The following is a 232,254-nucleotide window of genomic DNA, read 5'->3' as shown; positions in this document are numbered from 1 at the left end:
TGATTCCTGCCAAATTAATGGATTTTTTTCCTTTCCTGCCAATCCCATCTGGTGTGCAGTACCTGGGTGTGGGATGTGGAATTGACGGTTTCCAGGAAGGGATAACTGGTGAACGCTTCCGAGCTATGGCACCTGCTATCGGAACCCTTCGCAGTGTGTGCATAGACTGTTAAGTGTGCATTCACTTTCAGCATCCTCCTGGAATTGGGGCCAAATGGCCCTATATTTAGAAGCAATTCTTCATACTTTGGGGTTTTATCTGTCTCCTGGTTTCACTAAAGTTGGACTCTTTTGTTAGAATTTGTGTTGCTTCAAGTTGATATTAGAGAGTGGAGCTTAATACAATTATCTTTATGCTGCCATCTCCAAGCAGCTCTTAATATTTTTAAATCCAGGAATATTCTTAAATAAGTGAGAGAATGGTGCACCCCTCTCTTTCTCCACTGAAGCTTAAATATGAAGACATTATAAGAAGGATTTAAGAGTTAATGCAGTGTTCATAAAAGGACAGTTTAAACCTTAAAATGAGTTCCTAGGGGAGGTTATTAAATCTTATTCCAATTTTGTACTTGTGACTAAATATTTTTTTATTTAGAAAATGGTTTTGCATTAGAAACGGAAAAGTATTTATAATATAAAATCTCGGTCAATACATCTCATGTTATTTAAAACTTCTGTGAAATTTCACTTGACTATAAATATATTTTTTATATTTCTATATAAAATCTATGTATGTGTCTGTGTATATATGTGCACATATATATGTATATATGAACGTGGATATTCAAGAGATATATTCCAAATTATATGAATCCAGTTTCAATCCATTTTGCCCAGCACAGAGATTGAATTTTATGGATTTTACTTTCCTTTGGGGTCTGCATCCTACTCAACATGTTAAGGGGAATAAAGTAATTAAACCAGTTAATGGTTATTTGTTATTTTCATGATGATGATGATCTCACATTTATAGTGTGCTAGGCACTATATTTGTAAATTATTTCATTTTCTTATCAAACAACCACATGAGGAAGGAGCTATTTTATGCCTACCTCACAGATACGGAAACTGAGGCTTAGGGGATGAAGTCGCATGCCCAGCATCATCCAACCAGCAAGTAACAGATTTACCAAGCCACACTGCTCCAAATCCATGTTCCTAAATAATGTGCTAACCTACCTCCCCCCTTTCTCCAGTACTGCCTGCTTAGTAATATGAACATCACAATACTCATTTTATGAGGGGAAAAAAAGTAAATTTCAATTCAGTAATTTGCTCAAGGTCATCCAATTCAAAAGGGAGAGAGAAAAAAGATGATCTTTCCATGACAGCCCTTAAAAACTAGAAAATTGAGGTTATGTGTCCCAGAATCCGGAGCAAGTGAGAAACTTTTAATCGATATTTTTAAATTCATGTATAATTTTTTATTCTTTTTAAATATTTTATTTATTTGAGAGAGAGGGAGCACACGCACAAGCAGGGGGAGGGGGCAGAGGGAGAAGCAGACTCCCCACAGGGCAGGGAGCCTGATGCGGGGCTCGATCCTAGGACCCTCAGATCATGACCTGAGCTGAAGGCAGACCCTTAACCAACTGAGCCACCCAGGCAACCCAAATTCACGTATAATTTTTTAGACCTATTTTCCCTGTACTAAGGCAGTGGGGGAAGAAAAACACCCTCAAGAATGTTCCCTTCCATTGGTGACCAAATCTTCCAAAGCATGAATGCGTCTCCAAAACAAATGACCACTTGGCTATTAAATGTAGGAAGAAAGAAATTGCTCTGAACAATGGTGCATATAAACTGAATTTTTAAGGTATAATAAATATGATTCTCCTTGAAGGTGATTCTTTAAAAATTCAGGTTGCTTAAGTCAAAAGAGACAAATATACCTCTTTGCTTCTACATGCCGAGGTTAATCGTAAAATGCATCTTTGTTTTAAAATCCCATGAATGTCAGAATAGGAAACCATGCAGTGTCAGTTCATAAATGGACCATTCTGTTTGAAACTTTGACAAACGACTCCCTGGCTTTGCTTCTCTTTGCTGAGGAGGGAAGTAGTGGCCTTCTGGGGCAGCTTCTTAAAGATATTTCTATGAGATTTATGTGGCACAAAGCACTCTCAAAGACAAATCAATATATCCAAGTTGAGCATTCTAATATAATCACACTGATCAAAAAAAGTGCTTCCTTGCCACAGATCTGTCATTTCTTCCTTTCATTGTGCGAAGATGCCTAAAGGTTTTATGTCCCTGAAACAAAGCTCTGAATGACCATCTTCAGTCACATAGGATATTAACAGAATTCCATAAAATCAGCCATCACTCTAGATGCATAATTTCCCTTGGGAAAACCATTCAAGCTCAAACTTGGTGAGAGAAATATCAAAGAACAAAACTAATGGAGAAACATAGTCTTGGATTACAGACTTATAATTACTTGTGAACCTAAATATGCACACAACGTTGACCTTGGGTATATTGGCAAATTGTAAATTCCATAGGGTTGTACAAATAATGATCTCATTGCTCCACACTACTTTTGAGGGAAGACTTACAGATGCCTTGATTATCAGGGGGTCAAGTTCTTATCAGGTCTTGTCTTGAAGCAATTCTGGGTGATACACAACCTAGCACCCCCCCCCCCCCCCGCTTACTGGGAACCAGCCTTTGAGCATCACTGCCCTGCTTCTTCTTTAATGAAACTAAACAGTGCCTTGATCAAAATTTTCTTAGTTCTTGGCACTGAAATAAATGGAGTGAGGGGGGAAGAATCTGTCTTAAAATTGTGTATGAGACTGTATTTAAGAAAGAAGACAAGATAGGGGCAGTTGAGGCCGCCTGGGTGGCTCAGTTGGTTAAGCGACTGCCTACGGCTCAGGTCATGATCCTGGAGTCCCGGGATCGAGTCCCACATCGGGCTCCCTGCTCGGCAAGGAGCCTGCTTCTCCCTCTGACCCTCTCCCCTCTCATGTACTCTCTCTCTCTCATTCTCGCTCTCTCAAATAAATAAATCTTTAAAAAAATAAAATAAAATAAAATAAAAAGATATAAAAAAAAAGATAGGGGCAGTTGATAAGAGTTTTAGAGGGTCAACAAATACCATTCTCTCACTGGTTTTGGCTGAATTGTGACACCCCCCGCCAGCATGCCCAAAATTCATATGTTGAAGCCCTAACCCCCAGTACCTCAGTATGTGATTCTATTTGGAGATAGGGCCTGTAAAGGGATAGTTAAGTTAAAATTAGGTCATTAGAGTGGGCCCTAATCCAATGTGACTGTTTTCTTATAAGAAGAGGAAATTTGGACACAGCAACTACAGAGGGAAGACCACGTGAAGACAGAGAGAAGACAGCCGTCTACAAGCTAAGGATAAAGGCCTCAACCTGCCAACAGCGTGATCTTGAACTTCTAGCCTCCAGGAATGTGAGAAAGTAAATTTCTGTTGGTGAAGCCACCCAGTCTGTGATACTTTGTCAGAACAGCCCTAGGAAGCTAAGACACTCTCCCCCAGAGCTCTGAACCAACGGATAAACGTGAGACAGGAAACAGGATCAAAGTATATCACTGATGAAACTGATTTAAGAATGTGGCTTTGGATCGGTAGTCAATAGAGCCTGTTCTGAAACCAAAGCAGCAGGCCTTGCCTGCAAACATATCAGATGGAGGAACTGAGGAAGGATTGTCTGGATGGGCAGATGCGTCTGAAAGAAAGAGGGCACAGAACCAATTAGGAATAAGGAAGATGTCCTGTGAAGGAGAGAGCAAGGTGTTAGAGAAGAGGTTGGGAGCGTTCCTTTTTCCTCTGGGTGGGACAGTGTAACTCCCTCCTCTCTGTGGAAATGTAAGAAGTGAAAAATAAGTGTCTCCATACTCCCACTTCAAGCTGATCTCAAGCTTTATTTCGTCTGTACTTCAAAAAGAAGCAAAGTCATCTCTGCTCATCTTCATTTGGAAACACCATATGTAAGTAAAAGGCCACAAAATGAAGTCTCACTTTGCCCCCCTTCAATATGCTCATCTTCCTATAGTTTTCTTGAGGAATGACATTATTGTTCAACCATGGGCCCAAGGCAGTCACCTGGGGTTATCTCATTGTCTCTTTCTTTCTGTCTACCTGTAGTCTTGTGGATTCCTCTTCTTAAATAGCTCTTGAATCTGCTTTTCCCCCTCCAACTTCATGGTCAATGCTTTGGTACATCTCCTCATCACCTTCCTTCTGGATTCCAGCCCAATCTCCTTTTCTTTTTTAATTTTTAATTTTTTTAAGATTTATGTGTTTATTAGAGGGAGAGAGAGAGAGCACAAGTGGGAGGAAGGGCAGAGGCAGAGGTGGAAAAAGAGAGAAGCAGACTCCCCACCGAGTGCGGAGCCCAGAGCAGGGCTCTATCTCACCACCGTAAGATCGCGACCTGAGCCCAAATCAGCAGTCAGATGCTTAACCAACTGAGCCACCCAGACGCACCCCCCAGTCCAATCTCCTTAACTGGCCTCTCCACCATGTGCTATTCTCTTACACTCTCACCAGAGTGAACCTTCTAAAACCCCCATCTCACCACAACATGTCATAAATTCAAATCTTTCGAGCTCCTTATGCAGCCACTAGGAAATCTGCCTAATCTAGCTTCCTCTACATCTCTGTCAAGCCAGAGCCCATCATGAATCGGGGACACCCAGGTTTTGTCAGTGAAGAAAGGGAAGACAAGTTCCGCACATGGTTACAAGAGAGTCCCATTGTTAGTGAGAACACAACCCCAGGCCTGCTCCACCCCCCTCTCCCATTCCTCCCAGGGGAAGAGGAATGACCTACTGTTGAATACAAGAAATGGGCCAGTATGTCTCTCTCTTCTCTCTGGGACCTGGGGTAAGTCTTCGTTTGGAGGCTCCGTCCCTGCATCCCAAGCACTGATGGTAAATCAGTCAGTTTTAATTCTCAGGGGCAATCTAAGGGAGTCCATTTAACCCTCACACTAAGCCTCATTCTCCTACAGTTTTCTCAGCACTGGAGATAAGATTTTGATCTCCATCTACGGAGTCTAGACTTTCAAATCTGAACCTGCTTAAGAAAAAAAAAATGGATGTCATTCTAACCCACTCAAACCCCAACACTTCTGGAGACTCGTGAATCTCCACCTGGGTTATGGCTCTGTGATGTTAAGAGCTAATGAATCGACACAGTAAAAAAGGTCAGAGTTAACTACTTTTGCTCATAGAAGAGGTGAATTGTAGCAGAGGGGCCCTTTGCTTTTCAAGCAATTAAGGATCCGCTGGCACGGGGGCAGGCAGTCTTGTGGTTCCCTCCTTGGGGAGCTTGTTGCTCAGCAGAACACCTTGTGGTTCTGAGTTCTCCACTTTCATGAACGATACCACTGTCTTGCTAATCCCGGTGACATCAGAGCTCTGTGTCACCACCGGTTCTCCTCCTTTAGCACTCCGCAACAAACTTATTAGCAAGTCATGAAGATCCCACCATCTTCAGTTTCTCGTGCCCACCATCTCCTCCCACTCCTTAGCTGCCACCCTCCTTCATTATTTTCATCAGAATACTACAAGAGCCTCCTAACTGCTCACCCTGAATTGTGTCGCTCTCTGCTGCAATTCATCCAATTCACTCCTGGCAGATTAATATTTCCAGCAGGCATATTTGGTTCTATCTTTCCCCTATTCAAAACCTGTCAATGGCTCCCCTTTGGTTTCTAAATTAAATATGACTCGTCCTGCTGGAATTCAAGGGAAGTCCTACACAATAAGGCTCCAGCTTCCCTTTTCAGCTGTCTTCCCGTGTTTTGTATTGCAGTCATGCTGCATTAATTAGTGTCACCATAACACAACCCTACGGTTTTCTGCCTCCTTCCTTTTCTGCTGTGCTCCTACTTCAAAGGATGTCTTTTTTTTCCCCCTCTCTAAGATGGTCCTTTAAGGGTAAGTAGGAATCAATAGGCAAACCACAACTATTTAACGTAATCTTATCTCTCCAGCCCTGACAAAAGATTGAGCCTTTCTCTTTTTGATACCATAGCATCACAGCACTCTGTGCTTATCTAACTGCATTTTGTTTACTCTACCCTACGGACATATACTGATCCACCTCTTCCCTCTCAGAGCAACCACGTTTTTCCTTGGACGATTGCTTCTGTCCTATTCTCAGCCATGTGACTTGGGTGGAATTTACTCCTCTTTTATTGTCAAGTGGAACATAAGTGGTCCACTAGTCCCACCCTGCCCGCCATCCCCAAGTCTTGATATTTTGTTTCGAAAAGAAGATATGATCCAGTTAAGGGCCATGAGGCATAAGAGCTATTTGCTGGGGCTTCGAGAAGAGAAGTCTCCCTTATCTTCCAAAGGAACTCCAAGAAGACATATTCTCTCTTTCTCAGATGGTGTGCTGAGGGTGTGAGGTCTAGAATTGTGGAAGTCATTTTGCTAACATGAGGGGAGCCAGCCTGAAGATAAATCTGGCGCAAAGAGGAGGGACAACTAAAAGAATCATGAAGAAAATGTGATATTTTGAAACTCTGGGAAGACAGTGCTTGGAGCCAGGCCTAATTTTATACTTTTCAGCTAAGTCAATAAATTTCTAAATTTGTTTAAGCCTATCTGAGTTTGGTTTTCTGACTCCAGCAATAAATTTTTCTCCCTCATACTAGACATATGGTATCTTCTGCTTGGGCCAGGTTTAAAGTTGCAGTAGTGGATCTCATAGTACCTCACATGGCAGCTTTTTAACAGACATCTTTTAATGAGATCGATTTGTGCAATGGGAAAAAAATGTTCCCATGAATTTCCTGAGACAGAATTTTGAAAGAGAAAATAGCATAAATATTCACTAAAGGTTTGCTGAACTAAATTGGATACACTGATATTTATCAAGCCCATGTTGTATCAAGCCCAGGAAAAGCTATGGAGAATAGCTTTCAAAACCATTTTTTAAATTTCTGGTTGTTTAGGAAAGTAATCAGCAGACTCTTTTTATTAAACTAGAAATTTTTAAAAATGGAAGATAATCCTCAGACCTAGTGGACAACAGTAACCAATTATAGCTGAAAGTTTGCACACTTTCACCAACGTCTCCCTATTTTCCCCACCCTCCAGGCCCTGACAACCGTTTTTCTACTCTCTGTTTCTGAGTTTGAGTTTTTTGGGTTTTTTTGTTTGTTTGTTTGTTTGTTTGACTGATTCCACATATAAATGATACCATGTAATACCTGTCTCTCTAGCTTATTTCACTCAGCGCAATGCCCTCAAGTTCCAGGTTATTACACATGGCAGCATTTCCTTCTTTCTCCTGGCTGAATAATATCCCATTGTTTAGATATACCACATCTTCTTCATCCACTAACCCACTGACGAATACTTAAGTTGCTTATTATCTTACAACTTTTAAAGAAGGAATCTAAAATGGAACAGCAGTATTGTGCTCCTGCTGGAGGCTCTAGGGGGGCTTCCAGTCCCTTGCCTTTTCTAGCCTCTAGAGGACACTGGTCTGCACCTTGTCTGGTGGTTCCTTCCTTGCATCGCTCTGACCTCTGCTTCCATCATCACTCCCGACTACCTCCTGTAGGGACCCTCATGATCACACCCAGCCCACCGAGATAATCCAGAGTAATCCTCCCATCTCAATATCTGTAATGTCATCACATCTGCAAATCTCTTGCCTTGTAGGGTTAATATATCCACAGATCTGGGGGATTAGGATTTAAATACCTTTGGGGGGCTCCATTATACTGCCCACTACACTCTTTTTTTCCAGCATAACAACTTTGTATCCCAAAACATACTAAAGAAATCAGCCATAAGAAGTGATATTTTGAAATTATACTTTCAGGCAAAGACACATTCACTAATTTACTTAGGCCAATAACTTCTGGTTAGAGAATATTATCTGGAACAAATGTGAACTGCACACACATTTGGATGCTTTGCTTTGTGTGCTTACACAGAGCAAGAAAAAGGGAAATGTGGCATCTGCTGATGTTTATCTTAAATACTTCCATGTCTTTTAAAGTGCTCTCATGTTTAGCCTTTATTTCTCCCTAAAGATATCCATCTGGGCTTAAATTAATTTTTAAAGGTGGTCTGAGATCCAGATAACCATGAGCTCTAAAATGGTTGGAAAACTGGTGAAGAAAATAGCATAGGAAGAAAAAGTGCAATAAACCTTCATTACGTTACATTTTGTGTGCAAATTCTATGTATTTTACAATGGTTGTGCATTAACTATTGAATCTTACTGTCATCCAGTTGACCCATTTCTCTCTCTGATGAAATCGTTTGAGAACCTCGGGTAAGGACAGAATTCATTACAACTAATGGGGATATTGTTCATGTAGCAGGTTTTCATGTAATGGCAGGGGTTTTAGGAAAGAATCCAAACTGATAGAAGAGGGTTAAGTGTATTTGCACCTCGTAGAGTAGGCTGCCCATATTCAGGGGGTTCACTGAGAACAAAAGAAGCATCTTGTTCAGAAAGGAGCTCCAACGCCTCCACTGAACTAGACAGCTGCTGGAGGTTTTTAAATGACAAGTTTTCCAATTCCTACCCATCAAGACTTCAAAAATCCTAGGGTTGAATTTCAACCAAAGCACCCTGTTGTAGGTATAAAATATGTGTATGGAGCTTGATTTTGATTAAATCTCTGTCTATATTGTCAGCTGTGAATAAGCCCTCTCCTAAGTGGTCAAATGAATGGCCAAAAAGCAAAGGCCAGTTGTCAGGTATTGCATTCTAGAGAAAGCAATCTACCCCAGTGCTTCCAGGATGCTGTTATTGGGAAAGCAAAACTGCACTGTTAGAGGCCAGAAGTTCCCATTTACTTCTCTGTAGCCATATGAATAGAATTTTTCTTTGGTGGGACCATAATATGGTTGTGAACAGCATGATTATACCCTTGGTGTCACGAGTTGAAATAAATTAAAAAAAAACAAATCTTAGCTCATTCTCTGATTTTCAAGAGATTTTGCAAATACTTTCAGGAAATTTGTCAGGCTGAAAATTTTATTTAGTCCCACTAATTGTTGTTACCAGCCATAAATCAATTTGAACTGATTTGGGATCCACATACATATAACCCTAACTTGTCTCTTCAGACCCTATGAGAATGAACTTGGGAGCATGCTGGAGATGCCACTTTGCACGTACTGCCTGAAGAAGCAATTAGTGGACACAATCCACATCAATAATTCACCTGTCCCAGAATGTTTCTCTACTTTTATGGCTCCATATCAGCCCCAAAATAATAAGGCTACTCACCAGAGTTATTGGCAAAAAAGTTACCCAAACTGGGGGGGGGGGGGGGGGGAAGAGTGGTTTTGATGTGATTGTACAGGCGTCATGTGCTTAACACTACAAGGAATTGCTGGTCTGTTTCCTAGACCCCCATGAAGTCTCAGTCCTTTGTTCCAGGAACTGCTTGGGTCAAATGACCACTGGTTTCAGTTCTGACCCTGTAACCCCTGTCTATCAGCCCTCTGTCTATGTAGGGCCATGGAGGAAGGAGGGAGATCAGAGAGCGTCACGGACTTATTTCTGAGGCCTCTAATTGGCCTCCCAGGACCTGATCTGAAGGCCAAGTGAGAAAAAGATGATTAGTGGGCTAGAGCGCAAGCTAAACCCATTATGAGTGTGTGTGTGGGTGGGTGGGTGCACATGCACACATGCGTATATTTATGCCTTAAAAACCGTTCCTAGTACATTTCACATAAGACCATTCCAATTCCACATCTGTTACCTCACAGCTCTAACTGCTAGGACACAGCCTTTGATACACTCTCTCTCTCACAATAACTGTTTTGAAAAGTCTCCCTATCTAAGCTTCACACATATTTGTCCTCTTCTCTTTCTTGACCCACAGTATCCATTTCCTCGTGGCCTGGTGGTTGCCATATTTCCCCAGAGAGTCTAGGAATTCTTACAGGACTCTGCAAAGCCATTTTCTAGTGCATGATATTCCATATTCCTAGAAAACTTAAGGGCACTGTCAGAGGTCAGAACTTAAGGGTACTTTTGTCTTTATCATTTTTTTATTTTTTTATTTGAGTAGAGTTGACACACAATGCTACATTAGTGTCAGGTGTGCAGCATAGTGATTCAGCTTCTCTATACTAAGTTATGATAAGCTCACCGGAAGTGTGGCTCCCATCTGTCACCATAAAACGCTATTACAATACCATTGACTATATTCCCTGTGCTGATTTTATCTGTTGTATATATATTCTATTAGCATATACCACTACAGCATACAGCAGAAACACACACAGCTTCATTATTATTTTTGATCTAGTTTAATTTATATCAAAGTAACATGAGTATGTTGTAAGAATAAAAATGAAATAGTAAAGCACAATTAATGATGAAAAGAAAGTCTCCTGCCTACACCCAGTCCCTCTCCCAGGAAACAAATTGATTCTTTTTTTTTTTTTTGATTCTTACACTTGTTACCTTCAAAATACTAAACAAAATGAATATGAGATTTCTGAATGTATCAAACTTATATTTAGCCTATTGTCTTCCAGAAATGAAAGATGAGGGTTTAATTAACTTTTACAACCATTCTCTCTTCTCTCCCACCTCTTCCTCCTTATAGTATTTTATGTATCATTTTTATTTATTTGCTTGTTTATCTTTAATTACTTTCAATAATACACTTATGCCTCAGTTTCTTATGTAGCAATTACAATTTTCTCAAACCACGTTCTTGGGCATAAAGAGGATTAACTTCATTCTATGACTAAAACATCCCATTGCACCAGCTGGCAGAAACCTTAATCATTACCAATTCCAAGCAAACTTGGTCATTTTACATGTAAACTCTTATGTTGTCAGATTTCATTCCTCCCTTCCCTACGTCGGGGGGAGTGCAGGTTGTTTCTGAGGTATCTACGCGGTGCCAGAGCTCTGGGAGTAGGTAGGCTTCCATCTATGGTTGACCCCTGTCCTCCTTGGCATCTCCTGATCTTTGGTCATCAGCATCTCTTTGGACATCCACTGAGCCGATCCAGGCACCAGCTTGACCTCTGATTACTAGTTCACATGGATTGTATATCTGTGTTCTGATAAGAGATCCCTTTAGATCCACTAGCCATCCTAACCCTTTTCTGACCCTCTTTTGGGCCATGAGCAGTTTTCTGACTCCATGACATAGGAGGACAGAGCAAACTCAGCAAGGCTGTCTAATGCTCTGCCTTGGCCTGCCCCCTATGATTCCCACTGTGAAGGCATCTTTCGGTTAGGCACTGGAGGGGACTTCTGAGAGGTTTGCTGTTTGGCTTGCTGCCTTCCAGGAGTTGAATGCAGAAAGGAATGCGTTGCTCCTTTTTACTCTTACATTTCAGGCCCACTCTCTCCGGCCCCAGGACTGGGGTGAAGAGTGCTGGGCAGAGCACAGGCGACTTCCCGAGTTCTTGCTTTCCTCCTAGCCCCCTAAACCTCTGGCCTTCTCCCTCACGTCAGGCACACCTTCCTTTATGTCCCGATTCCTTCAGAGATTTGTTTTTTTGGATACTTCAAACCCAGCTTCTGGAATTTAATGACATATTCTTTCTCAAGAAGCCTGGCTCTTACAAATTGAAAATCTTTGAGCTTCAATAAAATGAATTTCAAAAGCATACTTAGAATCTCAAAAGCCAAGAACTTGATTGATGCATGTGGCTATGTCAGCCTTCCTCTAGGTAAAAACCCAGAATGCCTCAGCCAAATATACTATATTTAACAGGGAAAAGATCTTGAGATTAAAAAAAAAAAAAAGGTGAGGGTAGATGGGGAATTACCAAATATTATCACAAACCAGGTTCCAAAGACGGAAGTCAGTATCTCAATTCCACCGTATATACAGGGAAGCTGTTAGCATCGCTCCCCTTCATTCCACCCTTTCTCCTTCACATGACTTCCATGTTATTAATCAGTTGTTGTTCAGTTTCAAATGACAGAACACCTGACTTATAATGACTCAAATATCTGACTTATAAATCATTCAATTATCAATAAGTCCACAGAAGACAAGCCAGAACTGATAGAGTAGTAATGAGATCACAGAAAATCCAGACTCCGTTTCCTCAGTGTGCCATTCTAAGCATGTTGGCTTGCTGTCCCATGGCTGCAGCATGATTGCAGAGCCAGGAATCACATTTGGGATCCAGGCAGGAGGAAGTGGAAAAGAGAAGAAAGGGCTGCGACCATCTGCATCTGTTTCCTTTAACAACAAAGCAAATGCTGCCCTAGAACAGTCCCCTCCATAAACTTCTGTTTATGTCTTACTGATCAGAGCTGTGTCATGTGGCTACCACTAGCTGTGTGGGTGACTGGTAAGTATGTACATTTACAACCTCTATCTAAAGTCTATAAAGTGAAGGAGGTTGGAAATAGATGTTGAGTAATCCAATTTACAGCATCTGCCAAAGTCCTCCCTTTGGCTCGTCAATATCCACATACACTAGTGGAACACACTCATCCCTTCACCAAGGGAGACACGCACACAGAGTCTCATTCAGATGTGGCATCAAGCTTGAAGTTCTCAGCCTCTAAGTGATTATCCTCTGCCAGGTGCAGATGGTTCTCCTTGGGGTTAGACAGTCTATGCTAAAAAACAATACATCTGATATACAGTGGAGGAGGAGAAGCAGAATAACTGAAAAACAAACACAAAAACAGCAAACCAAAAAATAAAAGACAACATAGGACAAACACCACCCATCTGGAAAATGGCAGAACGGGAGGTGTGCAGAGGTCACTGTTTTGCTGTGTATATCAAATCCCACTATAGCAAAGTTGACCTTTGGCTTTGCTTTCTGTATGCAGCTCTGATGGTCCTTCTCCTACCCCAGGTTCTGCTCTCCAGGACACTCACTGTTGGCCACTGTCTTTCATGGCCTACTTGAGACTCATCGAGAGTCCACTCCTCTAGAATGATACAGGACTTTGCAGTCTACTTCCTATTGGTGCAAAATCAAAGGTCTGAGAATTGCTGTCAGGTAGTGGTTCTCAAACGGGAGTGGCTTTGCCCCCCTGAGGACATCTGGCAGTGTCTGAAGACATTTTTGGTCATTACAATAGGGTAGGGGTACAACTAGAATCTAGTGGGTAGAGGCCAGGGATGCTGCTAAAGATTCTACAATGTCCAGGACAACCCTCCACAGCAAAGAATTATCTGGTCCAAACTGTCAACGGTGCCCAAGGTTGGCAGACCCTGGTCTAGGCCATTCACAATAGTCTCCTTCCTATTTCTAGTGATTTTATAGGCATAGGTGTGAGACCCAATTCATGAGATCCAATGTGACCCTAGCGAAAAATCTCCTTCAACATTTATGGGAAAGGTAATATCACTGATAATAAGCAACAGACGGTAAAAAAATAAATTAATTAATTAAAAGCAATTTTATTCACGTAATACCTCCTGCCAGCCATAACCACGAGGAAAGAGATCGCTAACATGCTGAGGAAAGTGGAGTAGAAAGATGAAAATCCCAAGTCCTTGATGACATTGTGGAGGTACTCCATTTAAGAATCCTCCCATCTCCAGATTTTTCTTTATATGAGAAAATAAATATCTTCCTTGCTCAAGTCCATTTTAGTTGGGTTTTCTATTACTCACAGCTGAATGCATCCTAGCCGATACAGGTTACTTGGTCTTTCTTTTCCATGTGACTGGTTTTTGCCGAGGACTAATGATTCATCCTATTTTGTCCTGTGACTGATAATGTAAATTCATATTTGAGAGCAGAAACCAGAGTGGCTTTCCTCTGCTGTTGTATAAGTAGATCTATATCCTCACAGGCCCTCTCCTTTTCCAAGGGAATGCTGATTGGGAAGTCTGTTCACATGGATGACATATGTCAGCTGCCTGTTTTGCTTTACAATGAATGAGAGGTCGGCCTCTGCCAGGCTGCAGGTCAGCCAGGGGCTGAATGAAGAGGGCTCCACTCTAGGCACTAACACGGCTGGGACCGTGACTTTCTCAAAGTTTCTATTTGTTTTAGAAAACAGCCCTTTGTTTTTGCTGATTGGTTGGTGGGTTGGACTGGACGGTTGGTTGGTTGGTTGGTTGGTTTGGCTTATAGGCAAGTCCTAGCCTACACACAGAACTGTGAGACCCACCTGTGCACAATATTATCTTTGACTAGTGGCCTTTACTCCTGTTTTAACCCACAATTTGATGCAGAACATGGAGTCTCTTCAAGGTTCCTGGCGCCCACCTGCACCACTATTTTCCATAGCATGTTCTGGGTTTCCTTCCATCCACATGGCTCCATTCTCTATCTCCTAGAAATTCACTGACCTTTCTTACCCATTGGTGGCCCATCTTTCTTCCCCTCCTCCTGGTCTTCTCACTACGGGTTAGCTATTTCTGTCCTCTTTTCCCCAGTGGTATTTGAGAAATGTCAAAGGGCAAATATGTGCTCAATCTTCTATCTTCAAATTGAAGCACATGTGTTACAGAGGATGTTCCATAACCCCTGGCATATCACTTCTGAAGGAATGCATCACACACTAGTAACATCAAACCGAGAATGGGGTCAAAGTCAAAATCTGAGTTTGGGATTTAGTTTACCAAAACTCCAATAGTTTGAACATCTTGGTTTTTTTTTCTGGACTGGGGAGAACTGATGGCCTCTGTCTTCATATCATGGCTAAGGGCAGGATTTGGAAACATTTTGCCCCTAAAGATTGCGTGAACTCAACTAAGAAAACACTGGCTATGTACAATGATGATCGTGATCTTTCTAATTTGTCTCAAGTAGGTAGCCTATCAGTCATAGCATTTATTAATTTTTAATCCAGCTACATAGTTTGCTGCTGGCCTGTAAAAATAATACATGAATCTGCAGAGGAGGAATAAAGTTGACGTAGTCTATGAAGCTTATAAACCCAGCCCCCGTCATTGCAACAGAGTTTGACAAATGGATCTTATGGAAACTCTCTTTCACTAGCAATGTTACTACAGCAACATGAACATTAGGCCTGATTTTAGGAGAAACTAATCTCTAAATTTGAATCCCCATGATACTCAGGTGGATAGAGGAGATATAAGAGATTTTCTGAAGAACTGTTTTTAAGTTTCTAGGACTGTAATTTATGAGTTATTCCAGCTTCGGAAGTCCATTTCACAAATTTACCTGGGAAGGAATCTGAGGATTGGACACTGACCATGGAGCACAGAGGTCAGAGAATGCCACAGGCCATGCGGCAGCTCTATAGGACACGTCAGCAGGAAGCGAAGGATAGTGTCTGGAATTGTAGGTGGATCCTTTTACCTCCTGCTCTAATGAAGCACCTCCTAACAACAGAGGATGTAGAAGACCCAGCTGGCAGCTAGCCTCATCCCTCTTCCTAAACAGTGAGCCACGGATGATTCCTTCTACCCTAGAGGGTCAGGTCCCCAGGGTTCCTGCAATAACCCCCCCCCCGGAAGTGCCCTACCCTGGTGGCAGCAGCAGATAGCTGTTCATGTCATAGCACGTCTGCCTTCCACCACACCGTTCCTCAGGGCTCTGAGCTGAGCGGCTGGCTTCCGCTTCAGAAATCTAGTGTTTCTGGGTTGCCTGAGTGGCGCAGTCGGTTAAGTGACCGACTCTTGATTTCAGCTCATGTGGTGATCTCATGGTCATGAGATCGAGCCCCACATGGGGCTCCACACTCAGCCCGGAGTCTGCTTGAGATTCTCTCTCCCTTCCCCTCTGCCCCCCTTGCCCTTGCTCGCTCTCTCTAAAATAAATAAATAAATCTTAAAAAAAAAAAAAAGAAAGAAAGAAATCTAGCATTTCTGGTCACTTCTGTGTTTTACAACCCGCATGAAACATGCCCAACAGGAAAACCATTTCATATTCATTTTCTTTTTCTATAAACACCCACGTGTATTCATGATAAGTAGAGTTTTAACAAAGCTTCTGTGAGAACAGTATAGATGCAATACTAAGTAAAGATTTTTTTAAATCAGCCCTTTAAAATGTCTCCAGTGTGGACATATTTTAAAGCTCTCCAGGTGAGAGAGCAACTACTTATTTGCAAGGTTTTGCTCGGCACTTATTCCCTACAGTAACTTGATGGCACCTATTTATCTCATTACTCTTTAATGGATAATAAGACATATCTAAAAGAGAAAAGACCACACAAGAGGAAATTCTGCATGGGACTGTCACAAAGCAACCTAGGCGGAAAATAACAGACTATTAGTGAAATGCTAAACTGGAAAATAAGTACCTGAACACCACATTCGCAATGTACATAGATAGAGAACAAACACTGAACTGTTTAAGCTCTCATCAATCTAAAAAGAACACAGAAAATATCCAAAACAAGGCTGGAGACCCATTAGAGTTTAAAAGTGTTCGCTTTCAGTTAGTTGAAGTATTTTCCAGGCAGGCTTAGATTTGTTTTTTTGTTTGTTTGTTTGTTTCAGATTCTCATTGTAAGGCAGTTTTCACAGCAACCGATAATTTTTTTAAATTTTATTTTATTATGTTATGTTAGTCACCATACATTACATCATTTAGTTTTTGATGTAGTGTCCCATGATTCATTGTTTGCGTATAACACCCAGTGCTCCATGCAGTACCTGCCCTCAATACCCATCACCGGGCTAACCCATCCCCCACCCCCCTCCCCTCTAAAACCTTCAGTTTGTTTCTCAGAGTCCATAGTCTTCGATAATTATTCTTAAAGCACATGCACGTGTGTGTGTGTGTGTGTGTGTGTGTGTGCGCACGCGCGCACGCATGCACACGTGCACGCACCTTGCAAAGTGAAGAGCTTGTTGTAGTTCATGGCCCTGCTTACACATGATCAGGATGGCAGGAGCACATTCCTGGAAGGTCTCTGCTAACTATTGCCTTTTCACACCCGTGATTCAAACTGTTCAGTCAGCTAAAATGGATAACAAGTGACCTGGAGCAAATTACAGGAATTTGCAGGACAAGCTCCAGAAAGCACTCGGCCAAATGCCTGTGCAGTTCTATTAGACAACCCACAAATTCTTCTGGGAACGGTCCAGAGGCCACTTTGACAATGAGCATTTCTGATTCAGGGCATCTTTAAGCCCATCTCAAAGTGAACGCAGAGCATTACTTGAGAACTGAGTCACTTCCAGGGCTGAGGAGTGGCTGTGTTTTTAATTTATCTATTGAACTTCAGTCATGATGAGTAATAATCCTATAAAAAATATCAGTTCTTCACAGGAATGTCAATACCTGAAGTCGGGTGAGTGGTTTGTGGGCTTCCACGGAGGACTCACACACACCCGATTTTAAATGCCAAACAAAAAATACCCATAGACATTTTACAGTCATGAGAATACAAGAGAACAGTGAGACTTTGTACCTGCTTTTTCTGTTTGTTATTTTCATTTTCTCTGGTAAGCACACTAAAATATAACTCATAAATATGTTCTTGATTTATAAGAGCTAGGAAAGTGGAGCGTTCCTTGATTGCCTTTCTTCTCCCATAATTGAATTTCTGCTCGTGGTGCTGCTCAGAGGAAAGGGAGGGGGGGATCTGAAGTCCTCGGAACACTTAACTGATCATACGTCCAGGGCTTCCCACAAGTCATCTCATTTAACTCATAAGCTACCCTAGGAGATAGCTGGCATTATTGCTTCAGTTCTACAAAGAGGCTGAAATTCAAAGAAGCTACTTAGCTTTCCAAGGTCACAACATTAGCAAGTTTTATATAATCTGTCTGACTTCAGAGACAATGCTTCTCCCTTGACCTTATTTCTTTGAACCAACTCAAAGTATTAACTAAAAATGCTGAAATGGTGATTTTTCTTCTTGACCTTCCTTAAAGATGAAACCAACATTGGTTGTACTCTTATAAATGACATTATGTTACATTAAGTCATGAGAAAAATCAAAGAAACTCATTGTCTCCTTTTGGGTTTGTTTGGTTTTTTTGTAGGTGCAGTTTGCTTCTTTGTTTTATAGATTGAATTCAAGATTAATTCTCAGACTACTTCCGAGATAACCCGAAGTAATTTACCAGCTGGAGTGTAATGTAAAATATGACATTTGTTTCAGAAATAGAACTGAGTTGATCATCCATTCATTCAGTAATTCACCAAGTATATACTACACCAAGCACTTACTACGACTAAGATTAAGCCATCATTACAATTAAGTATTGAGTAATGCTCTAGCAGTAAGAGGAAAGGGGAAATATGTTACAGTACAAAGTTTGCATTTCCTGAACAGTTAAAACTATAAATTTCACCCTAGAAATAAAACATTCCCAGAACAAAAATCATGTAACAAAAATCTCAGCTGAGAAAACTAAAACTACCATCTTGCAAAAAACAAGACATGCTGTTCAAATGGACAACACTGAATCAATCCTCCACACACTTCTGCTTTATAGAAATTAGAGTCTTGGTCATCAAACAATGTGGATAAGTAACTGGCACAAGAAGCATTTCTGAACTCTCAGACAATAGTATAAGTTTCTAGTCCCAACATTACATGGGGAAAAATATCTTCACCCTAGAAAATATATTTTTCAAAAGTGAATTTGATGGAAGAGGATACCAATCACCCATTTTTTGAAGGCTGTTGTAAACATTCAAAAACAAATATGTAAAATATTTAATATAAAATAGATATATTAGGTATTGATTATTTAGTTTTTGTTTTGTGGGGCTTGAGTGACAACTTCTCAAGAAGCAGAAAGAGGGGGAAAAATGCCTCAGACATACACAAATAGCGCCATCCGCTTCTTTGTGATAGACCCTGATTCCTCCAGCGACCTTCCTGACTCCACCCACTTCTTTATGATTTGGAGTTGAGAAGGAATTGAATGTAGTGAATAGTTCTTCACAAAAATGCAGGAAGATACCAAACACAGAGGTAATATAGTGATAACATGAGGTCTCTGTTTCATGATTCTTTTCTTCTTAAAATAAGACTATCTTTCTTGGACCTCTCCCAACTTAATATTCTGGTAGCATTTGGCATCTTTGACAACCCCACTGTTTTTTAGAGCCTGTCCTCAACTGCTTTTAGGATACAAGTGCTTTAGTGATTATCTCCTTCCCTTTGGGACCACTCCTTCCTCACTCTTACCCTGGCTTCTCTCAACCACGTACGAGGACTGTTAGGGCACAGTACCTCCATCTAAAACAAAAACATTTAACACTCTGCTCTGCTCAGTCTGTGCTCTTCTTGAGGGAACCTCATTCATTTCTCTTGTTTCCACTGTCGCCTCAATTATTGTATGAAGACTCTCGTAGAGTCGCAGCTGAGACTGTGTCATCTGAGCTTTCTGTTTGCTCAGCAGATATTTAATGGGCTCTCACCAGCATCTCAAACACAACATGGCAGAAACAACACATTTTCTTGCACTGTGCCTCATCCTGCACCTTATGCATCAGGCAATGGCACCCCCATTCTTCTAGTATGCGGAAAAATATTTGCGTATATTATTAGTTTTACCTCAACATTTTCTAAAAAGGTAATGTTTTAACCCTATTTTGGTAAACACCTCTTTGGGAATCCAATAAAAGCTGTGTGCCCTTGTGGTGGTCTTGAGAATGAACCTCTCAGATCTCCAACTGCCGAAGTGTCACTGACCAACCACCCCAGCTTCGTGCTTGGAAACAGAGCTGCTGCATTTGTGCCCCAGCTACGCTTCTGACAGACTGTGCCTAGAAAATTACTAAACACAGCAGGAATACTAAGGTATGGCCATTCCTGGGAGAGTAGGGACTCCTTCGACCAGTAATTTGGCTGGAGGATTTGCCCATGGCTTTGCTGAACCTTCTTTAGGTGGCACAGCATTCTAAAAGTCTTCCACCAAGCTTCCTTTCTTCTTTCCTTCTGTGAGGGTTCTCCCAGCCCCTGCCAGTTCCCTCCCCATTCTCCCCCACAGGCATTTCCCGTTATGAAAATTCTTAAATGTTTAATAGCACATTGTCATCCGCTTGTTGGGGGATGTGGGCTAACAGAATTATTTTCCACTTAAACTCACAATTGCACTCCCACAAAATTTGACACACAGCTTTTGAGGTTCATGCATCCCCTCAGGTCACCCACGGGACTTGTAGGGGCCCCTCGGCCACCATTAAAAACTCTGCCCTGAAACCTGCTTTTTTGATTTCTACTCCCACTGCCTTCCCTTTATATCTGTAATTCAGGCTTGTCTTCATCTTTCATCTGACATATAACACGGTCTTATAATGTATATTTCTCCTCCCAAATGTCCTTTTCAAATTCATTATTCATAATCCTTTAACTTTTTTCTAAAAGAAATATAATCTATTTTTGCATCACTTGCCTGTTCACAAACCACCATTACAGGATAGCCCACTGGCCAAGGTCATCTCTGCTTCACCTAGCCTTTCTCCTCTCCATACTCGTCACCCATCTTCAGGCACAAGCGACTTTTGTCATCTCTTAGGTTGCTCCCGTACCTTAAACTGGTCTTTTCCCTAGTCCTGCCAGTTAACGTTATCCTTTTAGGCCCAGTTTGAAAGCCACTTCCTCCCTGAAGTCTACTTTCTACCTTTAGCTCAGTGTTCATCATAAATGGTTTTGTGAGGAGCTGCCTTCCCTACTACATCGTAGATTCCATGCTTTCCTCCCCACAGAACAGTGCCTCTCCAGTAGCAAGCGCTCAGTAATTATTCATTGACCTGACCCACACCCAAATGCCTACAGAATAAACTCAATGCTCATCGCACTGTCACTTAACACCCTTCATAATCAAGCTGCACACAGCACTTACTCAACCCATGGCAAGGTCATCCTCAAGAAACCTCACACAAAGATGTTTTTGTGCCAGCAAATTGACCACCATCCAGTGTCTGAAAGCCTCAGAAACCAAAAGCGGATCTTTTCCATTAGCCAAACTCATGAGGATAATGTAGGAAACCAGAATGCCAGTTTATTATTTTATAGTAGGAAATTCTTGTGGTAGAGACTAAAATATTTAAGACATCTATGATCAGTCATTATCTCTCTGTAGACAAATCTAAAAGGAATGCTAAGTTATAATCAAAAGAATGCTTGGTGAGTATAGAAAGAGAAGAAAAAAAGTGAGGAAGAATCAGATTAATTGAATATTTGATAAGATCATTCAATCACTTATTTGTTCATCTAATTGAGTAGCTATTCATATCTTCTGAAGCTGACATCTGCCCATGTGGTGCTCTTACCAGTAACACCAAAAGACTAGAAATCATTTGGATAAAACTCCCTTCCTCTTAACAGACTTTGATGGGGATGGCCAATTTTCATTTATTCCTTTTAGAACACCCATTCATTCTGAATACCACTTACTGGTCACTTTACTCTGTGCTGCTAGATTTTCATTTAACCCTCCATTGAGTGAGCATGATATATCATCAGCCAAATTGTAAACTCTTTGAAAACAAGGATTTTGCCTTATAGAGTAACAGTTCAGATAGCTATTATGCACTTACAGAAAGAGGGTAGAGGATGGGTCCCCACATAAGATTACAGCCCCACCTGGCCAGCTAGAACTTCTAGAGCCTGCCAAAGCAGCTCTTCTCCTATGGGAGGAGATTCCCTCAAAAGGCACTTTTTTCTTTCTGCTGTTGTCTTTCCCCAGTCCCTCCCTGGGACTCTCTGCCATGTATGATATTGCAACATCTAGAAGACTCTTCCTGGCCAAGTAACCACCCCCCTCAACCCTGATGCTCCTTCCATCACTACAGGTTTTTCCGCCATAGTCCAGGATTAAACCCTACTGGCCCCATCCCTTGCCCCATCTTCCACCTCTGCCTTACCTCTATTCTTTAGCCTTTCCTGCTGCCTTGGTAGTCTCTATGGTCCTTCCCAACCATATGTTTCCTGTGTCCTAACCCCAAGCTCCTCATCCTCCACCCCATCTGTGTCTGTACCCAAAATGAAATTCCATGCTCTTGCTGAATGTGTTGCCCTTAGAGCACCTACACCCACTCTCCCCCCCCAAGCCCAGCTACAGGGAGAATCACCACTGGAGGCCCCAGAAACATAGTGATAATTGCCCTTCCCAAGGAGCAGAAGGTTACTGGGTCATCCAATTAGGACAAGTGTCTAGCTCCATTCCCTTGCAGGAGTTGCATTTGTGGGAAGACTTTGGAGTTCTCCCCACCACATGATCAGCACCTTGGCCAGCAACAAAGGAGCCCCTTGCTAAGGAATGGGACCAGTGGATTTTCCAAGGCCAAGGCCATGGGGTTCAGACCAGAGATGACCAAGTCATGAGACGTGAGTTCCAGGATGTGAACAGAGTCATGGCAAACCACCGGGTGTTCCCCCGGAACAGGTGTTCTGTGATGCAGGGCAAGGAGAGGCTCTAGGCAGCCCTGATTTTCACATGTTCATCCACTGGTAGGAGCTGAAGGCGGCACACTAGGTCTGAAAGGCCCAGCTCCCTCCTGCCTCTGATGACTCTGGCAGCAGCATTCAAGATTACGGGCAAGGAAAGGACAGATGAACTCAAAAGAACGTGGAGGCAGAAGGGAAAGTGGAGGCTCTCTAGACCCCACCATGAAGAAAGAGAACCAGAGTAGGAGGTTGTTGACTTCAGCCTTAACTAGCCTCAAGAAACACTCTCGGTCCAGCCTACTCTCCAAACAGCTCTACTCTGAGAATCCAGGTGTGGCTGAAGCAATAGGAAGTCGACAGGAAATGGTCCTTATTTCTCATGCAGCCTAAGGTCAGTCTCTCTAACTGTTGCACTTCCTGGCCTTTTTCTCAGGGAGACTGAGAGAGGATGAGACTTCTGAGAAGCAGCAAAAAGAAACAATGCCTTTTGAGGGGTTCTCTGCCCACAGGAGAAGAGCTGCTTTGGCAGCCTCTGTAAGTTCCAGCTGGCCGGGTGGGGACTTACCCTCTGCCTCTCCAAACCTGTCCCCTATTTCAGGATTCATTCAAACTTGCCTGGAGTCATACAGCTAATAAGAGGCAAAGCCAAGACTTGAACTTGTTTTGTCGAACATATAACCACTATACAGTATTACCTCTGTAAAGGTCCAAAATTTTTTTTTATTATTTTAAATACATCTTAATGAAAACCTTTCAGAAATGGAGCATACATTTCCACAGACTCAAAAATAGGGAAAACTAAACACAGCCCCTCATTTCTACACCCTAGTCACTGAACAAAAACAGTGGCTGTCATGGCATGATCCCAATTTAACTCACACATCTTCAAATGAACTCCCCTAGCCCTTGCCGATGGGTGAACATGAGGAGAAGGAAGAGGAACCTCGGTTTGCCTGCACCGCTCTCTTTACACTGACTTGGTTCCCCCCTAAATGTTCAGAACCATACATATTTGGACTTGTATACTATACAACTGGTTTCCACCCAGCACACTGGCCTGTAGCACCCCACTGAGTTCCATAGTGCTGCTGGCTTCATGCCCGTGTTTCATTGTGCAGGCCCCTCTTCATACAAATACATCTTCCCAAGAGTGGCGTTGTGTCCTGAGCTTCCTGGCTTCTGGCCTGGTGGTTCTTCCTTGATGGAAACCCTAATGGCCAGTGATCTCTTCTAAGTAACGTGTGCCAACCACGTTGAGCTTCTGTGATCCGGATTTTGTGAGAAGCCTGATGTTTGCTTTCTGTAACGACTTATGGAAAGCAGTTGCTGTTAAATCAGTGTTTTCCTTTTCTTTATTTTTTTTTTCATTATTCTCTAATTGTTTGGTCTTTGGTGCAAACTTGTTTTCCTTCATAGGGTAAAAACTGCTTCATGATAAAATGTTTTATTTTGAGCTTATAAATATATTTTATGCTCAATTTTAACATTTATTATTTTGTGCCCTGGAAAACAGCATTTTGGCCAGATCTTGATTCAGGATTGTTATCATGAATACACAATATTTTATTCTTATATAAAATATGGTTCCATGTCTAGAATTGGTTTTTTTATTGTTATTACTTCTGAACTTAACATTTCACTGGCTCTGACCACATCTCTAGCTATTACTGAGACATTTGCTTTCTCTTCCTGTCTCAGCACACTGCTTCTCATCTGAAGAGCAGGGTAAGCCAGCCTCATGTGTTTGTTAAGAAGCCCTCATCCAGAAGATCCAATAAATCTGAGAGAAGAACTAAGGAAGTAAATACATGGTTTCATTTGGGGCAGAGTTTCTGAAGTGAGGCTTTTTAATACTTACTTCTGAGCCAGACCTGTGTTTTAAAGTTGATATTTTTCAGTGGAAGATGTAAGGCAGATAAGCGGGATATTACATTCCTTCGGTAACCACACGGCGTCCCAAAGGATGAAGACGACATTTGTTTATTGACGACAGACCAGGGTTCCTGAAGGCCATCATCTACCTGAGGCCCTTCCTTGATAAACTCTCCCTTCTAGTGTCTGAGAAGAGTCTAGTCTGAAAAGACTCTCTCATTCCTAGTTATGCTGGTGGTATCTTCGCTGGGCAAAAATGTGTGAACAAAAAGGAGAGAAATATAATATGTAACCATTACAACCTTACTGTCAAAACCAGAGTTCCGTGAGCAGAGTGGTTATTGACTTACTTGCGAAGCTTAACTACGTGTTTTTCCAATTCGTTTGGGTAATGTTGGGCCTGGGAAATGTCCCCTCACATTTCTTTTTTGTCGTGGTCACCCCTGATATCTTCCTTCACGGGTCCTGTCCGAGAATGCTTGTCATGCCAAGTAGAGGCAAGGGTTCCAGTTAGGGCCCTCTCCGAAATATAGCAACTCCCGCTCTAAAATACCATGACCAAAGATGAATAAGCCCCACGGCCAAGGATTTACGGCCAAAATTCTTCCAAATTACATTGGATAACAAACAAACCCTTCTGACTCAGAGGACCTCTAATTAATTAATTATAGGGCCCAACTAAAATCATTTTTGGCAGATATTGTCCAAAATGTAATTGGGTCATATTCAATTATCTCATACAACAGGTACATTTATTTAGAAGCTAAAATGAGTATGTCTTTTAATTAATGCATCCTGGAGGTCTCACCAGAACACTGCTTTGATCAAAAGTGTGTTTATCTGTGGGCACATTAACCAGGTTTTATGTGGTCATTGAGGGGAACTAGAAACAATTGCTCAACAATTGTTTACAGGCCCAAAGCTTCTTCACATGCTCTATAGCATAAGATTTTCAGGACTTAATTAATCATTTTCTTCAAGTACCAGAAAAGCCCCAGAACCAGTTCCTAAGAACTACGCTAGTTTCCTGCATTTGGCCTCCATGCAGTGGTCCAATGGCTATCAATCCAAATAGACAGCATATTTTGCCTACTCTCATTTCATAAAGTAGTATAAAATGGCCATCTGTTTATTTTTTATTTCCAAAGAACATACTTCCACCCTCGATTGCCATACTGTCTCTCTTTAAAAGACAGTGTCCAAAATACAACACCAAACTGTCAGCTGTCTAATTCTTACCAAAACTTTAGGTTTAGAAAAGCAATGTCCATGGACAGTTATTTAGAATATATGACCCAGCGGCACATAAAGTCTATCCTTTGATCAAACTTGACAGCAGAATGCAGAGAACAGAATCAAGTGGTCTTGGCTTCTGCAGGACTGCCTTCCCAACTGTACTGTAGGTGCCAAGCCCTCGGCTTTGATCGAGAGACCGCAGAGGGGAAGGCTTGCAAGACCAGATGCCACACTTGCTGTAAGAATTTCACTTGAAGACACTGCACTTGCAGTCACTCAGTGCCCGTTATGAGCCTACCAGGAAATGCACTTTGGAATCCATGCTAACATAATCTACAGGCACCCGAAGAGATATAAACCTTGTTAAAATCACGGGTGTCGCTGACTCTGGGCTGCAATAATGGGTAGGTTCCTCCAGTCCAGATATCAATATGATGGCACCTGGAGGAGCTCCTTAACTCAGGACTTTATGGATCTATTAAAACGACCAGTGGGAACTATATACTTTATACTATATAGTAAACTTGAACCTCACTTATTTACAATGACTGGGAATTCTGGACAACGGAGTTGTGGTATCAGTTACCGGACCTTAATAAAAGGCTTGGCTGCCTGGGACTTTGAGAATCACTTTGTTTTCTTCCTCCTCCTCTTGCCTTGTTCCCATCCTGCGGACGAATGTGCTCTACCACCATTCTTGCCCCACTCAGGGCTGAGCTGAAATTCTTTCTTGTTTCTGAGCACTTTCTTGTGAGATTCTGTGCTGTTGCTCATGTTCATGTCGCAGGAGCCTTCAGCACTTACTAGCTGAGGAGGGCACCTCTGCAGGTGTCCTCTGCCAAGTCCATTTACGAGCCCACGGAGGACAAACTGCCTCTTTCTTTCCTCGGCGTCTCCAATCCACACCCTACATGAAGGCAGGTTCTGCTGGCCCAGCACTGACACAAACGAGACGGTTTACTTTTGCATATATTGCCTCGCAAAAGTAATTTTCTACTGAGTCGCACATTGAGTAGAAAGCTGGGGCACCAAGGCAGACTCCAGCTAACTCTCTAGGAAACCGCATCCTTGGCTGCTACAGCTCAGGAGGGATCCTTGCTGAACAACCTTACTTATAGCACAGTGGAAGGAGCAAGGCTTTTGGTGCCTTTGGACTTGAATTTGAATCCTTACCTTGCCTCTTACTAGCTGTGTGATTTCAGGCAGGCTAGCTAACCTCTCTGAGCCCTGGTTTGTTCATTTATAGATAGTACTCACCTTGACAAGGTTGTAGTAAAGGTTGCAAACTCCGGCTTCTCTTGAAGAATGGAGGGGGGAGGGGAGAAGAAAGGAGGAGGAGAGGAGAGGGCACGAAAGAGATGTATTTTTTTCACTAAGAATGAAAAAGCACATCTCCCTCTTTTCCCTTTGACTCTCAGAAAACTTAAAGAGATAAACTGAATATTCAGTTTGAAGAGTAGATAAAAATCTTCTGACCTACAATTTTGAATGCTTATTTCTCCTGGATCTTTTGTTCCTACTTTTACCTATTCCTGGGTCCTCATTTTTAAGTCATGTTTATGGTTCATTATTTTGTGTGGATTCTTTTTATTGATGTGGGGTTTGAGCTTTGCTTGAGGTCTGCAGAACATCTCAAATCTTTTATGGAATGAGATGTGATATACATATTATATATATATAATATATAATATTATATAGGTATATATATCACATAGGTATATACAGATATATATATACCTATGCATTACTGTGTTTAGAGATATTGCTATGAACATTTTTGTGGAACTATACAATAATATATAAAGCAATCTCACACCCTGTCTTACTTAATCCTCCCAATGACCTTGTAAAATAGACATTAGTAAGTCCATTTCTGAGAGGAGGCAACCCGGGCTCTATGAGTGGCCTTCCTCAGATCACTTAACCTCTGGCAAGGGTCAGAATTTGACGTGCAACCCAAGTTTTTGAGATCTCAGCCCAGTGTTTTTTTCTTCTGCGTCTGAGCTGCCTCTCCAGAATATGAGCCATTTCAGGTTTGCTGCTGGGCCTAATAAATAACACCCATAACAACAGTGCACGTTTATTGTGCACCTGCTATGTGCCAGGCATTTCATATGCATTATCTCATTTAGTGCTCCCTACAAGCCAATGCTAATAGGGTAATAGTCCCTTCTAAACTATGAACAACACAAAGGCAAGCTCCCCAAGGTCAAGGCCAATAAGGGGAGGACTTGGGATTTGAACCCAGGCTAGTACAACTCAGGAGCTCTCACTCTTACCCACTACCCTCTACATGCATCAGTTCTGTCACCAAGAGACACTTCCTGAGGGCAACGTTCAAAGGACTCTGGACTTGTGTGATGTCACCATGTGGCTGTGACAGAAAGCAGACAGCAGCAGCAGGCTGTCCCCGCTTCCTTGACCTCTTGCCAGAAGGGAGCTGGCTGTAAGTGGGCAGCCGGACAGCCTACACCACTAACCTGCCACGGCTCATTAGAGTCCCAGGCTCTGTGATCTCATTCGGTTCTGAGAGAAAGGGTCATGATCACCACCTTTGTGTCCCCCAATTCATGCTTTCCTTTAGGGTCAACCTGTGCCCTGTGATTTTCTTACCATTCTCTTTGCTGCCAGCCTTAAGACTAACACGTATGGTAATAACAAAACACGCGTTCTAGGGACCGGCCCTTAGAAGCATCCTGGGACTGTTTTTGGAAGTATAATTATTACCTTGAAGTCTGTTCTTTTTATCTTTTGAATTTATTCAGCTTTAGAGCCTCTTGTCTTAAGATAGGCTTTTAGGTTACAATAAACAAGGTTAAATATTTCTGGAAGTATTCAAAGAGGGAGTGTTTTTTCATCTTAATATATGCTTTTAATGTTAGAAGGATTATTTTATTTTCTCTGCTGCTTGTTGCTCCTCTCACCTGAAGCTCCAAGTTTGTCTCTGTTGCTCTGTCCCTTGCTCCTAGCAACACCTGAGGTCTGATCTCCACCCTCTACTGGATCCCTGATCTTAGGCAGCTCCCCAGCTTCTTGAAGACTTGATTTTGTTAAGCTTCTTTTCAATCATATAATGAGGATAATAACCACCCTTTCCACCCATTGGGTTGTTAAGATTTGATGAGATTTTGTAGTGCTTCGAAAACCATGTGTTATTGCATCAGAATGTAAGATCGTCACCGTGTCAAGCATCATGCCTGACAAAGGATGCGTGCTTAAGGGACACGCCAGCATTCATCACAAAGGCATTTGGGCCTGTGGCAGTTATCTGGAAGGACACTAGGAAATTCTATAACTCTGTCCCTTCGCCTACCTGTCATGAATCATGGGCATTGATTTTGGAAATGAGGTTCTGATGACCAGCATTTTTACCCAAATCATCACAAATAAGTCTGTAGAGATGGAACAGGGTGTGGGAGTGCAGCTTCCTTTTTTAGTGACATTTTTCATTCTTCTCAAAACAGGAGTCAGTGAACTATAGCCAGTGGGCCAAATCCACCCCATTATCATACTTCCCACAGGCTAAGAATAGGTTTTACAATTTTAAATAATTGGGGGGAAAAATCAAAAGAATCACATTTGTGCCATGTGAAAATTATATGGAATTCAAAATTCAGTGTCTATAGTTTTTCATTTTACCAACAAAAAATTTTGTGAGAATTTATTTTTTCTTATTCTGTAAGTACCTACATCACTCTCTTGATTTTTGCCTGTTGGTCTGCAATGCCTAAAATCAGTACTATTTGGCCCTTTACGCAGAAAGTTTGCTGACCACTGTCTTAAAGCACTCATTCTGCTCTGGAGTCCAAGGGACTCAAAGGTCCTCATCAATTTGAATGCTGCCATGCCACCCAGAGACTTCATTTGTGCTGAGACTCTACGGGAGAGATGTTCTATATACAGAGAAGACTGAGGCTTGGGGACTGAGAGAGCAGATGGGTCCATTTAGGACTCAATCTGGATGGGAATGGCCAAAAAAAAGGAAATGTGGCAGTGAGAAAAAGAGATGTAAAAAGCTAGCAGTGGAAGAAGCCAGCTCGTCAGTCCCCTTGGAGATGTGCCCACATACAAGGATGTGGTGTGTGAGGTCTCACTGCCCTGCGTGGGCAGTCTGGGCACTGGACCCAACACCATTCACTCTCTTGCAACAGAGGGCTCTGATACTTCCTCCAGGGAGACAGGAGGGAGTCTGCAATGCAGAACACACAGCACTTGGGACCCCCTAGTGCTCCACTGGAGTTTTCTCCGGCACCACCTCCACCCCTCCCTGCCCCTCCTCCACTCAGCCGCTCATCTTCCTCTCTCAGGGCAGGTTGCTCCCAGCCTCCAAGAACGGCAGGCCCCCTCAGTCTCGCCTTCCTTCCAGGCCTTTGGTTCCTCTCATCTCCTGTGCTTTGTCCAGACTATCTCGCATCCCAGCACTTACAGTCTGACTTCCTTGAGGTCTGCGAGCAAGTGTCCTCCTGGGGGTGGTGGGAGAAGGATGGAGATGAGGGTGGTGATGGGATCAGAAATGACCCCTGAGCTCTCCTGGCCCACGGAGCACTGGGGACCATGGTGGTGCTGTGAGCGTCCCCACTGGCCGTCTGGAAGTACTGCCAAGTGCTGCCATCTCTGGATCGATTTCGCACACATGGGAAGACAGCCATGGCTGCGGAAAGTGGGGCCAGACTCACGACAGAGGGGAGAGATCAAACCAAGAGGCATAATCTCCCTGGCACCTGCCAAGACCCAGGGCATGGAGCTGAGTTTGGCAAAAACTGAAGAGGTGACCCAGGAGTGACCGTCACTGAGCCACGTGGGACAAAACCCAGTCTTGCCGTGGTTCCGGGCATGCTCAGCCTGAGGCTGTCCAGTCGTTATCAGGGCTTTACCTCGTGCGCAGTTTACATTTGCTAGGTATGGTGCGCAAGGTCAAAACATCAGTGAAGGGCACCTGGGTGGCTCAGTTGGTTAAGAGACTGCCTTCGGCTCAGGTCATGATCCTGGAGTCCTAGGATCGAGTCCCACATCGGGCTCCCTGCTCAGCGGGGAGTCTGCTTCTCCCTCTGACCCTCCCCCCCTCTTGTGCTCTCTCTCTCTCTCATTCTCTCTCTTTCAAATAAATAAATAAAATCTTTTAAAAAAAATCAGTGAAGCTACTGAATGCAGCTTTGCAAAGGGCAATGGCAACTAATGACCTGCGCAAACGCACGGAACGGCCCTTTGATTAGGGAGGGGACTCCCGGGGGGGGGGGGGGGGAGGGAGGACCTGGGAGGGCCACTGAGCCACCTGTGCAACCAAGGACAGAATGTCCCTGACGACATCCCTACACGTGCCCTTTCCTGGGAAGAGTCTATTGTAAGAAAACGAAAGCGTATTTCGCCTCCAACTTCTTTAAGCAGAAATGAAGTCTTAACGAGTAAAATAACCCTGATTAGCACAACACTGCGGAGAAGCCTCAAGGGTCTGGTTTCACGGCCCCGCTGGACTTTCACTTCAGGCAGTTAAGCGTTCCCAAGAAAATCCCTTCTCTTTATGTGGCTTTGTCAGCTGCATCACTTTGTGAAACAATTTTTGAAAGAGGAAACACAATAACCCCCCACACTTGTACTGCTCTTATCTGTGACGCCTCTTGCAAGCTCCGGCTAATCTTTCATGTGCTTAATTTCTCCCCACCCCCAAGCCGCAACCATTAAATTAAAAATAATAATAACAATAATAATAATAAAGACGGAGAGGGGGAAAAAAACAGACGTCCGTTGTATTACTCAGCAAGAGTGGGTGATTTGTAAGATTCTAAAAATCCTTCCAGCCTTGCTTATTTTGACAAAACTACTTAACAGTTCAAGCAATGAACTACAGGGCATAAAAGTATAATCTGCAGAGAAAAACTTAATCCTCTACAGTAACCTATTTGAATCTCCTCAAACCCATTTCAGTGTGTAGGCCTGGAGAATTAAGTCAATTGTTTGATCTGAGAAGAAAGGCAATTAGGGCTCTCTCTTGATCTTTCTGGTTGAATTCTAGTCAGGGGCAGCCACTGTGCTCAACAGCTCCATTTGAGACCCCTATTATTATAATAATAGAGGTGAGCATTAGCATTGCTACAGTTAAGGGTCTTGCTGCATTTTCATTATGAGTTGTTTTATCTGGGAGTTTTCTATTGTGATGGGCTAATATTCAGCATACAGATGATTAGCTAGCTGTGTTTTTTGTTTTTTAAACTTCATTCAAAGCTTCTTCCTTAACCAGACAACTATTTCAGTAGGAATGAGGGAAAAGTTCAAGAAGCAGCTATCTGGGTGATGGGACAGCTGTGTTCATTCACCGTTGGGTCACTGGCAGAGATCTGACAGGGGGTCTCTTCAAAGGGATGTCTCTGGGGCCTGTGACGGTGGAAGACGGAGATGCATAATCTAGTTGGGGTGCTACAGAGGGAGAACTGGGGGTTCTGCCCTCATTTGCTTACAGCAGCTCCCAAAGTCCCAAACAGGAGCCGCAATCTAGTTGGAGGTGCCAACTGGAGCTGTGTTTACATAGTACAATTATATGAGATTGGATAAGATCATTAGTCCATAGCAAGGGATATTGGAGAGGGAGTTGCTATTGGAGATTATAAGATCAGGGGACTACCACCTGTCCCAAGCCACCCATTTGGTGGCGTCACTGATGACCATGCCTCTCCTCGGGCTTCTGTGGCTCTGTCTCATCATCTAGAATAAAACTCCTGAAGCTATTCTTTTGTCTTGTCCATGTATGTGAGTCCCCCGCCTTGGAGAGGGGTGAAAGCAACAGCTCCGGGAAGACAAGAGAGGACGAGCTAGTTCCTCTGTTTCCTGCAGGGTTCCCCTGCGCTCGTGCTGTCCTGTTCTAGCCTCTGGCTCCTGACCAAGTCCAAGTGTCGGAGGTCCAGAGAGGGTGCAGATGCTGTCTTCCAAGGGGTCATTTTCTCTGCCTCGGCCCGAGAGTTCCTGCAGGAGGGTGCTTGGAGCAAGCCGGAGTTTTGCTTTAGGGTAGCTGAAGCTTGTGGAATAATGGCAAGGAGGAGTCTGGTGTTTTTTATTCCGTCGATGGTGACAGAGAGCCCAACGGTTCAGTGGTAATTAACGATGGTGCCGCCTGCCAGGAGCTGGTGGTCTAGCAGGGCAAGATGTGTGAGTCAAGAGATTTTAACAAGATGGCATGACAAAGGTGATTCAGGAAGGAGCCCAAGGATGTACACTTAAATTTAAGGCCCAAGGAAAGGCTTGCAGGAGATATAGTTCCTGAGCTGATGCCCAAAAAGTAAGTGAGATAATCAGCAAGGAGGTGGCCTATTTCAGGCAGTGCAAAATCCTGGAGGGGAACATAAAATGTGTTTAAACATCTGCAAACTTTTCAGTCAGGATGGAGTCGGGGGTGGGGAGACGCAGCAGAAGCGCCAATGTCTGGTCGCGAAGGAATTTAACAGCCTTTATCTTTATTTTACAGGTAATGGGGGATCCATGAAATATTTTAAACAGGATAGTAACATGAAGAGATTAACCCTTTTGAAAGAGAACAAGAATGAGAATGTATTTGTTTTCCATTGCTATATAACAAATGACTACAAAGCTGCCTTAAAAACACCCCTTGCCTAGCCAAACTGACAGTAAAATTAACCACGTGCAACTACCTATTACCCCCAAAGAATCTGAGAACTGGCACTGCTGAAATCATTATTCCTCGGGGGAGGGCTAAAATTACCATATTTGCCACAAATTTTGAACCTAAGTCTAAAATCAAGCCTTTAGATCTCATACGGAGGATAAAGGGAAAAAGAAAACAATGCCACAAGAAGGCAGTGCGTCACATCCAGAACGTGTGACATTCTACGGAACGGCAGGCCAGGCTTCTTCAACCCGTTATGAAAAGAGGAGTGGAGGAATGTTCTAGATTAAAAGTGACTTAAGAGGCATAAAAACCAGAGGCAATGTATGAATCCTGCTTGAATAATTACTTGGACAAACCAGCTGTACGTTTGAATACAGACTGGTTATTAGGAGTTAGTAAGGAGTCTTTGATGACTTTGTCAGGTGTCACAGTGGTTGAAAAATAGAATGATTATGTTTGACCTGAAAAGAGACTTTTTGTCACAGGGAGGAGAGTCAACAGTCACAGGGGCCAACTTTATTTCCCAAGATCAAACTGAGGTTCAATCTCCTGCGACTCTCACCCTTCCTCCAGAAGGAATGAGTCACTCTCTCTCTCGGATCCTCTGTCTGGTACCTTACACACATGGGTGTATGTGTTTCCTTTTCGAAATAGTGAACTCCTTGAGGACAAAGACTCTGCTTTAATCTTCCATGCCTAGGATATAGTCGATGCTACAAACACTGATAAACCCTAGAATGAATGTTCCCCAAACCCCTAAGTCAAAGGTAAGAATTTACTCTATTTCATGGTTGTTACATTTTAACATCATAAAATAGAAGAGTAGGGCATTTCTGAACCATAAAGAAACCTATCAAAATTAAATAAGGAATATATCAGCCCGTGTTCTTTTTTATGTGGTTGGGCTGGCAAATATTGGATTTGGGTTGTTCAGTGCCTGCCTCAGAATTAATTGTGTCAGTTGAAGTGATGCTAGCTGCTGTAACAGATAAGCCCCCAAATCTCAACAGCTTAACACATTGCTGTTTCTCACTTATATGAAGTCCAAGCAGGAGCCCCCCCCCATCAAGGGAGGGCAAGTGGTGGGGTGGGGGTAAAGGCTCTGTTCCATACAGCCATTCACATTCTCCCTGATGGTGGCTTTCAGTCACCCTCCCTGATTACCGACATCTAGTTAGTAAATTGGAATAAGAGGAGCTCTTGACATTCGAGGGGTGGGAACCAGCCATTCAGCCTCATTTCAATGCAAAGAAGCTGGAATGTGGTCCCCAGTGGGGCAGGGACTTCCTGACAACAATTCTACAAGAACAAAAATCCTTGGTGGCCAGTTAAGTTTCTCTCTTCCACAGGTTGTTCTCTTAAATGTTTTGACATTTACACAAAAGAAATATTATAATGCCTAATTTTGTTATTTCATCCCTCATAAAATAGAAGAAATAATAAGGGTCTAGTGAAGAATCTGGGGCTAGTAGCTATAGGGAACTTGGCTGCAACGCTTGAGTAAATATGTTGTTACTCCCAGTTCAGAACATCTCATGAAACCTGAGTAATTCACAAGGGGACTTCTTCATGTTGTAGAAGGTAACTGTAGAGAAATGTCACAAAAACTTTACAAAACTTAAAGAAGATGATAAAAATAATTCCGAAACAGCCCATTGGTTTAAGACAAATCTTACCTAGAGATGAAATAGCTCGGATGAGTGTTGAGTTCCTTCTCTGGTATACATTTACCTCAGGTGTGAAGCCTATGGTTTCAAAGTGCTACGTCACTGGAAGGGTGTTCTGTCTCCAACATGGGAAAGCCGACGTTCTCCTCTGTAGATGTACAAATGCCACTGAAGGCTTTGAGTCCACGTCTAATCTGTACTTCAGCTCAAATATCCTGGGCTACAAAACCACATGTCCAACTGCTTATTCGACATCTCCAGAGACATTCCTCAGGCCCCTCAAGTTCCAACAGCCAACTAAGCTCAACATTTTTTTCTAATTCTGCTTTTCCATAAATAGTTTGTAACTCGATTGTACAAAGTTTAGCCTGTTCTCTCACTTCCTTTCTCTCACCTCAGTGGTTCTCAGCCTGGGGTGATTTTGCTCCCAGGGGATATCTGGCAACGTTCAGAGACATTTTCAGTTGCCACAACCGGGGAAAGGGATGCTAGTGGCATCTAAAGGGTAGAGACTAGGAATGTTAACTAAATACCTTACAATGCACAGGACAGTCCCTCCTGCCCCCAGTGAAGAATTATCTAGTTCAAAATGTCAATAGGGCCGACAGTGCTGAGACAGAGAGACCTTGTCCTACTTCATGTCCTGTAGGTTCTACCGCCTCTGTAACTTTCAAGTCTCTTCTGTCCATTCCCACTGCCATGTTACAGTCCTTCATCACATCTCCCATGGAACACAAGAGGATCCTAACCCATTTTCTTGCCACCCAATCCTGTTGCTCCTTTGGAAGGACATGTCCTCCCCCATCTTGCAAACTATCTGTCATCTTTAAGGTTCCCAAATATTAACCCTTATGTGAACCTTCCTGTGTGACCTACTCTCCCTCCTTCCCCTCCAGTCTCAGTTGGAGACCCTCTGTCTTGTAGACACACCACCACTTGTTTCCCAAACTGGACCGAAGTGACCTGTGAGAAGGAACCTTTATATCCAGCCTCCATGAGTAATTAACACAGCACAGGTGACGTGACGTAACAATGCACACTCTCACTGGCGCTTCTCGTGATCAGAACTAGAAGGTAAGAAGGCTGGGCTGGGTTGGGTAGCAGGCAGGGTGGACACTGTGGTCAGAGTGGCCTACTACGTTGGTCTATGTGCCTAGTTACAGAATTTGGCTGCTGGCCTCATTATTGCTCCATAGAGCCCCTGGAGCTAACCTGCCCTCACGGTGTGTTTGATGTGTTTCACTGAGAAATATTCTAGTGTCTTATGGACTTTATTTCTTCAGGTTTCAAGAGCTATTAATATGGAGAAAGAAAATGAAAGAGGCCAGACTACTACAGAGAGAAAAAGCCAAGGTCCGATAAAAAGTACCAAGCAGTATATTGGCTTTGGCATTATTTTGATGCATATGGAAGACTAGTGAAAGTGCTTGTTTAAAAAAAGTTCAGGGGCGTCTGGATGGCTCAGGCAGTTGGGCGTCCGACTCTTGATTTTGGCTGAGGTCGTGCTCTCAGGTCCTAAGATCAAGCAAGGCCCATGTCGGGCTCTGCGCTCAGCACGGAGTCTGCTTGTCCCCTTTCCTCTGCTCCTCCCCCCACTCATGATCTGCGCACACTCTCAAATAAATACATAAAATCTTCCTTAAAAAGTTCAAATATTTTCCCTTGTAACATTTTCAAGGCCACTGATGAATCCAGCAGTCCTTCCCTTCCAGTCCTGCTATCTACAGGGGGGAGGAGCACGACCCTTCCCTTCCAGTCCTGCTATCTACAGGGGGGAGGAGCACGACCCTTCCCTTCCAGTCCTGCTATCTGTAGGGGGGAGGAGCACGGCCCTTCCCTTCCAGTCCTGCTATCTGTAGGGGGGAGGAGCACGGCCCTTCCCTTCCAGTCCCGCTATCTGTAGGGGGAGGAGCACGGCCCTTCCCTTCCAGTCCCGCTATCTGTAGGGGGAGGAGCACGGCCCTTCCCTTCCAGTCCTGCTATCTGTAGGGGGGAGGAGCACGGCCCTTCCCTTCCAGTCCTGCTATCTGTAGGGGAGAGGAGCACGACCCTTCCCTTCCAGTCCTGCTATCTGTAGAGGGGAGGAGCACGGCCCTTCCCTTCCAGTCCTGCTATCTGTAGGGGGAGGAGCATGGCAACCTTTTCCTACAGGTACTATCTTACCTTTATGATTAACAATTTAAGAACCGTAGAGAGGTCTTCTCTCACTCCTCTAATACATGTGTGTACACGTGTGCAGCATTATTTATTGCTTACAACCTATACATCTTTCATTAGTCAATAAATTCCAGTGCATCCACAACTGGTATTTAGGATACGCATTAATATGCAGCCATCAATTAAACGTAAGTATGAATTCAACACTGAGAGATATGCATGATGTATGAGTTAATAAAAAAGGATATGGAAACCGTATGCATGGTACCTAATTGTTAAGGCACACTTGAGTGCATGTATGTGCATGTGTCTATACACAGAAGGTCTGACAGTATACAAAAGCTCCGGGTGATGGAATCATGGGTGATTTCTTTTTCTGCCTATGCTTTCTACCTTCTCCACAGTGTTTCCAAAGTAGCATGTTTCTTTCTCCTGCTAATAAAAGGAATATATTCTCCAAATTTTCAATCATGCATATGTACCATTTAATAGTCACATAAATAAGAAACCTTCCAAATACCTGAAAGGCTTATTCCGTCTCCTGCTTCAGATCTTAACTCAAACGATACCCTTTGAGGGGGATCTCCTGAACCACTTGACTGAAAACTGCACCCATCCCACCTCCCTGCCTTATTTTTGGCCATCATCTATACCACCATATGCCATATGTTTTACTTCCTTGTCTAACTGAGTTCATTCCTCTACTAGCACATTAGCTCCCTGAGGGCACGGGGTTTTATTTTGTTCACTGCTGTAGCCCCAGAGCCTAGAACAATGCCCGATACACAGAGGGTACTCACTATATATTTGCTAAAATAATGAATGAAAACACATTTGTTTTTAAAAAAGAGGTTTTGCCTTTATTAATAAGAAACAAGTGATATTCAGTTTAAAATAACATTTTTTAAAAATGTCATGTCTTTTAATGTAATGTTAGCCCTTTACTGCAGGGACCACTTCAAGCTGATGAAAGCTATGAAGACTCCTCATCTTGCTCCCCACCCCCTCCCAACCTTCCCTTCCCATCCCCACACACATAACATCAAATACAATTTCAGGAGGTTCTGAGACTTCCAAGTCTATCTTTAAACTTCTTAAAGCGTCCACTGACCCCAGGGTTAGAGTATCTCATTTAAAGTGTCATCTGGCTTAGAATCATGATTTCTCCCCCTATTCTAACGATTCAAAGAATGTATGTGACTCAAATATGTCTTTCCCCACTCCCACTAGCCAGTTAAACATTAAAGGGATCCCTTCTTCAAAGGATTCACTGCTTAGCGAGGGGTAAGTTCAGTGTTTGCAGTTGAGAAGACGATAAACATCCAGATGAAAGCTGAAAAATCTAGTTAATAATCCAGAGATTTCCAAAAGTACAGATGTTAATAGAGTGTTGCCCAAATATCTGGTGAGGTGAATTTTTCACTTGTCAGCTGAAGTCTTGTGTCACCATCTCAGACAGATAGAAAAACAGGATCTATTCCACATAGAAGATGCTTTTTTAATTTTATTGTTTAAAGAACAAAATAAAAGGGAGTATGCACATCCACCAAAGTGAAGTTTTCCATTAAATAGAAGAGAAAGCAAACACTTTGTAATAAAGACCATCCAGCTAAAAACAGCATATTAGATCGGTAAAACAACAATAGCGATGTGACTTTGTGTTTTATTTCAATAGGCACACTTCATTCATTGTCTGTAGGAAAACTAGGCTAGATCTCGATGGGCAACAGTCACAGTTATTAAGCAAGTAAATACGCCACCACTTCCGTGCCCTCCTTTATTTCTTTATGTCTTCAGTCTCATCTGGCTCTTTCTCTTGATGCTCTCTTTCCCACCTCATTTCTTTTAACTCTTGTCTGTACTTCCGTTCAATGAACCGCTTCTGATGGGCCATCTGGGGAAAGTTATCTGACACGAGGAGATACATTTTATACTCAATAAAGGGTAGCCTCTGGTGCAAAGAACGATGCAAACTAAACACACACACATTCACAAGAAACAGCTGTATGTTCTAAGGCAAGAGGCAAACAACTGCTCGGTGTCTTCCCTCAGTCTTTTGTCATTCAAAAACCCACTGGTAGTCTGCACCAGCACCCTGATGTTAGATTGCAATTATCTGATGGGAACTTGAGTATTAAAAGGCACCAAAACACATAAGAATGTTAAAACACAGATGTGTGGTTTCAGAATGGTTCCAGGTAGGTAGGTGTTTTAACAGGGTTCTCCCAGTAAGAAGTGATTGTCAGGGAGAGATACAGAATGTAGTCCGATGGACTTGTGTATTTTTGCAAAGCTCAAACCAAAAACTCCAAACAAATAATGGTATTATCACACCATTAGTTCCAAGAATTAAAATTTCTGAAATGAGGAAAAAGATTCGATGGACAGAAGCGTTAAGTCATTATTTCTGATCATTCTGTTTTTATAGTTTACCATGAGATACCCAGTGCTATGTCAGCAACAGTAACACAGGTAGAGTATTTTTATTTGGTTAAAGGAAACATGTCACTCAATGGTATAGTTTAAGCTACATTCAGGTTGATATTTGACCCTGTGCAAGAATGTTAGACACAGTGGAAATCCTGGTTAAGATCTAAACATTTTATGACTCAGTTGTCATTTGTGGCATATGCCAAGTACAGAGACGGAGTAAGAAATCAAGGATGGAACAATAACAAGAGTCATTTATACACTTAGTCATCAAGCACATACTTCAACAGCAAACGTCACAGAGGGATGCATGCATGTATGAGAGCCACCCAAGTTACCCGGTAACACAGAGGGAAAAGGACACTCTCCTCCCTAACCAGGTTGTTATATACAAGAGTTCCTACTTCATATTTAAAAATATGAAGATTCAGAGATGTGAGAGAGCATGGCATGTTTGGGGAAGAACACGTTTGTTTTTTGTTAAGACTGAAGCACAATAAAAGTGGATATAAATATATAGCAAATTCCTAAATTATTCCCCCTCTTTTTATATAGTGTCCCATCCTCCCCCCAGGTGAGAGAAGGGACAGGAACAGAGTGGTAGGAAAAGCATCTGAGAGGCAGGCGGTGAATCAGTAAAGACCTTGTATATCTGAGTCACTGATTTTATACAGAAGAGATACATAATGACATCTGTACAAATAAAACAGGAACAAAATCCTATTCCCTCAATGATATCAAGTTGACCTTACGTATTGTATAAAACAGAGGTTTCAAGTATTCTAGGTACTTTTTAAAAAAATAAGTCAAATCCAAAACAGCTAGCTATAAAGCAAGTTTCTACAAAATGAACCCTACTTCCTCAGTAAATTCTATTCTAAAACCTAGTTTGCATTAAAAAACATCCCAGCACTCAGATCTAACCACTGATAAACTTTTAGAATGTATCCTCATAGTTTCCTATGAAGTTATGCTACACACACACATACATACACAGTATAAATGTGTATACACTATATGAACATAGGAATACTCAATCATTCCCACACCCACCCTTACTTTGGGAGAGAACAGCATAGGCAGGTTTTTATGGGTACTTTTTAAAACATTCTAGTGTAAGTATTCTCCTGTATCATTAGTCTTCAAAAATACTGCTGTAATGATTGCAACATATTACAGCATTTGGATAAAGCAAGACTTGGTCAACTACTGCCCACCACCTGTTTTTGTAAGTAAGGTTTTACTGGAACACAGACACACCCACTCATCTGCATACTATTCATTCCTGCCCGCTACGTTGGCAGAGTTGACTAACTGAGACAGAGACTGCATGGGCCTCAAAGCTTAACATATTTACTATCTGGTCCTTTACAGAAAATGTTTGCCGACCCCTGGGTTATAGTATCATTTATTTAAGCATTTCCCTACTGTTAATCATGCAGTTTGATTTACTTATGTATTTTTTGGCTATTATAAATCAAGTTGTCATTATTATCATGGCATGTGAACTTGAGCTCATAACTCCTTAGGTTTGATTCCTAGAAATGAAGTCTCCGGATCAAAGAATATGGACTTCTTTAAGGACCAGATACAGACCAAACTGCTTTCCAGCAGTTTAAACGATTCACTCCTGCCAGCAGGTATGTGGAGGTCAGTCTCCAAACAGGCCATCTCTCCAGGACTGTTTCATCATTAAAAAGCAAACAAAAAAAAGCTTTGGACCCAAAGAGAACCTTTGCAATTTTACAGGTAGAAAATGGAATCTCACTTTCATTTCAGTATGTTCTTGTGCATTTGTAAATAATGAATGAAAAGATTCCCCAACAGAGTTAACTTAAAACTTTCAGTGAAGATTCCATGGACCCAGGAACCTGGAAATATCAGTTACTGCCCCCAATTTGTCCTCCCTCCTCCCACCCCAGGAAGCCACAGGTCTGCTGATTTCCACTTGGTTCCTGCCCTCTTGCCTTCCCTGGAGAGAATCCTGGGCCTCTGGACTTTTAGCTTCTCGCCCTTTGCTCCACCCCACAGTTAGCCGGTATGCAGAGCACAATGGGCTTGCACTGTGATGTTCTGCTCAGACTCTGCTGTACAGCACAGCAGACCTCAGAAGAAAAATTCTTCAACTTACAAAAGACTATGCAGTGCCCTACCTGGCCGATTATGTAATTCCAGTGTTTCCCACCCAGCCATCCCACTCTTGGGACTCTGTCCCACAGAACCAAAAGGACCAATATATAAACATTTACTGTCAACAGTGATTTAAAAAAAAAAAAAAACAGGAAGAGTGTCCACCAAAACTAAAAAAGCTGACTAGAATATGGCAAATCCACAGCATGAAATACTATGCAGCCATTAAGAAAGAATGAATTGGGGGCCGACAACAGAAAGATGCAGAAAAGTACGTAAATATCTCATCCTCATAAAACAACAGCCAAAAACTAAAAAGAAAACACCTTCACCTGTATGTGATTTTAGAAGCATAGAGAAATACACAGAAAAAGATACACTGGGTTATTCACACGAGCTACCTGGGCTGAGTGGGACTCCATGCAGGAAAGGAAAATGAAAATCAAAAAGCATTTGGGAATACTTTTCAAAAAAATTATTAGCCCATTTTATACATATCTTATATTCTACTACACTCTATGCGGAGAGTAATTATGAAGTAAAAAAGATGACATTTTATCAGTACTTACCATTTTTATATCTCCCCATTTTCTTTCCATAAAACCCACATTATGAACATATAATTATAGAAAAAGGGATAGGCTTACATTTTTCCAGTGCATCCATTGCTGCTCCCATTTCCGCTTGCTGAATACTATTAAATAAAATAAAGGTAAGGTGCTGTTTAAAGATTTTTTTCACAAACACAAGCTATGGCTACACATTATTCAGGTGGATTTTCATGTCTGGTGCATAAAATTTTATCTGATTACTTCTGTCACATACTGAATCACACAAGTTAGGAATATACACAAGTCCATGCAGAAACATCATTTATTTGCACAAAGACTATTTATGTTATTTGTTCCACATTCTGAATGCTGTAATAAAATGCCTTTCATTTATATTAGGTCTGAAGGATTTCTTAAGTTTGAACATCCTTAGCATAAAGTTTAAAGAAGAAAAGAGTAAAAAAAAACACATGCATGACAGACTTCCAGTCACTTCTCAGTTTAGGATATAAGTTAGAGGATCCAAAGAAAGAGGGTAACGTACACCATTCTTTTTACCTGAGAGAAGATGTTAGCTAGCATTTCCAACAAAGCTCAAGTGAGTAGCGGTAAGAAGTCAATGTCCAATGCCTGTGTCACTCATGACGCGTCCTATAAAATGCTTGCAGCAACACTGGGTGCCCTGTTGGGTAACTGATCCTGGATGGCCCTTACCTGCACACCAGGTAATGTGGTTTTCTCAAGGAAGCCTAAGCCCTTTATGGAAAGGCATCCCCACTGTCCAAGGCCCATCTCAAGTCTGGGGCTGGACTTGGTGGGGACATTAATGCTTAGGATTCACTTTGCTATTACCCTTGAACATTCTACACTCTGAGTTTAAAAAGACAGACTGCAGAGTTTGGAAATACCAAGTAGGGACTTCCCAGACACACAGGACGTTCATTCGAAGAAATTAAAAGGCTCTCCTCTCATACCTTGGTCCTTTCCCACAGCCTATTCTTTCTCCCTTGAAGTACACTGCCACAGTGTAGGTTCTAGCATGGGAGGGTCCTACAGTCTGCAGAGTCCTGAGAGGAAAAAAAAAGCAACATTAATTATGGTAAGGTGCTATTTCACTCTTAGTGCTAACACTTAACTCTAAGAAAAACCAGGTACTTATCGCTTAGACAGAAAAAGGTAAAAATAATAAGAAAATTAAAGGAGTAAGTTTATTTGCTATGCTGACAAATCTAGAGAGAGCTTTTAAAGTAGGAAATTTTAAAAATTCTACACTGGATTTTTATATATATTTTTCCCAAAGCATTATAAGTAGTATCTGAAGGCTAGCAGAGAAGTGTAAAGTGTTTTAAACAATTTTAAAAGTGTGTATACTCCAAGTATCCTAAAACTAACAAACTTGCAGCAGTGAAAAGTTAACCATTTCAGTCTGTTCATTGTACTTCAGTGCTAATCACATCCAAAAATGATAAGTATTTGGGCAAACACATCTCAAGCCACATCTGAATGGTTCTGTCCTTTATGAATTCTTTCCAATGCCTGGCATCTTATCGAAAAGATCAGAAAAAGTATTTAATTTCTGAAACATCTGAGATCATTTCAAAGGTACGCTATGACGCCAAGTACACAACACAACTGCCAAACACCAAAACTCCAGGTACTCTGGATTTTAATGACATGGTGCAGATTTCTCATGCAGTAAAACCGATAACTTTATGGAAAAGGGAAATTAAAAGTAGGCAACAAAGATAATGGAACGAACACAGTAACCTTGAAAAAGAATATGCAAAACAACCCTATCATCTCGATAAAAAAGAACAAGCTCATCGTGTACTTGCATTTGGGGGATTTATGAGAAGGGAGCAGAGTCATTTCCGTTGTGCTCTATACACCCCGTGGGATGCAAGCACACGGCGGCCCCCTGAAGGGAGCACTTCGGGTAGTAATCACGCCTGTGCTATCAGAAGTTTATCATCCTCATTTCATTTACTGGACCTTAATTACCACTTTGATGAGGAAACACTTTGAGCCTTTCATGTAATACAGTTTGGATATTCATTATGCTTATTAGATACACATTAAAGTCCTATTTCTAAACATTTGGGGATTTCTCCCAATAAGTAAAGGAAACATTGTTTTGCAGTGACAGCTTCTTGGGACAATTTATAGTAGCTTGCTGTGGGTTGACTCAAACTTCTCTTGGCTTCAGTTCTCTTAGCGAAAAAACCTATAACGTGTTGTGACTATTAAACACATAAAGAAGGATTTAAAATTCCCAGCTGCCACTCTGGTGTTTTTCACTTTGAAGTTTGAGAAAGTCCACAGAGAGAGGCTTTTATTCCATATGGAACACTCACACAAATGTGTGTGCTTGCCACCACGTGTGTGCAGAGGTGTGCAGGGGTAAACAAGCATTTTAAACATCCTTAAAAACACATACCCAGATAATGCCTTGGGAGGCAATCCACCTATTTTGATAATCCTTTCCTTTTGTAATTCCTCTTTGAAAACACCTTCTGAATCAACAAAGGAGAGTCTCAAGATAATTACTCTACCTCGGAGTCAAATCTGCTGTTTTCATCAAAACTGGTATTCTGTGTGTAGTAGTGACCTGCATTCTTTTGGCATGAATGTTGGCTACCACTCAAAGGACAACGATTTGTCACTAAACATATTCAAAAGCCCACCGTAGTTTCTGATACACACTCTGAGAAGAAAAACCCCAAATGTGTGGGTAACACCGGGGCAGTGAAGAAGCGCCCTGCCTCCTGCAGTGGCTGCCTGAGGGGGCATGAAGCTGTCTGGCACCAGGGACAGAGGGCCAGCAGGCTTCAGACTGGAGTGGAGAGAGACACCCAAATACTCTTACAAACAGGCACAACCTTCTCATCGAGATGCCCAGCCCAGCGGAGCTTACGAGAAATAAGACAAACATAAAAAGCACAGATAATCAGAGGTGACCCACTTACTTAGAACGAAAAGACGGAGATGCCCAAAGAGATTCCATGCTGGGCCCAGAGTCGGTGTCCAGGAGGCCACATCCAGACCCCTCGTCATGATACCCCCCCGTGGTTCATCCTTCCTCCAGACCCCTGGAGCATGGACTCTCCCCTCAGTGACCCGACGCCTGCGGGAGCAAGTACTTACTTGTACAGAGGAATGTCGGGCTCCTTCCCTTCGGTCCTGAGTGTCAAGCAACACTGCTGAAGCTGGGACTTGGGGTCATTCCAATCCTGATTCAAAATAAACTCCTGTAGCAAGTCCCCAAGAAATATTTAGTAATGGGTCCTGGAATCACCAAGCATCAAGTATATGACCAACGTAAATTTTATATGAGCGTACTTTTAATCGTGGGAAGAAGCAAACATTCATGAAAGTGTGAACATATTCCAAATCCTTATCAATGTACAGCGCTGCAATAAATGCTGAAAAACAGAACATTTAAAAAATAAAACCACAGTGCATTGCCATTTCCCAGGAAGAGTAAGAGATCAGACGTTTAAGGAACACTGTAAAGAGGTTTCCAACTCCCAGGCCCTCTTTATTTTTTAAAATTGTCCTATCTTTTTTCTTCAAACAAGAATTTCCCTTCCTCACTAACATTAGAGGCAACAGTACAGATGTGTGATTAAAATGCAAAAATCAAAAGAGTACAAAGACCAAACTACGTTCGGCTAAAAGCTAAATAAATAGTTAAATGGTACACAAAATGCTATTTATTGTACAGCAGGGAGAGAATGATATGTGGGAATACAACCACATTAACAACAAATCAGAAGAAAACCTGAAGATCAGATATGACAGTGGAATGAGCACATTCTTGCGGCCTGCCATTCTCCACACCAATCTTGAGAAGACTAGCCATCTACAAGGGTCTATGTTACATTTCACGTACAGAATTTCGTAGAGTCAATCTGCCCAACAGAGAAAAATTTAATACTGGGCTTAATGACAACATAACAATATATCAAACTTTGCATTAAGAAATGGTGACCCGAAAGATGACTTCACTAAAAGGCACTTTAACCAAGGAAACAAATGGTGAGTTTTTAAAAGAAGGTAATAAAAATAGCTTTTACTGAGCTTAAAAAACAAAACAAAACCCCAAAAAACCTGCCAGTGAAACTGATTACTCAACTTTGCTGTAATTTTAATCTTTAAGTTACTTTTCTTTAATTGAAAAAGAGGTTCTTTTAAGTTCCTTAGCCAGACTGCCTTTGCATTTTGTAAATGAGCTGGTTTTGCATGGTAGACTTTAATATTTGTATATAATTCCAACTGTCAAAAATACCATAATATTTTTTTTAAAAGTTCCAAAGCCCAGTGAATGGTCCACTTATTTTAAAGTAGTATCAAAAACAAAATTATGCATATAATCCTTTAGTTAGCCATAATAGGATTATTTTTAATGCTTCCAGACCATATCAGAAATTGCCAAAGATGACAACATTTGTCCGTAGAGCTTTGAGCTCATTCAAAACAACAGATAATAGTTTTAGTATTTAGCAAATAAATTAGCCTTCTTTCTTCTATGCCCCTGTATAAAGGCTGCTAGGTGGCAAGAAAAGCTATGAGTCACTCTTACCAATCTTCATATTCTGCTACTGTTTCCTACAAAGGATGTGATGGTTGAGCATTAAGATGGAGGGGTGTAGAAGCAGGGATGGGGGCGGGTGATACCACTGAACACAGACTGAATATAAAATTCATTATTCGCATGTCTTAATGCCAAAATACTCTCCTTCTAAAAAACTTTAGAGAAAAGCATAAATAAAAATTAAAATAGAAAAGGTTTCTTTACTTACAACATAATAATGAGAATTAAGATAAATGTGGGTGCATTTGATTTACATTCTGAATCTGCAGGTTAAGAGAAAAGCTCTACTCCTAAGACTCACATTCCAAAAGGTCTGCCAAGGTCTTGGTCCTAAGAGCCACCGGTCTCTTGGTCTTGTCGTTCGTGATGGCATACTCCTGCATGCCCAGCTCCTCCGCTACCTTGGCTTGAGTTCTGTTATTCACCAAAGAGCTTCGCAACAACTGGCCAGAAGGAATTGAGGCATGTTTAGAAACCATTTCACCAGGCACCTGGGTGGCTCCGTAGGTTAAGCGTCTGCCTTCGGCTCAGGTCATGATCCCAGGGTCCTGGGGTTGAGCTCTGCGTTGGGCTCCCTGCTCAGAGGGGAGCCTGCTTCTCCCTCTCCCACTCCCCCTACTTGTGCTGTCACTATCTTTGTCTCTCTCTCTCAAATAAATAAAATCTTAAGAAAAAAAGAAAGGAAGGAAGGAAGGAAGGAAGGAAGGAAGGAAGGAAGGAAGGAAGGAAGAAACCATTTCACTGTGATCTCTCCCACTCCACTGTTGGGCCCAACCAGACTGAGACCACATTACTAACTGGAACACCAAGGTAAGCAATGGTTTAAGTCCTCAACCACTACACACAGGCTGCTGTGACAAACTCCATATGCTTCTAGCTTCTCCTTAATAACTTACTCTGCTCCTGGATTTTACCTGTTATTTAAATAGTTTATTTAGTTGTTTAGTAGCAATGAGCCATGTTGGGGGGAGGGTACTATACTATAATTAAAGATCATAGTTTCCACTAACTATAATGCTACTAAGTGTAAGGAGCATTAACATTTTTAAAAATCAACTGTACTGTGGTATAAGTTACAGACAATAAAATGCACCCATTTCAAGTGTAGTTAAATGAGTTTTGACAACTTTCTACATTTCTTTTGCCCCCAAATAGTTCCATGTGCCCCTTTGCAATCAATCAATCTGATGCACCACCCACCAGGCAAACTCGACCTGCTTTCTGTCACTGTACATTAGTTTTAAAGGAGCATTATTAACAAGTCTAAAATAAATTTCAAGTTTCACAGCACTGATGCTAATTTTGATATTATAGGATTTGGGGAAGTAATGTTTTAGTAAACATTATTTAAAATATTTGAATTATTTATTTATATTTTTACTTTTATTACTTTAAAGACGGATACTATATATCCTGAAGTATAGTTTATCAGATTGGGACTCTTCACCTCTAATCAAATTAAAATGTAATTTTCATATTTCAACTTCAAGAATTCAAAACAAAAATTTCTAGTAGAAATTTCAGTCAGCAAAGAGTCCTCCAAGCACCATCCTAAGTAGTAACATTACACAGTGCATGAAAATTATACAACAAACCCATCGCAGAGGTGCCTGTCCAGCAAGCATGGTTTAGGAACTTGGTACTCAGGAACCACTGACTAGAGGAAGTGAGGAGGAAGGCTAGAGGAAGCAGACAGATACCTAAGATTTCGGGGAATAACATACCTAAAACTAGAACTTTTCTTACAACAGCTCTAACAAATTCTTGGTCTCCTACAACAATCCCTTCCTGCTAAAGAACAGCCCTGACACCAGGGCCATGGAGCAGGAAGCAGCTGTGGGCTGCGCTGGTGTCAGACCTCCTGCCGTTCCACACTGCACTTTGTTTATTAGATGCAAGTTTTATGCTCTGTGGCTCCAGTGTCAACCGAGCTTATGAAAATCAAGATTTATTCTCAATGCCTGAGATTGCATCCTTGACAATAGATAAATAAGAAACAGTATGTTCTTAATTTGTCTGACAGTGATGCATGAAGCAGAAATACAACTTGATCTTCATAAGCCATGCTTGCTGTTAAGACTATTATTCTTTGCTTGTCTCTGCTCTCTTCCTCCTATTTCCCCCAACTCTATCTTTTTTCTCAATATAGTAAATGTTTCATTAAAATTAATATCCACAGAAAAGCTCAAAATTAAAAAGGCCTACCATATAACGTTAACAGAAGACCCAACCAATAGGAGCCTATCAGCCTAGTATCCTGTAATTACAGAGTAACTGAGCTGGGAGGGAAAGATCTTTTTTCATTTGGATTCCCAATGGGGAGACGGGGGGAGGCAGTTCTCAAAGTGGAGGCCGGGGCGGGGAATGGGAGGGCTATTTTGAGAATACGGTTATGCTGAGCAAGTTGGGTTCTCTCTGAGAACGCTTCGGTGAGAAGACAGAACTCTAATTCAGGCTGCCTACATGGGGATGCCATGCCTCAAAATCAACAAGCTGGAAGTACACTCCATGAGCCCACACAACACACCATACATCACAGGTTACCAGGCCCTCGTGGCTGCCTTCCAGCATCAGGGCTCTTTTGTTAGTATTACACGGTAATGGTGATGGACGGAGGAGGAGGAAAGCACTGAGGATGCAAACAAATGCTTCCAGTTTTATTTAAGATCCACCCCAACAGGTCTTGAATCCGCAGGGTGACCAGCAGAAAGTGACCTTGAAGTTCTTGCCAAAACTCAGAGCCTGAACCAAAACCCAGGGGGGTAAGAAGGAAGCCATAAATCATCCATATTTGTAGAGTCCATTTAAATTGAGAAGATGAATTGAAAAGAAGACCTTGCTCTTTACCTAAACAAGAGAGTCCGAATGGCAGTCCTTTAAATGACAGCTTCCACCCTCAGCCTTTGCTGAACTCTACTTCAGAAGGCATCACGCTGTTTGCCAGCAAGTGGGAGCAAGAGGGGGTCACACAGCAGAAAACCACCTGGAGTTACCGCAGTTCAGTGTAGCGGCTGTGGAGCCCAATTCTGTGCCAGGCACCGTGCTGGCAGCGGACAGACCCCAAGACGATCGCCAGCCCATGGCTGCTAATCTCCAAAGGAAGCCACACAAAGCGGCCATTGTGACGCACTGTGGTAGCTGCCGTGATGGCATGGAGGACACGGCCGGGCACGCAGGCGCCCCTTTCTACCCTAGCGTTCTTCTGGACAACCTGACCCCTGAGGAAAAACAGTTCCGAGGCTCGCTGACCTGGCTGGTACATCCAAATCATAAGGTGCTTCTGGATGTTGGTGCTCAGGCCTCTTACAAGAACCAAGGCATTAGTATTCCTGGGGATATAACTTGGACATATGCATTAAAAAAAAAATTCATGTAGGTGTCTTCTGATGAACATAGAGTCAGAACTGAAAAAAAAAAAAAAGTCTGCCAGAAGGGTGGGTGCTACAGTCTGAGTGTTTGTGTGCCCCCCCCACCCCGCTGCCACCAAATTTGTATGTTGAAATCCTCACCCCTAAAGATGATGGCATTAGGAGGTGGGGCCTTTGGAGTGATTAGGTCGTGAGGGTGGAGCTGTGTAACACAGCGTGTTACACATAGTAGAGGAATAGGATTAACAACTAGCCCCTTCCACCCTGTGAAGGTACAATGAGAAGTCTGTGACCTCGGGCTCTCACCAGAACCCAACCAGACTGGCACTCTGATCCTGGGACTTCCAGCCTCCAGAACTGTGAGCAATATATTTCTATCGTTCCTAAGCCACCTAGTCTGTGGTATTTTGTTCTAGCAGCCTGAACAGACTAAGATGATGGGAAAGGGTTTTCCAGGAAGAAGGAACAGATTTGGCAAAACAAGGGGCCATGACACAGCAAGGTGATCTCTGCGGGGGGACTGGAAGACAGGTCAGAGCAGAGTCAGGGGGAGCTGATGCAGGCAAGGCTGGCTGGTCTCTGGGCAGAGTCTTGCAGGTCATGTAAAGAAGTCTGTGCTTTCCTGTAGGGGAGAAGGAATTCCAAAAAGTGTCAACTGGGAGCAGTGGCAAGGTAATTTTTTGATTTTAGAAAGATCATTCTGATGGATGGATTTGAATGGGGCAAGACCTATATGGTTGGAAAACCTGCAGACATTGATGCTATCAATTATTATTTTACAAAGAGGAAATATCCGCTTTTTATTTTTAAGTAGAATTCTAGAAAATGAGTATTAAGTATCCAATTGAGCTTGAGATAGTTATTAGACTGTTTTGCAAACAAAGCCTTTTGTTAGACGTGGTAGTGAAAGGCAAGAGATTTGGCACCAAGCTTCCTGGGTTCAAATTGTAGCCCTACCACTTCCTGGGTAAGTTACTAAATCTCTCTGAGGTTCAGTTTCCTCATCTATAAAATGGAGCAAGAGGTACCTACTTCATGGGGTTGTAATGTATTACGCTGCAATGCCTGGCACATCATCAACACACATGAAATGTTAGTTGCTATTCTTACCCGCAGTGGCATCATCATTATTAGGCAAGATGAGCTCACTCTCTGGTTACAAGAAAAGGGTTATAGGAAGTTCTAGGAATTCGTCTGGATTTTTCTTCAACACAGATGGTCTAGATACCAGTCCATGTACTGTCTTCAAAGTTTTCCATTTTACCAAGGGCTAGGCTGCCCTTCACAACTTTTTCTTTAACCCTCCCCACCCTTCAAAGACAAAATTATACTTGAAATCACCAGAAAAAATGCAGAAAGCTGTAGTCAGGACTCTCTGTGAAGCTGAGAAAAAGATGGCAGAGTCCCTGATGCAATGGCAGGACAAATATAAGTGTCACACATCTCCAATTCTGACTTTGAGAATCCAGGGTGTTTTCTACTATCTTGGCACAGCAGTCTCTCATGACTAAACTTAAATTTTAATAGGAAAAAGGTTTATTGGTTTAAAACAAACAAAGAAACATATTGGCATTCTTCCTTCAACTTCTCTATTCACTCTTGATTCCAAAGAGGAAGCCACAGCTGCAGGACGTGAGCAACCAAAGAGGGCCACCTAGTGTAAAGTAAGTAGACTGTGATTTATTATTTTAAGGGCTTTAATATGAGAGCATGGGGTGAAAGCAGAATATCGTATTAAGAGTGACAGCGATGTGCCACACAGGCCTGTTATACCAAGAGTGGTAACCAGATGGTCTCCATTTCCTGTGCTAACTAAAGAAAAGGTGCACAAATGCTGGCAGGTGGGATGCAGATCGGATACAAAGAGCCAAATTATGTCAGTGACTGAGAAATTCTCAAACAGGAGGCTGTGGAACCTATCCTCTCAAAGAGATCTTGTGGATGAGATATGCGTTTGTCTAAATGATTTATGTTTAGTGCTGTCTGGAGGCAGCAGGGAGGGATTAGATCACTGGTTCTCAAACTTTTTATTTGTAATCCCTGCTTTCTCCTTATTCCAAATCATTCCTCTATAAACAAATATTTCTGCAAGTTCATCTCACTGATGCACACACAGGTGGGCACAGCGTGTTACACATAGTAGAGGCATAGGATTAACAACTATTTTTAGCTCCGTAGCACACGGTAAAGGCTAAGAAGGAGGAATGATACAGAGGAAAGAACGATATGCAGGTGTTAAAATTTGCAAGTGTGACAAGACAGGCACCCTGGTCTGAGCTAGTGCTCTTTGGGACCCTCTCACTACTTACCTAATCCCTACTGGGTAGGTTCTAGGTTCTACCCTAAAAATCAAGTACTTCAGTCTACAAAATCAACCTCAGTCATCCTAGAACAATTATCTATGCCTGATATTCCTTCCCAAGTAGGCCTTTCTGAATATCCAACTCATACAACACTACGTTTTTCCCTATTAGCGTTCAAAACTTCAAATCCATGATTTCATTTGTTCAACTGTCCTGTTCTCTGTAAAACAAGTGCACAAAGGGCTCAAAGCTAACTAATGCCTCCCAGTGTGAATTAATGTAGTTGTGTGTTCTTTAATCACAATAATGAATAATTGGCCACGCTCCCATACAAATGCAACTGTAGTAAGTAATCCTCCACAAATTTTCAATTAATTTTAATCTTGAAACATTCATAAATAAGTTTTCAGCCTCCTTCTTCATACGTAAAACAACATGGCACTTCCCTCCAATGCCACTTCTACTTCCCTTTCTATACAACTTAGCTGCCGGCAAAACTCTTTATTTATTTATAAAATATGTATTGAAAGCCTACCATATGGCTGGACACAGAGTGATAAATAAAAACACGCTCTCACAGAACTTCTAGGTTAGTGGGTCAGGCAAACTGAAATAAGTGAGTACCAGGAAATAAAGGAACGTGGAATTTTGGGCAGTGGGGTGGTGGGGGTGAGGCGGGGAGGATCTGAAAAGTTTCTCCTTGCTTCCAGAAGTCAAGCCAGAACTGATGTCTAATGGAAGAGTAGGAGGGACCAGGCAGATGAGAGTAAGGGTTGGAAGCAGAATGTTGTCCAGGAACAAGAAGAGCACATGTAAAGCCTGGTGGCCGAAGGGGGCTTGGGGAAACATGCAACAGGGCAGTATAGAGGGGCACAACGAAAAGAAGAGCATACTGCACGAGGTGGGCAGGTGGGCAGGCCAGACCGGGCCAGACCTTCCTCTTCTTTAGTCACTATCCAAAGAATAAACAAAGAGCTGGACTGGGATAGAACAATCATTATTCAGCATATCTGCTGAGCACTGATACGCCAGGAATGCCAAGGACCCAGGGCACCAGGAATGAAGAAAACAGACAGAAACTCTTGCCCTCAAGGAATTTACACTCTGATGAGAGAAAACTGACAGTAAACAAGTAAAATACATAGTACGTGCTCAGGAGAAAATGGAAATGAGGTTCCCCGCTGGGGGAGGGGACCAGGGACAAGGGGAAGATGTCACAATTGAAGCAGGTAAGTTAAAGGCCTCACTGATAAGACAGCATTTGAACCCAGACCTGAGGGAGACAAAGATTTTGGCCACAGCATGTGCAAAGGCCCCGAGGCAAAGGCTTGCTTAGTGTCCTACCGGAACGGCACAGGATCCAACGCAAAGAGCCTAGGACACAAAGACAGTGTCAGGGAGGCAGGTCATAGGGTCTAGGAGGCAACAACACTGTTATCCTTGAGACGGAATCTTTGGGAGGTTTTTCACAAAGGAGGGTTGTAATCTGACTTCCCTTTAAAAACAGTCCCTCTAGATGATGTGCTAAACAAGACTGAGGGCCGGGGGGGGGGGGGGGGGCGGCAGGCACGTGGGGTGGTGTGGACCAGTTGGGAGGCTATGGCTGTAATTCAGGGAAAAGATAATAGTAGCCTGGACCAGGGGAGTAACAGTGGAGCTTGTGAAAAGTAGTCACGTTCTGGACAGATTTTTAAGGCATAATCACTAGGATATGCTAGCAGCTAACACTATAACATGAAGCAAAGAGGACAGTTAAGGATGACTTTAAGGTTTTCAGCCTGAGCAACCATAAGAATGAAAAGATCCTTGCTGATATGGAGAACGCCTAGAGAAAAGCAGGTTTTGTTTTGGCCATGTTAGGTTGGAGATGCCTAGCAGAAATCCAACCAGGGATTCCAGTATATCCTCTACCTGGGTATTCAAGTGTATCTGGACATATAAAGACATGAGTCTGGAGTCAGGGCAAGAAGTACAGGCGGAAGACACGCATGAGGAAGTGGTGTGTAGAAGTCCTCAGAGCCATGAGATCACTCCCAGAAAGGAGGTCAAGAGAAAAGAGAAGAGGTCTGAGAACGGGGGTGCTCCAACACTTAGTGGTTGGGGAGATGAGAGGAATAACCAGAATGGACTGAAGATGAAGGGCGAGTACGGTCACAGAAGCTCTGCTGTGAAAACACACCCCCAGCCGCCCCGTGAAAATGCATCGTCGGATCAGGGAGGAGTGAACAGAGGAAGACTGGTTAGGAAGCTACGACCCAGTCAACAGGCCTGAAACCCGGGCGGACCGGAGGGTCTCTCCCGGACACTGTCCACTGCAGGAGAGTACAGACTGCAAAGGCCAGTTTTGCTAACAGTAGCATACAGCTCGGGGAAATCAGAAAACGCTGAGTTACCTAGTGCTTGGTACAAACACAACCTGAAGATCGTATCCTGTGCAAATTAATAAACGCCACCCCTTCTAACGGGGTTTGTTTCTCAAGCATATTCCTGTAACCGGAGACGCAGAAGCTACTACAGCGGTCCAGGTGACCCAGGCTGGTTGAGAGGATTTAGGTGATGAAGACGAGGTATTTACTCAAGAAGTAACAATGTCAGGACATGTGAATAGTCTAGAATATAGGGCCGTGGGTGGAGGGAGGAATCAAAGATGACTCCTGGGTTTCTGACCTGCAACACAGGACGGCGGCCGCACCACTGCCACTCAATTACTCAGGGAACGCTGGGAGAGAAGCGGCTGCTGGAAGACTCTAGGTTCGGTCTTGGCCATGGGGAGATGCCGAGGGGGCAGCTACTTACTGGAGCTCAGGAAGAAATGGGACTGAAGAGGTCCGTGTGGACGTCCCTGTGGCTAGAGTGAAACCAACAGTGTATACGTGGAAAAGACTGCCGAGGAGGGGCTCTCGTGACAAGAGACAAGGGCCTAGAGGGGAGCCTTTCAGACACGTGACAGAAACTGACAGAAGCTGACAGAAGCTGACAGCAGCCAATGAAGGACAGTGTTTCAAGAAGGAGGGAGGGAGCAACCATGCCAGCACCGACAAGAGTTCATAGCTTTTAAAATATGTACTCAGTGGATGACAGATCATCTTTGTTTTACCAGCAGATCTGTCAGTCCTATTGATTTCTACCAAAGCTTTCTGTGAATATAGTTAATAAAACCATCATATCGTAATTTTGTCATTTACCATCTTTCTAATAAGCTATTCAAAAATTCTCTAATTTTAAGACAACAAGGCTGATAAATACATTTTGGATCAAACTACAGCTATGGCACTGAAGCAGTTTTGGAAAGAACACAAAACTAGAATCTTTAGCATAGTCCTGGTTTTCCCTTTATCGAGACCAAGATGGGAAGCAGTAAACTTGTTGATCTAGAATGTTCCACATCTACAAAATCCTAGAGTTCACAATTAGTTTTGCAGGAATACAGGGGTAAATGTGTGTATTTAGTCACACATTTTCACCAGTGGCCTCTATATGGCCAAAAAAATGAATTACTCTTTCAAGCCACTTGGCTTGGTTTGGCCACTTCTCAGACCAACGAGATACTCTGACAGCGATGAAATCTATTCCCTAGTGGAAGATACTGAACAAGCATTTATTGATTCCCTAACGCACAGCAAGATACTAGACACTAGTTTATTTTTGGTAAATACTCCTATGTTCTTAAGAATTTAATATTAATTCAAGAGGAAATACTCCCCGGTCCATCCAAAAATAGTTAACTTTAAATGGTAATCAAACTGTTAACTTTAAATTCAAAAGAATAGTATTACTGATTTCCCATATAATAGTATGGGGCATGGTAAGAACACAATACTCATTGAGTGAGCGAATAAAAGAATCACATTTTGTTAGGCTTAGAAATTTCACTGAAAAATTACATCTAAACATGGTCAAGTCACCATATTCTCCTTAATTCCAATATTTGTGTCTCACATAAACTATTTCCAGGGTTCACAGTTGCAGAGGTAAGATCCAATTCTATTCAAAGCAAAACTATGCATAAAAATCGTGGAGATGCAAAGTGTGAAAGACTTATTATTTGCTTCAAGTATAATACAAAAGGAAGGCTGCACTAACAAAATATCTTAGAGCACACTACCATTTTTCTTGGCCCAGAAAGTATTTGCTTTCTCAATGCCCAACTCTAGAGGGTCTTCTCAAAGGTTATTCTTAGGCCTTGAGAGATCATCATGACTGGCTTCCAGATATGCTTTGTTCACCATTCTGGCTATATTATTGATCAGTTTCAGAGTACAAACAGTATGCAACAAATAGAAAAGCTCAATACAATCTTATAAAATGAAACAAAAGTGAGAGAGATGGGGACTGTTTCACTTTGTTCATAAATCAAACTTTGTCTTTCTAAGTCCCTTTCAACTCTGCCCTGGATCCAGCCAAACTGATTTCCTACTGTCTCTCTATCTTCTGGTTTTTCATGTTATGCCTTTGTTTCAGCAGGCCCAATGTGTGGCATATCTTTGCATAGAAATTTCTTCCCATTAATCCTAGTGGCCAAATCCTACTCACCTTTAAAGGCTCAAACATCATCATATCCATGAAGCCTTCTTGGAAATCCACAGCTAAAAGAAATCTTATCTTTTTCTAAACAGCACAAGTGCATCAGTTTACCTATGCCTCTTCATAATATTTCACATGGTTCTCTCCTGTACTTAGTTACAATTACTTACTACTTTTCACAGTGTACATGTATTGTATGCATGCACACATAACACATACACATACATACTATATATATGTATACACACACACATAGAGAGAGAGAGAGTATCTGTAGCTATTTACTTACATTTTTCATTTCTGCTAATAGTTTTTTAAACTCCTTATGGATAGGTGTCAACTAATATTTGCTCTTCCCATGAAGCCTAGCTCAAGTCAATGTCTTGCACAGAGTATGTAATCATTAAATGAAGGGAGTTCATAAAACAAGTTATTCTCATATACTGCTTTGTATACAATTTGCATAATGAAATGAACAAAACCATATGATATGCTAAAGTCAAGAACTAAGTAATTAATTACATAAATATATATTTAGCTACTCTAATCTTCACTCTATTATATAGCAATCTTACCAAAAGGAATGATTTAACACAAACTCACAGTTAAGTGTCCTTCATGATGATCTGGGAAATGAATAAATAAGTACTCGGTGGCTACCAGTTGCATTATGGAGTCACCTAGGAATTCCATCCTCTGATTGTGGCCTCTGGAAAAAACAACATCAATGCAAAGAGATCAATAAGCATTTGTATATTAAAAAAAAAAAGAAGCAGAATTTTTAAAAAGGCACGGTTTTAGAAGGCAATGTGTTCACCTTGCTTTAAAACACAAAACTAAATACAATCCCCTAAGGCCCCTCAACTGAGAAGAGACCTGAGTCAATACAGATTGAGTTTCGAAGAAGAGTACAGGGACCACTATCTAAGGATTAAGTAACTGGTAAAGGAAGACTGATAAATAGTGCCTGGTCAGAAGTTAAGGAGTATCAGTTGAAACATAAAGTATAGATAACACTCTCACACAGAGAAAACAAAGCAAAATGGTCCAGGAATTTTCTTTGTTAAATCTTTACTTCTTTATTGAAATATACACTCTATCATTCAAATCTGGAATCCAGTTTAAGGACACTAAAAAAAAAAAAAAAAAAAAACTGACAAGAATCTTAAATCTCTACACTTTAAAGAGAGCTGTGAATATTTGATTTGGAGGAGAGAAGCCAAGAACTAAATAAAGAACAACAGGCAAAGAAATAACATTTTGGTTATTTTCCTAATTATTATATTAGCTCATCTCCAAATCATTCATCTAGAGCTAGGATGGAGAGCCAATTTCAGCCCACGGTCTGTTTTTGCAACTTTAACTGGGACAGAGCCATGCCCATTCATTTACATTTTCTCTGTGGCTGCTTTTAGGCTACTAGAGCAGAGTCGAATCACTGCAACAGAGACCACATGGCCTGTAAAGCCTAAAATACTTAATATCTGTTCCTTTACAGATAAAATTTTTACTTCCTTCATGCTTCTCTTACACTTTATGAAGAAATAAGATGCATGACAATGAAACCAAAAATACTGGATTGGAACCTAGCCCCTGATCCACACCAGTGTCTGGCTACTCACCCATCTCATGATGTGACTTTCCTAGAAATATGTTTGAAATCCCAATTCCTTTGAAAGGCACGCAGCAAAAGTTCGGGACTGCCTGTCTAAATGGTCACACTGGGATTGCATGGTTAAATCTAACTTACAGGGTCAGATGGTTAAATCCCACAGTTCTCAAAGTGAATGCTCTTGCCAGAAGTCGAACATGAGTAAAAATTACTCCAATTGCTTCTTCAAACTCAGTAAGTTTCTGCAGAACTGGAGAAGTCTCAATAAGTTGTCGATCAGTATTCGGCTCTTGTAGCTGCAGGAAAAGAACAAAAAATAAATAAAAATCACATGCAGTTTTTGGTTACAAGAGTAATTATCAACTCTAGGATAATGTTTTGTAAAATTCCTTCTCCCATGGGCAGAAATATCTGAAATGCCAATAAAACACGGAAGCTTCTTTCTCATCCCTTAGAATGGCAAACAAACCTAATATTTAAAGAAGGCTCAAATAATATTTTCCAATCTTCTATCAAGTTTCAAGGCCAAGTACTGTACACAGGTAGTTGAAAATCCCACGTATTATACTAACTCTCCAAGGAAGAGGCAAAGTGAAGAACTGCTGGTGGAGAATACGTATATCTAGTAATGCAGTGGTTCTCAAACTTTCACATTCATCAGAACCCTTATAGGGCCTATTACATCCAAATGGCTGGGCCCTACTCCCAGGGTTTCTGATTCAGTATATCTGGAGTAAGGACTGAGAATCTGCCTGTCAGACAAGTTCCCGGAAGAGGCAGATGCTGCTGGTATGGAGACTAACCTTTGAGAACCACCCCATTAGGGGAATATGACCTCTGTGCGTCTTCTAGGGACCAGCCTATTTTGGCAAATGAACATGATTAAAGCTGGATTTAGCTTACACTGGAGATTACTGTACCACCAGGCAGGTGCTCCACAAAACAATAAGTCTTGAACAACTCAATGCAAAAGTGAGAGCATACAGCAAATACGAGAAGAGTAATTAAAGTGAACATTTTCAACAACTCTGGACAATTTCATACTAATGTTTCTAAAGTTCTTTGAATTAATGCCATTTATTACTGTAAAGCCTCTCATAAGAGTTCAGCCACTCGTGCTTCTTATATATGTATAATGTACGTATACATACATGCACATATAAAAATATGTATGAGAATATATATGTATACATATATGTCTCCAGGGAAAACAGAAATAAAAGGAAAGAATACAAAGAGTTTTTAAACCAACTGGGAAAAAGAGTGTCACCACCTACAGATCTTTTAAATACCAAAATCTTGAGTAAAAAGTCATCACACTGTACTAAAATTTTAATTTACAATACATTTTAAGCAATCTGAGTCAAAGCCCTCAATTTCCAAGATCTAAATTGGGTTACAATTTAGCAATGTTAATTTTGTATTTGTTCTTTTTACTAAGCACACACTTGCTTCCATATTATTTTCTCTATAATAGCAGCCAGGGAGATACACTAGAAACAACATATTAAGCTTTGACTATCACTTTTTTGGAGGAGAGAGGGCAACACACCACAACCACACAAGTATTCCTCTGGCCTCATGAGGGAAGGAAGGTGACCCCCAGTGCTCCCCCACCCCACCCCAAAGCACAAATGCAACACATGGGTTCATTTTACTATTTGTTCCAAAGTTTTCCAGTTCCGCTTGACACCCCAGCTTAAGGTCATAATGTCACTGAAGGGAATAAAAGTTGATAAAAGCAGGAGGGAAAAATAGGCAAACTAAAGTAACGGGACTACCCGGAACTATAAAGCTCACTGCAGACAGGAAGGTCGCACTTACTTGCAGTGGGTGGAGAGGATAATTGAGCCAGACTTCGCGCAGGTCCTGGAAAATAGAATGATGCCTTTAATGCTCCAGGGAGCCATTTAACACACTCTGGAGTACTAAATAAAATGCCATTATTTGAAATAGTGAACTATTTCAGATGCTGACTCCACTTATTGCAAATTCAATAGTGCTAGCAAACTAATTTTTTTTTAAGTGTATTCACCATTCAAACTGCCTGTAGTGACTCTAATTAGCCTATTAAGCTGGGGAGGAAAAGAGCCACCTCCACCCCCAGAAGTCAAAGATACCTTTTAAAACTCAGTTACACATTTGCTTAACCTAATACACGGGATTAAGTTGCTGTTTTAATCATATTTTTTAGTTTACCATTCCCCAGAAATGTGCATCAGCTCTGCCTTTTGTAATTAAAACTCATCTGAGATGTCTTTTATTTTAGGCACTCATTCATTAGCATTTGAGCTGCTTTAAGATGGGGTGGAAAACATCCAAATCTAGTTCCTAAACTCTCAGATCTATAAGACCGCACTTTTACCGCAGGTCACCAGAAATGTTTCCTTGAAATAAGGAAATGAGTGAATTTTATGGAGAAGCCCAGTACCTTATTTTATCCACTGAGCTAAATCTAGAGGCAGTTATAATTAGAACTTCCTCAGGATTAAAGTGTTTTTCCTTCAGTTTTAGACTCTAGGGAGCCTCTGACTGAATCTACTTCCTGGCCTTGATGTTAGGTTTTTCAAACAAATAAAAGATTTTTAAAAAAAGAGGGAAAAAATATTTTTTTAAATTTGTGGGGGAGAAGTCTAAGAATATCTATTATCACTGTGACACACATGATGACAAAATGAAATAAAATACCCAATATTTTTGGAAAACTTGCATCCCACTTAGAGGGTTTGGGGGGTTTTTTTGGCCAATATTAAGAAAAAAAATATCAAACTGTTCTTTTAAGGCTTTAGAGAGCTTCTCTTAACCAATTCAATAACCTTTTCCTTGCATTCTCTGTAGCATGAATTACGCTGAATGTCATTCCCTTCTTGCAACTTTCTCATGTTCTCTCATGCTTTTTTCCTTCGCAAAGCAGTGAGCCCAGTGCTGGGACACAGAAGACGCTAGTACTAATACTGGTCATATCAACAGTAACAGTAAACAGCCATCTCTTCCAACCAACTCCAATCTCCAAAATTCAAAATTCTCAGCAACTTGATTCTTCTTTCTCCCTTCTCCTATGTTTTTCACTCAGTGACACTGTGATTTCTCCTTAGATGTCTTACATATATAACCGTTTAACCCCTCACGACTAGATTATTTCAATTGCCTCCATTTCCTTTCATCTACCCTACTCAGAGATCAGGTTCTGCCACACCTTGATGCCAGAGAAAATATCCTGTAAAAAATCCAGATTGGAACCCCAGCTCTAGCATTTATTAGCTCCAGGCAAAACCTCTACCTTCAGTGTGTTCTGGAAAATGTTCATTGACCTTTGCCATTTATTAATGCAACTTTTTATCCCTTATTTTATTTCTTTCATCATGATAAGTGTACTCTTTAATCCCCATCACTCCCCCCACCTCCCCTCTGGTAACCCTCAGTTTGTTCTCTATAGTTAAGAGTCTGTTTCTTGGTTTGTCTTTCTTTTTATTTTCCTTTGCTCACTTGTTTTGTTTCTTAAATTCCACATATGAGTGACAGATTAGATGGTATCTGTTTTTCTCAAACTGACCTATTTTGCTTAGCCTCCTATCTCTGGTTCCATCTACATTGCTGTAAATGGCAAGATTTCACTCTTTTTAATGGCTAAATAATATGCCTCTGTGTGTGTGTGTGTGTGTGTATTCTTTATCCACTCATCTGTCGATGGACACTTGGGCTGCTTCCATGGTTTGGCTAATGTAAAGAATGCTGCAACAAACATAGGGATGCATGTGTCCTTTAGAATTAGTGTTTTTGTATTTTGGGGGTAAATCCCCAGTAGTGTGATTACTGGATCATAGGGCAGATCTATTTTTAACTTTCTGAGGACCCTCCATACTGTTTTTCACAGTAGCTGTGCCAGTTTGCATTCCTAACAACAGTGCACGAGGGTTCTTTTTTCTCCTCATCCTTGCCAACACTTGTTGTTTAGCAACATATCTTTGTTGAATACATACTATGTATTAGCTTACTTAGACAAATGAGATACCATTCCTGTCCTCAAAGAAGCATAGTGGGGAAAAATGAAGGTAAGTATAATTTAATGAACTGAGAGAGGTTCTATAATAGCGATATGTACTAAACGCAAGGAAAACTCTGCTTGGGCGGTGTGAGATAAAGCTTCAAAGAAGAGGTAGCTCTTCAGATGTACCCTGAAGAACATGAGGCATCTGGCAAATCAGCAGGGGGAGGGAATCAAAAGGAGAGCACCATAAATGCACAAGTAGTGTGTCTCAGAGAACACAGGCACAAACAGTTAACTGCTAAGAGGCAGAACACAGAGGATTTCAGGGCAGTGAAAATACTCTACATGATATTATAATGGATACATGGCATCACACATTTGTCCAAATCCACAGAATGTACAAGGTAAACTCTGGACTTTGAGTGATGATATAGGTTCATCAATTGTAATAATGTACCGCTCTGATGGGTGATGTTGATAAAATGGGAAATGCTGTGAATGTGTGGAGGCAAGGGGTATATGAGAAATTTTTACTCTGAATCAGGCTATTAACCTAAAACTGCTCTAAAAAAATCAAGTCTTAAAATATTTTTTAATTAAAAAAGGGAATTCCTAGAATGGCACAAAGGGGAAGTGAGAAGATGGGAGACAAAAAATAGACGGGAGTCAGATTATGAAAACCATTAAATGCTCTGTTATATAATACAGACTCTGGCAGACAGTAAAGAACTCAAAGACCATAATCAAATCCGTGCATTAAAAAGAAGACAACACTAAATGTGGTATGAATGAGAGACGGAGTCGTGGCGAATCACAACCAGTTCAGTATTTCATGTGGGAGATGAGGAGGGTAAACACTAAAGCAACGGGATGGCCAAAAGAGCGAACCAATTCAAGAGATCTAAGGACAGAACTGACAGGAGTTTGCAACTGAATGGAGATGGAAGAAAAAAGCTTCAGGACAAAAGAAGATCCTAAGGTTTGGGTTTAGATGATAAAAGTAAGGGAGGTGAAATATGTTTTGGTGTTAAGGTGATGAGCTGAAATGCTAAAAATGTTGAAATGAGGTATCTGTGGAACACCTGCGTGAAGCTGCCAAGGAGCCATTTGAAAAAAGACACTTCCTCTAATTTCTGGAGCTCCAGAGAAAGGCCAGGGTCGGAGACACTGGGACAGACATGTAAAGACCAAAAGGAGGGAGCGGGAGAATATGAAAGATTACACAGTATCTCTCCCTATCTAAGAGGCCCATTGGGATGGTCAAATTGCAACAATGGGTCTGAAGGTACTGGGAAACCATGAAGGGTCAAAGATGAAGACCTGGAACCAGAAAAAATGGTCTGGGCTGAAGAGTGAATGAACAGCAGACCAGACTGGGAAGGGAAAAACAGCCCTGCTGTGAACAGGGGGGGGAATGACAGAGTTAAAGCCCACTGCAAAGTTCAGAGGAAACTATGTTTCCCTCAAGGTCTTACAGCAGCTGTAAAATGTCAGAACAGGTCGCCTCTGAGGGACTACTGCTTTCCTGCCAATGTTGCCCTCTGACCTGCTTTGCTATGTCTTATCCTCTAAATAAAGATTACTGGGGACACTTCTGCTAACCTGCCCTTGGCTCCTAACAGCACCCAATTCCAAATTAATCCCTGGCTCCTTCTGATCCAGCCTCAGAAAAGGCAAGCAACCAAGAACTGATCCCTGCTTTCCTGGCCCCCCCTTAGAATCCGCCAGCACCAGCCCAGGCCTCGGAAAGGACTTGCACCTCCCTCACAACATGGGTTCAATCAATCTGACTTTGTGGGTCTACAGGTTTCTGTCTGGCTGCCTGCAGCTGATTAGACTTTCACACTACCATTACTCAAAAAAAAAGTTCAATGGTTCACCAGTGTCTCTGATGCGCCACACCTAACAGATGTAAACCAACATGGAGATATCAAATGCGTTAGACTGTCCTAGTGTGTGCCTTGAAAACTCTGAAATGGAAAGACCATATCTTACTAAGCACTGTTCAGTTTCATAAAAGACACAGTAAAATGAATTCTGAATCTCAGGCGTCCCATTTGTAAGATCATGTTCAGACTCTGCTTTTTCATTTAGTCACTTATTCATTTCATTCCTTTAATGAATATTTATTAAACACTGCTTTTTCATTTAGTCACTTATTCATTTCATTCCTTTAACGAATATTTATTAAACAGTGCCAGCATTGCACTCGCTACTGGAAATATAAGATAAGCTTGCTAAGTAGACAAGTGGGAGAAAAGAATCTAAACAAAAACTGGTGCAATTAAGAACACACAGTGTATAACTGCATATGACTTAGGAAAAGAACACAGAATGGATGGGGAGGATGCAGGTAAGATGGGAGAAGGGGGGGAGGTTCGGGGGGGTAGGGGGACCAGTTTAAGGCAAGACTGGAGGGAGGGAAAAAGTAAAGAGGTTGCTGAAATTGCCAACAAAAGATAAAGGCCAGAACAAAGATATTTTAAGATTTGAGAAAAAGACTTAAAATACACGCCATCTGCTACAGATATAAATCAAGATGCACACTCATTTAATATGTGTAGGACAAAACGGGGGAACAGGGAACATCTGTAGATAACTTTCCCATCAGGAGAGAATTCACACACATAAAAACATCACATATCTCTATAAAAACAAATATAAAAAATCAAATCCTCAGATATGAACATCATCCAGGTCACATTTTTCAAAACTATTGATTCTTTTTTTTTAAACTATCCTAAGTAATACAGTAATAACATCTGACAGCCACTTAAGCTGAAGGTTTCAGAAAGGCTTAAAACGCTGGCTTCCTATGTTCTTTATTCCTCCATGAGGGCTATTTCACTCAATTATAATGACATTTCAATTTGGAATACAGAGTTGCCTCTCCCTAACTTAAATGTTAAATTGACTTGTTTTGGTACAAAAAGCATCTAGTATGCTCTATTACATGCAGGATTAAAAAGGTAGCTCTAGCAATATTAATAGCTTAATACTTTAGTAACCAACAGAAACTATTTTAGAATCTATCATCTGTTCTTAAACTATAATTTGCTTAAGAAAAAAAAAAAAAGTACTTCCATACTCTTTATTCATAGCCCTATCAGAAACTCCCTATGGAAAGAAAAAAAAAAAAAACTCCCTATGAACTGACTTTCTAAAATAAATATACATTTATCTAGTCTACATAATTTACATAAAGACAAATCATAAACAGAAAAGCTAAAAGGCGAGAGCTTCAAGTAAGCCTGCATGGGGTAGGTACCCAACGATTATAAAACAGAAAATCATAATTAACTTCAAGATACTTCAAAATAAAGCAAAGTATTTATATTGAATTTGTAAGTGGCCACGAGGAGAGACAGCGTTTCAGGTAGAAGACAAGCCCCTCGTGTAAGTGTCCACAGCACTTTCCCATTTGCAACAGAGCCAAGTAAACTATTCTGATACACTTAAAGTCTACCATCTACGGCAGATTCGGGGACTTTGTTTCTCCTACACTCTCTTTAAACACAATCACTAATTGATATAAAATCCTCTGTAATAATACATAACTGAGAAAAATCAAATGATTCAAGATAAATACCGGATCATTAAAGAGTAAGCGTCCAAATAACTGTTTGGCTTCCTCCAGGCTTCCCTCCAAGTAAACAGCTCCTAGATAAAAGGATGGGAACGCCAAAAGGAAGGCTGCATTAATATTCAGAGAAAATTACATAGCTCTATAAAAACCAAAAGGCAAGTCAAAACCACTCACAGAAAAAAAACTGACAAGACCAGAAGCAATTGTTTTAAAGGTAGCATTTTCCCTCTTTTAGCCAGGATTTGTATTATAAATTAGAATGAAATATGAAATTCAATTTACTGAAATCTAAACCCAAAATTTAAGTAAAAAGCCTAATCTGAGCTATCATGAAGGGTATGGGCATGAACTTACTAAGGGAAGTATGCACAAACCCTGGCTTTATGAGCATGTTAGGTTTTATTTTATTTTGCTTTCTATTTATAGTTTATGTTTCAGACCATAAAAAAATCTGATAAAACCCGAGTTCAGATCAATGAAGACTTCTGCAAATAAAAATCAGGACAACCTTTTCCTTTAATTTGAAATAACTTCTAACATTTAAATTGGATATCAAATCAAGTAACATTTTAATTGGGTATCAAATAACTCCAGAGTAAGGTAGTCTTATAGTTTTGAAATATTTTTACATCTGTCTTCAGAAAGGCATTTTTTAATGTAAAATATTAAGATACTTAGTCACCAGGGTTTTTGATGAATAAATACATTTATTATTTATCAGTAGTTGTAGTTATAATAATAATAATGCTAATAATAATGACGATGATAGTAGTAGCAGTCATGGTTTGGGGGCCACTCATGCCCTAGGGACAGTGCAAAGCATTTTCACATTCTTATCTTTACCTTCACAGGCACCTCAGCAGAGAGTATTACAGAAGTTTTATAGGATTTGGGTTCATAGTAGGTGATTTGGGGAAGGGTTTGAGGAAATGGAACTCTGAATCAGACGCTGCCAAGATTGGATATTAAGATCCTTACAACAATTCTGTGAGGTAAGTGACACTATCTCCATGTCATTGATGGGGAAACTGAGGCTCAAAGAGATTCAATAACTTGGTGAAGACACAGTGCTGATAAATAAAGCAAGAAGGAATTGAATCATGTCTGCCTGGTTCAGGAGCCAACCATAACACTAACTGTCAAAATTATTATGTGTACAGAACACAATAACTCCATGTGACAAATCCTCTGAAAATAGACATATTTATGCAAAATAGACATAGCTGTGAAAAGACTGTGGATAATAATTATTAAACATTCTCCTGTTACCATCATCAGCACAAAACTATAATGGGATGCTTTTATATTCATTTTCAAAGGAAGAAGGAAAATTGATAAGTACAAAGGCCTTTAAAAAATAAAATGTACTCATTTATTTAAAAAAAATCAAGGAATTGTCAATCTACTGTAACATTTCATTGTAAAGCATACTTGCAATCACCAGCTAATTAACTCTTCATAACTTTCCTGTACCAACAGCTGAATATATTCTAGTTACAGTAAAAAAGAAACCAAGGCAGTAAAGTGCCTACCTCAGTCTTACTTCAAGTGAATAAGTTATAGTCATACATAGTCAAGCCCTGGGATTTAAAAGTTGCAGTGTTTTCAAGATGCTTAAATGAGAAAATCTTATGAACAGTTTAAAATGTGATCAAAAACAATTATCAGGGCCTCATGAGCAACCTACTCACTGTTTATTTATGCATGTGATCCTGAATCGGATTTGGAAAGTAATCCACCTACATATTAACTCACTTCAGTTCAATTCAGCATATACTAAATATGCACATACATGACATCAGACACCAATTCAGGCATCAGGAATGCAAGAAAAGAAAGCATGACTGCTTGCTCGCTCTGGAAGAGCTACACTAACCACAATACAACGAAGTTAGTGTTATACTAGGGACCTCACATGCTTTGGAAACAAGTAATTTTGTCCCAACTCTCCACACTGAATTTTATATGCTCTCCAAACATTTTAAATATGTAAGAAACTAGATTATAAAAAGAGAAGTTACCTATTAATGCTTCAAAACAATTAGCCATTGCATGCCGGAGGTCTGATTCTCTACAAAGGTCAGGTCCATGAGCATAAAGCATAAATCGATCCAGTTCAAGTTTCTACAAAATTCAAAATGACAAGTAAGAAAGAATTTGGCAAAATCATAACTGTAACAATTCAACATCTCCTAGGGGTAAGGAGTAATGGTTACAAATTAATTGGCCTTGTGTCAGTATATTAAGAGAGTTTAGCTTGCCATTCATTAGAAGTCCTTATATATGGTTCAGATCTGACTAACCTCAACCTTTCCTCAAGTAGGCTTCTATGAACTCTGATGTTTCAATTCTGATGGTTCAGAAATGATCAGACCTGAGTCCAATTCCAAGTTCAGACCAAGTACTAGTCCAAGCTGGAAAAAGACTATGCTATAAGACCATGGGCCTCTGGATTCACCCAACATGTCTAGAGAGACACGAACACAACCCAAAGTTAACCTCTTTGATTCCTGAGTTATGTGGTACTGATATTTGTACTATACAACAGATTTCTATGTGGCAGAATAAATGGGGACCCTCAGAAGACTTCAAAATGCCTTATATCTCTAAATCTTTTTTTTTTAATTTGGTAAGGATTTTTGTGGCTCTTTATCTTTGTACTTGTGTCCCCTTTATGAGGTCTCTATACTTACCTTTCTGAAGGCTCAGTGAGGTCTTCTGAGCAATGGGGTTGGATTTATCTTACGGGCTCTGGAATATTGTTTGTAATGAATTATGCTTCCTTTTTTTATTTGGCCTCAGAAAAGTTTAGAACCAAATTTGTGGTCGAAATTGTGTAGGACTTAGGAATATATCTGTATATAGTAACTTTATCTTCCTTTTTCTGTCTTAACCATATTTTCTCTTTACTCTGAGTTCAGTACCTACTTATTTCTTATCCTGTTGTATTATAATATACAAATTAATTCAAGTCCTTTGGGAACTAGACACAGTATGAATGATTTTTTTTAAATAAAACTCCTGAGACTGAATAAATGGAAATCATAATTCTTTCCGTAAAAGGAGAAAAATACAAACATTGCATAAGCATGCAATAAATCTGTTTCCATTACCCTATAATTCAATTTAATAAATTCTTACTAAGCTGTAACATGCTATATAATATGGAACAAGACACAAGTCAATGAACAACCTAGGATAATATAAGTTTCATCAGTCCTCAGATAAGATACTCAGATTTTTGTGTGTCTCAGTATGCATGTTAAAAATATCCATATCCATTTACACTGGAAAAGGTAGAGACAATAAAAACGAGATATATGCTATCAGTATCCCGTATTGCTAGGAATTCATGAGTACAAAATATATTCAAATGAGTTTTGACTACCACAAATGCAACAGCAGAAAACACCTCTTTTAAAAAATTGATCCCTAAGTGCAAGAACTTATGGTAGAATATGTAAATGTCATCTGTTGCACAACTTCACTGGGAAAATGTAGTTGTTTGCTAATCTCTGGAGCCCTGTTTGAGAATAGACTGCAAGTCATATTTTATATTACAAACAACTATTCTGGAATGCTATGAATTTTCCAATTTTTCATACTCCTTGCTCTACATCTTTACTTTTTCATGTAGGCATTAGTGGAACTTTTAAAAAGGAGAGTGGTGTTCAACTGGTACGTGTTGAAGTGTTCATTTGTCTGGAGAGCTGACCTGGAGCTTTCATTAGGTTCTTAAAGATTCTCAGCAATCCTCTGTCAAGTGCCCCCTTCCAAGTGGTTAAGAGCCACTAGTCTAGACCAAGGGCAAGGCCACCATTACCTTCTACTGGAGCAGATGGGTGTTGAATGCTATGGGAATGTCAGTACTTGGGGTGGAGGAAGATCATATAGAAAGCTCAAGGGAGAAACTTGCCAAAATAACTCATGGCTTTGTACATCACCTAATGTGTCACATAACAGTGTCTGTTTTCCCGTTAGGGCAATTTTCCATGCTTTGTAAATATCCTCCCTACAACTGTTTGAAAAATAATTATACAATTCCATTATATTTTAAACTGAAAAAAAAAAGGGAGTGGTTTGACAACTACTTATTCACATGTATTTCCAATGAACACTTATGTGTCCTATCAGGAAACATTTGACAATTAAATCAACTGAACACTAAAGCAGTTTTAGGTAGAGTCGTGGAACTTCATTCATGGTAAAGCTGCTAAAACCAAGAAGCATTCCTGTTGCCTACAGTTTTTCATTAACAGGTCATTGTTTACATTCTCAAATGCCATCACTATGATGACTACGATGTTACCTAAAATAAAATAATGTACTCTTGCTAACATAAAAACCAGAGTCTAAAATTAACCATTCTGAATATACTTAATGCTTCAGCAAGATCAAATTAAGAAATAGATTTTATCTAGTCTTTTCTATCAAATTCCAACATTTATATCAAAATGAAGGAAAAAAAGTGCTTAAAGGAAAAATCAAGGAAAACCCAAAAAAGCTTTTCCAGTGAATCACTGGTATTGGAGGATTTAAGATCCACGGTTTTCTCTACTATTGAATAAACCCACAGGTCTATAAAATGTAATAATTTACAATGAGAACAGTGGCAGCCACAATAAAAACAACCAACTCCTACTAATTTATTTACCTGTTTGTGTGATTACTACAAACAGGGATTGTGCCAAGCACTTTATAAACTGAATTATTAAAACTCAAACAAATAATCTCATTTGATTCTCACAACCACCCTGTGTGGCAGATGTTGATGCCACCTCCATTTTGCAGATGAGAAAGCAGAGACTTGGAGGAGACAACAATTTGTCTATGGCCCCCCTATTTGTAAGAGGAGCATGGACTGGAATCCTGATGGCCAATCCAAGCACCTGTGTTCTGTTTGCTATAACTTACTATACTAAGACACCGCACAAAGAAAGGAATATCAAATGAGATCATGTAAGTAAGTAAAATGTCTACCATGAATCTAAATTGAGAAAAGGTTCTCTTAGTCAAACAATGAAGTCAGCTAGCTGGACAGCCTAAACACTAAATCTTAATTACTGGGATTTGTGATGTTTGGGGATTCTCAAAGATCGATAAAGTATCCCTTGTGGGTATGAATGGGCAGGCATATTCTATTCAAAGCTATAATGCTGCTTATTAATGTAAATCAAAGACAAATGTAATACAGAAATAGTACACAAAGGGAAAATACAAAATATTTCATTTCTTTTGCTCTGTTCTTACTCTTTTCCCCAAATGTTTAACTCTGTTCACACACATCTGTCAAATTTTTCCTCTTCTGTTATCAAGCTACTTCACCATGGAGTTCATTAGCTGCTGGTGAACCCACAAAGGTAACAGAACTAATAAGGTTGAATCTTTAAAACCCAAACAAAAAAAAATCCTTCCCAGTCTATAAAATATTAAACTCTTAATATACCCTAAAGAGCTACTTATTCAAATGCAAAACTATGCATGGACTGAAGACGAAAATGTCAGACTTTACTACAAATGTGTCAGACATTTGACATACCTTTGCTAACATGGCAAGGTGCTGATTCTGAACAATGGCAGTACGATAAGTTGCTAATCCTCCTTCTTCCAGACTAGGAAACAAATAGTACAAATGGACACTGCAAAAAAAAAAAAGGCATATAAATAAATATGCATCACAACCTTCTGTCTGTAGCTCCAAGTCATAAAAATAGGTCTGGCACACAGTATCTGCACAATAGATACCAGCTGAATTGAACTAAACTGAAGGGTTTGATTAAAAGCCTTTGAAAGTTAACTAGTAAGTACCGTGTATCTGAATGTGCTAACACCCAAACAACACCATTCACTCCTATTTTCACATTTACTTCTGTTAAAAGACTGCTCTGGCAAATCTGGCGACAAAGGCCTGAAGGGCTGGTCACATACTGCTGAGAGCAAACTGATGTGACACTCAGAAATTGGGCCTGGAAACAAACATCTTTGCTTGGGCTGCATTATGATTGGCCTCTGAAGAGAAGCCTGGGCGGGACAGCAGCGGTAGCGTGTCCCTGACAGGTGTGACAGGGACAGGAGCAGAACTGAGAGTGGCACACGTGGTTGCTTGTGGCACACGTGGTTGCTTGTGCCCTGACGAAAGCCAAACGGATTGATGAGGAAAGTGCACGGATGTGGAGGAAGACCCCATGGAAAGCCAGTTCAGACCATGACCGAAACTGTCTCTTCTAAATCGCAGACCGGTTTTTTAAGATCCACTGTTGATCAGGGCAGCTAAGCTTATTTAGTCCTATTGTGTCCAGCGAGGACAGGCTTGCAGAGCCGCCCCTCTGCCTCATTATGTCCTTCCTGGGAAGAGAAATGACCCAGAGAGAATACAAATAGCTCAAGACTGCTCCCAGAGAAGCATGCATTGTCTCCCTTTAAAAGAGAAACGATGTGGGTATGAAAACACAAAATGCACTTTCCTACCCTTAGCATCAAATTAAAGACACGAAAACACTTCTGGGGAGAAAACACATATAAATGCATACATACACACACCAAAATCTCGTCATTAAAATTACTTGTAAGTTTTACTTCCCTTGAGATTGGAAAGAGTGAGAAATGGATCAAAGACAAATCCTAGAAAATGAAATGACATTTTAAAATATCATCCCTTTCTCTACAAACTGAATATAAGCTCTAAAGCATCTAGACCAAGACAAGCTGATCTCTTGTGGCTGTGGCAACTTGAACATAAACTTGACAGGACAAAGACAGTAGCCTTTCATCTTGTAATCTTGTGCATTACTGTGTCAGTGAGTACAAGTTATCAGGGCAAGAGCCACAGACGTGGCTTTCAAGCTCTACAGAAAGGACAAAAATGGTGTTTCAAGGCCTTATTTAGCTAATTTAGGTAATACAGTAAGTATGTTACCTACAAAATGTAATTATTGGGGGACAGCAGAAAAACCTCCTTACCTGGTCAGAAATTCAACAACAGCATCCCCTAGGAACTCCAACCTTTCATTGTGATTAATTCTATAGGAGAATTAAAAAGATCACTTAAAATAGGAAACATTTACATTCCTTCCATCTCTTCTCAAAGAAAAGACACATAAGAGTTAGCTCCTTTTGTAATTGAAACATCCCACCTTATTCCTCACACTCAAAAGCACTGACAGCCATCTTAGCTGGAGTATGAGACACCTACTGGGGAAGGGAGGGGGCATTCTATCCTACTATGTGGTTCAGGCCTTCCGACCTGGGGGCTTCCTTCTCCTGAGAATCAGATTTAAAGTGAGGAATTATCACCCTAACAACTGAATCTTTCCACACTGCTATCAGGTAGGTGAGAGAAAGGAGAATGTACTCTAATGAGTTAGAACTGAACACTGAAAAATCCGTTTGGTACAACGTTCCATTGCCCAAACTCTAAACTTAACTTAGCTTCTAAAGTCCTTCAAAAGAGGCCTAATCAGGGCGCCTGGGTGGCTCAGTTGGTTAAGCGACTATCTTCAGCTCGGGTCATGATCCTGGAGTCCCTGGATCAAGTCCAGCATCGGGCTCCCTGCTCAGCGGGGAGTCTGCTTCTCCCTCTGACCCTCTCCCCTCTCATGTGCTTTCTCTCTCTCAAAAAAAAAATAAAATAAAATCTTAAAAAAAAAGAGGCCTAATCTACTTTTTCACGTCCCAGTAACCACTGCTATCCTCTCCCACCTATGTTTTGGGCTCTTGTCCCAGAACTGCGTGGTACTCTCTGAAAAGGGCATCCGCCCTGAAGCTTTCCACCATCTTCCCTGTGCACAGAGCCACACAAACCTACACATCCCTCAAGGTCTAGTGAAATGTTGCTTCTCTACGAATCCCTTCCGGATTCCTCTCATCAAAATTAGTACCTCCCCCTCAGGGCCTATCACACTTTATTTATACTTCATTGTATGAGGAAGGCACATCTCAGAGGCTAAGTTCCTCACATCCAAGTAGAAGGGTGAAGGACCAGGAAGGTGGTCCACAAATAACTTCCCTCGGCCTCTCAGAAAGTCTGGCACAGCCAGCTTCCCTCGGGGCTCCAGAAGATCACTATCCCTGGCTGGGCAGAGATGTGACATGATCTGGTTTAGGTTTTTAAAGGGCCATCCTGGTTGCTATGCAAAGAATGTGTGAGGGAAGACAAGCACTGAGGAGGGTGCCGTGCCGTGCCGTGCCGGGGAGACACGCCTGAAGCTCGGGCTGGGGAGGCGATGATGGAGGAGGGGAGAAAAGAAAGAATGAAGGTCAATGCCTGGATTTTGGCTTCCATAGTTGGGTGAAAGGCGGTGGTGCCATTTACTGTGAGGGGAAGACCAAAAGTGGAACTTCCCCAAAAGTTTGGGCAGAAGCAGGAGTTGCATTTTTTTTTTTTAATTTTTTTTAAAAGATTGTATTTATTTATTTGACAGAGAAAGACACAGCCAGAGAGGGAACACAAGCAGGGGGAGTGGGAGAGGGGGAAGCAGGCTCCCCGTGAAGCAGGGAGCCTGACGGGCTCAATCCCAGGACCCTGAGATCATGACCTGAGCCGAAGGCAAATGCTTAACAAGTGAGCCACCCGGGCACCCAGGGGTTGCATTTTAGGCATGTTCACTTTGAAATGTCCACAAAACAACCAAATGGAGAAATCCAGTATATATTATTAACCTGCTGTTCATGGGCAAGAACAAAGCTAATAAAAATTCTTTAGGAGTGGTCAATGTTTAGACAGGATTTCGGGTGATGGAACTGGATGATACTACAGAGAATGCAGCTAGAGAAGCGGGGTCCCAGGACTGAGCCCAGGGGAGGGTCACACTTGAGGTCAAGCAGAAGGGAAACCAGCAAAGGAAAGAGGACTGGCGGGGGGGTGGGGGGTTGCAGAAAAGGAGGCAAGTGTCAAGAAAGAGACAGACTCAAGTAAGATGCAGAGAGAGCACTGATGCAGCAGTGTTGAAGACACTGTTGAGGCCACCGGGGACCAGCTCTGTGAAGTGAAGACACTCCTAATTCTGGTCAGAGCAGGCTGCAAAGTGACGTGTGTCTGAAGCTGCATATGGGAAGAACCCGAGTACCTGTTTCAGGGCCAGTGGGGGACAGGGGATTATAACAGGAGGAAACCAGAAAGGACGGTGACAAAAGTGACAGGGAAAGGAGAGCACACTGAGCCCCTGGGACCTAAGCAAAGAAGGCAAGGGACAGGCCTGGGACTAAGCCGGATCTCACCTGACTCCAGAGACTTCTTTAAATATCTCTGACACTGACCCTTATCTTCTCCAAAAATTCAATAGCTGACTATCAAGTCCAAACCTGCCTGGTTTTCAAGGCCATTCTTTATCTAGTTCCACGGTAGTCACCCATTTCATCTACTTTCTTTTTTTTTTCTTTAAAGATTTTATTTATGTATTTGACAGAGAGAGAGAGAGCACAAGCAGGGCGAGCAACAGAGGCAGAGGGAGAAGCAGACTCCCCGCTGAGCAAGGAGCCTGATGCAGAACTCGATCCCAGGACCGTGGGATCATGACCTGTGCCGAAGCAGACGCTCAACCAGCTGAGCCACCCAGGCGCCCCTCATCTATTTTCAACAGCCATTTACAACTCTCAGTTGACCAACCTCTGCACTGCTTGTCCCTTCTATGCTACCTCTCCCAAATCCTGCTCATTCTTATGTTAGCTGGCAACCTGCCCTAACTGCTGGAGCCCCCAGCGATGCTGGCACAACCCCACACCTGCATCCCCATCCCCACATGATTTAAATGTTTACCACTCAATTTATTTCAAAATTATATACCATCTTTTAGTGTTCTCTGATTCTTGTGTGCCATATTTAAAGTGACCTTATGGTTTCAGTATATGCAGAAAACAAAAAAATATTTATTTCCAAATTAAATGACTCTTGGATACCCAATTATCTACTTGGTAATTTGAGTTCAATTTTATATTATCTCACATATCTCGTAAGTTAATTCTTTCACCCTAACATTCCTCCACGGCTTAGAATTTTAAATGAAAACAAATGTAGTAGGAGAAAACTAGAAAGATCTGAGCAACAAAGATGTGATTCTGAACACTCATTTCAATATATGGCCTTTATTTATGTGAAAAAGGCATTCTGGAAAGCAGTTAATGGCAAATAATGGAAAATGAAGAAAAGAAAGAGTGTACAATTTTTGGCTGTGGTGAAGAATTCATAATCTAATAGCTTACAGAGAGAGAGAGAAAGAGAAAAAAAGAAAGAAATTAGGCCCTCAAACATATTTTTCTTAGTCTTACCTAATTTATATTAGATTTTAAAAGATTTTTTGTTGTTACTCCATTAGCCAAGAGTGACTAAATGGTATATATTTTTTAAAAATTTATTTATTTTTGAGAGAGAGCACAGTGTGGGGGGGAGGAAGAAACCAAGAGAGACTCTCAAGCAGACTCCCCACTGAGTGCGGAGTCTGACACAGGCCTCGATCCCAGGACCCTGACATCACAACCTAAGCCGAAATCAAGAGCTGTTCAACCGACTGTGCCATCCAGACGCCCCTGACTAAACATTATATTTAAAAAATATATCGTTTAGAAGTTACTCAATACTGCATTTCACTTTTTGTCAAATACAGCAGAACTCCAACAAAAGTGTCTGTCATCGTTCTTGGAGAACGCATCAAGAAACAGAGGCCCTGGTGAACACGGTAACACGTTAATCCCTCAGATTTCTTGCCAAGTTAATTTCGTGAAACCTAATAAGCTGTTGTCCTGAGAGACGGTGGGAACAAAGAAAAGAAATAGTGAGGTTTTTGTTTTTGTTTAAAGATTTTATTTATTTGAGAGAAAGATAGTATAGGTGGGGGAGGGGCAGAGGGAGAGGAAGAAGCAGGCTCCCCGTCCAGCGGGGACACGGGGCTCCATCCCAGGACCCTGGGACCATGGCCTGAGCTGAAGGCAGACGCTTAACTGACTGAGCCACCCAGTCGCCCCGAAATGGTGAGTTTTTAAAAAGAAAGAAATTAGAATTACCCTATTCTTTTCCAAAAGTCAGGAAAATGGAAATAGTATTTTCTGTGGTAGAGACTTTATTTTCTTCCCAACAGTTCAAAGTACCGTACAGGAAAATCTACTTAACATGGAAAGCCAGAAACTGCACCTGGGGTGGGGACAAACCATATTTGGATTGTCTTACGCTTTATTAAAAAATAAGACATCTCATCAAAGAATAATAGCTGCTTTGAGTCATATACTATTTGAATGAACTCATACTGGCATAAGTTTTACTTTAATTTGTTTTATAAACTTTCAGGGAGATAAGAACTACGTCTAGGATTTTATAACCACAAAGTTAGACTATTATTCAGTATGTTAAAATACAAAGTCACAGTTCCAAACAGGTTTATTCAATAGTGAGTCTGCCATCCACTAAATAATTTGCCCATATCCAGCGTATGTTTTCCTGTATCTACACTGTGACTAAACCCTAGCAATAAGCCACAAACAAAAATGGGGATGAAATACCACTTCAGTTTATTATTATACTGGACAATTCCTAATCCAGTGGTTTATCTGGAAAAAATGGACAGAGTGAGCTGCTAGTCACTGTTGAGTGCAGCAGCAAAGCTTTTGTTCCTTCTTCTATTGTTTCTACATTCTTTAATCACCCTCTTTATAAATACTAGCAAGCTCCAAGAGGAAATGTTTACTGAGCAATAAACACTCCATTTGTTTTTGAGAACTGAATCAACAGAGGCATTATGAAATCTAGATTAACTACAACATTTATACAGCACATTTGGTCTGAGGAATTCAAAGCACTTTATAAACATAACAGTCTCCCTGTAAGAGTAATTACTATAAGGTTTCCTTTACTCCATGGAAAACCATCTTGGGATGGGTCAAGTCCAAGGGTAACTACCACGGAGAGGGTATGGACATTTTCTCCCCTTTCCATTCCAGGCTTCAACCAGTGACAGGTGGAGTAAAGCTAGAAGGGGTGCTGGAGATCAGCTGAACCTTCCACCCAGTTCAGGAATTCCTTCGATTCATTACATCTACCTGGACACTTAGTGGGAGGGGAGGTCACAGAGCTACTAGATCTGAGACATGCTGGACGTAGGGATCCCAGGTTAAGCATCTCTGGAATTTAACGTGAATTTTTAAGCCAGCAAATCTACTCAGTGGAATTCACATATACTCAAGCATATTTCATTATCCTGACTGCAAGACACTTATGTATAACTGACTGAAACTTGCAACTACCATTTCTTTCAACACAGAGACATTAATAAATAGTCCATGTGTCTCACTCTTTGCTCCAATAGATTCTTAAACATGATGTCTACCAATGACTCTACCAGTCAAAAAACAAAATGAAACAAGGCAGCTCATTTTTCCATCACCAGTCTTCTAGCCCCTCTCTTTCCCAAAGATCTTACTGATAATACATGGATTACTCGAATGCCACCAAAAGCCTAATCCTTCAGAGACCCTTTCTGTGGTAACAATTCATTGAAATTTATACAAGTTAAATATAATTACACAACTGAGATTTATGTGTTTAAACAGTGACACTTTTAAAAAATTATGGGTGGCATATTCACATGAGATGATGCCACCATAAAAGTGAACTATTCTATAGTTTTGATAGACAGATTTTTATTTATTTAAGACTTCATGCCTTTTTGTAAATCCTAGCTGGTGCCAAATCAGATTAAGTAAGATACTAACCTGCCATTTAAACCTCTGCTGATGGTTCTTAACCATCCAAGTTTTCCTATTTAACATCCAAGTTTCCCTATTTCTAGGGAAATGTAAACAATAACCTGAGATGAAAATAATATCAAGAATGGCATTCTTTCCTTTAATATTTATTTACTGAGCTTCTGCTCTGTAAAAGATACTATTTGAAAAGAAAGAAAGAGAAAGAAAGAAAGAAAGAAAGAAAGAAAGAAAGAAAGAAAGAAAGAAAGAAAGAAAGAAAGAGAAAGAAAGAAGAAAGAAAGAAAAGGAAAGAGTCTGACCACAGACCTTCAAGATGCTTACAGTAAAGAAAATCAGGCCATAAAACAGGGTTCCAGGGCATTCCAGGGGGAGATGTACAATGACTGTTGGCACTTGAGGAAGGGAGAGAGTGAGCCTGATAGCACAATCAGTACCTCAGTGGTACTGGCATGTACGCAGCCACAGGGAAAAGCAAGACGTGCCTGGAAAAGAGGCCTGGGGCCAGGTCTCGGTTGCTAGATTCAGATGGGGAGGTTTGGGCTTATCCAGTAGATAAGACATCACTCAAAGCTTTCAAGCAGGTTAGAGCTAGAAACTAGAATCTAGGCCCTAGAAATAGCAAGATGACTGAATGCAGAGGCAGTATGAAGGTAGAACTGGCAAAATGTGGTCACTAACTATAGAGCAGGATGGGCAGGGGTGTGAGGAGTGGTTTCCAGGAGGACCAGGAAAAAAATTCGGTCAAGAGCCCTCCCCTCAGTCCTCTCTCTTGCCTGCCTTGCTCCTCCACATTCCCACTTCCATTAGTAGCTCACTCCCTCTTTATTTTCTCAAGTCTGAAGTTCTGAGCAAGCTTGCTTGAGAGGAGATACAACCACCGACACTTGCAATCTGACAGTGTTTGTTTCAAAGATCTACAAACACTTCCAAGGAGTAGGAATAATTGCATCCCATTTTATAATAGCAAACTAAGAGACAAAGAAGGGAGAGGGCAAATCACTTCAAGTGAATTCAATTACTGAAGTATACAATATAAAACTGACCTATAATCCCTAAACAACCACCAGAGCAGTCCTCAGCCCCACAGCAGATTATGTATGTTTTGTTTTTGACCTTCACTGAAGCACTCAGCAGAGGACCCCGTACATTAAGTTATTTATGTTTACAGCACTCTTATCCCACCTGAGGTGGTCACACATCCTGGTGAGTAGGGGGCTTTGTCTTACTTGCCTTAAATTCCTCTAAAAGACCTATAAACTGCCTCAAACTCAAAAAGCACTAGATAAATGTCCTGTCAAACTGAATTTGTATGAAGAGTCTTAGGTACAGCTCCCACAGCTGGGCACAGGTGGGACTGCTGGACGGCCGCAGTCAACAGCAGAGCTAGCCATCGAAGAATCGAGGAGGCTCTTCCTGAACAGAAATGTGGGCTCAACTCTGCCATCAGCAGTAAGATCCGGTACACGGCCAGAGGCTCTCAACACAAGCAGCAAAGGACAAGCGCATATTTGTTTATGCGCTATCATTTTCAATATGGTGAATTCAAAAAGAACAGTTTCTCAGATATAATTCCTTCTGCCACAGTAAGAAAGCCATCTCTTTGGGACAGAGCAAAAGAAAACCTAAATCATGACATCTGAACAGCGCTATCAAGAGACAATTTATATACCACAACTATAGTTGGGATGGATGAGACAAAGATAATTTAAGCTCATGCTTTCATCACTGAAAAGTACACGTGTAGGGCATGCGTAGCCTTGCTAATGGGGCTGCAGGGAACTCAGGGTTCCACTTATTAAAATACAGAACTGGTCAACTGGAGACTCTATAAGATAGCAGGGTAAAATGAAACCATGGCCACACTGTCCCTGAGGGTATGATTAAGGGCTCTTTTAATTAGCTCTTTTCTGATCTTAGACTCTCACAGAATACCATAGTAAGGCGTACATCTTCAAACAGGCATTTTAAAGTTTCATCCTGCCTTTCTTTTTACCTCTTGATTGAAGAGGAAGATAGGATGGTCTATGATAATTTCAAAAGAGCAACTCAAGGCAAGCCAATTTAAAAAGAAAAATGACAGATGAAAAAAAGGTAGAAAAGAAAGCTATGCTAGCTATGGCTGGTCATTCTCTTGGCCATGGACACCAGTTATGAGCTGCAGCAACTCTCACCTCTGTCACTTCTAACCCCGCTCAACCCACCTTTAATCCATCTAAGCCTGGAACCCAAGAGGGACAAGCCTGACTATTCAACTTTTCAACTGCCCGGTTAAAAAAGAAACATGCCCTCCAGCAATCTCCTCTACTGGCCTTAAAACTGTAACCTGCTGTGTTTCACACACACAGATAAGCCTCCTGAGGGCAACATCGGAGGTTCATTAGCCTTGCTTCTATTCAGTTTTCCATGGTTGTTAATGAGTTTAGAACCAGTCCACTTCCTTCCCAGATTCTTCAGGGGCTCAAGGCCACACAAATGTTAATATATGAGGGTATCTCCAACCCATTAGGTAAGACCAGTATTATCCTAATAAAAAAACCATACAAAACATCACAGAAAAGGAAAACTACAGACCAATAACTTATGAATATAGACACAAAAATCCCCAACACAATACTAGCAGACTAAGTTCATAGCATATACAAAGCATAACTAAGTGAGATGTATCCCAGGAAAGCAAGGTTGGTTCAACATCCAAAAATCAATGAACATAATATACCATATGAATAGGATAAATGATAAAAAAAAAAAACAAAAACAGATGATCATCTCAATAGACACAAAAAAAGCATTTAACAAAATTCTACACATTTTCATAAAAAAACATTCAGCAAACTAGGAACAGAAGGGAACTTCTTCAACCTGATAAAAGACATCTATGAAAAACCCACAGCTAACATCATTCTCAATGCGAAAGAATGCTTTCCCCTAAAAATTTTAGGAAGAAGACAAAGATCCACTCTTACCACTTCTATTCAGTATTATACTGGAAGCCCTAACCAGGGCAACTATGTTAAGAGAATGAAATAAAAGACACCCAGACTGGAAAGGAGAAAGTAAAACTACCTCTATTGGCAGGTAATGTGATCGTATACACAAAAAAATCTTAAGCAATCCACTAAAAAACTATTAGAGCTAACAAAGGAGCTCATCAAGATTGAGATACAAGATCAATATACAAAAATCAATTCTATTTCTCTATACAGGTAATGAACAATCCAAAAATGAAAAATCATATGAAAAATCAATGAAAAATGAAATTAAGAAAACAATCCCATTTATAATAGCATCAAAAAAAAACTTAGGAATGAATTCAGCAAAAGATATACAAAATGTACTCATAGTAAAACTATAAAATACTATTGGAATAAATTAAAGATGACTTAAATAACTGTAGATATTAAAAGTTCAGAAACTTAATATTAAGATGGCAATTGCTCACAAATTGATCTACAGATTCAACACAATCCCTATCAAAGTCCCAGCTGGCTTCTTTGCAAAAATTGATAAGCTAATCCAAAATTTCATGCAGAAATGTAATGGGTCCAAAATAGCCAAAATAATCTTGGGAAAAAAATAAAAAAAGAAAGCTGGAGATCTTGCATTTCTTATTCTTAAAACTTATTACAAAGCTACAGTAATCAAGACAGTATGGTACTGGCATAAGGACAGACATACAGATCAGTGGAATAGAACTAAGAGTCCAAAAATAATCCTCACATATACCATCAATTAATTTTCAACAAGGGTGCCAAAACAATTTAGTGGAGAAAGATTCGTCTTTTCAACAAACAATGATGGCACAACTAGATATCCACAGCAAAAGAATGCAGCTGGACCCCTACACCACACCATTAACAAAAATTAACTCAAAATAGACCAAAGATCTCCATGTAAGAGAAAAAACTATAGAACTCTTAAAAGAAACAAGATGTAAATCTTTGTGATTTTATATTAGGCAACGGTTTCTTAGACATGACAACAAAAGCACAAGCAACACAAGTAACAGATAACCTGGACTTCATCAAAATTTTTCTGTTTTGGGGCGCCTGGATGGCTCAGATGTTAGGCATCTGCCTTTGGCTCAGGTCATGATCCCAGGGTCCTGGGATCGAGCTCCACGTCGGGCTCCCTGCTTAGCAGGGAGCCTGCTTCTCCCTCTCCCACTTCCCCTGCTTGTGTTCCTGCTCTCGCTCTCTCTCTCTCTGTCAAATAAATAAAATCTTTAAAAAAAAAATTTTTTTTCTCCTATTTTGAAGGATATCTTCAAAGGAATGAAGAAACAATCCACAGAATGAGAAAAAATGTTCGCAAATTTGTATCTGATAAACTTCTATCTGGAATATATAAAAATTATAAATCAATAATTTTAAAAAGTCGGTCGCGGGGCACCTGGGTGGCTCAGTTGGTTAGGCGACTGCCTTCAGCTCAGGTCACGATCCTGGAGTCCCGGGATCAAGTCCCACATCGGGCTCCCTGCTCAGCAGGGAGTCTGCTTCTCCCTCTGACCCTACCCCCTCTCATGTGCTCTCTCTCTCTCTCTCATTCTCTCTCTCAAATAAATAAAATCTTTAAAAAAAAAAAAAAAGTCGGTCACAAAGGACCACATATTGTATGATACCATTATACAAAATGTTCAGAATAGGCAAATCCATGAAGATTGAAAGCAGACTGAAAGTAGAATAGTGGTTGTCTTGGGCTGGGCAGACTGAGGGGAAATGGAGAGTATGGGGTTCTTTTGGGGATGCTGAAAACATTCTAAAATTAAGTAGTGATCATGACTGCACCACTCTGTGAACATTCTAAAAACCATTGAATACTACACTTTAAGTCACTGACTTGTATGATACATGAATGATATCTCAATAAAGCTGTTATTAACAAAAGCTACTTTACCTTGAGGGAGTTGGGTCATCTTGGCCAAGGCGTGACATAATATTTATTAAGGTGTTAATTCCTATTTTAAAAAAATAATAAACAAGGAAATACTGTTAGAAACATTCTAGGATCACGACACGATACGTAGAAAGACAATTATGTATCTTACCCCAATTTGATTTCAAAAGGTTTGATATCTTCTGCATGTCTACAAGTTTGATCAACTTAGTTACTTAAAACGCTTGATAGGAGCAAAAAATTGTCCTAAAAAAAATTCATCCATCCTTACAATAATGCTCAAAGTAAATGCTGTTATGTATGGGTCAGAAAGCACTACAAAATGAGAGTATACAAGAGTCACCAGGAAACTCTTCCTGGTGAGGATTTAATTTACAATAGGGATCACAAGCCAAAACACAAGAGTAGAATCCAAACATACCTTTTTTCCTCATATGCATGTGGTGAACTTTTCTATCTCCATATTTGGGCTGCCGAATTCCACAGTTAGACAAAGAATTTCTGGCATGATCAGGATTCATTCCAAAATTTAAGTGATGACTCGGATGAGTCATGGCCAGCTAAAATTTCAACAAAATAAATTTAGTGTTAAAAACCCAGCATAGAAGTACCAAGTACTCAAACGAAATAGGAAAGAGATCTATCTAACCAGTCAAATTTGCCCTGATCTTTCCATCTTATCTTCTCCAGGGTCAAATTTCCAGAGCTCTGGTGCAAGCCCTTTTCTAAAAAGAAACCTAAAAATCCACATGTTTCAAAGGAGAATTAGAATAGTCATCACCTGGAAAGAAGAGCCATAAAGAAGGTAAGGCTTAAAGAAGGGACTCAGGTTTGACAGGCAAATTTTAGCTTTAGTCTACTTCTTTAGGGACAGTGTCAAAAATAAATAAATAAATAAAAAGTGAGAAACTAAGTGTTTGAAAGTGGCAACCAGAATAGAGTAATGGAGAGAGCTGTGTTACTAAACATCCTCATCATCTCGCAGAATGGAGAATCTCAATGTTCCATTTGTAACCTGCAAGATGAATTACTCCTATTTTGCTATTATGTGAGTGTACAGGAGAGTAATTCTTACCTGTAATAGACAACGATCTTGGAAAGTATATCCTATCAACTTGTCTAGATGCATTAGACATTGGTGGTAGCGGATATGATGGGTCAAAACAGGCAACATCATTGCATGCTAGGAAAAAAATTTCAATATGTTCACCTCTATAAAAACTTACAATAATGCTTCATTTATTTTACAACAAATGAGAACCATTTTTCCCATCCCAAATTTCAACTGCCAAAGTCTTGAAACAGTTTACTGGCCACGTGGCATCCTTGCAAATCCCCTCTTGAGGGATGGTTAACTATAGTTGCTAAGGGTATAGTCTCTGGAATCACAATGCCTGGGTCTGATTCCTGCTTCACTCATACACTGTGGAACTTGGCAGGGTAGTTATTTGACCTCTCTCTCTCTGTTTCGTCACCTACAGAATGGAGATAATCAAGAGAGCTACTTCCAAGGAGGAGTGGTGGTTAAAAGGATTAAATGAGCAAATACAAAAAACTGCTTAGTACAAGGCCTCTTAGCCCTCACTCAAGTAGGAACAGCCCTGCTTCATCAGCACTCAGCAGGGTAACCTCAACGCAGCCAGCAGAATTTCTGTGCCTCCTTGTCTATCTTTAATGCTAAGAGAACGGACTAGAACTCAAATTCTGAAACTTTGTCAGGGTCAAGACATTTTTGAGAATCTAAGGAAAATTACTTTTTTCCCACAAAAATGCCTATGTGCACAAACATGCAAAAAACTGTATGCAATTTTAATGGGTTCATAGACCCCTAAAAACCCATCACTATTCTCCAGGTAAGAACTTCTCAGCCAGATGATCTCAAAAGGCCATTCTAGGTTTAATACTTAATGATCTAATATTCCAAGGACAACTTTCATAAAACCACCAATACAGTTAAGTCACCTGAGGACACAGAACTTTTACTTTTGTTTCAACCACTTTCCACTTGGCTAAAGATTCCTTATTGGGAGACAATTTCATAAAAGGCATAGCTTTTTCTTTTTTTTAATTACACTTCCCTAGAACTCAAGAGAAAGAAGGAATCATTCTTATTCATCACAAACTAGAGGCTGGGCACAGCCCAAAGAATGACTGACATATGCTTTATATCATTTTAGTCTTTGAAATGTTTTCAGATGGCATTGTTTAAAAATACAAGAAAATGGATTTGTTTGAAACGGCAGGTATCAGTTTCCCATATTAACTTATAAGGAAAAATGCGTGCTCCCAAGTAGGAATTCCAATCAATAGGAAGTCCTTCTTTCCAATTCAATTCAATAAATACATATTGAGCACCTCTATGTGCAAGGCTTACCACAGCTGTGGAAGAGAAAAACAATAAGGACATGCTCTTTGCCCTCAAGAATTTCCCAGAGATATGCCATTATGATCTGAATTACTGGCATTTTGTCCACTTCGTTTTTATAAGTGCTGCATTAAAAAACACAGTAATATGGAAATAAAATGTGTGGCCAAAGTATAATATCACTTTCCAGGCATTTAAATTGCAGAAAGCTCAAGGGAGTTGATGCTAAAAACTCAAGGTAGAAGGGTCATGAAGACTACGCAGTGCACCTATCTTTCTGAAGTATGAACCAAACTGGTGAATTGTGCATTTTTTTAATACCTCCAGGGAGGGATGGATCATCACCTGTCAAGAAAATGACACCCTCTTCAGGTTTTACGCTAAGTGAAATAAGTCAATCAGAGAAAGACAAATACCACATGATCTCACTTATATGTAAAATCTAAAAAACAAAACAAACAAAAAACAGAAATGAATAAACAAAATAAAGCAAACAAACAATACAGAGAACAAACCGGTGGTTGTCAGAGGGAAGGGGAGTGTGAACAGATAAAATAGGTGAAAGAGATTAAAAGGTACAAACTTTCAGTTATAAAATATGTAAGTCACAGTGATGAAAAGGAAGGAACTAGAAATATAGTCAATAATGTTGTAATAGTGCATGGCGACAGATGGTGACTACACTTACCATGGTGAGCACTACGTAATATATAGAGAAGTGTTGAATCACTATGTTGTGCAGCTAAAATTAATATAACATTGTATGTCAACTATACTTAATAAATTTTTTTAAGATTTTTTATTTGAGAGAGAGAGAGCAGGAGTGGTGGGGAGAGGCAGAGGGAGAAGCAGACTCCCCGCTGAGCAGGGCGCCCAACGCAGGGCTCCATCCCAGGACCCTGGGATCACAGCCTGAGCTGAGGGCAGATACCTAACCAACTGAGCCACCCAGGTGCCCCATTAATAACTTTTTTTTTTTTTTAAAAAGGAAAGAACACCCTCTTTAGGGTACTCTGATGAGTACTAATTAACATTTAGCCTAAATCTCTCTTTTGAAGGTTTATCCCTTTGAACCTAGCTGTATCCCTAGAGACAAACAAAATACATGTAACAGTAACGTTTCCACATCTTCTCTTTGTTAATCTAAGTCTTATTTCCTTTAACCCTCAAGCATGTGAAACAGCTTTGAGTCCCTACACTATGTCCTCTAAACCTGCTCCAAAAAGAACCAGTTTCTCTTTCCAGGTAAGTCTATTTCTTGTGAATACCACTAAAAGGTATATATGACCCATGTCCATCTTGTAACACAGACAACAAAGTCTCAATGTTATCTATAAGACTTAAATCTCTAGCTCAGATTTTTAATTTTTTTAAGATTTTATTTATTTATTTGACAGAGAGAGAGAACACAAGTAAGCCAAGCAGCAGGCAGAGATAAAGGGAGAAGCAGGCTCCCCGCTGAGCAGGGAGCCCAATGTGGGGCTAGATCCCAGGACCCTGGGATCATGACCTGAGCCGAAGGCAGACATTTAACCAACTGAGCCACCCAGGCACCCATAGCTCAAGCTCAGTTTTTTTAAATTCTCAATCTTTGCAATGTTGAAATACATGTAATCAACGAGCATCTCCCCCCAACCTGCCAATTCAGGTACGGCAAATGTTTTCATTAAAAAAAGCTCCTTTCAAGATTGTACGGAAATGGCTGTATGTGTAGGTTTTGAAGCTATTTAAATTCTCTCATAAAAACTGAGCAACTAGAATAGCAAAACAGACCTATAAACAATATGAACAATAAAAACTAGACAACAAGATACCCCCATGAATGTCTAAATAAGACAAAGACCTAGGAGGTCTCAGCATCTGTGAGAGAAAAAAGACAGAGAGCGCAGCAGGGCTTCTGACAGCCCCGAGAGTGCAAGAAACCCCAAATTAACATATATTCATCGAAAATGTGATCAAAACTGGAGAGGGCTCTGCAGAGTCCAATCTACTGGGTGAGTACGAGAGGACAGTGTAATGGCGCAAGAATGCCGAGGCCCCATCAATGCTCAATGAAAAACTGAACTTCCCTTCCAGGGTAAAGCCCCATGGTGTGAAGAAAATGCTGGGGGTAAAAGCCACATTTAGCAGGAGAAGAACAATAAAGGGCAAAAGAAAGAGAGAATCCAGATAAAAATAGAGAAAGGAAGCAGTGGGGGCAGGTCTCGGGTATTATAAGGCCATTTTTTTTATCACTTTGCAGAAGGAGGGGCTAAGTTGGCTTATACCTCCTTCCTAAAAGTACAGGAAAATATTTCACTTTACTTATTTAACATTATTTAACTTGAAGAGCAACAGAAAAGAATCATGATCAAATCCACCCAAGGATTGTATCAGAAAATAGAGAAAAGGAATAGAATAAGATTCCTCAGATAATTAAAGAAAAAGCCAGAAAAACATGCCAACAAAACAGATGAAAGCTGTGACCTAACATTTCAAAACAAGGTAAACAAAATCAAGAAAGCAACAGGAGCTATAAAAGAAAACTACAAATAAATATTAGAGTAATTCAGAAATGAAATGACTGGATGAAAGGAAGATTTGAGAAGTGACAAAACTCAGGGAAAAGACATAAAAGGAAATAATCATTTTAAGAACAGAGACTAAAGAGAATGAAGACAACAGCAAATTAACCACGGAGAGTGCTTTGAGAAATAAAAGACAGGAAAAGGAAAAATTTTAGAGAAATAAAAAATCAAGAGAGTACGACAGATACAGGAAACAAGCAAAGAAGATACATGATGCATATAAAGGGAATCCTTAACGAAAACCAAAACAAGACAGAATCGTGAAATGTGTAATTCAAGGAAATATTTCTGAGATAAAAGACGGCCTGAAAGTACATATTGAATGGGTACACAGTATATATGAAAAATTTAACCAAAAAAGGCTGACAGCAATGCTGTCAGAAAACAATGAGAACGTATTTAAGATGTTGAAGAAAGAAAACATAAACCACAAATTTTATATCCAGTTTAAATGGCCTTTATATTTAAAGACAAATGGTTAGGAACATGCAGGACCTCAAGGATCAGTTTTAATAAGCCCCTCTTAAGGTATCTGCCAGAAATGAGCTCAATCAAAAATAAAGGGAGGTGGTGGCATAAATACTGCCATATAAACTAGCAATTACCTTCAAGTATATTTTTACCTGCAGATAATCATAAGTGAGTCAATATTATAGAAAATGCCTAATACTCTACAGATTATACAACTATCAGAAAATGAGGGGAGAATGTCAAGTCCATGAAGAGTAGGGATGAGGCTGTTGTGTATCTCATAGATACTAACTTGCCGCAAAAGGACAATCACTTCAAATTAGACGTTGGATGAAAGGAGCACAAGAAATAGTAAACAGTAGTCATTTTCAGTAATGGACAATGGGACACACACACACATAGCGGAGGGAGAAGTTTCATTAGATTACAAAGGTGTTAATATAAAGATAACTGTTAGAACAGAATTATAAACCTCCCTAAATATAAAGAGATATAAAACGAAAATAAAAAAGCAAAGAAAATGGACCTCATAGTGACCACATAACAAAAAACAGTTTGATAGAGGGGAGGCCAAACAAGAACGTGTGTGTGTGTGTGTTTGCCTGTATTAAAAGGAAAATTAATCGTTTCTAAAAGATGGCTACCCTTAGGGGTTTGGGGTGGCAAGAATGGGGTAGAAGCAAGAGAAACAAATTAGATTTTCAAAAACAGACTTGGCTTTGTAAACCTGAGTTTGGAATTATGGTAAATATTTTACAGATTTATAAAACAATATTTAATTTTTATTTTTTATTTTTTTAAAGATTTTATTTATTTATTTGAGAGAGAGAATGACAGAGAGAGAGAGAGAGAGAGAGAGCACAAGAGGGGGGAGGGTCAGAGGGAGAAGCAGACTCCCCGCTGAGCAGGGAGCCCAATGTGGGACTCGATCCCGGGACTCCAGGATCATGACCTGAGCCGAAGGCAGTCGCTTAGCCAACTGAGCCACCCAGGCACCCACAATATTTAATTTTTAAAAGAAACATTTAAAATCAAAAGTCAAATAAAATAAATTAATCTAACTGTGTAACCAGTTTGTGGTCTAAGCACAAGTGACCTAAAAACACAGTAATCTGAGTGGGTAGGACTCGTGTGATATATCTGTAGAGAATCACAGACAAGGAATACCCCCAAACAAACAACTACTTCCCATAATCATTTTGTTGGTGGTGCCATTAATATTGTTACTCTGGGACTACTGTTTGTGTATCACAGAATAAATCAAATGAGTAATTTTTTTGGTCTTATATGGGGTCTCTATATGGGATCAGTACCGAGGGGAAGATTCTTTTTTTAAGTATTCTAACTAATAAATACATAAAGACAGAATTAAAATATCACTTTGGCAGCTCTTAAAAAATCCTGGGTCTAGGTCATAATTCACCAGTGACTAATAACGTCACACACACAAAAAAAGAGACCATGGATGGATCTAGAGGGTATTATGCTAAATGAATAAGCCAGACAGAGAAAGACAAACAAACTCAATGATTTACTTATATGTAGAATCTAAAAAATAAAACAAATGAACTAACAACAACAAAAGTGAAAGAGACTCATAAATACAGAAAACAAACTGGAGGTTGCCAAAGAGAAGGGAGTTGGGGGGAATGGATGAAATGGGTGAAGGAAATTAAGAGGTATAAACTTTGTTATAAAATAAATAAGTCACAGAGATAAAAAGTACAGCGCAGGGAATACTGTCAGTAATACTGCAATACACTTATTGTGGTATTTTGTAATGTAAGTAATTGCTAAATCACTATGTGTTGTACACCTGAAACTAATTTAATTTTATATCAACTATACTTCATTTTTAAAAAGAGGTATATGATTGAGGAGAAATACATTCCAATTTGAACACTTATTTCTTCAACTGAAAAATGGTCTGATTAAGTCAGATTTCTAATAACAGAATTTACTTTCTGAAAGAACTATTAAATGTTTGGATTATCACTTATTATAAAAAGACACAGAGAGAGAGACACCACACTACCACCTGTGAAAAAGTTGTACAAAAAAATAAACTTAAATCTGATCACTGCCATCCAACCAAACTTTCTATGATGATGGAAATATTCTGCATCTCTGCTGTTATAATAGGCACTAGCCAGGTGTGTCTATTAAGTGCTTGAAATGTGGCTCGGACAACTAAAAACCGAATTTTTAATTTCATTTAATTCTAATTTAAGTAGCCACGTATGGCCAGTGGTATTCTATTAGACAGCAGTTTATAATAATTTAATTAGACAGCAGTTTATAATAATTTATAGGAAATATAAGGGAGAGAAGCACATGTTAAATGATATCATGAAGTTGCAATCAGCAAAACCCAGATTAGACCTTAGGAACACCATAGAACACAAGATCCAGTTTCTTCAACAACAAAAATTTGCAAGGGAAAAATGGAATGAGAATCTAAAGAGTAAAGAGACTTAAACCACATCAACTCATGTATGGATCTTTGTCTGAACGGCCACTTGAGCAGACTGAAACATATCTAGAAGATAATCAGGAATACATGAACAGTGACTGGGATATTACAGAGATGCTGCTGGTAACAGCTGAAGCTGTGTGAGGATAGCAGAGTGCTCCCCACACTTTTCTGCCTCATCTTGTAGATGTTGGAAATTTGCAATAAAAATATAATTTTGACAGCTCTCTATCAGGCCAGTTAGCCTTCAAGCAAAATCTTGTTCTCTTCCTTTACAAGAACCACTACATCTCCAGTTTAAAAAAAAAAATCAAGTATCTCACATGGTTCAAAAATTTGTTAACAGTAACTGTGAAGCCATATGTCTCTCAGAGGTATAAATCTCCATTTCCACCCCAAGTTCCAACTTAGAAAATGATTCCTTGAATGTGTTGTCCAAAACCTCTTAATCCCTAGAGATATTTCTTTTCACTATTCAGTCACCCCTTGATAGATCATGGAGAGAGAATATCAGTTAGTGTGATACTGCATGGGAGCCTTCCCTTCCATTCCAGAGTCACTGTGGAAGACAGCACAGCTATTAACGAGTCCCCATACAGCCCTGTGTCTACTCAGTATAAATACCAAGACCACAACTCAGCTCATCTTTCCAGCACCAACAGCAATTCTCCACGTCCTGAGCCTTAGTTTTCTCAAGGAGTTAGTACCCCCGAATACAGCATAAGCCTTATGTGGGTTAGATGACCATAATGGTAGCAGATTCCTTGCTCCTTTTTTGATGTCTCTGTTTGTCACCTTTATCCATTTTCCATTCTTATGGTTCAGTTTATTGATTCCCATGAGCCACCTCCTTACTGTAGCAGAGGGTACAAGTACCTACTTCTAAAAGATACCAATTCAACCTCAGTGGGCAGAACCCCATTCTTAAAATATGGATCCTGTAGCAACATGCTGCCTTTCTGCCTTTTCTGAGGCACACTGTTGAATTTTTCAGCCTCAGTTTCAGGTTTTAATTCCTGCTTTTTCCCCCCCTATATTACCTAGAAGTCACTCTAATAAACAGCAACACAGAAAAAAACCTTTCAGGGCTCCTGGGTAGCCCAGTTGGTTAAGCAACTGCCTTCGGCTCAGGTCATGATCCTGGAGTCACGGGATCGAGTCCCACATCAGGCTCCCTGCTCAGCAGGGAGTCTGCTTCTCCCTCTGACCCTCTTCCCTCTCGTGCTCTCTCTCTCTCATTCTCTCTCTCTCAAATAAATAAATAAAATCTTTAAAAAAAAAAAAACCTTTCAATAGTTTGTCTCTAAATATGACTTCAAGTTCTGCATTTAGTTCACATGTAATTACAAGTTCCAGGCTCAGCCCTAGATTTCCATTTCTCCTAACACTGGTTGGGACATCAGGTAGAATTTTCTAACCTAATAAAAACACTAGTAACTTCTCTGGCTGGGAAATCATACTTCTGGAATGAGAGGCTGGTACTTAGGTTTCTCCACCTTAGATTTATCACAATAGTTTTATCTCCAGCAGCAGCCAGATAACATCACAAGGCTTTTGCCAGCAACCTACTAGCAATTATTACTAATGAACAGTAGGTTCTACATCAGTGAATTACCAAATAGAGAATCCTTCCCCTATCCCCATGCCTGAGGATTTTAGAGAAGTGCTTTTTTTTTCCCCCCTTAAAATTAAGCATGAGTTTATCTGTTCACAGGCTTCAGGATTATTCAAAGTATTCATTTAACTGCTATTTCTCGGATTCTTAGTCTTCATTACCAAACATACTAAATGCCTTTATTTTCAATGTTTTAAACTGCATTATTACACGCCACCTGCCATCTTATTTGAGGAACACACACAAAAAGAAACATTTATTCTAGGATAAGAACTTAAATAAGGCCAACATTACTTGTAAAAAATTGGAGGATTGGAGACTGGAAACATGGCTTCTAAACAAATGGCAGTTGTCTTTGGAAGAGGGGGACTATCATTAGATCAAGGAGTATTCACCTTGGCAGGAGTTTTAATCAGGATCCAATTTCTCTGACCAGTTAGTCAAAGGAACTGAGTGCTTTTGCCTGCCAATCTCCAAACAGAATGTAAAATATAATACATAAGGGGATGATAACCTCATCCTCTGGCTGCTTCTAACCTAGCTGAGAAGCCAGAGTAAGATATATGTGACACAGCTGAAGAACACAGAACTGCAGTAGAACAGATTATTCAGCACCCGTATGCAGGCATTTCGCCAAAAGAAAGGGGGAAAAGGGCTCAATGCTTTAAACAAAATTGTGTTCAGTGCAACAAAACTGCCTCAGGACCTGCTACACGGGGTGGAAATCAAGTACAACAAGATACTCCCTCCACAGCCACCACCCACCAATCAGTTATTTTTTTCTTTTTACAGATTAGGGCTCTACAGGGTTTTGTTTAAAAAAAAAAAAAAAGAAAATGTTCAAAATTAACAAAAACACAAGTTTAAAACCCACTGAACTGAAAGATCTCTAAGGTCCCTTCCAGTTAATAATGCTCTACAATTTATGATGTCTCTATCAACCCTGACTTATCACTGAGAACACCAGATTTTGAGCAGATTGTTGAACATTCTGCTCAGTGTTCTTCTGTCTACCTTAGGATGACATTATGTCGGTTTTGAGAAACAGAAAAACTGGATAATATAGCTTCAAGGCCCTAAGAAAGAATCAGCAGAAGATACTCACTTCTGAATACTTACAGTAAAAAAAAAATTGGTCAGGTAGCAAAATAACTGAAGACTTTGGTAGACACAACTGGCTGCCACTGTAGAGAATTATTCTCAAACTATCTAGTAACACGGCATCAACAGCAGTCCATCTTAACACAAAACTATGTAGCTCTGGACATCACAATGAATCACCTAGCAATACCTTTAATAATAAGATTAAATCCCACTGTTCAATATAAGAATTAAATGCCGACACTGACTTCAAGAAAAAACACCTCATTGTGATAAAATAAATACCCGCGACACCTTGAACTTATCACCATACATGCTACCATCAAAACAGAGCGAGTGGAAGCCTGTTAAGTGTCCCTCCCAAAGGCTGAACATGACAAACTACACTACCTGACCCCTGCCTGAGTATTCATTGCCTTTATTGTAATTCCCACAGAGCATAACCAGTATTAATCACAACAAAAGAATGAAGTGAAGACTCAAAGAATATGCTGGGTTTTAGGGGTTTCTAATCTGGTATAAAATCCACTCATAGGGAAAACAAAAATAGTTATTAGTATGAGTTATATATAGCTGAAATGTTCCACTATTAGTTCACCCAAAGAAAAACTATTATCATTTGGCTCAAATATGAAATTTATACTGATTTTGTTCATTAATGCCTTTAGTTCCCTGCAATGTAAGTTTGAGTCATCAGTCTGGAAAGTTTGGACACAGTATCTTCAGGAGTCTGCCTGCAGAGCTGTTGGAGTATCTCTTTTTTTTTTTTCTTTTAAGATTTTATTTATTTGACAGAGAGAGACACAGCGAGAGAGGGAACACAAACAGGGGGAGTGGGAGAGGGAGTAGCAGGCCTCCCACGGAGCAGGGAAGCCCAATGCGGGGCTCAATCCCAGGATCCTGGGATCATGACCTGAGCCGAAGGCAGACACTTAACGACTGAGCCACCCAGGCACCCCGGAGTATCTCTTTTGACAAGCACCCACACATACGCTGCACACAGGCAGGTTCATTTGAAGAATACATTTGCCTTCACTCAACATGCAGAGACAGAATTTAGCATTACTAAGTAACTGCCCCCCCCTCACCCCACCACTGTGCACGTGCGTATGCGCACGCGCGCGCGCACACACACACACACACACACACACACACAAACACACACACACACACACAACTAAACAAGACAACATGAAAACTGACACAAAAACAAAACCGAAACAACAGAAAACAATTTATGGTTGGTGTTCCATTTAGCCACAAGATAGTATGTTCTATAGACTTAACAGAATTAGGAAAACTTCAGTGGCAGATGCCTTTTAAAGAAAAAGGGATATAGGTATAAATGTGTTCTCAGAGGCATCATCACCTGACAGACGTCAGAACGGATGCCAGTTTTCCAAAATCCTTGACTACTTAGCTCCACTGTTACTTCTCGCCTCATTGTATTCTTCTGTCGTATTTTTTGGAGTGCTTCCTAGAAAAGAACTCATTATGATGAGTAACCTGACAGTTGTAAAGCAGTATTAGCCAAACATCAAGCATTAGAAAATAAGCTGGATTCATTCAACATCACCCTTTCGTTCAGGTATTCAAACCTCTTCATGCCCAATTACAATACTTTATTTGAAATGAAGGCCAGGATGGTCAAAGCCTTGGGTATGAGACCGCCTTTCCTTTCCTGGTAACTAGATAAGAAAAAATCTAAACCAAATCGACCATTCTGGTGAGTTTAAACAAAAAAATACCCTTTTGCTGATAAAAGAAACAAAATGTGATGCTTCGGACTTAAAATCTGCATCTAAAAATTATATTTGTATCAAGCCTTATGTTAAGCACTTACATCTAAGACAGACAATCAGTAAATTAATCTGCAACCCACATAATTCTAAAAGCTGCCTTCTAATTTGCAAAACCCTTACAAAACCTCTTGTAGCAACAGTACATTCTATTTAAAAAAAGACAATGATTTAAAACTTTTTCAAGACATAATCAGGAGCTGACTCTTCCCTTTAACCTCTCTTCAAATAATTAATTATAAAAAATATTTTATATTTGCACACTTATTCAATAAAAATCTCACAGGAATTCATAATAACAGGAATTATCACACTGCCTGCACCATTGATTAAATGGCTACTACAGGTCAAATACCATTGGAGGAAAGTTAAATGGAGTATTTCAGAAGTCCACACAACCACCTTTTTCCCCGGATGCAACGACAAGAGAAATTTCAGTCAGTCTCCCTTAGCCTTGGTTCCCTCTTTATAATGAGGCTGTCTGGCTCAAGTCACAGGAAGTGAGAGGAATTCAAACACTTTTCCCAGCTTTAAAGCCTTGCTCTCTTGTACTACCCAAAGCAAAATAAAACCTCAATGAGACAAAATTTGATACTGAATCCATTTATTCTTAAAATTATGAATTAAGAAATAAAACATAAATGATCCTGGAATACAGGGATAATACTACCCATAAATAAAAAATATGAAATTTGGGATATAAAATCTTATGAAATAAGTTTACCCTACTAAACTAACAGACATATGGAAGACATATGGAAGGCAATCTTTTACGATCTTAAGACCAAGACATTTAAGTAAGACCCAAATTATATTACGTACAGTCTAATTAATGATAAAAGGTTGACCCAGCAATTGTAAAATTTGAAAAATTTCAATAAGATATATTTATTCCCAATGGTAGGAATCCATTAAGAAACAGGGCTTTTGCTGGGTGGGGGGAGGGGTAATGCTCCCTTAGATACTAAGAGATGAAAAAAAAAATCAATCTGTATACTAATGTAAGGAAAGAAAAGTATGATTTTTTTAGAAGTATTTTTCCATCTTATTCTAGAAGTATGGTGTAATGCAATAATCTTGAAATAAATCTGAAGCACATCATCATTAATCCTGAAAGAACAGGATTTGATACTAACCTCCCTTTGCGCCAGCTTCTGTTTGTCAGTTTGTTTAACTTTGGGACTATTTGCTAGGAGGTGGCGAAGTTTCACGTAACTCTTCCACAGTTTCTGGTACCTAAGGAAAAGGACAGACAGACATCTCAGACAAAAAGGAGGAGAATCTGAAGTGCAATAAAACCAGCTGTTTTAACAGGCCTGCTGAATCATAAATTACATTCTTTTGGATATCCTTAATGGCAACAAACCATTCTAAGGAAGGATCTGATTTAGGGGCAGTGGGGCAGGATGACCAAGAGTCATCTGGAACCCAGTGATTAAGTTGGTAATTATACATCTGTGTTGAAAATGAGGTGTCACTATATATGCCCAAATCTCTCTGGAAAGAATTCCAAAGACACATAAAAACCAACAGAAACATGTATCATTTCTCATCATTACCGATTTTATTTAAATATGTACTTTCTGATGTTGTTGAAAGACCCCTTACTTAACAAGGACACGGTCGGTCTCTGAACTGCCTACATTGAAAGTAAAAGTTGGAGAGTATTAGAAAAGAGAATGCCGTTTGTGCCAATACCCAAGCTATACAGCTGTATCCACCATTTCTCCACCGGAGAGGGAAAAAGACAAATGCTATGCACCAATTTGTATTTACCATGACAAAAATAAGCATATTTGTTGCAGCCAAATATGTAATAATCAGTCTAAAGGATCCTGGTAAAGCGTCCTGGGAATGAAGAGAAATGCAGTCCTGTAGCAGCACACAGTCCTGCCATCTGAGAGTCCACGAGAGCCTATCACATTCTACTAACATTTGTGACAAGAAGGGACTTTCAGTGAATTTCCTGTCATATCGAAACTGCTCCTTTCTTGGCCTTAGCTGGGTTTCTCCTTTTTGGTAACAATTTTTTAGAGAATGGAGGAAAGAAAGAAGTACTTACACAGTGCCTGGTTCACTGCTTCATACTTTTATCCAAAGGGGGAAAAAAAAGAACAAAACCCTTTAGCCTCTTCTAATGTATCAGCCAGAATTGTATTTATGAATTGAAAATCTCCCATGCCCTTTTCTCCCATTATGAATCCTTAAAAAAAAAAATTAAGTCAGGAAACTGTTTGTTTGTTTGTTTACCGAGGTAGGAAATCCAAACACTTCTGAAGAATATAATGGTACTATTTCCATTCCCACACATCCTCATCTTCTCCCAGAAAAACACTAACAAGCCAGTTGGAAAAACTTAAATGTGGAAAGTAACATCAATTCTAAGAGTCAGAAGTCATTGCCTTCTCCTTACAATGCAACCCTTGACTTTGCATGGGATCTTGAGCTCTTATTAAGATGCCTCCCAAAATAGAATTCTGCATAAATCCGGCAGTGCTAGGAACCAACATGGTGCTACTTTCCTCTAGAGTGCACTGAAAAAATAAATAATAATAATAGCAATAAATATTATAATGATGAATAAAGGAAAAGTTCCTTAAAAGTTAAAACTATACGGGACTCATGTTGACCAAAATTGCCAAGGATACTCTATTGAATAATAATTTCCTGCAGTCAAATCAAGAGAGAAAATAATTCTTCAGGAGCTACCAAAACTTGTTTTATTTAGTAACCTAAATTTGGAAACATGGTTCATTTCAGGTCTTAATTTTTTAATAAGAAAACATCCACTAAAGGGTATTCCTTTGCTAATTCAGCTGTTAGTAGAAGGTGAAATTGGCTAAGACAAACACCGAGAAATATCTTACTGTGGGTCTCCTGCATAACTCAACTGTGCAGGGCGTATCCCAAAGTGGACGATAATCGGAAAAGTAATCACATCGGGGTTGAACTGTTCACGATCCAGTTGATCAATGCGGACAGAGCTAGGTTTCTAGAGAGAAAAATCAAAGCCATTTATTCCCATGAGAAGTCTTTCAGTATTGACTTTAACCTAAGTAATGAAGAAATTAATTGGATTTTTTCTGGGAAAGTCTCATCCCCCAAGGGAAAAATGTCATTTAAAACCTGTTAATCATAGCAGCTATACTATATAAAAACTATAATGTCATCCCTGTAAATGAGTCTATGCCATTTGGCATAATGAACAATGATTTTGTCCTTTTTTGCAGTCCACACAGAAACCTTTAAAAATTAAACTTTTAAAAGGACACCTAGTCAGATATAACTTTTCCTGAACCTCTCCAAAGGCACAGGGGAAATATTCCACATCATGGGGAAGAAGTGTGCTGGCTTATTCTGTTTCATTTCACATTTCCAATGGATGGCTTACTTCTAATTCAGGGTGGACAGATGCCTCTCTATATCCTTTTTTCCATTAGTTCTCCGTGTATCTTGTTTTTCCTTTCTTTTTTTTTGAAATTGCAGTGTAATTCACATATAACATTATATTGGCTTCAGGTGCTGGACATAATGATTCAGTATTTGTATACACTGTGTAATGATCACGACAATAATTCTAGTTAGCATCTGTCACATAAAAGTTACAAAATTTTTTCTTATGAGAACCTTCAAGATCTATTCTCTTAGCAACTTTCAAATATGCAACACAATAATGACTTATAGGCACTCTGCTGTACATTATATCCCCACGACTCATTTATTTTATAACTAGAGGTTTATACCTCTTGATCCCCTTCACTCATTTTGCCCACTTCTGGCAACCACGAATCTGTTCTCTGTATCTGAGTTTGGTTTTGCTCTGTTTGTTCATTTGTTTTTAGATTTCACACCTAAGTTCAATCATACAGTGTTTGTCTTTTTCTTATTTCACTTAGGGTAATACTTTCAAGGTCTACCCATGTTGTTGCAAATGGCAAGACCTCATTCTTTTTTGAGGCTGAGCAGTATTCCAGTGTGTGTGTGTGTGTGTGTGTGTGTGTGTGTGTGTGTGTGTGTGTGTGTGTGTCTGTTGCAAATGGCAAGACCTCATTCTTTTTTAAGGCTGAGCAGTATTCCAGTGTGTGTGTGTGTGTGTGTGTGTGTGTGTGTGTGTGTGTGTATCTGTTCATCTATTGATGAACACTTAGATTTCTTCCATATCTTGGCTATTGTAAATAATACTGCAGTGAACACAGGAGTGCATATCTTTTTGAATTAGTGTTTTTGTTTTCTTCAAAATACCCAAAAGTGGAACTGACGGAACATGTTTTTCAATTTTTTGAGGACCTCCTATACTGTTCTCCATAGTGGCTGCACCAATTTACATTCCCAACAATAGTGCACAAGAGTTCCCTTTTCTCCACAACCTCACCAATACTTGTAATCTCTTGTTTTGATAATAGTCATTTGAAAGGTATGAGGTGATAGTTCATGGTTTTCATTTACATATTCCTGATAATTAGTGATGTTGAGTATCTTTTCATGTGCCTATTGGCCATTCATTTCTTTGGAAAAATATCTATTCAGATCCTCTGTCCTTTTTTAATCGGATTATTTGGTTGTTTTTTTTTGTTGTTGTTGTTGTTATTGTGCTATGTGAGTTCTAATGTTTTGGATATTAACTCCTTATTAAATATGTGAAATGCAAATATCTTCTCCCATTCAGTAGGTAGGCTTTTCATTTTGTTGATGACTTTCTTCGCTGTATGGAAATTTTTTAGTTTGATGTAGCTCCATTTGTTTACTTCTTTGCCTGTGGAGTTACATACAAAAAAATCACTGCCCAGACCGATGCCAACGAGCTTCCACCTATGTTTTCTCCTGTAAGTTTTATGGTTTCAGATCTTACATTCAAGTCTTCAATCCATTTTGAATTAACTTTTGTGTATGGCCTAAGGTAGTGGTCCAATTTCATTCTTTCACATGTGGCTGTCCAGTTTTCCCAACACCATTAATTGAAGAGACTGTCCTTTCCCCATTGTATATTCTTGCCTCTTTGCTCAAAAATTAATTTACCATATATGCATGAGTTTATTTCCAGACTCCCTATTCTGTTCCACTGTGTCTGTTTGGGTTTTTTTTGGCCAATGCCATACCATGATTACTATAGCTCTGTTGTACAGTTTGAAATCACGGAGCATGATGTCTCCAGTTTTGTTCTTCTTTCTCAAGATTGCTTTAGCTAGTCCGGATCTTCTGTGATTCTGTACAAATTTTAGGATTGTTTATCCTATTTCTGCGAAAAATGCCATTAGAATTTTAATAGGGTTTGCCCTGAATCCATAGATTGCTTTGAGTAATACGGACACTTTAATAGTATTAATTCTTCCAATCCATGAGCACAGAATACCTTTCATTTATTTGTGTCTTCTTCAATTTCTTTCATCAATGTCTTATGGTTTTCAGAGTACAGGACTTTCATCTCCTTGGTTAAATTTATTTCTAGGTATCGTATTCTTTTGATGTAATTATAAATGGGACTGTTTCTTAATTTTTCTGATAGTTCACTATTAGTACATTATAAAAATGCAACAAATTTTTGTGTACTGATTTTTTTACCCTGCAACTATACTGAATTCATTTATTAATTCTAACAGTTTTTTGGTGGAATCTTTAAAGGTTTTCTATATGTAAAGTCATATCATCTATAAATAGTGACAGTTTTACTTCTTCCTTTACAATTTGGATGCCTTTCATTTCCTTTCCCTACCTAATTGCTCTGGCTAGGACTTCTCCTACTATGTTGAATAGAAGTTGGCATCCTTGTCTTGCTCTGATCCAATGTATTCCTCTAATTCTACACCTTTAAAATAGAAGGTATGGTAACATAAAAATCAAATGGTTAAGCTTCTCATTATGTCCATGTAGGTCATTTTTAAATTTTAACAGAAAGCCTCATTTTTTTTTAATCTTACAGGAAGAAGTGAACAGGTGGTTCCTTCTTCAGTTAACAAAATAACTTTCTTTTATTCTAAAAGTTTGTTTGTAAAAAGATGGTAAAATCATAAGAGTTTTAGCAACCTCCTTGCTTATTCTCAATTCTCAGAGCAGCCCCTAATTAGAAACTAAACTCTTAACAAGAGATGGTGGCATCTTTGGCTCAACTGCTTTAGAGCCAAATGCTACAGAATTGATCTACATGGAGGCCAACAGCATCATTTTGTCATAAAACAATGCCTACAACCAAAGTCTGGCTGGCGGCCTGGTTTGTCCGGACAGAGGGGTTTCAACGGTAAAACCAGGAAACCTGCCAGCAACTGAAACAAGCTGGTTACCCCACCCCACCCCCTACAGCGGGTAGCCCCATACAGCCATCTGACAAATCCAAGCAAGTGACAAAGTGAATAGATTTGTGTAAATTCACAAATGTTAAAAAACTTACACTTAAGTTTTTTAAAAGAATATTTGAATGTCACTTAACGGTCAAAAGGTCCCTAGTATCTGAAAAAATTGACTTCTGCTCTCAAATTTAATAAGCTAGAGAAGATTTTGGTCACAGGTAATCTAATATAAAATTATTTTAAATGCCCTTCATCAGGAGCAACCTGTTATTTAGGTCTAGGAATTGTTGCCAAGATTTTGGTTTTTGTTTTTGTTTTTTAATTTTATTTTATTATGTTCTATTAATCACCATACCTCACATCATTAGTTTTTTTTTTTTTTAAATATTTTATTTATTTATTTGACACACAGAGAGAGCGAGAGAGAGAGAGAGAAAGAGGGAGAGAGCACAAGCAGGGGGAGCGGCAGGCAGAGGGAGAAGTAGGCTTCCTGCATGAGCAGGGAGCCCAATGTGGGGCTCGATCCCAGGACCCTGGGATCATGGCCTGAGCTGAAGGCAGCGGTTTAACCAACTGAGCCACCCAGGTGCCCCACATCATTAGTTTTTGATGTAGTGTTCCATGATTCATTGTTTGCATATAACACCCGGTACTCCATTCAATACGTGCCCTCTTTAATACCCATCACCAGGCTAACCCATCCCCCCACCCCCCTCCCCTCTAGAACCCACAGTTTGTTTCTCAGAGTCCATAGTCTCTCATGGTTCGTCTCCCACTCCGATTCCCTCCCTTTCATTTTTCCCTTCCTACTATCTTTTTTATTTTTTTTTAACATATAATGTATTATTTGTTTCAGAGGTACAGGTCTGTGATTCAACAGTCTTACACAATTCACAGCGCTCACCATAGCCCATACCCTCCCCAATGTCTATCACCCAGCCACCCCATCCCTCCCACCCCCCACCACTCCAGCAACCCTCAGTTTGTTTCCTGAGATTAAGAATTCTTCGTATCAGTGAGATATATGTCTTTCTCTGATTGACTTATTTCGCTTAGCATAATACCCTCTAATTCCATCCATGTCATTGCAAATGGCAAGATTTCAGGGGTTTTGTGATGGCTGCATAATATTCCATTGTGTGTGTGTGTATATATATATATATATATATATACCACATCTTCTTTACCCACTCATCTGTTGATTGACATCTAGGCTCTTTCCATAGTTTGGCTATTGTGGACATTGCTGCTATAAACATTGGGGTGCACATACCCCTTCGGATCACTACATTTGTATCTTTGGGGTAAATACCCAGTAGTGCAATTGCTAGGTTGTAGGGTAGCTCTATTTGCAACTTTTTGAGGAACTTCCATACTGTTTTCCAGAGTGGCTGCACCAGCTTGCATTCCCACCAACAATGTAGGAGGGTTCCCCTTTCTCTGCATCCTCGTCGACATCTGTCGTTTCCTGACTTGTTCATTTTAGCCATTCTGACTGGTGTGAGGTGGTATCTCATTGAGGTTTTGATATGGATTTCCCTGATGCCGAGCAATGTTGAGCACTTTTTCATGTGTCTGTTGGCCATTTGGATGTCTTCTTTGGAAAAATGTCTGTTCATGTCTTCTACCCATTTCCTGATTGGATCATTTGTTCTTTGGGTGTTGAGTTTGGTAAGTTCTTTATAGATTTTGGATACTAGCCCTTTATCTGATATGTCATTTGCAAAATATCTTCTCCCATTCTGTCGGTTGTCTTTTGGTTTTGTTGACTGTTTCCTTTGCTGTGCAAAAGCTTTTTATCTTGACAAAGTCCCAATAGTTCATTTTTGCCCTTGCTTCCCTTGCCTTTGGCGATGTTTCTAGGAAGAAGTTGCCACGGCTGAGGTCGAAGAGGTTGCTGCCTGTGTTCTCCTCTAGGATTTTGATGGACTCCTGTCTCACGTTTAGGTCTTTCAACCATTTGGAGTCTATTTTTGTATGTGGTGTAAGGAAATGGTCCAGCTTCATTCTTCTGCATGTGGCTGTCCAATTTTCCCAACACCATTTATTGAAGAGACTGTCTTTTTTCCATTGGACATTCTTTCCTGCTTTGTTGAAAATTAGTTGACCATAGAGTTGAGGGTCCATTTCTGGGCTCTCTGTTCTGTTCCATTGATCTATGTGTCTGTTTTTGTGCCAGTACCATACTGTCTTGATGATCATAGCTTTGTAATAGAGCTTGAAGTCCGGAATTGTGATGCCGCCAGCTTTGCTTTTCTTTTTCAACATTCCTCTGGCTATTCGGAGTCTTTTCTGGTTCCATACAAATTTTAGGATTATTTGTTCCATTTCTTTGAAAAAAGTGGATGGTATTTTGATAGGGATTGCATTAAATGTGTAGATTGCTCTAGGTAGCATTGACATCTTCACAGTATTTGTTCTTCCAATTTTGTATATCAAAGCAGCAGGATACAGTTTTAAAAGAGGAGTTGCAAGACTATACTTTCAGGGATCATTTCTATAGTTCATTAAAAGAGGAGTTGCACAACTAAAAATGTTAGTGAATTATTCATGTTTTCATGATTTTAAACACCATACTACGGCATCAACCAAGGAAACAGTGATTTAAAATATCTATAGCATCTTGAAATTTATAGGGGGGAGAGATGAAATAAGATCTAGACTTTGGCCACACCCTACAATATCCATCATACCAGCTTTGAGGAAGAATAAAAAATATTCTCAGTAATGACCAAAGTATTCCCTGGCAGAGGCAAAGTGCCTCGGGAGGGAGATTAATTCTTTTAAGTTCTGCAGCAATGAAGTACTTAATGTGACCATAATGGCTTGAAAAATTTAATAAATTCCCCAATATTCTTACCACTGGGTAATCTTTCAAAGCAAGTACTGCAGAGGATGAAATGTACTGTCATGTCTACTCTGCTCTATTCACAAAAGATATAATGAAAGGATGTTTTTATGATACCGAGTTTTCAGGATATTTTCCTCCTTTAAACATATTTTTATTAACTTTAACATGTTCCCAAGTCTGGCACCCAAACTTACCTTTCTTAATTTATTTCTGATTACTTTCTAACATAAACCTCTCATCCTGACCAATCTGGTTTCATTATCTTCCAAATTGGCCATATATCCTCCCAAGTACACACATTTGATCATGCCAATAAGTTATACAATTTCTCGATTCCTTAAAGACCTCCCTGTAGCATTTATGAAGTATCCCTGGCAGCCTGGTCCAGTGATCTCGCCTAAGATCAGATACAGGCTTTCCTGACTGGCTTTTGTACTGACTGATCTATGGACTCAACAGTTCATCACAGACTCCTTTCACACGGATATGCCATGAGTCTGCGCCTGGACAAACAGCATATATAATGTGTAGACTTTACTAGCACCTGACTCACATAGTAGTCACCCAACAAATGAGCTAAATGATAATCATGGTAATGAAGTAAATGTCCTCTATGCTAATGGCTCAAAACCATGAAGGGGTGAATCAGAAAAGCACCTGGGGATTTTTTTTTTTTTTTTAACAACAGATCCTTGGGCCCCATTACTTGGGAGTATATATGGAGTAGGGATGATCAGGGCATTCGTACATTTTCAAAAGCTCTCCAACTGATTGTAGGATTTCAGGAAATGTTAACCAAGGTATGGAAAGAAGCCCCAGGGTGAAAGTATTCCCAAAGTGTGCACTCTAGGCCGCAGTACTCTTCAAGCAGACTCCACCAAGATGAAAAGGTGCCCAAAGTGTGCACTCTAGGCCGCAGTACTCTTCAAGCGGACTCCACCAAGATGAAAAGGTGCCCAAAGTGTGCACTCTAGGCCGCAGTACTCTTCAAGCAGACTCCACCAAGATGAAAAGGTGCCCAAAGTGTGCACTCTAGGCCGCAGTACTCTTCAAGCGGACTCCACCAAGATGAAAAGGTGCCCAAAGTGTGCACTCTAGGCCGCAGTACTCTTCAAGCGGACTCCACCAAGATGAAAAGGTGCCCAAAGTGTGCACTCTAGGCCGCAGTACTCTTCAAGCAGACTCCACCAAGATGAAAAGGTGCCCAAAGTGTGCACTCTAGGCCGCAGTACTCTTCAAGCGGACTCCACCAAGATGAAAAGGTGCCCAAAGTGTGCACTCTAGGCCGCAGTACTCTTCAAGCGGACTCCACCAAGATGAAAAGATGCCCAAAGTGTGCACTCTAGGCCGCAGTACTCTTCAAGCGGACTCCACCAAGATGAAAAGGTGTGTCTCCCACCACCCTCACTCCCACCTATCTTCTGACCCTGCTATAAAACTGGCAAAAGAAATGTATATTTATGCAACTGTTTAAAGAAGAAAAGTAAAATTCAGAGTTATACTGTCATAATGCCAGGACCTGTATATTTCTTTTAGAGTTACTTTAACAATTAGTTGTATGGTTTAACAATATAATAGCAAAAATTGTATGATTTTAAGTTTTAAACAAGTTTTATGTTTAAACAAGTTTTTATTAAACACTTTCACTTTCTAGACTTGTTTGAAATAATCAGTATTAGCTGAAATGTTTGCTTTGCAAATAGTAACATTTTGTTTGTGCAGATGTTACTGTCATGCTACAAAAAGTTGATCCAGAGTTTTTATTTTTATGAATCAAGGCTATTAAACAATTTGGCAGCCTTTTAAAAACAACAGCTTTGTTTAAATAGATTAGTTTCTTTACATAAAAATATTTTAATTCTCCATTTCTGGAAAACTTTATCCTGATAAGATGCCAATATATAACTATTTTATGAAACAATAACATACTTCAGAGAAAAAATTGTAATTCATATAAATATATAAAACAGCATTTTCTTTGTAAGAGAAACCTACTTGACTTTCAATTCTCTACTCTTTATTTTTTATATTTTTACTTCAAAAATTAATACTGGAAGCTAATTTTAATACAAAACACTTAAAAAACAAAGAAATGGGAAATATTTGTAATAAGTATGGCAAAGGATCAATAAAAAAGGGCAAATATCACAAAAGAAAATTAGAAAAGGGGTATTAATAGGTCATTATCAAAAGAAAACATGAAAGGCCAATAAACATTTAAAATATCAAATTTTGTTAGAAACCAAAATAAATACAAAACTGAACTATGTAATTTTTTTCCCTATCAGTTTTTTTGTTAGACTAGTACAGTATAACCAATACAAAGATAGGGCCTGCTCATATACTCTCGGTCAACGTGCAAATTTTACAACCCTTCTAGAAGGCAATTTACACGTATCCAAGGCCTTAAAAATGTGCGTATCTTCAGCCTATTAACTTCACTTACAGGACTTCTTCCTAAAAAATTAAATGGACACACATTCAAAGATATATACATGTTTATACATATATGTGTTTATATACACATATACAAATTCAATACAGCAATACTGGTGACAGCAAAAATCTGCAAGCAACCTAGGTGTCCAATAATAGGGGGCTAATTAAATAACTTAGGAACCTTTTAATTACACTTTTAAAGAAATTTAAGACTACAGAAAAATAATTTTGTGATTGTTGTTTCTGGAAGAGAATGAGAAGAAAAGGTCTAAATATGAATACTGAACTGTATGATACCAATTTTGTTTTAAAACAATATGAAAGTCTCTAAGGAGACTAGAAAAGTGAATAGTAACATCTCCGGTAAATGGAATTATGGATAACTTTATTGTCTTCTTTGGGCTGTTTCTTTATTTTCTTAACTTTTTATAATGATGATATATTACTTTTATACTCAGAAAAAAAATATCAGATCCAAACATATCTAAAAACTAATCAGATAAACTTACTACTAAATATGACTACATCGTAGTATTTTTTTATTTGCTAAATATTTAAAAGGAAAAATTACTCAAAGGACAAGAATGAATACTCCAAACTTTTAAATGTTCCGTTACTGTTTTTTTGAACATTCAAACTGGAAAGAAGGTGGTTCAGTCTCAGAACATGCAAGCACCAGAACATACCGTTCCAGGGTTGGTGACAATCATGCCTTTGCATTCTTCTGCGTATTTCTGCCACTCAAGTTCTTCCCACTGAAGCATATTGGCAATCTCCTCTTCGGGAACCAGGGCTTTGCTACACCGTAATAAGTAAAGGAGAATTTGGTGCATGGACAGCACTTCCTTTCCTCCATCTTGGGTGGGAGGGGAAAGAGAGGAAAAAATAAAGCTACTCAATAGTCAATCATCAGCCGATTAAGGAAAAACAAGACAGTGAGGGAAAAAAAGAACATTTATAAAAAAGTAATTTAGAATTTACATTGTTTAACCAGGTGCCAAATAATACAAAAACCATTTGTTTCATTGATGAACAGTGCTCACAAACCACCTCATTTACTAAAATGGCAACAACAACATTATAAATGATAAAAGGCTCCATTTGTCAGGTCTGAAAATAAAAAAAAAGTGCCTACCTAAATAAATTTAAAACCACCTAGCATAAAAAGCCATAGTTTATAATATACAGAACTATGTTATGTCTTAAATATTTTATGATTCTTTCTAAGGTAACAGATGAAAGCTCTTTAGAAGTGATGTTACTGTCTTAAGGAAATTCTAAGCTTTTATGAGATATTTATGGATGTTTCCAATAAGCTATTGTTGCATTATGTTCTAATTTTTTGGTGCTAATGTGCTGCACCTGCCATGATGAATAGCGCTAAAAAGGCTGTACTAATATCATGAAGATCATTATGGAGTTAGTACATGGAAAAAATACCAAGTATTCTGAGGCTTACAGAAGCATATATTACTAAGTACAGAGGATAAAAACAACAAAGGACATAATTAAAATACCTAGGAAAGAGCCAATTAATCTGGTACTTGATGAACCAAAGACATTCATATAATAATGTGGGCATTAATTTTGGGTTCACAGGCTTCTTCTGCCTTCTTTTTGGGCTTAATTTCTTGATCAATATGTGCCTTTTCTTTGCCTAATCCCAACCCAAGAAAGGACAAGAGCTCTGAAGGTTTGGAGGACAATGACTACTGCCCCCAGGTCATGAGATATGCTAGAACACCAGTGTAGGGCCAAACATTTCATGGAGAAACAAGGGACCAAGATGGTGGGGATGGGAGGGCACAAATGAGAGTGTCCTATTTGTGCTAGAGGAATGAATGGCACCCAAGGAATCTGAGGTACTAGAAAAAGAGGATGAAAGATCTTTTTTTTAAAGATTTATTTATTTATCAGAGAGAGAGAGAGTGTGAGTGAGCAGAAGCAGGGGGAGTGGCAGGCAGAGGGAGAAGCAGACTCCCCGCTGAATAAAGAGACCAATGCGGGACTCGATCCCAGGACCCCAGGATCATGACCTGAACCAAAGGCAGATGCTTAACCGACTGAGCCACCCAGGCATCCCGAAAGATCTTTAATATGAGTTGCCGGGGGTAAGAACCTGGACAGGACTACACATCTGAGAAAGAAGAGAGTAAAGATCAAAATTTCTTTTTGATCTTTGTTGTTTTTTTTTTTTAATCTCAGATGTTGTTATGGAACCAGACAGCACTGCTGCTATAGAGTTACCATATATGTAAGCATGCATTTATTCATTAAATACTTGTTTATATTCAACAAATATTTACTGAGCACCTATTACACAGCAGGCACTCTTCCAGACCCTAGAAATACAGTGGTGATCTAAACAACCAAAACAGAGAAGGGAAAGACACAGTAAAAAACAACCACAAAATAAATCAGGTCAAGATAAAGACTCTTCTATAAAGGTTCAAAACAGGTGAAGGACTGCAGCTATATTTAAAATGGTGGTCAGGGAACGAATCCATGAAGAGGTGCCATGTGAGCAAAGTAGAAAGAAGCAAAAGAGCCCATTATGTAGCAATCTGGGAGAAGAGTGTCTCAGATAGAAAAAACAGCAGAAGGCCTATAGTAAAGTGGGATTGATATGTTCCAGCAACTGCAAAAAGGCAACGTGGATGGAATGAGAGAAGGAAGAGAGTGTGAAAGAGGTGGCAGGGAGGCTGGATCTTGCAAAGCTTCTACAGAGCACAGGAAGAGCTCTGGATTTTATTTTCTGATGAGCAGGTTTATTAGCATTATGTGCCAGGCACTATGAGTGGTCCCGTGTTGCAGTCATGGAAAAAACAAACAAAAACACAAGCTCTAGGCCCTCAAGAAGCATGTAGGCTAATACTGATTAATCACCACTGTTCCTAGAGGAATCTTTGTAGATGACATTCTGAAAACAGAGTTCTCTTAATCAAAGACATTGAGTCTCCAAAAAAAAAAAAAAAAAAGGTCCAAGAAGTGACTAAAATACAATCAACCCACATGAGGACATGTTATACCTACTGATTCAGATTACTGCTCACAGCAGTGAAATTTTTTATGCCTCATTACAAAACATCTGCTTTAAACCCAAGAGTCACCTTTGATTAAGAAACTTCCATTGTAAAGGGCATATTTCTCAAGAGTCTGTCTCAAAAGACATTTCAATCTCCCTGCATATAACATGTTTTCCTCAGTCATTGATGCTCCCCTCTTTGCTAAGGAGCCCAGCAAAGCCATAATGCCTATCACGATGCCTGTCTGTCTGAGCCCACAGTAGTCTCTACTTCTAGGTAGTCGGAGGCAAACAGATGGAAAAGAGAACACTAACGCCAGAATACGATGATTTACACCGCATGTGTATACATAGAGAACAGCAAAGAGAAAAAGGAAACCTAGGGAGCTTTGAGAAGAACTAGCACACTGACTAGATTCATTAGAAACCAAGAAAAGAGTAAAATAAAATAGTATTTGGCTCATAATCTCTATTATTTGGTAGTATCACTAAAGAGCTCTGTGGGCCTACAAGGATCCATCAGAAGCCCAGCATGCCATAAGAAGGAAGAGAGTGTTGTTTTGTTACAAGGATTAGAAAAAAAGGCTCAGATTTTATTTGGGGAAGGTATGTGGTAGAAGGAGCAAATATATGCAACGCCAGGTATACAGAATAGCACTAAAATCTCCCCACCAGCAGTTACAGAGGGCTGACTTCATGGCACTGCAAATAGAAGTGAAATAGACTAAGTGCTATGAATTTAAAGTGAAAAGACTAAAAAACTAAAAAAGCTATTGGAAGAGAGGAATATTTGGGCCTACAAACCAAGGACAGGGCCCGTTTTAGGAGAAGAATACCTGCAAGATAAAGAAAAAGGGCCATGGGGCGCCTGGGTGGCTCGTCGGTTAAGCATCTGATTTTGGCTCAGGTCATGATCTCAGGGTGCTGGGATCAAACCCCGCTTCGGTCTTTGCACTCAGCACGAAGTCTGCTTGTCCCTCTCCCTCCGCCCCTCCCCCCCACTCGTGCACACGCACTCTCTCTCTCAAATAAATAAAATCTTTAAAAAAAAGAAAAAAAGAAAAGGCCACCAAGTGCTTGTAAGAATGCTTTTACCTTTGGGTGCAAAGCTGCTAATGAGAAAGTAGAGCTTTACCACAGCAGAGAAACCAGAAACATTTAAAAGCATACACACATCAGGTGCAAAGTCAGTAATGCTGAAGGAGAAATTATAAATCCATGTTGAAACCTGCTAAGTATTTTAAATGGCAACTACAACCTAGAGAGACAGATATTTACCACTGTGACAAAGCAGAAACCCAGGACAGACAACCTGAAATGAAAGGTTTACCGAGGAGGGGGATGAAGGCACCGCTCCAGGTTCGGTACTGGGGCGCAATCCTTATGGAAATATTAAAAAAGGAAGACAAGACTAGAGTCCTGTCAGAGCCCATGGGGCAAGGGCTGCATCCCTCACACCCAGCCTGGTAAAAAAGACACTCCATAAATATCTGTGGGAATGACTTTCTGAAGCAGATAAATAACATGGCCACTTGCTCACAGACTGCCATGAATTTACTAATGTTAATGAATTGGCTCTTCTGGTTTATCTGCTTTGCTACATGTTTATGTTGGGGATTTATGGAACTATGTCACTGAGGGCTAGGAAGTAATTTTTATCTCATTGGCTGAGATAAATAGGACATGATATAAATGAGAAATTAGAGTGGGTAAGCTAAGGTTAGCAGGAATTCTGCCAGCACTGGGACTGGAACTGTGACAACGGCTCATTATTCGGGAAGAACTGGAGTTTGTGTTTCAGGGAATGAATCTGGACAGTCATTAATGAACTGACAGACTTTATAAACTGTTTCTTAGAGACCCAATTCTCTCAGTTTATTTTGCTTATTTATATGGTGGGGGGGCAATTTGTTAGGGAATTTGTGGTAAGAATATGGCTGGCTAAACAAGTATTTCTCAATAGTGTAATAGTTATTTTAAGAACCATAAAAATACCTTCCTCTTTGCCTACACTGAGAATAACCGTATAACTGCATTATCGTATCTCCTGTATATTCCTGTTAACATGTCTTTACATAATCTTAACTTTTGAAAATTTGTATTAACAGATATTTTCTAAACTTCCCTCCAAAAAAGTTACTTTCCAAATAGAAAAAGATGCTGTATCAATTGATGTTTTTTTAAACTACACTTGGTTCCCTGGGAATTTTGAGATAGTCTCCAAGCCTCTGGTTCTCTCTCAGCCATACCTGCAAACTATTTCTCCAGAATGGGGCAATTTCCAGAAATCCATGTGCACAATAACCGATTCGCAAACTGATTAAGGAATTCTGAAGCTTTACTAACAGTGATGATATAAGCAGTGAACAGCCTTTCCCAGAAGAGCAGCCTTCCTATCTTGAATTATGCCCTACCCTAGCTCCAGCCCCAGCTCCAGCAAGAATAAAACCTTAAACTAATTCTACCAGAGCTCTTATTAATGGTTTGGCTATCCACGGTAGAGGCGGGTATTGGAAGGAAACAAAAATTTGAGAAAATCCTTAAAATCTCAATAATCCAGTTGCTCTGTGATTTGACTCCTGGTCAACTAACCTGAATTAAATAAACCCTGGTTTAAACTATAAGCTTAATTTTGGATAAATTCATATGGAGCAAATGAGACAGTTATCTTCAAAACTGGGTAAACTAGGAAACTAAAGAAAAATGGTAATAACTGATAAAACTTCAATTAGATATAATAAATTCATACAGATGAAAAGCAAATGAGCATGAGAGGATCATGAAATACCTGAAATATATGAAAGTTGCTCATTCTCATACGAGTTCAAGTAAAATGCAAATAAAAACCATGAGGTTACGTTGTGCCTCTCAGATGGACGCAACTGTAGAAGTCTTGATATCCAGTGTTGGCAGATATACCAAAAAAGGGTACTGCTAAAAATGCTGGTTAGAGCTACATATCATGTCCTTTCTAGAGAACAATGGGCAACATTTTACAAATACTGTCTTAACAAATAATTTTACTTCTAGAATTCTACCTTATAGGAGATGCATAAGACTACTGTCAAAGTATTGATACACAATGGGAAAAAAAATACAGACCTCCAAAATATTTGTCACTAGAGGAATTGTCATAATAATTAATGTCCACTCATACAATGGAATGCTATGACGGTTTTAAAGAATGAGGCAATGTATTTTTATAGAGGACATCTGAAATGGTTGAGTAAAAAAGGCAAGTTGTATAACATATTTAGTGTTATCCCCACTTAAAGAAAAAAGCATAAATTTCCCTATATAGGGTAAAATGAATACAAACCAAACCATATATAGCATCTAGTCATTTTCACATGTTTAGAAGGGGGTATTTACTTTTTTACTTTATACACTTTAGTATCGTTTGTGTACACACACATACACCCACACCCACACCGACACCCACACACAATTGAGCCAATAAAAGACAAAAGTAACACTTCAATTCTGTGAAGAATGAATGATCTTTCCAATAAATGGTGCAGGATCAACTGGATATCTGTACTGAAATTAAGGATCTTAAAAAAATAAAATAAAATAAAAATAAGGAATCTTGACTCATATCTCATACCAACTGAAAAACAAATTTTGAGACAGATTAGAGATCTAAATTTCTAGAAAATATAGGGAGAGTATCTTGATGACCTTAGGATAGCAAAGATTTCATAAACAAGATAAGCATAAAAGAATATGTAAATTGGACTATATTAAAATTAGGAATTTGTCCATCAAAAATCACCATTAAGATGGTGAAAAAGCAATCCACAGAGAAGGTACTGGCAACCTATACATCTGACAAAAGTCTCATATATGGTGTATATATAAAAATACCTAACAAATAAATGAGAAAAAGACATACATCACCCAATAGAAAAATAAGCTAAAGACTCAAACAGGCACTTCAAAAGACAATATCCAAATAGTCAATTAATATATGAAATGATGCTCTATCATAAGTCATTAGGGAAGTGAAAATTAAAATTGTACCATGATACCTCTGAACACTCATCAAAATGGCTAACTTGAAAAAGAAAGAAAATGCCAAGTGTTGGTGAGAACATGGTATAACCTGAACTGTCCCATACACTGCTAGTGGGGCAGGGAAAATGAAAGAATCATTTTGGGAAACTGTTGGAAACTATCTACAAAGCTTAATATAAACACAACTAGAATTTCCACTACTAGGTGAATATCCACAATGGGAAAGCATCAATATATGCTCTCCAAAAGGCATGTACAAGGGTAATGGTGAATATATGTATGCTGTTTGAAAGAGCCAAAAACAGGTAATACCAAATGTCCATTAATCACAGATAGGTTAAATACATATAATACTATGTAGTAATGAGGATGAACCAACTACAGTTAACTGAAACAAGTGTCTCAAAAACACATAATACAAAAGAAGACAAAAACAAAAAGAACACACAATTCTAGTTTTTATAATTAAACAACAAGTAAAATTAACATGGTGTTTTCAAGTCAGAATAGAGGCTACCCTTGAGAAGCTGGGAGGTGACTGCAAAGGGGGTCTTGAATGCTGGTAATCTTGATCGCGGTGCTGAGTACACAATCATATTCACTTTGTGAAAATTCACTGAGTCTTGTATTTATGATACGTGCACAGTTTGTGTTATACTTCAAAGGTTTACTTTTTAAAAAATAAGAGGTAATACCAAAGAATGTTTGAAAGTTCATTCACTCTCATTAGTAACAAAATATTAGTAACAAAATATATGAATCATTAACTAAGGCACTACTGTGATCAGTTAAATAAGTTTAGTAAACAAGTATTTATTGAGTCTCTATGTGCCAAGTAGTATGTTAGCACTGATACAAGACAGACACTGTTTACTCCTTAGCCTCATGGGGTTACAGGAAGGAAGGAAGGAGGAAGAAGTGAAGAAAGGGAAGAGGAAGGGTCCCAAATGTGAAGACTAAGAATGCATTCTTCATGGCAGCATAAATTGATGCTATTCTTTTGATAAGAAATTTGGCACTATGTACCATGTTCCTTAAAATTATCCATCTGCTCAATGAATTAGTAAAAACTAGGATGCATATCATATATAAGTATGATGACAACTAGGTAGAAATGGCCTATGTACAGAAAAAAAATGAAAATATATATTAAAATGTTTTTCTTTTTAATTCACCATTTTCTAAAAGATTTTAATGAAGTCATACTGTAAAAAACAAATCAATCATAATCTGTCACCTAATACCAAAATCATTTTATATGTTAGATATTCTTCTGTATCTTTCAGGGTGTTTTAATATATGTATTTTCAAAGGGAAGTCTAATGAAAAGGTAAATCCTGCTTAAAAATAAATCAATACGCCTCTTTCTTTATGACAACCTAAATGTTATCCCTACAATAGTTATAAGAAACATTTTGCAAGAGTTCAAATCCCACGAAGTAAATCTTTGACATAAGATTTTTCTTTAAGATGATTTTAAAACTGTCCACTTTCTCTTAAGAGATTTGTCTGGTCATAAAATGCCTAGAGGCAGACAGATAAAGGAAAGGCTTTCAACAAGCTCACTCTAGCACCATCTTCTAATAAGTCTGCGGCTAAAGCTCCATTATAAAATCAAAGATGCATTCACATGAATAGACTTCTCAATAAAATAAAACCAGTTGTACAAAGGAGAAAAGCTTTTGAATGCATTTTCCAAATGAAATAAGCATTAGCAAATAATACCAAAAATATGAGTAACTCTTATACTAAAATAAAAATAAGCCACAGTGACTGAGTGTCTGAACTGAGGGAAGGGTATCAAGGCAAAATCTTGAGGCAAATCTAAACTAGAAGTAGACAAGACACAGAAGGCACAAAAGACAAATCAGAGAGCCAGGAGGAAAGCAAGGAGAGCTCAGTACACAGAAGATAGGGTCAAGAGCCCAGGTACCACCTCAGGGAAGAGATCAAAACTGCATCCACTGGATGTGGCCTTTGGGAGGCTTGCTTTGGCATCAGCAGCTGTGGCAGGGTAGGGTTGGAGGGAGTGGGGCACCCAAGCAAAGCCGGGCTGTGAATGGACCAAGGTCTGACAGGCTGAAACCAGGGTTCTGAGGCATAAGGGAGGTAAGGTCTCCTGCCCCCAGGAAGACAAGAGGCATGCAGAGAGCAGGAACATAGGGCTGATTTCCTGAAATTGCGGACTATGTGAGCAATACATTACATTTTACATTCTGAAAAGCTCCCCAGCTGAAACTGGACCACAGATTTATTGCAGCAAATTGTTTTTTCCCCAGTATCACTGAGAACCAAAAGGCCGAACTGACATTTCAGTGGAAGGTGGTGGCTGGCACAAGGGCTGAGGTCGCCAGAGCTGAGAGACAGACGTCAGAGCATAAGACTTAAGTGAGAAAGCAAAGAAAGGCAGCTATACCCAGAGACAAAAGGGAAGATTGAGGTAGAAGCAAAGGGACTAGGGCATGAGAGGTTGGAGGAATGTCACCAGAAACTGAGATGCCAGAGTGAGATTCCAGGGATAATTCATTTAGGTAAAGATTTTACAAACAAAAAGGCATCCAAAGATTTCATAAAATCCAGCCATTTTTAAAAACAAATAGAACGCCATATTTCACAGCTAGACTCTTGAAAAAAATTTTAAAACTTAAAATACTGCCTTAAAAAAATAAAAATAATATATTTACTTATATATTTTAGTGAGAAAATAACATTCTTTTCACTGTAAAGTGAATGTGTCAAAAAAAAGGAAAAAACCACCAATAATACTACCTTAATATACCTATTATTGCAGTAATCTTTAGCATAGTTATAATTATACTACATATAAAATTTTATACCAATTATTTTCCAATTAATTATATGCATTTTTTAGAGTGACATTTTTCCATGTTACTTTGAACACTTGCATGATATTTTATCAAGTAGATTTTCAAAATTTATAAATCACTTGTCCCCGTTGCTCATCTAATTTGGGGCTACCATAAATTACACAGGGGTACAAATCAGAGTGTATAATTTCACATTTCATCCCTGACCTGAGAATTAGATAATTAACAGTGTCTGAGGTGGGAAGTTGTCTCTACAGATTAAAAAGAGAATGGCAGGCTTATTTTCAGATGTACTATCTCACCGGGTCACTGACAAGCCAAAAGATTTACCTGGAAGAAATCTCACAAAACGTGGCATGAAATGAAATCTTGGGCAGCAGGGAGGACTGTCTTCAAACAAAGGGCCTAAAGCAAACAAGTGAAAAGGAAAGAAAAAATAAATAAAACAGCCTTAGAAAACAAACACTGTGGCTTAATTCCTAAGATTTATGATAACCACAAAGAAACACCACTGGAGAAGTAGAGACATAAAAAACACCACCCCTTCTTCTCCCCAACAGTTCAATCAATCATGCGATAACTGCCACAAACATCCAATGAAGACTGCAGTGAGGGGACTACCCAAAGTCAGAGGAGAATAAAGGCCCCAAGGATATACCACGTACATGACATATGCAGTAAAACTATATCTAGAAGTCCAAAAATATAAAGATTTTTGTTATAGTTGAACTACTGCATGATACAATATGCTTGTGTTTTAATCCTTTTCTATTTTAATCAATACCACTGGGGGGAAAAGAAACAAATACTATTAAAAACTTGGTTTGAAAAGCCATTCATCAGTACACTGTTTTAAAAATAAATAAGTCAATGTCTGCGGGAATACTAACACTTCCACAGGAATGAACAATTATCTAAGAACCAAGTTTTGAACTGAGATAGCTCAAAGTGTATATGTGTGTTTTGAAGGCTAACTGAAGTTGTTTTTTGTTTTCTTTTTTAAGATTCTATTTATTTATCTGACAGAGAGCGACACAGCAAGAGAGGGAACACAAGCAGGGGGAGTGGGAGAGGGAGAGGCAGGCTTCCCGCTGAGCAGGGAGCCCGACGCAGGACCCTATCCCAGGACCCTTGGATCATGACCTGAGCCGAAGGCAGATGCTTAACGGCTAAGCCACCCAGGCGCCCCTGAAATTTTAATATACTGTCATCTTAGAAGAAGTTTATTACAGTAAAGTTCAATAGATTTAAAATATTAACTACTGAGATTTTCCCTAACGTACATAAATCAAGGTAGTTACTCATAGTAACTGATACCATCTTCTTAGGTATCAGTTAGGTAATGGATAATGGTAATCTTAGGTAATGAACACTGTCAAATTTTATCAAAATTTAAAATAAGACCCATAACGTCTTATTCACGTCAAATGATACTAAGTGTTCCTATGAATAACATACTTTTCCTTGAGTATTTAAAAAATAAAGGGAATTTCAACTGTCTCCCCATTGTTAGAAGTTTTTATATATATACTACAACATTCTTCTACAAGCATTACACTTCTCTTTAAATCTTATTATTTACCTTTAAGATTCCAGTCATACAATTCCAAAATATCTCTGAACAGGAATAATGAAAACAGTTCAAGTCCTTTCACACAAAAATTCTGAAAAATAAACCCAAATCAAATTACTATAAATAATACTATAAATGTATATTGACTGAAGGTTTCACTTGTTCTAGTCAAGTGTCTTTAAAAGTGTGTATTAAAACTATACTAAAACCATGTAATTTCCTAAAATGCTTGGCCACTGTCCTACAACACTTCATTGGCTTCAGACATAAATGAAGTAGGCAATAATGCCGTTAGGATTCCTACAAAAATGTAAACTCAGTCCTTGCAAACATACAAATAAAATGATATGAAATTTAAAAAATAAAATCCCATTATATTTTTCTAGCCAATTAAATCTCAGAATCAGAATTTCCTGGGGACTTTGTTAATTCAAACTACACACACACACACACACACACACACACACACACACACACACACAGAGTGGATGGGCTCTAATAGGTTTGTCCCCCCACCCCACCCCTGCTAACCCCCACCCTTCACACACCCCCAGAATCACCATTACAGTTACCATAAAAAGAGGTCTTTTGTGCCAAAAAAGTTCAAATTCTTCATGAAGGCAAATAGAGGGCTAAGAAAAACTACAAAACTTTGTACCAAAATTTCTCCTGTAAACAAGCTTAACAGATGATATATTTACAAGTGAGACTTGTCTCATAATTCTTCCTCCTACTTGTCTTGCTCAGGGTTCATAAATCACCCTGTGTGAGATCACGCCAGAAGTCATCAACTTTTACAATAGCCAATGAAGGCTTATGACCTTAAAAATCAAAAGGAAGCAAAAAAAGCCCTTCTAAGCTGGGGAATGAAGGGGCAGCCCTTTCTCTTTAATTCTTTTTGAAAAACAGGTAGAATTACCAGGACTTGCTCAGAATGAAACAGGTGCAAACTAAGTATGTGTGTCATGCTCATCAATCCCCCTCAGTGCTCCACTGCCCATGACAGAGCTTCACTGTTAAACAAGGTTTGCTAGAAGAGCCAGGGGCTCAGGAAATCGACCCCGACTCAACAAATGTTAAGTGCACAAGCTTGTTTGCTGTCTAGTTGTTATTTCTTAGTGTGATTTGTTGACACCACTAAATTCAAGATCAGGCAATGAATCATTCTGAGATTCACATTAATCTTGCTTTGGAATTTTAAACCTCTTGCATATATTTAGATAAATCTGCCGCTGAGCATCCGCAATGAAAAACAATTAGGAAAAATATGTAAATATATGGGAAGAAAAATGAACCAAGCATTGATCTTGTCATTGGAGATAATGAATAAGATTACTCCAACAGTTATCAGATTCGGATTCACTGTTCTAATTTCCCCTCTGATAACGACCAGTAACCAGAATCTGCCCCCCATCCAAAACAAACTGGAAATAGATGTAATGTTACTATTAGCAGATGCAAGACAAGGAGAAATAAGTTCAAAAATAGGTCAACAGAAGTTGAAAAATGACCCAGATTTTAACCTTGCTCCTAGAGCTACAGCTCAGTGACCCTTTCAACAGCAAACACCATTCTTTGGGGGCATTCCTATGGCAAATAGCCAGAGCTGGCCAAGTTTAATGGTGTAAAGATTTAAGTGTGAAACAAGCAAAAAGAGCAAACTACATCGGTCTATTAAATAATCTTTCCTCTTACCTCAGGCATCATCTCCTCAATGAAATGAATTGTGTAGTCTATGTTGAACCTGATTACTTTACACAGTGGAATCTGCAATAACAAGAATGAGAGGTTCAGTTCCGCAGTACCCTCCTGCAGGCTTCCAGTGCATGTGTATTTGCCATAAACCAAATGAGAAGGTTTCACCTGAACCCAAGCTGCTAACAGTACTGTACACAAAGCTTTGACCACAACTGCAGGATTTTAATGGCAAGAACCCAGCTAGCCCGTCCTCTACAGGAAACCTGCATAATGCTGGTGCTTAATTAACTGCATTAGCAGCAGCAACACAAACATGAGAACCCACTAAAACCAAACACATCACTTCGGAAGTACTGATAAAATCACAATTAAACATTTCTTTTTCTCAGGTTTTTTAAATCTTTCAGAATCTTTAGCTCTTCAACTATATTAGTGAGAGCAGGATGCCAACCCATCAGTTTTAGATTCGGAAGTCACTGAAGTGCACACAGTTCAGGCCGCCCATCTGGCTCCGGAGCAAGAGCAACCATGGTAATAACAGGAATAATAGCTAACACTGAGCCAGGCACTGTTGTGCTGCTTCACGTATGGTCACCCACAAAACCACACCCATAAGATAGGCACAATTACTATCCCCACTGTATAGTGGAGGAAACTAAGGCAGAGGCATAGGTACCTTGCCTAAGGCAGCCGGTAGTAAGAAAATCTTGCTCTAGACCACAGCTCTGAGCCACTAGAGTATACACCTCTCATTACCTGTTCTGACACTCAGGGTCTGTGTGGAAATGAAGGAAGGCCCAGATGAAATAAATCCACATCTATCTTGTTTGGTCATCAGACTACTAGCTTAGTGTCTACACATAATAGGTTTTCCATAAATGTATTTTTCAATGAAGGAAGGAATGAGAGGGAAAGTGTGAGGTCACTGAAGTGGCTTAGCGGACGAGCTAAGGAAAAGAATAGCCTAGAGATATGTTAAGTAGGCTTTTCTGGCCATTCAATCTGTCCATAAGATGATTTTATACAGATGTAATCATTTTTACAAATCACAGCAATCAGAAAGAAACAAACTTTAATTCTACCAGCAAAAAAAAAAAAAAAAGGCAAGAAAACCAAAAATAGTCTTATAATGCCATCTACTGGAAATCTTTTTCTCAGAAATGAAGTTCAGTTTTTTGGTGCTTTTTTTTTTTTTTTTTTAAGGAATAGTGGCTAATTTGAGTGAAATTTGTAATCAACTTTAATAAGAAATCCATTTTCAACCTTTTAGTAATGAGTTCTAAACGAAGTGAAGTGATATACTAAGGCCACGATTATTTTTAAGTTCTTTATTCCTATAATCATTTAAAAATATTTGAGAATTCCAAATTTGTGCATTATTCATACTTTTAAATACCCATCCTTTGCTAACAACCTGTGTTAGGTCCGTAGTTATTCTAAAATAAGCCACAGCCTCTACCTTTTTTATTTTATTTTTTTTATTCTTAAAGATTTTATTTATTTATTTGACAGAGAGAGACACAGCAAGAGAGAGAACACAAGCAGGGTGGGCGGGAGCGGGAGAAGCAAGCCTCCCGCTGAGCAGGGAGCCAGATGCGGGGCTCGATCCCAGGACTCTGGGATCATGACCTGAACCGAAGGCAGACGCTTAACGACTGAGCCACCCAGACGCCCCTCTCATCTTTTTTAAAAGGTAAGGATCTAAAGAGGAAGACAGGCATGTAAGCAAGTATAAATAAAATATAAAGTATATAATGTAGTAAGTGAAATTAAAACAAATTAAGCAAACAACAAAGTATAAAGTACAAAAGAACCAAAGAGAAGGTAACATTTGAGTTGAGTCTTCAAAGATGGGGAAAAATTTTCCAGAATTAAGTTGGGAAAAAATAGGTGTTTAGTTTCTAGCAAGACAGAGAATAGGGAGCTGAGGGAAGACCAAGTCTTTTAGCTGTTCAGGAATGAAATACATGGAGAGAGAGAAGCAAGGAGATTCTAGACAGGAAAAGTATGAACTATGTGATGCAGACCATATAAACCACGTTAAGGATTAAAGGCTTGTCCTTACGGCAATGCAAAGTCAGGCAAGTACTTTAAGTGAGAGACTATCATAGTTTACATTTTGAATGGGCTGTTATGTAAACAGTGTGGGAACGGTTTATAGTAGAGCAAGGCGAGAGACCAGAAGACCAGACTAGAGTCTGATGAAATAGCCCAGGAGCCAAATGAAGAGAAGACTGGAAGCAAGGGGGCAAATTTTAAACATGGGAGATGTTAATAAAATATACAATGACCATTCTGATATGGAAGGGAAAGACAAGAAAGAAGAGAGAAAAATTTCTAGATTTCTGGCCTAATGACAAGATAAATTACAATGGCATTAATACAAAGAAATTCATAGGGTGTCCCCCAAGTACCTCAAATTCAGTATGCGAGGAAGAGGATAAGTTCAGTCTTGCATAGGTTGAGGGTGAGGGACTTGAAGTGGTATCAAGGTGGGTATGTCCAAAAGGCAATATGAAATGTGAGTGTGGAGCACGGAACCATGTCATAGCTATAAATATCAATTTGGTGGGGATCAGAAGATGCACAGAAGGAAAACCTGTGGGTGAGACTGTATTACTCAGAAGAGAGCAGCCAGAAGAAAAAAGAACCAGAGCCCTTGGGAAGTCAAGAGGCAGGCAAAGAAAGAGCAAAAGTTACTCCTTCTACGACGCACAAAAGCAACTCTGCTAGATGATTTATGAAAGAACAGTCCTTTCCCCATATTATTTCAACTAAAATCCCTTTTTGGGATTCTTTCTTTAAGCTCTTCTCTTACATATACTTTATTTTCTTTTGGGCTCACATTCATACCACCAGAGCCCTTCTGAGATACACAAATCTGGGAAAGCAAGATCTTCTTTTCTATTCACTTTTATCTCTCTCTAAGACTCAAAGAGAACTTGTCATTTTCTCTACAGATGGCAAGCTCAATTTATTGAAGGGTCAATGGTCAATCAAATAATATAAATGCCTACCATTTCTTAAAACTTGTTTGAAGACTGACATTAACTCTTATTAACCCTTATTTCATCCTACTGTAAAGAAACAAAAAACCCTCCCAAACTTCTACATTCTAACTCTATTATTTCCAGGTGCTAAATGGCTAAATCCAGTGAGGCCACTGGAAATGGAAAGCCATCTAAAAGCAGGGGTTTTCTTGTGCTTTTGAGGACAGGATAGGACATTATGCATCTAATACATGTATCTTTATAACTTTAGTTATGTTGTCAAAGTCCTTAATAACATCAGGTATTCTAAATAGTAGCAAATGTGCTATATAAAAGGATAAAATGCTCCCAAATGCTCTATACTTAGCCAACAAGGCTTTCAATCCACTTCAGTTGAAGAAGATCTTAAGAAAACTTGTCAGAACTAGATTGGTTGAGATTTTAACATTACCATCATTTGCATGCCCTTCTTACTGATATGCTCTCTCTAGAAAGAAAATGAATCAGATCAGTAAAGCGATTTAATAATTCTTTTTCTGGGAGGCTATTTCAAATTCAAGAGGCCTTTGATGGATCTAATCCCTATGAACTGTACAACATTGAGCTTAAAACTCGATTTATTTTATCAACATCTCTAACATAAATGATGAGGCTTATCTTCTCATTACAGAGTGAAGTTCTCAAATTTGAAGAATTTGAGTATTTATATAAAATATATGCTGAAGCCAGCAATTTTCAGTTCTATCTTTGATTTTATAACAGTAACAACTGCAATTAATTGAGCATTAGCAGCCTCTCAGTGCCAAACCTTGTGCTGACAGGCTTTAAATAAAGCTCAAAGAATCACTCCTCCAAGGTCACATAAATATTAAGAATTGGTTAAAAAAAAAGAATTAGAAGACACAAACCCAGGTCTGTCTGACATCTTATCCAAAATAAGAAATGCCAACATGTATGCCAAAAACTATGACACTTTTCACGTGTCATCTCATTTAATTTTTACAAAAACTGGTAAGATTGCTACAATCCCTCCATCTTACAGATGAGAAAATCAGGGATTATAAAGATCAAATCATAGGCTAAGGTGAAAGGTCAAATCACACAGCTAAGAGTGCAATTCACTAATGTTTAAACCCTGGTCTCTCTGAAGCCACACTGCTTTCCTCCTTTGATTAAAGTGATCCTAAAAGTTAAATGAGATCTATCTACATTACCTCCAAGGAAGTAAGAGATAATTTTAAATATTTTCATGGTAACTAAATTATTTATATTTGCAAGCCAACTGAGGAAAAAAAGAGAGAAATGCATTATGTGGGAGGAGCTAGACTAGAGGACCTCCAATGGCCTTTTCCACCCTGAGACTATGAGGTTTGGTGTAACAAAGGGTTTGCGTGCCTGAGACATTTAAAAAAAAAAAAAAAAGTGAAGAAACCATCAAAATTCAAAACCTCTTAGTGCCTTTTCATAAAGACTGTTAAGAATGGTCCAGTATAAAATTCTGTAGCTATGTGTGGTGCTGGATGTTACTAGACTTACTGTGGTGATCATTTTGCACTATGTACAAATGTTGACTCATTATTACACGGTACACCTGGAATTAATATGATGGTTTATGTCAATTATATCTCAAAAAAAGAACAGTCCAAATACAGCTCTTTTCTGTATTACGGTCCACACTGGAGGTAGAGGTAATATGTATTATCGAATGATCTTATTTTTATATATAGAATGTCATCACCTTCCAAAGAAAATTCTCTAGAATAAAATATATTGTGGAATAAGGAAAATTCCACTAAGAAAACAATTTGTTTTAAATTAGTACCACTACTATAAAATCATGTCTACTTATAAAGAAGAAAAGAACAACAAAAAGGAACAAGATCAGGCAAAAATTTTATTCTTTACTCTCCAATGGAACAGAATTTCACGTTCTGAGTAAACAGCACTTAAATAACTTTTTAAACTGCTGGTGTAATGTCTTATAACCAACTCAGAAAGGGTTAAAGAACGCTGCATTTTGATGTAGACACACCACAGCTATAATTCCGTAAGTTCTCTAACAGCATCTGGACTGGGTAAAGTATACTGCTATAGTGTGAGCAGCCAACAAATTCTACTCTATGTCCAACTAGAATACAGAATAAGTAAGACAATCCCCAAGACTGTCAGCTTTGAGACAGCGAGATTTTGACTCACAGATAACAGAACTTCCATTTGAACCAATTTACTAAACAAAGCAACCTTAATATCTGTATAAAAATATCACAGATCTCTATGTCAGACAAAATCTCTTAAAGAAGACATAGTCCTGGGATTCGCAAGCAGAAAAAAGGCAGGAAGTTAATGCAGGCTCCAGATGCCCCAAACACAGCTCTCTTTCTTTTCCTATTGCTTAGACACCAGATAATAGCTGCTCCTTAAAACTTTCCAACTTTCTTTTGAAGGACACCCAGCCCAAAATAGCTTTGACACATTATTCCACAGTTTATCCTTCTTTTTCCATCTTTCACACTCTCAAAATGTTATTCTTACACATGTTTACTTACACCATTGAATGTGGACCAAACCTGTGACTCATTAGCACAGACGTCACACCCCCACCTGACACACGCCGCCACAGACTTCCTGCAGCTCATGCAGAGGGATGCAAAGTAAATGTTACTTACAAGTCAGAAGAGAAGAAATTTATTTTGACTTTTAGAAATAAAGAATGACAGGAAGGAAGAGAGTACAGGAAAAGGAGAAAGCCAGCCAATTAGCACATACTTACATTAGTCAGGGGGGCATGTGCAAACATAGAAAATCCTTCAAAGATATACTCATGATCATCATATTCTATAACAGTTGGCCTGTCAGTCTAAAAGCAAACAGAAACACAAAGCACGAATTTAAGAACATGATTTGCATGTACAGAAATCCATGAGAACACAAAGGTACCAACAGGAGAAACGGACAGACTCCATGGGCTCCATGAACATTCTTCTAAACAACAAGGGAGAACTTTATATAAAAGTTTAATTTTAGGTGGAATTCTCTGGCTTCAGTAATATTTACATATTGAGACCATCAAGAAAGTTTATTATGGGTATCATAAAGGGAAAAAAGGCTATATGGCTTCATTCTCTAGGAACCTGTTTTATTTAATCCACAATACTACCAGATCTACTCTTTCTGAACTGTACTCCTGAACTAACAAAAGTCCTAACAAGAACAAGATAATAGCACAGTCAACTCAAAGCTCAAAGTGGAAAAAAACTCAGCATCACAATAGTCAAGACTAGCAACAGCCTGGAAAGCCCTGAAAGGCCTCAGGGTGCCAGAGGCTCAACCCCTCCCAGCTCCATTCCGAGGACCTCCAAGAAGCCACCCCACCACATATGGCAACAAATCAATTCCCACATAATGTCAAAAATCTTAATTATCTGAAAATTGAATCTGTATTTAAAACATACAAATGTTAGTTAATCCAAGCATACGAGATTGTCTTCCTTATGCTATTCTTATAGACCACCATTTTTAATCCTAGATGCTAAATATGGAACTAATTATCAAGATTGGTAACTTAAAACACACTTTTTTAAAAGATTTTATTTATTTCAGAAAGTGAGGGAGAGAGAGAGAGAGAGCATGAGCAGGGGTAGGGGCAGAGGGAAACGGAGAAGCAGACTCCCTGCTGAGCAGGGAGCCTGACTCGGGGCTTGATCCCGGAACTCCGGGATTGTGACCTGAGCCAAAGGCAGATGCTTAACCGACTGAGCCACCCACGGGCCCTGAAAAACGCAGTTTTTAACACAGGTATTGAACATTACTCTTTTAAACCATACACACACGCACACACACACACACACACACGAAGAACTGGAGGAGGATGCTAGCAAATACCCACACGTACATTGGTTGTTTTGCCAATACTACTGTTACTTTCTATTTGAATAACTCTAAATAAAGCTGGTGTAAATTAAACATAATGAAAAGAACTTCTGACAAAGTAATAAGGTACTGCCACTTTGGAAAACAGTTTGGTAGTTCCTCAAAATATTAAACACAGAGTTACCACACGATCCAGCAACTCCAGGCCTAGGTTTATACCCAAGAGAAATGATGACATACATCAACACAGAAACTTCTACACAAACGTTCACAGCAGCATTATTCATAAGAGCCCAAAAAGTGGAGACTACCCAAATGTTCATCAACTCAATAAATGGATAAATATAGTATACCCGCACAAAGGAATATTATTTGTCCATAAAAAGGAATAGAGTTTGGGGCGCCTGGGTGGCTCAGTCAGTTAAGCATCTACCTTCAGCTCAGGTCATGATCCCGGGATCCTGGGATCGAGTCCTGCACTGGACTCCCTGCTTAGCGGGGAAGGCTGGCTCTCCCTCTGCCGACCGCTCCCCCTGCTTTGTGCTCTCTCTCTGACAAATTAATAAAATCTTTAAAAAAAAAAAAGGAATAAAGTTATTATGTTACAACATGGATGAATCTTAAAAACATTACGCTGAGTGAAAGAAGCGAAAAAGATCACATTTTCTACGATCCCATTCACATGAAATATCTAAACAGGCTAATGATAGAGACAGAAAGTATCTTAGTTGTTGAAGGCTGAGGGATATGAAAGAACTGACTGCTAATGAGTACAGGGTTTCTTTTGAGGATGGATGATGATAATGTTCTAAAATAAGATTGTGGTGATGGTTTCACAATTCTGTGAAAAGAATTATATCATGAAATACACACTTTAAATGGGTGAATTTTATGGTATATGAACATCTTGATAAAGTTGTTAAAATATATAATTACTAATAATCTAATTTTGAAATTGAAATCTCTTGATGATAGAGGCAATAGAATTAATAACTTTGCACTGTGAAAGACAACAGAGAATAGTGCAATAGCAGTCATGCACACTCAGTCACGCTAAGTTTAAATCCCCACTCTGCCACTTACTACCTGAATCATCTTAAGCAAGTTACTTAACCTCATCTGTAAAACAGAGATTACTGCCCCATCTGTAGTGTGGGGATAATAATGCTCCTTCATCAGTTTGTTGTGAGAAATAAGTTAATACATGTTAAACATTCAGAGTGGTGCCTGGTACCACAGTCAACAAATATTAGGTATTATTATTATTACTGTCATAAATAAATAGATCTTCTTGATTTGGTCACTAGATATAGTATGAGTTATTCACTAATTTTTAAGAGATGAGAAAGTGTTCTACACATTCTTCCAACTCCACAGTTCCAATGAATAGCTCCAAAAGTCATGGCTATTATGATGTGGCTACTATGAGGAACTGACAACATAACTGAAAAAAAGTACAGAAAGTAGTATAATGAGAGGAAGCAAAAGAAAAGTCATTATGATAAAGGCCAGTTTTATCAACATAAAAATTTTTTTAAAGAAAATTTAAAAACTGAATCAGTATTGAGACTATTCACATTTAAACCTATTTGTACATATCCAACCCATTTACATTTTAAAATAAATGAAATTTGAAAATAAATAAAATAAAATAAAGTAAATGAAATCTGACTTTGTTAGGAACTTACCAAAAAGTTTGTAGGAGGGGAGACTGTAATTCGATAGTGGAAAAGTCTGCCAGCATTGTTGGTCATGGGACGACAGGGCTTGATGGCCTAAGGGAGAAAAACAAAAGTGAGTTTAAAAGAAAAGTAGCAAAATATTTTTATTTAAAAACAGACTGTATTTCTAGATCCACATCTGACAAACGAGTTTTTACATGTGTTCCTTCACAGGTTGGTAGGAAGAACAGTACCATTAACTAGATGAATAAAAAAGAACAGGCTGGTCACCAGGATTCAACCAATCTCCTCATGTGCATGCAATACAAGGGGTTCAGACAACATGAAGATCTTTCTAGATCTTAATTTCTAGGACTATCTTCCTTTTATTGTAACATAACACAATACTTGACCTTTGGCTAAACTCCCAATATGCTAAAAAAAGGGGGGGGGCATCTCAAAAGTAATAGCAGGTTTTGATGGGGGAAAAAAAAAGTGAAAGGATCATTAAATGTGCTCAGTAAAAATAGAAGGGACCAGAAATGAAGGACACATGAGAGGTGGCAGAATAGAATGTGCATGGAGTTCAAGATGAGAAATGGAAAACAGAAACTGATCTGGTCTTTTTGCTCCCCTTCCTTGGATCACCGGGGCTGACTCATGGTTCAGCTGGTCCCTCTGTCCAGTCCTGCTTACACATTCCTCCTCTCACAGGTGAAGTTCCCTAAGAAACATGAGGCACCCAAACTTCATCTTAGCATCTGCTTCCGGAGAATCCAGTGTGTAGCTCCAGAAATGATCCAAGAAAGCTGGAGGTAAGATAGGATTCTGGAGCTGAAATCACCTACCGCCTGCTGGCAATAAGGACCCCATCATGGTGGTTAGCTAGAGTCCCTGGCACCAGATGGCAGACCCACTGAAAACTTTCAAAGATGGTGAACTGGGAGGGTGTACCAGTGGAAGCAGGTGCAGTGTACCAGGTATTTAAGACTATGAGAGAATGCATGTTATCAGGATAACGGGATAGATGGCTATTGCTAAGCACCACTGATGCTCTACCATGTCTCTCAAACTTCAGTGTGCCTTGAAGTCATTGGATGGCTTGCTAAATATCTCATATTGCTTGCTCCCCACCCCCAGGGTTTCTGATTCAGCAGATGAGGCAGGCCGAGAACCTGGCTCCTAAGGAGTTCCCAGGTGAAGCTGATACCTGGAGAACCCCAGCTCCACAAAAATGTAACAGGGAGGGGGGAAGGCAACTGAAAGCCAGACGGACTGTTGGAGGCACACAGGGAAGCTGTCCCCTGCATTGCCAAGACCAAACCCAGGGTCAGAGATGCGTGGACCTTAGAGACAATTTACAGCCAACCAGGGTAGATCTCTTATGCCAAGGGACGAGACTTAGAAACCTGAGATGAGGACATACAGGTTTTAACCCCACAGACCCCTCGAAACCTTCCATCTCCTCAAAGGTGGTCCAACCCTGTCTATTAAGAGCAATCACTCACCTGAGTTCGAAGGCAATGGAAGATCCTGCAAGGCAACGCTGCCTCCCCCCAATCAGTCTCCCCTCCTGGCCAAGAGACCTATAATTAGGGTCACTTCACAGCATAACCGAGCTGGGGAGGTGCTGCAAGGAGAGATTATATCCCAAAGGAACTGCAAGAACTAGCCAGCATGTGCCAGCAGCAGGAGTCTGCACAAGACTGGATGCTGAGAGGGCTTGACCAAAAGAGCCAGAACACAAAAGTGGTTAGGGAAGGGTTTACTGACTTGCGAGCATTCAGGATTCAGGGACACCAGATGCCAGGAATTCCCTACTAGGATGTCTCCTAAAAGCATGAAAAAGCAATAGCCCACTATGAGTGTGGTTAAAATACCAAAATTGCCATGACAGAAAAGGAAGTAATTCAAAGTCAGGAAGTAGGCACGTTAGAATGGATATAATATCTGTGACTGAAAAATACACCAGATTATCTTATCTCATGAGGAGCCCCAGAGGACATGCCAAAGGCCATCTACCAGGAGCCAAAAGGAATGTGCTGGGGAAGGGACACCAGCCTCACTAGGAAGATCAGTGGCGGCCTCCTCTGCAGGCCAGGGCTGACTGTAAGAGAGGTGGTCATAGAGCAGAGCTTGCTCACAGCAATAGGGATGACAGGGCTCTGAAACACGGGAGGCAAGACGGTGGGGCTAACTGTTAGAAGCTGGGTCTCACAGCATCATCATAACCAGCGAGATCAAAGTGGCAACTAAAGGGGTCTGGTCCACAAAAAGTCATGGAAGTAGTTCATAGAACATAGTATCCTTAGGTAAAATAACTGAGTAGCTGACAAAAGTAATACTTAGTTTGTACCAACAGAAGAAATCAAGAATGGTTAACGAAGGGGCTGGAGGTAGGTTGCTCCAATGAACAGTCACGCTCTCTTTCCCAGTTCCCGACCTATAGTAGGAAGGGCCCTACAACACCACTGCAAGCAAAAATGGTTGACAACCCTTCCTTCCCCAAAGGGGCCTATGGCCATTTACCCAAAAAACTGTGCACTGGGGAAAGGGGAACGAAGGGTGTTCAAGGAGTATTGGACATAGCATCTGAATCAACACTGATAGTCAGAGGGGACTGGATACTTCACCTCGGTACACATTAGACTGGGTGATACGAAGCCAAGGTAAAAAAAAAAAAAAAAAAGGAATCTCAGTCAAGGTCTGGTTTACCACAGGTCCAGGTCCTGAGTCCACAGATCTCCCCAGGGGGCATTTCCCCGGCCCCCAAAATGTTTCATTGGAATTGACAAAATTGGCAGATGGCACCATCCCACACTGGGTCCTTGTTTTGTGGAGTAAGAGCCATCATACTGGAAAAGGTCAAGCAGAAGCCACCAAAATTACCACCATCCCCAACACAGGCATCAAAACCAGGATCTCTCTGGGGGAATGGTGTAGATTAGTGCCTTCCTTAAGGATCCAAAAGACACAGGGGTGACAGTCTTTATCATATCTTTAATTCACCAATCTGGCTTCCGGAGGAAAAAACAAAAACAAAAACAAAAAAATGGATCCTGCAGGATAACTACAGACTACCACAAGCTCAACCAAGTAGTAGCTTTGACCGCCCCAGCTGTGCCAGATGCTACAGTTCAGGGCAGATTAATATGACCTCGGGTTCAAAGTGGACAGCAACTGATTTGCTGAATGTGTTCTTTTCCATCCCAATCAGAATGAGGATAAGAAATGGTTCACATTCTGTGTTCATTCACATAGAAAAGACAACAGTTACAGTTCTGCTGCGAGGCTGTGTTAACTCTCCCACTCACTGTCCCAACAGTCCAAGGAGCTCTCTGGACTTCTGGACATACTGCAGAACATTATCGTGCTCCACTGCATCTGTGACATGATGTTTACCAAACTAAAAGCCTCGGCAAAGCCCACATGCTGCAGAGGGTGAGAGAAACACCCTGCGAAGATTCAGGGGCCTACCACGGCCACACCATTTTTAAAAGCCAGGGATCTGAATGCCAAGACATCAGTCCACAATAAAAGACAAATCACTGCATCTTCCACCTCCTACAACGAAGACAAAAGCGCAATGGCAGGTGGGCCTCTTCGGGAGGCAGTATAATCCCCACCCAGGAGTGCTGTTCCGGGCCATTCCTAGAGAGGCGCAGAATGCTGCCAGCTCTGAGTGTGGCCCCATGAGAAAGGCGCCAGCGCTTCCAAGCTGTGGTGCGAGCAGCCCTGCTGTCAGGGCCACATAATGCAGCAAATCCTACGTCGCTGTGGGAAAAGATGCTGAGGGGGGTTCTGTGGCCACTGGGAGATCACAATGCTGGTATCTGGTGCTCTGGGGCAAAGCCATGCCGCCTACAGTGAAGAATTATATGCCTCTGAAATAGCACCAGTGTGCGACCGGGCCCTGGGTGACATGGAAGGTATGGTCAAGGGACAGAAAGAGGCATGTGGCTGAACTGCCCATCCCAAGCTGGGTTCTGTCAGTCCCACGCAGAAGTCTGGAGGGGACCAGCAACAATCCATCATAAGATGGAGGCTGTACACCCAGAGCCAGGCGCACAGGCGCAGCAGGAGGCACAAAGAAGCTGCAGGAGCGGGTGGCCCACCACCGGCACCCGGCGCCCGCCCTCGGCTGATGACCAAGGACAGAAGGGCGAAAGCAGAGGGACGCGCCCAAGCTTGGTTTGCAAACGAGTCAGTCAGGGCAGGGGGAGCATGCCCACAATGGACTGTGCTGCATTCAGGGAGGAATCTGAAAGACAGCGATGAGGGCAAGTCTTTCCAGTGAGCAGAGTTTCAGGCAATGTACCTGGTCATCCGCTTTGTGTGGAAAGAGAAGCAGCCTGAGGTTAGAATATAGATGGACTCATGGCAGAAGCAAGTGGCCATGCCAGCTGGTCAGAGGCCTAGAAGGAAAAAGATTGGAAGATCAGGGATAAGAATGTCTTGGGGTAGGGGAGCCTGGCTGGCTCAGTCAGTGGAGCATGTGACTCTTGATCTCGGGGTTCTGAGTTCGAGCCCCACACTGGGTGTAGACATTACTTAAAAATTTTTTAAAAATTAAAAAAAAAAAAAAAGGTCTTGGGGTAGACGTGTGGGTGAACAGGTGGGAGTGAATGCGACAATCTCTATCACACGTGGGTGGAGAGCACACACCACGCCCTCCACAGAAGAGGTGCTAAACCACCTCAATGACAAAATGACTCGGCCAGATGGGGTCAGCCAGCCTCGGTCATCAGCTACCCAGGGCTGACAGTCTGGGCACATGAATGAAGTGGCCACAGTAGTACAGGCTACTTCACATGAGCCCAAAAGCACGGACCTAACTTACTGAGGCTAAGCTGGCTACACAAACTGCCAAAACCACAGGCCATCTACAATGACCAATGATGGGCCCCCAAAATGGCTCCATTCCTTGAGGAGATCAACCAGGAGACCAACCTGCCACTTAGCAGGTGGTTGGCTACATAGGCCCCATCCATCTTGAAAGGGCCAGAAGTTTGCTCTCACAGGAATAAACGTGTACTCTGAGTATGGGGCTTGCCTCCCACCAGTCCTCAGCCAGCAAGGAAGGGGCCTGCTGCCCAGCTGTGGAGAGAGCAAGAGAGCCCACAGCCACCGGCTCCTTCAGGGTCCTGTGCTACAGAGCCCCCTTCCCCAAGATCGTGCCCTTCCCAGGGCAGCCCGCTCTGAGGACAGAAGGCAAAGAGGGCGTGGAGGCTCGCCAGCCTGATTCAAGACAGGTCCAGCAGTTCCAGCTTTATAAGAGACCCAGCACAGGGGACGTCTCCCTCTGCTCGATCCTGCCTCCACTCTCTTCTTGCCTAACCCCTATGAAACATCTCATACTGCAAACTCTACTGCAGCACCTGCTTTCAGAGAGCCCCACCTGAGGCACAGGTATGGACATTCAAGGTGCAGATCCTCTCGCACAGTTCCTTGCTACACTTGCTGACACTCAAACACAAATGAGGTCCAAGCCAGGAAGTAGTTAAAAATATCCATCCCTGCCACAGAGTCTTTATTCCCATTATTGTTATGGTCTCAAACAAGTCTTCCACAGAAATTAAGGATTTACACATACTATGTTTAAACATAATGTGCTGGATCATTAAGTGATAATCTGGGATTAATAACATAAAAATAAAAGATGGCAAGAAGGAAAATAATTGAAAAGGAACAGTTATATATAACTATGACATAAAGTATTCAAGTCATTCAGTCAAACATATCTGGAATGTCCTTGATGAACCAGGGGATGGGGTACACAGGTCAAACAGTCCATGCACCACTCACAGTTTAGTGGGGACCACAGACTAAAAAAGACGACAGCATACCCTTATATACATATATACCCCTAGGTTAAGAGAACATGTGCCTTACAGTAGCTTAGTAAGATCATTTTTCCAAGGTCATTCACAACCATTCACAATAAAAGCATGAAAAAATTACCATGTGCACAGTTTTAAGACATTTAAAATAACAGCAAAAACTCCTCAAATACACCTTGCCTGTTTTAAACAATGAATCTTCCAAAACTTTTTAAAGTTTCCTTTATAACATTTCCCACTCCATCCCCCAAAACCCAAGTACTCTTCTTCTCCAATTATCAGTAACAGAGACTATTAGGGAAGACAAAAAGACTATTTCAATGGCATTATTTCATTTATGGGAAAAGAACAGCAACAGCATCTGTCTACTTCTGACTCCTCAGCACTTACAAATATAATAACCCAAATGAGTTACCTCTTCTCCGGGATAAATGCTGTGCCTGATTCCTGTGCGTCTTGCTTTGGCGCTGCATTTGCAGAGTGGCCCATCATTCATCTGTCAGAAACAGAATGTAATTCTTTTTTATTGGGGGGAAAATCCACACCATGCACAATGAGGCCTCGGAAACTCTGTGGGTTTTAATGTGATGAGTACGGGAGCTCTGAAGAGGCTGTCACGGTTAGAAGATTAAACGGATGTTCCAAAACCAATAAAGCTGCAGACTGTCTATATTGTCTGATAAAGGGAAACCGTATGACAATGCTGGATTCCCGAGTTATTTGTGCAGCCAAGCAGAAAATATCAATGTCAGGGCACTGTTTGCCCCCGTCTTCTCCTACCACTATTTCAGTGTGTTTCTCACATTTCTTATTTCAGGAAATATGACTCTTTCACAAAAGAAAAGCACATTTTATATCCTGAAGGAACACAGAGAATGTTTTGAAGGTGACCTGCAGATTAAATGTTTCCAAAAGAAAAACCTAAAGATATCTAAAGCAGAGGGGGAAAAAATGCTACTAGAAGGAGAGAAACCCAATGCTAATCAGGTAAGTCAATGTCTGCTTTTTCACCTGAATTCATTTTACTACCATGAACTCCACCCATGTGATACAATGAGTGAATAATTCCTGAATGCCTCTTGGATAGAAAGATGACTGCTAAGCATTAGGGGGAAAGAAGGGTGACAAATAACTCCATGTATTCAAGAAATATTTACTCTAGACAGGAGAAATAACATACATATGATATACTTACTAATTTAAAGAAAAAGGGAAAGAGTCCATGTGGCGATACCATATCACTGGCTTTAAAGAAATGAAATGTGAAGGGCAGAACAGGAAAGGAAAAGAAGAAGGGTATTCTACATGAGGAAAAAAAGGGAAGGAAGAAAGTCTACGTTATGCTCCAGGGACATGAGACCTATCTAAACAGAGTGGATCATTTATGCGAGGAAGAAGACCAAAGACGCAGAACTGAGGTCAAAATCATAAAGGGCCTTAAAAGCCAGTTTCATGAGTTTATTCAATACAAATGGTAATACTGAATCAAAACAGAGACCAGAGCATCAATTCAAGGCAGAATGGAGAAGTTCCATTTCTCACTTTCTTTGTATTTATTAAAATATATATGTAGGTATAAGACACATATTATAACATGTAACACACGTTTCCTTAAAGTTCTAGTGATTTGTAACTCGCATCCAATGAAAATGTCTCAATAAAACTTCAAAAAGAAATATTAAAGTGAAAAATGATAACTTTCTTTATCCTTTTGGAAAATCTAAAGCTTCAGGTAGCACAGTAGAGGAATAACATCGCTACCTAAAAAAATCACATTAAGATAGTATCCACAGTAACAGTTGGTAAACCGAGTTGTGATGGGCTTCACTGAAAAGTCACAACACCACTCCTAATGCTGGGCAGTGGAGAAATCACTTCATGCTCACTGATTTCCAGAGAAGCACACAGACATCCTACATTCCTGCCCTTTACCAGGGTCTTGGCCCCAGGGCAGATCGGCCCTTTACAAGGCTCAACTGTACAGAGGACACAAACCAAACATAGAAAACAGAAGGGTGAGACTACATAGAAGGCCTTTGTAAATCTCTAATAAAAATAAGAATGTACAAGGGCACCTGGGTGGCTCAGTTGGTTAAGAATCTGCCTTCAGCTCAGGTCATGATGCCAGGGTGCTGGGATCAAGCCCCACATTGGATTCCCTGCTCAGCGGGGAGCCCACTTCTCCCTCTGCCCCTCTCCCAGCTCATTCTGTCTCTCTCTCAGATTGGAAGGAAGGAAGGAAGGAAGGAAGGAAGGAAGGAAGGAAGGAAGGAAGGAAGGAAGGAAGGAAGGGAAAGAACACATAGAAACCAAGGAATAGGCTTCTTGATAGAGCAACAGAGTGTTAAGAAGACCACATATGGGGAAAAGGGTGCGACAACTAATGGACACAGGATTTCTTTTAGGGGAAACAAAAATGCTCTAAAATTAAATTGTGATGATGGTTGTTAAATCTTGTGACTACACTAAAAAAAAAATTGAATTGTACACTTTAAGTGTGTAAATTGCATAGTATGTGAATTATAACTCACTAAAGCTGTTTAAAGAGATCATATGCACGGTTAATAACATAAAGTAAGTTCAAAATGCTTCACATTTTTAAAAATTTCTGCTCAGGGCGCCTGGGTGGCTCAGTCGTTAAGGATCTGCCTTCGGCTCAGGTCGTGGTCCCAGGGTCCTGGGATCAAGCCCTGCATCGGGCTCCCTGCTCCACGGGAAGCCTGCTTCTCCCTCTCCCACTCCCCCTGCTTGTGTTCCCTCTCTCACTGTGTCTCTCTGTCAAATAAATAAATAAAATCTATTTAAAATAAATAAATAAATAAATAAAATAAACATTTCTGCTCAATTCCAAGAGAGCAAAAAGTACCACAAAATACGTTTCTGTCAGACATTCCGCCTATATTAATTCTAAAGAAAGAAACCATTCAGATAGCTGTCATCTACCAAGAACCAGAAGAACATTCAAATTAATATAGAATGGTATGCATTTATTTATAAAGTCTGCATTTTACATTATCTTTTGATAGGTATATGTTTTATTATGTTAATAACTTCGTGTGAATTAAAGATACTATTTTTATATGTATTGTATATTTATAGAATACAAATCTTTTATAAAGATACTATTTGGTATTAAAGTGTTACTTCATAATAAAACAGTTAAGTAAAAATAAAAATGATTATGTCCAGTTATGACATCATTAGCTCAAAAATGCTTAACAAGGAACAGAACTTACAAGGAATTGTGACTATTACCAACTAAGAAATATGAAGTCTTACAGGACTTAAGACATTGTTTACTATATCACTGCAAGATACCTTCCAGATGAATTGCTTTTAAAAAGACCTACAAGTGCTCTCTCCCTCAGCCTGCCATTTGTCTCCTTCCGTTTACTGTAAGTTTAATGAGGCAACACCATTACCCTGCTCCCTAACACAGAATTTACAAACATCGTCAAACATGATTCAGGAGACAGTGGCACTGGTGCTTGATTCAGGAGACAGTGGCACTGGTGCTTATGCTTTGGTGCTGAACTCTGAAGCTGAAGAGAAATAAGCTCCAAGGAATGACACACAACCTGAGAGTAAAATTCATTTTTCATACCAGCCAACATGCATCTTCTGAGCCTGAAGTCATAAATGTGATGTGTGGGTCTGCAACCTTCATAGCAAGAACACAACATAAAAACATGCGCACCTGGCCTGGGTCATTGTACCAAAGTTCATCATGCAGCCGGTCAGGGTGGGCCTTTTTACGTTTGATTTCTGCAATGACATCAAAAACTTCAGAGTCTGAGCTGCTCGAACAGGTGCTGTCCTCATCAGACTCACATTCGGATTCACTGGAACTCTCTAATAGAGGTCGGGGGGTGGGGGGGAAAGAGAAGATGAAGAAATTCCCAATTGTTTATTCTTTCAGCAAACATTTGGGTGCCTACTCCACACCAAGCACTCTGCTAGGCAATACCATGAAAATAATACAGCCCGTGGTGCTAAGTCACAATCTAGTTACGGAAGCAATGAAAACAGAGAGTTTTAGAGAAAGACCTAATGAACAATGCCACAGTAGCAATGTTGGAGTCTCACATTTAAAAAGGTGCAGTAATTCAAAAAAGGGTGGGTCCACCCTGACCCAGAGGGTCCCTGAGATCTCCTGGAAGAGGTGCATGGGATCCAGACATACGGATGGGGCAGAGCTAGGCTGATGAAGGGCTGAGAGGAGAGGGGGCCCTCAGACCAAAGCATGGAGGGAAGAGCACAGGCACTCTGGCTAGAGCAAAGGCCCCATAGAAGAACACCAGGAGGTAAGGGGTTCGGGTGTCATGAACGCCAGACTGAGGGCTCTGATTTCCAGACTGAAGATTTTAGATTTTTTTCTCTCCATAGTAGCAAAAGAAGATTTTAGTCCTTGGAAGTGACTAGGTAAAAACAGACTGAGAATTTTGCAAAGTGATGTAAGCCAGTCACAAAAAGACAAATACTGTGTGATTCTACTTCTAGGAAGTACTAGAGAGCTCAAATTCATAGAAAGAGAAAGAATGGTGGTTGCCAGAGGCTAGTGGAAAGAGGGATTGGGGAGTCGTTTAATGGGTACAGAGTTTCAGTTGAGCAAAATCAAGAGAGTTCTAGAGACTACACAACAATGTAAATGGTCTCAACACTACTGAACTGTATACTTAAAAAATGGTTAAATGGTACATTATATGTTATGTGTACTTTACCACAATTTTAAAAAACAGACTCAGAACTTAGGTTAATCCTACAAGAGATTAACGTAGTATAGCACAGTAATAAAACTCAACCCTTACATAGTTGGATTTTTGAGTGTACTGCATAAGGTAAATGCTATTGTCTTCCTTCTTTTACAGATGAGAAAAGTAAGGCACAGAAAGATTAAATCACTTGTCCAAGGTCACATACCAAGTGGTAGAGCAGGGATTTGAACCCAGGCCAGCTGGTTCCATCAGTGCTTTTGCCCACCATGGACCCTGCCTCTCAGCTGGGAGACATGCTGAAGGTGGGCAGATGAGAGCCAGAGAACACGGGAAAGGCACAGTGAAGGCCTCATCTGTGAATGGCTTTCTGTTAGGGGCTAAGACCGCAAAGTGGTAAAAAGCAGTTTCCATCCTCAAAGATCTTAGCATCTACTTGGAACCTCAGAATACACATGAAAAAATAGACCACCATATGAGAAAGTTATGGAAAGTATCCGTGTGAGTTGAAAGAAACCTTCAATCAGAGCTGGCTTAGCGCTGGCGTTTCCTCATCAAAGCAGGAGCTCCCTGGCAGCGGAGAGGGCCACAGGGAATGCCTGCCCATGAGAGGCATAAGGCACAGGGTTAGGGTTAACACGCTCCTGCTTTTGGCGGGGAGGCTGGACTATGGTCCCTTCTGATTCTCAGACTGGACAATTCTACAAGGGACACAACTGTTAACATGCCCTGCAAATGAGATCTCTTATGTATTCTGCTGAATGTAACTAAGGGAAAGTAAGATCAAAAAAGAGAAAGTTCCACTGTTACGTATTTTGCTGACCATAATTAAGGAAAATAAAATGAAAGAAAGGAAATTTCAATGTGGGACTCTCAAGAACACATCCCCAAAGTTGAGGTTTAAGCAGTAACAAGAGCACAGGGTCTTGATCTAGTAACTTCTGACTCACCCAAATCTTCATCTAGCTTCGTCTTGGGAGGCTCCCACGGAGGTCTAGCAGCTTTGGCCTTTTCTTGCCTACTCCCCAGCTCTTCCTCAAATTTGTCATATAAGTCACGCAGCCTACTTGTTCCAACCACAGTAGAATCTCCCTTTGAAAAAGAAAGGATCAATATGAAGAACTACATTAATAGTAGCCATACCAAAGAGACATATGACCTCACAAATAATCAAGGATTTGTAACAGCAAGGTGCCATCTCCTTCAATTTAACAAACATTTAAAAACATAATTTCCAATGCTGGCCATGATGTTCTGAATCACATACGACATTTATGGCTAACACAATCCTCAGGAAAATGCGCTTTGCCAACACTGAGAAACGTTAAGAACTGTTCGTCTATGCCCTTTTGATGTGACAAAATAAATCATGACCCCCCCGAACAGGAATTCATGATAGCTGACACTCTCCTAGGGAACATACACTTCCCCGCTACTAAAAATCACTGCCTTATCTTCCACATTAACCCAATGATCAAAAATCAATATCCTATGGAATGAAGAAATCACAGGAATAAAAGGCATAGCATAGGGAATATAGTCAATGACACTGTGATACCATTGCACGGTGACAGGTGGTAGTAGCTACACTTGTGAGCATAGCATAAGGGAGACATGTTGGTTCAATCACTATGTTGTAGACCTGAAACTAATGTAACGTTGTCAACTATATTCAAATAAAAATTTTTTTTTAAAAAAGGAACATCATGGTAGCATTTAAAATGCCAAAGACAGGGGCACCTGAGTGGCTCAGTTAAGCATCTGCCTCTTGGTTACAGCTCAGGTCATGATCTCAGGGTCATGAGACTGAGTTGAGCATGGAGTCTGCTCAAGCTTCTCTCTCTCTCCCTTTGCCCCTCCCCCCCTTTGCACACTCATTCTCTCTATAATAAATAGAAGCTTTAAGTAAAAAAAGGAAGAAGGAAACATCTTATATATCCCCCCACACACACATATACACCCCATAAATACAGGGACACAGACACACACGCACATACACATATACTCCACAAACACAGGGTCCTACAATGCATTCCTAGAGGAAATCCTCCACTTTGCCCCACTCTCTCTTCCCAGTTAAAATCACTTTAAATGTCCATACTCTCCAACTTACTAATTTTCAAAATGTAAGGACCAGACCTATCAGACATAAAAAGCAAATTAAAGCCAATCATAAAATCTGCAGTTATCCCGAAAGAGGTAATTGCTTTTTCAAAGCCTCACCTCATTACTGACATCGGCAAATCTAGGATAGCTGACATTCTTGCCACCTCTCTGCACCAGACGACAGAACACAAATGCAAATGTGGGGCTTCCAGTTTATTAACTTTTCTTCTACACCAGTTTTAATACACCCATAAAAATATAAGAAAAAAAAAACTGCGCCTGTTCAAACTCTTTGAACCTCAATGTCTTCAACTTTGTTATTTTAAAGATAATAATAAACTTTGTTATGGCAGCAATGGAAAATGAAGCCCTGGAGAAGACATATGATGTAGTTCTGGGGAAGGGATGGAAGACAAGATCCACGGGAGCTCTGGGCAAGTTCCTGGAGGATGGCCATACCCAACACTACCCCTGCATCCTATGTCTGGACAGAAGTGTGTAAAGACGATGCCTGGGGTCATCCTGCAACCATGGTGGATGCTCCAGAAGGCAGCAGATGCCAACCTAGAGCCCTGCCATCACTGACCCACTAAATGAACACCAGCCACCATCTCCCTCCAGACAACTTGTTGAGAGAAATAAACCCAGCTTAAGTCACACTTAGTCAAGCATTATTATTCACAGCCATATTCTGAACAGACAGATAATCTTTCCAGGAATGTTTTGAGGATTAAGTAAGGTAATAGGAGAAGCATGGGTGAAGTTACAGCACCATAAAGGTACTAAGCATGTGAACTTTCCCCTTCCTGTATTACATGAACCACGACTTAGAACCCTGCTCTAATTTATCAAGTAAAATATCACAGCACCATGAGATTTCTCAAATTCTTTTTTCCAAAGACAAGAGAATCTACTTTTAAGTTCCCTGTAGATAAGAGCCCAGGCCAAGTACAAGCTAGTTTCCCAAAATTCCAAATAGAATGCTCTTTTATCTAACCCCATCCACTAAAGCTGACATCTCCAGCCTCTTACCTCCCAAACCGGGAGATGATCATTCCTTCACTCATCCATTTAATCAATGAGCCTATGTGTCTACCCTGTGGCAAACAGGTCTAAATTAATGGGATGGAGTCATAACACCTACCAGGAGAAAGAGACTAGAGAGCGACCAAAAATCAAATGGATATAAGATAAAAAAGGAAAAAGAAGCGAGCATATGAAAGAGGGGGTCATGGAGTCCGACACAGCAATGACAGAGTGGGCTGCCAAGGCCAGGAGCCTCATGCTGAGCAGCACGTGCACTGAATCTCTCAACAGCCCATGAAGGGTGACTATCCCTACCATTCCACAAAACCAGCCAATATGCATAGGAAACTTCCTGTGGTTATCTTTGGTAAGGACAGACTTACAAGAGACGAACTCAAATTCTTCCTTATTTCCCACCTTGGGGGGAAAATACACACACAAACGCACAACCACAAACTGCATAAAGTAGTTACGTGTGAGAACTTATCAAACCACCAGTATCAAGACTAGCAGTGTTATAAAAATGCAGAATGAAGAGATACTTTAATTACTACTGCACTCTTGCCTTTGGTTGTACAAAACAGCTTTGGTCTACAGCACAGGTTCTCAACCGGGGGGGCGGGGGGCATTTGGCAACATTTGAAGACAGCTTTGGTATCACAAGTGGGGAGGGGTTCTACTCGCATCCTGTGCATACATCCCAGGGATGCTGCTCAACATCTTACAATGCGCAGGGCAGGCCCCACCACAGAATTATCTGACTCCAGATGCCAAAGTTGCCAAAGCTGAGAAACCCTGGTCTACAGCTTCTCAGACCTACCACCTGATCCATGGGGTCACTGGAGTAGTAGTTTTCTGAGTGGGTACAGCGAATCCACACAGGCTTAAGAAGTTCTTCTTCCTCCTCCTCATTTTTGTCAGGCAGTGTCTCCTCCGGCTCTTTTTCCTTTATTGAGGTATAATTCTTCTCTTTGCCAGTGCTCTGGCTGTCACTCCATCTGTCTTTTTCTTCCTCCCAACGAGCTCTCTTTTTCTCCCTACTTGGGGAATGACTTTAAAAGGAGGCAAAGGACGCTAATTATTTAAAATGCTCTTAAGTTGTAAAACGATTCTATTTCACCTGTTTAGTTCACTTTTCACCTAAAATAAAAATGCCGTACCAAACCACCATATTTGCTTTTGTTAAACCAGTGATTCCCAAACACTAGTCTGATGGCATCAGAATCACCTGAAGTTAGTTGTTTAAAAATACAAATTCCCAGGCCCTACCCCAGATCTACTTACTGATTCACAGTCTCCGGGGGTGGGGCCCAAGAATCTGTATTTTTAATAATCTCCCCAGGTAATTCTGGTGTGCATCCAACAGGTTCAGGGATAACCGGCCAACCGTAACTCCTAGAAGAGAAAGATATTTCGGAAATACTTGAAAATCTCCACAATGTCAGCAATGAGAATACTAGTTTTGAATCTTCCACGGCTTGCTTTGCCAAGAAAAAAGAAAGGCTTCACAAAACATGGTTTCAGCTTGGCCAATAAATTGAGCCTAGGACCATAATCCAAGAGTGAACCAGTTATATCCTCCCTAACCACGTCTCTGGAAGCCCACACTTGGGTTACTACTTAGTGAACCACCACTTTGTCAAATTCTGATCCCTGCACAGACTAATATTAACTCAATTAAAAAGGATAAAAACAAGTCAATCTCCTTGAATTCCTGCTTGAAATATGCAAAGGCCCATCCTATGGATGTGTTTAGAGGGAAAAACCTACAGGATAGATTTTAACTTAAGATCCAAAAATTTAAATGCAACCATACAGACCCTGAGAATGCAGCCAGAGAGAGTAACTGCTTTATTAGTATAATGCGGGCATCCTCTGCAGCCACAAGTAGCAAAGTTACTATAATCCAAGAAAGCTTACAACTGGATCAAAGTCATAAATTAACTATTCACATCAACTCTACCACTAACTTCTCATTTTATGACAAGAAGTGTGTGAGGGTGCAGCGGGGAATGGGTGAGTGATTAGAAAGATTACATATACTGGCTATTTATTGATATAACTTCTGAATGTTACAATGTATATATTTTGTTACCAGAAGTTACTGTAAAGTAAAATGTATACACATCCACTGTAGAAAGCTAATAAAGCATTAACAAAAAGAAGACAAAACTCATCCATAAAACCACTCCAAGATAACCACTACATTTCACAAATGTGTTAAAACATATAGATATAGGACTATATATACATAAAAACATACACAGTTTAACAAAAAAAAGGAACTCTATAGACTGCCTTTCTCACTCAAAAGAAAATCAGGAATACCTTTAAATTTCAATACAGCTATACCTGAACCACTTTTATAATAGGCGCATATTATTCTTGTTATATATGTAGCCATAATTTTACAAATCTGATCAGTCATTTAGGTTGTTACCTTTCTTTTTTTTTGCCATCATAAACAATGCTACTGTGAACACACTTGTGTTCTTTGTACACTTGTCAAATTACTCCACACAGAGAATGCATACTTCTTTTTTAAGGCTTCTCTCTAGATAGGTAGTACCAGTTTAGACTACAATCAAAACTGTATGTGAGTTCCCATTTCCATACATCTTGTCAACATGATTTTTTAATCTCTGCCATTCTGATGAAAGAAGGTATCTTATTTAACTTGCAATTTTTTATCACTACTGAAACGTTTCATGTTCGCTTTCTTTATGAACATCCCAGTCATATGCTATGCCAGTATTGTTAAAATTAGTATAGTCTTTTTTATTCATTGAAAAAGTTTTTTTATTAAGGTAACTGCTCTTCTGTCAAATGGAATGCAACCTCTTTCAGTTTTTTTCCTTTTAATTCTATTGCTATATGTAACTTACACGGCCAAATCCAGAGATTTTTTTTGTTTATGCTGCCCGCCTTAGTGTAATGCTTGGAATCCTTTCCCAACCCAAAGTTAAATAAATATTTTCTATTTCCTTCAGTTACTCCTTAACATAAATTTTTTTTATTCTACCTCTCTGAGATAGAAGACAGAAATCTAATTTGTTTTTCCTCCATATGGCTTGTCGACTGTCCCATCAGTTTCTCCTCTGATTTGAAACAAGTTTATGATGTAAATTTTCATATTACTTGAATGTTGCTCAATATCTGGGATATTTTATACCCACATCAAATTGCTTTAATTATTCTGTGTATTGAATATTTTAATTCTACTAAAGTAAGTATCCCTGCATAATTATTTTTCTTCATTATTTTCACTTCTATTCCAAAGAAGAATCGGAGTCATTATAAAGTTTTAAAACTAGTAGTTCAACTGAAGTTACATTAAAATTATGGATTATTTGAAGAACAGTGGTATTTTCACGACCCTGGTGTCCACTTCCACTGTGGGAACATAGCATGCCTCCATTCACTTACATCACCTTGTCTTCAGCTACATTTCTAGTTTTCTTCACACTGATCTATATATTTTTTAAGCTTATTAAGATATTTAATTTTAGTTAAATTTTCAATAATGAACCTACATTTTTTCCCATTACATTTTCTTAGGTGTTTCTGGTATTTAGGTTTCTTAGATGTTTCTGGTATTTAGCAAGTATATTAATTTTGGTATGTTTCTTTTATAATTTCAACTTCAGTGAATTAATTCTCATTGTTTCTTAGCTGATACTCTTGAATTTTCCTGCTAATACCATTAGCTAATAATGGCAACTCTTAGCTTCCACTAGTATGGGGTTGGTTGGTTTGTATGTTTATTTTAGTGCTTAATGCAAGCCTAACACTCTGCTAAGCACTTTACTGACACTCACATTTAATCCTTAGAAGAATCCTATGAGGCAGATATGAACATCTCCTACAGAGGAAACAGAATTGGAAACTGCATCACTTGCCCAGTATCACAAAGCTATTAAGCGGTAGTTAAATGCTAATACGGTTGTTTGACACAGACATTTTGACATGTACTAAAACCCCACCAAATGTTTATTGCTGAGAAAGAGGCAAAACCATCCTCACACCACTCCCCTTGAAGCAGGTGTCCTGAATGATGGATGGTCAGGGTTGCCTGTTGTGAATATCAATTAATATTTTTTTTAACACTTTGAGAGGGTCATTTCAAAACAGGAGCAAAACATCTTCCTTAGGTAAGTGTCTCAGGCACTCCAAAATTCAAATTCCAAACTTGAACTTTTCTTCACAATAAGCTATAGTACAAACTACAAGTTTTCCTCCTTTACAGTATTTACATCTCTGATTTTAATCTTCTCATCCACTCCATTAGTTGGAACTCATAGAATCCAAGTCTCTGCCTTCTTCACAAGCTACCGGTCACTGGAGAAGAAACCACTAGACCAAAGAGATTTCCAGCACTAAACATTAAAAATCACCAACCATAAATGGGGTCCTCAATGGTTTCTATCAACATAGTATCTAGCTTTTTTTCCTGTCCTTAGCTCCTCCTCCATCGGCCCTTACTCTCTGAACTCTTCCTTGTTAATATCTAATCCATGGCATTTGGTATTTCCAGCTGGGATCTCTTTTCTGAACTTTACACCTGTGTACCCAATTAACTACCACACAATTCCACTTGGTTGTCTTACAGATTCACAAACTCCACAAGCTCAAACTGTACTCATCTTGCATCTTTCTTAATGCTCCCCACCCCCCATGGGGAGCACCATCTCAGGTGCTGGCTGCTGACTCTCCTTCCCTCACCATCAGTTATCCTACTGACTCTATCTCATAAATACCTCTCAGTTACCTCTACCATTCCCCATTACCACTGTCACTGCACTGGTCTAGGCATAAGCACTTGTACGGATTACTACAAAAGCTGTCTAAACTCATTTCCCAATGTCCACGCTTGACCCTCTCAGAGCACTCGTCTACACTGCAACCTTCACACACGCTCTTTTCTCTCCTACCATCCCCTTCCCTAACGCATCCCTATACACACTTCAAGTATCAATTGTAAAAAACATAAAATGTCAATTTTTCTATGACTACCCGAGACTGAGCTCTTGCTGTTGTGTTCCCAGGGCAACGTGTAATTGCTCTATCAAAAGCACTTCTCATGGCACTTAACTTTCTCATTCCTGTAAAGTGAGGACTCCTGTGAATGACTGTATCACTCACACCAATGTTTGCAATGTGTTTTGTTCACTTCTTGTCAGGTGACAGTGACAGGCAATAGAGCCGCCATCTTTTTCCTAACTTGTATGGGAAGGCCTGAAAGGTTTCAACACTAAATTTGGCTCTTCTGAGATGGTGTCAGTCATGCTCATCACGAGATGATATTCTCCATCATGTTAAAGAAGTCTGCTTATATACCTAGTTTACCAAACCTTCTATGTACAAAAGATGCTGGTTCTATTTTAAATACCTAATAAACAGGAACTGAGATAGCTCTACAGATTTTGACACAAAGAATTACTTATAGATTTTCTAATACTAACCTATTTATGCATGCAATCTTGAACTAAACTGTTATTTTAACATGCTACTGAAAACAACTAATATACTAATCAGTATTTTCATATCCATATTCATAAGAGAGATTGTTTTGTAGTTTTCTTTCCATTAGGTTAGGTTTTGCCATGTCGGTTTTCTGGGCATCACAGCATGAGCTGAGCTCTCTTTCCATCTTCACCAATGTTCTAGAACAGTTTAAAGCTTTTTTGGAGGTGGTACAAATCCAACTGTTTCCCTTTTTTGTCCATAGTTACTGGCCTATTAAAATTTTCTGCTTATGTGATTTGTAATTTTTGCTTTCATGGAAATCAACCCATCACATCCAAGTTTTTAAATTTTGTAAATATGGTATCTGTACTTATACCAACATATTAGAATTTTTAAATACCCTTCACTCTTATGATACATTCTTTCTTATACCTGATGGAATATGTTTTTCTTTTCCTGATTTGCCACTTTTTAAATCATATGACCTTTCAAAGAAGTCTTGCATTTACTTCCAAATATTGTTACAGTGCTATAGTTCTGTTTGCTATTTCATTAATTTCTTTTATCTTTAAATCCCTTTTTCTGCTTTTCTTATACTCTACCAATATTAGAGCCAAGTAATCAGATGATAATTATATAAACATATTTATATATAATATATAATTCTACATATAAAATGTATACATACAGTTACCATTTATTTGACACTAACTTTGGATCCAGCTCTAAGTGTTTTTACATCTATTCTCTCAATGACTCCTCGTCACTCAATAAAGCAAGTGTAACTGTTCTTATTTTAGACAAAGACACTGAAGCTTAAAAAGGTTAGATAACTCTGCCCAATATCACAACTGGGAGAATAACTGACCCCAAATCTGTCAGATTCCAGAGTGCTGTGATTGATTACCATTATGTAAGGCCATAAATTTTACCTTTTGATATAGAACTGGTCACACCCTGTAAGTTCTGGTTTACAACAATCTCAATGTCGTTCTTCTAAATAAAGTGTGACTGCAGTTTTACTTTTTTTTCTGAAACAAGTAAATTTAAGAGCATAATTATGAATTCCCAAGGTTCTTTTTTTAAGCCTTGAATATTAATGTGTATACAGTTTTATAGCAATTGAGGTCAGAAAAACTGGCCTGTATAATTTCTAACTTTTTGGAAATCTATCAAGATTTTCCTTGTGCATCTTCAATACATCTTGAAAGTAAAGGTTTTTAAGTTATTGGCTGTTTTAGCTTTTCACAGGGCATTTTGGATAGACTCTTAGGCTAGTTTGAAGACTTGGTGATTATTATGCATAAGCACAAAACCTGAATTCAAGGAGATCTAGGACTTCTTTCAGTGTCAACTCCTTGCTTACCTTCCAGATCTCTTATACTCTTTTTTGTAGGACCTTTCCAGAGATGGTGATCTTCGGCTGTCCCGGTGCCTGTGTCTCTCCCGTTCCCGCTCTCTTAAAGGAATTAAGACACAGAGCTGTTTTCAACAGAAAGACTCAAAAACACCATCTCTTTTCACTGAATTCATCTTCTAAATAAATGGACCTCACCTACAAATTTTTCAGGCACTATTCTCCATGGGACATTTTTATTCATCATTTATTAAAGGATAAAGGAGCTTTTCACTTTACAGAAGTTAACTAACTTGGACATTTTTTGTTGTTTTCTTCAAAGAAGTCATACTTGATGCTAAGCAGCAAAGGGATTTATGATAATCTCTCCAGATGTTCCAACCAGCCAATCCTCGGTTGTTTAACCTACAGGGAAAATTTAAAGGATTCTACTACCTAGTGATTTCTAGAAAACTCCCAATTTCATCCATCAAATAAATGTAAATTAAAGCTTTTATTGTGAAAATTAAGATAAGATTCTATAATTAAAGAGTTCTAAACTCTTACAGGTTAGAGGCCTGAGTGGTAGTTCTAGGTATCACTGACTGCCATGAGACTGTAAGTCACTTTACCTTGAAATGCTGTTTTCATCTGGAAACAACTCTAAATGGAGACATTGGGTTTATGCAACGTAAAATAGAATGAGGGATTTTAAAACCTTTCAATGTAAAATGGGAATTTAATAATGATAATAATAATAACTTCTGAGTCTATTTAATAAGTACAATGAAGATCTGGAACAAAACTTGGAACTCTAGTGTGTTTAAATCAGAACTAAATCTAAGGGAAATAACCATCCAATCTTAGAACAGAAAAAAAAAATGTTATATTAGCCTGAGTCCAGCTAGAAGACCATAAAAATGTCTGAATTCAAAAACATCCCCCAACCAATAGCCAAACAGAAGAAATGTAAATATACTGAAAATCAAAACTTACAAAAATGATCAAGAAATGTGACTGTTTAGATATTAAAACAGAAATTGTTTTTTCACTTAAAGATCACCCCTCCTCAGGAAAGATTCCTTTTAACATATGTATAAGCCTCAGGTATACACCAGCGGTCCAAAATAAAGTAGCCAGAGCTTGGGATTCTACATTCTTTATTTGATACACTTCTAAAATTAGTTTACTAAAAAGATTCCTTTTAACATATGTATAAGCCTCAGGTATACACCAGCGGTCCAAAATAAAGTAGCCAGAGCTTGGGATTCTACATTCTTTATTTGATACACTTCTAAAATTAGGCTGGCTCAGTCGGTAGAACATGCAACTCCTGCTCTCGGGGTTGTGAGTTTGAGCCCCACATTGGGTGTAGAGATTCCTTTAAAAAAATTAATAACTGAAATTACAGCTTACTTTTAAGTAGTAAAATCCCAAATAGTGAGTGGTACATGACAGATAAAATGTAACGTGTAAGAGCATGGCGGCTGAAAAGAATAATCGCCTGTATTTGCTAATAAAAACTCTACTGAAAGGACATCCCTAATTTTTTGTTTGTATTTTAACATGTGGGCAATAGAATTTTGCATCTGAGAATGATACTTCTGATGATGACTGCTACCTCGGAGTGGGTATGAATTGAAAAGGCCAATCTGGATATAAAGCACATTAGTAACATTTTTTAATGAACCCATTTAAAGCAAGAAGAACAATGTTTGCGTTGTTTTTCCAAAGACTCTTCGGTGTCTGCAAGCATTAAAATATTCCTTAGTACATAATACTAGCTCTGTGATGGCTACACATTGTACTCACCAGGACAGCTATGGGGATTATTGTGCTTTAGCACCATTCAGTGCACTGTCCCCACCAGACTGCAGAAGAGCATGCTCAGTGCACTGCATGAGATTGTTTATTCCCCAGACTAACCTTGATCTTTCCTGATAACAAATACACATATCCACTTCTTCAAAAACTTCCTCTAGAAATAGTTTGTCCTAAAACATCTGGTAATCAGTATTCAACCATATTCTAGAGGAGAAAAAGAAGAAGATGGGATCTGAAAAAGGATAGATTGACGTACCCTAAGAAGGAGAGGAGAAGTAGCCAGAGGACAGACTATAGAATTTGCATAAATTTAACACAATCTAATGCACAAATTTGTGAAGTTTTGGTTTTCCAATTTACTTCTAGAAATCATGCTAGGACATCATGTGCCCGATTTCTATTTCACAGAGACATTCCATATAAGACAGATGACTGACACTCTACCTAAGACCTCAAAGGGGGCCTACTATCATGTGGCCGTGACACTAAGGCAGCTCCAGGGCAAACACCCCAAGTGCATTACAAGATGACTCCAAAAGAAATAAAGGCATGTAGAAAGATGAGCTAACTGCCTAAGCAGGTCTTTACTATGTAAAGGAGTTGTGGTTTAGGATAACGCTGATTAATGGCACCTGATTTCACTTACCAGTAGAGAGCCTCACTTGACAGGACATGAGGTTCTTTAAAGAAACACATAGCTCCAAGTTTAAGCCTGATGCAAGAATTTAGGATTTTTATAGCAGAGTCCTAAAAACTTAACTACATCACCCCAAAATGGAAAAAAAAATGCCCATCTAGAAAGCTGAGTTCGCAGCAAAGTGCTTCCCTAGAAACAGGATTATTAACAATCATTTCAAAGTCTAAAGAAAACTATTAACACTTTCCAGTTTAGACTTTCACCATAAAGTTATCAAATACACTATCATAGGCCTCTGCCAATTAGTCCCTCAGAGAATAATTAAGGACAAAATTGACCAAAAACAGTAATTCACACTGAAAAGATTTTTTAGAGTCTATCAACTCTCAAACAGCTCTGGCCCACCAGAAATCAGTCATTTCTGCAGGAAGCAAGTTCCCTTCTACCTTCCACTGGGCATCACGTAGAGGAAACAACACATTTTCCTTCCAAACCTTCCAAGCACTAATCACTCTCTTCAGGACTGAGAATGACCACCACCATTAAGTGGCAAAATGTTCAGTCATGAACATGAAAACAAACAGTCATGTGAAAAATGTGGAAACCAAGAAGTGAACTGAATCCACAGGAGCCAAGATCAGCTCTCCACAAATGCACATAGTGAAGTGACCTGGTTTGGGGTGCTCAAACCCTTTTAGCACAAAAGTTCCATAGGACAATGAAGGTAAACACACCACAGGGGACAGAAAGAGAAGCACCACTACTAGCTCAACAAATGGAAAGCTTCAACAATATGAAGAGTTCACTGAAGGTACAAATTATTTGGTACAACTGTTATCTACATAGTTTTATTTTTCCATCTAAACCACTGGTTCTTAGACTTTTGGAGAAAAGTCTTGAGATTCTGCTGTAAGGTACCAATTTACTTACAGAAAAACATGCATACACATAAAATTCTGCATATAACTTCAGAGCATTTCTATAAACACATCTATGAGTCCCAGTTTAGAAATGCCTGCTAGAAACCTTACTTTCTTATATGTATCTGGTACAAGTATTTGGTCTCTTGAAAAAAAACAAATGTAATCTGTAATGAAGCAGTATTTTTCAAACACGACTTTCTTCAGTATGAATATATTTCAATGCAACAAAATCAAGTTAAAAACTATTTTGAAAACTCTGATGATGTGTAACCAATGTTATTGCACTTTACAAGGAAACAGAGCAAGAAGGCAACTATGTACAATAAACTTCCACTTATCCTAAAAACCAGAAAGCAAATTCTGCTTAACTAGTTCAATTCCTAATTGATAGCATACACAGATCAATTCCAAGAGAACTCCGGTGCTTTAACCTGATACGGTGATCATACTGAACAAAAGTAAATACGATAATGCAAAAAACACACGAAAAAGCAGTATGTGAACTTTCATTAGAGCACCATTAAAATGTCAGCTGTATTATGCAATGAGCTTACACTCATTGCAATGAATCTACACTGATAATTTTGAAATGCTTTTCAAAAGTGGCTTTTCTGACATTAACTACTTGTCAGTTGTCTCTTCCTCTTCAAAACAGTCCCAAACATGCTTTCTTTCCTTTGTAAGTCAAAATGCACTGCGGGACCGCTTTGGTTTGGTTTTCTGAGAAACCCAATGGCCCGTGTCTGGACCTCTGCAGTTCATTAAAAACACGCATGTGCTTTACCTGCTGCGCTCATAGCTCCGGTGACGGGAGGGCGTTCTCCCTCGGTCGTAATCTGATCTGTAGCGGCTGTCTTGTCTTCTCCTGTCAGGACTTCGGCCTCGTTCCCGCCGATCCAGGGACCGATGCCTCTCGCCTCGCCCATGACTGTGCTCCCGGTGCCTGTGATCCTCGTAGTGCTTGAGCCTTTCCGGGGATCTTCTCTCGCTGGGAGCCTTGGGGAGTGGGTATGGAGGGAGGTGCCTAAAATGAGGACTACTGCTGTTATTAGCACTGGGTGGGAAAGAACTGGGGTTGTTCTGGAAGCTATTAAAATTGGGAGGTGGGAAATTATGGTGTGAGTATCCTGGAGGGTACTGATAATTGACCTGCTGTGGCATGACAGGAGGGGGTGGAGGGTGGGGCATGGAAGGAGGGGGCATCATGAAGGGGAAAGTGCCTTGTCCAGGAGGTGCTCCAGGGACTGGGGGGTTATTAGGACAAGGCATCGGAGGCGGCATAGGAGGAAAACAAGGAGGCACGGGGAAGGGGGGCCTCATCTGATGGTTGGGGAAGGGGGGCCGTATAGGGCAGGGGGGAAGAGGGCCTTGGGCTGATGGAGGCATGGGAGGAGGGAAGGGGACAAAGTCTGGTCGTGGAGGCAGAAAATTGGGGGCTGGAGAGTTCGAGAATGTGGTGGAAGGGGCACTTGGAGGTTCGTATTGATATTGCACAGGAGGCTGCTGAGGGTGAAGTAGTCTCAGATTTTGGGGCCTGAAGGCTGGGGCTGAGGGTCTGGCTCCATGTCCTCCCCGCCCTCGGGGACACCCTCGCCCTGGGTGGAACGACATTCTATGACTTTGCAGGAGGAAAGAAAAAGAGAAAAAGAAAAAAGAACCAAAAACTCACCATAAACAGGGTTTCGCAAACACCTTACCATCTTTAAGAGCAACTGACAGACCCCTTCAGCCACTGGATTATTCTGATGTTGATGTTGCCGTTCTCTGTAATACCTCAAACTCCTCATGGCCAATGAACTCCTCTTCCTCTGTCTCAGTCCCTGGCTTCTGTCACTCCCTAAAGCTGCTCCTCCTCCAGAATGAACTCAACATCCCACTGTTTAATCATTTGCTGTTGTCCGTGCTCAGGCTCCCCAAAAATCTGAACCTTGCCATGTCATCCTACCCACACACCCCACATTCTCTACATATGCACCAGCATCTTCCTGTCTTCACCTTCCTCCACACTCAGCAGAGATTCCACAAATGCAACATAACAGGTCCTAAAAGGAATTAATAACCCTCCCCTCCAAGACAATACCACTGGCTCCTCTTTTCATGTTTCCTATCTCGATAGATAATAGCATTTATTGGTCCTCAAGTCATACACCAGGGAATTATCTGGTAACTTTTCCTCCCTTATCCCCTTTAGCCAAAAATTTATTTTAAATTCCCATCACTTCTGCGTCATATAAATATTTCCTGAGTTCATCCACTTCACACCAGCATTTCCTCCCTGGCTACAATAATAACACCCTTGCTGGCCTTTCTACAATCACTATTACCACCCACCAGGCCTCTGTCAGGTTCCCTCTCTCACGCTCTGTGCTGCTTCTTGGCGGGGGTCCTATGGTAATCACAATTCACCAACTAATTACCTCCTTCCAACTTTCACGTTTGGCTGCACCTCAGAAATATAAACTCCATTAGGACAGGGCTCTGGACTGTGCTCCCAGCCATGTACCTGCCCCATGTGAATACATTTCCTCCTCTCTGCACATATCAAAATCCTTCCCACTCTCTAGGGCCCAGTGCCAGTGTTTGCTCTTCTCTCTGCTCTCCCAAAACTCCCACCATTACTGTCACACCACTCACCACGTATTGCCTTGCATCATGATGTACTGTCTGGATATGTCACATCTTCCACAGAGAATATAAGCGCTAGAGGACAGAAAGAATAAAATAGGCATAAAAATGTTTCCCAAACTGCTAATGTCGGCAATCATCTTAACACTGATTTTGCACTCTCCAATGCATTGAGCATACTGACAAATTAAGAGTATGTTCCCCCGAATTAAAGTTTACAACTAACTTTTAAGATGTCCTTATCACAAGGAGACTAGCAATCAAATTCAAATACAATTTGTAAACACAACAGTTATCTTTGATTTCATCCTCAGCTTTCCATTGAAGAATGCTGTGAACGTGAATGACTTTCCAAATACTTAAGCTTCAGCAAATATTTTAAAAACTCAAGTAAATATTAAATACAAAAAACTTTAATGTAGAAGCATCTTCCTAAAGTATCTAACTAAAAGTTTTACCAATAGGCTTAAGGTAGATTTTTACAAAGGTTCAAGAAAATAATGTCAGATTATCTAGCTGTCTCAATCACTGTGCTTAATAACTAGTAGGCATCAGATAATATCTGATTTATGATTATCATTCAGTCTAAGGCCTTCATGATAAACCTAGGACCTACACAGTTGATCTGCCACCACAGGCTACTCATGGCTCATGGCCAACAGAATCGAATTCAAACTCCATGCTTGGCAATTAAGGCCTTCTACAACCTGGACCCAACTTCTTCCAGGCTTATCCTCTATCACCTTCCCTATGAAGTACCTATAAGCCCAGATTTTCCCAGCTGCCTAACATACCAGCTTGCTCTTTGCTCCCACTCTTCTAAAATCCCCTGCTCTATGAATCTACCCACTGACTTTCATCTACCTATGTCAAATGCCACCTCTTCTGTGAAGCCTTTCCTAGTTCCCTTTAGAAAGTAATCCCATTCCCTCTAGACTTACTTACTTCTTTTACAGCACTTACCAGAGACTGTCTCATATTATAGTCATGTGTGCACATTTCTAACTCCTCCACTAGATTATTAGCTTCTTGAGGACATGGGTTGATTCATAGTCATTTCTGTATCCTTCACAGCCCCTGGGAGAACATCCTGCACATAGTAGGTGGTCAATAAATGTTTACTATCTCATCAATGGCATATGTTTCTATGTTGTTACTGTACACTTCCCTTTCACATATATCCATGACATATTTGTAGTATCAAAACCAGACAAAGAGTAGGCCTTTTCACAGATTCATGCGATATTCAATGAGCCTATACAAGTCGCAGGCCCTGTGGACTCAAAGTTGAGTAGGACACATAGCCTGCAAGACTCAAGCTCTGAATTCACTTTAAAAAAATACATTTTAAAAAAATAAATAAATAAATAAGGCAATAAACAAGAGAAAACAGGTATGCACAGGGTCTAGGGGAACACAAAGGAGTGTGCTGAACCTAGAAGTGGAAAACAGGATCACTAACACTTGTACAGTGTGTAATAGTTGAACTTTCGGGATTAGATCCTCATGGATGTTTCTACAGAGAGAGTATCTGGAAACACTGATTATGAAACTGACATATTGAAGGCATAGTCAGACGGTGTTATGGATGCAAACTTTAATTCAAAATCAAAAGTCAAGGAATTCACTGCAACTGGAAAAGTACTTATTTTCTGCGTCTGTCTACTCCTAGGTTGCTGTTTGGAAAGAGGGAAACCAAGGGAGCTGTCTCGCATAGTTAAAACGTCCAGGAACATCAGTCTATGTTGAAAGAATCGCAAAGTGTGCCCACGTTATTAAGAACAACACCCTTTCCGGGGAACCCTCCTACACTGTTGGTGGGAATGCAAGCTGGTGCAGCCACTCTGGAAAACAGTATGGAGGTTCCTCAAACAGATGAAAATAGAGCTACCATACGACCCAGCAATTGCACTACTGGGTATTTACCATAAAGATACAAATCTAGGGATCCGAAGGGGTACGTGCACCCCAATGTTTATAGCAGCAATGTCCACCATAGCCAAACTGTGGAAAGAGCCAAGATGTCCATCGACAGATGAATGGATAAAGAAGAGGTGGTATATATACACAATGGAATATTATGCAGCCATCAAAAGGAATGAGATCTTGCCATTTGCAATGACATGGATGGAATGGGAGGGTGTTATGCTGAGTGAAATAAGTCAATCAGAGAAAGACATGTATCATATGATCTCACTGATATGAGGAATTCTTAATCTCAGGAAACAAACTGAGGGTTGCTGGAGTGGTGGGGGGTGGGAGGGATTGGGTGGCTGGGGGATAGACTTTGGGGAGGGTATGTGCTATGGTGAGCACTGTGAATTGTGCAAGACTGTTGAATCACAGATCTGTACTTCTGAAACAAATAATGCAAGATATGTTAAGAAAAAAGAAAAAGAAGAAGATAGCAGGAGGGGAAGAATGAAGGGGAGTAAGTCGGAGGGGGAGACGAACCATGAGAGATGATGGACTCTGAAAAACAAACTGAGGGTTCTAAAGGGGAGGAGGGTAGGGGGATGGGTTAGCCTGGTGATGGGTATTAAAGAGGGCACATTCTGCGTGGAGCACTGGGTGTTACGCACAAACAACGAATCATGGAACACTACATCAAGAACTAATGATGTAATGTATGGTGATTAACATAACAATAAAAAATTAAAAAAAAAAAGAACAACACCCTTTCCTTCACTTGCATCCCCAAGCCAGTCACCTTCGTTCAGCTGATTTGTAATTGCGTGTCTCCCTGTTTGCATCTCCCGCCAGACTGTGAGCCCCACGAGGCAAGCGCTCGGCTCACGGTCTCCCTCCGCTCCGAGACCCGGGCGGTCCCAGCCCTGGACCACCGCACGCGCTCCATAAATGAATGAAAGGCCGCATTTTTCACTTCTATTTGTTTGCGGGATTCGGGCCTAGGGTCGCTTTTTTGCCCTTAGCTGCAGATCTGAAGAGGGACTGCCCGACCTTAACTCGAAAGCGCCTCTCACCCCAGCCCCGCACTCCAGACCCGTTTAAACCGGACACTCGGAAAGGCTCCCTCTTCCAACACCCCCAAGTTGCCCCTTTTACCTACAAAAGGCTCTCGGGCCGCGAGGTTGCCGTCAAAGCAAAGTCAGGCTTATTCTGCAGCCGCCAAGACCATAGCGCCACCCGCGCCTCCGGAACAGGAAACCGAGGAAATTAAAAAGCAAACCTGAGAAAGCTGGACCGCGACAGGGAAAGCTCTTGGGCGGGCCACAGCGCCTTGTGCTCGGTGATTGGCGCGTCAACGAGAGCGATGGGCAAAAAAGCCAATAGCCTTCGTAGAGCGCCCCGGCGCCCGCCCCCTGCCCTCTACATCTTCCAATGAGAAACCGCAACCGGGTGAGCGCCCGTTTCCACCCGGGAGGGGCTGTGGGGCTGCAGCTCCGGCGGTCCGGGCTCCTAGCCTCGCGATTGCGGCTCGCTGGGATGCTCCGGCGCGGGAAAAGCATGGGCGACGCTGTGGGAGAGCGCGGTCGCCTCCGGCGCTACCCCAAGCTCCCAGTGTGGGTCGTGGAGGATCACCAGGAGGTGAGCTGGCGGCTGCTTGGTCCTGGGGCAATATCGCGCGAGGGCCAAGGAGGTTGCGGAGCCTCGGCATCGAAGGCCAGAGAGAAGCAGAATTTGTTACCCGCGCGAGTTCCATTGCTGTGGTGGAAAAGCACCGAAACGACTAACTTGGGAGACTAGGCGCTGACGTTTATTGAATCGCTTACTATGCGTCGGGCAGCTCATTTAACCTTCACGGTTTGCCCGGAATCCCACACCAACAGCTGGCGGCGTCGGGATTCGAACCTGAGCTTTTCTCACTGCAGAACCCCGTGTCCTTAACCTGCCGGTTAACGCAGGCTTCCAGCTTTCCCCGGCGTCTCCATCACGGCACGGCTGCGTGTAGGTGGGAAGCTTTTTGTAAGGAACGTGGGCTGCCATCTGTGATAGAGGGACTGTCATCGTAGCACTCCTAGGGCTGTTGGTATTGTGTGCTTAGTGTGTACAGAATTCTTTTTACACCGAGCCCTGCTTTTATAAACACGAAAGATATTTCCCTTTTTTATGGCAGTGCTGCTTTGGAGTAGCTAAAACGGTGCCTTAATCTAGTCTTCTGGAAGGGAGGCCCATGGATTCGAGACTTTTTTTTTTTTTTTTTTAATTAACAGGCCTTGGAAGCTCTCTGGTTATGAAAGGGGGAGAGGATGATTCCGGATTTATGGATGGAGGAAGGAAGTTGAGTTTCCCAGGACCAAGAGATAGTGTGTATGGGCCTGAGAAAAAGCACAAGGGCGGGTTAAGCGGTGCTTTCAAATTCAGTATTAAACCTAGAACTACAGGGACTGTAACAGAACAGGACCCTTAGAGACCGCCTAGCCTAGCTCCATCATCCTAAGGTGTGGAAAAGGCCAGAAGACCCAAGGTAGCTTGAACACATCCTTATGCCGCAATGTGTATTAACTACCAGTTTTTTCCTGAGGGCCAATCCTTGTCTGTTTACCCACATTATCTTTTGAGTTTGTGATGGGGCAAGATGGCAGCAAGAGACACCCATTAAAGCCTTTGGAGGTGCAAGCTGGAACTTCTGAGGAAAAAATAAAGCTTGGGAACGCTATCTAAACCCATCTACAGTGAACAAATTTTATATTTTCCTACTTTTTAGCAACTCGGTGTGCTTCAAATTATGTGTAGTTATGTTAAGCATTGTTTTTCAGGCTGCAGCTGAGTATATGCTTATGATTGCAGTGCTAATTCCAAATGTGTGCATGTGTTTTTTACAGGTCCTGCCTTACATATACCGGGCCATTGGCTCAAAGCATCTTCCTGCCAGTAACATAAGTTTTGTGCATTTTGATTCACACCCAGACCTCCTTATTCCTGTGAATATGCCAGCTGACACAGTGTTTGACAAGGAAACACTTTTCGGGTAATACGTGGTTTTTGTTAATGATTTTTTTTTTTTAAGTAGACTCTGCCCCCGATGGGGGGCTCAAACTCAAGACCCTGAAACCAAGAGCTACATGCTCCACCAACTGAGCCAGCCAGGCATCCCTCTTAATGATCTTTTATGTGTTTGAAATACAATTTGCAGTACATGATAAACAAGGGAAATAGACTTTGCTGAGCTCATGAGTTTTGTTTTTGTTTTGTTTGCCTTTTTTATTTTATTTAGAGCAAGTGTTGACAGATTTTTTCTTCAAGAGCCAGATAGTAAATATCTTAAGTTTGCTCACCATATGGTCTCTGTTGCAACTACTTATCTCTGTCCTTATAGTAGGAAAGCAACCATGGACATTGTGTAACAAATAGCTGTGGCTATGTTCCAATAAAACTTTATTTACAAAAACGAGTGGCTTAGCCAATGTTTGCCAACCTCAGCTTTAGAATATAGAATTTTAGAAGTAGAAGAGACTTTAGAAGTTACCTAAGCCAGTTCTCCCTTCCTCTCCCCTTTAAAAGTCTGAATACTAAGGCTCAAGAAAATGTGTTTAAACACGTTGTTCAATGGTTGTATAAGCAACACATCTTTAATTTGTATATCCTTCCTTCCAGTATTGAGTCCTTCCAACGTCTAAATTTGTACTACTTTCCCCTAGAAGGGTCATATATGATATATTTCTAAATAAAGACTTACTAGACTCTCTTCTGTAATAAAGTTCTCTGAAATTCTGCCACTGTCTCCTTATGTATGCATTTGTTAGGATGTAGCCTAGTCATACAATGTAAAAAATTACATACATAGCAGTAATTTTTCTTTATAATATAAAATTAAAAGATAGATGCTAGCATGAATTAACTTTAGCCTACTACATTTCTTTCAGTTGACTTTTTCCAGAACTCCATTTTAGAGAACTAATTTCTAAAGAAATGTGGTAGCTCTACCATTGTTGTTACTCTCTTTTATATTTAGAGGTTTTATATTTTAGAAATTGAAAAGAATTATGAAACAAGTATGCAGACTGTACAGTTAGTCATAGAATAATAATTCTTAAACTTTTTAGTCTGAGAATTCCTGTACACCCTTAAAAATTACTGAGCATTTTTCTAAGTGTGGGTTATATCTATTCACATTTACCATATTTGAAATTAAAACTGAGAAATGTTTAAAATATTAATTCATTTCAAAATAATAGACTTCAATATGTTAGCATAAATATATTTTTATGAAAAATATATTTTCTAAAGCAAAAAAATATAGTAAGAAGAGTAACCGTGTTTAAGTTTTTGCACATCTCTTTGATATTTGTCTTTATAGGAGACAGCTAGATTCTCATATCTGCTTCCACATTCAGTCTGTTGCCATATGTTGTTTTGGTGGAAGTAAATGAAGAAAATTTAGAAAGAGTATTTTCATAGCCTTTTCAGATAATTATGAATATTCAGTAGCATACCAAAACTAAGAAGTAGTGGTTTTTTAAAGCTTGGTTCGAATGTAGAATCCAACAATTAAGATTCAAGTCTGAATAACCATTGTATGTTGATCAGTCTTTCTTCGAAGAAATATGATGTTCAGCTTCCAATTGAATCACAAGTGCTTTTCCTTGAGACAACCGTTGTACTTCAAAGTATGTAGCAGAAGTACTTTTTGTGCATTTCTCATTTTGCCACCCAGAATATTTAAAATGTATACTCAGGATCAAGGTTTAATAAAATTATGAAGGACCTGGTGCCTGGGTGGCTCAGTTGGTTAAGCGACTACCTTCGGCTCAGGTCATGATCCTGGAGTCCCTGGATCGAGTCCCGCATCGGGCTCCCTGCTTAGCAGGGAGTCTGCTTCTCCCTCTGATCCTCCCCCCCTCATGTGCTTTCTCTCTCTCAAATAAATAAAATCTTTAAAAAAATAAAATAAAATTATGAAGGACCTTTTTACGTGAAACTGGCTTTGGGAGGGGGCAGTGGTGCTTGGTAGTGAAGAATACAGTGACTACTAGTAGAGTTGGTGCCATCACCTTCATTAATCTTAGGGTACCAACCCACCATTGTTTTGCACCATCAGTGCAAATGTCAATACAATGAAAAGGGGAAATGATGCCTTAATGCCATCAGGAATATTGTTAAACTCTTGTTCTGGGTGAAATTACATTTGGGAAAAGCCACTCACTAGTAGTTTCCATGCTTTCTATTTCTTTTTCAGAGAACTAAGTATTGAGAATTGGATTATGCCTGCAGTTTATGCTGGCCATTTTTCTCATGTGCTGTGGCTTCATCCCACATGGGCTCAGCAAATCAGAGAGGGCAAACATCACTTTTTAGTAGGCAGAGACACTTCTACCACAACAATCAGGTAATTTCCTCATATTTATGAGTATAAGAGGGAATGAATGCTTCTTTTATCTTATTTTGAATCCCCATAATAACTGATAAGTTGTCTACATGCAGATGGGCTCAGATTAAGCCTCAGCTCTTTTAAAGAGTTCTCAAAACACCAGGAACAAGTTTTCAAGTCCCCTGACCTTCTTCACATACCATTTATATTTTGTTGCTGGTCACGTTGGTTTTGAATAATATGATCTTCATCTTCTGGAATTCTGGTTCCATTGATGACTAATTCCATTAAATGAAGTACCTTATATATTTATCTAATGATACATTTTACTATTTCCTTACAATCTAATTATTGTCTGCTGAATTTAACAGTTGACAATGAAAAAGCAAAATTACCTCATTTCAGATTTTTTTTTTGGTAAATCCAATGACTAAAAAGTAGATTTGGGATTTTAGTTTTAGTAATAGATTAGCTTTAGATAATCTAAATTAAGTTACAGCATTCTTTGACTTGAGTTACATGTGCAGCTGTTTTTGTTATATAAGCTCTTTAACCAATGTTTTATGGATATTGCAATACTGTAATTATCTTTAGAAATATCATCGTGTTCTTGACTTTCTACATTCTTTTGTGGTGGGATGAATGTTTTAAGCAGTGAAACCATAACTTTCTCAAAGGTGAAGGAGAGTGGAATAAAATGGTAATACATTGGAAATGAAATACAGTCTTTCTCATTGAAAGTGATAAAAGTATCACTTTTATATATATATAAAAGTATTCTGATTTATCCTTAATGATACTGTTAATTTTTGTTGTGTGTTCTTATCAATTGCACAAATAACTTTGTTGTGTATCCATGAAAATTATATTTATTGAGGATGTTATGCTAAATAAATAAGTAGGGCTCCACATAGAATAAATATTATATATAATACTGGTATATGTGAGAGAATGATAGTGCTTTTATTGAGTACTTCAGTGAGTAGACCTAAGTTGACTAACAGGCTTCTGCAAAATCAGATAATTTTGAGTAATCTGAAGCAGACATTTGAAACTCAATGTATAATAACAGTATTAGGAAAAATTTATTATCTGGTGATTTTACTTAATCCTGCAAGTAAAAGTTTACAGAAGAGACACATACTCAGGTATGCAGTCTGAGATGCGTGTGTTTATACAGATATGAACAAAGCGAAGAGTCCTTTATTAAAGAAGAAAACGAATTTAGGTTGGGGGATACAGCCTTTGTCATTCTTTGGATGGCACAATTTATAATAAGCCTGGATATTAGCTGTATTATGTCATTAGTCTTATTTTGGAAAATTAATAGCTTTTTAAATTTAAGGCTGTATAGCTGGAGGAAGGTGAGTAGGAAATAAATATTAACCATTATTTGAGTTGGATAGAGCCCGACTCTGGAAGAAGCATTTAGTTTTGCTATTCCAAGTACTTGCTAAGGCATAATATAGTTGAAAAGCTAAGAACATACTGATATGTCTAAAATCAGAAATCTGTAACTTGTAAAATGCATTCTGCATGTGTATAAGATATTTTAAAGTTGTTTTCCATATTAAAATATCATGGTTATACAGAGTTTGGCAAAGCTTTGAAACATATCAGAGGGAGCTTTTATTAAGAGAAATTATTTCCAGATGTAATTTTTCTCTTAAGTGATTATTTGGATGAAGTTGCTGCTGGTATGAGAGTGATTCAGAACACTAGCTGAAAGGGGATCATTTATTTCTTTCTTTTATTAGAGTTTACCACACACAGTCCAGGGCCTATGTGGCAGTTTACAGGTTTGGAAACCCCAGTTCCTTTTATCTTTTTGCTTCATCTCCAGAGCATTGCCTTTGTCCTCATAGCGCAAGGTGGGCTTGCCAATTGCATGTTCATGCACCAGTCAGCAGGTAGAAGGGAGCAAGGTTATATATGCTTCTCTTCCACTCACAGCCTTAGTCCAGGACTTAGTCAAATAGCCACACCTCACTGCAAGATCAGCTATGAAATCCAGTCTACTTTGGGCAGTTACATGCACAGCTAAAACTAGGGGGAAAACTATTTCTGTAGAAAAACAGGAATTAACAAAAGTAGAGAGAACTCTTAGTTTTTGTTAAATATGTTCTTTGTTACATTTCTGCAGTGCTTTGGAAATGCTATATGAAATGTCAGCTCATTTGTCCATTTGTCTTTAAAATCGTTTTTTTCCTCTAATCCAGGGTTACAAGTACAGATCATTACTTTCTAAGTGATGGTCTTTATGTAACTGAAGACCAGCTAGAGAACCAAAAACCTTTACAATTGGATGTAATTATGGTAAAACCTTATAAACCCTGTAACAATCAAGAAGAAAAAGATGCAGTGTCTTCTGCTAAGAAGCCAAAGCTAGCACTGGAAGATGCAGAAAACACTGCCTCTACTAAGTGTGACTCTTATTCAGAAGGACTGGAAAAGGACACAGTGACAGAGAGGAGGGACCAAACCTGCCTAGAGCAATCATGTTCATGTTCTTCTGAAAGCCAAGAATGTCAGACTACAGTCAGCACTGGGGAGATTCTGGAAATTTTGAAGAAAGGGGATGCATTTATTTTAGATATTGACTTGGATTTTTTTTCAGTCAAGAATCCCTTCAAAGAAATGTTCACTCAGGTAAATGTGGTATTTTTGAATTGTAGATCTTGAGAATTGTATGACATTTCTCTAGATCAGGGATCAGCAAACTTTCTGCAAAGAGCCAGATATAATTACTTTATTGGGGGTCCCAAATGATTTCTATCACACATTGTTCCTTGTTGTTAAACCTTTTTAAATCATATGCACCTATTTTTTAAATTGAATTATGTATGTACCTTTCTTAACTCAAGGGCCATACAAAAACAAGTTGTAGGTTGTGGTTGCTGATCCCTGCTCTAGATAGTATTTATTATTTCATCTTTATTAATTGGGGTAATATGTATATGGGTAGTTGAAAAAACTAAAATCCCATAGTACAAGAAAGCGTATGCATTAAAGAATGTCACTCTCACCCCACTCCCATTCCCTCAGTTTGTTACCTCAGAAACAAACATCATGGCCAGTTTCTTGGTGTATCTTTCCAGAGATATTCAACATATATAAAGTGCTGTGACAAATTTTTCACTGGACCATGAGGTGCCTGATTACACGTGTACTATTTGTAGCTAATGATTCAGGCCTGTGATCCTTAGGGTACCTCATCAGATCTTAAATGCAGAAAGCCAGACAATATTAGCATGCACAGATCTGAGATGGAACATTTAAGAAACCAATAAATTCATGCTCCAAGTGAGAATTCCTGGGTGCATTTTATGACACTAACTGCTTTAACATTTGGGGGGCTGTTCAAGTCTATTCTTTTTGGGATTCAAATTAACTTTTTTCTACCTAAATTCAGTGTTTGATTAGAATGATATTGCACTTTACAATCCTAAATCGCATATGTATCGGAAGCCATTGTGATTTATCAAAGACCTCTAAATAAGTATTGATTAAAAAATAGGTAAGATTTGAGGATTTAGTGTAATCTGAAACAAGAATGGGGAACCTAGAGTACTCTCCCAAGTTGCAAATAAGGGAGAAAAATTGCCATTTCTTTCTGCTTCTGTACATGGAGCCAGTAGTTATAACCATAGGTTCTTAGAATCATGAAATGACCTTAGAACTATTCAGAAAACTTGAATAGGCATGTCTGAAAGCTGAAGAAACTGACTTTAGGAATTTATTTTACAAATATACTTATCAAATATTTTTAATGAAAATTACTACAAAGTTATACAAGGAACTTAATGGCAGTTACTCCTTTTCCAGTGCTATTAGGAAACCCGGGAAGTGGAGATTTTTGTGTCCTTTTTTTTAAAGAGCATGTGCAGCAGTCCAGAGCAAGTTAAGTTCTGTTTGTTACTTATGCTTATTAGCTGTATGATCTTGGGATAGTTACATAACCTTTCTGACCCACAGTTTCTTCAAGTATAACATCAAAATAATCACACACAATGCTTAGGATTATTATGATGAGGGTAGTGGCACAACATTGTGCTTAATGAACTTCAGCTCTTGCATATAAACTCTTCCCAACAGTACTCCTAAAAGGGATTATTGGGGCCAGATATACCCACCTCTAATGGGGCTATTTAGCATGCTAAAGGGGAGACATTCTCCTGCAGAGTCTGTGCTTAGAAGGCATCATTCTTCATTGTATCTGCCCCCAGTATTGCCTTTGAACTTCTGAGTTCTCTTCAGTGGCTAGGGAAAGGGCGCCAAAGTGAACATGGAGAGTTTTTGTTGTTGCTATTAAAGACATGTATATTTTCTATACATAGCTAAAATCTGTTTAGATCCTTGTATCCATTTAGAATGTAGAATATTATTAGAAATCTTTCATATCAAGTCTTTTTCCATAGCTAATTTTCATACATTCTTGTCGGGATAGAGTTCCCTAAAGCAATGACAATGTTTACAATAACATCTGAGTTATACATTTTCCCTGATTTTCACAGACTAATCTTTAAAGGATTATCTAAGATATTCTTATATCATAGCCATTTTTTACTTAAAGCATATCATTGAGAAAAAAATTGGTTTTTTTCCTAGTATATGGATTTTTGTTTTGTTTTCCAGGAAGAGTACAAAATCTTACAAGAGTTGTACCAGTTTAAAAAACCTGGTACCAACCTGACAGAGGTATCCTTCATTTGTTTCTTTTGGGTTTTGTCTATTTATCACATATCTAATAATATCTTATAGCTCATTAGAGTGCTCTCAAACATCTAACCAAAATCTTTGTGTGTTTATTGGGGAAGCCCATGGTTAGTACTTAACAAGTCATGGTTTTAACTAATTGAACTGCTATTTTCATCGCAATGGGATTTCACTTATTTTTTCAAAGAATAATTATAATCTTGGCTTTTCAATGTGTTTAAAGGAAGATTTGGTAGATTGTGTTGATACTCGAATTCATCAGTTAGAAGATTTAGAAGCTGCTTTTGCTGATTTATGTGATGGTGATGATGAAGAAACCATACAGAAATGGGCTTCCAACCCTGGGTAAGACCTTGAAACATTTTTTCCCCAGCTCTATTTTAGTCCTAGATATATTGTTAAATTTGCTAGATAAATTAGTTTTTAATAATCACTGTTAAGTGCCAACACAAATTTACTAACAATGGTTAGCCTTTACTGAGTGTTTTCTATGTGCCCAATTCTAAGTTTTTTTCCTTTTCATTTATCTCATTTATTCCCTACAACAATCTGATGGCTTCATTATTATTATGTTCATTTTATACATGAGGAAACTAAGGCACAGAGGTTTAAGTTGCTCAAAATCACATAGTAAGTGGGTATGTGCTTAATCGTTGTGCAGTGACTGCCTCTGTGATATATAAGATGTGCTACGTCTTAGGAAAGATTAAAGATTGGTAAAACAGCCCCCATTCTAAGTAGAATAAGAAAAAAAAAATTAACCTATCAGTAAAAAAGTAAATGACTAGACAAGTAAATTATGATGTGAAAACTTGCCTCCTTTTAAGGATAGCCCAACTATGAGTAGAAGCTCAAGCTGCCCATGGCATGAGGGAGCAGGATTTGAAAGCTGGATTCTTCATCAGGTCCTCCATTGGGCCAATTGTCTCAGCATTAACATTACCTTGAAAACATGGAGAGAAAAGTTCTTTTGGCGTGATCATCTGTCATTGTACAGGGCGGGGTGAAGAGTGCCTTTAGTATTAAAGCAAGTTTGAAAGAATGTTGACATAAATAGTATAGTTACTTTTCCCTAAACTAATTCTATTTTTTTTCTAATGCAGTGTAGTTGACTTACTATATTCTATTAGTCTCGGGTGTACAACATGATGAATTGATATTCTGTACATTACACAGTGCTCACCACAGTAAGCGTAGTTACCATGTCACTATACAATTCTTTTATGATATCATTGACTACATTCCCTATGCTTTAGTTTTTATTCCTGCAACTTACTTATTTTATGACTGGAAGTTTGGACCTCTTAATCCCCTTCAGTTTTTTTACCTATCTCCTCACCCACTCTGGCATCCATCAGTTCTTTGTCTTTATGAGCCTGTTTGTTTTTTTGTCATCTCTTCTGATTTTTAGACTCCGTACACAAGTGAAATCATGTGGTAGTTATCTAACTTACTTTGTTTGCATAATAATCTCTAGGTCCATCCATGTTGTCATGAATGCCAAGGTTGCATTCTTTTTTATGACTGGGTAATATTCCATTGTATATATACACCACACCTTCTTTATCCATTCATCTGTCAATGGACACTTGGGTTGCTTCCATATCTTGACTATTGTAAATAATGCTGTAGTAAAGATAGGTGTGCATATATCTTTTCAAATTGGTGTTTTTGTTTTCTTTGGGCAGATACCTAGCAGTGAAATTACTGGATCATATGGTATTTCTATTTTTAATTTTTTGTGGAACTTCCATACTGTTTTCCCAGTGGCTGCACCAGTTTACACTTTTACCAGCAGTACACCAAAGCTCCCTTTTCTCCATATCCTCATCAACACTTGTTATTTCTTGTTTGATTCTAGCCATTGTGACTGGTGTGAGGTCATTTCTCACTGTGGTTTTGGTTTACATTTCCCTGATGATTAGTGATGTTAAGTCTCTGAAATAATTCTTTAAATCATATAAACTCAAAAGGCCAGAAAACTAAAATAGAACCATCAGACACAAACTTTTTTGTCTACATGAGCATAGGAAACCAGAAGTAGCTTATTTTCAAATTGGTCTTCCACAAACTGAGATTATTCTCCACAGTGTAAATATAAGAAATCAGTCATAAGATAGCAACATAAATTAGAGAGTTAGAATAGTAGTACTTTGAGCCACTAAGACTTGTTATGTCATAGTTATTTAAGATAATTCATCAGATGTCTAGAAGAATACAGAAGAAACTGAAATTGAGATTGCCTCTGGGGAGAGGAATTCTATGGCTAAAAGATGAAGTTGTAAGACCGAAACATATTTTGCTATGTGTGTATATTACCTATTCAAAATATTCAGTGTAATTTTTGTTTAAAAATAAAATATTGAAAAACTTCCCTGAAATATAAATATAAAACTTTATTATCACTAAGGAAAACCATGGTATTATATTTATCACATCAGTAAATATTGACCAGGCACTTTAACATCAGTTCACGCTTTTCCTCTTCAGCATAGAATGCTAATTCGAAAAATGATTCCCTCCTTTTTGAAATTATGATGGGAAAGGGAGATGTAGAAATAACTCATGGGATATGATTCTTTCTTGAAATATTGAAAAGTACCTATTATTTTGTGGTTCTGTGATGTCTCAAGCCAAGCTTAAAACTTAAAACAGCATGAAAACCTTGGAGTCCTGATCTAGCCCATAGACGGGTCCACCTTTCACTGAAACTCACTGTGCCTGTGAGCATGCCTGGTTAACTCTTCATCACCTGCAGGGGGTTCTCTCACAGACTTGAAGAAACAATGAGGCTACAACAGAAGCGAGTCCAGACTGTGGCTGGAATTGGGGGAAAAAAGAATAGCACAAAGGAAAAGTGGGTGAGACAAGCAAGAAAAGTCTCCCCAAACTTACCATGCCCCTGAAGGGCCAGATCCTCAGCATGAAGGAGTCTTCACTATTAAGAAGTAGAGGAGGTAGGTGATTAGGGTCCAGAAGCCCAGAAAGTGTTTTTAATAAAAAGAAAGAAGTAACAGGATGAGTGGATAGATAGGCCTCCATGCCTCCCTTTTTCTTTCCTTTTTCCCCCTCCCACCAGATGAGTAGATATTGGTGGGGGAGGCAAAATGCTAGAACCATTAATTAATTAATCATGCCTTCCAAAGAGTTCCACCTAAATTAAATCACTTAAAAGCAGTATTGTTAGTATACCAAATGGTATAGAACTTTTCCAGTTATAATTGTGTATGTCAAATATGTTCTTAAATTTTTTTAACTTTTGGGAAACTATCTTTTTTCATCACTGTGTGCTAAAGGCACTTAGTTTTCTTGCTGATGAAAATAATTTTTAAAGTCACAGTAGAGCTTCCATTTCTAAAGAAGAGGAAAATCTCAGTTTCTTGAGTGCTAATTTTCAACCTTTAACACAATCTGTAATCTTGTAGGTAAGAAAAAACAGAGAACATCTATTTCTTAATATTTTAAGATGATATTTGAATATCTTTATCTTTCTCAAACATCATGTGAAACATATTGTTAAAGGTAAATTTTAAATGTAATAGATGATTTGCTTCTATAATTGTAGTCGAGGTGGTGTGATGTTTAATTGAAGGGTGACTTTTTTCCAGAATGGAATCACTAATTCCACTTGTACAGAGTTTGAAAAAACGGATGGAAGTACCAGACTATGAAATGGTAAATACTTTATATTAAAGTATATAGAAAGGCATTTTTGTGAGTAGAAAAAGTACTTTTTGTTAAAGTGGTTTTCTTTTGTATTCCAGGAAAGTGTAAATGAATTATTTTTTTTAAATGAGAAGACCTGAAAAAATACATAACTTTTTAGAAGTCAGAATACTGGAAAAGTTTTCCAGAAAAAATAAGCTTTTCCCAATTTTATGTATGAAGCAAAAGTGCTGTGTATGTTTTTATTTTGTCCCTTATTTATTAATTCGTTTTCATAGTCCCTTCCTCCTCCTTTCTTTCCTCTCTCTGAAGACTTTCCTGATTGTAAAAACCAAGAGAAAGACAAAAAGGTGCTCTGGCAAGTGCATCTCAACTGTATCAGCTGTATCACTGACTTTGTTTGCCAACAGTGATCTGAAAGCTATGGTAAAAGTGGATACCTCAATGATAATTGCTTTTATTTTTATATCATTTTGCAGTTTTTGAAGCATAAATTTTCCCATTTGAAGTTCAAGTGTCTTTTTAGATTTTGTGCCAAAACTGAGACCTGCAAGTCTTCTTTTACTCCTGGTGCTTCTTTGACTTCAATAAATTGTGTTTTTGCTCTCGTGTTTTCTTTAGTTGTGGTATACAATCAAACCTCTTTATTTGAACTGAAGTTTATGTACTGATTTAATGCCAACTTTATAAGAATAAAAAAATACTAATGAAAGAATATTTTGGTTAAATTGGAGCTAGTCCAAAACCCACTTTTTTTTTTTAATGGCAATTTTTAAGAATGATAAGAGTTGGAAGATACTTAGGATTTTAAAATGCTTTCAGCTTGCATGGCACTGTTGAATGTGTTTTCATGCAGGTCTGCTGTAAATGTTACATTGCATCAGGATTTTCCAGTGGTAGATGGGGTTTTGGACATTGCTGAAAGAAGGAAGGGATAGAATGGTCTTGATTGCAGATTATGGAATCAAATATGATGTGCCTATAGCTGCAGGATTAGACCACTAAGTGTTTTGATCCTTTCAATAGAAAAGAACATGCACATTCTGTCATTTTCCTACATTGATTGTTCCTAGTTAAAATTTTGATGTGTATCCAGAGCCTTCAATAAAATAGATTAATGGGGGTTTTTTCCCATGCTTTGCACTCATATACACTAGGCAAAACAGTGACATATTGAGTTCCGTTTTTCAAAACTTCAAAGCAGAGGATGTAAAATGTTAGCCCATGAGCCACTTCTAACTTTCAGGCATAGTTGAGTGCTAAGACTGGAACACCAGTCATTGACATTTAAAAAACACATCTATAGATGTCAGTAGTATGTGATTGTACATATAAAGGATACATAAGAAACTGGTAACAGGAGAAAGACTTTCCCTTATATCCTCCTGAAGCTTTGAACATAGTACTAGATTAGAGGCATGTGTCTAAAAAAAAAAAAAATGTTGGAAAGAAGAGGTAAGATGAGAATATGTATAGTTTTATATCCGCTTTTAGAATCTAGGTGAAATGGATAATTTGCTAGAAAATAGGAATTATCAAAATAGACTCAAAGACAGAAACTGAATTCAAAATTACAAAATTAAAAAGTAGTTAAAAGAATTATTCCTATAAAAGACATCAGACCCAAACAGCTGTACAGGCCAGTTCTTCCAAAACTTTAAAGAATAGAGAACTTCTGTGGCACAGAAACTACTGAGGAAAAAAACAATCCCAGTCCACAACAATATTATAAGATTTGTCAGCAAGGATATTAATGGTTAAAGAATCTTCTAAAAACAATAAAGACTTAACAGGGTAATTTTTAATTTTCTTATTTTCAGGTTCACCAGGCTGGTCTAACCTGTGATTACTCAGAACTTCCTCACCACATCAGCACAGAACAAGAAATTGAGTATCTTATTCAGTCTGTATATTATTTACTGAAAAATTTACCAAAACCTACTCTTGTGACAATTGCAAGGTAGGTGTGGTAGCCTGAATAATGACCCACCAAAGATATTCACATCCTAATCTCCAGAACCTGTGTTTATGTTATCTTGTATAGGAAAAGAGACTGCAGATATAATTAACTCGAGGATCTTGAAATGAGGAGATTAGCCAGGATTATCCAGTGGGCCAGCATGCTCCCAGTGGTCCTTATAAAAGGAGGACAAGAGGGTCAGAATCAGAAATCGAAAGATGCTACGCTGCTGGCTTTGAAGATGGAGGGAATAGGGCCACAAGCAAAGGAATACAGGCAGCCTCTAGAAGCTGGAGAGACAGGGAAACAGATTCTTCCCTAGAACCTAGAGAAGAAGGCAGCCCTGCTAGCATCTTCATTGTAGGACTCGGGTAATAACTTTGTGTTGCTTTAAGCCACTGAGTTTGTGGTAATTTGTTATAGCAGCCATAGGAAATTAATACAGTCCCAATAGATGAATCTAATGATTACTATTACAGTAATTCTAATCAATTTTTCACCTACTCGGCTCAAAATTCAGATGTTGTATTTTCTCTTTCCTCTTAGTGATGGTTGGGAAACAACATACAGTTCTTATTGTCTTATCTTTGAAGTTGGTGATACTGTTCAGATGAACACAAGAATTCCCATTTGTGTGTCTCCAAAAGACTATTTAGCTGCTGCCATGTTTCAGATTTGAGAATAATGTGCTGAAAGTTAAACAATTTAATAAAACTTTTCTGTGTTAATCTTTGGGCTGGTTTTATATGGAACTGTGAGGTTAATACTTTAATATTTTATGACAAATATTTTGTAGTGTCCTTTTACCATCCTGAAATGAAATTCATAGATAATCTAACCTACATACATACATGGTTTAAGTACATAGAAATATTATACATAATATATAGATAATATAATTGTCTTGGTTCATTCAGACTGCAATAACAGAATACCATAGACCATGTGGCTTATAAACAGAAATTCACTCCTCACAGTCCTGGAGGCTGGGAAGTTCAAGAGGCAGTCACTCACAGATTCAGTGTGGTGAAGACCTGCTTCCTCGGTTACAGACCGCAGTCTTCTCCCTATAACCTCACATGGTGGAAGGCGTGAAGGAGCTCTCTGGGGTCTCATTCATAATGGCATTAATCTCATTCATGAGGAATCCACCCTCATGATTTAATCACCTCCAAATATGATCACTTTGGGAATTAGATTCAACATAAGGATTTTGGAAGGACACAAACATTTAGTTAATAACAATAGCCTACCTGTACACATAACTTAAATATATGTTTATATATGTATACATACACAAAAATCATTGTAACATAAAAGAAATGAAAGTAACTGATAAAGTAATATGTATTAAAATGCCACACAAGGGGTGCTTGGGTGGCTCAGTCATTAAGCGTCTGCCTTCGTCTCGGGTGGTGATCTCGGGGTCCTTGGCCCTATGTTGGGCTCCCTGCTCAGAAGGGAATCTGCTTCTCCCTCTCCCTCTGCCCTTCCCTCTCACTTGTGAGCATGCATGCGCGCTCTCTCTCTCTCAAATAATAAATAAAACCTTTTAAAAAAAATGTTTTTAAAGCCACACAAAACTAGCTTCTTTACAGAGTCACTAAATGTAAAGTTACAAGTGCAGACAGATACTCATGTGATGTATTGGCCAAATACCATGAACAGCACTGCCGTAGTGACATGGATTTTCTAGTCCTAACAACCTCTTGGTAAAGTTCTGAACTTAAAGTCCAGTCTTCTCTCAATATACAGAATAGCTGCATTCCTGGGAAATTTAGTTCATATTTAATCCATTTTCAAAAATACTTTGTTCATATGTAGAAGAGCATTAAGTTCTAGGCTCAAGAATTAAAAACAGGTTTTTTCACTTATGTGAGTATTCTGTGGACTTTGGAAAGTATATAGGACACGGGACGAGTATTTATATTTACATTCATATTGCAGGTCTGTCCCGCATATTGCAAGCATTCTGGCAGCCCTGCCCTCTTGCCTTAGCCCCTTGTCATTGTGACAATCAAAAATGTACCTGCAGGTTTCCGAAACTCCCTCTTGGGGGTAGCTTCCCTCAAGAACTACTCTACAGTGTTTTAAAGAAGCCAGAAATCTTTTTGAAAGCATCGAAGTACTCCTTATTTATTAAGGCTTATAAATTAAACTTTTATATATGATATTTTCTCAAACTAGGTCTTTATCCATATGTATATATTAGACAGTATTTAATAATTTTAAATTGTTCTGTCTCATTTATTGTGTGTTATTTATATCAAGTCTCAAAAATAACCTGATCACCAGAGAATGGAATGAGTTTATCAGAAGTCTTACAGATTATGTCTTTAGGTCTAAAATGCTTGTGACAAGGACTAAGCTAGATAACTAAATCCATTTCCTTCTATCAAGATTTCCAATCCCACATCTAAATGGCTTTCCTCACCCCAGTCCAGAACCAGGAGACAGTGATGAAATCATTTCAGATCTTAATCCAGCTTAATTGTCAGTGACATTGTAACTGCTTGGTAACTGAGGTTGTAGTTGGTGATTGTGGAAAGACTCCCCAAAATACAGTTTCCTGCCCCATCCCACTTTGCTCTTTTCTCCTTAATACTACCTGGGAAACTAATCCCAAAACCAGCATGTCTCCACATTTCATTTTGGATGATCCTACATACTTGTATACTTAACAGATCGGTTTTAGAAGTGGACACCTTTTATCAGTTGGAAAGCCTCTACTCTTATCATTTCTAGCCCTATTGTGCCCATAATAAAAGAATGAGAAAGATGCCCAATCATTAAGATAATAACCCCCGGTATTTCCAGTATCTCCCTTCGGGGGAAACAGCAGTCTAGTGATTAAGCACTGAGGCTTTGAAGACATGTTGTGTCATTTTGAATCCCATCACCAGCACTTAGCAGCTAGGTGACCTGTGCAGGGTAATTTTCTGTTTCAGATTCCTTTTAAAGGGGTCGTAAATGTATGTATTTCATAGAATTGCTGGAAGATTAAAGAACATAATGTAATGTGCCTGACAGAGTAAACATTTAGTAGCTTTCAACTGTTACTATTCCAAAATTCAACATACCTTCATTTCGATTTTATATTGAAATCAACAAATGCAGATTTTTCTTCACTGCACAGTGTGATCTTATCTTATTTACAGGTATTTTTCTTTCTCTTTCTCTTCTTGGTTCCAGGTCAAGTCTGGATGATTACTGTCCTTCTGAGCAAGTTGACACCATTCAAGAAAAAGTCCTCAATGTGCTATGCTCCCTCTATGGAGCTGTAGACATTCAGCTGGTGTACTTAGCAGAATGTTCTCCATCTTGAAACAACAAAACACTAGGTTCCTATTACATCTTTTTTTTTTTTTTAGGGTTTTCATTAACTTATTTGTAAATGAGTCTTCCAGAAAAGACTTTGTTTTTATATTAACTTTAAGTTAAAATCTTTCAGGTATTTTGAATCTCAAAACAGATATCATCAGTTGTCAAAAGATGACAATTTTTTTGACATCAAGTCTACCCCCCACAATTGATTGTTGCTTATTTTTCTTCCTTTCCATCATTGTCTTCTTCATTTTGTAAGGGTTGGTTTTTTTTCCTCTTTTCCCCCTATGTCAGTTGGACTATACAAAATTCATTCATTTATTCACTCAACCGACATTTATTGAGCACTTACATGTGCCAAACATAATTAAGTGCTGGGTGTATGGTAATGAACAGAATAAGACAAGTCCCCTGCCCTCTTAGGGGACAGCTGAGAAACAAATTATGGATTATGAGAAGTGTTATGAAGGAAAAGACAACCATAAACATCTCTTAGGCATGCTGTTAGTACTCAGGGTACCCTAGCTGTATAAGAAAGTAACATTCTCAAAAGCTACTACCAAAAAAATAAACTTGCCAGTCCATGAAAATCAGAAAATCTACCTTTCCAAGACTGTCAGGGTTGTGGCCCAGCTGTTGCTGCATATTCTCATTGTTGGAGTGGAGGAGGTCTATTTGAGTAAAGTCAACTAGCAAAAATTTTCTTTGCTAATCAGAAAAGCCCTTCAGGGTTTTTGGTGCCTCCAGATTATCAGTATGGGCATTGATTATCATTATAGTTCCTAAGTGCCACTTTATTGGCAGTCTGGGTTGATAATTTCTTCAAATAAACCAGCTTTTGGTGTAAATGGAAAAAAGAGGGTGCCTGGGTGGCTCAGTCAGTAGGCGTCTGCCTTCGGCTCAGGTCATGATCCCAGGGTGCTGGGATCGAGTCCCACATCGGGGTCCCTGCTCCGCAGGAAGGCTGCTTCTCCCTCTCCCACTCCCCCTGCTTGTATTCCCTCTCTTGCTGTGCCTGTCTCTGTCAAATAAATAAAATCTTTAAAAAAGAAAAAAAGATAAATCCTTAATTCTGACCTACCATAAATACCCAAAGACTTAACTGCCTGCCAACAGCTTCTCCATGAGTAAGAGAGCCTACCTGAGTCCCTCTTAATCATGGAACTTTTCATTTGCTTAATTTACCAAAGTCTTCCCTCTTCAGTATTCCTGAGGTTCAGCAATCATTTTTACCTACCTGATTTCTTTTTTTTTTTTAAGTAGGATGGCATTTAGAGGGGGAAAAAAACACCCATCCATTCCTTAATCCTAATAACAGCAGTTGTTTTCATTTTTGCATGTAACTTTTGGGCCTTGACCACGTGTACATGTTGAGTTGCATGTAGCTACAATTGTAATGTGTTACCTAACTTGATGGCTAATACCCAAGTCCCATTACCATTGTCACTCAATAGATGGCACCAGATCCCATTTTTCCAATGATGCTGTTTTCCAGCAAATTTTTCTTGTCACCAAATTGATTTCCCAAGGCTGATAGCATGAATGCCTATTTCTGTTGTGAAAAGCAAAGCAAAGTGATTCAACTTTCCATTTTGATAGAACATTATGTGCCAAAAAGTTTTCTCTGTAAAATCAGAATTGTAAAACAGTGCTATTTATTTTAAAATTTAAAAAAAAAATTATTAGATTTCTGTAAATGGATGTTACTTTTATGAGTAAATTATTTTGTGTGCTAAAAGAAATAAAAAGGTGTGTTTTGAGGTTTTAAAGATTTAAAACCAAACTAGCACTAGTTGTATATGATCTCAGTGTGTTCGTAGTACTGATCTTATGATCTGCTTGAGTAGTCATTTATTACAATTCCCATGAACTCGATGTGACTCATCATTGTTTTAACTCAGAATAAAAGGGCATGAGTTTCTTTTTTCAGAATATTCATTGTTTTGTCCTCCTGCTCTGTGATTCTCTCTGAATCAAATTCAGCCCCTATTTGTTGACTAGCACCAACTTGGTAAATTATGTCACTGTGCATTTCAAATAGGAAGATACTTAGTTTATCAAAACATCCTTCATGTGTGTTCTAAGTACCAATGAGGAATACGACCGTACAGGGTTTTGGATTATGTACAAATATCACTGAAGCATGGGATTTTGAGCAATTTTTTTAAAACTGTGACTTAAATATAAGCATTGACCAGAGCTTTGGTAGTAAGAAGTATATATTCCCCAGTATCAAAGAAGCAAAGTCTTTTTTTTTCCTTCAGAAATATTTTTTGTAGCCCTCTGGCTTTGAGTGTTCTGGGTCCTCAAGGAGCTCTTAGTCAAGGTTCTTCACTCTTTATAGGATATTCTCTCTAAATCTTTATTCTGTTTTAGCAGTAGTGGCCCTGGATTGCTGGCAGTGTATGTACATCATACTGCTGATAGCTTAGAGTCAGTGGTGTTTCTTAGTACAGGATCATCTCATTCACCATACATCTTAAGAGAAAGCCCTTACGTGAAACTGAAGGAGTTTTTATTGGCTGTCTCAGAATGGCTCAAGATACATGAGGATCCTTATTGGACTGTGCTTGGCCATCCTGAGTCCCAGCACTCTCTCGTAGTGCTTGTTCCTAAACTAACTGGTCCTGCACTGTCTCTGTGGTTCTGTAGTTCCAGCTGCGCTCCTAGGAACCCAAACGTCGGTGCCATCCTGTCCCTTTATCGTCACTGGGGTTCAAATGAAGTTACGGTGACTGAGGAGGTTTCTATGAACCTGGATTCTTAGGAGGGAGTTCTCTGAACGGTAAATATTCCGGTCACTCACTGGAAGGGTATGTCTTACCATTGCGAACTAGTAAGTTGGCATTCGATGCATTAGTATCTTAGCAGTTTGGTTCCTAGGATTCAGAAGCAGGAGCCCATTACCGAGGCTGAAGCAAGGCCGAGCGTGCACGATTTCACTTCCTTTGAAGACCTTGTTGAACGGTCAGCCGATCTCTAGTTACAGCTTTCCTACCATGTCTGTGTCACTTCAAAATGCTCATCAGTGGCACCTAGACCTCGAAGCCTGGCCATCAGCCATCAGCCATCAGCACTGTTTAGGGGCCTTAGCGCCCCAGTTGATACGAAGCATGCCAAGACGAAGATACAGAGTACAGCTGTAAAAGCGTGAGCTTCAGAGAGCTACTGCCTTGGCTCCAGTGTCCCCTTCTCCACTCTTCCCGCCGAATGACCTCTCTAAGCCTCAGCTTCCCTTTTACAATAAGAGAGCTTAACTCGTTGGCATATTCTGAAGAACAACATACAAAACCCTTAATGCAAGAACCAGTCAGTGAACGTTGACTGTTACCTCCAAGCCCAGCCCTACTTTGAGTGTCCTGTGATGGCTGTTCCAAGGCTCCACTGCTCTTCTCATTCCTCTCCTAAATCCTGATTTTTTTAAACCCTATGTCAGTTTCTACTGAATTTCTGTGAAAAGAAGTATCAGCTTTAAGCAGAGTTACTTACAGTGTAAAAGTTTTGTCTTAAAATTGGTACAAGGATCCCTTTATTCACAATTTTATTTTTTTTAAAGATTTTATTTATTTATTTGACAGAGAGAGACAGCGAGAGCGGGAACACAAGCAGGGGGAGAGTGGGAGAGGGAGAAGCAAGCTTCCTGCTGAGCAGGGAGCCCGACACAGGGCTCGATCCCAGGACCCCAGGACCATGACCTGAGCCGAAGGCAGACACTTAACCATCTGAGCCACCCAGGCGTCCTTTATTCACAATTTTAAAACTTGGACCCATGCAGTCAGGGGCAGGGGTGCGGTGGGGGAGGTATCAGGGAAGTCAGCCTGCCCTAGTTTTTTTTTTTTTTTTCCCCCTCTTTACACTTTACTTCCTGCCTGCTTGCAGATAAAGCTAGGATTTGTGATGCTAAACCCCTGATGGGGTCAATGTTTGGAAATTGCTACCCCTCCGACTTATAATTTACCTTCATAAAATCTTGAATTATCTTCATCATTTTTAATGTTGCCCTCAAGCAAAAAAAGTCCCTCATGTATCAGCCAGAGCCTGCCAGGGAGGTGGGGGTAGAGTGAGTACCTCCAAACATCTCACTGTTCTTTCCAGACCCCTCACAAGCATCCTTCGTCTGGGTCTCCGCCTTATTATGGGCCCTATATTGTACATGCTCTTGTGAGCATGCTATCTTTGAGAGCAAACTGAACAAATGGAAGCATTAATACAAGAACATTTACCAAGGATTAAGTGTGTTAAAAACGAGTCCAAAAGAGCTAAAGGATACTACCTATATAATCTAGTGATTATGTCCATAGAATAACTGTGTTAAACATGGAAGAAAGGCTACCGGGTATTTTGCAATCTGTTCTCTTACGGATAAAACCTGGTAAGAACCGTGTTCCACTTCCATAAGTTCCAATGCTTATGTTAACACGATGTAAAAATGTATATCGTTTGAATTTCAGCCTCAAAATCTTATATTTAACACTACCATACAAAAACCGTGGATGCGAACTTTTGGTCCCTAAAAAGAATACTGTGCTTAGATTATAGCTTCGCCGAGTGTTGGTGGAGTAACCCTCTTCCTCGCTTCTGATTTTCCTTCCATGGGGAGGCACCTCCCAGTAGAGTCCCGACCTTGCTGTGCCCTTTTCCTCACTGCTCACCAGAGCAAGAGTGAAGGAAGGGGATTCTAGAATGCCTTCTACTAGCATTGTGTGTGCACATTCTGCTTTGCCCTTCTAGCCTCGGTCCTAAGAACAGGCCCTGCGGGAGAGCTCACCGCTGGTTTGTCAGGAAGTCAGTTGTGTCCACAGACTTCAGCCGTGTTCTTTAGTAGCCATTTTGTCAGTAACGATGGCGACCTTTTTATCTTCATCTGCCTGAATGCCTATTTCTAAGTCGTTCAGAAACTTAGTGGAGAACAGTAAGGTCTACAGGGCTTCCACAAACCCCAACATGACAAAGGCTTGTTTGTTAAATGAATGGAAAGTTTATAAATGCAGTAGCTCTTTGGAATTCCAGCCAAAAAGGAAGACATTCTCTGACCATTCTGAATAAACCCACAATAGCATAATCTGTTTATACAGTCTGCTTTTCTGCTATTGAGTATAGACATTTAGAAATGTTTTTTAAGATTTATTTTACTTTTAAGTGCTTTTTTTGGATGTCAGACTGGTGTTTTATTTTTGACATCATGCTAAGATGGGCAACACAGCATCTAGTGAGCCTCCTATATCAGCAACAACCAATTATGACAGAAGAAAAGATCTTACTTACAATAACACCACTTCACTCAAAAAAAAAAAACCTATGAATAAACTAAATGAAACATTAACATGCAGAAAAAGCTTTAAGAAGGTATTGAAGAATATAAATGAAGGCATGAATATCTATGGAAAGATATGTGTTTATTTTTTTTAGGATTTTATTTATTTGTCAGAGAGAGAGAGAGAGCACAAGCAGGGGAGCAGCAGGCAGAGGGAGAGGGAGAAGCAAGCTCCCCGCTGAGCAAGGAGCCCGATGCGGGGCTCGATCCCAGGACTCTGGGATCATGACCTGAGCTGAAGGCAGACACTTAACTGACTGAGCCACTCAGGCGTCCCAAGATATGTGTTTATATTAAAAAAAAATTCACTGTTATAAAGATGTCAGTGTTTCCCATATCAAACTACATATAATGTAATTTCAATAAGCATATAAAGGAGAGGGCACCTGAGTGACTCAGTTAAGCAGCTGACTTCGGCTCAGGTCATGATTCCAGGGCCCAGGGATTGAGCCCCACATTGGGCTTCCTGCTCAGCAGGGAGCCTGCTTCTCCCTCTCCCTCTGCTGCTCCCCCTGCTTGTGTTCTCTCTCATGCACACGCTCTCTCTCTAATAAATAAATAAAATCTTTTAAAAAAAAAGCATATGAAGGAGATATTATTTTAAGTAGTGAGGCTAATTCTAAAGTTCATATGGAAAAATGATCATGCAAGGAAAACCAGAAAAAAAAAAACATAAAAGTTAATGAAGGGATTCGCCCTACTATGTACCAAAATATAAGATTGTATTAATTAAAACTGTAATGCTAGCATATAAATTGAGTGAAACAGAGTCCACAAATAGATCTATATTAGTTAAAGTAAGGATATCTAGTTTAAGGAAAAGGAAAAACCCAAATGGCTCATACAAAATGAAAGATTATTTCTCATTTGCATAAAGTCCCAAACAGGTGTTTCTGCTTGGCAGGCTCTCCTGCAAGCAAGGATTCTGGGATCATGCTCCTTGCATCTCTAGCTCTACCATTGTGGACACGCGGCTCCCCGAGTTGTCCTGGAGGATATCTCCGTTCTAGCTAGCAGAAGGCTAGGAAGATGGAGGGTCACATGCAGAAGACTTCAGGTGCGAGGCCCATCATTTTCTAACTGCACTGAAAGCTGAGAAATCACCCTGCTCTGTGTCCAAAAAGAGGAGGGAAAAGGTTTGGTGAGTACCTAGCGTTCTCTCCCACAAGACCCAAGGACATACTAGAATGTAATGTATAGTCAGGCCGGCATTTTATATCAGTGGGGAAAGATGAAATATGCAGTAAATGATGCTGAAGAACTGGATAGCCAGCGCAAAAAAATGAAGTTGGATTCCCAAATCACTCCTTACAACAAAATAAATTACAGTTGGATCAAATTTGAACAAAAAGAAGGAAAGGAGGGAGGGAAGAAAAGTATTAGAAAACACAGGGGAAAAGGGAGGCCTTTTTATAAATCACCACGCCTACCCAGAAGATTCAAAAAAATATTGGGTGAGGATTGTGTAGGCATTCACCTAAAGACAACCATCCCATATTTCACAATCCTATTTCTTCCCTTCCATGGCTCTGACATTAAGATAGGACACCTGCTCTGGCTGTGCCTTAGGTCTCCACTGTAACTCCGACATTTTTATGATTGTATTTTGAGGCTAATTTTCAGCATAGTCTGCCCCACCTGCTGCAGGAGGTGAGGGTCTAATTAATTAAATTTGGCCATGAAAGCCTTCTAGCTTTCACAGAATGCCCTGAATTGATAGTTGGCTGATGGGTGTGCCATTCTCCAGGGCTTCCAGGGAAGTTAACAAAAGTCAGCCTCCTCCACAGTCCTTAATCTTTACCATTGCCCCATGTTGTTCAAGAGCAATAACTGTTCCCTAGCACAGTCCCTCCAACTGTACCTCAGCCTAAACAATCATACACGAAAGTCTTGGGAAATGTTCTGCTACAGCATGCCATAGATCATCACAACTCCCAGTTAAACCTGCAATGAGACTCTCGTTGCTCCCTGAACAGGGAGTGAACAAATTCTCCAGTCCCATTCTTCAGCGTCAACTTTCGAGGACCAAACCTGGTACCATCTATTTTAGTTGAGGTCCTCCCAAAGCCGGTATTGAGGCCAGGATTTGAGTGCGTGTGGTTTATTTGGGAGGTGAGATCAGGACGCGAGGGAGTAGGGAAAGTGAGGTAGGAAGGTGGAAACGTTAGTAAAGGATATTTCAATGAGATTACTGCTGTAGTCAACAAGAGTTCCATTCCACTCAGGAATCGGCAAGGACGTGGCTTAGAATCGCCAACTGAGGGAAAGGGAAGCTTGTTCATCTATCCACTGGTTCCCGTTCCTCATATGTTGAAATTTACCTCTGAGAGCCTGATGGGCTGTTACTTTCCAGCCACCCTGGAGTGCCCACCCTTGCATTAGCTACGGAAATTCCTGTGGCGCCACACGATTCAGGAAGAGAAGCAGAAAGATCCAGACACAAGGTAGGTGGTCAGAAGGTGCAGGAACTGCCCTCTACGGTGGCACGTAAAGTTGGTGGGACGTCCGCAACATCTGCTACAAAAAGAATTCAGATGCCGGTTCTCCCTATTTCTTCCAGACAATGTAGAACAACATAGGTTGTGTTGCCAAAGGTGTGGAGAACCAGCACGCTCATATGGGTACAACCCCCATGAAGGCAGTTTGAGAGTAGCTATCAATACTGAAGATGCATATATATACTTTTTGATCTAGGTTTAGGGATTTCAGTTCTAGAAATTGATCCTGCAGATATTTGTGTACAGACTCTCATACAAGGATTTTCACTGTCACAGTCAAAGATTGGGCAGAAGTCTCCTTAGCAGGACACGGGAAATTCTTGTATATCCACACAGTGTCACCCTTAAGTAGAAGGAGGGTCCTCTCCTGGGCACTGATACTGAACACTATTGGGAGGGCACAGAAAATATAAAATGATTACCAGTGCCTACAGTATACCTATCATATTGTACAAATGGGGAAAGGAAAAGTGTGTGTATTTCTCCATGCTATGGATTTTATTCTTCATATGACTTTTCTGTCATTCCTAGGGATTTGGGATGTAGGTGGAGGCTCCAGGGTAGTATTAGTTCACCAAATGATAGACTGTGAAAACGAATATGATAAAAAGTGGCAAATAATAACAGAGCTCAACAAAGTGACTAGACTGCAGCTAGACATCCACACATTGGTAGTTTTCCTGTCCGCCAGCGATAGACAGAAAATGTAAAGGAAGAAATTCACAACAGAAACCTAAGTATAAAACACCTATGAATAAACATTAAAATATTCATTCAATATTGTATAATAAATATACAAGATCTCTACAGGAGAAAAGGTAAATGTTATAGTACATAGAAGAAAACCTAAGTAAATGGAGAATATTATTATTCATAGATAGGAATCTCAATATTTTATGATGCCAAATCTCTCCAAATTTATCCACAAAGACAGTGCAATCCCCAAAATATCCCAATAATACTTAGTATATAGTTTGACAAGCTTATTCAACAACTCATAAGAAAGGCTAGAAGTGTATGAATAACCTACACAATTATGGGGGGGCAAATGATCAAGAATCTTATAAATGAATGTTTATTTTCCCTACTCATTACAGACATGTAAATGAAAATAAGATGTAGCTTTTCACTGAATAATTGACAAAAAATAAAAAATGTTGATAATACCAATCAAGAGTGTGAGGAAATGGTATTCTCCCACTCAACTAATGGAAATAAATTATTTCATGTTCTCTCAAAAGCAACTTGGTGGTAACCATGAAAATGTTAATTATTCATTTTCAGTGACCCAGTGACTCCATTTCTCTTTATCTATCCTATAGACACATTCAGGGTCGCCTGGGTGGCTCAGTCATTAAGGTCTGCCTTCGGCTCAGGTCATGATCCCAGGGTCCTGGGATTGAGCCCTGTGTCGGGCTCCCTGCTCAGTGAGGGGTTTGCTTCTCCCTCTGCCCTTACCCCCCTCCCATGCTCTCTCTCTCTCCCTCTCTCTCAAATAAATAAGTAAAATCTTTTTTAAAAAAGCAACATTCAAACATGTATTTGAAATGGCATGCACAAAGATGTTCTTACCCTCATAGTTTGTAGTTGCAGGGGGAAAAAAGGACAACCTAAATATCCATCAATACAGTAATAAATGGCTAAATAAACCATAGTAAATCCATACTGTGAAATATTACGTAGTAATTTAAAAGAATGATACAAATCAATATGTACTGATACGAAAAGAACTCCAAGGCATGAAGAATAAAAAGCGAAGTTTAGAATAATGTAGTCAAATAACGTTCCCTTTATGAAAACATAGAACTCCCCAAAACAATTTTGTATACATGTACAGGTACAAGTACATGATCATACCTTTATTTTAAAAAAGGATATTCACTGTCCAAGACAGTAGCCACTAACCACATGTGTCTATTCAAATTTACATTTAAATTAAATTTCATTTACAGTTCGGTTCCTCAGTCTCCCCAGCCACAACTGAAGTGCTCAGACATCACAGATACAGACCATTTCCATTATTGCAAAAGGTTCTATTGAAATATGTCTAGCCTCTTAATATCTCCAACCTTCCTCATCAAAGAGGGTCTATAAACCAGCATCAGCATCACCTGGGAGCTTGTTAGAAATGCAGAACCTTGGGTCCCTCCCTAGACTTGCTGAACCAAAATCTGCATTTCAACAAGATCCCCCCACCCACCCACCCAGTAATCTTTATGCCTAATAGGGCTTAAAAGCTCCACACTAGTCTTCAACAATATTAGCATCATTATCACCAGTGCTGAGACGCTCCTTTAGCTATTCTTCCTTTGTACCTGGTGAGGACTTTTCTGTGTGTGTGTGTGTGTACACATTAGTTTTGTAACAAAAGAACTTGTACACTTTTAATGTTTAAAACTGTGCATCCTTCCAGTGAAACAAAAAGAGAATTTAAAAATAAATAGGAAAAAAATTACAATAGAGAATGTCAATTTCAAATAAGATCCTACAGGCTCTGCTAATTCTCACATGGAGGGAGAGGGTGCAAGTCATCATTAGGAGAGAATTTTGTTTGAAAAGGGTCATCTTAAACTGCAAGGATGGCCATTAAACATGACAATTAAACATGCCAAAGGAGAAGCCTTGTTGTCAAAATGCCCACTTAACCCACCCAAACATCTCAAACCCACCCTTTGCTGACCTTGGTGAAGACTTTTCATTAACAAAACCTGAATCATCACCCACTGATTACCAAGCAGTAGCATCTTTGCTTGAATTTTCTTAATTAGATGAGTTTGAATAATTTTAGATGCTTATAGGATGAATCAGTTTTTATTTTGAAAAAAGGAGGTAAAGAAATGTACACAGATTTACTAATTATTCCTACAGGATGGCTTCCCAATTGCAAGATATTATAAACAAGCTTTTTGAAAAGAAATACAGTAAATGGTTATGTTGTATATATAACAAATAGTATATGGGTACTTGGCTCAGATACTTTTTCCAGTAAAAGTATCACACACAAAATCAAAATTGTGCTCTCTTGGAAATTTAGGTGGAATTTAAATTGATGTCCTCTTGAAATGTGTTAGAAGACTCAAAAAGTAATAATAAAACCACTGATGGGGTGTTTCTGCTACTAAATTTTTTTTTTTTTTGCAAAAGCCTTATCTTCTTCAAACTTGCACGCTAAAAATACAGGATTTATGGAGGGGAAATTGTTGAAGCAAGACCCTCAAAGCCTCTACAACTCTGTAACAAGAGAATTTTTTTTGAAAAGGCATAATCTAGTAAGAATTATTGGCACAGTAACAAGTGATAAATTCTTGATAAAGAAACACCACAGTAAGATTAGAATCTTACTCTTTAAAAATAAGCTGAAAGTGGTTTTATGGAAGGAAATAGAGAGAATGGTTGGGGCTTCTGGGATGCGGCAATAAAATGCACAAAGATGGTGAAAATGGAGTATTATGCAGATCCAAGATGGAGCATATCACCAAATTGAGCCAAAAAGAAGAGGGAGTGAAAGGGGAAAAAAGCAAAGTATAGGAGAGTATAGTATGTTTGTTACCCTTCACAAAAGAAAGGAGATATGAGAAAATACACATGCATCTTATCTGTGCAAAAGATATACATGAAAGATAAATCAGAAACTGAAGAGGCTGATAACCTACAGTTGTGAATAGCCAAGGGGTGAAAAGAAGAGGGGAATTAGAAGGGAGTGAGACTTCTCTGAATGTATATACCTTCTATGTAGCTTTGACTCAGAACCAGAGTAATGTTTCATATGTCCAAAATGTAAATTATTAAAAATCAGCCAGGATGGGAAAATAACCCCAAATGTAATACAAATAGTAAAAAAAAATCAACAAATTAAACACATTACAAATGACTAACATTCATACTGAAAGAGATGGGGAAGAAAACAATTAACCTAAGTAACTTTGGAAAGCATGTATTAACTGGATTCTGAAATGATAAAGACTAAAAAAGAACAAATGCTGTACACTAGTCAGTAAATTTGTTTCACATTGGGGTATGGATTAGCAAAATATTAACTACTTTGTATGTTTCCTAGTACTGAACAAATAAGTGAATATATTGTATATAAGAGCCAGGTCTCTCATTTTCCAAGAAATGAGAAATGTAACAAATAAGAAAGTGGAGTTGAGGGAGTGGCTAGAAGAAACTTGTGGTGTTGAATTGGAATCAGAAGTATCAGTATTAATATCATTGTTTTTAATACATATCTAATGTATACACATGCCTCTACATTTAGATGGGTCAGTATACCTACCTACATTTCCAGGCTCCATCTGCTAAGAAGGCCTTGAAATAATGGTACTCTTGGGGCAATCAGCACAGTTAGAACCTAGATCTTGAATTCTAAACACTATTCTTCAATAAAAGAAACTGGGCCTCCTTTGAAAAAATACAAGCTGGACCAATCTGTTGTACCAGAAAACAAGGAGGTGCTTGAGGTCATTGAAAAAGGATACGAAGATGTCAAAATGATACAGGAGCAAACATAATTGAATAAATATGTAATTGGGGGAAACAGTGTCTCTTCCTTACCAAAAAAATTCAACTGATAAACACAGAAGGAATGAGAGAAATAAAAAAAAAAAAAAAAATCACCACCAGGCAGACACCACCATATTGTTGCAGACCTGATCAATTGATGGATGCTAAAATCAGTCATAAGTGTTTGCGGAGAAATAGGATATTTCATAGTCTCAAAGTTATCTCTGTAAGATATTTGTCAATTACATAGAGGAAAAATACAACTTTACTGTGGATAATTACTGCAGATACCACCAAATTTAACATTACCAGTAATAAATCACATTGATATCATTATGCACTGAAATGGACACATTACTTTTGTGATTGGTAATTTTGCTAAGAATGCAAACTCCCAAACTAATCATGAGAAAACAGATGAACCCAAGTTGTAAGACATTCCACGAAATAACGATCAAGATTAAGAAGACAAGCTCTGCACTTGGTTAATAGTATTTACCAATACTATTTTTCTGGTTTTGGTGATTGTACAATAGTTATGGAATTGTGAAAATCAAAGGAAGCTAGGAGGAAGGCATATCTGAACTCTGGACTATTTCTGCAACTTTCCTGTAAATGAAAAATTATTTCAAAAGGAAAAAAAAGAACACATGAGAAAGGGCATTGTTTTCAATACTCTTCGTCTTTGTATTTGCTGTTTTCAACCATGCTTACATCTTACTGCTCTACTTGGTGGCACAAAATATTACATGCTGGGAAATTTTGCAGATGAACCAATATAGTTTCCATGGCATTCATTTCCCCACTGACCTCATTTCCCTACTTTCCAATCTCATATGAGCTAATCCACCCTAAAGGATTGTAGCAGAATAGCCTAGGTTGAAGTTGCATGTGAAATGTTTAATTAAAATGGACTCATGAAACATACCAGTGGGGGAAATCAGTATTTAAACTTCAAGATAGGACTGCAATAGCCAAAATAATCCTAAAAAAGAACAAATATGGAAGATTCATACTTCCTGATTTCAAAACTTACTACAAAGCTATAGTAATCAAAACTGTGATACTGGCATGAAAACAAACATATAGACCAAAGGAATAAAATAAAGAACCCAGGAAAAAAACCCAAGCAAATATGGTCAATTGATTTTTAACAAGAGTGCCAAGACCATTAAATGGTGAAAGAGCTGTCTTTTCAAAAAATGCTGCTGAGAAAACTGGATATCCACATACAAAAGAATTAAGCTGGACCCTTACCTTATACCATACACAGAAACTAACTCAAAATAGATCAAAGACCTAAGCTTAAGAGCTATAACTATAAAACTCTTAGATGAAAACATAGGAGAAAATCTTCAAGACATTGGATTTGGCAGTAATTTCTTGGATACGACACCAAAAGCAGAGGCTACAAAGGAAAAACAGATATATTGTACTTTATCAAAATTAAAAACTCTTGTGCATCAAAGAATATTATCAAGGGAGTAAAAACACAGCCCAATGAATAGACAAAAATATTTGCAAATCATATATCTGATAAATGATTAATATCTAGAATAAATTAATATTTCTCTAAAGAAGATATACAACTAGCCAATAAACACATAAAATTTGCTCAACATCATTTGTCATTAGGGAAATGCAAACCAAAGCCACAATGAGATAGCATTTCACAACCCTTAAGATGGCTACTATTTTTTTTAAAAAGGAAAACAAATGTTTACAAGGCTTTGGAGAAATTGGATCCTCCATTATATTACTGGTGGGAATGTAAAAATGGTACAGCCACTGTGGAAAACAGTATGGCAGTTCCTCAAAAAGTTAAGCTTGGAATTATCATATGGTCCAGCAATTCCATTCCTATGTGGATACTCACCAGAACTGAAAGCAGAGACTCAGAGACTTGCACACCAATACTCATTACAGCACGTTCACAGTCGTCAAAAGATGGAAACAACCTAAGTGTCCATCAGTGATGAATGGATAAACAAAATGTGGTACATACGTATAATAGGATGTTATTCAACCATAAAAAGGAATGATACATGCTACAATATGGATGAACCTTGAATATATTATCCCAAGTAAAATAAACACACAAAAGGATGCATAGTGCATGATCCTACTTATATGAGGTACCCAGAACAGGCAAATGCCTAGAGACAGAAAGTAGAATAGAAGTTACCAGGGACTGGAAGGAGGGAGGCAAAAAGGGAGCTGTTTAATGGGCATAAGAGTTTTTGTTTGGGATTAAAAAAAGGAACTTCTGGAAATGGATGACACCGATGGTTACACAACATTGTGAATGCCCTTAATACCACCGAACTGTATCCTTAAAAATGGTCAAAATGGTAAGTTTTATGATCCATATATTTTTAACATGATAAAAAACTCAATTAAGCATTTGATTTGAAATATATATGTTTGGGGTGCCTGGGTGGCTCAGTCGGTTAAGTGGCTGACTCTTAGTTTTGGCTCAGGTCATGATCTCAGGGTTATGGAATCGAGCCCTGTATTGGGCCCTGAACTCAAGGCAGAGTCTGCTTAAGAGTCTCCCTCCGTCTCCCTCTGCTCCTCCCCCAACTTCTCCCCCTGCTCACATACACTCTCTCTCTCTCTAAAATAAATATATAAATCTTTTCTTAAAAAGTATATATGTATAATCACAGTAATTAACAACTGTAAGTAGACATTTTTCTCTTTTGTATACATCCCCCAAAGTTTATATATTCTTAATTGTCAAAAAAAACCATTTTGACAACTTGTCATTGGGAAATGAGGGATCTCCTAAGTACAGTCTGTCTTACCTGTAAGTGTGTATATGTGCAATGGGAAATAGAAGAAAAAAGAAGAGGGTACTACCTCTTCATACTGGAAGATCATACTTTTGGCTCATCCTGGAAAAACAACAACACTGCCATGAGATACTTTTGCTGCAGACTGATCAAGAGAATAAGGAGAGAAAGCATACATTACTAATATCACAAATGAAGGTGGGGATATCACTGCAGATTCTATAGACACAAAAGGCAAGTAAAGGAATATAATGAACAACTTAATGCCTGCAAACTTGACAAGTTAGATTAAAAGTAGATTCCTAAAAAACAACAACAAAAAAACCTTACAAAATGATACAAAAAGAAAGAGAAATCTGAGTAACTCTATTTTTAAAGTTGCAATGTTAATCAAACGTCTTCCTACAAAGAAAACTGCAAGTCCAGATGGTTTCCCTTGGGAATTCTATCAAACATTTAAGAAAGAAATAATACTAACCTTACATGAACTTTTTCATAAAATAGAAACTGTTTCCAACTCATTTTATGAAGTCAACATAACCTTGTCAAAAATTTGAGGAGAGACACTACAAGAAAATTTGAGACCAACATCTCTCACGATGCAACAATCTTTCACAAAATATCAGCAACTTGAAAGCAGCAACACTAACTACATCATAATTAAGTGGTCTTACTCCAGGAATGCAAGATAGCCTCAACATTTGAAAATAAATTTATGTTATTTGCCACATTAACAGAACAAAGGAGAAAAACTATATGACCATACCAATAAATGCAAAAAAAAAAAAATGCCTCTTATAAGATCCAATAGCCATCATGATTTTAAAACAAAAACCTCTTCGAAAACTAGGACTAGCAGGGTGCTTCTTGTTAAAGGCATCTAGGAAGGACCTGAAGAAAATACCACACTTGCTGGTGGGATATTGAATACTTTTTACCCCCAAGACAGTGAACAAGGATAAATGTTCACTTGCACCACTTCCATCAGTATTATCCTGGAGGTCCTATCCCATGTGAAAAGGTAAGAAAAAGATATAAAGGTCATACATATTACAAAGGAAGAAATAAAACCAGTAGTATTTTTAAAAGACTTAAACTTCACAAAATTCGAGGATTTAACAAAAGCTATGTAAAGCCTCTACAACGAAAACTGCAGCACATTACTGCCAAAACTTACACAGCAATTTAATGACTGCTAATTTATTGAAATACATTGTAAGGAGAGTCAGCTGGAGGTGCTTTAACATTTTGATGAAGCTTTCCTCAACTGGGGCAGAAGCCTTATCCTGGCCCTGGAAAGATTTGTGTTACTACCGGTCAGTCCTGCTAATAGTAAAAATTTTACAACAAAAAAATAAGTCTGCAATTACTATGTTCTTCCTCATCCCACCTGGATAATATTGATGTACCCTTCCCATAGCATATGCTATATGTGACATTCCAGACAATGCAGGGGGAGCGCTATTGAGAACCCAAGCATTTTAAAATCAACAACACAAGCAACAACAGGTGTTGGCGAGGATGGGGAGAAAGGAGACCCCTTGTGCACTGTTGGTGGGAATGCAAACTGGGGAAGCTACTGTGGAGAACAGTATGGAGGTTCCTCAGAATTTAAAAACAGAACTACCCTAAGATCCAGCAATTGCACAACTAGGCATTTACCCAAAGCATACAAAAATACCAATCCAAAGAGGACACATGCACTCCGATGTTTATAGCAGCATTATCTACAATAGCCAAATTATGGAAACAGCCCAAGTGTCCATTGATTGATGAATAAAAAAGATGTGGTGAATACACACACACACACACACACACATACACACACACACACACACACACTGGAATATTAATATTACTCAGCCACAAAAATAATGAAATAATAAAGGACATGGATGGAGTTAGAGAGTATAAAGCTAAGCGAAATAATCAGAGAAAGACAAATACCATATGATTTCACTCATATGTGGAATTTAAGAAACAAACGAGCAAAGGGGAAAAAAGAGAGAGGCAAGCCAAGAAACAGACTCTTAATTATAGAGAAGAAACTGCTGGTTACCAGGAGGCAGGTGGGTGGGGGGAAGGGTGAAATAGGTGATGGGGATTAAGGAGTGGACTTGTGATGAGCACCGGGTGATGAATGGAAGTGTTGAATCGCTGAAACTGATATTACACCGTATGTTAACTAACTGGAATTCAAACAAAAGCTGAAAAAAAAAAAAGAAAGAAAGAAAGAAAAGAAAACCCGAGCATTTTATCTTGCTGCTATTCCTTGGAGGTTGGATTAGAGCACTCTGCCTACATCATCCTCTGAAAGCAACTCCAGGAGCAGCCCATTACAATCTGGTGGGCACAGAGCAGTCTCTTTCGCCCTTGCTGGAAAAGGACCCATACAGAAGTGGGGTGCTCTTCTGCCACTGTAACCTACTGTATGGTAGGTCCATGTAAAGCAAAATCCACCTGTTCCCTTCCTCTTTTATCTCTGCCTTTAATCCCTTGAGAGTTTTCCAGTTTTGAGTTTTTGTGAGCTTAATTCTGACCAGTTTGTGAACAAAACCATTTGCCCTGTAAACAAAAAAGACCCTCTACTTGTAGATTTTGTATATTATCAAGCAATATTTGGGCTTAACCTGCCTTTGTCAGGTCGAAATACTTTTAAGATGAATTTAACAACATTTTTATGTTTAGTTTGGTTTTCTCCTAGCTAAGATCAGTAAAGTATAAGTAAAAACTCACTGGGAGGATTTCTAGTGCGTGGTCTATTTTGCAGACATTGGCAAAAAGAGATGTTGTTTTCTGTTTATCAATTCCAAGTTACGAATAAGGGTGGAGAGACAGTTTAACATCTTGACCATTTGATTGAAACATAAAAAGTAGCATATTGTCACCCCCCAAAAAACTAGATTCTGTGGTCTGTAGAACAAGGCCCCCCTCCCAAAGATGTTTTCATCCTAATCCCCAAACCCTATGACTATATTATGTTACATAGCAAGGGAGCAGTAAAATTGCAGATAGTATGAAGTTTGCTAATCAGCTGATTTTGAGATGGGGAGATTATCCTGGATTATCCAGGTGGGGCCTATGTAATCAGGGTGCTTATAAGTGAAAGAGGAGAGGCAACGTCAGAGAGATTTATCATGAGAAAATGGCCATTGCTGGCTCTGGAGTCGGAGGTGGCCACGAGCTAAGGAATTCAGGCAGCCTCCAGAATGTGGAAAAGATAAGAAAACAGAGTCTTCTCTAGGGCTTTGAGGGGACGTAGCCCTGCTGACATCTTGGGTTTAGCCCATTGAGATACGTTACAAACTCATGACCTCCAGGATTAGAAAATAATAAATGTGTGTTGTTTTTAAGCCACTAGAGTTGTGGTAATTTGTCACAGCTGCAGTAGGAAGGGACTACAGACTCTTTACTGTTAAGTCACATAACTGAGCAGTTGGGACACAAGGTGGCACTGGATCACCAGATTTACCAAAGAAGCCCTCCGTTTTGTAATTCTGTATTACTAAGGGCCATGGTAAAATTTTCTTGTAACAAATTTTTAAAAATCATCTCACATTTGCATCGAAGTATCTTCGATGCTGTTAGTAAATCCCGTAAATTGGCTTTGGTGAATTTATAAGTTGATTTTTGGCTATGATTTTTTTTTTAATCTAGAAAGATGAACTATAAATAAAAAGAAGCTCCTAGAATATGTCACAAACACAAGAACTTTTTTTGTTCCCAGTGTCTTGAACACTGACAACAGCCCATAGCAGGCACCCAATAAATAATCACTAAATGAAAGAACATCTCATGTCCAAATTGCATACATAAATTGTCAATCAAGTCTTTTCTCACATTAACCTGAATAGTCTGGAACTTGAAGAAAATCCTTTTGTCTGAGAATTTCAAGTTTAGTACTCTTCATAGAGCACTCCTTTATTCAAATGTGCTTACAATGCGTTCTTCTTTGTGCTAGAAATGAAACAGCCATTCCCTGTTCTATAGAGCCCTCCCTGCCCTCCACCCCAGCTGGCGTGTCCAGTTCAAACTCGACAGCCTCAGGCTTCTTATTCTTCTACCAGTGTGTGCAGGTGACTTTAGGGGAATGAGTGGTCCGGGCAACCAGGGACCCGAAGTTAATCACCTTGCGAGGCAGAGGTCCTGGGTACTTGTACATTTCACTGTATCTTTCCTTGGCCTTGGATGCTTCGTGCCTGCCCCTCCCCCCACCGAGGGCATTAGGCTCTCTCCTGGGCTTGTCTGACCTCCCAAATCAAAGCAAGGAAGTGTCCTCTTTGGAGGGTTTTTTCCAGTATAGTCTGTGTCCAGACACCCTGCAAATTCTGATTCCTCTCTATTCTTGTAATACTTTGTTCTTTCCCTTTTTGTATTGTTTTATAGCTAGTTGTGTAATGTGGCATCAGATTGTAATTTCCCTGTAGAAAAGATTCTATTTTATTATATTTTGTGTTCTCAACACCCAGCCCATACTGGTAACAAAGTAAATGCTTTGGGAAGGAGAAGAGAAGGAAGAGAGGGTATGAGGGAAGGAGGAGAGAAGCGAGGAAGGCTGTTCCGTCATTGGGCTCAGACTGCAGATGGGTACAATAATTGTTGATTTCTTAATATTTAAATACGGGTGTGTGCACATATGTTTAATCCAGAAGAAAGAAGTAATCAGGTTTACATTCATCATTTGAGTATAATTTCCATTTGCCAACTCTTGGGGTAGTAAATATAATGAGGCTTAAAATCAATGCTGCCTTTACTCTTTTTTAAAAGATAAGGAAGGAATTTGAATGCAAATTATAATGCTTTTCTTCAAAGGGGAATGATTTGCCACTCTTTAATTTGATAAAGTTCTTTATGGTTCAAATACAGACTTTTAAATATTAATAAACCTCAGAAAGCAGGAATCAAATCCTCAACCCTTCATGAATTAATTATCACAATTTCAAAAATCCAATTCTACAAAGCAAATCATAAAGTGCAAAATGGATTTTCCAAATCACATCTTTTTGGGATTAATTCATATGATTATGCGTATTAAATTGAGTATTAATACTATAATTTGAAGTTTCCTATTTTTTGGTATTATATAATTTCAAATACACATTTTTTTGCTTTCAATAAAATGACTATAATTATCATTAAATCCACTTTTATTTTTATCAGCATGTTATGTTTGAATAGTATAAAAGATCAAATATTACTAAAAGTGATTTTTACAAAACAACAATCCCTTCTCTTCATGTTCCAATCCCATCATCCATCAAGTACACAATTTCAATTTTTTTAGCTCTTTTCTCTGATTTTTCTTCATTTCTAAATAATATGTACATACTGCTATCCATCGATTCACCTGAATAGACTTACCTGTTGATTTATACAATTACAGATAATAAGGATTTTAGCTCAATTATATCTCCCTTTCCTTTCCATCATCTTCTCAATAAAATGATATCTCAAATATCTGTTAAATCTATATTCAGTGTTCTCATAATTTTGACCATGTGTATGTTGCATGTGGTTTAAACAGTGATTACCTATCCTCACTTACATAACTTATTTTTTTCTGGAGTTAATAATTACCTCATTTTAAAACATTTTCTTAATTTTCTTTGAACAACTGACTAAATAGTCACACATCCTCAACAGCTCCATAAAGTGCCTCTCAGTTCAATTTTATACAAAACATGTCAGGTGCTTGAAGAATGATACCCCCGCCCTCCGCCTCCCGCACCCACCCACTTCAGTCTCGGAAGGTCCTCCTGGTGCCTCACCCTGCTAGTCCAGTCTGGATGGTTCCTCTGTGGGCACCTGGCTCCTGTTTGGTTGGGTCTTCCGTTTGCCATCGCCCTAGGAATTCTCTTTGTCTTCATTGGATCCTCGCTCCTCAACCCCATGTATCCCCATAGCCCTGTATCCTTTTTCTAAGTTGAGCCCTTTTGTGTGAGTGGGTGTGTGTGTCTTGCATTCATCCACACTTGAGCACATCCTCAAATAGCTTCCCAAGAAAGATGTTTGGGAAGTACATTTTTTTGAGGCTCTGCATGTCTAAATTGTCTCTTTTCTACTCTTTCACTTGATGGAGAGTTTGGCTAAATATAGAATTCTTGGTTAAAAAATTAACTTAAAAATAAATTTGAGGGTCTAACCCTATTATCTTCTACCTCCCATTTGAGAAGTTTGATGCCATTCTTACTCATAGTCTTCTGTTCATTATCTGTCTCACCATCCCCCCTGCCTTTACCCCACCCCCTCCATTCCTACCAGAGGCTTTTAGAGTCCTCTGTTTATTCCCAGTGTTTGAAATTTCACGATAATGAGTCTTTTGTTGTTTTTTTTTATTGTTGGTCAGGGTTTTTGTTTGCTTTTGTTTTTTGTCTTTTAGTCAATGTGCTGGATACCCAAAGGGCCTTTCTGAGAAGAAGCTCATGTTCTTCAGCTCTGGAAAATTCTTTTATGTTATTTTATTTATATACTTTTCTCCACCATTCTTTTCCTCTCTCTCTTTCCGGAGCTCCTATCATTTAGCTGTTAGGCCTCCTGAATCAACCATCCAACTTCTTATGTTTTCTTTCTTATTGTCCAGTTACTCACCATTTTGCTCTACATTTTGGATTCCCTAACCATGTCTTCCACTTTTCTACTCAGTTTTTCATTTCTGCCATCCAGTTTTTATTTTTCTAGTGTTGTTGTTGTTCTCCTCCAAATATTCTTTTAAAAACTATCATCTTGTTCCTTTGGATGGATATACACCATCTCTTATTTCTCTGAGGACAGTAATGACTTTTTTTTCTTCTTCCTCCATAGTTTGTTTCTCTGAGTTTCTTTTTTTAAACAGGTTTATTGGGATATCATTCTTTTTTTTTTAATTGGGATATCATTCTTATGTCATTAAAATCACTCATTTTAAGTGTCTAATTCACTGATTCATTGACTCATTCCACCATCACTACAATCCAGTTTTAGAATATTTCCACCACTCCCAAGAGATCTCATGGACCCATTTGCAATTCATCTCCATTCCCAACTAGTCCCAATCAGCCAATAATCTGCTGTCTCTAGACATTTGCTTTTTCTAGACATTTCGTATAAATAGAATCGTACGAGATCAGATCTTCTGTGTCTGCTTTCTGTCACTGCACGTGCTGTGTTTGAAGGTCATCCTTGCTGCAATGCACATCACCAGTCCATTCCTTTTTTTATTGCTGAAATGTATTCCACTGTGTGAATGTACCCCATTTTGTCATTCACCCATTGACTGTACATTTGGGTTGTTTCCACTTTAGGGTAATCACATCCTTTTGTTATTTTAATATTTTATGTTGAACTCCATGGTTCACCATTTAGAGGGGTTTGCCAAATGAATGCACTCCCTTGCAGTTTGCTCATATTTAGAGAGGCCAAAAAAGTTATTTGGAAACTGTCCATGATGGGAGGTGGCGCAGTGGGGGTTTCAGTGTAATTCTTTGAGGAAATTCTCTTGTCCATGTTTTTCATTCTTTTCTCTTGGGCTGGTGGAATTTTCCAGAGATGACCCTCCTCATACCTTGGCTGGAGGATATAATCCTAGCTTCTGGTGCTCCAGGAGTTGAGAAGAAGGAGAAGGCTAAGATGTCACAAATTTTAGGACATATACTTTTTTGATGCCCCTGTTTTCAGTACAAGATTCCTGGCTCCTTTGACTGTGCTTTGTGTACCTGAGTCCAGAGATCTTCTGTTTTATTCTCTTCTATGAGGCTGGCTGCTCAGAGCAGAAGAGAAGATCTGGAGATGGTAGTTTCTAAAAAGATTTTGAAACAATCTATTTTTAGCCCTACCATTCTCTCTCTTTCTTGCCTATTTCCACAGCTAACTGGTGCCCATTTCTGAGCCTGGGTATTTTGCGTGTAAAGTAGGTTACCTCTCTGCTTTACCCACTGGCACATTGAGATTAGCTTTCTTGGCTCCACTAATCCATCAACCGCTTTTCCACTTACTTTGCAGTGTCCAAAATGTTACAGCTATTGTTTCCGTTCCTAGTCTCCCAGGTTTGTGCCTCTAAAAAATCCTTCTGCTCTCATTCTCGGAGCATTTTCGTCGCAAATACTTTTTCAACCAGCCATATTTAATGAGAATCTCCACTTAATTTGGTAACGACAAATAAAACTTTCAATTTCAAATAATGTATATAAATACCTTGCCCTCAAGGAAGTGCAGTATAACTCACCACACCTTAAATGTGCGTTCCTCGCAGTGCAAGAGTCCAGAATGCAGAGGGACGGGGGAGATTAGCTTTGTGATGGAGAAACCTGCCAAACGCTTCCTCAGCCAGGTGACCAAAGTCAATGTTAACAGTGATAAGTCATGTTCATAGTGTCTACCCCTCATATGATATGAGGAGAATGGCACTTTACCTTTGTGGTCTCCCTTCCCAAAACCCATGATCCTAGTCTGATCATGAGAAAAACGTCAGACAAATCCCAATAGAGGGACAATTCCAAAGTACCTGACCAGTGCTTCTCGAAATTGTCAAAGTCCTCAAAACAAGGAGAGTCTGAAGAACTTTCACAGCCAAGGGGGAGCCTAAGGAAAAAAATCGTCTATTCTAACTTGTGTATTGGAATAGTTTGTTCATTCTCTTTTATAAATATTTATTGACAAAGTAGTATGTTGCAGGAAATACACCTGGTGCTGGGGCTACAGAGATTAATGAAATACGATTCCTGTCCCACAAGATGTTCACATTCTGGGAATACAGACTCGCATAAAATACTTTTCGTATTCTACTTCCAAGAAACACACCAGCTACCATGAACGCATTTTGCTATTCATATTTAGAGTATGAAAAAATAAAGCTGAAATTCTCTGATTCTTAAAAACTTTTGTTTAGGTGAGATGTGGAATCTCTTAGAATTGTATCATCAGTTAAGAAACGTTCAAGGAGTGCCTGGGTGACTCAGTTGGTTAAGCATCTGCCTTTGGCTCAGGTCATGTCTCAGGGTCCTGGGATGGAGCCCCACATCAGGCTCCTTGCTCAGTGGGGAGCCTGCTTCTCTCTCTCTTTCTGACTGCTGTTCCCCGACCCCTTGTGCTCTCTCTGTCAAATAAATAAATAAAATCTTTTAAAAAACAAAAAAATGCAAGAATGATTAAATATCTGATGGAGAAGGGCGTGTTGACAACAGAGAAACAGAACTTCCTACTTTTTGACATGACGACACATCCCCTCACCAACAACAATATTAAGCAGTGCCTCATCAAGAAGGTACAGGAAGCTGTTCTTGACAAATGCGTGAATGACCCTCACCGCATGGACAAGCGCTTGCTGGCCCTCATCTACCTAGCGCACGCCTCCGATGTCCTGGAGAATGCTTTCACTCCCCTCCTGGACGAGCAATATGATTTAGCCACCAAGAGAGTGCGGCAGCTCCTTGACTTAGATCCTGAAGTGGAATGTCTGAAGGTCAACACCAGTGAGGTCCTGTGGGCAGTGGTGGCCACATTCACCAAGTGACGGCTCAGAATGAGGTGTTCTCCTTTCTCTCATGTAAACCAGTAGTTTTTCTTCTATTGACTTCTGCTTTTAGGCGATTTGTACTTTACCACACTATAATTGGCTTTTGTTTTATATAATAATAGGTAGCCTTTCTGGGTTTGTGTGTGAATGCCAGAAACTGCTGGTATTAGAGACCTTTCTGCTTAAGGTTAGAGAAAGAAGTTTTGCTGTCATTGGCATTTCATTCTTTCTTGAGTTCAAGAGAGTTGCCATTCTCACCATAACAGGTTGGATTTCTGTTATGTTTACTTTCAAACTACCTCCAGTTCCACATGCACTTCGGTTTTTTTTTTTTTAATTTTGTTTGGTAAAACATTTATTTATTTATTTATTTATTTATTTTAAGATTTTGTTTATTTATTTGACAGAGAGAGAATGAGAGATAGAGAGCACAAGAGGGAAGAGGGTCAGAGGGAGAAGCAGACTCCCTGCTGAGCAGGGAGCCCGATACGGGACTCGATGCTGGGACTCCAGGATCATGACCTGAGCCGAAGGCAGTGGCTTAACCAACTGAGCCACCCAGGCGCCCCATGGTAAAACATTTATTGAAAAAATGTACGCTGAAAGGAGACAAAAAGATATTGAAGTTGTTTCCAGTAACTATGCTTATTAATCCTAATAGTTTGTACATTCATTTGGATTTTTTATATGCATAATCATATTATCTGCAAATAATGACAACTTTACTTTTTCTTTTCCATCAAAAGTATTTTTACTTTCTCTTTTACCTTTTGTTTTTTAAATTTTTAAAAAATTTATTTGACAGAGTGCGCATGATCAGAGCGGGAGGGAGAAGCAGGCTCCCCGCTGAGCAGGGAACCCACTGTGGGGCTCGTCATGACCTGAGCCGAAGGCAGATGATTCACTGACTGGACCACCCAGGTGCCTGCCTTTTGTTTCTTTTTTCTTCTTGTGTTGTAGCACTGACTGGTACCTCCAGTACAATGTAGAACAGAAGCGGTGATAGTGATCATTCCTGTTTTAATTCCAACTCAAAACGCAAATGTTCAAAATTCACTAAAGTAAAATGTAGTTGCTGATTTTTAAAAGTCTTGATGAATTTATGGTAGTTCTCTTCCTACAGTCGACCCTTTAACAACATGGGTTTGAAGTGCATGAATCCACTTATACATAGATTTTTTTTATAACTATAGTACAGTAATATAAATGTATTTTTCTTGTTATTTTCTAAACATTTTCTTTTCTTTAAGCTTACTTTATTGTAAGAATATACTATATAATACATATAATATATAAAATATGTGTTAATCAACTGCATGTTATTGGTAAAGCTTCTGGTCAAGAGTAGGCTATTAGCAGTTAAGTTTATGGGGTTTCAAGAGTTATATGAGGATTTTCGAAGCACCAGAGGGTGGGTCCACCTCTGCATTGTTCAAAGGTCAACTGTAGTTTGTTGAGAGATATTATTTTTCTTGATCATACTTTCTGTGCATCTATTGAGATAACTATGTTTTTTTTTCCAATGAGTTGCATTGATTGAATTTTTGAAAAAGAATTATATTCCTTTATTAACTTTTTTTCAGTTTTATGAATAACATCTTATATCACTATACAATCAACAGAGCTAGAATGATTGGGTTTTGATAGATGGTTTCTTTTCTAATCAACATGGCATCTGGAAAACAATGTTTTATTTTTCTGCTAACTAGACAGACTGAAAAAGCTGTTGGTCCCATGGCTACCAATCTCTGTTTAAAAGAAGATACCAAAAGATACAGAAGGCTAAGAAGTATTTTTGGAAACTGAGTCTGTGCTCTCCTCCCCTCTGGGTGATAGAGGAAGGGGTGGGGCTGCAGTTTTGGGACATTGGTCTCTTTTTTTTAATTAACATACAATGTATTATTAGTTTCAGATGTAGAGTTCAGTGATTCATCAGTTTTATGTAATACCAGTGCTCATTACATCACGTTCCCTCCTTAATGTCCATCACCCAGTTACCCCATCTCTCTCACCCCTCTCCCCTCCACATGCGCTTCTTTAGCATCTCCTCAATTTAAAACTTTCCACAAGTTTACAGGGGCGCCTGGCTGGCTTGGTCAGAAGAGCATGTGACTCTTGATCTCAGGGTTGTGGGTTCAAGCCCGACATTGGGTGTAGAGATTACTAAAAAAACAAACAAAAATAAAACATAATAAAAAATAAACTTTCCACAATTGCAAATTCTTCTGTACTTTTCAAAAGTTGAGAGAGAAATCACAAAGTTTTTAACTCACCAAAAGTGAAGTCTGTAATTAGGGTATTTTCTAGTAGAAATATGTGCCTTAAAATATATCTTACTGGCACTATGCTAAGCAAAGGAGGTAAGACAGAGAAAGACAAATATTGTATATCACTTATATGCAGAATCTAGAAAAGCCAAACTCCTATGAATAGAAGTATATATCTGAAGAATATACAAGGATAAGGGGGTTTTTATGCGAAGTCTCAAAAATGATGGTTACCAGGGGCCAGGGTTGGGGGGCAATAGAGAGATGTTGATCTAAAAGTACAATCTTCCAGTCATAAGACAAAAGCATTTTGGCGATCTAATATACCGCACAGTGTTGCAAAATGATCACCACACTATGTCTAGTTAACATCAATGTTTTCACTATTAAATCATAAGGTGAATTGCTCCATCAAGCCATTTGTGGTGTGTTACATCTCATTTACGCCGCATATAGTATGGGCTTCACATGACTTGCTCGTTGCTCTGCACATCACTCAGGAGGTACCAAGGGAAGTTAAGTGAATAGCTCAAAGACCTCAAGAATCCTCTCTCTTTCACTGAGCCGTTTGCTCTTCCATATGAATTTTAGGAACCGCTTAAACCAAGTTTCCTGAAATACCCTGCTGGGATTTTCGGTTGATATGACATCATGCAGATTTATTTGAAGGAACTGACATCTTTATGATATTGAGTCTTTCCGTCTAGGAACATGGCATAACTTTCTGTGGTAAATATGGCCACAGATTCTTTGCACCTCCTTCTAGGTGGAGCCTATTTCCCCACTTCTTGTATCTGGGCCAGCTTTGCTGTTTGCTTTACCCAGTAAAATGTGGCAAAAGGGAAAAATTTGCAAGCTCCAGAGCTTGGGGTACATGAAGTGATATGGTTTCTGATTTCACTCTCTTGGAATCCTGCCTTGAGACCACCATACCATAATGAAGGCCAGGATAAAAGAACATATGGGAAGAGAAACCCAGCTGTCCCAGTTAAGTTCAGGGCCCAGCCACCTGCCAGCTGAATGCAGCTGCGTGAAGGAGCCTAAGCGAAAGCAGCAGAGAATTGCTTAGCCAACCCACAGAATTGCATGAAAGGATGAATTGTTGGTGATTTGGGCCATTAAGTTTGGGGGTATTTTATTCCACAACAAACACTAGCTGAATGAGAAATTGGTACCTGGAAGTGGGATGCTGCTCTAGGAATGACGTAATGCATGTGGCATGGCTTTGGGACTTGGGCTTTGGGACAGTGGAGAGAGTCTACCAGGGCAACGAGGAGACTGTTAGCAGAAGCTTGAAAAAGCAGTGGGGAAACTACTCTTGAAGTCCAGAAGGATGGTAAACCATGTTTTGTGCTAGTGAAAAAAATTGTGTTATAAACACCACATGAAGCAAAGGAACCAGCTGGCTACGTGTAGGATCATGAGAAATATTGGATTATTATTATTGCATTGAGACAATAAAACAAGTTTTGGGATGGTTTTATACAATGCATAATCAAAACACTAATGAACTAGTGAGTCTAATTGTTATGGACTTAATTTTGTCCCCTCAAAAAATGCATATGTTGAAGCCCGAACCCCCAACATCACTGTATTTGGAGGTAAGGCCTTTAGGGAGGTGATTAAGGTTAAATGAGGTCACAAGAACGGGTCCCTAATCCAATAAAACTGGTTTCCTTACAAGGGGAAGAGACACCAGAAGTCTAGTAACCTGTCTACAGATATTCTTGGATTTTTTTTTTTAAGATTTTATTTATTTGTCAGAGAAAGCACAAGCAGGGGGAGCAGCAGGCTCCCCGTCGAGCAAGGATCCAGATGTGGGACTCAATCTCAGGACCCTGGGATAATGACCTGAGCCAAAGGCAGATGCTTAGCCAACTGAGTCACCCAGGCGCCCCTTGCATTTTTTTTTATACAGATAACAATATTGTCAGAAAAGGATGATATTCATTTCAAATTATTATAGCTCATTTATTTTTTTCCCTAGCTAAGGCAGCAACATTTATTTATGATATTTTCATTTAATTTTGTAATAGGCATTATATTCACATGCTTTAAGAAATATTCAAAGGTGTGTAGTAGGGGTGCCAGAGTGGCTCAGTCAGGTAAGCGTCTGTCTTTAGCTCAGGTCATGATCTAAGGGTCCTGGGATCAAGCCCCTGGTCAGGCTCTCTGCTCAGCAGGGAGCTAAGCTTCTTCTCAGCTCCTCTGCTCAGCAGGGAGCCTGCTTCTCCCTCTGCCCCTCCCCCTATCACTTGTTCTCTCTCTCAAATAAATACATAAAATGTTAAAAAAAAATTTTTAAAGGGTGTGTAGTAAAAAGTCATGCTGTCTCTGTCATTCTTTTGTTTTATTGCAATGGTAAATACAGTATTGACCAGTATGGCTATCAGCAGGTATCTCTGTCTTCTAGCTGCCTTTGATTAAAAGGTTTCTAAATTTTGCACCTAAAATGTTGATGTTTTCAATAGACTTTTTTAAAATAGGCTTTTGATAAGGGGGTTTTAATTCATCATGTCAAAGAAGTTATCTTCCATCTTTATATTGTTAAAACTTATTTGTCATGATTATGAATGAAATTTATCTAATTTTTTGCCTTTAATTTTGAGGTATAACTTATATAGAGTAAAATGTACAGATTATCTAATTTTTTGCCTTTAATTTTGAGGTATAACTTATATAGAGTAAAATGCACAGATTTTGAGGTATAACTTATATAGAGTAAAATGCACAGATTATATTTTAATGAGTTTTGATATGCATGTGTCCATGTAACCCACACCCCTCTCAAGACACAGAACATTCTCTGGGGTGCCTGGGTGGCTCAGTTGGTTAAGCCTCTGATTCATGATTTTGGCTCAGATCATGATCTCAGTGTCATGAGATTGAGCCCCCTGTCAGGCTCTGCCACTCAGCAAGGAGTCTGCTTGAGATTCTCTCCCTCTGCCCCATCCCCATTTGTATGCATGTGTGCACTCTCTCTCTCTCTCTCTCTCTCTAAAATAAATAAATAAATCTTTAAAAAAAATACACAGAATGTTCTCATCACCCTAGAAAATTCCCTTGTGCCCTTTCTCAGTCAATCCCCACTCTCCTGGGATAATCAAATTTCTGATTTTTCACATTAGATTAAGTATGTCAGTCCTAGTACATGATATAAATTGAATCCTTCGGTATGTACTCTTTTGTTGTGAGTATCAGTAGTTTGTTTCTTTTCTCTCTCTTTCCTTTTTTTATTGTAATATTCTATTATATGAACAGGTATTATTATTTTTGCTTTAAACAGTCAAAAATCCTTTAAGGTAACTAAAAATAAAAGAGAAAAGTCATTTATATTTACCCACAGTTTTTTTTTTTTTACCATTACTGCCACTCTGTGTTCCTTTGTGTAGATCTGAGTTTCCATGTAGTATCATTTTCCTTCAGCCTAAAGAATACTTTTTTCAACCTGTCTTGTCATTTGGAAATGCTGATGATGAATTCGCTTAGCTTTTGCTTAACAGAAAAATGTCTTTAGTTTGCATTCATTTTTGGAGAATATTTTTTCTGAATATAGAATTCCAAAATTATAGGTTTTTCTTTCCTTTAGCACTTTACAGATGTTGATCTCTGTATTATAGCTTTCATCATTTCTGACTGAGAATTCAGTGCCATGTCATCACTGTGCCCTATATGTAATGTGTCTTCTTCCTCTGACTGCTTTTAAGATTTTCTCTTTATCTTTGGTTTTTAGTCATTTGACTAATTCAACAATAACATGCCTAGTATGGGTTTCTTTGTGCTTATTCTGCTCAGGCTTCACTGAAATTCTTGAATTTGTAAGCTGGTATTTTTCATCACATTTTATCTTCAAGTATTTCTTTCTGCACCATAATTTCTCTTCTCCTTCTAGGTTTCCAGTTGTTATACAGGACCCCAAAACTACTCATTTTTTATATTCTACTGATTTTTCTGTGTTTCTAGTTTAGGTAGTTCCTGTTTTCCTCTCTTTAAAGGCACTGATCTTCTCTTCTACGGTATACAACTGATCGCAAATTTCATCCGGTGAATTTTTTATTTCAGAAATTTTCTTGCGTGTTGAAGGTGCTCACATGCCTGGTGATCCCTGTCTATTCCTTTATATTTAAGAATGGGACACAGAAAAGCTGACAGGGAGCTCTGGGTCCGTAAACAAGTTTCTCGGCTTTGCTGTAGAGTGGTCATGTGGGAGCAGTAGGCACTATCTCAGACAACCCAGAAAGGAAAAATATGGAGGTCTCTTCTTTAGGACCATTCAATTTCTCCAGGAAGAAACTTCTAAATCTTTGCCTAACTCGTAGATACCTTGCTGCAGGCATTTTTCTAGGAGAGACAGTGACAGAGATAGAGACTTAGGTTGGGGGTGGAGAGAATAATAGCTATCTTTCTTCTTGATCATCTGACACAAAGAAGACAAAACAACCAATGCTGATAACAGACCCAGACTTCCTTATCATCTTTTCAATGCCTCATTTAAAAATATGAGCAGATCATCAAGCATCACTCAGACATTTGCTTTTCCATCAGTTCTGTTTTCAGCCCTATTTCTCATTCTTGTCCTTCCAAGTATGTTCAGTCTTCTGTCTCAAAGTTCTCTAGTTCAGATCTCCCATCAGGGCTTCCGTTGACTAGTGGAAGCCAGTTGTCAGGGGAGCCCGGGAGATGTGGTTCACAGCGGTCAGCCTCCCAGGGGCCTAGAGCAGGGTGGGGAGTGCATCTGCGGAAAACAGAAAGGAGAAGGATCAGCACATGAAGATTTTTGAGAGATATCTGTTGCATAACTTGGGGAAAAATCAAGATGTGCCAACAGTCTAAACATTCTCAAGTGGCTGAAACAAAACTGCAGGCCATCTTGTGAAAGAAAACAAAAACAAAAAAGAAAAACAGACACCAAACAACTTCTTCACTTTACCTTTGATGGCTGTCATATGTAGAAATACATGAGGATGGAAATGCAGGCATTTCAGATTAGAAAACAAGATTGTTTCATATTGCATGCTTATGCCTTAAGGTGACTCCTAATTTATCACTTCAGTGATGGAACCAATTGCTACTCAGGGGCATAAAAAAAGGAGCAAAAGAGTCAGCTCTGGGGCGCCTGGGTGGCTCAGGTGGTTAAGCGTCTGCCTTTGGCTCAGGTCATGATCCCAGGGTCCTGGGATCGAGTCCTGCATCGGGCTCCCTGCTCCTTGGGAGCCTGCTTCTCCCTCTGCCTCTCTCTCTCTCTCTCTCTCTCTCATGAATAAAATAAATAAAATCTTTAAAAAATTTTAAAAAAAAAGAGTCAGCTTTGACTTAGTGGAACTGACCAGGCTAAGGCATCAAGCGACTGTTTCCAATGTGTACAGTTTCAGAAAATGTCTCAGTCTTGTCATGGATGTCCCTAAGGATTTGTTTAAAAATTCAAATATCACACATTTATTATATGCTGAGAAATCCACTGTGCCTTCAGTTATAAGTTCTAGATGACAGTTTAACATGATCCTGGGAGTGAGACTATTTATTCCTTGCATATTACTTAAAGCCTAATGGTATGCCAGGCTACTTTCCCTTTTGTTAATAATAAAGCCTAATCAGTATTTGATCCAAAATTATGTTGCACTTGACAAAGCTGTGGCTGACATTTTGATGCTTTGTATCCGGTATAAGTATTTACCAAGCAGTGTGTCATATTTCAGGTTATGACTTTTCCGACTAGGAATCAGTGGATGGGATTCAGGGATCTGTGAAACCCCTAAAATTGGTTGCAAAATATTTGACATGCATACATTTTTCTGGGAAGAAGTTCTACTGTTTCCACAAATCCTCCAAAGCTAAGCGTTCCTCTGCCCTTCTAAATTAATTAGCACTCCTCTACCTAGGTTTCATCAACGGCCCTTCCACTTTTATTTCGTTGTTTGGGCTTACATATTTTCATTTATTAGTTATTATTATAGGGGATTCTCAAGAGAGAGAAAGATAAACAAATGTGATCAGCTCTTTTTAATGTTGAGAAACCATGGCTGAATACAGATGTATTGAAAAGGAAACTAGATGAAGGATTCCCAGCCATAAGAAGTTTTTTTCAAAATAGAGATAAGAATTTATAACAAAGATGCCCTCCCTGAGAGTCTTGTTGGCTTGCCTTACGGTGCTTTAGGTGAGAGAGTTTGGGGTATAAACTAGTAAAAAGTAAGGCCATCTTTCCCTGAATTTAATGATTTGCCCCATTCTCTTTTGGAATTCTATCATACTTATTTGGGGTTTTCCAAGATGGTGGGATAATCTTCTTGAGCCTGGCAGGATGATTATAGGCAGCCCCATGATAAAATAGTTGGTACTCCCTCCTAGGAATGGTGCATCGATATAAAGGGATTTCTGCCTGTTTTGGCAAGTATTACATAGAGAGGGGATAAGAAAGGGGTCTTAAACTCAATGTCTTTTGGGAGCTGGGCCAGTATGAGGCAGACAAGTAGTACTGGACCAAAGAAATTATGTTCTATATCCAAAGGGGGCAGCCTTTACTCAACTTCACTTTTTTTTTTTTTTTTGGATAAAAAAATACAATTTGTAGAAGTTGGCAACTAATTCAAAACATTTTAAAACACTGTGTGGGATGAACATATGTTTTGAGGGTGTATTTGGCCCCAGGGCTGCTGGTTTGGGATCTCTGGTGTAAAGGAGTCGTTCCCAAGCCTGGCTGCAGATCAGAATCATCTGTGGAGCTTCAGAAACACAGATGCCCAGTCCCCTCCCCAGACTTGCTGCAACACATCTCTGGGGGTGATGCTGATGCACAGCCAAGTTTAAGAACCACAGAGCAAAGAATTGGTTGATGGAACAGCATTAACCATCCTTAAAGCTACAAAATTAAATTAAAAAATGATCACATTAAGGGAAGTCAAGATAAATGAATCACCCCCATGGGAGAGCAGAAATGGTAAAGACATATAGGAATGCCTTTAAACGTGTTCTCCCATATTTCAAATTTTGTTTTCTGATCTTTTTATAGAGGCGTGCATTCCAATGTAGCAGCCACTAGCCACATGTGGCTACTTAGATTTTAATGAAAATTAAATAAAATTAAAAATTCAATTGATGAGTTGTACTAACTACATTTCAAATGCTAAGTAGCCACATGTGGCTTGTGGCCTCTGTAGTGGACAGTGCATATCTAGTTCATTTCTAACATTACGGGAAGTTCTATTGTTCAGTCCAGATATAGAGATTATACATGAAAATCAAGAGAACTTTATGGCCTTTTAAGCCTTTCATGTAGGATTCTGATATTTCAATGGAGTGGTAATTATTAGTATAGAATAAAACATTTCTGAATTGGCCACATGGGTCTATGCCCTTAAAATGTGTGATGCTTACCCTAATGCAAATTAATTAGTAAATATAGAGATTTATTTTTAAGTGCAGAAGTATTCATGCAATCACTGGATAAATATTTATCCAGTATCTTTTATGTGCCAAGCACTCTCTGCTCTTTATGTTTTTAAATTATTCATGGACTTGAGTAAGGTTAAAAAATTGGCTCAGGCAGCTTCTAAGAGTTAAATTCCCAGATATATATATTACTCTTAGTTTTCAGTCTACTTTTCCCCTTTTAATTCTATGGAATTCCCTTTAATGCAACATCTATATTAGGTTGAAACATGTTATATGGAATATGTAATGTAGTTTGATGGTTAAAGGAAGACCAGAAGGGCAGCACTAGCTACTAGCGGAGAAATATTCTCTTTGCTGAAGAAGTGTAGATGGCCAGTGATGAGTTTTGATCTAGCCATGTGACACTTGCCCAACAGTGTGACACATCTAACCAGAGCAGCATTCTACACAGCCATTCAACCCCAGTGAATGCATGCTTCTTACTCCTACTCAGGCGACATTCAGGGGGATAAAAATCCAGAGAGTCAGACAAGACAAAAGGAACCTTAAAGTTAAAGGCCTTAGGCCTTGGGGTTAAAAGCAAACTTTTAAATTTGTATAAAAATCTGAACTCTTGGGGATCATCATAAATAAAATAAAAAAGTAGAATTTAGGTATAAAAATCATAAAATAATTTAGGAGAAAGCACTGTTGGGTAACGTCAAGAATTGTTGTTTAATCCAGCTTTATGGAGATGTTGATTAAGATGAGACCAAGCTGAGTGATAAATAGTCACCAGGCACAAGATGGGACTAAAGGTGACCCCACAGAAGATGGAATGGCTTGATACCTAGAAGTCTCTTCTCTAATCATGAACAGTTAATGAATTCCTCAGGGACATGTGGATTGGGTTTTAAAATGGTCCAACAAGTTAACTTCTATTTTGTCTGCAGTATAAATCGGAGTATATTATAGTCTCCATGTGGCTCACAGAATAATAACAAAGGCTGGGACTGCTTCTGCAATGCAGTAAATACTTGAGTCCTTATCTTCACAGTGGTTACCTATCTTTGATAGTGTTAAGGAGTCATTACTGAGGGACTTGGCTCTGGGAGTTTTACTGTTAGTCTCCTTGTAGGATTAGAAACCCTAGTTACCTAATCTTATCTCATAGCATGAGCTACCTCCTTTATGAAAATATCAGCCAGACCAGTTGGTTTACCATCAATGAATGACTTGCACCAAAAAAGTACCACAGTGACTTGAGTTTCTTTTTTCTTTCTTTCTTTCTTTCTTTCTTTCTTTCTTTCTTTCTTTCTTTCTTTCTTTCTTTCTTTCTTTCTTTCTTTCTTTCAGATTTATTTATTTGAGAGAGGGAGAGAGAATGAGACAGAGAGCATGCAGGGGTTCGGGGCAGAGGGAGAGGAAGAGAGAAACCTCAGCAGACTCCATGCTGAGCAGTGGGCCTGATGCAAGGGCTTGATCTTATAACCCCAAGACCATGACCTGAGCCAAAACCAAGACTCAGGCACTCAAACAACTGTACCATCCGGGTACCCCAAGTTTCTCTCTTTTAAACACACACATATACACCCTCATATTTATAATTCATATGACATGCCAGGCCCTGGGTTACATGGAGGGGTGGGGGGCAAAGATCAATAAGACACACCCCTACCCTTAAGGAACTCATATTCTGGAAGATGAACAAATAATTATTATAGGATGTAAAAAATGCAATAACAGAGATACAAAATTGAAAGTGACATGAATACATATAAAAGGAGATTGTCTAGGGATTGTGGATAAGTCCTCTTTTATTTAATGTTGACTTTACAACAAAGAAAGGCAACAAGGATAAAGAACATTTTGATATGTTGTTAGATCCAAGGCTGTAATATTATTGTTTTAATCTTGGTCATCATCCTGTGTTGAAATAGCCCCTAAACTTCCTACTTCCAGACAAACCACCTGAAGGAAGAATGTGAAGTAAGGCCATGAAAGAACTAAGTGCTAGATGGGAAATAGATTCTTAAAACCTAGAAACATCTGGGATATGAAACACCAAATAGGTGAGTCTATTGTTTTGGCCGAGCAAAAGAGGGTGAAGGATATGGCAAAAGAGAACCTTGGCTCAATGTCAGGAAGAGTTTGATAGACTTGTCTTTCAAAATAGCATGTGTGGAGCTGACTGGCTAATTGTGAGGAACAGTGATCTGGAACAAAATGCCACTAGATCCACTAAATGATGTTTACACCAATGTGATTACTTAGAGAAATAGAAGCCACGTCTTGGGTTTTGGCTAAATTGCTTAGTGAACATTTATGTTAGGTAGACCTGCCCATGAGAGGGCAGTCAGCTTTGTATCAACATTATGAAAAGCAGGACCATCAGCTATTAGTGCAAAAATACATTATGGGTGGGGTAATAAGCTGAAATAAGTCTTGAATATCTGAAACAATCCTAAGCCCTCGGATTGCTTTTTCTCTGGATGGGAAGCAAGAACTCTCACTGGGAACCATTTGTTCCCTGAAAGATCTTGTCCCTGCCCCAGTTCATCTGAGTTTACTATGTAGTCTACGGTTAAGAATTCTTGAATATGGGATTTGTCCTCCATCTGTAGGACTAAGGTTTAAATATCCCTTCCAACTCAAGGCATAGGAATCCTTTTATCCACGTAACTGCCTGAGAGCCAGCCAGCATGCCCCGGCACTGCATTCAGGCTGGGTCTGTTCCGATTGGTGGGTGCACTGACTGTACCAATTGTTAAATATTTTGAATATTAACAAAAGATAGAGATGTACATGATGTTGAAGAGTAAAACAAGGCGACTGATTTTAATAGACATATTCAAATTAGTACTTTCAAACTGACAAACTTAAAAATAGCCTTCTTGGATGAGTTCTCTTCAGAACATTTTAAAAACAACATCAAAATTTTTCCCTTCAGATATTTCTGGAAGGAAAACATTCATTGGGTTGTATAAATTATGGCCTGATTGTTAAGAAATCATTTATGGTATTTAAAGTTGTGTGTGTGTGAGAGATCTCATGTTAGACCACCACGGTTGGCTGGTGTTATTAAACAATGCAAATACTTTTCTTTTGAGCTGTGCTCACCACCCCCCATTGAAGACAGAAAACAAATCACACAATGTGACAATCTTAAGTTGCACCTAAATACAAGCAGCAAAATAAAGCAAAATGCCAGAAGAGCCGAAATCATGGAACTTTATGTCTTTGTGCCGGCCGGGGGTGGGGGTGGGGAGGGGCGGTGGTAGAGATATTTGTGACTGATGAAAAAAATGTAAGAAGCTGCACTAACTCACTCTGTAAGGTCAGATCTCTGCTATGTCAGGTGAAAATGTACCCCGAGTATTCGTACTTACCTTGCTATCTGAGGAAGCAAGCATGGGCCCCATTTAGATTAAGAGAGGGGCGAGAAGAGGGATATTCAAAACCCTTGTAATGGGGCTCCCAACCTGTCTGCCCTTGGTATTTATCTGTGTGGAAAATGTTATGAAAAGTGCTTGTCCGGGGACCAGACATGGATTAAATGACAGGACCTATTCAAGTGATGAATCTAGATCATAAAACTATAGTTATACAGAGCTTACGGTGTTAAAAACAGTTTTCCATACTTTGCCCTGGTATGGGACCCTGGATATTTTTCAGCCTCTTTTTATAGATGAAGAACCTCTGACTCAGGGAGGATAAGGGATTTTGCTCATGACCACACATTCAGTGAGGAGTTGAGGACACACCCGTGTCCTTCAGATCTCAGTCATTCTCCATTGTTCTATAGCAATGAGCAAAAACTTTGTGGATGGAGAATTCTGACCTCAAGGTCTGTCAGGTAATATGGCTGCTTCTACCCTTGGTCTCTGGCTACCCTGGCAATCGATTGGGCCATCCTTTGGTATGGAGAGTCCCATTTGTGCATATGGGGCTACTACCAACCTTGTGGCAGAATCACGACTTAGGGCCTTCTTGGTATGCAGCCTCATTCCTCGTTCAGTGCCTGGCCTATACAAAGCACCTGGCAGATGTTGGATTAAAGACCCTGAAATGTTGCCAGGGCATAAAGGAGAGAGATGGCCCAGCTACCTGGCTCACTCACTGGGGGGTGGCAACAATCACAGTGTTTAGCTATTAATACTCCATTGGGAGACCTACTTTTTGCCAACTCAAGAGGTCTCATTCCTTGCACACAGGGGCAGGAAAGAGAATTGTTTTCCTATTTAACCAGATGAGAGTAATTTTGATTTGTCTAATCACTGCCCAAGTACTGCCAGCCACGTGGAAAATGAAGGACATTCATTAAGTTTTCACTCATTCAGAAATTCGGCTTTGTTTAGTCAGTCCCAAGGGTCTTATTGCACATCGGAGATGAGACAGCGAGGCCTCTCCAGGAAGTCACTTGATTGACAGCTGGCTGCCTGTGTGTGTGTGTGTGTGTGTGTGTGTGTGTGTGTGTGTGTGTTTATGATGGAGCCTGGGAGTTAGGCCCCAACCTCTTTCTTACGGGCGAGCCCGTCCTAGGGGCTTCAGGAGTGTCTGCAGCACCCACCTGCTCCCACTTCTGCCAACCAAACTCAGCAAGGAATGTCAAGTTCAGGGAAAGCGCTCCAGTCAGTGGGGAGAATTAATTCCCCATCCTTTGTCATCTAAGACTTCTTTTTTTAACTCACTGCTCTGCGTGGCTACCTTGTCCTAGACCACTAACCACCAAGCCAACTTGATAAACTAAACTATGCCTGTTTAGTTTACCCCAGCTTCACTCTGTGTAAGTAGGAAATTACCCTGGAAGAAAAGCTGAAGCAAGGGGCCACGTTCCAAGTTGCTGGGTGCTCCGACAATCTTTCTCCCACTTCAAGATGGTACCGTCTCCCCACCCTTATGTAGCGTAGAAAGCTCCTTCACAAAATCATTTTAGGTAGTGAGGCTTTACCACTTGTATCTTCAGACTGCAATAATTCTTAGCAATTACCACTGGCCTACAATTATTGATTTGAGCATTTCCACATAAATTACTGATTTCCTCCTTTTCTGTGTGTGTTTTTAATCCCCAACAGGGCTCTCGTGTGAAAACAATGGTTGCAGAAAGCACTTGGAAGGACTGTTATAGGAAATGGACAAGCAGAGGAAGAAATTGTGCTTTATTTTTTTCCGTGCTGTGCTTGTCTTAGTTTCTGGGTCAGTAGTTTTCCTTGAGGGAGCCTTAATTTTTAATTAACAGAACAGTATCAGCCTCAGCCAAGGCCCTTAGTGCCCACAAGATCCACTGTGGAATGATCTCATGAACATCAGTGTCAGTGAAAGCTCACAGCCACAAAAGCAGCAACACACCGAGGGTCTCATGGAAGCCAGATACCCCTGCTTTCTGGTGCGGGCAGAGCGAGATGTGGCTTCAGCGTGTGCCTGGGTCCTGCCGCCCTCCAAGGCTCCAGCTCCAGCAGTTGTTCCTTTGTACCTTTCTAGGAGGGCTGCTTCCATCATTTCTCTCTTCCTCTAGAAGCTCTCTCAAAGCTCAGGAGCAATGAAATCCCAGGGTTATTTTTTGAGAGACCCAAGAGCAAACTGTGGTGCTGTCTACCTTGGTCTTGGTGGGAGTTGTTGTGGGCACGATTCCCCTGGCCTGGCGTGCTTTGCTCTTTGTAGATGTGGGGCTGCCAAGGCTGCTGGGCTTGGCCTTGTGTGGCTCACAGGAAAATTCATGGTGTCCTCTAATCCTCATGAGGAGTGTGAGATGTCGCTCCATTTCCAGCAGTGACAACAGAGAGTGTCAGGGCTCAGCATCTTGTGTTTGAGATGATTGATACCCCGACAATTGGGTCCCATGAGAAGGTGGCATCTTGGCTGAGGCTGTCAATAACAAGCACCTTGTTTTGAGTTTGGAAGGTCTGTGGAGTTCTTTGTATTTAGAGTGCCTCTGAGGAGAGGCCCACACCTAGCAGAATTCCTCAGAGGACTGGGGAGGACTGGGGGGGGGGCGGTGTGGAGAAAGAAAGAAATTCTGTTTTGTGGCTTTGGTTACCAAACCACCTGACCTAGCCCACATCTCATCTTACTGACCTTCTAGCACCACCCCCCACCCCACCACTCACCTACAGCACTCTCTTCCCTACCTCCCTGCTCAGAGGCTGCCCTCACCTCCCCTCTCTGCTCAGAGGCTGCCCTCACCTCCCCTCTCTGCTCAGAGGCTGCCTTCACCTCCCCTCTCTCCCAGAGGCTGTCCTCACCTCCCTTCTCTGCTCAGAGGCTGCCCTCCACTCCCCTCTCTCCTCAGAGGCTGCCCTCCCCTCCTCTCTCTACTCAGAGCTGCCCCCTTCTCCTCCCTGCTCAGAGTTGCTCTCCCCTCCCCTCTCTCCCAGAGGCTGTCCTCACCTCCCCTCTCTTTCACACTCTGCCCTTACCTCCTTTCTGCTCAGTGGCAATCTAGCCTCTCCTGCTTCTTGAGCTCTGTTCTCCTCCTGTCTATATGTGGTTCTGACTCCCAGAGTTTCCACACGAAAAAGACTGAATACATAGTTTCTCTGGCCCTGTTTGCTCTCTTCTATCCCCGCTGGAGCTGATCCTCACAAATGCAACAGTTGCCCTTTGGTTCTACTCTGATGCCTCTCCAGGCGCTAGCAACTGCTACACTCAGGCAAGAACAACTGACCATGGCTCTGGCTTGCTGTGCTTACCTGTCGCTGTTGCCCAGGTGGGTAGGAAGGCATCTTGGCCAAATATATACAAGGGAAGATGCCTAAGACTCTGTTAATCTTTGGCCCCGGAATGACTAAAGTCAGCATATCCTGCCTCCCAGTAAAGTGAGAGTTGTGGGATGGGTTGAGTCTCAAGAAAGACGAAGCTCACGTTGGCATTGGATGGATATGTATTGGTGACAGCAGGCCAGATCTTTCTTCCCTTTGGCATAATGAGGTGGCTAATCATGCATAGAGGGATGGGGGACTTTTCCCCAGTAACTGGAGGCCACAGTGACCAAGTACCGAGGATCAGTGACCCTGGGAAGTCAGTGTAGAGAAGAAAGGTCAAGAGAGCCAAGGATTGGTTGACGAGAGGGCCATCGTGGCAGGCAGGGGATGATAAAATGGAGAAGGGGATGTGTTGTGAGTTGGGTCTTCCAGGAAGCAGACTCTGAGTTGGAGATTTGTGCATAGTTAGTTGATAAGGGAGTGATGCTGGGATCAACATCTGGGGAAGGAAGAGAAGAAAACACAATTGGACAGAGGGCGGAGTTGGTCTGTGATGCAGTCTTAACAGAGGCCTTGGCCAACCCCATGGGGAAATCAGAAGCTGAAATAACTCTTCAGAGTTGTCCTGAATTGGGGCAAGGAGCCTGGATCTTTATTTTGCCTTAAGAAGAGGGTATGCTTTGCTCTTTTTAGCTAAAGCAATTCCCAAAGAGGGCTAACAGCTGAGCACTAGCCCTGAAGGGGGACTGTAGGAAGCAGTGCCCTGAGGTATCCACTATATTGTGCAATTTGAGGAATCACAAGCAGGATGCCCAGAGAAGGGGAATCTCCCGAAGGTCTGTGAAGAATTAACAAAAGCTCTAGGTATTGTGAGCGCTAGACCAAGAAAGGGTCTCTCCACACCCTTGTCCCCACCCTGTCCCCACCCATCCCTTCTTTACCTTGGTAATTTCACAGGAGCACTGTGGTTGGGATGAGAGAGGCCCTACCAGGATTTTAGCCCACCTAGGGCCAATAGGAAGTGACCAGCTCTTTTCGCAAAAGATTGGACCACAACAGTTTTGACTTTTTCAATATGCTGATCGGGAAGCCACTCCCTACTGCCCAGGTTTCTGACATTGGCTTGGCCCCAGTGTGGCATCTCTCCAGCTATTAGCGCAATAGGTTTCTAGAAGACTAGCCAATTTTCAATTGTCTTAACGGTCATTTTGGGATAAAGTTGAATCTGAATGAACCCATGTGCCAGCATGTATGCTTAGAGAAAACAGTCAGGCCCTGTTTCATTCTTGAAGACTGAGAGCTTTTCTCCACAACAACCTCAGGTGTGATTGGGGCCAGAGACGAACTGATAACTTACTATATTGCATTTTGTAATGACCCCACTGATGTTATCTAAGTTTTAGTCATGTGGGAGTACTTGTGTGTGTGTGTGTGTGAGTGTGCATGTGAGCGTGCGTGCGCGCTTCACTCTAAAGCAAAGCTTGCTCCAGATATTAGGGGCCCATTGGATAATGTTTTCTCACTTGGCTTCTCTGAGTTTCTTCCACCCATTCTGCATTTGCATCCTCCTACCCCTCACTGTACCTTAGTAGTCTTCTGTCCATATCATTTGCTACTGATGGTTTCAAATGTAGGAAGCTCCTTTCTGATGATATATATCTCCTTTCTTCAGTCTTTGCAGCCTCTTCCAGTCTCATTTTAAATATTACAGCTCATCATTTTGAACACTGCAAGCACTTTGAATGATTTCATTGGCTATGGTTTAGTTTTTGTGTTAAGATTCAATGGGTTTATTTAAAAATAAGTGTCATCTTTGATGGGTCTTGGAGATAAAAAGTGGATATTTCACAGATGCCGCAGAGACATGGCTGATGAAGTTTGTGTGCTCGTTCATGTCCACTCTCTTCTTTGTCTTCCATTGATCTCTGGAGTTGCCCATCCTCAATAAATTCATAAAGAGTGATAGAAAATAAAACATTCCAGGGTGCCTTGTCCTTACAGAGGTCATGAAACTTGTTTTGGATAACTTGGAGGAAGTTTGATCAGGTAATGGAAACAGAGAAAGCTCCCCTCTTCAGGACAATGCAGAATGCATATTGCTTACCGCATGAGACTCCAGCATGCGCTGGAGGGGCAGATTACTTGGGTTTGAGTCCTGGATCTCCTATTAAATGATGGGAAGTGTACATAATACAAGGATAATTGAAGCTGAAAGAGATCAAGTCAAGCCATTTAAGATGAACTAAAAATTTAAGTGAAGCTTTTTTAATCTAAAATAATAGAGCTACAAATTATGAAAATAAAATTTTATCTTATTCAATAGAGCATAGATTATAATTGCAACTATGTGTTCATTCTTAGAATGAACACAGATAAATTTCACGTGGCTATTTTGGCATAATTTTTAAACTAAAATGATATGTGGCATGATACAACAGCTTTCATTTAATGTATGATTTTATAGAAGAAATTTTTTGGCAAACATACTAGAAAGCTCCATTCGTTTTTCCAAGGATCTTTTATAATTCCTTGACATTTAAGTCATTGTTTTTTGAAACCCACATCCTGTTACCATCCCTGTTGATTTTTCTTCTCCAAATGTTAACTCTTTTACCTAGTTTGTCAATGGTTTTTCATGCATTTTTAAGCAATATTTCAATACTTTCATCAGCTTCATAGACTCTTGAATCTTTTGAAATAATTTCAAAGGTATTTGTAATCAATTTGCATTTTTATTTGCAATGCACTATGTCCTCTTATTTTTTATTTTGAAATAGTTTTAGACTCACAGAAAAATTGCAGGAGGACAGAGTTCCTGTATACCCTTTACCCAGATTTCCCCTTAATGTTAACAACTTACATAACTAGGATAAACAGTCAAAACCAGGAAATGAACACGGGCACATGATTTTTAACTCAAGTATACACCTTACTCAAATTGCACCAGTTTTTCCACTGATGTCCTTTTTCTGCACCGGGATCCCATCCAAAGCCCCCCTCCCATTGCGCTGTTCTTTTACTTCCTTGGTGCCCCCAGTCTGTGAGGGTTCCTTGGTCTTTCCTTGTCATTTGCGATCCTGACATTTTGGAAAAGTATTGACCAGTTATTTTATATGACTGTTTCTCAATTTGGGACACTTCTGATGCTTTCTCACAATTATATTGAGGTTATAGATTTTTGGTAAGATCTCAGAAGTGATGTACCCTCTGGGCATCCTATCTGGGGGGTACATGATACTAATATTTCCTATTGTGATGACGTTAATTCTGCTCACTTTGTGGAGATGATGTTTGCAGGGTTTCTCCACTACAAAGTTACTGTTTCTCCCTTTGAAATTAATAAATATCTTGAGAGATAGTTTCAGAATATGCAAATATCCTATTTTTCCTCAAATTCTCATTCTCCAATTTTAGCACCCATAGATGGAACTTGCATACAACAATTATTACTGTGGTGTTTGACACATGGTAATTTCCTATTCCCCTCATTCCTTCTACACTTATTAATTGGAATTTGGATTTTGAAGACTTAGTACAAAAAGCAGAATGTAAAATATCTCATTAATAGCTTTTATATGGGGGCACCTGGGTGGCTCAGTCTTAAGCGTCTGCCTTTGGCTCAGGTCATGATCTCAGGGTCCTGGGATCGAGCCCCGCATCGGGCTCCCCGCTCAGCGGGAAGCCTGCTTCTCCCTCTCCCACTCCCCCTGCTTGTGTTCCTGCTCTCGCTGTGTCTCTCTCTGTCAAATAAATAAATAAAATCTTTAAAAAATAGCTTTTATATGGATTACATGTTGAAATGCCAATTTTAAAATACATTGGGTTAAACAAAACATATCATTAAAATTAGCTTCCCTTGTTTCTTTTTATTTCTTATAATGTGTCTAACTAGAAAACTCAAAATGACATGCGTGGCCACATTTGTGGCTCATATTACATTTCTATAGGACAGTGCTGCTCTAGGGACTCAGATAATGAACTTTTGTGCTATCTCATAGGATGATTGTAGGAATAAATGAGAATGTTATATAAAGTGCTTGGCATAGTGCCTAGCAAACAGTGAGTACTCAGTAAAAATTGTCCACTATTACTGAGTTACGAAAGGACAGTCATTCTCATGAACTCTTGACTTCTCAGGGGGAACTGAAATGTTTTCATTAAAAACACCAGTCAGTCAGGACTCCCTAAGAGGAGGAGAACCTGCTAGAGACACTGAGCTCCTTCTCAGGCCTAGAGGACCTGTGCTTTAGTTGAGAGCCAGTGGAGAAAACCAGAGTTTACTTATGGAAAACTGGGCTGGTTGCTGATTCCAACAGGAAATCTAAGAAGACAGGAGGAGAGGGAAGAATACACATGAATTCAGCCACTGAGAAGTGCAAAAAATGTGTTGCCTTATGGGACAGAGGCCCAAATGAAAAGACTCTTTGTGAATGATGGATAGGGACTCACACCAGGCCTTTAGTTATCAGTGATGGATGGCCTGCTTAAAAGGCATCTCGTCTTTCTGGATCAGTCTGACAGGTAAGGCCACCTGGTGCTCTCCCTTCTTGGGGTATAACCGATGAGCTTGCCAGGCTGAGTCATGTACCAGAATGTGCTTTTCCAATTAGTAGTGTCCCAGGTATATTCTCTTCCTGATGGCGGTTAAAACACAAGCCAAATCCGTTTGATCTAATGATTGGCACTGCTAGCAAAGCTTCTCTAGGATCTGTTATTTCACCCTAGAAGTTATTTGGACCCCAAGCAAAAAAATGATGAAAAATCATGGAATGGTCAATACTCCAGATGTATCTGTCTAAAGGTACATGGATAATTCCCGAAACAACTTTATTCAACTACCTTACATAGGTTGCCTTACTAGGCTCTGTTCAAAGTACTTTACTTATAATCACTCATTTAATCTTCATGTCAACCCTGTGAGATAGATACTACCATTATTCCCATTTTATAGACAAGGAAACAGAAAGCACAGAGAGGTTAGATTAAGTTACTTTCCCAAGATCACATAGCTAGTTAGTGGCAGAAGTGGGATTCAAACCTAGGTAGTCTGGTTCCAGAGTCTATGCTTTTAACTATGACTCATATTGCCTCTCTATGGGAGCTGCCTTCTGCCCACCCCCCCCCCCAACACCCAAAGAGAAAACTCAATAGCAGTTTTGAATTTGAGGCTTTAAAATTAAAGCCCCTGGAGATTTTTGCTCACCTTAATGGGTAATTGCTCCCCTCTTTACCAATTTTCCAGAGAAGGAAACTCCATTTTCCAGGGGAGGAAATTGAGAGGGTAAAATGAAGGGTTGTCTGTGATTTGCTCAAAGCCTTGGGCACTTCCTTTTAAGAAGGGGATAGAGAATCTTCTATATTGGGTGTCCCTTAGCTCTAAAGAGTGAATTAGTTTGGCTGGGTAGATATGTCTCTCTCTACTCCTTCGGCTTTCTGTGTTTGTGTGCTATCATTTGCTAAAGATACGACAATGTGCTCTTTGCTTGGGTTTGCAGCTAGGAGACCTGTGTGTGTTTTCCCACCTCCCCCAGGAATGCAGCCAGAAAAAGTAATAGCATCCAAGAGCCATCTGGGAATGTGTCCCAGACCTGCTCCAAATTGGGGCACAGAGCCAACTGCACACCCACCAGCTTCAGAGTTCACCTGGATTAGACTCACTGCAGAGAGGTTTGTCACCAAGAATGATTTATCTGGAATCCTAGCTGTTCAGATTCTGGCAGGTGACCCTCTGGGAGGGAAGTAGCCAAGATATAGCTCTGAATTTGATGTGTAAGGTTCAGAGTCGAGGTGTAGCTTTGACTCTGCCATCACCAAGCTTTGGAATTGGGGATACATCTCTTACTTTGATTGCTTCCAGACTCCTGTTGTCTCCCTGAGAAATGCGGAGAACGGCACCTAAGCTCATATCAGCCAAGCATGCAGACTGTCTGAGAGGTTAGCTGAGAGATCTAGAGAAGCACATGAGAACCTCTTGATGTGATTTCATTATATTTATTTAGGCAACGGAATTGTATGAGTCAGGGTCCTATCAGAAAACAGACAGCACATTCACGCAGGAATAATTGGGGAGATTTTAATTGACAAAGGTGTGGACAAGTTAAGGAAAACAAAAAGGGATAATGAAGCATGCCAAGGCTAGCAACTGCAGGGAGCTGTAATTACTGTAGGCCAGAATAAGCAAGAGGAAGGAGTCCCTACAGAGAAAGGGCCTGGTAAGAGTGGTGGGAAGAAAGTCAATGTCAAACCACAGCCCGAATGAGGAGCCAGAGAGATCACTGCCTTCTTGCTACCCTGCCTCTGATTTCCCATTGGTGGTGTCCAAACCAGAAGGTAAGAAACAAGGAGGAACACAATAGGAGGTCAGCTTCCTGAGGCACGGAGAAGAATAAATGATGGGAAGTAGATCTGGAGGGCAAGCAGGGATTATCTAGCCTAGGAAACACATCTTAGTATGACTTTTGGTTTTTAGGATTGCACACATTGGTTTGTAGAGGTCTCACACTATGAGAAGTCAAATAGGCTTGTCATAAGCAGCCAAACAGAAGAAATCAATTGAAGAACAATTCATGCTACACGTTAAGGAATAAAATGCTTTTCAGGTACCTTTTGTTGTTGTTGTTGTTAAATCAAGAAGTTCAGGAGCAATGCAAAGTAAAAGCATAATAATACTACTTGGCCAGTACAAGGCAATTAACTAAATGGTCTGTGTATATTAACTCCCAGTATCATGAACACCTTATTATGCTTTTGCTACTCATCCATTTATTCAACAAATATTTTCTGAGTACTTATCTTGTGCCAGGCACTATGTCAAGAATGAAAACCTACATTTCTGAACCAGATAGACAAAGATTTTCTACCAAAATACCTGCAGTCTATATTTTTAAAAAAGCAAACATTAAAAAAATAATTTCACAAAGAATGACAATCAAGACAAATGCTTTATAAAAGAAAAATACATTGTGCCATGAAACAGGGTACCCAACCTGGGAGAAAGAGAAGGCTTCCTGGAGGAAGGGAGGTCTAGCCAGAGTCCTGAAGAATAAGTAAGAATTGGATGAGGGGCAAATTGAGGAAGAAAAAGAGCCTCCAAGGCAGAGGAAACAAAATTCTCCAGATTCTGTAGAATGAAAGAGCATGGTGCGTGGATCTGAAAGGCAGATAGCACTGCTGGGTTTGGTAGGCAAGAGGCAGAGTGGTACAAGGTGAGAATGACAGGTAGACAGGGGCCGATCACATGGTGCCAAGCAAACCAGGCTAGGGACACTGCATTTCATCCCAAGCATGATGTTCCTGCACTGAAGATTCTAAGCATGGTGATACAAGATTTTTAAAAGATGACCAGCTGTATAGGCATGAGCCTGACAACAGAATACCAGGCTTGGTACAGGGTGCATTCAGGAGGTTCTGGCAATAGTGTAGATCAAGGATTGGATGGGCAAACTTTCTCTATAAAGGACCAGAAAGTAAATATTTTCTGTTCTGTGGGCCATATGGTTTCTGTGGCAACTACTCGATTCTGCCCTTGAAGTGCAAGCAGCCATAGACAATCCATAAATGAATGATCATGGCTGTATTCCAATAAAAACTAATTGCCAACCCCTGGTGTAGACAAAAGATAAAGGTAGCTTGGGCCATAGTGACAAAGCCTACAGATACTTGAGAAAGAATTGATAGGATGTGCTTTTTGGAGACGAGGAGTGAGGGACACTGAGGCTTTGGGTTTGGACAAGTGGGAGTATCAGAGCTCTATTTACCAGGATGGTTAACAATAGGAGGGAATTTGGTGGGGAAAGAGCATAAGTTCGGTTCGGTTCATACTTACATAGCATGAGGCACCTGCAGGAAATCCAAGTGGAGAGAGGCCCCCTGACAGAAGGAAGAGGAGGGTGGGTGTTGATTTGGGGAAGACTTATTAATCTGGAGGGAGGAAGTTAAAAGAGTTCTATCTCATAACTTTGATTTTATCTGAGAATTAGAAAGGAAGGTCATCTTCAGATAAAGAGAAGGTAAGACAAGTGTAAGACAGAAGGAGTCAGAAATTTGAACATGGTGAGGAAGGTTTGAAATACTTATTGCATAAATGGGAGAGTGGGTTGACTAGAGAAATAGTAGTGGACACTGTTTAGAGCTGGCTGTGATAGGCAACCAGGAATTCACCATCTACCCAGGTATGGTTTTGGGGTTTTGTTTTGTTTTGTTTCTTCCCATCAGTGCTTCAGCCATCAGGCATTGGTGCAGGGAGAGGCAGGTTTCATCCGGAATGGAGTTTTCAGGTAGGTGCAACCAAGGCACAAGATAGTTTAGATAAGAGAGTGATGGAAATGATAGGCCATAGACCCAAAGCATGGGGGTCCTCACACCATTCCTGACCTTGAGTTGTAAGGTCATGTTTGTTGTAACCAAATACACAGACTCCACTGGAGAGAGCTGCAGGGAAAGCCGTGTCTTCCCCGGAGGGTAAGAGTCTGCAGGCAACAGTGTTGAGAAAAGAGGGTGAGGGAATAGGGATGCTTGTCAATGACAGAGTTGGGACTGCCCGTGGCAATATAGGGGAGGAAACTGCATTGGAGTGGAGACAGAATATCATGGATCTGAGAGCACGGCAAGTGGCAGATCACCAAGGAACGCTCCTAGTAGGGATGGACTAACGCAAAAGTGAAGAAGGCACATTTACATTTCCAGTGTGTCTTGGAGGCTGCCAAGCATTCAAACTTACCACATTTCAGCTGATGTGTAAAAAAAACAGAAAGTGGACATGATAGGGCCAGGCCTGCCTCTGCTGATGGTCTGTGAAGGTTGACAGTTGTGCTCGGCAGCACGTGTGTGGTCATCCATGGGGCAGGAGGCAGGGCAGCGAGCGTAGCTTTGCATCATGGGGCATGGTGTCTGGGCCCAGCTGGCCCCAGGTCACCCCCATGGACATTGGCAAAACCTAGACTGCTCTTCGACTGTTGTGCTATTAATCACCATTGCTGCACTTTCCCCTGCTGAATCAGCATCCAAACCTCTCAGCGTCTTCTGCATTCTGTGTGTTTGTCAGGGAACGAGGGCCAGGGCTAGAGCAAGACAAGAGAGGTGCCTAGGGCACAAAATTAAGGCAGTCCTGGGATGCCTGGGTGGCTCAGTCGGTTGGGCATCTGCCTTCGGCTCAGGTGATGATCCCAGGGTCCTGGGATCGAGCCCCTGCATCAGGTTCCTTGCTTGGCGGGGAGTTTGCTTCTCCCTCTGCCCCTCCGCCCTGTTGGTCCCTCTCTCTCGCTCTCTCTCAAATAAATAAATAAAATCTTAAAAAAAAAAATTAAGGCGGTCCTCACTATCAGGATTAGGCACAGCCCAGAGAGTGAGCACCCAACCCTAAGAGTGAGGGCTTCTCTATACTTTGTATCCTAGGTACCTCTCTGACCTCACCCTGGTTGGGCCCACCAGAAACCTCTAATATGAAATGGTATCTATGGGACCATTCACTTTAATTTAATTTAATTTTATTTATTTATGTTTAAAGATTTTATTTATTTGAGAGAGAGAGAGAGAATGAGAGATAGAAAGCACGAGAGGGAAGAGGGTCAGAGGGAGAAGCAGACTCCCCGCTGAGCAGGAAGCCCAACGTGGGACTCGATCCTGAGACTCCAGGATCATGACCTGAGCCGAAGGCAGTCGCTTAACCAACTGAGCCACCCAGGCACCCCATTCACTTTAATTTTAGAAAAAGATTTACAATTAGCAATTCCAGAAAAAAAGAAGTTCCGTTTTGGAGTAGGTTGTGAGTCCTTGTTAGACAAATCTATGCATGCCAAAGAAGCAAACTTTGGGAAACTCTGCTATATGACGCTCTGTGTTATTGCATTTTCTGTGAACTTTTTTGATCTCTAAAAGCACTTTCTTGCAAATTCATGCTGGAGATACAATATTGATAGGCCCCATGACATTCTGACTGATGGTACATGTCTCAAAAGACTCTAATAAGAAAAACATCATTCTTTAAGGAGCATTTGGAATTTATCATAAGGAATTAATTTATAGGTCTGCTGCCTTCTGTGGAGAATATTTCCTCTACTCTGGCATGAGACAGAGCTATGTCTGCACCCTTTGACGGCAAGGGAACACGGATACCCTCAGTCCTTGAAGTCAGGCTCTCTGTCCTCAGAGCCCATCATCCTGAGATGCGTCATCTTGATTGTAAACCAGGCATTAAATAGGCAGAATTAGCATTTTCAAAATGATGGGCAGATTTCCAGAGTAGGGCAAGTTGATTCCTAAGGAGTCTCCTTTGGGCTCTAGAATTCTGAGGTCTCGTCGTCTTGTGTTGGCTTTCATTCTTTTGTTTCTTCTCTATTTCCAGGCAGTCTGATCGTCTAAGTTACAAAAACAAATTATTTAAAAGCAATTTAGGTTATTTGCTTTGTTGATAAGTACACAGTAAAGCGGAAAAGAGGATTCCCTGCTCCCTGGATTCATGAAAAAAATTTAACAAATAGAGCAAATGAGCATTTAACTATTTTTTAATGGTTTTCTATTAACCAGAAATGAGGAGGACCCCATGACTTAAATAAAGGCCAACCAAGAGCATGATCCCTGGGGCTCTTTTCAAGAGCAGCCTTAGAGGAACCCACTCAGATGGGCAATTATAAAGAAGGAGGTTGCTATTAGCATTTGCTAAAACAAACAAAAACAAGCTGTTCTTATATATTTTCCAATAGACAATGACTGGCTTTTTTCAAGTCCACTGTGTTGTTTCTTCAAAAGTTCTGCTTTCTGTGGATTTCACTGACCAGTATATCACTCCCGAACACAGCAGAGATGCAAAATGCATTTCTTATGTTTGGCCCACTAATTCATACATCATGCAAATAAGTCGTTAATGACAATTCATCGACTGCCTCATCTACTGCCCTTGGTGATTCTTGCTGTACACTGAGATGAAGTGTAAATCATCTTAGTCATGTATTTTCTGTGACGAACTGAAATGGCCATTCAAAGAGCTATTGCTCTCACCTTCTCTCATTTGGAGAGACCTTTACAGTTTTTCCAAGTATTTTTGCATCTATGATTTTGTGGGGGACTTGAGATCCTAATGAGATCTTTAGAGGCAAGAGTTATTACCCCCATTTGAGAGACCCTTGCCTGAGGTAACCCCACACTTTACTGAGTTACTGCAGAACACAGCACTGATCTGTGGCTTTTGTAGGCTGGGTATCATTACCTGGCTTTCATTTGCGTGTCCATTTCAGTTGTCCCGGTAAAGACAGGTGCTGAGATTGACAAAAGAGACAATGAAGAGTGAACATAAAATTAAGAAAAGGACACAACAAGAGCAACAACAACAACAAAAACAGAAGAGAGAGACTAGTGTTATGTTTATTTTTATAATAGCTTTTTTGGAGATTATTAAATGAAGATATCTGGAAGGAGAAGTATCTGATGAAGGAGTAAAAATAGCATATGACTGACTTGGAATGATGCCTTTTCATAAGTAAGTAGAGCAGAACTGAACAAGGAGAATAATCAGCAGGAGAGCTGGGAGTTAGGAATGAGAATGTGTTGTGCACAAAATGAGTTAGGAAATATCTTACCTAAATAATCTACCAATTTAGATGCACGGTGATTTGACTGAATTGGAAGAGCCACTGGGGGAGGACACAAGCTTCCCAATTTCTGGGAGGAAAATGTCTTTTACAAGTGTACCAATAGGATCGAAGCCCCAAGCCCCGAGAAGATCCCCATGTCCTATCTCTTGTGTAAATTCAAAATAAAGACACTGGCCAACTAGAAAACAAAACCTATGCGTATGTGGAACTAAAATAGATTCTCTTCTTTTTAGATATGCTGATTGCCCGGTACTGGTTATGTTAATCAAAGCAGAACCTCTCCCTCTCTCTTCAGTAGCCTGGTTTTACTGGTGCCCTGAGCATATAGGGTAATTCAGCACTGGACAGAATTATTGAATCATCTATATAAATTGTGAAAATAATAAGCACTATCTGGTCTGCACTTGCTAGTGTATAATTCATTTCTTCCTGCCAAAAATTTTATTGAAAAAAAAAAATTACCCTGGCAACCATGCTTACATAGTATAAATGGAAGGCTGAGTCAAAGATAAAATAATGGATGATTTAGCTGCCTAAATAAATAGAAGGAGAGATAGTATATTCTGTATGGGACAGCCCCCTAGGAGAAAATCATAAATTCTGCATGTGCCATAATATTGTACAACACTGAAAACAACAAAACACATTTGCATAAGTTCCAATGTCATGCCCGTGGACACAGTGAAACTCATCTTTTTCAATATACACAGGATGAAAAGTACTTAAATCGTTCCCCTAAACAAGTATTTTAAAACAGGATACATCACATGTAGGTCCATTTTGTGTATTGGCTAATAAAAGATGTGGTCTGAGAATAAATATTACAAAATTTTCATCAAGGTTTAAAATAAAATCTATTGGCTCTAAGATCAAACACTAGAGTATGATCTAATTTGGGCTCCCTCCCATTTTTAAAGTCACTCTATTTTAGTATTTCTTCGGATATGCTCTGTGGGTCACCCAAGTCACAATCACAGGGCACAGATTAAAGATGCAGTATCCAGAGCTGCCCTGCAGACTCAGCATATGATGATCTCGGGGGCTGACGCCAGGGTATCTGAATTTTCAAATCTCCCGGTGATCTTTAAACACATTCGAAGTTAGGATCCAATGAATTAATGCGTTACTGTCATTGTTCCTCAGGTGCTCTTCTTAAACCCTTCCTTGGCCACAGGATGGCTCATTCCAATGTGAGTTCCTGAATGGAAGAGTTAGTGACCAGGAATTTCCAGAGGAAAAAAAGGGAGGCTCATTTGCTGGGTAAACGGGAAGCTAGAACCTGTTCTGGAGAGAAAATGAACCCACAGAGGCTTCCCAGAGAAGGGAATCAGGCCAGTTGTTGACGAAGGCTCCTTCTCCTCCCAACACACTTGGGGGAGCAGCTGGGTAGATGGGAAGCGACCTTCAAGATTTCATTTGAGTTGGTGATGAAACTTCAATTCATTTAGAGCTGCCTGGTGGGGGTTGTTTCTTCTTCACCTAGGAGGAAAGCTCAGAGGTAAACCAAAGGTCGCTGCAGCCCGTGGGGATCTCCTTGGAGTCCCCTAGAGTACACTGCATTCTTTTACCTATAATTGATAGATTAAGGCCCAGACGAATACATGTTTTTTTCCTCGGTTCATTATTTTAATCTTCTCTTGTCCCTAACTAAGCCTTAGATTTTCTAAATCCAACCTCCTCCTCCAAATCATGTATATTATGAGCAATAAATTAAAACGGCAACTTGGATAGAAGTACTAATCTGTGACTAAATATTTAACAAGGGGGCAGGAAAAATTTACATTTTGATCTTTAAACACTGGAAAATAAATGCCCTCTGCTGTGAGTTTTCCAAACTGGCAAGACTGCAAGGGCAAAAGAAAATTTCCATGCATTTGATGGACCCCTTGAGAGGTGAGCTATTATTAGCAGCAAGAACTTGCCAAATCTATCTGGAAAATATTGGATGAAAAGTGATTGAAACTAGAAGTATTTTAAGCTGGTCAGCAGAGCCATGTCTGAAGGAGACAGATGAGCAAATATTACATATGCATAAAATTTATATATAATATTTATGCCTGCATATAACACATATAACATATCATATATATCTATATAGTTAATGATTCCTTTTAATCCAGCAAATATTTATTGAGTGGCTATTAGGGGTTGTGCACTATGCCATGCTAGGTTTGGGGAACACAAATAATAAGATCTACGTTCTTTTTCCTCCAGGAACTCACAAACTGGAAATGTGTGAGGGAACACTATGATTCCTACAACTTAATACAACCTGACAAGGGCTATATTAGCAACTTACAGAAAGATTAATAGAGGAGAAGAAACCTGATGTTGGTGCCAGTGATCAGAGAAGCCTTCCCAGAACAGGTGACATTTAACTCTTTGGGATTTCAGCAGACATAGAGGCGTGAGAATGTCATCCTGGCAGAGGTGACAATTTGCAGGTTAGGAGTACATAGCTGGAATGAAGGAGTTGGGGATGCTTTGGGTAAGGAATGGCCGCGCTTATGGTTTGAGTGATAAGTTCATTTACATATTCATTTATTCAGCAAACTTTCAGTGGGTGCTGAAGGAGGTAGGTGCTGCGTACAGAGGCTGAGGAGACAGGTTTTGCCTTTTCGTGGTTCATGTGCTAGGAAGAGAGTGGTGGAATATGGGACTGGGACTGTGAAACAAACAGGAACCACCAGCCCTGTCTGATTCTAGGATTTTCTGTGGTGTCCCAACAGTACCTTCCTGGGTAATAGTTGCCATTTCATCCAGCACCTCCTAAGTGCTGTGCTGAGTAGTTGGGTCACTGCCAATCCTTACAATCCTAGGGGTAGGTATTTTTTCTACTTACAGAAAGGAAGAGAGAAGCTCTGTGTGCCTGCCTGACCTTGCACAGCTTACACTATAGGAAGCTTGGATTTCTGCAGACATTGATCTCCGTGGCCTGGTAATTATAAAAGCTGAAGAACAGCTATTCAAGTACTTCCCCACCCCAGCCCCTGTGGAAAATACCATCTCAAATGCCTTGGGACTCCCCTGGCCTCTGATGCTGCGGGACAGCTCTGCACAATCTGTGCAGGTGATTTATATCCGTCTGCTCTTCTGAGAGACCGGAGCTCATTGCCTTGCTGGGCTGCCCCAGATCCCTGCCCCACCCCACCCCATCCCCATCCCCCCAAAGCAAAGATTTCCAATTACTGCTCTGCAGCAAAT

At 39.8% G+C, this 232,254-nt stretch overlaps 2 protein-coding genes and 2 pseudogenes across 9 annotated transcripts; 3 read left to right on the top strand and 1 right to left on the bottom strand.

The window, feature by feature from the left end:
* Window positions 1-38,287: 38,287 nt before the first annotated feature.
* On the bottom strand, window positions 38,288-158,739 carry DROSHA (drosha ribonuclease III). 6 transcript variants are annotated; one of them, XM_028097965.2, is made up of 35 exons: window positions 158,655-158,739; window positions 156,548-156,674; window positions 155,594-155,659; window positions 153,744-154,577; window positions 149,606-149,698; window positions 144,058-144,168; window positions 143,594-143,825; window positions 140,592-140,733; window positions 138,627-138,781; window positions 135,345-135,425; window positions 129,117-129,203; window positions 126,329-126,415; window positions 120,566-120,637; window positions 118,880-118,961; window positions 117,628-117,702; window positions 108,114-108,283; window positions 98,724-98,848; window positions 96,993-97,092; window positions 95,427-95,534; window positions 84,541-84,648; window positions 83,887-84,025; window positions 83,466-83,526; window positions 72,843-72,902; window positions 71,422-71,521; window positions 67,904-68,006; window positions 65,886-65,956; window positions 60,133-60,177; window positions 58,447-58,604; window positions 57,300-57,405; window positions 46,803-46,944; window positions 45,247-45,329; window positions 45,052-45,155; window positions 42,882-42,974; window positions 42,004-42,050; window positions 38,288-38,704 (listed from the first exon to the last, which is right to left on the bottom strand). In XM_028097965.2, exons 3-35 carry the CDS (start codon window positions 155,611-155,613, stop codon window positions 38,574-38,576), a joined length of 4,125 nt encoding a protein of 1,374 aa, XP_027953766.1. In that variant the 5' UTR covers window positions 155,614-155,659; window positions 156,548-156,674; window positions 158,655-158,739; the 3' UTR covers window positions 38,288-38,573. The 6 variants fall into 6 exon arrangements, with proteins under 6 accessions (XP_027953766.1, XP_027953764.1, XP_027953767.1 ...); XM_028097963.2 differs by having other exon boundaries at window positions 158,651-158,738; XM_028097966.2 differs by having other exon boundaries at window positions 98,748-98,848; window positions 158,651-158,738.
* LOC148164419 (small nucleolar RNA U3) lies at window positions 104,610-104,700 on the top strand (annotated as a pseudogene).
* A 222-nt stretch (window positions 158,740-158,961) lies between the features above and the next one.
* Window positions 158,962-180,102, top strand: CUNH5orf22 (chromosome unknown C5orf22 homolog). 3 transcript variants are annotated; one of them, XM_028098050.2, is made up of 10 exons: window positions 158,962-159,133; window positions 160,372-160,517; window positions 162,726-162,875; window positions 165,077-165,506; window positions 167,493-167,555; window positions 167,797-167,918; window positions 171,182-171,248; window positions 173,060-173,199; window positions 176,392-176,540; window positions 179,176-180,102. In XM_028098050.2, the coding sequence occupies exons 1-9, from the start codon at window positions 159,032-159,034 to the stop codon at window positions 176,522-176,524; spliced, it is 1,353 nt and encodes a 450-aa protein (XP_027953851.1). In that variant the 5' UTR covers window positions 158,962-159,031; the 3' UTR covers window positions 176,525-176,540; window positions 179,176-180,102. The 3 variants fall into 3 exon arrangements, 2 of the variants coding, with proteins under 2 accessions (XP_027953851.1, XP_027953850.1); XM_028098049.2 differs by lacking the exon at window positions 179,176-180,102 and having other exon boundaries at window positions 176,392-178,682; XR_003608251.2 differs by lacking the exons at window positions 173,060-173,199; window positions 176,392-176,540; window positions 179,176-180,102 and adding an exon at window positions 170,332-170,530.
* Window positions 180,103-200,773: 20,671 nt separating this feature from the next.
* LOC148164418 (Golgi phosphoprotein 3 pseudogene) lies at window positions 200,774-201,120 on the top strand (annotated as a pseudogene).
* The last annotated feature ends 31,134 nt before the right edge of the window (window positions 201,121-232,254 follow it).

The sequence above is a fragment of the Eumetopias jubatus genome, unplaced genomic scaffold (assembly GCF_037043125.1).
Source record: "Eumetopias jubatus isolate StellerSeaLion01/CBP00866 unplaced genomic scaffold, mEumJub1_p1.0 scaffold_5, whole genome shotgun sequence".
Taxonomy (NCBI): domain Eukaryota; kingdom Metazoa; phylum Chordata; class Mammalia; order Carnivora; family Otariidae; genus Eumetopias; species Eumetopias jubatus.
The sequence above is the reverse complement of the archived record's forward strand: the minus strand, read 5'-3'. Positions and strand labels throughout refer to the sequence as shown.

Excerpts from the sequence above, each read along its gene's own strand:
- CUNH5orf22 (XM_028098050.2), top strand. The coding sequence starts at position 159,032 with ATGCTCCGGCGCGGGAAAAGCATGGGCGACGCTGTGGGAGAGCGCGGT. Across the intron at positions 162,876-165,076 it reads ACTTCTACCACAACAATCAG|GGTTACAAGTACAGATCATT; the intron begins GTAATTTCCTCA and ends CCTCTAATCCAG. Across the intron at positions 167,919-171,181 it reads AAATGGGCTTCCAACCCTGG|AATGGAATCACTAATTCCAC; the intron begins GTAAGACCTTGA and ends ACTTTTTTCCAG.
- DROSHA (XM_028097965.2), bottom strand. The coding sequence starts at position 155,613 with ATGATGCAAGGCAATACGTG. Across the intron at positions 140,734-143,593 it reads GTGACCCCATGGATCAGGTG|GGAGATTCTACTGTGGTTGG; the intron begins GTAGGTCTGAGA and ends TCTTTTTCAAAG. Across the intron at positions 84,649-95,426 it reads TCCGTTCTGACGTCTGTCAG|CATGCAATGATGTTGCCTGT; the intron begins GTGATGATGCCT and ends TTTTTTTCCTAG.